Below are 202,660 nucleotides of genomic sequence, written 5' to 3'. Positions count from 1 at the left end.
GGACCTGCCCGACCTTAGTTCAGAAGGATACATGTTCAGCCTAGATAGAGATCGAGTAGGATTTCACTTGGATCATCAGTCTAAAGGCCTTGTCATTATACCAGATTTGGTAGATCACTTTCCAAAATCTACATTGTACATCACCATATAGTACATGAATTTTCTTTTTCTGATCCCAGGTCCTATTCAGACCGAGGAAGAGCGGGGAGTGTCGGGGATGAGGGGATGAAGAACAAAGACAAAAACAGAGGATTCGCAGATGGTATACACAGACGGAACCCAGGAATATCTGGACCCTGTAGAAGGCAAAAAAACAATAAGAAAAAAAGTAAAAGACAGGCGGCGAACGTAGGAGCGTCGAAGAACCTCGTGGTTGACGAGAAAACAGTCTCCCCAGTCTCTCGGACAATGCGTCTTTCCCACCATCTCCCCAAAGCAAGTGTAACGCCATGCTATGCCAAATCGGAATAAAAAGTGATGAGCTGACTTCAGAAACGCGATCGGAGGGTTCGAACATGCCCGCCCGCGGCGGACTCGGAAGCAAGGCTACTCTCATGGCCAAGCCAAGACAGGTGGCGGTCGCGTCGATGCCAAAACGAGCATATAGAACGGAGCGCACGAGATCGCGAAGCGGGAATTAATCAGAAGGAAAGAATCCAGTCCTTGCAGATCTCGGAACCGATCAACCCATCCTTCACCGGTCCTTGTAGACCTTGGGATTCCACCCTTCGCGGAGCTCCTTCTCCATCGCGGCCTTGCGCTCTGCCTCACGGACTTCCATTTCTATCCGTTCTCGAGCCCGAAGAATCTTGCTCTGGAGGTAGAAGCTGCCACCTTGTTTCGGGTCGTTGATGTCAAAGAGCTTCTTGAAGCGCTCCATCACATGTTCGAGGCTGGTCTCACCGGCCCCCGGAGGCTTGACATTCAAGATTTTGCAAGCCTCATCAAGGCTCAGACCCGACGAGGAAAACGCACTCCCACCATTCTTCTTCTGCGCGGCGTATTTGCCGGAGGCCTGGGCTTGTTTGTAGGCTTCGGCGAAGGCGCGGCCGAAAACCCGGGCTCCGGTGACGATGACTTGAGTGACGAGACGGTGAGCCTAAGATGGGGTAGAGAAAGTGTCAGAAATTTGAGATCTTGGATTCGGATGCACAGATCAGTCCGGATTGAATTGAATCATCTTACCATGTCGGCAGCTTATGTGTCTGGTCCAGGGGGTGGGCGGTGGTCACTAGGAGATGGAAGGAAGAAGAAGGGGAAAATTTCGGCGGCGTGTTTTAGCGCCGGGAGTCGGCGAGTTGAAAGTATGCTCATCGACGTCGATACCGAGCCACAACAACAAGCTGGCGACCCTTTGGGAAAGACATGAATTCCTTGGAATTTTATCAATGGCTATATGGACCAGGCTTATCGGAGCGCTCGGAATATATCGATCGACTTCATGATGGGACCAGGCCATCTTTGACACCTTACCATGTCCCCGAACCAATTGCTCAACGAGCGCCCGAATGTATGGATACCCGGCAAAGAGTACAAATTACACATGGACATGGGCATCCAACCTTGAAATAGAGCACGCCTCATCCTCGAAGAGAAGATTGATGAAATAGTCCTGAATATTCTGCATTGATTCTTGACGGAACAGTTGAGTTGATACAGTTTGAAAAAAGTCCCTTAAGCGTTTCCCTTTTGACCTCTCCAGAAACCCACGCGGCTGTGTGCCTTAACCACCTCTATCTTGCAGTGGCGAATCCTCTCTCAGAAGCCTTGACGGGCGTCCAGTCTACCAGGTAGCGATGTATTGAGGTCGGCGTCTTGGCTTTTAGCCTTGGAGACTGTTTTTGATGACTGAGTCTCCGATCAGGATGTCGATCTTGTTCAGTCACATAATGAACTATTCTCAATCTTTCAATAGGGCTTATATAGTGGATCCTACATTGTTCACTCTTCTGATAGCTGGTATGCAATTCCAATCTACTATCAGGCCAATAACGTACGTGTGTCGGGTATTGAATGTCAGTCGGCGATACATGAACATGGCATCACGTGGAATGTTGCCATCCCGGCGCATGACGTAGTGGCTCAAGGATTATCAGTCGATATAGTGACAATGCTGCAGTTGTTACCGAAGACCGCATCAAAATATTTGATCAATGCTCAAGCATCTGCCCCCAAGATTTTAATTACTCACTACGTCGAGACAGAAAAAAGTATGTTCATGTGGTAAAAGAGTTCTTGATCAATAATGCAGCTCGGCTACAAGGAAATGTTCGAAACATCGAGAAGGATGTATCTAATCCCCAACATCCAAATGAATGATACTCGGCCAGGTCTAGCGTTTCTACTAAATGAAAAGGAGATTCCTCACATTTGGAAGATATCCAAATCCGCGTCGATAAGATCAGGTTGTATTGAAGGACCCGAAAGCGTCACAACTGTTAGGAGGTAGCGAATACGGTGATAGGGAGAGTGGCCTCAAGGAACATTGGGGACGTCGAGTCCTCTTGAAAGCCGCAGAACATGTTGAAGCAAAGATTGTGGTCGTTCAACAGTAATCTCGTCATTCACATGATCAAAACGATACTCGACAAGTCCATGTACTACATAGGGGGGACGATCAGGCCCACATCCGAGCCTGACATGGCTTCTTGATCGCTTGACCGAGGATATGATAACGATTGCAACTTAGAGTCAAGAATGGAAATCTTGGCTTCTTTGGACATACCAGTCACTTGTTGGGACAGAAAAGAAGCAATTATCAAATGAATTCAAGTTTGTCATCCCAGTGCAATCGACCAAAACATAAAAGGCATTCGAATTCCACGTATTTCACCAGTCACTCGCCGGATAGTCGTCTGAGCGGCCAAGTTGCATCATGCCGGGAGTGTCACATGCCCACCAACTTCAGCCCCCGCAGATCAACTTTTGAACCGAGATGGACCGCTCTTCATGTTCGCTTAAGAGCTTTTGATCAGACACACCCCCGGAAAATGCTCATGCAACAGCCTCATGAGCTGACCTTGCGCCCGATGAAGTCCTTGTAATTGGATGGCAGCTTTCGGTACGTGCCCATCGCGGATGCTTTTTTTGCGCGCTCGCGCTCGTGCTCTCTTGCCGACACTGTCGACCGTCGAGCTTACACCCAGAAACAGAAGATCTTCCGTGGATGTCCATGGCACCCACTTTGCAGCCGCAGGATGGCCTGGCCGATTCCTCTCAGCCTCCCACAATTGCTGCGTTCTCCCCGTCCACCATCGCCGGTTCGGCTTCAACCTCGCGGCAGCGGTCCAGTGTGATCGTCCATCGCAAATCACCCCTACTGGTAGCCACGCCGCCTGCCATCACTCGAGCTCTTGCCTACTCACATCCGTTCCTTCTTCCCCTCAACAAACTCGTCGGCCTTCTCACATGGACAACCGGAGACCCATGGCAGAGCTTCTTGCTTGTCGCCACGTTCTGGACCGTCGTCCTCTATAGTGATGTGATCATTCTTAGGACCGGTCCGATCCTGGTGGTGGTTGGCTTGATTCTCGGCATGTACAGCCGTCGGTACTCGCCGCTATCATCGACCACTTCAACGGGGGAAAAGCATCGGCGGAAGGCTTCTACGGAGAATGGCCGGCAGCAAAAGAGCCTGGATGACATTGTGGAAACGCTGCGCATCTTCACAACACGATGTCACATCCTTCTGGAGCCTTTACTGGAACTGACGGACTTCCTATCAACACAGCGGACACCGACCTCTGCCACCACACGGCCGGCTTTGATTGCTCTCTTCATTCGGATCCTCTTAGTTACCCCTGTCTGGATCATCCTGACTCTGCCCCCTTTCCACATCATCACCTCACGACGAGTCGTCATGTGCGTCGGCACAATCTTCCTCACTTACCACTCGAGGCCGGCCCGGGTCTCGCGTGTGATACTATGGCGATCACGATCGGTGCGCCGACTGCTTTCTATCATCACCGGGCTGTCAATTGCCGATGGCTCTAGTACCAATGAAAAACCCAATACGCAAAACAAAGGTCTGAATATTTCGAGTCGACGTCGGGGGAACTCGTCGGGTGTACGATTTACATTCGTTGTCTACGAGAATCAGCGCCGGTGGCTTGGTATCGGCTGGACGTATTCTTTATTCCCGTCCGAGCGCGCTCCTTGGACAGATGAACATTTGAACCCCGTTCCACCCAAGGAGAGCTTTGAGTTGCCGGATGTGCAGACGGGGGATGCAAAGTGGCGGTGGGTTGAAGGGAGCGAGTGGCGGGTGGAAGGCGTCGATAATTCCGGAAAGGGGAAGTCCGTCCATAAGAGTTCCAGCGAGGGATGGATATACTATGATAATAAGGTATGATTGGGGGACTTATATAGCCCGATACTCTGCAAAATCCTGACGCGTTGTCAACTAACCTCCTGTCAGTGGAACGACGGCCGACGAGGCCAGGACGGATGGGATCGGTACACCCGGCGACGCAAGTGGTATCGCGACGCTGAACTGGTCGACCACCAGGATAAACCCTCAGAGGCCATCTCTCACTTGACACAGGCCCTCCAGAAAAACCGAGACCGGGTGCAAGGGCAGGATAAACAAGAAGACGAGGCTGACGCGAAAAGTCTTTCCCACGACTCTCCCCTGAAAGCACGACGTCGGCGATGGTTCAACAGCAAGGATGACACGAAAGAAGGGAATTCAGAGCAACCCAGCCGTGGCTCGTCCGTTGACATTGGCCGCACAAGTGGCGCAAAGTTCACAGATACCCCCGGTTCGAGCAACTCCCGACCCACGCGGCCCATTAGCATTCAGAGCTCTCGCCGGCCATCACAATATAGTGCTCGGGAGGGCAGTCTGAATACGAGTGATAGTGCCAGTTTGCGCGACAAAGATGCCGCACACTCGCACGATCGGCATGATCGATGGAGCACTCGGGCAGCTGGAGGAACGGAACGTGCCGAACGGGAGATGGGGTTAAGTGATGAAGTCCAGATGGCTTTGAGTTAACAATGAATTTATGGACTCAAAGCCTCCAAGATCATTTAAAAATGAAATGAGGAAAAAAAGAACAACCGCGTTCACTAATAAAGTACTCTCGACTTTGGCAAATACCAATAGATTGCTCTTATGTGGAACTTTACATTCGACCGTGTAAGTGATTCCAGCGCTTGAAGATACTCGGACATGTTCCTGATCTCATGCATTATCGTACATCCACCATGTAATTAAGTCTTTAACTAAGCAAGATTCAAATCCCACTGCAACTCTTCCAAAACATCCATCCAATGCACCTTCACAGATCTATCCTGCTGAGCGGCATCCCGTCGAACCCACAGGGCACACAGAACCTCCTTGGCTCGGATGGTATTTCCAATTCCAAAGTTTTCCTGCAACTTCCCAAACGACCGAAGCACGAGGTCTCTATACTCAAAGACTTCGCTTTCTGCCCCGGCAATGAAAAGCGGAAAGGTAAGAGCCGAGTATTCACAGTGATCACCTAGTGGGAAGGTTTGGATGCGGCTCAAAAGTCGATTGATAGCAACGTCTTTGGGTGTCGTCACGAGAGATGACCAATCGTTCGAGCCGGAGGTGTCGTCACATGGGGTAGACGTGCCTGTTTTTATCCGTTCGAGGATTGAATGCAAGTAAATGAACCCGGCATCACGAAAACATTCGGCGACGAGCTTGAGCCGGGTCAAGGTGGACTTTGTGAGATCTTGAGGGATATTTAATCGAGACGAAGACGATGTCCAATGCAGAAGAGAGTCGTTGCTGAGAGTATTAGACACTTGTTAGCCAAAGTGGGTTTCGAGGCTATATTTCATGGTTGATCTCGGCTCGGGGGGGGGGGGGGGGGGGGGGGGGGCGGAGATTCAGGAGGCGCAACAAACATTGAGGCAACCGCCAGACGCAGAGAGATACCGTCGTCCTGAAGAGATGGGAGCTCTGCAATAGACGCGCAGAGTTTCAAAAGCTCTTCGGTGAATCCGAGATAAATATTAAGCCGTGGCGTCTCCGTGTCTGTGTCTGGGAGGATCAATCTTCCACAGACTTTCTTCTGATTACTGATTTGTCCCATGCTATACGCATAGATGTACCTGCATCAACATGTCAGCTCAGAGGAAACCGGGAAAAGAACGGGGCATGGCACGGTCATGGCCGCTTCAATCAAAACACCAAAAACAACGTGAGAAGGGGATAAAACCATACAGTCCACGCAGAAATTGCGCTGCCTCGGGATCCATTGTACCCAACCCACCCGAGACAAAATGAGTCGGTGCAGTGCCTTTAAATGTACCACCCACTGCTTCACACTGCCTCGAACAACTTCATATTTACACATCATACCCACGGCTAGCAGCGCATCATCGGGTATCGCTTTCGTGGCCGACTCTTCTATAATGCCGCGCAACCCCCGCAAGGCCCGGCCGTAGAAGTCAATAGATGCGAACTTGGCATCGGGACTTTCTGTCCGATTAAAAAGATGCATCGCGGAGATGGCACACACTGCCTTCATGAGAAGAGGGGAAAACATGGCGCGGGGAATGAGGAATGATCGGAGAGGATTCTGCTCGCTCTCGAGATTCGCCAGACGCTGGGAGCCCATCGCCTCGTGATATTGCAGATAGTGAGCTTCATTGCCTGAAAGATGGCTGAGAATGCCCTGCGGCGTCACGATCCGCGCAAGAATGCTTTGATCTTCGGAACATTGCTCTTCAGCCGCATTCTCTGCCTCGGTGTCGATGATCCGACATTGCGGAGAAAACAGACTTGATTGATCTGGTGTCGCCGGCGAATCCAGTCGCCATTCCTCTCGCTGATCATTCAAAGACGTCGTGAGTGAAGGCGACGGCGACGGCGACGGTGATTTCGGCTCCAACGACACTGGCGACGAGGTATTCAACCGTCGTCTTTTCGGACTTCGATCTGCCTTGAACACCGGGGCAGAGGGATCAAGTGGGGTGACCCATAGATCGCCATATCCCTCGCAGACCCGCCCGACTTTGAGACAGTTGTTGCAGCTGCGATAGACATTGTCAGTCTCTCAATCAGACACTGCCGTGTTGTGACGGCGAAAATCAAACGGACAAAGACTACCTGGGAGTGGCTCGGTCACAGCCACCTTTGCGGCGTGCTTTGCAAGTGATACATCCGCCGCGGGTCCAGGGAGTGCCCGACCGACGTGAACGGCCCTTTGGAGCCACTGAACCTGGCCTGGATGTCATGAGATATCACCGATATTCGACATGGGTTCCCCGCGTTTGATAGGAAACCCGGGGAAACTATTCCCATGTTGGACAAAATTGCGCCTTATCCCACGTGATTTCAACGACCCGAGCGCGGGCCGAACTCCTCGATTTGGGACTCGGAGGACACTCACACGACCGTCCGAGATCGGGACAATTGTCACCGCTACGATCTGGTTTATGCAAATCACCGGAACGCTTTGTCGAAACACGATAGGGGAACATCAAATTTAAATCAGGAAGCATCAATTGAGGTTTCGTAAGCATACATTTCCTATCTAGGAAGATAGATACTTTCCGGAGCCATTTTAAAATTCAACCGGACAAAAAGCGTGCTGCTGCCGTGGCACAAGCGTGCGCAACAAATCGAGATGACTCCGACACGAACTTTTTCCACCAACCCCATGATAAATCGTCACATTAAAGTAGCGGCTTTCGTTTCGTCGATCTATTCGCTTCATTTCAAACTCGTCAATTGCATATCCCCAAATGCAAAAAAATGCGCAGGTCAGAGTAGGTACGACTTAGGAGTCACACATCAATCAACCCATCCACTTCTCACAAGGGTCACGTCCCAACGGGAGACCACTCGGTGACATTGAGCCGACAGTGGAAAAGAGAGGGAGTCAGAGGGAGAAAGGTCCTCTTGAAACGTCTACAGGTCCTTCTTAACAATGTGGGCCTTGGGCAGAACGCCATTGGCGCGCTCAATAGCGGCCTGACGAGCGGCAGTGAGACCGAACTGAGTCTTGATGCCGTCGACGCGGGGGTGGAGTTGATGTTCTTGACGAGGGTGAGCTGCCAGCAGGTGGCACCACCCTGGCGAGAGGTGATTGTAGAGGAAGCCAGGAAGTACTCCCAGATCTAGTCAAAGTCAGTAAAATCAAGAATATCGGACCCTCAAGCCGGGGCGGGAAATGCGAATCTGATGCAAAACTTACGCGGAACCATCTCTTGCCGTACTTGGCCTCGACCTTGTCCTTGTTGCCCATCCAGTTGCGGTACCAGCGCCACAAGGTAGCGGAGTAGTGGACACCAATGGTATCGACGGCCTTGATTTCGAAACCGGCACCCTCAAGGCGGTCCACCACGAATCCTAGAGGAGTCGAGGCATCCGCACCGGGGAACACGTACTTGTTCATGAATAGACCCAGATGAGATCTTCATACTGCCAAGACTTGCGGAGACCGGCGATCTGCAGGAAGAAGACACCGTCATCCTCGAGCATATCGTAGACTTGGGACAGGAAGCTTGAGAAGTGACGGACACCAACGTGCTCGGCCATCTCGAGACAGGTAATCTTCTGGTAGCCACCCTCAACGCGCGGGGAGTCACGGTAGTCGGAGCAGACAATGCGGCTCTGGGATTCCTCAATGCCAGCCTTGCGGAGACCATTGTTACCCCAGGCAGTCTGGTTACGACCGAGAGTGATACCAGTGACGTGAGCACCGTAGTGAACGGAGGCAAATTTGGCAAGGGTACCCCAGCCGCAGCCAAGGTCGAGCATCTTGTCACCGGGTTGAATTCCAATCTTCTCACAGACGACAGCCAGCTTGTTATCCTGGAGCTCTTCAAGAGTCTCTTCCTTGTTGATGTCGCTGATGATACCAGAGGTGTAGATCATACGAGGGCCGAGGAACCAAGCGTAGAAGTCATCACCTCTGTCGTAGTGGTCACGGACCTGCTCCTCGTCTACATCATTCCAAAGTCAGTCAGACCACCCACAACGCAAGTAGCCGGGGAAAAAGGATTCTTCTACAAGGCCAGACATACCCTGAGAACGAGTATGCATCAGCATCTCGGGAATGAAGCCAAACAGGAAGTGCTTGAAGAGACCCATAGTGAACTTGAAGTTGGCCCAGTCATGACGGTACTCTAGAGCCTCCAGAGCATCCATCTTGAAGTCCACCTCGCCATTGAAGTACTTCTCGTAGAAGGTCTCCATGGGAATCTTGCTCTTGCCATGGTAGGTGGCACGGTCATGCTCGCTGTGGAAGTTCAGATAGTACTCGACGGGACGGCCACAGTACTTGGCCTTCTCAGTCTTGCGGGGAGAGATCGAAGAAGCCACGGTCCAGAAGGCCATGAGAATGGGGATGGTTGTGAAGAGAGCGAAGAAAATGGTGGTGTAGAGACCGCCTCCGACCTGACGAGCCAGGTACCAGGGGATCACGACCACCAGGAAGATCATCAATCCATTGGAGAAGCTGTCACTACCAGGGGAGTCCGCAGGAACCGGAGCATTCTTGATAGCAGGGTACTGCAACGAATTTGGTCAATTTAAAGTGGTAGACACAGGCAATTGACCGGAGACGTGGAAAGAGGGGTGCCCTGAGCTTGGGAGTTGAGCTCCGACCTGAGCTCAATTGACTTACCAGAGTGGTGGGGACACCGCAGTCGAACGCAGGCTTGTTCTGCACCGGAGCTTCCGGGGTCTGAATGAACTCGAAGTCCTCAGTGGACTCCGGGTGGCGGGTCGTCATGGCGGCGAGAGGTTAATTCTGAAGGATGGAAGGTCAGAAAAGGAGAACTCTCCAGGTGAATAATAATAACATCGTGGCAGTTAACGGGGGGCGGTGAAGTGGGTATTGTGGTTTAGCGTCCGGTGCCCGTGCCCCTGCTCGTGCCGTGATCTGTGCACTACTGCACACGCGCCAAGGTTCTTGCTGATGCAAAAAGGAGTCTAAAATGATTTAAGATTCTCACCCTCTTCGACGATTTTTCATACGAGTTGACCTCTTGTCTAAAACTGAAGATCACTAGGATAGATTTAGAACAAATCTGGAACTGGTAGTCTTTCCAATGCCCTGGTAGGTCGGGGACTGCATGAACTGCCTGTCCGGCTAAACAGCTGGGCAACGGATGTAGTACCACGCACGGTACACAACTACCCAAGGGACTGGTCTAGATTCTACGGAGCCCATAGACAAAATTCGTAGAACTTCAGACATCTAGGCTGCACATGATGAGCAATTTTTAGAGTCTATTTCATTTAAATGCCTGCTGGATTTGATCGAACCGCTATCCAAGATACACTCAGTCCGACTTCTGTCGGCACAACATGCCAGGACTGCAAACAAGTCAAAGGCTTACAGATGGCGCTGATGATCTACCTAGTCCACGTAACTCTGAAACAGGCCCATCCATGGTTGACCAACAGAGGCCAGGTTACCAAGACGGAGAAAGAATGTTCATTGAATTTTGATCCTGCGCCGATACTGCAATGCGAGCCCCCGGTCCCGAGCATTCATCACCCGAAACCGCCAAACACGCGCCCGTATAAGTAAATTTCATACCACCATCGTCCAGACACGCCAAAAAGGAAGGGCAGAAAAACAACCAAAGAGTCAATATAGATACAGTGTTCTTTCCAAAATTCATGAGCAGTCGAATCGATAAGCAATAGCCGTGCTGCACAAGAAGCATAGCAATACGCAAGGGTGAGGTGGGAATGATTTACAGAGTCAGCTGAAAGTTCGCAGCGTCGTCATCCTCCTCGAAGATCGGTAGCTGAGGATCCAACTCCTGGGAAGAGGCCGCTTCATCCGGCCGGTCAAAGCAGCCCGCAGACTTGCAGCGAATCCACATGTCTGAGTCCAGGGGTGGCATCCCATAGAGCTGGATGTAGGTTTCGGGAGACAGCGCCTCTGCACTAGCTGCTCTCTGGGCAGAAGCAGTCTCACGCAAAGACGACGAGACACTCCGGCCCTTGGAATAGCCCATAGTCGTATTCGAAGTCACTGCGGCTGCGGTGTTGCGCATCGCAGAGGGATTGGTGGGAGCTCTTGGCTTCTTCTGAGGGAGGATAGCAGAGGCTGCCGACACCACGCGGGACTTGGGTGCAGCCATGGACCGGCCTGGGGCTGTGCTGGGTCGTGGGGTAGCGAGGGCAGCAGCTGCCTCGCGCGAGCGCAGAGTGGAAATGGGTCGAGTCGATTGTATGCTGGTAGAAGGAGCCCTGCGATGAGTGGATTGTGGTTGTCGACGGGAGGCGCGGACCGGCGCAGTCTCTGTGCACTCGGAAAAATTGACAGTCTCCAGCTGTTTCATAATGGTTTCGTTAATCATACTATCGCATTTGGCCGAATCCTGCAGGAATTTGCGCTGCTTCTTCGTGAGGCCATCACTGCCAATTTCCTGCTTTCCGTAGACGCTCTCCAGACCGAGGGCCCGATTCTTCGGTTGAAATTGGGGGAATGTCGTATCATATGTGACATCATCGGGTTCATCCAAAAGATCTAAGACTTGTTAGGGGAGCTGCAGAGGCGAGCAACGCGCAGAAAGCGAATCCCAGCTTACCGACAGGCTTCGGCGGCATATATTCAATATCCGGCACATCATCATGATCAACATCCGTGAATACCCTCGTTTGAGCCTGCTGGGTGACCGGGGCAGACTTTTTGATTCTCTGGACGGTCGAAGTCCTGCGATTATTGGTCTTCTCGGGCTTGCCCGTTCCTCCGAATGGCCCTGGCGTCTTGAACGCATTGGCCTTCAGATTGGTTGTCTTGTTACCCAGGACCGCACGGTGTTTCGTTTCTAGATTCAAATCGCGTCACCCAAGTCAGTTTGCGACGTCGCGTCATCGGAGACCAGAGGGCTTACGAACCGCCAGGCGTGACGAACGCGCTCGAGGACGCCTTTCCACTTTCTGCGCGCCCTTTATTCCCCTTGATCGTGCCTTTCCCAAATAAACGTGGATTGTTCTCATCGTTGAGTGGCACGGATTTGCCGGGCGTCTTGGGCGGGATTCTGTGGATACCATGATTCAAAGGTTTTGCCGCGGCGGCAGTCTGGTGGTTGTTTACCAGGTTTTCCTGGTCGCGGACGGCCAACATGGCGGCGATTGAGGATACCAAGTGAACATACACGGGTAATCTTCAGGATTGGAGGTAGCGGTGACGATAAAAAAAGAATCGGTGAAGAACTGGAGAAGTGACGGACTAGATTGGTGCGGAGCCGGGGCCAAACGCGAGCTTGTATGAGATCAAACGAGGCTAGAGTGCTCTGGTCTTGCGTTGTTGTCTGGGCGGTTGCCCGTGGAGACGTGGCGATCGGAGCCGAGTGATTGGGGAGGATTCACGAAGGAAGGAGCGGGGCGGGTAGTGGTACGGTACCGTTAGTACCGTTAGTACCGTGACTGCGTGACACGGTGACAATGCGTGGACTGGGATTCTCGACGTGAGGGCAGCGAAACAAAGTAAAGTCATCAAAACTTGACACAGTCACGTCTCGACGTACCGCATTATGGGGGTCTTAGGGGCCTGCAGTCCTGCACTCTCTTAGGTCGACGATGCAACTGGGTCGGAGGAGGCGCAGGCGGCTCAGGGGAACTAACTCGAAATAGCACCATCAAGAATAAGAGACCGCCACGAAAAGTCGAGGTACCTCCGAGGAGTGGTCTACTAGTATTAGTACTATGGTCGATGACAGGGGAGGTACTCGGTACTTCACAGCTGGCCATGGTGGCAACCGTTAGGTGGGTACTGGGTACACGGATAGTCAGCAATAATTCCTCCCCTTAACCATCCTTCTTTCCCCCCTCTACGGCTGTTCTACACCTCCCCTCCATCCTTCTTTCGACTAGTCCCGGCTCGCAGAGCGAAAGCCTACCAATTTGCTTCATCCTTACATATTGAAATTTTCAACCCACCCTTTCTTTCACATACTTCACCATGGATAAGATCAGAGAGGTACGTTTCTTGTCATCCCTGTCTGGCGGGGTAGCTTTGACAAGCTGTCTCCTTGGGCTTCCGCACTACCCCTCGCCCTTCAGGAGCTCCCACTCCCCCCGCCCCGATGCATATCATTCCAAGGACGTTCGCCGCGTTCGCACTCGGACTGGGAGACCTCCCGCTGACGATGATTCTTTCAGCGTATGAGCGCCCTCCGCCTGGAGGCTGACGAGGCCCACGAGCAAGTCGAGGATCTCAAGAAGAAGGTCAAGGCTTTGGAACAGGAGAATTTGTCCAAGGAGCAGGAGATCACATCTCTAAACCACCGCAACCAGCTGCTCGAGGAGGAGGTCGAGAAGCTCGAGGCCTCCGTCAAGGATGCCAAGGATGCCGCCAACCAAAGTGCTCAGCACGACACCCAGAACGAAGCTCTCCAGCGCCGGGTACAACTCCTCGAGGAGGAAGCTGAGGAGAATGACCGCACTCTGCGCGAGACCAACGAGAAGTACGTTCCTCGGCTTACCCTATCCGCCCTGGTGTTGATTGTGAGGTCTTTGACACGGATGAGCTAACATGGTGTCTCCTTTTTTTTTGTTCTACCAGGCTTCGCCAGACTGACGTCAAGGCCGGCCACTACGAGCGCAAGGTGCAGGCTCTGGAGACTGAGCGTGATCAGTGGGAAGCCAAGTACGAAGAGATGGCTAAGAAGCACGCCGAGCTGCAAAAGGACCTGCACGAGCTCGAGGTCTCTATCAGCAACGTTTAAACCGGATCAGGACCTGTATTCTGGGACTTGTATTAAGAGGACATTGGGCTTGGATGCAGGCTACTTCCCGTTCAATCTGTCTGCGTATTCGATGTTGTGATCTTACCGAGATCACCTTTCATTCCACGCTTTTGGCGATGATGTCTTCATTAGCACACATGCGATGTCATGCGATGTCGAATTACTCTGCGCGTCTTCGTATGCAAATTAATCCCTTTTCCCCCCTTTGCAATCAAATAGGTGTCACAGAATTACGAGACGAGTGAAGCACCAGAGATGCAATTGTGGTCAAGTACGTGTGAGATAATCACGTCCATGGGACGTGTGTATATACTTTTTTTTGGTTCGGGAGCCTCTCGGCCAGATCATCAAGTACACACTCATTTCTCCCGCCGCGCCTTGGCCTTTTTCGCTTTTGACAGGCGCTGTTTCGCTGCCGCAAGTTTGCGATCCTGTTTGCTCTCGTAGCGGAACTGCTTCTTCTTTTTCTTAGGCTTATCCGTGGTGGCCTTTCTCTTTTTGAGTAAGCGAGCAGCTTCGGCTTCTTCTTCCGCCCGACGTTTCGCCGCCGCCTCAGCTTTGGCCTTGTTCTCTTCGTCGGAGTCTTCTCCCAGTATCGACTTTCGTAGCCCCTCTCTTGAAGAGTCTATCTCTTCCACTGTGACCGTCGTGTATTTGTCTTCGTCAATGTATTCGGCCTCGTAGTCAACCGCCGGCGGTTCCTCAAACCCCTGCCATTCATCGTCGCTCTCTTCATCTGAGCCCGAATTGTTATCATCGTTGTCGCTGGTGTCCTCTGCTTTCAACAGTTTGAGCTGTCGTTTATGCTCCTCTATCGCCCGTTGAAATTCGGCTGCTCGTTCTTCGCGGATCTAGACATGCCAATGTGATCAGTAGGCCATTCGGGAAAAGTTTTTAGTCAAATGGTGTTGCCGCAATACCTTCTGACGGTCGATTCGTTTCTCTTCCTTTGCTCTCTTCGCTGCAATCTCTTGCGCATGTTTGATGCGCTGCTGCTTGCGTTTCCGGAACCCAGTCAGGAATTCTTCGCGGGCTGCCGGGTCAAAATTGACCTCTTCAACCTTGGGGGTCTTGCGGAATTTGAGAGCAGGCCCCATTATGTCGAATGATTGTGTTACAAGAAAGCCACCAATTTTTCCACAGGCTCGGAGTGAGAGGTTGCGAACTGCAGTCCGTTGCGATACTGAGAAAAAAAAATTGGGAAGGACCCGAAGCTCCAGACGCCGCAGCGGGCCCCCGTCTGGGCGACCGCCTCCGAGCCCAAATCGGATCTCCCGTTAACATCATCATCCACCTTTCCAGCTTGCATCTCCTTCCCCAACCACCATGCATCTTCGCAAGTTTGGGCTGCTCGCCCTCGGAGCAGCTGCTGTTGATGCGTTCCGTGACACATCTCCATTCTTCCTCGCCTCGACGTCTGAGTATGCTGCATCCGCCTGAGCTGAAGCTAGAGACAGAGAGAGCTACAACCAGCTAACTTGCCCCATCCTACACCTAGGCTGCTAGCAACCTCCGCGAATGTCAAGACCGGCACGTCGCTGCTCGGCGATATCTCCAATGCTCTCGAATCATGTCCCTCGGAGTACTATGTGATCGTCAATCAACCGGGTGTGCATCGCTCGGACTTTGCGACCCGCAAGTCGGCACCCCGCCTCGGCGCGAAGATGCTAGGCAAGGACAAGGCCATTCGATCGAAGATCATCGTCAACGAGGTGTCTGGTCTCCTCGAGACCAGCCAGATCCAGGACCTGTTAGCGCGAACCTGCCAGACGCAGGTGACCACGATTAACGGCTCCAGTAAGTGAACATGGTCGCCCTGGTTATGGAGACAACAACCCGAGGGTTAGGACTGCAACTGATACGGAGCGGCCACAGCTGGAACATATCCCTCTTACTTCGAGTCTGGGCCTCGAGTCATTGCCATCAATTTCCCCGTGCTTTCACTGGGCTCGGACCGGGCCGACGAGCTCTCCAGCAATGGTACGTGAAGCAAGCATCAACCCGGAGGAACAAACACTGATCTTCCTCTAGACGGCTTGATTGCCGATGTCATTGACCGGATTCCATCCTCATCTAAGTATACCCTGCTCTACGTGACCTCACCCCGAGAGTTCCCCGAAACCGACTCGGCGGTCTACGAGACTGAAGATGTCTACTCTGACTCCGTTCGCATCGAGCTGAAGCGCGACTATTCCGCTCACTCCCGCGACTCCAAGTCGGATCGCACCACATCTCTCTTTGACGAGTACCAGTTCTTTACCCCAGGTTCGGGAATCTACCTTTCTCTCCGCGCTGATGGAACTGCCAGCTGACCCTCTATGATAGGTATCTTCATGGGATTCATGGCCTCCTTCCTGTGCATTATCATTTTGTACATCGCTCTCAGTGCGATCAGCAGTCTGCAAGTTCCATATGCCGCGTTCGAGAAAGATACATCTGCTGCTGTTCAGAAGAAGCAGCAGTAGGCTGGGCAAGTGACGAACAAATGATTGGACGTCAAGAACAAGATTGATTATTTCTGTGCATTGGACCGATTGTTTCCCTCAGCTGCTCTTTTGGCTTTTACTTTTCCATGTTTTTTGTATGATACATCACACTGCGATCTTTTGGTAGAATTCCAACCATCATCATCATGTGATCCACGCTCAAGCCGCCTCAGGTCTTAGTCTCTTCCACTTGGCGCTGGAGCCTGAGACCATTTGCCCTGGCTTCTCGTGCGCACACTCTCGCTTGTACACTCAAAGACCCTTCTCGGTGCTCTCTGGCAATTCCTCGAGATTCCACCATCCACCTCACTCGTTCATCTCGTTGAGAACCGGTCGCTCGTTCAGATTGTTGCGTACAACTCTCATTTGAACCCCCGCCTGTCAGTGTGGATCCCACCCCAGAATCGATTAGGGGGACAGCATCAGCCCCCGAATCTCACGCGAAGACAAATCACTACGCTCGATTCCCGAAGCAAGGCGTTCGTGTGTTTGAGCGCTATCGATAATTTGTTCTTTCAAATATTGCCCCTCAACCGATCGCTTGGGCCCTGACATTCAACGGGCCGTGAACAGTCTTGAGTCTCCCGAGCCTTATCAAGACGATTTGAAGCACAGAAAAGCATAGAAAAGCACAATGAGAGTTCTACGCAGCAGGCCTGGGAAATCCCAGCTGTCTTTCATTCTGCTCCTTCTGGTTGTCCTGGCCACGGTTGGTCATGTATCGGCGCAAGGGAAAGATGCGAACACGTCGGCGACTACCGATGCCGCCCAGACCACCACTGCAGATCCCTCCTCGTCCACCTCCACCGAGAGTCTGTCAAGCGGGACCACTTCGTCGACAAAAACATCAGCCTCTACCGCAAGCTCCTCGTCCTCGTCGAGCTCGCAGTCCACCATGGATTCATCAACGACAACATCTTCCTCCTCTTCCACGTCCACTGATAGCACGTCAACGTCCTCCGTTTCCACAACAACGGGCTCAACATCCTCCTCCTCTTCAACCTCAACTTCCGGCCCCGTCGTCGCCGTCCCCCCTACCGAGAATGCGCCGTATATGCAAGAATCGAATATTCCCGAAGGCACCGTCTTCATTGCGGTCGGTGCCATCCTCGCTCTGATCGGACTGGCCGTCCTCGCCTGGCGAGCCCTGGTCGCATGGTCCGTCAACCGTTCCGTGCGCCGCGCAGCTCTCGCGCAAAGTTCCGAAAAGAAACGACTGTCTCGTCGGAACGGTGGTGGTCGGAAACGCTCGCACGGCGTCTACACCGCAGCAGCTGGATCAGCCGCCGCCGCAGGCAACGACGTCTCCCTCGACAAACTCGGCACATCTACCCGCACGACGTACAAGTCAACAAAGAGAGTCCCCAGCTCCAGCAGTGGGCTATTTTTCTCGCCCACGGCCGGGGGGACCGGATCGCATCACAGTCTTCCCAATGCTGGGAATCGAGCTTCGACATATCTTCCCGCAGGATACTATGCTGCGGCCGGTGTTTCGACACCCTCGCGCGAACATCATGATTCCCAACCTCATATTTATTCTCCTACCGGTGCCGGTGGTCCTGTCTCTCCCGGGGGTGGATATTTCGCCGGATCATCGCCTTCGCTGCCCCCCGTAGGCGGTTACACGGACGCACCACCGAATCGTCACTCCTACATGGCTGCATCTTCGAGCTCGCTGAACTTGAATCAGCCACCCCAGGGCCGCGCGCCGAGTGCATACCTGGAAGATCTCTTTGAGAGTCACACCTCTCCTCGAGGCTCTCAATCTGGATTTGATCGTCATTAAATGTCTACCTTTTTCTTTTCTTTTTTCTTAGCTCGACGGAGTTTCCTCTGTGTCTTGTTCCTTTTTCTCCCCCTCGCCCTTTTGCCCATCTGCTTTCGATTCATTCTCCCCCTTTTTCATTGTGCCATATATTCCCAGTGCAAATGCCTCTTTCTTCTATTCAAAACATTCGACTGTCCATGTTCAACGCGCCGGCGTTCTTTTCGGTGAGCGTCCCTTGTTATATTTTGTAGGATCCTTTCTCGTTACTCTCTCTCCTTTTGTCTTCATTGCACAAAGCTTATTTTGTCTATGTATATATCAGAAGCGGGCTTTCTTCTCTGATAATCTAATTCTGTGTGGACAAATTCGCCTACATACCTATTATCTCAATACATAGCACTTGCTGTGGTCAAGACTACCTACGATCCAAGTAACCCCGGTCATGAGGTGTTCAACACTATCACAATGCAATTTCATCTCGAATGGAACGGTCAAGTGAATCGTGCCCGACGCAATCAGATATTGTGGTGGATTGTTGGAAGGCCCGACATTCTCTGCCCGGACGGTGCACTAGAACTGGACCTCAAATTTGGCGGCCCTGAGCATATATATATATCTCAAGATGGTTAATAAGCCCGTTGGTGATCAACTCGTCTACGAGGGAAACCGCGCTGTCTTTGAGTTCTTAAGGCTGGAATTTCTTAATTTGACTTGAACTCAAGATTACTGCCAGTAGGTCCGAGAGTACACGAATAGAAAAAGGTAAAAGGGTTCAATGTCAATGGGGACCTATGCGTCAGGAGCCATCCAGGGCACTCGGCTGGATCGGCCTCATCTCCGTATTTGCGACACAAAACAACCCTCCAGGCCAGCTTTTCTTCACGGGGGGCTGTCTTTGCCGGACCCATTGACTAAGTACTGCTAGATGTTTGAAGGTTTTCATTACATGAAAAAGATATCGAAGCACATTCACATGCTTCGTCAAGGCAGAAAATGACATCAAGGGGCCGTATCAATAATAGTTCCAATGAGGCTGAACCGCGTGAGGAGCAGACGGGTCGTAAAATCAACACGATGCATTCAAGGCATGAACGATTAGTCCATGCGAACGACATTTGCAAAAACAATGATGCTGGTGGTGTACAAGTGTATCGAGAAAATGCAAACAGGCAATGCGGAAGTGGAAAAAAAGAATGTGAGGCAAAATGGGTTGGTGATACAGTTTAATCGGCATCGAGCTTGTAACTCAAGTCTCCGAGGAGGACATCATCCAGAGCAGGACCTTGCGTGTTGCGGACTAATGAAAAACCAGCCACTGAGTTAGCGAACATGACCTCAAAACAGGTCGGAAGATTCTCTCCCTTTTTATTCTCGTTTTTTTTTTTGCATGCGTCATATGGGATGAGATCAGGGTGGGATAAAACGGGACGAGACACTTACGCCACTCCGCTTCCACACGGAAGAAAACCCACATCCAGCGTCGCGCAACTTCGAGGAACATCAGGAGGAAGAGACCCGACTCGGTCTCGGACAGCCACGCAAGACCTGGCAACACCCGCCAGAGCCATGAAAAGCGAAGCAGCAAGTCGGCGACGATGACACCGTGATATAAACGATCAGATGAAAAGACACGATGCCGTCGCAGTCCATATGGATGTTCTCGGTCTAGTCGTTTGGAGGAGAACAGAGTGAAGTCCCAATCTTTGACGACGTCCCACCAGAAAGAATAGCCAGAGTTGATACAGGAGAAGATGAATCTGGCGACATCGCAACATTAGCAATCGATCTGGACGACCGAGGCAAGCACGAGAACAGGAAATCTCACAGCAGACGGATAATAGTCACTTCGCTAAAGCCGTGGAAATAAAAGGGATTGTAATTGCGGAGTTTCGCGTTCAGGTAGATGACAGGGAACGCCGTGGAATACTTTAATGCGTTAGCAAGATGCTGGCTCGCCTTGCTCTGTTCTCGGCGCGAAGTCGCGCGACGTGCGCGGAAGTATTCGGTCAGACATTGGCGCAGTCGAATCACGCTCGGAATTGCGATAATCAGCGGCGTAATAAAGTCCTTTCCACAACCTCGGTCCGGCTTGGATGTCGCAAACAGAAAATCGCTGAAGAACATGCAGAAACTGATATACAGATCGGCTAAGACTCGCGCATAGCTAGTCAAAGCATCCGCCAGCAAGACATCCGCAAATTTGCCATCCTGCGCCTCTGCAAGACCTCCAATGGCGACGCGCTTTAGGGTCCACAAGAGTCGGATGCGACCTGCGCGAGAGGCGCGATTGAAAGGCCAGATGAGGATGAGGAGAAGAACGGTGAAGACCGATTGCGGGATATAATCATAGCGACCGACCAGCTCGTATTGGCAATGGGTGACGATCCAAAAGACCACCAACCACAGGGTAAGTGGAACCGTCAAGATGGATGCTAATCGGTAGGCAGAGGCATGGTGTGATCGCTGAGAAGAGGAGGCGGCGGAGGAGGAGGGGTATCGAATCAATGCTGGGACATCCTATGAGGCGAGCACCAAAAGAAAAGTGCGACTGTCAGTCCTGGAAAGGTCTATTGTGATATTTCCCGGTACACCCAAGGGATCCTCAACATACAATATCCGTTTTGGCCAGCAAGTGCAAGTTGATCGCCCATCCCCAAAAACCTATCACCCTCGATTAGTCGCCGCAAGCTGTGTCGCGTGCCGCGCACACGAATGGTCCTGCCGGCATGGAAAATCGCACAACGTACCGGCCACTAACAGAGTTGCTACCCGCAAGGGAAATGGAAAGGTCAAGCCAAAGCCATCAATCTGTGGCTGTCGATCTGGGCTGGGCATTATTCCATGGACTGATTCAGGAGCACGGCGATCGAGACAAGGCGAACGACACGGGCAAGGCTAGGCGGTGGTGGAATGGAGGGGTTGGAAAAAGGAGGAAAGCGAAAGCGAAAGCGAGAGATATGGTGATGACCCGCCGGCAGGGTGAGAATAAGTGACAAGAAAACCAAACAGGGGGGGAGGAGAGGCTGTTCTGGGGATCTCCGGGTCAAAATGGAGAGGGCCGATGAGTTGGGGCGTTGACAGGAGGGACAATGTCTGTTCTGACGTGGAAATGGCGACCATGGGGACACTTGGATGTTCCTGTCCCGTCCGCTTTCAGATTCGGTAATCAGCACCCTGAGACCAAAGCGTGACATCCGACAGTGGAACAGTCGATTTGTTGGTCCCTCTTTTTGGTGAAATTAATTTTGGTTTTTGATTTTTTCTTTCTCTGGTTCACTTTGTCCATTCATTTCTGCCGGCTTTTGAGGTCCCGCAGCATGTCGGAGCGAGTGCGAGTCGTCGCTCTTCATTGGGGCGACTTGACGGAGTGGAGTCGCTGAGAATCGAATTAACTTATTCAGTGTCGGCTGGTCCCTTGCGCTTCGGGAGTCCTTGAGGGTCTGGATCCTCGTCTGCTAGTCCAAGAGAATTAAAAAGTCATTAGGTCGACAACTGGCGCGCTGACTCGTCTGTCGGGGCCTCTGACTGTATTAAGCACCGGGAGGTTCGAGTCTTCAGTGACAGGAAAAGATCATGCCTCAAGGAAGAGACAGGGCTGGTATACCTCTGCTGCTAAAAGTATGCTAAGAACCGCAGATGAACGGAGGGTAGATCGGAGGTTGCCACGCGTGTTGCCGAGTGTTGGTCCATAGGGTGTCTTTGGTTCGAGCGTAAGACCGACAAGAAAGCGAGGAAGACCTGATACTCGAGCCTACTCACTACCGTACTACACGGCCGAGTATAGAGATAGAGACTGGTGGATCAATATGGACCCTATGGAGCATCCTTGAGAAGCCAGTGAAGTAGAGTACTGGACTACTACTACAGTCGATCGGTCTGAAGTGAGTTCACAGAAGGACAGAGTCTTTCTCATCATTCCACGCTTGAAACCCACCTTCCGCCATGAAGACTTCTCTCTACACTTGCTCATACCATCTGTTGCGGACGACTTAGTGCACAATCACATCATGTCGATCGTTGGATCCACATAATTACGAGTCTCTCTGAAGGTGACGTCGTCTGTCCCTCGGATCCTGATTGTCGGGGTAGTACTATACTCTCAGTCATACCCGAATCACGGTGACCAGAGCATCTCAGCAGACGGGCAAGCAATACCGAGAAGATACTCGCAGCCATCAAGAAGACTGAAACGGATCCTGCTAGCTTCAAGTCTCTCATCGATTCCGAAAATGAGAAAGAAGCCAACTTTATTTTTAGACTCGTCAGGGGCATCTTCTGGACTCGGCGGCCCGCCGCGGCAAAAAGAAAAAAAAAAGAAATCTAAATTCAAAAAAAGGCGTTTCACATGACCGCAGGAGATTGGTCTCGAGACTACCGCCCGAAAGTGCAGGTCATGTGACTCTGGGACTGAACAGGGCCAGACACCCCCGAATCCTCGGCGGTCGGACAGATCATCACATGACCTTAAGCCGAGGCAGTCCCGGGGAAACAGACCCGTCAAGTCGTGGGGAATGCGAACGGTTATCTCGGGGACAAGCTTGATTCCTCCACTCAATGGTAATTTGACGCGCCCGGCCTCAAGACCCTCGTATTAGATACATATACACCAGAGGGACATTATAATCCTCCCATCTCTAGTGCTTGTCATCGCCCATCATGGCCGAAGATGATCCTCACTTGTCATTGACCACACCCGATGCTCCCATCGGCTCTTCAACTTCGCACTTCTACCCGTTTGCAACATCTCCAGATATCATTCGTGCCCATGAAAAGGATGCCTATCTCACTAGCGGGCTGGTCCAGCAAGTCCAATCCATCATACGAGCTCTCCGCGGCGCACGGTACGCTCACACCCACTCCGACGCGATCAAGCATCTCACCGAACTCCTCTACTTCTCCCTCACCACCGCCATCGGCAACCGCACCCTCGGCGAGGAATACTGCGACCTCGTTCAACTAGAAGATGATACCCTGCGGTTACCAGCAATCACACGCCGTGTTGGGTACATTCTCAGCAGTATCCTTGTCCCATGGTCTCTGCAGCGATTGCTGCCCGCGCTGCGGCAGCGTGTACGCCATAAGCTCGAGCGAAGTATCGCCAAGCAGCAGCTTCGAGCAGCGCAGCAAGCGAGTCTACTCAATTTGAAAAAACCCGCCTTCAGCACAAACACGGCGGTCGAGAAAGCGAAAAAACCATTCTTCACAAAACTCCGCCTCCAACAATACCTGCTCGACCATCTGGACTCGATCACCTCGGTCTCGCCCATCTACGCTCTCAGTATTGCGACCTTCTACTTCACCGGCTCATACTATCACCTCTCCAAACGCATCTGGCGTCTACGATATGTTTTCACAAAGAAGATCGAGGAAAGCGAACAACGCATCGGATATGAGGTCCTCGGCGTGTTGATGGTATTGCAGATTGCGGTGCAGGGATTCCTGCACGTGCGCAAGCTGGCAACCACGATGAACGAGGAGCAAGAAGATCCCGGTGCCAAAACGGGGGAGGCATCGTCCGAGGCAGGGGCGCTCATTGCCACGATCGAGAATCCCTCGACAGTGCCTTTGCTCCCGGCTTCATCGGCCCGATATGATTTGGACGTGGATCCCGGGGCGGTAGCTTGGATTCCGGACGGACAACAGCGGAAATGTACGCTGTGTCTTGAGGCTTTCAAGGACCCTAGTGTCACAACCTGCGGACATGTCTTTTGCTGGGTGTGTGTTCGGGACTGGGTGCGGGAAAAGCCCGAGTGTCCCTTGTGTCGACAGGAGGTGCTCATTTCTAAAGTGCTCCCATTGAGAGGTTAAATAGCACTGGTTGCTTTGGTTACACCTCCGCTCTTTTTTCCTCTCTGTGTTCTCTCATCTTGTCGACACAGACTGCATGATGGATGTCGGTCTTAGATTCCTTTGAAATATACCCTCGATGTCTCGTTACGAAGTCAATGCTGTGGCCTCTTGTATTATAAATGTACCTCTTTACTGCTGTGGATCAGGGCCAGACTCGCTTCTACTACTACCTTGATGCGCAGAACTTAGCGAAGACCCTGACTTCTAGAACGATGAAACAAGAAGACGGTGATGACTGGGACGAAGGGAGCGTAGAAGAGTACGTAAGTCACTTTAGATCGGCAAAACTTCGTTACAGTATGTACCCCAGTAGGTCAAAGCCAAAGGTGAGCATGCCCGTTTGCATTGTAAAGGGGCCTAGTTCGCGATCTATGTGGACCCAAATAAATGCAACGTACGTATGAATGGAAAGATATAATTCCTTGATGTACAAGGAAGACTTGAAAAAAGTAATCAAGAGCGATCAATGACATCGCCATCAACAATCCCAGGAACCACCTGCGGATCCTCCACGTTCACTGTCTGACCTGAAGGGCAGACGATCGGTAGATTTAATTCGGCATGGGCCGGACGAGGCGGAGTAGGTTTCATGGCCAGTCGCTTCTTCTCCATGGCATTGAAAAGACAGATAGAGGCGTATGGATCTGTGGCAGCGTCTGTGAATCAATGTCAGCGGGCTCCTCCCAGAAAAGCCAAAAGCCAAAAAAAAAGGAAAAATTCCTCGCCCACGTTTCAATGGATACGATCAGCATCTGTACTCACAGCTAACCTGGCTATAGTTTAACGGTATCGTCCAATTGCTGCACCGCACATCTCCACTTTTTTCGAGGGGCAGACCCAAGTGTGCTTGCACCTGATCGCTCAAATTCACGAGTCTCTTATTGACCAGCGCTGGCTGGGTTTGTCCGTATCGGATGAGTTTGTACAGATGACTAAGTTCGAGTATCGAACGTGTTTCGATGCCGAGATATCTACGTAGCCGGGTCGAGTCTGCTTTGATCGAAACTCCAACCTTGGTGATGTCTGGTGACTCGAGAATGTGCTTGAGGGTCGGTGCAACGAGATCCTCGCGAGTCCGACTGGGTTTGAACAAAGCGATTTGAAAGAGAGCGATGCGCTTTTCGTCTGCAATTTGGATGAGTGACACGTTCTTTTGAACACCGCGTGATGCGGATGCTTGTGCTTGCCATTCCAAGTCAAAGCCGATGACCTTACTGTCAAGGAAATGCTGCAAAACGCGTTCGGTACTCTCTCGGCTTTTGCAGTAGTGTACTTTTGGTTTCTGTCCATCAGGAGATAGCTGGTCACTGTGCTTCCAGAACAACGTCTCCTCTTCAGCTGAAATCGTGCCCTCCTCGGCACGGTCTGTTTTTTCTGACAAGATTGAGATTTTGTCGGAGTGCACTTTCGAAGCCTGCAACTGCGGGATGCATGCATTTTTGCCCCTCAATTCATCAGCGTTGAAGTCGCCGTACATGCGAGAAGCAGTGCTGTAGGGTCGGTCCTTTAATCTGGGATTCAAACCACCGGGAATGGTGATGGGGTTGGGCTCCCAGAAATTGCGTTGGACGCTTGTCCAGGGTTTGCCTACTCGCGACGTTTTTTTGTCTGGCTTCTCTTGTCATTTCGTCGCACAGGTCCTTGATCAACAGTGTCATATTTATCATTTGCCTTGGAGCCCGACGATGAAGACAGCTTCGAGACCGGTTGCCCGCTTCTACTGGACTGGAGCTTGTCAGACGCCCAGTTTGGAAGCACGGTCTCGTCCTTTCTGCCATTCGTCGACTGTGGTTGTCCTTGCTTCGGCATTGCTGAGCAGAGAGGTACGACTCGTCTTTCCAACCTGGCTGGGCGAATCGACGGCCGCAACTGATAACCTGGGCTTTTCACGTTGATCCGTGTTTCGTCGTGGAGCACCAGACGGTTTGGATGCTGTGGCCAAGGACTGCCGTTTCTTCCTTCGCCGCTGCCTTGATGCAGAAGTGCGTTAACTTGAGTTTGACTGGCTTCCTTGGCCGTGGTATCCGCCGGATTGCCAGATTGAGACTCGGAGACCGTCCTTGAGCGCACAGCGTGTTTGACTTTTTGCCGCACGCTCTTGAATCTGGTCACAGACGAGAAATCTTGGCCGTTTTTCGCGATACTCCGCGCCGACGGACTTTGACAGAACCGAGGTCGAGAATCTGAGACTTTCGCGCAGCTGCTTCCTCCTTGAATCTGTCCGTCATCCTTGACCAAGTCTGAAGAAAGTTGGACTCTTTGGACATGCGAACAGCCATGTCTGGTGCAAACCCTCTATCGCGGAGGTCCATCATTTGATGGATCCAACGATAGAAACGTCCGAGCTCTTGACTGATCGGTTTTTCTGAGACAAAGAGACCCTCGGCTTGGATGATGTTCGGAACCCTCGTTTTCGCCATTCGCTCCTCAAGCCCGAATCGGTACCAGCTGATGTATCTGTACAGCTCCAGCTCCACCAGGTACTCTTTCGAGGAGGCCCTGTATGATTTATGCCAGTCGACTAGATAGTTCCGCAGCAGCTCTTTTGTCTGGTACTCTGCGAGACCTTCCCACATGGGTCCAAAATATCCCGCCGTGGTGGGAATCAGGTACAGGACTTCCTTTGTCAAAAGCATGTGGTGCAATCGCTGAATCTCAAAGGGGGCAAATAGATCGAGCTGGCGCCAGTATTTGTTGAGCGCGGGGGACCAAGTCGGTTTGGGGCCTTTCCACCGTTGAAGGTATGCCCTGCGAATGCGATCGATCACTCGAAGCCTCTGTCTATGCATGATTTCTCGTGTGCGCTGGCTCTCCTTGCCCTCAAACATGATTGACGAAATGTATCTTGACGGAGCGATTGCAGCAGATCTGACCGAGTTTACCAGAGTGAAGAATTCCAGCAAATAGGCATCGCCGAGCCGTATCTCCGATCTTCTCTTCGTGCGCCAAAACCAGCGATATACATGAGCCGTGGTACCAAAGTCATTGCCATGGGCAAGGATCTTCTTTAAAAAATCCTCATAACGCAGCTTTGACGGCGTCTCCAAGGAGGCAAGGGCTTGTAGAAGTGGCGTCATAGAATTCAAGGCACTCAGCACATCAGAGACCTTGCCCTGCAATTCAATGTATTGTTGAGCCAGAAGATTAGTTCGCTTGAGTGCTCTATCGACTTTGGCTCGGGCGACATTCCGCGGACTCAAATACTCTTGATGCAAGTGTATGCGGAGAAGCTTTGAATCCTGTTTCAATACGGCCAGGGAGGAACGGATAACCTTGACATGCAATTCTGCAAGAATACGCGCTGATTTTGAGACCTCCGACCTCAGATATGGAAGTCTGTGGAACACGATCTTGCAATACTGGTGCTCTAGAAACAGACAGGCTTCTTGAGTTATCTCTGCCCGCCGCTCAAAATGTAAAACAGCCATCGAGATATACTGGTCATATTCGAGACCCAGTGTCTTGATAGCGGTGGCGCTGTGCGAGAGACGGTGCTCGACAAGAGCATACTTTGTCTCCAGGTACTCATGGACCATCACGGATATGTTCTCCATCACACGTGCCTTCCTCTCAATCTCGCGAAGCTTCTTGGGATCCAACGATTTGTTTAATCGCTGTTGAGCCCTGAGCTCCCGTGCGCGGATCAAATCATTCATATTCTGAGGTGCGATTCGAGCCGCGCTTGGCCTTCTTGAAGCACGCCGAGGCGTAGGAGTGACTTGACCCTCATCTTCCTCCTCGTCCACTATGATAATTTGCGAGCGGCTCGAAGCAGTGAATGATCTTCGGGCATCATTCGCAAGGCGATGTCCACGATGAACTCGACAGCGACGATGTCCGATTCGCGGGCATAACAAGGAGAGATTGACAACACTATAGTCATTCACAATATTAGAGAGACCGAGTCACACTTCATCGAAAGATCAACTTACCCTTGGGTTGAAAAGTGCCTCAGACCTGAGTAGCTATGGCGTTGGCCAAGCCTATTGCACGGAGCAGTCGATACCAAGGACGGGTGCCTCAGACCTGCTGGAAAGGTCGCCCATCCCCGCATACTGCTGCGTGCGCATAGCGCGATGCCGCAGAAGTGGCCTCAATGGCAGAGTAACAGGCGCCGCACTGTTTCAAGCCTTTTAGCCAGCTTCGGGCAAAGACCAGAAGCTCATATAGGACAAAACGAGACTGTTATCATGCTTCATGCCACCGCGTCGTGCCCTAGGCAAGCCTTCGTGTGACGGGTCTCCAAAAGGCGGTCGCACTATTCCGAATCTGGACGTGGTTCTCGGCCCGCAAAAAACCCGGTCGCTCGTGGGCCATCCCCCCGGCGGCGCAGCTTGGTATAACCTCTTGGGTGAATCTTGCTGGCTGCGTCACGCGTGACATTTTGAGAAAAGCGAAATAAATTGCAATCAGTAAAGGCAGTTCTTCAACATCCACTAAAATGGCCTCACAACTTCTTCCCCTTGGTATGTGGACAGAATTGACTCCCGCACCGTGAGACCCCGCTAATATTCTGATAGAGCTTATCGACAAGTGCGTTGGCTCTCGCATCTGGGTGGTCATGAAGGGCGACAAGGGTTTGACTCTCAATGGAGCCATGAGAGCTATTAAAGCATACTAAGATATTGTGTAGAGTTCTCCGGGACCTTGCTCGGGTTTTACGACTACGTCAGTAAGTATTCCTCGTGTTTACTGTCTGTTTGAAATATCAAAAACATGCTGACCTAGCAAACCTAGACATGGTGCTGGAAGATGTGACTGAATTGTAAGCGCCTCAATCCATTGATGTTCTGAAAGGGTCACTTGAGAGTCCTCGGCGCTCGTCAAATTCGGAGTCACTGCTTGTGCTGTGATTGCGGTGAGCGGCGTTGATATTCGACGAAAGTGACTAATTTCCCCATAGCGACTACACTGGCGCTCAAATCAAGTTGCCCAAGCTTCTGCTGAATGGAAACAACATCTGCATGGTATGGTGATTTCCACTTCGTCTTCCAATGGCCCTCTCTAACTCTAGCATAGTTGATCCCTGGTGGTGAAGGGCCCGGCAGCGTCTGAAGCTAGTTCGGCTGAGAAATGAAACACTTGGAAAAACGGATATGCCACTTTATTTAATGATACCGATTGCAATGACATCTCAAAATCTTCAATGACTGCACGGAAACGGGCTTTTCCATCATTGTACAAGTGGCCGTCTAACGTGACTCTTATAATGATCTTTCCCGCGCACTTCTGGTTGACAAGTTGTTGTTCTGCAATTGGGGCGCTTGGCTTGGTGAAAGCAAACTTGATGCGAATACTGCATCCGTCGAGGACTCTGCTACATGTTCAGGCCATCCTCCACCTTGTGAGGGGGCAGGGACCAGGCTGAGATATGGCCTGCTCAAGGATCGCGTTCGAGGATCGCGGCAGCGGAAGATAACGTGTAGGACAACCTCAGGCCGGTGAGAAAATCTCTGCCATCGTGAATGCATTCGCGATGCTCTCGATTTTCTATAGATTGTTGGAATCCGTGTCAGTGTCAAAGCCAACACTCATTGCATCTTCACCATCAGTCTCCTTGGTGTCACGCCAGTCGACTTCGGAAGCTCCCTTTCATGACGAAGCTGTGGTAACTGCGATTCTCCCACATTTTTGATCACCGCATAGATGGCGTGACGTGCACCGATCCAGCTCACTGCTCTAAAGTCGTTCAATTCCCAGTTCCCCCTGCTTACTTCATATCGCCTTTGGGGTGAAGGTAGCCGATCAGGACAAAGTCGACTTGCCAAATTCAGAATGAACATCGATACCCAGACCGCGGTTCATCATACCCTACTGAGGCTGACGTCCAGGCGACTCGCTCCAAAAAGACCGAGATTGACTCACGAGCCCCGCCAAGCATGAATTGCACAGAGTCAATCTCAACTTCTCCGCATTCGCGCCAATCAACTCGCCAGACTTATACCACAAACTCTCGCCGAGCCGCGCCTCAGCAGGGCACTCGGGGGGCATAACGTCGGCTACTCGCGGATTCCCAGGGCGCTCTCTGCAGTTTAGAATCGGATATTTTACACGCAAGACGTGGAACTGACAGGTTTACAGGATAGGATGACAGTCGTTGGTCAAAGTCTGTGTCTCTTTGCTTTTAGGTTTCTGCATTGGCAGTCGAAATGCTAATGTGTGGGGGTGTGGCCAGACCTCGAGAGTATCCGATTTTCTGGGGTAATGATCCTGGAGTACATGTGGTGATGACTCAGGGTGACTCCTCACTTTGAAGTTTCAAGTGTACTCTCGACTCCTACCAGACTAATTGAAGTGGGACGGCAAACGCTCAAAGTCCCGGAATGCGAGTGGATATCTGGAGTAGAAACAAGATGCGCGACTTTCCTTGTGGACCTGCAAGACTTACCGTTACTTCCGGGGTACCCCGGAATTTGTCAAGGCATTGTTGCCAAATGCGCTCGGGCGCTTGACTCGATGATCATCTTTTCTGGAGAGAATGACATGCTGGAGTGCCCATGGACAACGGGTGCATGTGCGCGTGCGTGACGAGCCTCGCCCCGGATCGCCCTCTGTCGGAACTTGCATCCTTTTTCGACAATAGCCGTGCATCACTTTCCTCGGATGTTTGACCATTGGTCAAGGGAGAGACTCGGTTCAAAATATTTGCAAGCGAACTGAGTTTTCTCGCAATTTCTAGGCCTGCCAAATATGCCGACCTTGTGAATAACGCCTGTTCGCCGGGCCGGGCTGAGATCCCTCTGGGACGATATTGAATTCGGGCCGGCGAACATCCGTGGCTATTTTCCCCATCTCTACATTCCATGATTCGCAGGTTTGAAGACGGCGCGGTCAACGTGGTGTGGACAAATTCTCAAGTATGCAGACAGGAAGTGTGTGAGATAGCTCGTGCATGTTGCGATATTCCGACAATCAAATGAACGACCTTGCCCACCGCCAAAGAGCTCCGTCCTATCTATTAGCTCACACAATTTGTCCACAGAACAGTCCATTTTCACCTCTGCCCTTGGCCTAAACACCCTAGCTCGTCGTCGGGCATCTACTACTGCTGGCTGCCAGCCCCAAAGGAAAAATAAAAACACCAAATCCCCGCAACATCCATATTAGGTTCCTTGACATAGTGGATAGGAGTAGCTTCCTATCCCAGATCAGCGACGAGGTGGACAAGGGTGGATAAAAATGGATATCCCATGGACCCAATGAACCATCGACGTACATACGAGGTCTCATTTCCATATTACGAATTCAAGAATTGGAAATCCAGATCAAAGGTTCTCGTCAGTCGTCCCCCTCCTCCTCGTGGACCATAGTCATCCTCTGCCTCATCTGTGGCACGGTGGATACATCCTGGCCGTAGTTGCTTACCCCAGACTCGCGATGTGGAAACTGTTACCTAACAGCTTCGCATCCCCCCGCATTCAAGCTGGGGGGGAAACTGGATCAATTCTCTATCCGGCCGGTGGGACAACTCTAAAGAGACCCAGCTAAAATGAAGTCTCACAATGATGACGGGGGCACTGCTGGATTGCGTGCTTTTAGAATCGAATTAGGGAGGGCGATTGCGACGATGGAAACAGGTGGGAATCGGGATGGTCAAAAACGGAGGATAGAGAGACATGCTGGTGGAGATTACGGTCGGCGGTCACCATTTAGGCCTCATTGGGTACTTTACGGTAGTACTCTTCTACTTGTACAATACAGAAGAACCTATACCCCTTCACCTATTACGGGTCGAGTGGCGGTATTCTAAGATGTGCATTTCAAGTCCTATGGCTATCTTGACATTTAGACCCAAATGTGCTACGAGGAGTTCCTAGGAGTATCTCTGTCTTCCATGATCTCGCCATAATCAGCCATGCATTTACAACACCAAAATAGCTTGGCTCTGCAACAAAGGGGAGAGGCATGGCACAGATCACGATCCTTCAAATATGGAGCTTCCCTTTTCGGCAACCACCCCTCTAAGAGTTCCCAGTCTGCCACACAGAGTCCGTCGAAGATGAATCAGTCATGTGCTCACGCCGCACATGCGAGATGCCCCTCCAAGTCTGCCGCAGCAATGGGCCAAAAACAAGAGAAAAACATCCAAAGAGCATCGGGCTTTTTGTCTTGGCCTTTTCACATCGCCTTTTGCTCCCCTCTCCTACTTTCCCCCTTTCCTCCTCCTCCGTCCAAGCAATCAACAAACTTTCCACTCGCCAAGCTTTCCAAGCGAGGAACCTCTTTCCTCCATGGGGACACATGGTGAGATTTGGTTCTAGACACAGCCTCGGCGTGGCAGATGATGCCAATCTTCGCCCGATGTTACCGTGGCTCAAAAGGGTGTCATGGCTCGTAGCCAGTCACGGGCCAGGCGGAGCGCCATCTTCCCAGCCGTGGCGGCCGAGGCCGAGGAATCGAAAGCGGCAGCGCCCAGGACATCAAAAGACTAGACATCGATTGGGTAGGTGTGTAGTAGTATACTTGATTGTGTGGGCAGATTCTCGTAAGCTAATCGGAGCCTGCAGCATGCAAGACAGGTTCGGTCCTTCTCTCATGTGCCACCCCCCCCCCACACCTCCCCAGTCAAGCCCAGCCGCCTCAGTCTCCAAATCGGGGCTAGTCTGAGCTTCATGGATTGCGGAGGGTTGCCGCGCCGTTCACAGCTTCCATGAAGCGGTGTGTTGAATGGTCATTTGGTCACGAAGGGGCCACTTTGAGGGATCAGTCGTATGTTGGTCGGACTCCTCCTCCCCTAATGTACATACCAGATAACCCCTTATGCACATGGCGGGAGTTTGCCGCGTGGCGCAATTACCCCATTGAGAATTCTCATGAGAGAGAGGAGAGAGGAGGGAGAAGGAAAGCTTTCAACTTGTTCTCGTAGGCATCTCTCCAACTGACTGGACGCGGAAAGTCTGAGATTACTTTGGTCGTTGGTTCCAGATCGGAAATCGATGATCTTGGCATCCCTCGGAGAGTGACAGCAACGACCGCAGCCAGAATAGGCGATGAAGATGGTCTTTCCTGGTCAGAGCGAGCGAGTACGGAACTCCGGCGGACGCTCGGCCATGGCAGTAAACCATTCTGACGCCCCCCCTCATTGCCAACAGTCACAGGGTGTGCGCGCAGCAGACTTGGAGATCTTGCGGAGAGGGTAAAGTTTCCTCAAAATATGCGTCGACTAGACGTGTCCGTCAAGGTTCGAGAAGAACTTTCAAAATGAAAAATCAAAATCAAAAATGGCCGTTTGAATCGCCACTCTCCCCCAATCAAGTTAGAACTTGCGAGTCAAGAATGGGCCAAGGTTCGCTGGCTATTTTGGCTTTAGTCCTCTACCTTCTCCCATAGTATCGACATTCGACCGTCTTCTTGACTCCCTTCGTACTCAATACCTACGAAGGAACCTCCAAACTAAATCAAGCGCCACCGTGTCGGTGATTACCCAACCCCTTGAACCTTGGACGGCAGTCGGTAACTATGAGTCGTGGGCAACCCAAAGACTAGATTGGAGGTTTGGTAGGTTTGACCGGACCAATCTCACTTTGCGCATTACGACTTGGCGGCGGGATGCCACAAGTATCATCCCCCCCGGGCCAAATGAATAAGTGAGCCAATGTACTCCTCTTACCGCAAATGGAAAATTAAGAGGCTGAACCCTTGCCCCCCCCCTTTTTTTTCCCCTTCTTCCCAAATAAGTAAATCGGTGTTCAAAATACCTTTGGACTGATTCAGAGCTATAATCTTGTAGACCATGAACCATCACGAGTTGACACCATATACTCCTCGTGACGCATCATTGCTTGGCGCATTTCTCTCCGTCAGGGAAGGTACTACGTATAATGGGGGAACGCGAGCCATACCAGCTCTGATCAAACGAGGTTCAACGGCTGGCCGCGAAAAAAAAGCGCGAGCTATTATCAGACTTGATCCTGCCACCTATGCGGAATGGATCTTGCACCATTAAGAGTTCTCTCGGGCTTCCATGCATAGGTACACACACTCCTACGAGCAACCGCCGACACCTTCCCGTCGGACACTCTTTGGCAGGTCCCTCGACAAAGTGCAAAAGATTGACAGAGAAGAAAGAAGAGAAAGATGTCCTAGCCGGTGCAACAGAATAACAGGAGTACAAGTATTCTAGTTGAGCCTTTCAAGAACCACGAGAGTCAATCATCTAATTTTCCATCGGAAATCCAGAAATCGCGGGTCGATGGAAGGGGATGCGCTTGTCCCACCGTCCCACCCGCTCCGACGGGCCAAGCTTGTTGGCCGCCCCCGAGACTGTTAGCATGAATCCCGTCATCATCCTAAGGATTTCACATTTAATATTATAGTTTTTCTTTTTCTTTTCCCCTCCCGAGACGTGGAAGCGCACTCTTCTCAACTGGACTGGAGCCACCGGGGGACGGTAGAAAACCCCCCTCCTCCATTTCCCAAAATCTCAAAATTAGATGCCGAGGGACGAAACTGACGATATCTCGCGCTAAACCCAATTTCCAGTGGAAGCTAAACTTTGACCGGTGGTCTCTCCCAAGTGCCCGACTTGGCTCACACTAAGATACGCAAAAAAAAGAAAAGAAAAGAAAAGAAAAGAAAAAAAAGCGGAAGGGGCTGTGTCCCATATCTTGATTATCATAAAAATAATGAGATCTGGGATGTACTGACTTTTCCCATGACGATTCTCGTAGATCAGAGTTCTCAAGTTGCGCATGGTCTCTCACCGGGCGCATCTGGCTTATCAGCCCCAGATCAGACGGGAGGTACAGTACTACGTAGTAAACATCCCTCACACGATCCCAGTCAACATTCAACACATTGTTGCAGGTGTGCATTTACACTATTGGGTCTCATGCTACAAAAAGCTTCCCCACCCCTTTTCCTTTCCACACTAGCGGGTTTTGACTAGGGAGGACGTTTTACCCTTTCAGTCCAAGCGTGCCTGGCCAATGAGCCAACCGCGCCTCTTCGTCGGGAATCCTTCCCATAGGGACTGTGACTACGGTGGTTATTTTTTCTGGAGTCGGTACTTTGTACTTCAATTGTACATTCGTACTCGTGCTGGGGACGGGAGAGGAAACTTATCCTCAAGCTCTCTGGACCATGGACAATAGAGGGCAATGGCATAAGAAATACCAAAAAAACAGAGAACTGCAAGTACATATGGGTGTACTCTGTACAACCTTCAGAAAACCGTTCCTCCTGGGAAAAGTCTGACAAGCCACTCCGATCTTCTAGTATTTTCCGCCAGCCCATCGCCTCCGAGGCGTCGCAGAGAGTTTCGGTAGAGGGTCTTAGTTCAAAGTATGTCTGTAGTTTACATACTCTTGATGATCATCATCTGATTTTGATTTTCCTTGGTGATCTCTACTCTTTCTCTTTCTTTCTCGGTTTTTCGTCTGCACTTTGGAGAGAGAAGATTGATTCTTGTGACGAGATGATTCAACCGCTTCGGTCTGGTCAGTTCGACTCCCCCCACAGCTGCATTCTTATCTTCCGGAGTGGATTTGGAACCCGTTGATTGGTGGTCCGCTATCGCACGAAAATGCGGAGAGCGGACAGGGTTTGACGGTGGGGGCGAAGTGCGGCTTTCTGATATGAAGGGGGTGTTTGAAGGATGATTGACGGGATGGATGCTGGGCTTGTGGAGACTCCAGGCCGATAGTGATCCTAGTACCAGTTTGTAGTGGTTGCTACTCTAAGTGTCCAGTGGAGAGTAGTATAGAACCAGTGGGTAGTGGACCACCCGGTTCTGGTATGGTTGGTCCCAGTGGGTGCTGAGGACGTGGTACTTGCGCGCCACGCGGTGCGGTGCTTGCTGGGTCCGCGCAGGTCGAGAGACCGAAGTCGGCATGGGTTCCCAGTCATGCAAAGGCCGGGGCCGGGAAGGAGTTTCGAGGGTGTGTCGCGGAAGCTTAGCGTTGCGGGTGCTTTCCGTGAATTCATGGGAACATGGAAAGTCCGGTTTTTGAACAAGACGTGGCTCCGGTTTGTGGGTGATACAGTGAAATAATCCTAGTACCTGCCACTGGTGATAGGTCCCCAGAGTACATGGGTTCAGAGTAGGGGTACGTCTAGTAGTGAGTAAGTACTAATGCGAGGAGTGGTGCCTTATTACTCAGATCAATATGCCTCGGCAAGACCGTTGATTGGTTCTCGGTAATTCGAGCAACATGGCCATACAGTACATTTGCTTCAAAGAGGGAACCCCCATTGGAAGAAGGCGACAAAAAAAAAAGGTTCAAGCCAGACATTCACCCGGTCGTCGACGTGGATGGGATCGTCCCGCACCGAGTCACTAGTCACTGGAACTTGTTATTGACAGGACGGGGATACGACAGGCTTTCGGCGGAAGCGATGACGGTGGCGCGTGTGGCAGTGGGAAAGCTTCCCCCCCCAGTCCAGGACCCTCGCCTTTCTCCGCCGAGGGTATCGGCGATGCGTGGCTATGAGCCTCCCCCCTTTACCGCTGACCGCGCCACTTCCAATGTTGCCGTCGCAAAGAGGTGGAAGTGATCAGGAGGAAGTGAGAAGGGGCTCAAGAGAGAGTCCTGGGTCTGGTCTGGTCTGGTTCTGAATACTTGGGACCCACGCGTGGGCAGCTGTGAGATAACAAAGAGCCAAGAAATGTAGAGCGGAGGGAGAGCTCGTTTCACCGTTCTCATTTGCCCGATTGTCTTATCACATGAAGACCCATTTCGACGGGTATGATGTCCCCCGGTTTCCAGGATCGATCACGCTTATCATCCTCGTGCACAAGGAGGGGGCATCCGTTATCACCGAAAATGGGGTTGGTGGGACGATGCTTGTCGACTCTACCTCTTTTTCCTCCAGTGCTGCCCATGGAGACGCAGTGGCCTTTGCACACGATCTGTAAACCCGGCTGGACCGCTTCCGCCGCAAGTCGGCCGTGCACGTGAGACTGGTCTCGATCTCGCCGGACGAGCACTCCTCGTTGCCAAGCAGGAAAGTATTTCCATGATCTCGATGAGACCAGATGGGAGGTGATGGTCACAAAAGGCACCGCCAAAGGGTCGTGTGGAAGCTGCCACGAAACCTCCGCGCTAATTTGCCTCCCGCCGACTGGGGTCACTGCGCTCTCGGGGATCATACTAAACTCAGCTTAACAGCCACGCCGCCAAGGCTGACGAGCAGGTCCAGAGGACTGGGGGAGAACCTAATTTACCGGGGTGAGAAGCAGACTAAGTCATTCTGAGTTAGACCCCGAGTGTAGTCCCCCTCCCCAAAGCCTACTATCCACCCCCAGCGACTCTCTTTTTGCCTCCATTTCACAAAACTCAAAAGACGACTTGCCTAACTGGATCAATCCAATAAACAGTCTCCGAGTTACGGCTCCCGCTCTCTGAATGGCCTTACCCCCCAAGACACCACCATGATGGGACTGTCAAGGGTTCAATAGTCCTAGTCAGCCAGAAGAGACTTCGTCCGGTAGAGGATGGACAGCATCTGAGTACACACAGGACGCCCATAGACACAACCTTGGACGTCTCAGTATAGTTCTCCAAGGGAGGCAAATCACCTTCTCGGCGAAGGGGTTCTCTCTGATCGTGCCACGCGAGACCTTGACATGTTTCGTGTATACCGCTCTCGATGTACTGGACGGCACTCCTGATACTGTCTCCTACCACCAATGAGCGAGGTGGCCGTGGTTCATGGCCTGAGCGTCGGATTGCCTCTCTTATCACCTTCACTGGTCAGGCCCGTAAGTCTCCGGCTGATAGTGACTGGAGCATTTTGGGTGTTTGGAGGCGTATCGGACCCACGGGCTGGTCGAGCAACCGTCCTTTCAACCAGCCGGACCTTAGCGCATCCAGAGCCAAAAGCCCTGGCTGTCGACCCTTTCCGGGAAAACTTAAAGAATATTTGTCTTTTTTTTTATTTCCTCTTTTTTCTTTTTTCCTTTTTTTCTTTTCTGTCTGAGTTTCAGTGCTCGACAATCTTCCGATGAATTGGAAATGGAAAAAAGGGAAAAAAAAGAAATAACTCAAAATCGATCAAAGTATAGTACTAGATTACGAGTGACAGGAACAATCACATAATGGATATGAGCGGTCCTCAGATGGTTCATATTTAAACAGTCCTGTCTATCCCCCCTCTGTGACCTCTCTCCGTCCAGTCGTCCTACCAAACTCACCCTCTCGTCCTCTTCCGTTCCCTTCTCCTTCCATTTCATCAGATTCCCTGGGGGATATCTTTTGACTTGTGGGAAGCTACATCGACGTTGTTGCTGAGCCACGCTGTCTCTCGTCCACAGCACATCTTCCTCTCGCACTCCTCTTTTACCCCTTCCCATCTCGCCAGCGTAACGATATAGATCTCACCAAAATTGATCCCAGACATGGATGAGAAGGCTTACGAGTCGGGGTCCAAGGTGCCCCAGGTCGCTGGGGAGTCACTGCCACAGTATGGCGTGTCGGAGCCCACCAAGGGTAGCTTCGGTCAGCGTATCATCGACAGCTTCAAGCGCGATCCTAATGCTCGTGTGACCACCGGAGATCACTCTGGTGCCGATGGCTCCGGATTCGATGCCGAGCAGGCCGCTGAAAACACCGCGCATTCGCCTCTTCAACGCAGCCTGAAGGGTCGTCACTTGCAGATGATTGCCATCGGTGGTTCAATTGGTACGTCACAGCACCCTCCCAGGTGGCACAGGGATCTCCGGGGGGAGCAAGGTGGGAGAAGTCGAGGAGCATTAAAATTAACGACGATCCTTATGCAGGTACTGGTCTCTTCGTCGGTTCTGGATCCGTGTTGGCTGCAGGTGGTCCCGCCTCTGTGATTATCGCCTACTGTCTCATCGGTGTCATGCTCTACTGTACAGTCCACGCTCTGGGTGAGATGGCTGTCTTGTTCCCCGTTGCCGGTTCTTTCGCCCACTATTCCACTCGTTTCGTCGACCCTGCCTGGGGATTCGCCATGGGGTGGAACTATGCGCTCCAGTGGTTGATTGTCTTACCTCTCGAAATTGTCGCCGCCTCGATCACCATCGATTACTGGCACCCTGGCGTGTCGAATGCCGCCTGGGTCGCTATCTTTTGGGTGATGATCGTCTCCATCAACATGTTCGGCGTGAAGGGATATGGTGAAGCCGAGTTTGTCTTCTCGCTCATCAAGGTCGTTGCCGTCATTGGCTTCATGTATGTGCATCCTAACCCTGATCGGTGGCTCTTCGATATTGGTGACGATGACTAACCCTCCCCCCCCCCCACCTCTAGCATCCTCGGAATCGTTCTGAACTGCGGTGGTGGTCCTCAGGGTGGTTATATTGGTGGAAAGTACTGGAGCAACCCAGGCGCATTCCACAATGGCTTCAAGGGTCTCTGCAGTGTCTTTGTCAACGCCGCTTTTGCGTTCGCGGGTACCGAGCTGGTCGGTCTCGCCGCGGCCGAGACTGCTAACCCTCGCAAGTCGCTCCCCGGTGCTATCAAGCAGGTGTTCTGGCGGATCGCTCTCTTCTACATCGTCGCGCTTACCGTCGTCGGTCTCTTGGTTCCCTACAACGAAGAGAGACTCCTGTCTGGTAGCTCCTCCGCCGACGCCAAGGCATCTCCCTTTGTCATCGCCATCGAGAACGCCGGTATCAAGGGCCTGCCCTCCGTCATGAACGTAGTGATCATGATTGCTGTCCTGTCCGTCGGTAACTCCTCCGTCTACGGATCTTCCCGTACCCTGGCCGCTCTCGCCGAGCAGGGCCAAGCACCCCGTTTCCTGGCCTACATTGATCGCAAGGGTCGTCCCCTCTGGGCCATCTTTGTGGCCTCGGCTCTGGGTCTCCTCTGCTTCCTGGCTGCTTCGGACAAGCAGACCATTGCTTTTGGCTGGATGATGGCCATCTCTGGTCTTTCGTCCATCTTCACCTGGGGCTCCGTCTGCTTCGCGCATATCCGTTTCCGCCGTGGCTGGAAGGCCCAGGGCCACAGCTTGGACGAGCTGGCCTTCCAATCCCAACCCGGTGTGATCGGCTCCTGGATTGGCTTCATCTTCAACTGTCTGGTGCTGGTCGCTCAGTTCTGGGTTGGATTCGCCCCCATTGGCTACGCCGATATGACCACTGCTGAATTGGTCAAGTCCTTCTTCTCCAGCTACCTCGCTGCCCCTGTTGTTTTGCTGTTCTACATTCCGTACAAGTTTATCTACAAGACCAAGTTCATCCGGGCTCACGAGATGGATCTTTCCACTGGTCGTCGTGATCTTGACATCCAGCACTTGATTGATCAAGAGCGTGCGGAGCAGGCCGCCTGGCCCCGCTGGAAGAAGATCTACAAGATCTTTTGCTGAAGAAAGCGATTGTTTTCATGATTTTTTACTCCACCCATAATTTTGTCCTGGCCATGATTCTTCCCCATTGCGATGGGTCGTGATGTTTTTTTTTTAACCTTTATTCCCCCAATCTGATCAATGACATGTCTATTATGACGCTGAACTATACCTTCTTCGCGCATGTGTAACAGAGTCGAGAGTTTTTTTTTGTGATCTAGAATTTTGGCAGCCATTTTTCAATGCTGTCAGTATGTATCAGCTCTCTCTTTCTCTTCCGATGACTGTTCCACCAGCCTCGGGATTTTGACCAAGGCCCCATTCCTGAACGCCTGGGCTTCCCACGTGCTTGGTGCGGGAAAGGCGCTCCCGCCGACTGCTCCAGACTCTAGGAACGATTCTCGATGAGGTGATGTGGTATGCACACACCGAGGCAGGTTCATGGCTCTACAGAGAGCCCCCTACCTACCTCAATTATCCCTACTGTCTCATCCTTGAAAGTTTGCACACAGGTTTCAAGCAGTGCTGTGAGCCCAAGAATGTGCACCTGCGTCCTCTGACGTCGCTGAACAACGGCTCTGCCGATCTTTGACGTTGTCGGAGACTACAGACTTGGCGCTTTTTGGCACGTTCAACCGCCCACACTCAAATGTGGTAATTTCATTACCATACTGTCGGGACGAGCTGGCTACGCAAGTACCGGAGTGAATTCCCGTTTGACCTCCATCACAGTCCTTCCTTGTGCTGCTGTAGGCTGCAGCTTTTGATGTAGTAGTTTAGGTTCGGTACTTGCGTACATTGGCGTGTGTCAAAGGACTCACGAACATTGAACTTCAGATCAGCCTACATTCACTTTCATGTTCATTTACCGCTCAACTCGAGCTGTCGGGGTTCAATCGCTAGCAATGTGCATCATGTACTTGGTGTTTCTCCCGAAACAACAACAATGCCCTCGACCTTTGTTGGTTGCGAGTTGGCCACCTGGTTGTTTTTGGCATATGCAGACGAATCGGAGATTGGGATGCTTAGCATCTTGATCAGCGAGTCTAGTCGGGTCTTTGGTCCCTATCTTGTTTAAGGAATAGGGCAGCATCATGCCAAAAATAGAATCATCTGGTCTCCCAGTAACGCATCATCACCAACCCTCTGGGCGCATCAAGTCCGTGCTGGTGGTAAATTGGCGTGGAGACTGGACTGGAGACTGAGACGGGTGGTGAATTGGAAAGTACATACTCAACCGTACAGTCCGCCTGGTAAAATTACAAGCCACCTGACGACTGCTCCAACGTGAATCTTCATTTGCAACATCAGCCTTCTCTTTCTCCACCCCTATTCTGTGCTGTACGTCCTTGGGTCATTCGTTGCCATTCCACACATGAGATCTTCCCTTTTGTGATTCTCGCCCTTGACGTTGCTCAATCGCCGCTCATCTCCGGTGATCCAGTTCACTCTTTCCCACCCTCCGTGTCCACCCGTGCAGGAGCCCGCAGCGTGGGCGCTTAAGTTTACCGCGCAACTTCTCTCTTTCCCCAAGCTGCCTCCCGGTCTGCACGCTTTAGATCGCAGGTGCCCGTCTACTTGACCTGAAAACAAGCTGGAGGTTGAGTCCATCGTCTTGCACTCACTGGGCAGACACAGACACAGCCGACTATTGGACAGGTCCTTCACATCGCAACGGGTCCTCATTTTCTCTCTCTTTTCTGTCCTCGAGCTTGAAGCGGAGTCCATATTTCCAGCGCTCTCTTGACTGAACGTTTGTCTTTTTCTGAACATCTCACGTCTGTCTATTCATTCCCTTGCGATCCGTGCCGATCTGGCTGTCCTTCAGTCGCCGCCACAATGCCTGGGTTCTCAGATTCCTTCTGGACTCCCGACTATGCGACTGGCTTGGGAGTCCTCTACGGGAAGCTGCAGCAGGGTGTGATTGAAAACAAACAGATTCTCACCATTGCGACCATGCGGGCAGATGCGGAAGAGCAATATGGCGTCCGTATGGGTGAAATTGCTCCGAGCGTGGATCGCATGTCAACCCTAGGATTCGGAAAAGATGATGGAGCCAGCGTTCGCAAGGTAATGTCACATTTGAGCAACGAGATTGAAGGAGGGGGGGGGAAGCAGGTGGCGAGCTCTGGAGCTGACGGCGCAAATGGCACAATTCTTTTAGGCTTACGAAGGTGTCCGAACGGAAATGGTGGAGGCCGCACGCAATCACCAGAAGATCGCCAGTAATATTCGCGAGCTTGTCGTGGCTCCTTTCCGCCGCTGGAGCGACCAACATGAATACCGCGTTCAGGCCTCCCACGACAGTCTTCAGGCAAGGATCAAGGAACACACCAAGCAGGTGGATGTGGTCAAGAAGCTGCGCAGTCACTATTTCAACAAGTGTCGGGTCGTCGAGGACTTGGAAGAGGAAAACAAGCTCGCCTTTCAGGATCCTGACACGAGCCCCAAGCCATTGACCACGCCCAAGATTGTGTTGCCAACGCCCGAGGACGAGCCTGAGGAAGATCCCTATGAGATTGGAGATCGAATCTACTCACCAGAGGAGATTAAGCGGCTTCTTACTCACATGCTGAACAATATCAGGCTGGGGGAGGCCAAGGTTCCGATCATTGGCACATATCAAAATACCTCAACTGGTGCGGAGATTGTGGACTATATTCAAAAGAACATGGGAGCGACCAACCTCGCCCAGGCCGAGCTTATTGGTCAGGATCTTGTGGACAATGGGTTCCTCCGTTTGATTGGAAACATGGGTAGCACATTCGCGAATAGTTCAAAGATGAACTATCAATGGCGTCCCAAGGTGTTCCAAATCACCGGTATCCCCGAGAAGAAGAAACCGCTCATGCGCGTCACGTCCGTAGCCTCCAGTGAGGACGGCAGCGGTAACGAATCGCCCATCGCCTCTGTTCAGGAGATGTTGGCTGGGTGGAATCCCCTCAATAACCCGTACCCGAACGAGACGCCGGCTGAGAAATTGCGAAGGGAAGCGTTCGAGGCTGATGAGAAATACAAGGCTGCGGTTCGAAGACTGGATCAGATCCGGTGCCGCATGGAGGAGGAAATCATCGACAACCTGCGATTCATGGAGCAGTGTGAGCTCGACCGTCTCAAGGCTATCAAGGCCGTGGTGCTCGACTTCTCCGGTGCAATCAGCAATGTCATCCCCAACTTGCAAAGCACGGTTGATCACATGATGCTCTACCAGGAGACCATCCAGCCTCTGGGGGACCTGCGCTACTTGCTCGAGAATTATCGGACTGGCGGTTTCGTCCCCCGTGTCCAGGCATACGAAAACTACTACGGCTCTGTTGAGGAGCAAAACTTTGGCGTGGATCTTGAGGCCCGCGCTCGTGTTGATCGCAAGCGTGTGCCTATTCTGGTAACCACCATCTTGACCTATCTGGACAATGCCTATCCGGAACTGGAAGGAGATGAGGCTCGGCGCGCGATCTGGCTTCATAACCCTCCTCTTGCCCAGACCCACCAGTTGCGGAATGCCCTGAATAACAGCAAGGTCGACTACCGCGAAATTCTTCCCAAATTTGAGATACCCATTGTTGCCAGCGTTCTGAAATTGTACCTTCTTGAACTGCCAGGTGAGTTCACCCGCCCCCCCGGCTACCCCCGGGATTGAAGCAACTGGGTTTCGGTGACTGTGCTAAGGGATTCTGTTCTTCTTAGATTCTCTTGTTTCTTCACAAGTATACGAAATTGTCAAAACGATTTACTCAACCACTGCTCACGAGACCACGGAAGAGGGACGGATCAAGGTGCTCCAGAGTACTCTTGGACAGCTCCGTCTCGTCAACATTGCCACGCTTGATGCCATCATGACCCATTTCACCCGTTTGATTGATTTGACCTCCGCCGAGGAGCAGTACATCGCTGCTCTGGCCCAAACCTTGTCTCCTTGCGTCCTTCGACCCCGTATCGAGAGCAGTCTCACCATGGATGAACGCCACAGTTACCGGCTAATTCGCGACCTCTTTGCTCACAAAGACGCCATCTTCGGTGAGTTGAAGCGTCAATCGAGTGCTCTTGGTATTTCCTCCTCTAGCCGCCCTCGCGCTATCAGCACCGATGAGAGCAACCGCCGGGCTGCTATGGAAGCCCGCCAGCGAGCAATTGTCAACCGCAGTCGCGCAACAAGCCCTGCTCCCGGCCCCAGACATCGCCGGGATCGCTCAAGTGGCGCTTCCGCAGCTACTCGCTTCCCCATCAACGTGACAAGCCCCACAGATCGTTCTCGGACTCCGGCGCGGACCAGCGCTAGCCTGGATGTGCCGCCCAAGAGTGAATCACCTACTACCGCTGAGCACGCCTCCGCGCCGGCGCCCGAGCCCGCTGAGCCTGCCACCAACGGTGCAGCTGTTGAGTCTCCAGACTCTGTAGCCTCCACCGCTTCGTCTGGTACATCCAGCCCACCACCACCTCCCGAGACTGGCTCTGACGACTCCCCGACCCCCACTCCGACTCCTGCTCTGGCATCTTCCGAGTTCGACAAGCGCAGCTCCATTCCTCGGTCCATGGCTGGTCGATACACTCGGAAGCCTGGTCTTGGTAGTGTGTCAAGCTTCCCCATCGGAGCAGGGGCATCCAGTGCCTCGGAGTCGGATAGCAAACGGAGCAGTTTTGCCGAGACGGAACCAAAAGGGGTGACTTTGGAGGATAGACCGATGGATGATTGAGTAGCGTAGTGAATGCTTTCTGGCTCTTGCGCCCTCCATTTTGGGGAGCTGATGCCGATGCTCCCACGAGTCTCTTTTCTTTTTATTTTTCTTGTTTGCTGGCCAGCTTTTGTATAGATGCGCAACATTTCCTGTACCTTGTTCCCGTGCATGTTCCCCCTTTCTCACTTTCCCTCACGCTACCCTCCTGTGACTAGATTCCTGGCCTTTTATTTCAGATTACCCTCATGAACATGACCAATGCTGATACGGCTCGTCGTCTTCGTTCTTTCTTGCGGAATATATTCATGGTTCAGCGTAGGGGGTCCGACTGGTGCCCTTGGCGTATTGAAATTGCATTCCCTGCTACACATACCTACCCGGCTTAAAGAGGGTCACCTCTCTTCGACAGGAAGTTTGCAATCTTCACACATGTACATGAAACCAGACTCCCATCAGGTTTGAAGGTGAAAATTAAGGGGAGAAGTCTCAAATAGGTTGATGAAACAAATATAGATAGAACCTAACAGAATTGTATCCCCACGGTATACATGTGTGTCCCGAGCGCCATCGAATTCCAAATGAGACGATAACATGGAAAGTAAATCTACACTGTACACCTACAAACCATCCAATCGATGCGTTTGATACCGTGAGAGAAAAAAGTAGGAAAGTACCGAATGACTAGTAGTCAAGAAAAAGACAAGGATGAATGACAAAACCAGACTTTGAATTCCCTCTAATTACATACGTTTACGGACATCAGGTCATAATAGAGCTCATCAGACATGAAAAAAAGGGACAAAGACACTAATGGGGAGAGGGGGTGGGAGGAGGTGAAGGAGAAGAAGAACAGAACCCATATTCAACATTCACGAGCAACAGGTTAAATGTCAGAGGGTGTTTGGTTGGAGTCGTACCAGGACTTCTTCGAGGAAGACGTCAAGAACGTCGTCCACGCCTCCACCCATCGACACTGGGGCTTCCATGTCCCATAGGTGAATATTGGCAAATGACTGCGCAATGTTATCGGCCATTTGCTCCATGCCGCGGTGGATCTGGACACTGCGTTCCCACTCTTGCACTTCGTCCGAGTTGATGTCCCTGTCGTTTCGGTTTCTTCCGGGCTCGAGCCGAGCCAGTTGGCGTCCGCGTCGGTTCATCGCGGCTCGAAGGGCGGGAATAATTACTGAGCCGTAGGCTGTTGGTTGCTCGTTCTCCATAGCGAGCTGTGTGGTATGAGATGGCTGTCTGGCTCGATCTTGTGCCTGAGACGGATTTTGTTTCCTTGGAGACCGCTCATCTGTTCGGGCTGCTGCAAGTTTGGACTTGAGCCCACCTGTTGCAGGCTTGGGAGAAGATGGTCCGTCCATTGGTCTTTGCACATTAGTGTGAGATGAATGCCTCGTCAGCGCCGGACTGGGGGGCGTATCGGGGAGTGGACGTTGCTGGATTGACGGTTTCTTCTTTACTTGGCTAGTTGGAGAGCGTGGCGGCTCCGAAGCCGCAGTGCTTAGAGGATTAGTCGGCCTTGCAGCTCGCATACCAGCTGCGGTTGGTGAGGGCTTGGAAGTCACGGGATTTTTGAGATAGCCCACGTTGGACTGATTGGATTGCCCGTGATGGGCCCTTGAGGGGGCCGCTTCCTCAAGGTGAGCTGACTTGACAGGGGATTGCGCATTTCGTGGAGGTTGAGGAGAGGTGGCTTGTTGTGTGAAATGTGTATTTTTGGACGGAGAAGAGGGGGCGGAAGGCGGAAGAGGAAGCTTGGATGGAGAGAGATTGATGGCAAGGTTGGTGGTGCGCTTTGGTTGCGGCGTCGAAGGGCCCGATTTGGTGGGATTGCCTCCCAAGTCCCAGTCATCTGCATCTTGAGCACGGGAGTTGGTCTCGGCCTCTTTCAGTGATTTCAAAGGAAGATTCGCAGCCCTCCCGACGGGACGAACCGTCCCAAAGTCCCAGAGATCTTCATTCTCATCAGGACGTTGTTGCGCAGGCTCTTCATAATCATCCAGATATTCTTGGTCGTCATCCACGTCTCGTCGGGTAGCCTGCCATCGCTCTGCACGCTCAATCAACTCGGTCAGATAAGTCGTTCTCTTGGCACGCTTGATGAAGGGGTGTTCGAGCAGTTCCTTGGCAGACGGACGTTCCTTGGGGTCCCGTCGTAGACAGAGTTCAACAAACTGCTTGAAAGGTCTTGAGAATTCGCCATTCAGTTTAGGCGGGGGATTTTTGGGAATCAGGAATAACACCTTCATCGGATGGATGTCCGCATAGGGTGGGTCTCCGCAAGCGAGTTCGATGGCTGTAATGCCCAGAGACCAGATATCTGCCTTGTAGTCATATCCAGACTGCTTGATGACCTCAGGCGCCATCCAGAATGGGGTTCCGACAAAAGTATTCTTTTTGGTCATCGTTGCAGACAGCTGTCCAGAGACGCCAAAGTCAGCAAGTTTGACCTGCCCACTTGCGCTGAGTAGCACATTCGCCGCTGTGTTTCAGTTAGCATTTGATAGACCGACAATAGCAGTACATCACGGGAAAGTACCTTTGATGTCACGATGAAGCTTGTGGTCGCTGTGGAGGTAGTCCAGCCCCTTCAGAAGCTCACGCAGTATGATGGCAATGTATTCCTCGTGGATAGCTCCAGGACGCAGCAGATCATGGCAGCTGCCACCTGAGCAATATTCCATGACAATCCAAAGATACGAGCCTTTCAAGAAAGAGCCGTGATACTTGGTCACATACGGAGACTGCAGTTCAGACAGGATTGCAATCTCCTGGATAATGTCATCCACCTCGTCCTCGGCATTTTCGACATCGATGATCTTGATTGCAACGGACTCTCCCGTACGAAGGTCGACACTGATTCCAGACAGACCACCTGTCAGCCATTATTCTTGCATTTCGTCGTGGAAGGATTCTTGATTTACCCTTTGTAGACTCGCCCAAAACTTCCACCACCTAATCGAATGCACTTGTGAGTCAATTATGAACACAATCTTTGCAGCGAAACACAATAAGGAGCATCTCACCAATGCAGGCTTGTTTGGTGTAAATTGTTTCGGGATCAATAGGGCCAGCCATATTGACTCTGGATGACCTCTATTGTAAAGTCAAAAGCTAATAGATGCTCTTGATTGCGAAAAGTAGTCTTCTCAGATGTTCATTGCTTGGCACTGTCAAGTGAATGGATAATATTTGTGGTCAGATCTTTCCCAGTAGTAGAAAAAAGTAAAGTCCAGAGATTGATATTTAGATGAGAAGTTGGTAGTCGCTTACCGTGTCTAGACCAAGCGAGAGAAACCCGACCAGATGCAGGCTCCAAGGAAGATTCAAAATCTAGGTGTGATGTCAATCACGCCCAAGAGCGGGGCGGTCAAACGCTGTGATAGATGATCACAGAATCACGACTTTGAAGAAAGTAAGGAATGAGGTGTAAACTGTAGTTGATTGTCATAGTCAGCGCGTTTCCAATGAGTAGCATGGCGGAACCTTGTGGCAATCGGCATGTACCTGGTTTCTCACAGACTCCCCCTTTTTTTTCCTTTGGGCTCACAGCAATTGAAAAGTCAACAAGAAATAAGCGCTTCACCTTTTCTTCTGCAAAAATATGGCAAAATCAAAGATCTGTCGCGCAACATAACTCCCTTGCATCTGTTTATCGATGCGGGGCTGATTGTGCCGGGCGGTAGGGTCGGCCTTATCGGTCGCAGCGAGACGATTGCTGGTGCAACGGCTCCGATTAGGGAGGCGCCTTACTGTACTGAGTAGGCGGTAGCTGCAGATGAGCCTAACAGGTGCGTGGATCTTATGGTAAGCTGGTAAAAGTGAAGCCATACTAGAGCCGAGGGGCAAGAGTCATGGTCAATGCCACGAGGTGGTCTAGAATGTCGTAATATCATATTCTATGAGGGTCAGGTCTTACTGAATTCATTCTAGATTCATGAAAAACCTACCCAATGTGGCCAAATCATTTCGGATAGCAGAACACTTTGGAAGTGCTCCCGCGCCCTAAAGTCTAAGATCGACAGCATGGGGAAACAACCATTATCGACTCGCCCTCCCAGATCAAGTCCAACCCCAGATGCAGTTCGCCAAGTCCCAACCAAAAGTAGAAACAAATCGACGTCATCGGCAACGCATTGGCAAGATTGGCATTCAATCTTCCAGATAGCCAATCATGACTGTTCCATTCTTCAAGCCGGCATCCTGGATGCTTGTCGCCAGGCTATCTATCAGATTTTGACCCATGGCATTCAGCTCAAATTCAATGCCAGCCTTGTCCTCCAATGGAGGATTAGCCTTGAGCCATTCATAGATGCGTTGAACTGGATCAGATAGCGCAAAGCGTCGAATGACACGGCCTGAAGGATGGCGAAACTGAATTCGAGTGGTCGTGGTGGGATCTGCTTCGGGCTCCGTATGTGGTCGGTCATTGGGGATTGAAGAGAACAATGACTCTTGCACATTCTCGGCCATTTCCTGGGGCATCTCTCCTCGAGATGCGACCTCTCCTTCCTCCCCACTGGCTCGGCTTTTGCCCTTCACATCTTCGGTACTTCGAGTGAGATCGTCGGGATCCTCCATCTTGGTGCCCGAGGTGGGACTTCCCCCAAGGCTATGCTTGATGGCCATTTCCATCATTTCCTCTTCAGTCATCGCATCCACCGTCTTCTCTTTCTTCTCGATTTTGCGTTTTGCGACGGGGTTTCGCACGTTGTGGTTGAGACTGTATCGGTCTAGGAATTCGTGGAGTTGCATCAGAAACTCGGCAGCCTTAATGACTGGCGGCCCAGACCATATCTTCATTTGCTCGCCAGTTCGAGGATCAACGATAGCAATGTGAGGATAGTTGTCAGAGACGTCGTGAGCTTGGAAGTAGTATTGGAGATATGGCGCAGCCTTTGGGTCGTCCTTCGAGAACTGCATAAAGATGAAATGCTCCCGAATCGTCTCCTGAACGAGTTTATCCTTCCACAAGTCGCGGTTTAGGACTTGGCAGTCGAAAATGGAAGTGTCTTGAATGTTCACCAAGAGCCATTTCTGATTTTCCCGTCCCTCTTCACGAGCCATATCCCAAGGAACACGCGACATAATTTCGAACGGGGGTCGGTACATCTCCGCGAGCATATTGGACTTTGACGAGCTTTCCGACGCACCACCCGTGGCTCTGGCGAGCCGCTCTTGGTGCGTCTCGGCCGAATCGCCAGCCCATATTGAAGGTGCAGATGCCTGGTTAAAAATTCCGGGACGACCTATAGGGATTGAGACCACTTAATTAGTTACCCTCATCTTTGAAGTAAGAATGATGAACATGGATAAACACGCACCAGCACCCCTTTGGCGAGCTCTTAGCTGACTCAGAATGTTGGTGTGCATATCATCTTCGTCGTCGAAATCAAGGCCAGGTCCTACGAGCGTTTCTGTTGTCCGTGCTAGTGGTGCTCGTACGTTCTCGTCATCTCCGCCGATACCACTAGCGCCGCCAACACCACCACCGACTCCTCCGTACATCTCCTCTTGTAGACGACGCGCCATGGCAGCGTCGTCCTCAAAGGTCGAGCCCCCTCTGCCGGTGGTGCTAGTTCTGGTGCGGGCGGATGGGTTGTCTTCCTCGGATTCTGAATCAACATGAACGACTCCAGCCTCATCCTCGAAGTGAGATCGATGAGATGGCTGCGAGGCTGTTTCAGTCAACGGTGCACCCCCATTCTCGAAATAAAGCTGCATAGACTGTTCAATATCGAAGTCGGCCAGCTGCAGATACTGCGTGGCCACCTCTGGCGTCGCGCCAGTGATCTCGGCAAACTGAGCCACCACGTCGCCATTCATGGTGGGCAAGTCGAACGTAACCGTCTGAGGGGCTTCAAATCCAGGAATTCTAGAAGACGCAGGAGGTAAGGGTAAGTTCAGGGATAGACGAAAGCGGTAGGGGAAAACGAGGCACTCACAGTGAAGCAAACGACGATTTCAGTTCCACCGAGTTGAACAAGCAGTGTGGGGAGCGATCTGCTATGCAAACAGCTGCAAACTGGAGATGACTGGGTAATACCGAATCTGCCCCGCACCTTCAAAGGTCTGAAACTGACGACGTGAACATGAAGCGAGATAAAGGGACTAGAACAATGACAAGGTCCACTTCAAGCGTGGACAGAATCCTTCTACAGAGTCCGGTTCGATGTCAAGACGATCACTCATCGCCCACATGTCGACCACATCGGCCAGTGACGCAAGTAATGCGGCTGTCCGCAGAGACCATTGACGTATTTTACCATTGGAGGTCGGACACGGTCTCCGTATTTGAATTTCCTAATTGGGCAGCGCGTCGCGTCTCACAAAGCGCGTCTCAACGGGCCAGTCCCGCGTGCAATGTGGGCCGCCGACAATCTCGAGGAAAGCACCTTCTGAGCGGATCTGAGAATCCTTTTGGTGCAGCAACCACGACCCACCATGGCAGCATCAGTCTTGGGCAAGCGCGCTCGTAACACCACTGAGCCTGAAGGTAAAAAGTCCCTCGACCTCTTTCCTCCCTGTGAGACTGACCGCTGACCACCTGCCCTGCCACAGGCCTTCCCGTGCGGACGGCGAGCAGACGTCGAACCGCGGCACCTCGTGCTTGCGGCGAGGATGCGCCTGTTTCAAAACCAATCCCCCGAACGCGGTCACGCACGAGTATCGCACGCAATGCTCCGGACCAAGAAAATGGCAATAGTGCCAAACCCTCCGAAAAGGCACTTTCAAAGCACACAATTCATGAGGAGCAGGGTGGGTCGCCGTCGAAGATCAATTCACATTTCCGCACCTCAAAGTTTGTTGAGGGTAAGCTGGGAGTGTCAATAAAAACAGAACATGAGCAGTGAACGGCTAATTCGTTGTGATTGCAGAAGAGACCCCGGCTCCTGTCGAGTTCAAGACACCCCAAAAAGCGCGCTTTCGCGATGCTTTGCAGAATTCACCATCCACCCCCCGCCATCGAGTTCAAGTCGGGACGAAGGCTGTCACTCCGAGGACTCCGCGACATGCTGATCTTCTACTGACTCCGAGACCAAGCGCGACTCCGACAACTGCACAGACGGTCTACTCTCAAGCCCGACAGTTGTTTGCCAGGGGATCAAATGCGGGCCGATTAGTTGGCAGGGACTCGGAACGGGAAAGGTTGACTGAATTCATTCAGGATCGCGTGGAGGCTCAAAGAGGTGGCTGTCTTTACATCAGCGGGCCGCCTGGAACAGGCAAGAGTGCCATGGTCAATGAGGTGTGCCAGGAGGTCGACTTGTCAAACGTGAAAGTTTCCCATGTCAATTGCGTGAGCATGCGGAACGCTCGTGACGTCTACAGCAAACTTATTCAGGATTTCGATGACGGGGCAGATGTCTTCAAAAAGAGTGAGGCAGACCGATTGAAGTCAACATTCATGCCATCGAAGCGCAATGGCTTGTATCTGGTCTCGCTCGACGAAATGGACCATTTGCTCACGGGCGACTCGGATGTACTACAAACACTGTTTGAATGGTCTTTGTCAAGCCAATCGTCTCTCATTCTGATCGGAATCGCAAATGCCCTGGATCTGACCGATCGATCTCTGCCCCAGCTAAAGGCGAAGAACCTGCGACCGATTCTCCTGCCATTTTTACCCTACAACGCCGCGTCTATTGCCGACGTTATAACAAATCGACTACGCTCGCTGATGCCTGCCGCTGCAAGAGAGAATGATCCGAAATTCGTCCCTTTCCTGCAGCCGGCCGCTATCCAGCTCTGCGCCAAAAAGGTCGCATCACAGACCGGTGATCTGCGAAAAGCTTTTGAACTCATCAAAAGGGCCATTGACACGATCGAACAAGAGACTCAACAGAAGCTCGCGAAACAAGCTTCCGAGGCAGACAATTCGATATTGGTGGAAAACGCCAATCTGTCATCGCCCACCAAGGGAGCGCCTGTCCAGCGGCCATCTACGATGTCAAGCTACACAATTCTCACTGCTCCTCGTGCGAGCATCGCACATATCGCCCGCATCACAAGCTCGGCGTTTGGCCAGGGTACGGTTCAACGGTTGAAAGGTCTAAATCTGCAACAGAAAGCGGCTATTTGTGCTTTGATTACACTGGAACGTAAACGTCGCGAGGTCGACATTATGAGCACGCCCTCCAGGTCTCGAGGCTCTGCTCCTACTGTCAAGCAAGCATTCGACACATACTGCGCTCTGTGCCGGAATGACAATATTTTGCATCCGCTGACATCGACCGAGTTTAAGGATGTATTGAGCAACCTCGAAACCATGGGTCTGGTGGGCGAATACCAAGGTCGTGGACAAGGTGGTACCCTGGGCGGCGGGTCTGGCGTCCGTCGTACCCCTTCTAAGTCGGGAAACATTGTGTCGACACCTCATCGCGGCATGGATGAGCAAGGTCTTGTCTGTTTCGTATCACAGTCTGAGATTGAGAGTCAAATTGCGGGTCCCGGAGAAGGTATCCTGAGGCGCTTGCTTCGTGGAGAGGGCCTTTGAATGTTCAGACTCAGCCGCTCTGGTTCTCAACGGGCATTATTGGAGTTTTCTGAGCGTCTATTACTAGCATTTATACCTTTGGTACCTGCATTCCGGAGCCAACTTCGTGTTATTCATATATCTTCATCGTTATGAGTTCTTACATTGTCTTCAGCCCTTCCATTCTTGTGACGTTTTCCAGTACAGAATAGTCAGTACAAATGTGTTGAAAAGCCATCATCTCGGACATTGACCAAACCAGAACTTCCAGTAGGTAGATAAGTAGAAGCTGAGTGTGATCAATCTTTCCACAATTTCGACTACCCATGCTTGACTGAGACACAAATCGTTGACATCTTCCATTTGCTTCTTGAATTTACCTTCAGCCACAGTGTCTTTTTTTTTCAAAGTGTCTCATGACTGGGGCATCCTTCGCAGGATTCTTACGCATCCAGGCTCTTGGGCTTGATAGCTCGCACAGGTTCGACGTAGTCAAACTTCGCCGCATTGGTCTTGAACGTGACATTGCCGGGATGGACCTCCTTGCTCTCCCCACGGAACAAAAAGGTTGTCGGGAACCCATGATCAAATTCATACGCTCCTTCGATCTCTTTGATATCATCGTCCTTCAAATCCAATCCCAAAGCTTCGATGTTGCCTAGAAGATGCTCGACTTTTCGTCCGCCGACGATTGGGTGAACGTGAGGAGCCTTACTCATAACATACGCCAGGGCGACACTGGTGACTGCTGTGTTGTGGCGGTTGGCAATGGTCTCCAGGACCTTGGAAACCTTCACATCGACCTCGCGTGGCTCTATCTGCCGGCCCTGGTTACCGTTCTTCGCGATCTCTTCGCGCTGGGCCTCAGTCTTGAAAGCACCACCTCCAATGGCGCCCCATGGGCAGAGTCCCATGCCTTCGGCGGCGCACATGGGGAGAATTTCACGTTCGAAGTCCCGTTTGGCGGCATTCCACTGGCCTTGGTAGATAGAGAACGGGCGCATACCATGATCGCGAGCATCTGGTTTAGTGGATTAGTTGGGTATTCCACGAGGGCGATTTTTGAGAGAACGTGATCGTACATTGATTGGCACGGCTGACAATCCAAGCTGGAGTGTCACTGACACCGAGATACAAAACCTTGCCTGCGACGACCAATTGGTTGAGAGAGGTCATCACCTCCTCAATGGAACTTCCAAAGTCCCACCAGTGGACATACAGCTAAGTCAAGCTGCCATTAGCTTTTTCTTTCTCTCTCTCTCTCCCCCCCCCCCCCCGTTCAGGCGGCGACGAAAAAAAGGAACCCGAGTCATCTCACCAGGTCAATGTAATCAGTGCGCATCTTCTTCAGGCTGGCGTCGACAGACAGGCGCATACTCTTGGTGTTGTTACCCACAAAGTTCGCCTGAATCTCATCTCTCTTGTGCGTACGATAACCCGAGGTATACTTGGTGGCCAAGACAATCTGATCTCTCACCCCACGCTTTTCCATCCATTCGCCAAGCCAAGCCTCAGAGTCTTCGTTTTGGTAGTTGTTTGCCCTGGTCCAAAAGATCAATCAGCAAAAGCATACTTCAAGAATGATCACCGCTTAGTATACCTACGTGTCGATAAAGTTGCCACCATTCTCATAAAACGTGTCCAAAATCTTGAACGAGGTCTCCTTGTCGCATTCACCTAGTCTCTCTTTCCTGTGGAGAAAAGCTGGTAAGCCTTGAATGCCCGGAAACAACAATGTTCGAATTGCGTTGTCAAGGAAGTGAACTACAAGGTCAACGAGGCAGTTTCTCCTTACCATCCTTCACCAAAGTTCATCGCTCCCAAGCAAAGCGGGCTTACCATGACCCCCGCACTGGGGGCCAGCATACGGTAGCGACCGAGGCGAGATTTTGGCGGAGGAGCTGCGGGGAAAGACATTGTCAAGAAGTAGCGAATGCAATTGATCTGACAAGCGTTCAAGCTATATGATAGGTGTTGCCTATCCAGATATGAGCCCTTCTAGGGAGTATAAAGACAACAGGAGGAGTACACGGTGTGTCCGGAGAACAGTGTGGCCTTTATAGATCGAGAACAAAGACCCATCGGCCACTGCACTCGATCTGCGGGGAAAGGATGTAAACAGGTTTCCAATCTGGCACCAGGCCATGGTCATAATTATTAATCCTGGTAATGGGACTCGTTGCGATGCACCAATGATGCATACCTATCATTGGAAGCGAAGCTAAGCTCTTCAGATACCCCCAGCCTTGCACTGACTGATTCGTCGATGCCGAGGATGACATGACTCGGCTTTAAGCAGTATGGCCGATTGGCTTGAATCCCGCCCGTGCTTTCAGTTCCTGCTAAACGCAAAAAAAGTGGCTCATAATACAAATGACAACGGTAATGAGCTTTCTCGATACTCTTCATTCACTTCGAATCATCGGTTCTTCGCTTGCCTGAATTTCTTTTTTTGTTTTGGCGAACAGGGCATTCACTGACTTGATAGCGAATGCCCCTACCCTGTGTTGGCGCCAATGCAGTCAGTCTTAGCTCATTCTAGGAACCAAAGAAGGATTAAGAAGCTAGGCTGCCACTGAAATTCCGCCTGGAATATGGAAGAATTTTATGAAGTCAAATGAGATGACATTTCAAGCATTGAGTGAATTGCACTCCTCAGACATTTGCCTCGGCCCACAAGGAGAATCACCGTCTCAGCGAGAGTGCTCAAATCCTCGGGAGGTTCGCGAATACGGAACTTGAGCTAGAGATCGTCATCCAAATTTACACATAAGAGCCAGGGGTCAATCATATCAACAAATGAAATTAGCAAAGTCGCATAAAAGGGAAAAACAACTACTACGAATAAATCAAAATGTTTGGCAGTCTCTACTTCGGCACCTTGCTGTCCCAGTTCTTCACAACTGTCTTCTTTAGACCCTGTACCCTCACTTCTTTCCCCTCCGCCATATCTCTTAATTCTTCTCGGTACTGGCGGGCCCATTTTGCGCGATCCACTGGGTCTGTTGGGCTTTCAATCTGCGGCCATTGACGTCGGTGATTATTTTTGCTCTGTAACAAGGCTCATCCGGCTCCTTGGCCTTCCTTTTGCGTAGTCGGGGACTCATGGGAATTGGACTGGTGAGCTCGCGGTAAAAGACAACTTTCCCATCTCCAACAACGGCGTGATCACTGGTTTGTCCGGGCAGATGAGACTCGGTCAAATCAATGACATTACTTGGGTTGGAGTAGGAAAGATCATCGGATGCACTCTCGGAGAGATCGCTTGCCCGCCAGGACTCGTCTCGCGATTGTACAGTGTTCACGGCGGAGGTCTCCTCATCGAGTGAATCTTCCTGGCTAGCCAAGTCGCCTGGGTCTGGACTCTCTGAGAGCTGCGAGTCTTTCAAGCACCGAGGACATCGACATTCCCCACCGAACAGTCTCATCGCACAGACGCGAGACTTGATGGCGTGGCTTCGATAGCGGATTCGGATTTCTTCGCCTGGGGCAATAGGCTTCGTTGCCCATATAACAACCCGATTTGGGATGACATTGTCATAGCCCCAATCGGCATTGTGCGAATTGTCACATGAATGGTTAAACATACTCAGCCCGGGAAAAAGATACAAGTTTTCCAGAGATGGATCGAGATTCGTTACCGGTTTTTCCTGTAGCATGAGTTTGAACTGCGCCTTGGGAGCGTAGACCTTTTTGTCTTGATCATGCGCGAATCGGTCCGACACGTCGCCTTGGCGGCGTGAATCCCAGGGCACGGCGTTGACCAGAAGCTTTCTCAAGATGAGTTGGATGACCCATGTGTCAAATTCCGATCGTTGAAAGATGTCTACGCCAAGGGTCTCCAGAATATCGAAAGGCACCCTGATATTTGCGGCCATGCTGAAAGGAAACCAACTGTTCCGCCATGACTCACTCGAACTGTCCAGGACTAGAAGCTCATCGATTTCATGAGGGTTAAGTCGCATGTCTTCTTCTGGCTCTTCACTGCGGCGGTGGAGTGCAATCTCGAAGACGTTTCGTAGAAGGAGCATGAGAAGTGTCCCATGAGCCCCGTTGGTGTGAGAGAAATACTCCTGGTCCTCCCATTTAGTGGCAACTGGTCTCATCGCGTCGTAAAGCCAGGTCCAGTCTCTACCACAGGAACTGAAGTGGTGTACCTGACGAGCAATCTCCAGGCACCCTTTGTCGCTTTTTGATTGCAGGCTCGGCTTACAAAATAACCGACCGGGTGAGTCAGGATGACGGAGCCATCTGTCAGCGCAGGGGCATTTTTTTTCTGTGAACTCTTTCTCCCAGTGCTGGGGGACCTTTATTTCTTTCATGCAATTTTCGCATCGGTGCTGATCGATGGCTTTGCCGGAGAAGTCTTGGAACAAGCGTCGTGGAGGAAGATGGCCCCGTATCGTTGGCTCTTCGATAAAAATGACATGGTCTTTCGGGACCTTCCCACTAGCAAATACTGCAATCTCCTGGCTTTGGTCGGATTTATCGACTCGACACAATGGCTTCCTCTTCTCATTTGATGAGCTTCCTTCGCCAAACAGACTTTGGTTGATCTTTTGGAGAAACGTCGGCGACGTCCGGTTGACATCTTGCTTTTCGAAAGGATATGGCCGATTCGCAGGGACTTCGCCCGCACTCTTCTCATGAAAGAAGTGCTCTTTTGCCGACTGGGTCTGATTTTGATGGAACTTGGAAGCTTTCCTGCCGAGTTTTGTGCGAAGTTGCGGCACGCGTACATCGCGGTCTGGCATGCCCAGTCTTCGGTCAAGAATCTTCATATGATCACCGTAGTCGTGCCACGCATTTAGACCTGCAAGGCTCAAGCTGATGATACTGTGCAGAGCTGTTTGAAGTGTTGGAACGAAGGCGTTGATGCCATTTGCCTTTCTCATGCGAACAACCTCAGGCTTGAGGTCTCTCTGCGTATCGCGAGGGACAGCCATCAAGTGAGCCTCAATTGCCTCCCAGATTCGTGCATAGAATCCCGGTCGCCGATTACGCTCCGAGGATTGCTCTAACACATCGCAAAGGACCCCCGCTCGGTATGCATCACCAATAGCGAGATCAAAAAAGCCCATCAGATAATGGCAGTATGCACGACTGACCCAATATGTGGGGTTGTATGGGCTGATCTGAATGGCGACGGTGTACATCTCCAGCGCTGTTGCCTTTGGTTTTTTCCAGGGTTCCAAATCAAATTTCCTTTCTCGTAGAATGCCCCAGTGAGAAAGGTCGCTTTGCACCAGCATCCCCGACCAGTCATCCATAGTGGCAGCAGTAATCCGCGCTCGAAGCTCAGCTGCTTTTCCGGAGAAGTCCAGACCTAATTTCTTGCATTGTGATTGCAGCTGCTTCAGGTTGAGAAGATCCAAGTACCCGAGATTGCCAGACTGAATCGCCGCGTTTTTTGTCTGCTGCATGTTTGGAGAGAGATCATAAAGCCGATCAAGACCTTGCTCGGCCAAATTTTGCGCGCTCCTTTCCACGGCCGCAGGCAGCAGAGGATCGCTCATCAGGTGCTCGTAAACATTGTGGGCCAGAACGTGCAGATCGACGTCTTTATCGGGGGGCCGTGGAAATGGACGCTGGCCTTTTGCGTCCCATTGCCTCCAAACCTGACCTAGTTCCTGGTCGGGAAGGAACCATGCCATATAAGCGTCGTGAGCTCTCTCGGTGGTCATGGGCTTTCTGAGGAGCACCTCGTCAAAAATGTCCGGACGTGGTGGCCAGTCAGAAGGAGCAATCACACCCACCGCGGGCCTCCTTATAGATCCGACGACTCGAAACGGAAATTTCATCATCCGATGAAATCATCGATATTCGATCCACACTCCGATCGTCATTGAAGCTGGCAGGCGGCATGATGGCTCCTCGCAGCAAGAATGGATTCAAACTTGCGGAGGACTTGATCTTGAAGCAAGTGGCAAAGGCCCAACGAAGAATGCAAAACGTTGTGGGATTGTGCAGCCCACAGCACGAGACGTAACGCTGATATATAAGAATGTTGGTACTTTCTGTAAGCCCTTTGTCACCCGTGCAGACAAGAATTCAAACAAAAGGAGAAGGGAGAGAGAGAGTGTGTGTGTCTTCTCCATACCGAGGAAGAGGTGAAAGGTTTTAGTCCACGTCGTGGCCTGCGGTACTTCTTTTTGATCGCTCGCAGACAAAGAATCCCTGTGACTCAAGGGACGAGCCCGTGTTCAGTCTTCTTTATTTACACTTTTCTCTCCTTGGCAGGGACATCTTTCCTGGTGCGACATTTCCTAGTAAGGGCAACAAAGGAGAGACGTCCCGAGTCAGACAGAAAAGCCGGTGGAAGTCCGCCCCGAGTCTTGAAACGAAGAGCCACAAAAATAAAGTTGGACCAGCATGCCCCGATCACGATGGTCTGCTCTCAGTTACAGTCAGGTCTCTCGCCCCTTTCATGGTCTTTGTTGCTTACTGCTTCTCAAGTCCAGGCACTATCTTCCTTGCCACGTATCTGCGTCATATTTCGCGCGTCTTTCAATGTGGGAAAGATCACAACCTCGGGGATTCACTGAGCTGGTAAGAAGTTCACGGGGCTCTCGGAGGAATCAACTCCCACCAAATGATCGCTTTTATTGTGCTTCAAATTCACCATCACTTCAGGATGACACGCTTGAACTTCCAGGAAGAAGCCTGAAGACGACAATCATCGGGTTGTATTATCAGGCCGTTGGAAGAAGGGCGAGGATCGACGTTTCCGGTGACGATCGACTATAGGGACACGCAACAAGTTAAATTCTTGTTGATATGATGTCGCCTTATGTTGTATTGTAGTTCGTAATTTTCTTCATTATTTTCTTTCCTTTTATTTTCTCCCCTCGAATCTTAATGTTCACGGTCTATCGCATGTCAAGTGAAGACAAAGATACAGACTAGTAAACACATCGAGTCCGCGCTAGTCGATGTCCCCATTCAGGAGAGGTCAGTGGGGCAATCCACGTCCGTCCCACCTTATTTCTGCGACTGCAACGTGAGTCTCACGATCACCTTGGCCGGAGCTTCCCCAGCAGGAAGTCTGGTGCCTTGAATGGAGCTAAATCCTGCACGGTCTGTTCTGCTCCTTCGTCCTCTTTGTCCTCGTTCCCGGATCGCCGTCCCTTGGGACACTGTGATGCCTGGCCATAATGTACGGACGACCTCAGCCCGATCCTCCATCGCAGCCTGAATGGCGGATACCCACACGACGTCCAGGTGCGCAGCAGTCAGAAGCAGCTGGACCGACACCTCCACCGCGTCCGCCTGCGACGGGCGCATATTCTCCAGCAACCTACGGTCCCATTTCCACGTCGACGACGCACGCGGCCACCTCACCGTTGCTGGCGGGGCCCGGCGCAGATCCGCGGACGTGGGGTGTGCGATACAAACAGCAGAACAACCAGCAGATACATCCAATCTACGCTCCACCGCCGTTGCCAGTCAGTGCATGAGCTTTCAAGATTGAATCTCAAGGCCCACGGGATGTCCGCTGACCGAGATCATCATAGCCTCGCCCGCCGAGCGTCAATGAGACGCCTCAAATCTATACACAACCACAGCCCCCACCCCCGCCCGCGCATCACGGCGTCTCCAGCCCACCACCAACGTTGGGAGTGGACGCATTCTCAGTCGCTCAGCCGGGACTGGTGTCGCCGATTACTCCACCACCTTATAGCGAATATGGAGCTCCAAATCTATCTTCGCCGTATGCAGTTTCCCCGGTTCCGACTCTCCCTCCCCCTCCTCCCAAGAAGCCACCTGGATACCAACCAAATCCCCCGCCTCCTCCAGCGAATTCAGAGAGGCCACCGTTACTTGCTCAAGGGGTAGGACCAGCGGCAACACAAGGGTCATACGGCTTTGCCGACAATGCTTCGGGTAGCAGCAGTCTTGGAAATGCCGGTGCTGCTTCGACGAGTGCTTCGGCGCTGGGTCCTGGTACGCCATCGGATTGGGAGCATCTTGGACCGACACCGGGTGATTTTGACGACCGCCCGTGGTTTCCCACGCGAGACCATTCGGCTCAATCGCAACATGAATCTCCAAACCAAGTCAATGCTCAACCACCACAATTTGTCTCCACCCCGCCTGGTTACTCGACTGGATTTGCCACTACTTTTATATCTGGACCTGCAAGCACACCAATCCCTGCGGGAGTAGATTCCGCACAGCTCCCTCTCCGGGAGGGAAGTCATGCGATTCGACCGCAGAGAACGGACTCAATCTCGCCTGTCAGCCCTGCAAGCGCGCCTGGGGTCTCGCAAGCTGAGTTTCCTACTCGCATGGACAGTGTTGGCTCCCGAGTGTCCTCGTATGAAGGTCGTTCTGATAGCGCGCACGGAGTCGTCGACACCTGGATTCAGCCTCAGTCACCTCCAATCGAGTCAACGCAGGGAGGTCATCTCTCGCAGAGCGATCAAAGGGCTTCCCTCGTCCTAGGTCCCGGTCGACATAATAGTCTTACAGCTTCTCAAGATCCAGGACCTATTCCCAGCCATGATAAAGCAATGGGCCCGAGTGAGGTGGCTCGGCCAAGCACCGTCACTCCTCGAGAACCAGACCCCTATGAAGACCTAGATCCTTGGTTTCGATCCTCACTAGCGCGATATGTAACGATGTTACGGAAAGAGGCGGTTGCGGATTCAGATGAGGAGCGTTTCAAGATCTTCACGGCGTTTGCGGCCAAGGAGACCAAGCTTCGCGAAATTCTTTACAGTATTGAGCACGATCCACCGGCAACGCAACCGATGTCAGATCTTCCTCATCTGGCGTCCAGACATTCGTCGGTAGCCTCCAAGGCTGGAACACCGGCTGTTGAGTCAGGTTTGATCCCCGTTGAGACAGAAGAGGCATCTTCTCCGACTATACCGCGCACAGAAGATACACCGGATCTTGACGACAATGCTAGTGAATACAGTGCGGGTGGCAGGCCTATCCTTGGTAAACAAGCACGCCGTGTCTCTCAGTGGACGCCCAATCTTGCGGTCCTCTCGTCGGATGGAGAAACAATCAGTCAAAAGACAAAGAATCCTTCGAGGAAATCAACCATTGATGAGAGTGGTCCGAAGCAGAATATGGAGCCGCTTGCGACAAACCCTCCACGCCCTATCTACACACCCTTTCAATACAAAGAAGGCCCACAGCGCGGGTCGGATAACCTGACATTTGACCGTCCGGCGTATCAGGCTTACTCTGAGCTTCGCCAGGCATCTGCTGTCAGCGGACGAGTCATGTCAGGTGTTCCTCCATCTGTCCTCCAATCGCTGCCTGGCGCCTTGTCGACCTCCCCATTACAGGACGAACACAGTGAGACGTTTCTTGGACTCATCCGTGACAGGAGTAGCGCGTACCGACCTTTAGACAGCAAGCCCATCCACTCAGCCCCGCTCCTTTCTGGGCCTGCCCAGCAAGGACGGAGGTCTGACGACCCGCTCGAGGATCTTCGAGCCATGGTGTTGACTCCATTGGACAAGCAATCAGAAAGCTCTTGGCATGTGACTGCTCGAAAAGAGCTCGAGAAGTACCCAGATGGATTTGAATCTATCCAGGAGCAGATTGATCAATGGGAGAGCTCGATGAAGCAACGCCGGATCAAAGTCGATCAGGATCGAACCATCCGACAGGAGGAGTCGGAGGCTCATATTGATGACCTCTTCAATGAAAAGGCCATTGGCTACGCTGACATCAATACATTAGAGGAAGATTTCCGCCAAAGTGAAGCACGTGTCCAGCTGGATGAGGAACGTGAAGAGGTTGAAAATTTCGTACAAAATGTTTTCAACCCTCTCGATCAGCGCTTGAAAAACGAGATTGCGGCGCTTCGTAAGTCCTACGAATCTGCGCTCGGCCAATTAGACCGTGATCAGAAGAGGCAGAGTCCGAGAGCCAAACAATGTAGCCCGTCCGTGACCATGAAGCTGATCAATGAGATACATCGCAAGCTTGAGACTCGTTTTCAGAAGAGGCTCGAGATTGCGCTGGACTGCGAACGGCGTCGTAAGAAAGCTGAGCGACGGCCCCTTGTGTTCATCGGCGATATGGCGGGACTGCGCAAGCTGGACGGGGAATTCGATCAAATGGAGAAGCGAAACATTCTTGAAGCGGCCAAAGATCGGGATGACCGTGTCAACCGACTCATGGATTCGTTTGATGATGCGATTCTCCACGGCTTGGGTTTGAACCAGAGTCTGCTGGACGAACTTGCCAGTAAAACAGCCCGATTGAACACCTCTGACGTCCGTGCCTCCAGCCTGTCGAAATCGGAGATAGAGCGGGTTCTGAAGTCCGCGATGACCTTTGCAGATTCACTTCGCCAAGATTCGGAGGCAATCTTGCGCAATTCGGCCGTTGCTGAAGACGCGTTGAATGACGCTGATTACAATGTCTCCGTTGCCGAGGCGCAGTATGCGAATTCGGATCCCGATGTCTTCGAGCGACTCGAGCTAGAAAAGAAAAAGGAAGATGGCATTCTGCAAGATGATCTACAGAAGAAGCTGCAGAGCATTCAAAGCGGCTCACAGGAGCTCGAAGCCAACATTCACCGTCTGCTTGAAGATCCGGAGCGTGCGCCTCAGGCTACGAGCCGAGCTTCAAGTCCGACTCCTGCCCCTCATCCGGCACAAAGTCCCGTCGAATCTTCAACGCCGCCAATCCCTGGAACCAGTACTCGGAAAGTCACGCCATCCAAGCTCCCCATTGATGCGCTGCCCCTAGAACTTCGTCCTGCAGTGACGCTGCCTGGTCGGAGCTCGACTTCAACGCCCTCATCCACGGGTCGAGCGTCGATTGATCCAGAAGTAGAACACAAGGAGAGACTGCGCCGGGCATTGGAGGATGCAAAGAGACGAAACGCAGCGCGAGACGGCTAATTGATTGGGTGGGATTCTGCGAGTCATGCACAAACCCTTGAATATGTGAATGAAGCGAAGGGGACATCGATGGCGCATTGGAATGTTTCTTTTTCTCGGTTGCGGCATTGAAATACCCTTTTGCGTGACCCGATTTTCCTTGTGCGGCTCACTCAGGTTTATCGGGTGATTCTACTCGGCTGGAGTGTCTTCGCACAAAGATTTTGCACGTATGCTTCTATTGGGCCCGTAAATCCGAGACTGTATTTGGCCATCTCATTAAGTTGTCATCAGTGTGTAATGGGCGGCAGCAGGAGTGCCCATGATTCTCTTAGACGCCGTGCGACAACTGAGGGTATAGAGCTGGGCCCTTTAAGAAGATGACAGATGAGCTCTTCCAATTCTATCATGGACTAGCTTCCTGATCGGAAAATTGCTCCGTCGACGTTGAAGCTGTCCATTGGTAGAGCAAGTGGACCAACACGCCAGATTCATCAGGTGTTCAGCGGTGCCAGTGGTCCTAACCGAACTCTGGGCAGTCCGTCTTGCTCTTCACCTCAGCTCTGTCCATCATCTCCATTTTACCAAAAGGACAAGTTTTTTTTCAAGAATTCAAAAACACAAAAAAAAAAATTAAAAAAACATTATTTATCTAATTCTCGAATTCTTTCTTTCTGCACCGCACAGGGACATACCTCGCGAGTTTGACCGCTGTGAATTGCAAAGCTACCACCTGGCAGTTCTACCCCTCCACACAAGTCGGGGGGCCAGGTGCCAGGTGCGCTTCTGCGCGGCGTGCAGGGACTGGACGGTCAAAATGATTGCGAGTGAACGCACAGACGTCTTTGATTCGATCGCTGTACTTGGATCCAAAGGATCTGGATGGAGTAGAGCCAGAGGCTCGTCCATTCCACTTGCTCGAAGTGGAACATGGATCCGATGCGTTGCAGATTAGGCAGGCTGGTTAGGCGCCGGCACACAGTGATTGGTCACCGGGGTGGCCGTTTTGAGCGAATTAGACGCCAGATGCGGTGAGATCAGCCTCTGCTGCGCATGAAGCATGCTCTCCATGACGACCGCTAACCAGCCGTCATACTGGGTTGCGCATCACCGTCGCCCTCGAGCAACAAGCGGGGGCTGGAATTCCAGCCACGGACAAGGGTCCGAAAGGCTCGATAGGTCAAGAGCGATCCCGGGCCCAATGCCCAATCGAGCGGGTCAAACCGCGCGTATGGCTGCTCTCAGGAGGCCCCCCCATATGCGACGACGGCAGTTGATTTATTCTATTACATGATGTGCACACGAAGAGAATTTGGGGGTCTTGGTACAAGAGTGGGCAGGGAAATGACCCACGGCTGAGAAGGTGACACAGATAACGAGGATGACAACGTGCGATTTGTTTCATGCACAGGGAGCAGTTGCTTCGCCCCGCTGATTCCGGAGGGAAGGCCTCCTTTCGCATCTGCTGGCTATTGTGACTTTGACCGCTTCCCCAGATGACTCGGGATTTAGTGGGAGATGCTTTACTGACGAATCGTTCAGGACAAGATGCAAAGTGCGCCTTTTGGGATCACCAACTTTTTTTTCCCCTATGAAATGATTACGCTAGAATTGCCCCGTGCGGCGTTCATCGGGTTAGCTCTCTTTCCGCCCTTTATCCGCGACCCGGGCGGCTTCTTGTTCCACGGAACAATGCCAGCTGAGAGGAGGTCTCGCGCTTGGATGGGTGATAGACTTTCTTTCATTGGATTTCCCTTCGGCAGCCGATAAACCTTGGGTCTTGTGATTGTCGCGCCGGGTTCCATCAATTTCAACTATTGGATATTTCTCTTCGACGTGATATCGATCCAACCACTCAAGCAGAGCCAACAAAGCATGGAACAGAGTATGCGGAATACCATCAGAGATATAACCCCTGTCTAGCCTTCACATTCAGAAAAAAGAAACGAAAAGGAGACAAGCAAAATGGACAGCAAAAAAAAAAAAAAAAAAAAAAAAAGAGGAGTGGAGAGCTGCAAGACACGCGACCCGGTTTACGGCGATCCTGTACTAGCATCTTTGGGGCATGCGCCTGAGCCGCGGCGTGATGAGATCATGAAATCGGAAAAATTGCCTGGACCATCCAGTCGAGACCGCTCAGTCTCAGTCCCCCGGTCGTCGCGCGGTACAGCTTCCCAGGAGACCCGCCCTGGGTCATGAAGTTGCATTTGACTGGAGCGCCCTTACTTGGTCTGTCTGGTGGGCGGATCTTTCAGAGAGGACACTATTCACCTATTCACTCAAGTGGCCCAATCCTACCACACAGCCGAAGCCAGTCGGCAGCCAGCCAGCCCAAGCTGGAAGCACACTGGGACCGAACTCAAACTCACCGAGACGAGATCCGAGCCTTGTGTTGTGTTGGCTTCTCTCCGGAGCTGGAGCCTGGAGATATTCGTGCGTGTGTTTTATTTTTCGCATTTTTTTTCCTGGCTTTTTCTTGTTTCTTTGGCTCTGGTTGATAAATGGTAATGATCTTCTCCTGTTGAGCATTGCCATTTACTCCGAGACTTGTAAGGGAGCCGCTCCCTCCGGTTTTGCCCCCCCTTTACTAGCACCGGCTTTTCGCAGATGCAATTGTGAATGGCTTTTGAATTGATTTCTACTATGTATATTTTGACTTGTGTGAGCGAAGTTCCTGTGTACTGCGCGGCAAGACTGATCGGTCATTGAACGAGGCATTGATCGTCCAGTCCTGCAGCAGTATGGGGGTAACGATTCTCCCATAGTTTGTATGCGGCCGTGCACCTTGCCGTATTGATCTGATGCCCCGAGACCCAACATTAAGCGCCGTTGGGACAATTCGCGGCATCTCTGCTCGACCCCCAAGCACCCGAGAATACTCCGTGTTGATTTTTTTTATCTTTTTTTTTTCTCTGAGTAATGTTTGATCGGTTGCGATTTGGGTGGATTTTTTTTTCCCTTTCCCTGGCCTATCCCTTTTTCGTTCTTGTTCGCGTGTGACGTGCTGTTGGCGGGCCTCCTTCCCCCATCGCATCGCTGCTTGTTCGAAGTCAAGATCGCACTAGGCTTCATGCACCCGGGACGGGAGCACAGCGGGCACTGTCGCAGACGGAAATGAGCAATCACGAAGAGCATCATGAACGACCTCGGACCACCACCACTATCACCACTATCATCATCACCATCACCGCCACTTCTCGTCTGCTCTAGGTGATGGTTAACCTGTTGTAGTTCCAGGGCTCTCGAGGAATGAGAGAACTCCGCCTGTCTCGTTGAACGTATTTAAGGCGGAAAGGTCGTTCCATGGTTCAAAAATTCCAGCGTACCCGCTTTCGCCCACGGCTCCAACGAGTCCTCCAGCTTGAGTCGAGTATTTCGGGGTCTCATCGTTCCAGTCTGTCGGGGCTATTACGGCAGGCTCAACGCGCGATCCTCTACATTTGTTTGCTTTAGCCCCTCTCTCCGTCCGACGATCTATCATTCTTCTGTCGGCTTTGGATTTTATCAAGCAGTTGACATCCTGTCCCCTTGTCGGCCTTGATTGGCCATGGCACCTCCGACAAGACAATTTCATAGGCTCTCGATTGGTCAAAACATGCCTGAAATTAACCGGGCCGAGTCCTCGCGGGCCGCTCACGATGCGGGGCAGAGGCGTCGTTCGGGTCATCAAGACGAGAGTAGTGATGACGAAGGGCACGAGAGTGACAGCTCTCGTGAGGAGAACGAGACCGATGACGAAGGAGACCAGGAGGAGGAGGAGGACGAGAGCAGCGAAGGGAGCGGTTCGCAAGTGTCGACGATCCGCACACGTTCAGGCATCACCTACGACTTGTCGAATCTCAACACCGAGTCTGGAGCCAAAGCTTTGTTGGGCCTGACAGGTCATTTCGAGGTTGTCAACTGTGGCACTTCTGCCACTGGCTACGAATTTCAACTTCTTGATCGGCCTCGTGTGCACATCGGGCCTGGCAAGCCACCCACCTGTACGTGCACGACTTTTCAGAGCCATCCGGATGTGGCTTGTCACCATATTTTTGTAAGTCGGGGCTCAAGGAAAAGACTTGCAGTGGAACAGTTGGCACTGACACCTGTCCTCTCGTAGTGGCTCCTCGATCAACTCTACAGTTGCTTCTTCTCGGACCCTGCTTCGACGGAATTAGCACTTTCTCACGATGGGCGGCCGCGTGTGCATCCGCAAATTGAAGAGCTTCTCAGCGGTAAGCTGGAAGCGGTGGCAGACCGACTGAACTGGCCCTGTCTTCGCATCGAGGGCGATGAGCGACGAACACGTATGACACGGGCCGAAAAGGTGCGCGATGTTCTCTCTGCCTTCAGTCCGAAGGTCTTGCCCGAGGATTTCCGTCGTGATCTGGTCGAGACAACCGCGCAGTCGCGTACTCCAGAACAGTGCGTGGTTCAGGGTGATCTGGAAGCGACCATCTTCCGTCTCGCGGTTCACGATGACAGTGTGTTTACGAGCATTTGCAAAGCCATGCCTTCCGGCGCCTGTGCGGTGATCTACTTTGATAAAGTCCAGGAGCAGCTTCGTCGTCTTCTGGCCGATTTTGATCGGTACTGCGCCACGGGTGAAACCTCTGTGGAGAACGCGAGTCCGGGTAGGGGGCTCTTCGAGGTCGAAGAAGTCGTTCAACAGCTTCGTCGGTCGGTCTCCCTGCTCCACACTAATATTGTGCTTCGTGCCCCATATGGATCGGAAGGTGCTGCAAAGGCTCTCGTCTTCATTCTTGAAGCCGTTGCTGCACGCAATAAAGATGCGTTGGAAGGAAACACTTGGGGAAGAGCTTCTTTTCATGGAGAAGATGAGGACCAGCGCAACTTGTACCATCTGCTCATTGGGTCCGATGATATGGATCTGGAATCTGACTCTGAGCTCTTTGTTCTCGATGCTCTGAGTGCTCTGCCTCCAGGCGATCTGGCTCTTCATCTTCCGAAGCTTCTCGAGATTCGCAGCAAAATCGAGGTCAATCGTGCTCCGAAACAATATCTTATTCGCCTGGGAGCTCTGATTCGACTCGTCGAAGCCGCGAACACCGCATCCTCGTCTGCGATGGGCCAGATGGGCTCCGGACAGAAGCGACCCGCGGCTGGCAATTCAGGAAGTTACTCAAAGCGAAGCCGCTAGTATTTGAGGTCCATGGACCTGACTGACTCTGAAAGACTTTACGCGATCTTTGCCTTTGAGTCTTTTTTTTTCCTTCTTCTTCTCTACAAAATTCTTCTCTTGTTCTGATTTCTTATGTCTGGGTGGCCATCTTGTTCATTCGTTACAATACCCCCCCATCTGCATTGTTGTCACCAGCGAGTTTCAGTACTCAATCCTGACCACAACTTCTTCGGGTCAGGTTTCCTTGCATTTTCGCTCTTTTCACTTGCGATCTCTGCGGCTGGTTGGAACTACTTGGGAGGCTCTTTGTCAATTTATTTAACTTGCACTGAATTGAAATTACTTTCGCGATTTTGTTTTTCTCCTCCATTTCGGGCTCCTGCGATATCCACTTGAAGACTAGACTGGTGCATGAACTCACGCCCGCGAGACAATTAAGGTCCTTTCAGATTGTGTCAGCATGCCTGAGCCGCGGGGAGGGGGGGCCTGAATGGAATATACTACTGCCCGCGCTAGCCCTTTCTACGACATCCCCGGATCCGGGTTCAAATACCGCGATATCAAGCTGTATGGGATGGCGTCATTAGAGCCCAGGTCGACGGCCTCGGGACCCCGCGTCCACGGTTACAGACGCGCCATGGACATGTCATCGGCTTCCAGAGACGTGGCAGGAGCCCGATCGGAAAAACTCAACCATGGTTTTCCACCTGACATTCTGATGGTACAGACCCACCCACACATGGTCAGGAGCTCCGACTCTGAGCCCAAGGTCGGTCCATATTCTCTAACATAATCACAAGCCACACCTCCCAGGTACGCAGGCACCTGGCAAGAAAAAAAAAAGTTAGAACGTGAGTTCTGAACAACCCTGACTCAATCATTATTCCTTTTTAATTTTCTTCCATTGTGAGGGAGAGCCCTCATGACCATAAATCTATGCGCTCCTTGGAATTTTCTGCATGTTGTAGACGCATTCGAATCCGGAGGGACTCGGTTATTTTCTCTCACACGGGTCTGGTGTTGTGAGGAGCGAAGATCATGATAGACGAGGGTTTGTGGAGCCGCGGGCGGATCTGCTCGGCATTGGCGCAGAAAAGGAGAGCGTAGGCCTCAGGAACAAGTGGAAATCAAATCCGCATCCAATGCCTGTTCAGGAAAGGTCCCCTTTTCTTATTCAATTTTCTCCTTGAATGGGGATTGGGAATTGAAGCCTTTTTTTTTGTACGGTACGTCTATCTGTCACTGATGGATGGGGGCGGCAAAGGGGGGAAGGAGGAGGGGGGGGGGGGGGGGGGGGGGGGACCGGGAGGTTGTTCGAGCAGTGATATTTGAGTGACTGAACCTTACCTCAATCAAGAGGATTCCGGACCGAGCCACAAGGTTTTTTTTTTCAGACTGGACGGGATTTCTAATCAGCTCCGTACAATAGATTATTAGATTGTATATGTCGCACCCCTTATATAATATCTAAAGACTCTAGAGTGGTCTAAGAATGCTAGTGTCGTGATGCTGCACATTTCTGGTAGGACAATTCCCTAAGTTGGATGCATTCCGAGGGCGAAATCTTCCACGTGCATCGCGGCAGTGGAAAAAAGGCTGCAGTGGGCTCAGTCTGCTGACTAGCCGGGATGTGGCCCAGTTTCCAGAAAGGGCATTTGCCTCTCGACCGAATTTTGGTATCCCCTGCCCACATCCTCGTGAGTGTGACTAATGCAATTTACTGTCACACCTTAAGACTTTGGCGCGTCTTCAGTATCCTGTTCATTTGTTCGAGCGTGACTTCGAGGCTCACGGTCGGTATCCAATCTTGTTTTTTTTCTTATCGCGAGTCATTTACATTGTTCGCACTGATCTTTCTCGTGGTGGGCTGATCAGAACCCCGTGGTTTAGCCGAAACAGGTCTCATTCTCCGAGTCTGTTGAAAGAGGTGTCGCTATGGCGCTGAAGATTCTCGGACAAGACTTCCACTTTTGAATTCTAAGTAGAGCAATCTCGAAAATTCGGGTAGTGTAGTCTCTCCGAATGTTGACATTTTCGCAATTGTACCTATGAGAACGCACGTGTGTATGTGTGATTCTCAGTCATCGGTGCAGAATATGTATCTCTATAACCCCCTGATAACCCTAGACATGGTCTTGGGAAAATTCTGGCTGCCCGTTGGATCTATTGAAGAAGTTCCAGGTGATCCCACAACACTGGCTAGTCAGATTGCCTTCCTCCGACCTAAAGTATTGACTAGCCGAAATCAAAACCGTGGCTAATCTACAAGCTGCCTGCAGACTGATCCACCGGCTTCTCCTCTTTATCAAGAAAGCTAGAGAACCCTGTACTGTCAAACCGAGGCTGAAAAGTCAAAAGCTCACATGAAGTGTCGGTCTCTCCGAAGGAGGAAACCAAGGATTCATACAAAGCTCGCTCTCGAAGAAAAGTGTTCTCCCGGCCATGAGGAAGCACTGACTAAATTCCAGTCTACACATTCTTGGATACAAGTTTTGCCAGCACCGTACATATTCCTGCACGGCAAGCGACTTGCCAGCATTCTGAACGGCTTCCCAACCAGCTTAAAGTCTCTCCAAAGTCTTGAGTGACGGTCGGTCAAAGATCCCCGAGAGAAGTTTTAGCTCTTCGTAAGGCTGGCCGTGCACATCTTGGAGCAGAGATCCATATTCAACTGGATATAGATGCCATGATGGTTTTTGAAAAGATCGTCCATAGCACGTCGCGCTTTGTGATAATGAGCAAGGTCCGCCTTGTACTGTGCGGCAAGCGAGTGCAAGCTGGTGAGATCAGATAGAGCCAACTCAACGAGCGACTCTGCTAACGACTTGACAGGCTGAAGCGTCGGCTCTTTTGGTTCTTCAAGGCGAGGTCCTTCCGTTCGCTCTATTGCTGGGTCGCAGTACTCCCATGTACCCCGAGAGCCTGGCAGTGCTCTCAATATAACTCTTCCACTGATCCCAGTCGTCTGCGGATTGTAAAAACGGAGACTTGGGCTTCTTGTTTTGAAGCTTTCTCTCTTGATTGCGCGGCATCTTTGGAACGATAGACTCTGCAGGATTCGAAGGTCATCTGAGCATGCCGAGCGAAATTTTGTTTTTGTGATCACAGACGTCACTATGAGCTCTTCTATGGCCGAAGATCTGGGCGCTAATGGATTTATTGAACACGGTCGATTACTCCACGACAGGATGAGCCGAGCTCCCATTTTTAGTATTTTCAATCCGAATTCGGTGAGATTCATGGGTGGTGTATCTCATTGGCGATGCTTCGACACTCAAGCAGCTCACTCGACGAGACAATCTGCAACAATGAGAACAATGACCAGAGAGTCGCTCAGAGCGCCTTTTACCTCGTGGGTCTCTTCCGTAAGCCATGCATAGGGCTCTCAGCGAATCATTCTGTGTACAATATGCGCCTCTTACTTTTTCCGACGTTCGATGATGATTCCATAATCGATCCGCCGCTGCACAATCAGACTGCCCTCGCCATTTTGAAGCATGTTATTCAATTTGCTAATTCTCCTGTTTCTAGGCTCATAATCGACGTGTACACCTATCTTGAATAGCCACCACATCTGTTGATTTCTCTCCTCGTGCTTGGATTAAACTTGGTTTGTAGCCTGTGTCCCCTCGGCTCATATCAATAGCCGTCTAGGAAAGGCTCCACCCAAGTATCATGCCCTGAATAGACGTGCCTCAGACACTCCATATGTCTCGCCACCCAAGAATTTGAAGGCGAGTAGAGTAGCTTCTTGTTATCTTTACTTTTTCTTTCATTTTGATCACACCTTTCTGTCACCTTTTTTTTCAACTTATCATAGCTTGGGCTTAACATACAATCAGCAATGATGCCCTATTCAGATCATTTTGAAGTAAATTTCATTCTTGCATTTCTGGTGGACCGGTCACACCCTTCCAACTACTCAACCACAAAAGAATCACGCTCGAGACCACAATTTGAGGCGTTTGAATCGCAAGAACCGCGGGTAAATGCAGACAATTTTTCACAGATCCGGCCAAGGATCCTCCCATCGGTCCGACAACGCATCGGCCGAGTACAAGAAATATTCCTCAGACCACACATAGTCTGACTCTTCATCGTAGGGGGCTTCCTCATCCTCCATGGTCTCCTCTTCCTCAAAGTCACTGTAGGTCTCCTCCTTTTCAGTGTACGGACGGCCGGAGTCCTTTGTGAACCAGCTCTGCCCTTCTAGACGTCCCCAGGTATCCCGAAAGGACATCAACAGGCTTTCTCCAAGCGCCTCGATCGTACTGCGAGTTGCCAAGTTGAGCTCCTCGCATGCTCCGTACAGTGCTTTGAAGTGAGTTAGGTACTTCTGCACGTCGGGGGACTGTCCCAGTCGCTGTAGTTCACTCCATTCGGAGTAGAGGCGGTTCATTTCGTCGGTTGATGGTCCATCCATGAAATTTTTGAATTCAACCAACTGGTGGTAAGGGGATGGTTTGTCGACGAACTTCTTCCATTTCGAGGCGGAAGCCAGGATCATCTGGTAGATTGTTTCCAGAGCCGACTTCTTGTGTGCGAGTTCCATCTCGCTCTTCTTGGACTCAGCCACGAGTAACTGCATCCGGTCGAGGTCCTTGTTCCTGATACCGCCCGAGGGTTTCAGTCGGCCTTGGAGGTGACTGAGGCCTGGAGGATGCGACGAGGTATCCAGCGCTTTACGCCGGATCAGATACGCCTCTTCTGTTTGCTCGGGATTGCAGTATTGCCAAACACCGCAGAGTTCTGCAGTGTTTCTGATGTGTTTCGTCCATGCAGGCAGGTCCTCGCGCGTGTGTAGCACGGGGGTTTGGATAGGAAGCGTGAAAGATAGACGAGAGAGGTCCTTGTAGAGGGGCGCCATCTTGTTGGATTGAAGGTTATGGATATCAGCTGGGTGATTCTTCAGAGGTATGTCTGTTCTTGATAGAAGATCGAGGATCTCTTGCGTTTGAATCTGTTTCAGAATGAATGTGGTTCTGAGTGGGAGATCGATCGAAGTGAAGGTGCAAGTGATGTAGGAAGAACTTGTGAGAATTGTTAAATAGGACCTGGTAGTCGCGTATGTTATGATCATGTGCCATCGCGTGGAGCCCTCACTGGATCGCGTATGGAATAAACTTCCCAATTTGCTCATAGCAGATGTTTGCCTTGCTGATGGGTGTTCGCTTTCAGACTTAGACACCAGCTCCATCCAGTACCAGCTATATATGCCTTTCCTAGAAGTTTCTTTCTCGTTTTAGGATATCTATCAAGTTGTCTGGGTGGTTTCCTTTGGTTGAGAGATCATCAAGGTCAGTTTACCTTCACCTTACTCTCTTGATGAATGCGCCTCTGCCCCCAGACCTGACGGAATCGGGACATCTGAAGGTGTTGATTGAGTCCGGAGCGGCGATGAACGCCTCGTGCAGTGAGTTCCATCAATTAAATGGAGCATATTCCATTCCGATACCTTACAAGACTGGTCAATTTATGAAAACCATCTCCAATTGATGTTTGAAATACATGCGGTACCTATGTTCAAGGTCCTTCTCAAGTCCATGTTTCGGATTAAGAATTTTTCAAACACGCCATCCATGTAGATTCAATAATTCTGGCCAGGGTACTTCCAATTTATCCATGTGGCAGCAGACGAGATGAATTTGCCAGGGATTATCCATGAGTCTTGGTGAGCTTTCTGGAGCAACCTGTGCCTGAGTCAGAGCAGCGGGTCGGGTGAGGTAGGTACTCATTATATATCTACCCACCCAGGTGGCCTCCTCCAGCCCGGGATGTGGATCTGTGGTAGGTAGCAGCATCCATATTGTAGGGGTAGGATCAAATGAAAAGAAGCCACATCCACTGCTTATAAATCAATTAATCTTTTTAGAATTGATCAGAAACTATTTGAGATACCCTGTCCGATAGCGACCGAAAGATGGGACAGGCCCTGAATTGATGGAGACGGTCATCTGGCACGAGCACCAAAGATTGCAATCTAGGTTCATTTACGCAAAAATCTTCAATCCTGACACGCAACCACAGGTAGCCCAGCGGTACAGTGGATTCGCATCGGCCGGCTGGCCCAATGGCAAGGCGCTTGACTACGAATCAAGAGATTGCAGGTTCGACCCCTGCGTCGGTCATCTCTTTTTGGCTTTTGGAATCTTGCCTCTTTCTTTCTAGGTCAATGGCAACACTTGTGTTACTTTTTTTTTGTCACTCAGGTGAGGGAGGAACTCGCACTATCATCTAGATGGCAGCTCTTGGGAAGTACTCCCAGAATTGCTTGAATTGTACTGCAGCAAACCCCCATTACAGGGACTAAATAAATATGTCACCAACAGGGCCACCGAAGGAAGATGCAAAGGCAATCGTGACTTTATACACGTTATTGAAGACAAGTTCAATATATACACAGAAGACGTCAGGATATGGGAACCGTAATCAATAGGTAATGGCTTTGCGCGAACCTATTGAGTCAGATCCAATACCACCCGACCCTGCAATTTCCCTTCTGCCATCTCCTGGAACACGGCAGTGAGATTCTCCATATTCTCTAAACGATAATGAGCTTTGATAATCCCCCGAGAGGCAAATTCCATCGTCTCGATCGCATCGGTGCGATTCCCGACTGCCGACCCAGTCACTGTGATGTGTTGATTGATGAAAGTCATCGGGAAGGCCGTCGCTATGGCCTGAGGTTCATGCTCGGGGATTCCCCACACACAAGGGTCCCACCGAATCGCAGCAGGGGCAACGCCTGTGCATAGGCTGCATTTGCAGCAGTGCAGACAACGACTGCGTGTGCCCCGAGTCCTTCCGTCAAGGACTTGACATGCTTTTGCAGCGCTTCACCGTTGTCGTCCTTGGGGAACTGTGTGATATCGATGAAATGCTCGGCGCCAGACTCCTTGACCAGATCCGCCTTACTTCCGTGGTCAATTCCAATAACACGTTGGCCCATGCCTCGACTGGCCAGTTGCACTGCGATGTGGCCAAGGCCGCCTCCGGCACCGGAAATGACGACCCATTGCCCGGGTCGGACGTTACTTCGCTTCAAGGCGGAATATACGGTCACACCGGCGCAGAGCATGGGGGCAGCGGCGGCAGAGTCTAGCCCGTCGGGAATGGGTGTCACATAGTTGGCTGGTCCAAGAGCGTACTGCTGGAAGGTTCCGGGGTTGTAGTATCCCGAGACCTTCTGATTGAAGCACAGTCCGTCGAAGCCGGCTCCACAAGGCTCTGCAACAAGATCACTCGTCAGTAAAAGAACAGACACAGCGAGGAGGAATAGACACAACATACGGCAGTTTCCACAAGCGCTGGCCACCCATTTAATGCCGACCCGATCACCAACCTTCAGGCCGGAGGAGTCCGTCCCAGGACCGAGCTTCACAATCTTTCCAACTCCTTCGTGCCCTCCAACTTGGCCCGGCTGGGTTGGGTACGGGAGCATTTTCCACTACAGCAAAGTGATGAGAATGTGAAGGTTCGTCAAGCTGAAGGGGAAACACACTGGGGTCGCTCAACATACAGTATTTGTCATAATCCCATAGTCGGAGTGGCACACGCCCGAGTGAGTTCTGTGAGACCCGAAGGAGTGAGCACGCCGCATCGTGTATCGCGCAACTTTCCGCATACTTGAGGAAAGTACTCACAGGTTGATCAGAACCTCGCCAGCGCCGGGCTCAGGAACATCAATCTCTACCACTTTGGTGGAAACCGTGCCTGGCTGGTCGTAAATAACCGCTTTTTGCTTCTGAGGAATCGACATTCTGACTCGGATTCAACCAAAAAAAAAGAAGGATAGTCAGGGAGAGAGACAGGGACACGGCTAATGAATGTTTCCCTGTGAGGATGTCGAGAGTACGGTTTAGAGCAGAAGATTTCGAGGATGGATACCAGGTTGGTTGATTGGAGCCTATTTATCTCTCTCGCCACCTGCAGATCAAGTTACATCGCGGAGGAGACGCTCGATCGCGGGGGTCGAGGATTGGCACAATTGACACGAGGGGCACGAGTGACCTGAATCCTCCATTTTGCTTCGATGGGGGCTGGATCACCCGAGACCTCTTTTGGTGTGTGATGGCGGACAAATGAGACCAAGTTGGGACTGGCAGTGAGGGGTGCGGTCGGTCATCGGTGGAGTCGCGCCAGCCACGGACCTCGGTCATGGTGAGTTTGTCCATCTGTCCATCGTCGATGGGGACGATGGAGACCCTGTTGAAGCAAACGGGTACATGCATCTACTGGTATTGACCAGATGCTGATTTCATGACGGAGGGAGAGGAATTGAGATACAGACCCGAATATCTTTGCAGAGGCTTCTTCTTACTCTTATCAACCCCAACGGACGGCGCTCAAGGTACTTATGATCACCGTTGACGGGCAATGCAGCTGTATGTACCTGACAGTACTGTACACTTTCGATGTTCAGCCCTTCCCCCGCAGGCCAAGATGTACATGTACATCGATGATGTAGGGTCTCTTGTCCGCTCCATTACGACTGGTCACACACTGATCAGTCAATGTACGTCTAGGGCCTCCACTTTTTGTTACCCCGCATCTCCACCCGCAGAAAGGAGCTGCCAAAGACGAAAAGACTACAGTACGTCGGCCACGGGTGGCTTTGCTTGGTACAAGCAAGTGACCATGCCGATGCAAGCAATAACAGGAAGCATGAAATTTGATACGCAATAAACAGTACCTATGGAGAAGCGTAACCGCCGGATGACCTGGTGCCGAAAACTCCGAGTGATGAGTGCAGCAGCACCCCAATCCTTCGTCGATTTTGTTCCCCCCCCCCCACACAGAAGAAAGCACCAAGAGCGAATCAAGTACTCACGCTCATCTAGCATGAAGCAGTTTGACCAAAGGGTTCAAATTATTCCCTCTCCATCACCACACTGCCCAAAGTTGAGATATCAGACCTACCCAGCATGAGAATTGTAGTCCATCCAATCAGCTTGGTAAAATTCACAGGACCCGAGCTACAGCTAGAGCGTAAACTCGAGCAAATTTCCCGCATAGTCTCTTGCGAAGAATCTTTGGGGGTACTCTTTCCCCTTGGATCCTGAATACGTCGAATAGATAAGCCTTCATCGAAAAAAGATCCCCAAGGGTCCAACATTCTTACCCGAATTTTCTTCACCAGGCTTGTCCGCAGCCATCGGTGCCGCTGGGCCACCACGGACATGATGCTCATAGACCGCCTGTTTCATCGCTTCGAGCTCATCTCGACCAGACAGTCGAAAACAGGGATGCCGTCTTGATTCAGGGTCTGTAGAGCCGCATGAGATATGAATTTGCTGTTCCCGAGAGCCCACGTCGAACCTGTCGGGTTTCGCCGGATGGCCCGTTAATTAGAATTTCAGAGTTCGAGAATACATCAAGTGCAACCCAACGATCCATCTTCATGCAGCCGAGAAAAGAAAAAAAAATTACATGAAACCAATAAGCCAGAACATACCACAGAAGCGAGCCGACTTGGTGTTCCGGCACAGGTGCGGACTTGAGCCCCAGCGTCTCACCATAGAATTGCTGTGCGTGATCCAGGCTTCCGGGAGTCACGGTCAGATTGACATGAGCGATGCCGATAATCATATTGAGAATACGAATTATCCCGTCTCACATCTATTTGCGAGGTTGAGTTGGGTTCTTCCTGATCACCCGAGGAATTTGTAGAGGCCAGAAAGCTGCGGGTGAGATGATGACTTCATGACGGTCGGCCAGGATGGGAGGTCAGCGGCACTTTATCCCGTCATTCGAACCCCCACGTTGAGCGTGGGATTTGATGGTCGGAGATTGGAGAGATTTGCGGACCAGATTGGTATGCAACGATCGGATAGTTTGGCACTGAAAAGATGTGTCCAAGTGACACCAACCTCTCGCTTCGGTTCCGCTTCCCTCAAGTAACCTGTTGTGAAACGAGCGTCAGGCAGCCATGAAGTTGCAATAGAAGAACATACTGTCGAAGCCGTCGCGTGCGCTCTCTTTCCCTGATTTTCACTTGCACACACAACCCTCGAAGAGAAGAGAGCTCTGAATCGTAGCATGCTCTACAAGGATACACTGTACCACATTAAATGGTGCTTACAAGTGAATTGCAAGGGGGAAAAGTAAATTGAATATTATAATATCACTTCTCAAGATTCTGTGTTTGAGAGTATGCATTAAGTCCTTATGAATGACGAGATCGCTATCAATACATTCGGCGCCGCATGAGACCCGTCACGGGGGACCGGTCGACATTCAAGGACCCTAGAAGATAGAGCGAACAATACGCATCGGCGCGGCCGCGAACCACTCTCCCCAAGTGTTATACACCTTCTTGGAAGGCAGATCAATGTCCAAAGCCGTATCACGCATGTTGCTAAACATATCCATGTCCTGTACTTTGACAAACATGGCACCTCGGTCCAGTTTGGGGTCCTTGTTGATCATGGTGTACACGATCCACGCAATATAGAGGCCGAGAATCAGCGGCCCTGCGAGATAGTTCTCAAAGAACACTTCGGCGTCCATGGGAATAACGGCGGTGTAGAAGGTAGCAACCAGACACAAGACGTTGAGTCCAAAGCCGATCCAGCTACCAATGACTCCAAAAGGCGCAGCATACGCAAGCTCACTGACCTCACGGCCCTGGTGCTTCCAACCAGCGCGGAAGCGGACGTGCGCGAGACAGATACTGCCCCAGACGAAGAGAGAGTTGATGCCGGAAAGAGCGAGAAGCCAGCCGAAGATGACACTACCCGTCGCGGAGGCCTCGTTGACAAAGGCAAGGAAGCCAAAGGCAATCTGAAGAAGTACACACCACACGGGGCGACCCTTGCTGTCAACGTAGGCGAAAATCTTGGGCGCCATGCCGCGCTGAGCAAGAGCCTGGATCGTACGGCTGGATCCAAAGGTGGCTGAGTTGGCGACACTGATGACGGAGATGGTGATGACTGCGTTCATGACCGAAGGCAACCCAGCGATACCGGCGTTTTGGATAGAAACACGAACGAAGGGAGAGGCCTTAGTGTTGGCGCCGGAGGAGTTGAGCAGGTAGTCGGCATCGTGGGGGACGATCAGGCCTACCATAAAAGTGGCCAGGACATAGAAGATCATGATACGCCAGAAGACTTGCTTGGTCGCTTTGGGAACGGACTTGGCGGGATTCGCGGCCTCGGCAGCGGCCAGACCAGCCAGCTCAGTACCCGAGAAGGCAAAGGCGGCAGTCACAAAGACCGAGCAAAAGCCCGGGAAGTCAGTAAAGGCGCCAGGATTGCGCCAGTACTCAGTGCCGATATATCCCCCCTTGGGAGCACCTCCACAATCGATGACGATACCAAGGATGATGAAGCCGATGACGGCAATGATCTTCATCAAGCCGAGTCCGAATTCAACTGCGCGTGATTGTGTCAGCATGCAGGTGCACTGGAACAAGTCCAGAAAACAACACAAAAAAAGAAACTCACCTTCACCATATCCACGAACACCAAACCATTGGATTGCACTAAGCACAACAAGGAATGTGGCGATCCAAATTCCGACGTTCAGGTCATCTCGCCAGAAACGGATTGTGATTCCGGCAGCCGTGATCTCAAAGGGAAGAATGACAAGCCAACTGATGGCATAGTCCCAGCCAACAGCGAAGCCCCTATCGAATGACTCATGGTTAGTTTGCAAAGCTTTGGATGACTGGGAGCACAGCGAGTTCCATAAACACTTACCAGGCAGGATTGATAAACCGGACACAATAAGTGAAGAAAGCACCGTTCTCGGGATACATAGTAGCCAACTCTCCCAACGCCTGGACGGTGAGGAGCAGCATAGCCCCGACGATCAAATAGCAGATCAACTAGAAAGGGGGTTAGTTGGTCATCTCTCCACCAGTCGAGCAACATTAGCACCCACCAAAGCTCCGGGCCCTCCACTCTGCAGTGCACTACCTGTACCGACGAAGAGACCAGCACCGATCGAACCACCTGCGCAAGAAATGCATTAGCTGATCAAATTCTAGTCACCATTGTCCCCAGATAGAGCGCATACCAATGGCAATCATCTGCATATGACGGCCCTGGAGGTTTCGCTTGAGGGGCTTCACCTCGGGCGCGCTACCAACTGCAATATCGTCATATGCTGGAACACTTCCCTCGCCAGCGGGTGTGACCGCAGCCATACCCTTCTTCTCGATGTCCTCATCTATGGCGGTCATCCTGCAGCCGGAGAAGGGAGGAAAAACAAGGCAACAACCAAGAGGGTTTCTGAGTGAATGGGGAGAGCGCTCGCTCGTGAACGTTCTCACTCGGGGGCTCCCGGCGGCGTTATATACCACCCTGCGTACCACAATTCTTGTCCCCTACTGCACCTTCACTCGCACGCTCTTTTGTTCCTATCGAACTGAGCTAATAATCCCAGTCGGCTCGAGTTTCTAGGCGGTGGCGTTCTCCAAAGGTAGGATACTCTTCCCAGAGCCTCTCATAGGCCCTGGGCCACTCAACGCCCGGTCAGACCGTCTGAATTAGGAAGATAAGCCCCTTGAGGATTGAGCGCCCCTCAAGATGATCCAATTAGCGCACCGTTTCATTATTCAAATTGCGCTTATCTGGATTGCAAGGGTACATTCGACGGTCTTCCCGGTCTTGATCGGGCCAGACCAGTGGCAGATGAGGGATTTCAGGCTTTTGCTTTTTTTTCTTTCCCATTTCTTTTCTATTTTGCTTTTTGAGCCGAACCCGTCAGACGATAAGCCAGTTGCCAAAAGGTGGCATCGTGGCAGAGACCCTTTGTCGATGAGGTTTATTCAGTGGATCTAACCCCGCGTTTTTTGAGCAACAGAGTGGCGTTGAGTGGGCGATTCATGGGAAAGACAGCTGGCTGTGCCGCTGGCTGCTCGTGATCACGGGGGAAATCCCTCATCGGGAAGATTTTCGTCCAGTAGATACGAAATGAGTATCACCAGGACAGGGATCGGCAGGGTTCAGCGCGGTGCTGATTTTCGTACACAAGACTCACGATGTCCGTTTGACCCTCATGCCCATTCTAGGCGTACCGGCTCTCTGATTCTCGCGCCTTGCCCTGAAAAAAGCACTCTCCTTTCCCGGAATCCCTCTTGGAAAGTGAGCCCCGCTAGGAAAATAGGAATGGGCTCAGCAAGATACGAGAAAAGTGGTTTGGCACAACTTAGCATTGCGCTAATAGCGAGCATCCCCCGGTCCGCCCCAAGAGATGCCACGAGGCCACCGTGCCCAGTCTCCACATGGCTGATAACCACATTCCGGACCACCTGGGGTCATCCGTCCGGGCTTCCGTCGGTAACGAGGCTGATCCTTCGGTACGCTGGCAATGTAAGGGTGAGAACTTCCATTACCACAAGGGTGAGAGTGGTCTACACCCCTGAAAGCATCGTGCAGCCAAGCTTCTATCTCGATGAAGCCAAGAGTCCGCCAAGACTTCTTGTTCATTGAAAACTGCCATCCCCATCAGGCTGGCCCAAGAGTTGAAACTCCGACGAGCGAAACTCAAGAGGCGACTCGATGCAATCAAACGATGCAGACTATGGCAGGAGAAGTTGGTCGGGACCAGCAAAGTGGTGAGCTTATCAGCGAGCAAACCTACCGCCAATGAGAGAAGCCCAGAATCAAACTCGTCCTTTTGCAAGGAACGCTATCAGCAGACCATACCTGATTGAGTCACTGAGGCGTTCTAGAAGGCACAACAGGCTGCGGGGATTGGCACGGAGAATAGACCCCGTCCGCTTGGGTTACAATTTAAGCTTTCTTAGGCTCTTAGAACCTCGCCAACTCCACGCGCTATGAATGGTTTGCCAAGTTGCCATCCCAGCCATGTTACTTGCCATGGTCACACGTGAGACGCAAAGGGTGGGCTCACAATAACAGATAGGGGAATGAGGCACTGACAACGTTCTCCTTCGGGAGACAAAATGAAGATTAGTGGTTGCTAGTACGGTGCATCCTGGACCAGTCTTGACCGACAGATCAGTATGACAAACATTGATGTGTCTATTATTTGCCAGAAACTCGAAAACCAACACCCGAATCCGGTTGGGCAGCCCAATGATTCAACCTAGTATCGATACAATCGTGGAATGCAATGCACCCCCCTCGTCAAGTCGGATCTGAACCATCCCCTGCAGCTCATCTGATCCGACCATGCCATGCTCTCGTCGAACAAGGCTTAAATTCCACGGGATTCCGCGCGGCCCAGTCCAGATGCATCCGTGCGTATCCGGCCGGTGCCTGAGCCCTACTGCAATTCTCCAACACCTGATGTGGGAATTAAAGTCCATCCGTTCCCGCCGCCATGGCAAAGGCCAACCGAAAAGGCGGCGTGGTCGACAGTCATCACGGGGTCATTTATCACGATCGGAAATGACAAACAGCATATGCATCGAGACGTGATGCGCATCCGAAAAGGTGGAGATGCTCGAAACAAGCTTCGAACCGCGATCATACCCCCTCAAAACCAAGGCGACCACTCCGCGACCCAGAGGAGTCCCTAACAGTGCCCTGTACTCGCTGGAATCAAATTGCCACTCGCGTCGAATCGAGTCCGGCCATCGTAATCCCGTCGTGGGCGAGTAGATTTTCTCACTGACCAATCGCTCGACCGTCTCGTTGGTGATGTCCACGCGAAAAACGTATTTCAGTGGGACACGCTCATACTGTTTGTAGACGGCCAACGCGACATCGGACCAGTGGGGACCACGGAAACGTGAACTCAACTGCGACACAATGACTCCCGGCCCCACCTGAATGATATAGTCACTGTAATCACTTTCGACGTCGTCCTGGACCAGTTTAAACAGCGACACAGTCTTATAGATGGGCGCCAGGGAGAGTCCCAATTGCCGAGCGACTGGTCGAATGGACCAGGGCAGGCGCGTCCCGGGGGCCGATGCGGGATTCCAGCCCTGCGGTTGGCCCGCGGCTGGTGGGACTTGCTCGGTCCACCCAACACGTTCAATGGCCCACCCCGTCTGGACAAAATCCTGGGGAGACCACGGCGAATATCCGGAGAATTCAATGACTCGGGCTCGAACTTTATCTGACTCGTCCGGCCTTGGGATAAAACATTTCTGCAACGTCCACCCTTCTTGTTCTGTGTGGCCATATCGGAGGTGTGATCGTGACCGATCTGTCTGGCTTAGATCCGGCGACTTGATGAGCTTTGTGAAAGACATTTCTTACGGCAATGAATTACCAAGTAGAGATACATGCAATCCAACCATAGGAATCACTTGAGCCAGGATCGGATGCTATATTCCCCGGGAAACCTGCCAGAATCATTCAAAAGAATCAAGCTCGCCAGTGACCCTTCCCGCATCGGGTATAAGTTTATAGATAGGTTGGCAACCCTTATGGCCAGGAAATTCGAGAGGTGTCGTTGTTTAGATTCATCACCTGACAAGACAAAGCAAAACTTTGAGAAAATGCATGAATAACCCTTTTTTCAAGATGAAAGGCCGGATAGATAACAAACCTCTATTGTCCCGGGGGAGGGAGCTCACAAAATAATATCTTGAAAAGAAAAGGGATAAGATGAAAGACGAGCGCTCATAAGAGAACAAGGAAATCTAAATAACCAGGCACCTCTAAATATATTTGTTGAATTGAACACATGAGGTAGCCAACTTCTGGTTTCTAGCTACACAGGCTATCATCTTCTCCGGGGTTCTTAGTACAATATGCTTGGCTATTATCCCATAAGCCCATCTGTCATGGTGAAGAAAGATTATAAGAAACAGAAAACGCCTCCCCGCCGCAAGTTTCCGAGCGGCGTTCCACCTATTCTCATTAAGACAAAGCGTAACGAAGACAGTACGCGTCTTGGTAGACCCGCAGAAAGTTAAAAGCAGCCGCCGAAGAAAGCTATTAGGTAATAGAGCTTTATTTCCCTTCGTTGGTAAGCTGAACTCCCATTCATGTATAGAGCGACTTTGTGGGGCGCAGATCCATCTAGAGTGTCGCGGGAAGAGTGTCATCGTTTCTTTTGACCTGCAGGTACAAGAAATGGTCTTTTTCCACGTAGCCTTACTTCAGACACCTTGCCAATGAAGTTCATGCATAGAACGTTGCTTAACCAGCGAGATCTACATGAAATGTGTCGGGATTGAGCACCGACTTGTGAGCCGTTTTATTTGACGCTTCGTGAGTGCAGTCCGATATGACCAGAAGGGAAAAGAAGGGCTCTTACCAGCATGGAATAAAAGTACTTAGTCGCCAGCGCGCCAAGATGGAGAAGCTTGTCAACCCACGTGAGAGTCTAATCAGTCTGAGAGGGAATAGATTGGGACAATCAAGGGCCTCAAATATGACCGTGTAGGGCTCATCACGGTAAAATAGGCTTATTTGTTGAGTCAAGACAATCATTGGCATGCTTTCAGGTCCAGGCGAGGTTTGAGAACTTCCAGAATCTTGACTCTGATCCCAGTCCAACAACTTCCACCTGAGACTGGCTCGGTCTACAGCCCTGCATATTGAGAATGGCTGTTGGGACTGATCAGTTGGACCGAGTTCTGGCAAGTACAGTAATAAGTTATTTATGCTTTCCAGTACACATGACTTCCGCTACACAATTTTAGTTACCTTGGGCAATGAAATGATGCCTTACAAGTGAACTGGAAGACCTTCGAGACACTCACATTCTAGCGATTACGAGCAGTAGTGGAATCACTTCAAAAGCCACGCAGCTTTTAAACACAGCCGGATGTTATCCAAAGCGCCACGGAAGACACGCGAGACAATCACGCTGTCATGTGAGTACGTCGGCAATATCAAATACCCGGACTAGTCCCGGTGGAAATCAGGTGGGCCTGAAAGGGATCTTGCCAAGGGACGCTCAACTTCTCCGTCGCAACGCTGGTCTCAAGGTTGGCAGCGTTGGCAAACCCTCCAAGTCCGGGTTTCCTCAATGTCAAAATTTTGAAACCCGACTAATCATTTCATTCAGCCTTAAAACAGGGTTCATTTAGCGATACTGCCCTCACGGTTGGATGCCTCTTTCCAACCCATCGATCTAAACGGTCCATGCGGAATGTTGACGACAAGGCTCTGGTCCTATAGGTGCGCTCTGCAAGGATGATTCATTTGTGAAAAGAGCCATGTCTCCAAGACCGCAAGTCGTTGACAGGTCAATGATTTGAACTTGAGAACCCCTCAAGAGGTCGCCAACGGGCCTTGAGAGCTTTTTTTATCTCACCTTGCAGATGCGGGGGCGATGGTACCATTGGTGCTAGCGACCGGCTTATCGGACTGGAGTTGACCGTGCCCCAGTACGAGACCTTAGTGTCTCCTCCTCGCACTTGCTTTTCTGTAGCCCGCTCCAAAAGGCTACAATGTTGATAAAGCGGCAGACACTACTCCGACAGGAACAATCTAGACACTGATTGCCTACCAGCACGAAGCGACGTCCATCCATGATTCCTGCTGGAAACTGCAACCCTCACCAGACTTGCAAGCTTCATTGCTGGGTAGCAGTTGTTCAAGAGCCCCGTGGAGGCTGCTACATACTCCGCCGAGGATAAATTCCGACCGGTCTTTTTGTCACCTACAGGTTGGTGGGCGGCTCAGTTCATACCCCTGTCATGCCCATTGTCGGCTCTTTTGCCAACTTCGCTGGACTGATCCTGCGTACAGAATCAGACACAAATCTGAGATTGGCACTGTGAACGGCTAGAGAGCGGCTTGGAAGGGTGCACGGCTGTCCAGCTGCATGGACTGATTGGACCTCGGAGCATTGACCAAGTGGCCAAGCAAGCCAAAGTGGAGTCAATGGCGGCATTGGCAATTGCTTAGCGAATTGTCGATAAAAGGCGAATCGCTGCAGTTTTCGCCTCGGTTGTCGGCCGCTGGCGGCGGTTGGAGGGAAAACAAAAACAACAACACATGGAATTCTAAGCGCCCCCTGTCCTTGTGGCCCTTCACTGTCCGCCGAAATTTGTTCGAAACACAACTTCTTCATTGAAAATTTGGGCAAAAATTTTCTTCGAGTTCAGAAGATGACCATAGCCTGAAGTGCCATCAGCTCTCTCTTTCTCTCTCCTCGCATTTTTCCGACTGGATGTCTATGACTGATTGGATCGGCGGCAGTCAAAGCTCAAAGCCCACAGCACTCCCGAGAAAGCGCAATGCAGTCTGCACACGGTCTTGCAACCAGTGATGATCTGGCTCTGGCCCGACTGGGCAAGAAGCAGGTGCTCAAACGTCGATTCAACTTTCTGGCTATCGTTGGTTTCGCAATGGCCGAGCTGATCACCTGGGAGACGGTTCTCACTTTGTTTTCGCAATCGTTCGAAAACGGTGGCCCAGCAGGAGCTTTTTTTGGTTATATTATCGCGTGTCTGTCCACACTGTCGACCTATACTGTCATTGCCGAGCTTGCCTCCATGGCGCCGATCGCGGGAGGACAGTATTACTGGGTCTACATGCTCGCACCAATGCGATGGAAAAAGGTCTGCAGCTACTTAATAGGCTGGCTGACTTCGCTGGCGTGGATTGCTACCATCGCAACCGAGACCATCTTCCTTGGTACGATGATCGAGGGGCTGATCACCCTGAATAACCCGGACTTTGTCCAAAAGCGTTGGCAGAATACGCTACTGGCGTGGGCGAGCGTTGCGGGAACCTTCTTCATCAACGTCGTGGTGCCAAATGTTTTGCCGCGTTTTGAAATATTTATGCTCGTGCTGCACTTGGCAGGATTCATTGCCATCACAGCTGTGCTCTTGGCCATGTCGCCCAAAAAGTCTGCGGACTTTGTGTTTCACACCGCGCTCAATGAGGGCAACTGGCCGACCCAGGGAATCTCATATTGTGTTGGCTTCATAGGCAATATCGCAACTTTTGTCGGGGCCGATGCCAGTGTACATATGGCTGAGGAAGTTTCCAATGCTGCCGTTGTAATCCCTAAGGCTATTATTGCGGGCATGTCGATCAATAGTGCCCTTGGATTCTCGATGATGCTCACAATTTTGTTCTGCATCGGAGACGTTGAATCCGTCCTTAGCTCTCCCACGGGGTTTCCATTCATCCAGGTTTTCTACAATGTCACGCACTCGCACGCAGGTGCGTCGATCATGACCGCACTGATCATGGTACTTACAATGGCCTGCTCAACTGGAATTACAGCTACTGCATCCCGAATGACCTGGTCCTTTGCCCGTGATCGGGGTCTGCCTCTCTCTGGGTGGCTGATGCAAGTGAACGGTCGTACACAGATCCCCATTATATCTGTTACCGTAGTCTGTGGGTTTGCCTGTGCCCTGACACTCATTTACATTGGATCTACCACCGCCTTCAACGATGTGATCTCGCTGACCGTGACGGGGTTCTACGGCACTTATCTTCTTCCAAGTGCCTTCCTCCTCTACCATCGGATCAAAGGAAATATTCTGCCTCATGGAACCATGATGGAAGGGCTCTCCGAGCCGGGAAATTTCTCCACCGAGACTGGCCCAGTACCAACGGAGAAGAACTCTGCCAACCCCGTGCGACCCAAAAGCCCAGAGGACAATCAATCTCCTCCAGTAGCCTACAATTCACCAAGTCCCGAACACAGTCTCCAGCCCACGGACTATGATCTTGCCCAAGCACCCTTGATCTGGGGCCCATGGAAGGTACCCGGAATTCTGGGTACCATCAATAATGCGTATGCTTGCGTGTACATGGTCTTCGTCATCTTCTGGAGTGTATGGCCTCCAGAGACGCCAGTGGATTATACGACCATGAATTACAGTATAGTCGTGACCGGGGGCGTGCTCATACTGAGTGGCATATGGTATTTTGCTCGTGCAAGAAGGGAATATTCGGGTCCTCTGATCGACAAAGAAGTCGCAGAGATCATGCATCTCACGCCGATAGTAGCCGGTGGACCAGAATCACAAGTATAAGTCACCGTTGTCGATAGCCGACTCTGTCTCGTACCTTTTTTGGCCTTGTGAAGAGGAAGAGGAATGGGTGTAGATGAATTGCGCAATGATGAATGAAGATGATTGAGAACAAGATTTGTGATCTTGCTCGAGCTTATCGGGCAGTACAAGACTGTCTCGACTGCCGTCACAAGTTTATTATTCGGAAGACAGCCTGGCTCAAACCGACTTTCCTCACTCTACTTGAACTATAGCAGCATGGCGCAGTTGTGATCAGCACGTCATTTTGGGAAGTTCCATGCACATCAAGGCACCCATATCAGGGATTTTAAAAGCTCATCATAAGCTAAGTACTTTCGTCAAGTGGAGATAGTCTGATTGATGTTCATCTGCGACTACTTGGTTGATTGTGATTTGGGCTTGTTGCTTCCTGGGCTATCGGGTAATTGCAACGAGGGAAAGAGTCAATGCGCTGGTCACGGTCGGGTAAAGACAGCCAGGGCGGGGAATTTCCCGATCTTCAATATGCGCCAAGGCTCTGACAGGACATTGTGCAGCGCAGCGTCTCTTAAATAGTGATGAAGATCCGCCAGTCACTGGAGTAAATGAAGCAGATTTTCAAAGAGCCGAGTCTTTCTGAGCCGATCCAGAAGGGTCTCATTGCACATTCATTCCATTGAAAGAGCACTCGCGCGGGGCCACGAAACTTGCGCTCGGGGTAAAGCCTACCGAGAGCGACTTTCAATCCCGAAGTTTCAATCTGGTGATAGCACCGTTCTGTCGCTGTTCTGTTCTGGGAAAGCTTGACAATTCAAGTCAAAAATAAATATCCCCATCAACCTCAAGATCATCACGTGAGTGTAACGCGCAGAAAATTCTTTATCACATTGCGATTTCGTACGATGGAAGCGCCAAAAAAAAGATAACTTATAGTTGCCTTCTTACAAAGCATACAGCTGCAGGCGAACGCTTCAGAATGTCAGCTCCTATTGTGGACTCACACATCCATCTATTCCCAGCATCTCACTTGCCAACGCTCACGTGGTACGAACCTGGCAATCCGCTTGGGGCTCAGCACAGTGTCGACGAATATCGACGCGCATCTTCTGCCATCTCCACGAGAAGTGATACGACCGATCGCAAGTTCTTACGGGGATTCATCTTCCTCGAGACAGACCGTCTGTCATCCGTCAAAAACAATGGTCCACATAGCCCTGGATGGCAGCATGCTCTGGATGAAGTGTCTTTCCTGACACGCATTGCGCTGGGGGAACCCGTACTAGGAGAGGGACACGATGCCACTCAAAAAGATCTTTGTCTAGGAATTATACCTTGGGCGCCAGTACCGGGGGGACCCAAAGCCCTTGCCTCCTACATGGCTCAAGCCAAGGAGCGGACCAAGACGGAGTCTGTGTGGCATAAGGTCCGCGGCGTCAGGTACCTGGTCCAGGATAAGCCGTCGGGTGTGATGCTTCAGCCTTTGTTCGTAGAGGGATTGCGTTGGCTAGGTCAGCAAGGCTTCACTTTTGATCTTGGAGTGGATGCTCGACAAGGTGGACTGCACCAGTTGCGTGAAGCGGTGGAAATGATGAAGCAGTTGGGTGATCAACGCCCAGTGACGATCATTATCAGTGAGTTGATGGTCCATCAATCTTGACACGACAGCCAGGCCTAATGCTCGACTGTACTACAGATCATATGTGCAAGCCCAATCTCCGTATAGCACCTCAGGATGTCTCATCGCATCCTGAATTTTTGGAATGGAGCAAACTGATCAGGCAGATGGCCGAGGTAAGCCCGACGACATACATGAAGCTTTCGGGCGCTTTTTCGGAGCTGCCGCCACTACCAGTCAACAACGACCCTGATATTGATGATCTCGTCGAGCGGGTACAACCCTGGACTGATGTTGTGTTCGATTCCTTTGGACCAGAGCGTATCATGTTTGGCTCGGATTGGCCCGTGTGCAACATCGGAGGTGGCGGAAATGCTGTTTCATGGACCCGATGGACTCAAGTGGTGGAAGGTATCATGAAGAGAAGAGGACTGTCCCAGACACAGAAGGAAGGAGTCTGGGGCGGTGTTGCGGTGAAGGCATACGGTCTCAACTCCTCATTTTGCAACACCTCTCGGCAAATTGTCCATTCAATCTCGCAGAGATTGTAGTTTACTAGCAGTACAGTTCTCCACGATGTTAGGAAAGCGTTCTCTGCAATGGACAACAAGATATGATCGACGTAAACAAGGCACGAAAAGGTTGATGGGATGGAAGTGCATTTTGCACAACCTTATTCTGCTCTGGAGCTTTAGGCCTTCTCTGACTGGACTATAAGCCTCCCTATGCAAGCCAATTTCCCGAAACTCTGCGATCCACAGATGCACAGGCAGCGCGGCCTGTACCTGCGATGTCACTTGCACCCAAAACGGTGGCCGAGTGGAGAAACAAAATGCGGGGTGGTTCCCCCGGTTTTCTGCCTCAGGCTACATGCTCGGTCAAGCGACTCCACGAACCCGAACCCCGTCGACCTCTTCTCTGAATCCGCTTTCCATTCAATATTGAAGTAGACTCGGTCTTGCGGAGCCTGTCGGTGAAGCGTTGGGGAGGCTTACCGGTGCTTCTAGCTTGAGCCATTCTGCGATCATCACCAGGCCAACGGCAAGTCTTGGTCGATCGACAGTAAGAGTCTTAGACCATCTCGCTATAACAAAATGCCGAATACGGCTACACCTCCATCGGCCCAGCCTTCCACCCATGACTACACCAACCCCGGAAAAGGACACAGCGCTGGAGAGTACTCATCGCAAGCTGAATCAGAGAACGATTTAGATGTCTCCAGTGCAGTTCGGGCCTTGAAGCGAAAACGGCCTCTTACTGTCTCGTACGTACACAAGCTGCGTGTATGGCCGAGCAACCCCCAGCAATGCTGATTAGGTTTCAAGATGCGAGTTGTGTAAACAAAGAAAGGTCAAGTGCGGTACGTGAAACCTGCGCGATTGTTTCGGAGAGAAAAAGATTCGGGCTGCTGAATTCGGATCACACCGACAGATCGAGTTCAGCCCAGTTGTGGTTGGTGCACGCGAAATGGTCAATTGTGTGAGTACAAAGAAAGAAAGAAACCGGGCTTGAGAGCCGGCTATGGAAAAGAGCTGGAGCAGCGACTCGGTAGGTTCATCTTACTATTCTCAGAAGCTTCGTATCTCACAGCCATTCACAGACAGATTGGAGGAAATCATCCAGGCGCAGGCCCGTCTCATTGAAACCCATATACTGCAAAATCAAACATCGGGAGGACGTGAAACAACCCACTTTGCCTCGGTCTGCTATAGCTCTCCCTCGGAGCCGTCCAATATCCCGGGCCCAAGTCCACGGACAGCAGTCTATTACAATGACGCCTCACCGGGAAACCCAGCCCCTCGACGAGCAGATGTGATGATTGCAACACCTTCAGATTCATCGATAAGAGCTCCGAATTACAATGGCGTTCGCAACGGAGGGTCAGCTCCATCATTGAGCTCACTGCCTCCTGCGGCCAATGCGCAGCTTAATAACGACTACACCGGAAACGAATCGTCGTTGAAAGTCCCTGTGAGTCTTTTTGGAAACCAAGAGCAGAGCCTTACCGACCCGAACCTGGATCTACCACCATACGATCTGCTGTATGCACTGGTAGATCTCTATTTCGAGCATATCAATACTTGGTGTCCCATTCTACATCGCAGATCTACTCTGGATACCTTTTTTGGTCCCTCTCCACTGGACGAAGCCGATCGTATGGTGCTTTATGCAATCGTGGCTACGACTTTGCGGTTTTCGGGGGATTCTCGCCTCACTGATGAGAAACGGAAGCGCTACCATGACTCTTCGAAGCAAAAAGTTCTTCTCTACGGGCTGGAGAATTCGTCGGTAAAGGCTCTTCAGGCGCTTGTCATCTTGGCCATTGACTTGGTTGGCTCATCCAATGGGCCTCCTGGTTGGAAACTGCTTGCTCTCATCACCAGATCCGTGGTCCAGCTGGGATTAGCCGCAGAGTCTAAATCTGCCCTCATTGCACCGGTCTATCCGTCCATTTACACACTCAGAGCGGTGACTTTACCTGAACCCGAATCTTGGATTGAGGACGAAAGTCGGCGTCGTCTCTTTTGGATGGTGTACTTGTTGGACCGGTACTCTACCATCGCTACTGCCTTTAACTTCGCGTTGGATGACAAGGATATCGACCGCAAACTTCCTTGCAAAGAGGAGTTTTTCTTGAAGAATAAACCTGTCGACACACGGAGGTTTCGCTGCTCTAGCGATCGCATTGACTACCACAACCATGCAGAGAATGTCGGCTCCTTTGGATTGTACATGGAAATACTCGGTATTCTCTCCCGCATTCACGTCTTTTTGAAAAGACCTGTCGACATTGGATCTCTCTCCGACGTCGAGGAATGGCAAGCAACCTACCGCAAGCTCGATAGCGAGCTCACATCCTGGGAATTCAATCTGCCCACTGAATACGCCTATGAGAATGCATCAAGGCTTTTCGCTGGTGGCAAGCAAAATCGAAACCTTCATAGCGATTGGGTGCAACTTCATGCCACTTATCAAACGTAAGTCAAACCAAAACCTTCATGATTAAGGGTCTTGTAGTTATGCCGACTAATTATTCTCTCGAAGAGCTGTGATTCGCTTGCATTCATCTGCCGCCTATCCCACGACTCGCTCACCAATCTTCACCCCCTCTTACAGCGCTAGTCAACGATGTCTCCTAGCCGTGGACAACATCTTATCGGTCACAAAGCTCGTGGTCGAGAACAATCTGCTTGACAAACTTGGCCCTCCGTACGCCTTCTCTCTCTGGGTCTCAGCTCGCCTTCTTCTGGTTCACGGCTCTACGATCGCACACACCGTCAGCCAAGACATTCTGTTCTTTGTAGATACACTCTCTCGCATGGGTCAGTACTGGAAGGTTGCCGAACGCTACAGCAACATCCTCCAGCGTGTACTCGATGAGTATGGAGAGTATCAACAGTCTGGCGTCACAGACGGGGAGCGCTCGACGCCGTCCACTGTCAAAATTTTGGCCGACATGCGACGATGTGCGTTTGACCTCGACTTTCTCATTTCCCGCCAACCTCGCGAGTCTCCATCAAGTGTGAGCCACGGTGATGCTAATGATGCGCATCGTCCATCCTTGGCGGCTATCACTCCGCGGAACCTAGCTCCAAATGAGCTAGAGTACCTCGATGTTTTTGGTTTCTTCAATTTCCCCCGAGTGCCTCCGGCACGTGCTCCCGATTCGAGCTCAAATGGCGCAAACCATAACCACCTGAGCGTGTCTGAAAGCGTTCCAAATCCCATGTCCATTCATGGGCTTACTGGCAATGGGGCCATGATGGACGGCAGTGGTTCTGCAAACACGAACGAATTCAACATTACCAACTACCTGATTCCCACGCCTGAAACGGACTGGCTGTTCCGCCCAGGAAGGTGAAGAAGTGAATGAGATACGTATTGATAGAATTGCATGAGCGTTGGCTAGCTCGCGCGCAATTGCCAAGCTAGCCCGGGGCTTCAGAAACTCGAATTTGTATGAGCATATTGTCTTGTCGGCCAGTTCATAACGATTCGCGTCTCCCTTGTGAAGCTTTGCATAAAGGGCGACTTCCATTCTCTGGCCTCCCATCTGCACTGGGCAAAACCACACTTGGATTTCGAACTGCAGATTGAAATTGTCTTCTGCGTTGAATGCCGTTGAATCGACTCCGCTTTTCCCCTCCAACTTCAGCTGGTCACAGTATCCCTTTCCTTCGGAAAAAATCGCGATCGTCACCTCTAAGGCAGATCCAAGCACCCCCGCGCCACGACATCGCATGTCATATAATGGATACGATTAAAACATTAATATAATATGGCCTACACCACCTTCAAAGAGGTTTGGTAGATTTGAACACATGTCACATTCCTCGTGTGAACATATTGGGCACTCTAGAATCAAAAGGAAATAAATGGACGGGAGACTCGGATTGTAAAGTACAAAAAGAAAGTGAAAATATGAAGGGGAAGAAAGACACCAAGGCAATACGACCGCATGCGTTCCATATACAATACAGCAGCCCCAAGGCTCAGAACTTAAACTGGCCTGTAGGGAATGCAAACCAACAAACATAATGGTATAACCAAGATACATCATCTAGTTCAGGACCACGGTAGGCTGTGCAGTCGACTTAACGTGACGACCGAGCTTCTCAAGCTCGCCAATAATACCACCACCGGACAAACTCCACTTCTCAGCAACCCAGGTCTCGTTTACTTCCTCGCGCAGCAAGCCGCTACGCGCAAAGTACTCCAGATAGCCACGAGCCTCATCACGGGTCAATCCACCCAGAGTTTGGAGCTCGAATTGGGGCTCCTTGCCGACGGTGGGCTTGAAGAGCTCCAAGACGCGCTCGTCGGCGCCGCTGTAAGCCTCCGGAGACGGGTATTCAGGAGACGACGGGCTGATACCAGCCTGTCGAGCGGCCAGTTGATCCAGGGCGACCTCAAGGGTGTAGACGGCCGGGTTGTTGGAGGTGGAAGTGGCGTAAAGGACCATGCCGCCGTTTTTCAGAGAAGCCTGGCCATTTTGGAGGAGAGAAAGGAAGTGCTTCACAAGAACAAGGTCATGAGCGTGGATAGGAGAGTAATCAGACGATCGATAGGCGCTCTCCTTCATCCAATGGGCAAGACCATCCACGGTCACAAGCATCGGAGGACGAGGCTTGAAATCCTTCTCCATACCAGGGGCTGCGGCGGTAGCAGTAAGCTCGGTCCACAAAGCCTGGAAGACAGGCCACGCAACAGCCACGTCCTGGAAACCAAGCTTGGCGAGGTCTTCCAAAGTGGAAGAAGGCTTGAAAGCCGGGATGTCCTTGTGTTTTTGCGAGATCTTCAGGCTCGAGAGGACTGCGCGATTGGCCTCGACAGTGCGCATCAAAAGAGCAGACACTGCATTTGGCTGAACGTACTGAAGGGGGCTAGTGCCTTCGAGAGGAGAATAGCTGGTCTCGCCGGATACAAGGTCTCGGGCTATGAAACGAGCAGTCAGTGACGTTTTTTGAGCCATTGCAAGTTCCGTGAGATTACACCAATCATCACTTACCGTCGGGAACTGAGACAACCACCCACTGCTTGAGAAATCCCATAGCCATGGCTTGCAGCAAATGCACAGTCTTGCCTGAACCTTTCAGTCCAGTCAGGATCTTCTTCACAACCTTGCCCTTTTCAGGAGCATCCCCTTCACCTGAAATCTTCTCGAATAGACGACCCATCTCCAAAGTATCTCGGCGCAGGACGGTTCCTGGTCGGCGGAAAATCGACCACCCCTGCTTGGGCTTGAAAGCTTGCACGGCTCTAAGCTGATCCAACATTGGCAGAGGAAGGCCCAACACAGAGCCACGCAGGCGAGCATCTACCATTGTTTCTGAAGACAAGTCCTGCATGCCTTCGACCTCAAGGGCATTGGGGTTGCTCAAGACGATACGCTTCCGCAAGGCCTTGCGTTCTCCGACAGCCGGAGGACGAGCCCGCTCGGTGGTCTTCTTCTTCTTTCGACGCAGGGTCTGACCTTGACGGTACTTTGCCGTTACAAGGGCACCCTTTTTCTTGGTCGGATTGGCATATTGCACCGCGGATGAGTGAAAGGAGGCGCTTGCGACTCGGGGCGTAATGAGCTGCGGAGGGAGGATCGCTCGCGGTGTTGGCGAAACACGAAGCCGTGAAAGGCAGTTCCAGCACCACGAGGAAGCCATTGAACTACTCGAGCACCGGCACAAGGGCCAGTGTGATCAATTCGAGGCGAGACGGGGATCTGTGGTGGAGATGGATGGCTAAACGCAGCTCTTTGTTAAGACTAGTCCATAATAATTTGATCAAGTTCCGTCTGCCCATTCAGGATAGCGGTGTAGACAATCCTTAGTCAGGGGCGGCAGAAAAGTAGAGAGGCCGCGATAATTACTTTTTTTTTTCCGTCCGCCAAGCAGCTTGGTCTTCGTCGCATTCCTGCACTTTGAACGAGTTCCGCTGAATTTTATTTGCTTGGTGAATTCTCCTGCCCGTGTAAATCACGATGCCAGACGTTGAAATGGGTAACTCTGCCACTGCGGCTTCTGCTAAGTCCGAGAGACTGTACGTATCTATGGATCCTGATATTTACAACCCGTGCAACCCAATTTTACAACTAAACAACTGACTTGGACTTCTCTCCAAATACCACAGCCCCATCACAGTCTCCAAGCCCACTCCTTATACATTTGACTTGGGCAACCTGATGGTCAACGACCCGAACCTCCTAGAGCTTCCTCAGGGAGAGCCCCTCAACGATTCGCTCCGAGCGATCGCCCGCGACGGCGCACAGGTTCTGCTGAACCAGCTCCTGACAACATGCAACATCACCTCGTCTGCTCAAAATGGTGTGCTTCTCAACCTTCCACCTGCTGCCACCGCTGTTCCTCGCCACAAGCCTCTGCCTACCCCCAAGCCTCCCACCAAGTGGGAGCTCTTCGCTCGCAAGAAGGGTATTGGCAAGTACAACCAGAACCCTGGTGCTGCACTTGCGGACAAGGAACGCCGCAAGAAGTTAGTGTATGATGAGGCGTCGGGCGAGTGGGTGCCCCGATGGGGTTACAAGGGCAAGAACAAGCCTGAAGACACTCAATGGGCTGTTGAGGTCAAGGAGGAGGACTGGAAGAAAGAGGAGGCTGCTGCTGCCAAGGGTGGCTCGATTCGCGGTATGAACCGTGCCGAACGGAAGGACCGTATCAAGAGAAATGAGCGTAAGGAACGGGCCAACGAGCGCCGTTCGAGAAAGCCTTGAAGTGGCTGGGCTCTCTTCTGCTCATTTTGAGGCATGTACAGTACAGCTTTCAATGTTTAGTGTCATCATTCTCAGGCGTTGGGGCTGGGAGTCGGGATTTTATGTCTTCATTTACGATCGTCCGGTTGTGTGAACTTTACCAAAAGCATTGCTTACCTCGTCACCTTCTCCGAGTTTAATAAGATCCAAGTAAATTTATGTGAAACAAAAGCCCTCCTTCAGTCCGCTCCCGCGACTGGCAGTCATCAGATGGAAGGGGCAAAGCTGACAGTGATCCAAAAGGAATCAATTCATTACTCCTATTGTACATGGGATGAGTGGGCACGCCGCGTAGAAATCATACAACACAAAATGAACAGAAAGATCCAGAGGGATGGAAAAGCTGAATCAAAGAAGACATGCATCATAGACCAGCCAAAGCGGGGAATCACGAACAAGCTCAAGAGACGTGAGCAAGCAAATGACAGAAATATGAGACGGCGGAAACGCTCTCGGAAGCGGCAACATCGCACAATAGGGAAAAAAGGAGTAGCCAAGGACAGTACAGACACAAGATGGAGGAGAATATCGGCAAGAGATCAACACCCAGAACTCCCTAGTATCACCAAACTCCAGAGTGTAGGCAATATCGGATCCAACATATACACAAACAAAGCAACTATTTGAAGAAAATGACTGTAAAAAAAGAACTGTACACCCAAAAGTGTAACATGCAGAAGACGCCGGGAGATGCCTTTTGACCAATCATCCAGACGACGCCAACTGGTCCAGGAAAGACCGGCCAGGTACCAGCTGGGGCGTTGGATGGTAAGGTCGATGGGTAGAGAGGTGTGATGGATCGTAAGTAGACTGCCGCGAGAAACGCTGAGATTATGATATCCTCGCGGAAACAGATCGACGGCATCAATCACTGCAAGTCGTAGATTGTGGAAGTTAAGCAAGATCGGACCGGCCGAGGAAGCTCAAAATCCGCTGTCTGCCGAAAAAGATATTTTGAGCAGCCACGGCAAAGTGCTGACGAGGTCGACAGTTTGATTAAGACAGAGGTCGCCTCTCTGGCAGAAATTCGCTGCTCAGATTTTGATGGGTGATAGGGGCGGTCCTAATTCGGGGAGCTGAGAAACGCTGCGTGCGTGAGCGGTCTCAATGTTCGCCGGTCGGGCCTTTCGGAGCCGCGCCGTTTGGGGACGGGGCTTGTCCTCATCAGATCGAGAGCTGGATCCAGACGACACCGCGCGCTCATGCTTGGAGGACAAGTGAGAAGAATCATGGTTCATCCCCGTCGTCTTCTCTTCAATGGCCATTTGCTCCTTCTCATCCATCTCCTTTTCCTTTTGCATCCATTCCTTTTCGGTCCAGCAACCCTGCCAACAGTTTTTCCAGTCACAAACTAGAAATTGAAAGCAGAATGCGTCAATTCTCATGCAAGGTTGGAAGCAGATGCAGAGGTTACGGTAGTCCATTTTGTTTTGGTCCACGTAGGAATGAAGCAGGTTTAGGTGGCAAGTGATAGCGAAGAGGAGATAGTAGTTGTACGGCGGGAGTTTCGAAAGCTCATCCTTGAGCAGCTGTGGGGCGGTGGTGGCTCCCTCGCACTTCTCGGCGATCATGTCCTGGGTCGCTTTGGGGAACAGCTCGTCCGGCAGCTCGCGAAGCCAGGCCTTGAATAAGGAGCCCACGGTGTTGATGTCATAAAGGTCTGGTACGTCAAAAAGGCTCACGTCCAATTCCGAATCGAACCGACGCTGCCAATGTTTGACCTCACGGCCACTGCCGGGGACACGGTAGAGACCTTCTTCCTCACATCCCTTGAAGTTGAGATAGTCAATGCATCGATACGGGAGAGCAGGCATCCAAAACTCGGTCTTGTCTCTGCAGCCATCCAGTTTCTTCGCGATGCGGGTTTTCCTCGCCTGCTCGATGAGGGGTAGGTTGATGACCGAGCATACGTAGTTGTCATCGTTGATCAGCTCTCGCTCATTCGTACTACCACTCCGGGTGATCTTGCCGAAGAAGCCTTTGCCCGCTTTGCCGATACGATCGGCAGCCCCACTTGAGGACTGCTTGAGATTGTTCAGGATGGCTGCTGAAGCTCCCGAGACGTGGCTAAAAGAGCCAGAATGGACCATGTTACCCCCTTGCACTCTGTCCTTCCTTGGAGACGTAGCTTCCATGTGACGTGAGGGCGGATACAGGCCTCCTTCAGTAGGTCGCTCGGGCCGTGCGGGGGCAGGACGAGGCATAGCTGATAGAGGGGTTGTAGAATCGACTGGCTTGAACTCCTCTAACCTTGCGAGGCCGGTGGATGGGCGACGACCAGAGCCTCGTGTTGTAGAATTATCATCCACCCGAATGGATCGTGAACGGGTTAACAGATTCGCAAATCGCGGCTTGCTCTTTTTCAGCGGCACAGGTTCCGTCTCACTAGCCAGTTTAGAATGTGCGATCGTTTGCGGCGCATTTTCCCCTACGTTGAGATTAATTAGTGTCATTTCTTTTTGGGTAAAACAAATGTGACGAAACCTATCGACAGGGGGGGAGGGGGGAAGTGGCATACCACTTTCACTGTCTGCTGCTTTGCAAGGAGAGCAGGTAAGTCGGGGGTCGACTCGTGAAACTTGGGCATCGTTTTTCGATCTCGCGAACTCCCGCGGCTTTTGGGTGGCTCTGTGGAGTTCTCCGAGCTGTCGGAACGTTGTGACCGATGAGATGATTTGGGTGCTTTGAGATTGCCGAAGAATGATTTGGACGCATCGCGGCCGTGTGAATTCTTCGACGCATCCTTCGGGGAGGGGAATTGTTGCGGGATTGCGGTAAAGCCAGGGGTGTTGGGCTCAGGCTCAAGCTCGGATGGTGACAAAGCGGGCGACTTGGGTGCCATCGTGGGACTGGTCGAGGCTTGGCTTGAGTCTTCTGTCACAGGACGAATGGTCGCACCCTTGAAAAATGGCGAAGTAGAAGCGGACCGTGGAGATCGCGGGGTCAGCGGGCTGAGAGCATCAGGGCTCTGCAACCCGGGCGCGAATGAAGTGGACATTCTCCTACTGTTAAACTCGACCTTGAGGGACTTCAGGTCCAGGTTTGGGATAGTGGAGTTGCGGGACGGCATGTTGGGTTTTACGGAGCAGGTCGGCCCTCATCCAAGATTGAGTAAGATTTTCCAGAAGACCACAGATGCGGACTTTCGCGTCGCGCACCCAGATGGGAGCAGGCCCAATTCAATCGGGTCGGCTACCAGATATCCGACGTCAGCAAAGGCAGTCAGGCAGCCGGAACCATGGGTGAGGCGTACCTGATGACCGGTCTGTCGAGATGTTGCGCGATCGCGTGCTCGGGGCCTCAACGTGGTCGGTTGCGGGATATTGATTGACCCTGTAACTGGGGTTATTCAGTCGAGCCAGAGTGCCAGTCCGGAGAAGGGAAATGGAGGTCAGGAAGACTGTCTATTTGGCGTGCGAGTGCTGAGCAGGATAAAGACACAAGATGGTTAGCTCAGATCAGATGCAAACATGCTGGAGCCGCCTTAGGAGGGCTTGAAGATGGGGGGACCAGTGAACGACCCGAGCACAAATCTCGTGAGGAGACGGGAGGAGGGGGATAAGGGGAGAGAGAGTCATCATGCTTCAATGTCCAAATTGTGTGTCGTCGTTATCGACGGCAAATCAGGCAGCCCTTCAATGGAGACAGGGTGGTGCTTTTGCGCTCGCTTGTCCCAGACAAACTCACCTGCGATCTCTTCATAATAATTTCTGACAAGGAAATTTCGTTGCGCAGTGGTCGGTCCTCTGTGAGACTGTGCAATGCGCAAGACTTTGGATTTGTTGCGAACGGGGGGGGGGGGGGGGGGGGTGGTGTAAATTTTTGGACAAGATCCCGTCACTTTTTACCCCCTCTTTTCCAGCGTGTCGAGGTCGGGTGGATCGACGGAGCAGCAGGCGACACGGCGCACAAAATGCGGGAGGCTGACCAGAAAGAAACTGATCAGGAGCAAGGGCGATACGACAGAGAGAAATCTTAACTCTAAAGTCACTAGGAGTGATCCAAGGGGAGAGGAGGGATTGAGAGATTATTCTCACACGGTCGTCCCCTATTATTGAATTTAGCGCTGGAGTAGCGGCTGCGTGAATCCACCAGGGGTAGTCCGGACTATGGCCCACTAGGAAGCGTCGAGCAGCCTTGCTCGCCACACCGGCAATCGCTTTTATGTGTGGATCAAAATGAAAACCACGAACTCCAGGGAATTTGAGGGGAGATGATCGTCACGCGTCAGGTCTATGGGAAATGGGCGAGTGGGAAATCTGATTACAGCAACAAACAGTTCCATGGGGGCAAATGCACGATAGCACGGGGGCGGTCTGACAGGTGACTTTCGAGTTTAATGGCTGGACGGGGCACGGCAGGACTGAGGCAACCACGCATTCGCGCATTCATGCATTCCTGCATGGCCCCAAGGCCACGGTCCCGTCACAGGTCCGAGTCCTGGGATCTCTTGTAATGTGTACAATGGTCGATACCCTTATTTGGTATGGCATGTCTCGTGAACAGGGAGCACAATGTTGGCGAACTCAAAAATAAAGATGCCTCAGAAATGGATGATGAGTGTGACAAAGCTAACCCCTCTGCTGAACGGTGGATTGTATGTGTCTCTCGAATCTCTCTGTTCAGACAGACGACTTTCTATCATTTCTAGAGTCATTCACGGTACACGGTACATGGTACACTACCATTTAGTAGCGTGGTCCGTCCGCTGTACACCGTACATTGTAGAGGCCGGAAAGGGTAAAAGAGCAACGGTGGGGAACACCGTCGAGTCTGGGAGGATTTGTATCGGTACCTGGCTGAGCGACGATCTGTGCTCTGTGCCCCATGTCCACTGCCCACGGGCTGAGGTGTCCACTGTCTTGGTCTTATTTTATTAACACTGTACCCTGGGTGGACCGGCGGACTTGTCGTTTGAGCACTTCAGCCATCGACAATGCTTATCTATCCCTACACTTTCTTGTGTCAATGATCATACGAATACTCATCCACGCGAAAGCTACAAGTATCTCCTTGGCTCAAACAGGTGGGGTACAGATGGGGGTTCTGCCTAACCAGCTAGGTCAATCTGACCTTCTTGGTGCGCTTGAGGCGAGTTTGTCCCATGCGAGCGTCAAAAGGGGATGAAAAGGTAGTAAAAGCTGTCCAACATGGAATAGGTCAATTCATATTTCAGTTTCCAAGTCTAGGCATTCTTGACCTGATGGATTCCTTTACCTCGAAGATAGCACAGGCTGAGCATGTTCCGATAGCGGACTAGTAATACAGGGCTCACCTTCCACTTTGCTGGGCCATTCTTGCTCGCTCCTTTCCACTTCTGAGTTCGCACACAGCTGCCCTCTCATAGCATTGTGTTGACTTTCCGACAGGATTCGGTTGAAGCCCCGGGGGTGCTTATCAAGGGCTTCCATGGCGCGAGGTAGTCATTGGCATGACTGAGATGTAAGCACCAACCAAGCTTAGGCAATATTCGCCCGCGGCGTTATTTTTGATGGATGATTGGGAATGTATTGAGAAGTCTAATGGCACTTTAAGCTCGGGGCCGCGCACTATAATACCATCAGTGGCCCTCCCTCCTGGGCAAGCTACGATTATATATCATCACCGCCAATGCAATCAATCAGCAGGGCTTTCGATTCGTTTGAGCCCAACAAGGTTTGAGCTACGGGATAACTGACGGAATTGTGCCTACCGGTGCTACAATACTTATTGTTAATTGGATACGTGAATCAGATGGAGTGGGGAGCTTGTCGCAGCCTGTGGTCAACGTTGAGTGGAGAACCAAAGTTCTGTACAGCTGTATTGTCTTATTAGTACTGTATCAGACAAGATCCACTGCCTATTAAAAGCATCGTCGTGCACGCGTCGGAGGTGCCTGAGCCAATAGGAAGATTCCGATCTCGACTCAGTGGATGATATACTGACCTGATCCGTGGTTGGACCTGTTACAGAAATCAGAATCAGGGCAGATCGCGTGTGTCGGCAACGAAGATGAAAAGCTGAGAAGAGGACATCCCGACTTGAATATTTACACTTATACATCCACATGTGGGTAATATCTCGATTAGCAGACAGCTACCGAGAAAATTGGGATTTTGATATTTTCCGACTAGGAGGGATGTTCAAAGGTTAAAATATCCAGGTTTCAGGAGTCGGAATGCTCGGATCACGAAAGAGTTTCAGTCACCGGCAGGGCGGGACTCAACAACCCGAGACCTGGACACCAGAACTTCTGGAAAGTGACGAAATACACGACGTTGCGACTTGGTGTAGTGTAACATGAGCTCCGGGTCGCAGGTCTTAGGTTCATTTGCAATGTTTGGTACCTAAGGTACTTTCTGCCTTTACGGAGGCAAACTGAACTTTGTCCGCTATTCAGTAATGGCTTCTCCGGGTAAGATAGACGAAATTCGGGATTTTATCTATTCCATGATCCTTATCGCACTGTAGTCTAAACCGAGCTATATACAGATGACCCACACATTATTTCACTAAATAGACCGGTGCATAAATGCACAAATGCACAAATGTAGCAGTTTATCATAAAGACCATGCTTTAGTACCTAGCAACACCCGTCTCTGACATACGGATATATATCCCATCTAATATATTCCATGTCCTTCCAGTTGATGGAGGGTGACTTGTGAGGTACTTATTTTTCAGGGCAATTGTTAGCTTCTCCCACCTTAGCTTGACTCAGTGTCTTAGTAATTATCAACGCTTACTCCGACATTACTGAGGCACCAGAATATTCCTCCAACAAGGACCTCGTTATGGATCCTAGTGAGGGACATAAGTCTTAACTGCTGCGCAGTACATATTTGAGTCACTCGATCTGCGCTGGCTTGCCTCATATCCATAGCCCGTAAATGCTTCAAATTTTGTCTACCATGTGTCCAGCTAGGGGCTGTCCCGTCCTTGATCAATAGTATCTATGGATCGTTCTGATGTGTCCTAAAGCCAAAAAATACTCATCTAGTGCCTGCCGGGTGACTCTCAAATTTCTTCACCCCACTCCATCCATGCGACAATATATGTCCGTGGATGCCCGATAGTCACCTAGTCCCGCGAAACTCCCGAAAATTCAACTCGGATTGATGCCTAAATCCATCCATGGAGCTTTGTATGGACACGAAGCACTCATGATGTCATACTAGACTTTTCTAGCACTGCTTCCATAATAACGAATTAAATCCTCAAATTTACCTAGATCTAGAAATCGAACAGAGAAGGAATGGACGGAGAGGGTTTCAATCACACGTTCACCAAGGAAGAAGATTTCTATGCTTAAGGTCGGTTATCACAAGCATGGATTGCATATGGATCTGCTGGCACATCAGTAGGTGCTAGCACATAAGTGGGCGTTGATCTTACTTTATGGTAGGCCCAGATGTAATCTTCTCGCTGAAAAAGCGCATTATACAGATTGAAATATAGTATTATTGTATCAATAGAATATCAGCGAGTCGGCGTATTAGCAACCACGCAACTCCAATCCAATAAAGTCAAAAATGAACGAAACTCCCGCTGCCTGCAATTATTTCCCGAAGCCCAAATTCAGATCACGTGCATGTATCTTTCACACGTAGGTAATACAGGTAGAGGAAAGAGCAGCAGAGAGTGCTACCTATGAATGATTGTGATGTGATTCTCCTGAGACATTTCCCTACTTAAAGGCATCTATCTGTACTGGGTTCACTACTGAAAAGACCATACACTGTGACAGAATTGCAGGAGATGATGGACGGAGGGGCTACTCAGCTCCACTTGAGAGCCCCAAGAACCTGCAGGGTTGGTCACGTGGCCACACAACATTTAAAAGTCGACACCAGCTGACGTTGCCCGGGCGTCCCGCGCCAACTCCTTTGATGGAACTACCCCCGCGGCTCAACAGACGCGATAGTGGCGCTCGCTAAAGCATCTTAGCTTAATGACAGCTTTGATCTTGGCGACTGGTCTCTCATACCTGTGCTTGATTTTATCACTTGAGCATAGTGAATATTAACATGGTGTTGCTCTGAGTCACTAACGCCCCCCGGAATCACTCATTGCTGGTCTTAGTAGGACCCTGACAATCCAGTGCGGAACTACGATCTCTCTGCATAAATCAACACTATGGCGCTAGTGTCCGGCCCAGGTAGGGCTGGAGGCACTTTATCAGACCAGGAGCTGCACGTCGCAAAGCATGTTGCTTACATTAAGAACCTGGACACTGTGCGTGCTTATCTCCGCAACCAGCGATGCAAGATCATACGGTAGGGACCATAGATTAACCTGTGTTTACAGCGAAAAGATGAGCTGGAATACTGGTTGACAGAACACTTACGCCTCAATGGGGTTTATTGGGGGCTGACTGCTCTCCACCTGCTTGGACATCCCGATGCTTTGCCTCGCGATGAAACTATTGACTTCGTGCTTTCCTGCCAGAATGACAATGGAGGTTTTGGTGCAGCCCCCGGTCACGATGCGCACATGCTCTACACAGTCTCTGCAGTGCAGATTCTGGTCACCATTGATGCAGTGGATGAGCTTGAGAGGCGTGGCCTTGGGGGTAAGCGGAAAGTTGGGTCCTGTAAGTGCACATCGAGGTGCCCTGATTTTCATGATCCACAAACTGACCGAGCTTTTTTCAGTCATTGCACACCTACAGAACAAGGATGATGGCTCCTTTATGGGAGATCAGTGGGGTGAGACAGATACCCGTTTCCTCTACGGTGCACTGAACGCTCTGTCTCTCCTGGATCTGTTGAATTTGGTCGACGTTCCAAAAGCCATCTCATACATTCAGAGCTGCGAGAATCTCGATGGCGCCTACGGTGTCACTCCTGGCGCGGAGTCTCATTCGGGCCAAGTATTCACCTGTATTGGAGCTTTGGCCATCGCCGGACGGATGGACTTGGTCAATAAGGATCGACTCGGCGCATGGTTGAGCGAGCGTCAAATAGAAAAAGGAGGTTTCAACGGCCGACCAGAAAAACTACCAGATGCATGCTATGCCTGGTGGGTTGGATCAAGCTTGGCCATGATCGATCGACTTCATTGGATCGACAGCAGAAAACTTGCTTCTTTCGTTCTTCAGTGCCAGGTACGCTTGATGAGAACTCGTTCCACCACAGTTTTGTTTGCTCCGGTACCTTCGCTGACTCGTCACAGGATCCGGAAGCTGGCGGCTTTGCTGATCGCCCCGGTAACATGGTCGACGTCTACCATACGCACTTCGGCATTGCAGGGCTCAGTCTACTGGGATATGAAGGATTGCAAGAAGTAGATCCAATTTAGTATGTCCTTGCACACCTTTCATCAAGAATGATTTGCTGACACCACCTTGTAGCTGCATGCCTAAATCTGTCATTGCAAGATGTTTTTCTCAACGATGACATTCTGTTCTCAATGGAATGTGCGCTCCTTGAACACTTCAACTTCCAGAACCCTCTTGCCATCTAATAACCCACTGTTTTTCTTCCTCTGTGAACTTTGGGATACAAGGCAGGAGGAGAGCAATGCCCACCGTGACTTATTCCGCTTCATATCATCCCACAATGGCCTAATGGCTGTTAAGACATGGTGGCACATATCCTTCTTTCTTCCTCTACTCTCTAGTTCCATAAAGCAGATACGAATTTCAGTTGCATCGAAAAATGTCAAGTTGAACACTTACAGACTTCCTGCTTCGCTACTTCCTCGTAATGTCGGGCCACTCCAATGGAAAGAGTCCGTGACCTCCACCTCGGTACGTACCTTCTTGGGCCTACGCGCCATTGTTGACCTTTCCCACCTCCAACCCAACTTCCTCTCAATCTCCCCATTTCAAAATTTACTTGTTTCTATCGCTCCTTCACACCTTTGTACAGGCTTGAGAAACCCTTGAGACCTTGCAAGGTGTACTTCGCCAACCCCCCTTCCCTTTTTCGCGACATTGCGGACAAGTCCTTCCGGACTTGGATCTGGAATCATGGCCATCTCGAAGCTGGAGTGCATGATCTGCCCTCGGCAGGGCTCTTTCAGTGATGTCTCTCATCTTCTGACTCATCTTTCATCCAAGGCTCACTTGGCTCACCAGTTCAAGCTTCAAGTTCGCAGCTACAAGCACGACGACGCTGCGGATTTACTGGAGGCATTCAATCAGTGGTACGATGCCAATGGCATCGCCAAGATGCTTTCAGATCGAGCTGCATCGAAGATTGGTCGCACCAGCAAAAGAAAATCAGACGACACCACGTCAACTCCCTCGGTGTCCAGCGGGACCGCCGAGACCTCCCTGCCTAGCAATGCCACTTCTGATCATTTGAAGGCACCGCCTGGTTCTCCTAATAATTTTGACCGATTCTTCGCAGATCATTGTCCTGCAGGCGAGACTTCAATGACGACTCACCAGAATTCCTTAATGCCAGCCTCGAGCAAATCTGCATGCATCGCGAATGGTCTGTCCAATTGCCCCTCGCAAGCGGACTCCAACCTGCATCCGATGACTGATGACAAAGACAACGCTCGATCGATGGCACTTCCAGAGAACAACACATTGTTTCCTGTGACCCCGACCCGACCTCCGCGCAAGGAACGCAAGAAACATTCCAATCAGCCGAACTTTGAGAACAATCCATTCGTCGTGAGCCAAGTTCAACGCAGGAAGGCTGACAAGGAGAATGTTGTCGTTGTACGAGATGAAATCGTTCGGCTCAAAGGTGCACTGTGGCCTGGCATGGACGTCTTCGATGCGGCCACACTGGCAATGCGGAAGTTGCGCAACCAGAAGAAGGATGGCAGCGCTTTGAAGCAGATGGAAATGACTTCACGTCTGGTGGAGCCCACTGAGCAGATCTACTCGTATGAAGGAGCTTTGCTCAAAGAGCGTGTGATCACAGGTGACATTGAAGATGACAGCCCTCTGGAAGGTGAAAGTCCTATTCCCATAAAGCCACCGCGCTTCAAGCCTGTTATCCTGCGTGACAATGATCCCAATGTCCATATGGATCGGTATCGAAAGCGTCCGAAACCAGACGCACACCGAACGGCATCTTCGAAAACTCGGGCAACTCCTCAGCCTGCAATATTCAATTACACAAAGGGCTCTTTTGGATCGGCTCTCACAGGAGACTCGGCAGGGGATTCGGACTTGACACTATCCACAGCAGCAATCCATGGAGCGCGAGCTCGTACGGGTTTCGCTGTCTACAGAGACAACAAGGACCAGACCACACGCGGAATTATGAGGGAGGATCATCTCACCGACTTCCATACCGTGGGCGGCACATTGACTCCAGCCCGACTTATTCGCGATCACAAATTAAACACATACACTGATGAACATAGCATTCAGTCCCCGGATAAGAGAGCGAACCAAGATCCTTTGTTGGGTATGGGGGCTCGCATTGACTCTCCACTGTGGAATCCAGTGGGTGCATGTTGGAGGAACCACGATCCGAACATAACTGACTACATGGAATCCAGCTTCTTTGAGAGTGACGCGGTGTCTGGTTTTGGAAATGTCGCTCTGGAAAGTCGTGGTAGAGACGGCGACCATGACCATTTCCCACCAGCTCCAGCATTCAAGCTAACCTCGTTTCATCGCCAATCCTTTAACGAGGAGACCATCGACAATGCTGGCTGGGCAGGTCTTTCTCCCGCCGGATCCTCTCAAGCTACCATATCTGAGGCGGGTACTCGGGATCTGTCCCAGGTCTATCTCACCACCCATGCCACAGATTAAAGTGTGGGATACTTTTTGCATTCGTTTTCTGTCGGAGTTGTTGATTTTGGCATTCATACCTTTGTGTGACACGTGAGACAATCATTGTGCATGAGCGCTTGAGCGGCTCTCTGTGGGGATATATTTATTTTTCAGCTGGAAGGGGTGCAATTCCTTCCGACTTGTTTTATTGCATCCTGTGAGGTTGTGTTTACCAATTTGTTGGTGCAATGGTGTTCGTGAGTGGATATCGAGAGCATTTGCGGCGGTGTTATGGGTATGAACTGGGTCTCTCCTTCTGGGTAGTCGTTTGCACCTCTTTCTGAAAGGTCGGTAGTCTTATAAATCCATATAGTATTTTATTTTTACTTGCCCTCTATGTAATTATGACTAGTGATAAAAATTGGACACGAATGAATCTGCCAGGCGAGTAGAGGAACCTGTCTGTTCTGGTGAACTGCAGGTGGTGGGCAAGGATCGATATCCAACTCTCGCAGCCCAGTGACCGGAAGCCGCTCGCTTACTCAGCAACTCATTAACGCCCATCGCGTCCCCGGGTATTCTTATAGTTGACGCGTCGAGCTCAGCGGTGACACCCTTGCCGATAGATACTGAGCTGGTTGAACATCAGCGTCTTGGCAAGTACCGTGCTTCAATGTCTGGTGCAGTGTTGCTTTAATTGGGGCAAGTCACAACCGAATTTCTCTGGTGCCGAGCTTTCCAAACACAATGGCACCCCCATCCTCCCAATCCTCTACATCCTCTCCGTCCTTGAAGCGCAAGCAAGCGACAATTTCAAGCTTTTTCACACAGAAGCCGTCTCCAACCCCCAAAAATCTAGTGAGACCCGAAATACCTCCGTCGGAAAAAATTCTCCCGACAAGAGCAACGTCATCACCGCAAGGCTCCGTTTCGGAACCGAATCACAAGATCCCGGGCAGGAAGATGACGAAGAGGAGGAAGACGCCATAGTTCGGCCTGCCAAACGAGCTCGGAGTAATCGTCTCAAGCCAGTGGACAATGTGGTCGAATCACTTGCGCAGACTTCTCAACCCTCTCAGCCCCAACCCAGCAGTAGCCAACGGACCGATATCTTCAAGTTTCAAAGTTCACCCGCAGTGGCACCAACAAATAATGGAGGGGATGACCCAGATGAGGCCATGAGGAGGGAGGAGAAAGAGCGTTTGCATCAAAAATTCGTCAAGAAGCTCGGTGGTCCTGATTGTCTGATCGGCATCGGCAGGTCTATGACCAGTGATCCCACCGGCGGCGCAGCCGAGGCCGAAGAAGACGAGGAGGATGATGAGCCCGCGCCTCCGACGAAAGGGAAAGGTGCTGCGAAAAAAGGTGGAAGTAAGCTTACGCCGATGGAGAAGCAGGTCATTGAAATCAAGCGCAAACATATGGATACTGTGCTCGTCATCGAGGTTGGATATAAATTCCGGTTCTTTGGCGAGGATGCCCGAATTGCAGCAAAGGAATTGGGAATCGTCTGCATTCCTGGGAAAATGCGGTTTGACGAGCGTGAGCTGATTCTTTCCTCCAACTAGCGAGTCACCGAAGGACCTACACTAACCGCTGATAGATCCGTCCGAGGCGCATCTCGACCGGTTTGCGTCCGCCAGTATTCCGGTGCATCGGCTGCACGTCCACGTTAAGCGCCTCGTCACTGCAGGCCACAAAGTCGGTGTAGTTCGACAAGTTGAGACGGCGGCACTCAAAGCCGCGGGCGACAATCGCAACGCACCTTTTGTTCGCAAATTGACCAACCTGTACACCAAGGGAACCTACATTGACGATATTGAAGGGCTGGATGGTGCAATGGCTGCTGCCGGGGGTGCTTCACCGGCAACAGGCTTCATGCTTTGCATGATGGAGACCAATGCCAAGGGCTGGGGCAATGACGAACGTGTGCATGTTGGTATTGTCGCCGTCCAACCTGCGACGGGCGATGTGATATATGACGATTTCGAGGATGGCTTCATGCGCAGCGAAATTGAGACGCGGCTTTTGCACATTGCGCCTTGCGAGATACTCATTGTTGGCGAGATGTCGAAAGCGAGTGAAAAGCTCGTACGTCATTTATCGGGAAGCAAAATGAATGTCTTTGGAGACGCGGTGCGTCTGGAACGAACCTCGAAGAAGAAGACGGCAGCCGCTGAGGCGCACAGCCATGTCACCAGCTTCTATGCTGGTAAGATGAAAGACACGGGCACGGAAGAGGACGCAAAGGCTGTCAGATTGTTGCAGAATGTGCTTGGATTGCCCGAGCATGTGACCGTCTGTCTTTCTGCCATGATTGAGCACATGACTGAGTACGGGCTCGAGCACGTCTTCGATCTGACGAAGTACTTTCAGCCCTTTTCAGCCCGCTCGCATATGCTTTTGAACGGAAACACCCTGGTCAGTCTGGAGATATATCAGAATCAAAATGACTTCTCGGCAAAAGGAAGCCTATTTTGGACGCTGGACCGAACGCAGACCAGATTTGGACAACGACTTCTGCGACGCTGGGTCGGGCGGCCACTGCTCGACAAAGTCCGCCTCGAAGAGCGAACAGGTGCTGTCGAAGAGCTCACAGATCCAGCTCGCACGGTGATGGTGGAGCGAATTCGCAGCTTGCTTGGTAAAATCAAAAGCGACTTGGAAAAGAGTCTGATTCGAATTTATTATGGCAAGGTATGTGGTGTGCCGGGGACACAGTTCGCATCTTCAGCAGACCATTGACTTCGGTATAGTGCACGCGACCAGAACTGCTCACCGTTCTGCAAACCATGCAGACCATAGCAATGGAATTTGCCGATGTGAAATCACCGGCTGATTCGGGATTCGAGTCGTCTTTGGTCAGCGATGCGATTGCATCCTTGCCAGTGATATTAAAGGATGTTGTCCGATTCTTGGACAAAATCAATCTTCACGCCGCCCGGAACGACGACAAGTACTCTTTTTTCCGTGAAGAAGAGGAAACAGAAGAGATTAGTGAGGAAAAGCTGGGGATCGCTAGCATCGAGCACGAGCTCCAAGAACATCTCACGGTTGCCGGTGAGCGTATCCAAAGGAAAGGGGTCAAATATGCAACAGTAGCGGGCATCGAGTATCTTATTGAGATCGAAAACAATTCGCTGGGTATCAAGAAAGTTCCGGCATCATGGATCAAAGTGAGCGGGACGAAACGAGTTTCGCGATTTCACACTCCCGAAGTGGTTCAACTCATTCGGCAGCGAGATCAGCACAAGGAAGCGTTGGCCGCGGCGTGTGACAAAGCCTTTGCAACGCTCCTCGCGGACATTGCCGTCCAGTATCAATCCTTCCGAGACTGTGTTCAGTCACTTGCGACACTGGATTGCCTCCTTTCTCTAGCTACCATCGCTCAGCAACCGGGCTATGTCAAACCCGAATTCACCGAGCAGCCATGTCTTCACGTCGAGCAAGGTCGCCATCCGATGGTTGAGCGAATCCTCACGGACAGCTATGTTCCCAATGACACTCATCTCGACCAAGATGGAACACGGGCACTCCTCGTCACAGGTCCTAATATGGGTGGAAAGTCTAGTTTTGTACGACAAGTTGCCCTCATTGCAATAATGGGTCAAATAGGCTCTTATGTGCCCGCCGCCTCGGCCAAGCTCGGCCTGCTGGATGCTGTGTTTACCCGCATGGGCGCCTTTGACAACATGCTTGCTGGTGAGTCGACATTCATGGTTGAGCTTTCGGAAACAGCCGACATCTTGAAGCAAGCCACGCCACGATCATTAGTGATCCTGGACGAGCTAGGTCGTGGCACATCAACACATGATGGAGTGGCCATTGCGCAGGCAGTGCTGGACTATATGGTCCGAAACATTCGATCATTGACACTTTTTATTACCCATTACCAATATCTCTCACGTATGGTGCGCTCTTTCCCGAATGGAGAGCTTCGAAACGTTCATATGCGTTTCACCGAGTCGGATGAGAAGGACGGAGATGAGAACATCACATTCTTGTACGAGGTGGCCGAGGGCGTGGCTCACCGAAGCTACGGATTGAATGTAGCTCGTCTGGCGCATTTGCCCTCCACAGTATTGGAGCTCGCCAAAGCCAAAAGCTCCGAGTTGGAGGACACGATCAAGAGAAAAAGACTGGCTGCGCTCGTTCAGGTCGTCAGCAAGGTTGTTACTTGCCCTGATGCTGCTGTTGCAGGCTCAGCAGAGGATGACTTGCTTGAGCGGTTGATCGCCAGTGTGGAGCAGCTGTAGACTTTTGGCAGCATACCTGGTCTGTTTCGGACCATTTGTACATCGACTTTGACATGTATCATCCACTGTTGATATGACTTGACGGATGTAAAAGCCTTTAGCTTGGACCCAATACCATTCTTGCTCGTTCGAGGTACAACTCAAACAGTATACACCAATTCCATAGCCACCTGCATTTGCTACATACCCCTTCCTCTAGTAGCAGCAGCACGCATGCCATGAGGCGATATAGATGACCCGAGTAAGACAGCAATGACCACTAGATTACTTTACCTCCCTCTAAGCTCAACCTAACAAGTCATCTCCTCTGGTGAGCCGCCCGATCTAACAAATACTCGCACGCTTGGTCAAAGCGCCTACAAAGAACTTTTTGAAAACCGAAGATCAGACCGGAACCAGGAGCACATCACAACCTCGTTTGTCGCATTGAGCCCATGCAAGCACGTCGTTAAGAGACGTGTGAATGTAATTGAAAACACCGAACCAGACCAGACCATTCCCACAAATCCACCCGCCACTCGCGCAAACCTCTCTTCATTGGGTCATGTACATAAAGAGTTTCAAATTTTGATGTCCTTGAGTTTTTTTGGGGTTTGAAAATGGCATGTGTTCATTTCTCTTCATCTCTGGTCCCGTCCGGGGACCCGTGATCGACTTGCAAGGAATGGAATATTTTTGAGGGGGGAGAGTTCTTTTTCTTTTTCTTTCCCATTTCGAGGACCGATTGAGATAGTTCGATTATTCAGCTGAAAAACAGAATCACACGCAACCAGACTGGATTCCTCTAACGAGAAGGAAGAAGGAAAAGGGACAAAAAAAGCTCCATTCCACCCAGGAGAAACCCCCATCTGTGAATCCAGTCATCAGATAACAATGTACCGATTTCGAGGATTCAAGGACGGAGAATCAAGCGGGCGACCGCGGCGGATAAAGGTCGAGGGAAAATCGAGGTGTCTAGAGGTATGTTGAGGAAGAGGAAAGCGAAGACCACATTTTTGGCCGAAGAACGATCAGAGCCAGCCGGACGCGAAGTATATGCGAGAGACGAGGAGAGATGAAAGACATGGCGCGAATGATTTATTGATTTTGAGGGGGTTTTTAACGAAGACGGCGGGCCTCACGCTCGGACTCGAGCAGGCAGAGGATGTCGTCAACACGGACTATGAGGGCGCAGAAGCGCGTCAGTAAAAGGGGACTTGAAATGAGATCGAGGGAAGTCGAATAGGCGAGAAGAAAGTTTCCCCGGTTGTTTAAGACAATTCCCTTGTGAAAGGTATGGATCAAGCGCGCGATCCTCTCCGATGGCGGCTCTCCATTGAATCCTCCTCTTTTCCGGGGGAACTGGCCTCTGTTCGCTTTTCTTCGAATTTCGGGAATCAGAATCGGGATGGGGATCGCATACCAGGACCCTTGACGTTACGGATGATGGAACGGGAAGTGTCGTCCATGAACTCGACGCGGACCTGGGTGACACCACCACGAGAGCCTAAAAACAAGAATTCCACACGTTAGCCTGCCGTTTATCCATCATCTGCTGCGCAAATTCCTCCGCAGGGATCCAAATCAGGCGATCCCGATGGGGACCGTCTCGAACCCTCGTCGCAGGAGATTCTTGAGTTGGTGCGATGCGGAGCGGAGTCTGGCGAGCGGAATTCTTGATCTTTCATTCAGGGTAAACACGTACCGGTGCGGCCGAGGACACGGGTCACCTTGACGAGCTTGACGGGCTGCTTGCTGGAATCCATCTTGAGAGTGGGTGGAGGGCGTTAAGCTCGGACGACGAGGTTGGAGGGTGTTCTTTTTGGTGGTGGACGGGGAGGGTGAGGCGGATGTCGAGTATGATTTTGCCTTGTGTGGGTTCCAAATTACGCGAGGGTTCAGGGCTGCTGACACCTGAATTACGAGGCAGTCACATACTAGGCGGTCGCGGCGGGCAGATGGGCGGACCGCCCACGGCGCCAGTTTTCCACCGGATTATTCAGGCAGTAAGATGAGTCAGCGCTCTCAAATGCCGCGGATGATCTGGTGCCCGCCCGACCTGCCCGGGGAAGAACTTGACTCACTCACCCGAAGAGGGCCAGACTCGCGGGTTTCGTCCGACAGGCGCAGCATCGTGGCCCCCGCCAAGCCCAGTCTGAACGCATGACAAATGGCGGGACGACGGGATGGCGGAATGGGTTTGCCAAAAAGTGGATCGGATCTAGATTCGGCATGGCAATAATCAGGCACTCTTGGACTTATCCACGGAGAGAAACAAGAGTGTCACTGCCCAATATCGTCCAGCAAACTTGCCGTGATTGTCAGCCACTGTGGAGTCACGATGATAGTGAGACAGGCGTCCATCTTCCAATACTTTGGATGTGATGCTTTTCGTCGATCGATTTCTCCCCTCGGTCTCAGGTTTGGTTGTCCATACTCGATGATCCACACTACCCATGGCTTGTTGGGCCATGTCGGGGACCGCTGGTCCACGTGTCAAGCAGCATACCTCTGTTTTGTCCTGGTCCATGGAGAGTGTGTGACTGTCATATCAAGTTCTCGAGTCCTGTTCTTCTGTCTACGCTGGTCGAGATGGTATTCTTGAGAATACTTGGTCGGCGCTGAATGGAGGAGTCGTCTGACAATCTCCATCCTACTACATGAGTACCTTTCCTCGTCTGGACACTTATTCCCGTCCGCCCCGCTACGCATCAGCGCATCAGCACATCAGCGCGCCGCATATATGATTGTCACCGTCCCTGAACCGTGTTTTGATGTGTGAGAGATAGACCGCGGACCAAGGTGTACATTTAATTTTTATTTATTTTTTCACATCCAGTGCGGCTGCAAAAGTCCCTGGTTTCTATAGAGTATTCTTAGCGAACCTGCGCTCAGAGTTCCGGCAATTGTACTGAACAAGAGCACTACAAAGCCGAGTCTACTCGGTCTACTCACTACTGTACTAGCTTCTGAGGTAGTGGACCCTCTGAGATTCTTGTCGTGGGCATGAAGTGGCCCATACTCCACAGCAGAGTCACTCGTCCGGTCAGCGAGAGAGCGCTAGTCGGCTTATTCTCAGCATGAGACCGCCTGCCGGCGGACCACCGCCGGGTGCCCCTCCAAATTTCTGCCGCAATTGAGCTTCGGTCTGCGGCGCGGGACTTGGCGACTATTCACCTCGTCTTCTCCCCTCCATCGATCTCCAATTACTTATATTCACTTCCCATTCCCTGCGCAGTGCCATTGACTGCGCAATTCTTTTTCAACACCAACATAACGGGCTGGTTCCTTTCCCTTTTCACTCCAATCTTCGTGCAATTCCCTTGTGCCCCCCGGCACCCGACACCCTCAAGCATACCCGTCGCAATGGATCTCGTCAACCAGTGAGTCACCCGCCGCCAGGAAATCCACAAGATCGTCCAACCCGCAAACTAACCGCCATTCTTCTCAAATTAGCCTTGAAGGAAGGCTGTTGTTTGCCGTGCCCAAGAGCAAGTCATCCCTGTCATCTTTTTGCTTTTGCGATTGCCCCTCGCAATCCCATTCCAACACCTCTCGATCGTGATTGCAAAGCACTATGCGCGCGAATATGAACTCGTCAATGGAACCCGAATCAAACGAGACAACAAAGCTAACGCTATACTCCACACTCAGAGGGTCGCCTGCAACAAGCCACTCTTGACCTCCTCGCGGGGTCGGACATTCAATTCCGTCGTGAGACCCGTCTCGACATTGCCCTGGTTAAGAACCTGCCCATTGCTCTATCTTCCTGCCGGCCGCCGACATTCCTACCTTTGTAGGCGAGGGCCGTGTCGACCTCGGTATCACCGGTCGCGATCAAGTCGCCGAGCACGATGCAACCTTGGCTCCCGGCGAAGTCTCCGGCGTTGAGGAAATTCTTGATCTTGGATTCGGTGGCTGCAAGCTGCAGGTTCAGGTGCCAGAGAAGGGTGATATCACTGAGGCCAAGCAATTGGTCGGTAAGAACGTCGTGACCAGCTTCACCGCCTTGACGGAGGCGTTCTTCGCCCAGCTCGAGGGTGTTGAGGCTGGCTCCAAGTTGAGCACCAAGATCAAGTATGTCGGCGGAAGTGTCGAGGCCGCATGCGCTCTGGGTGTCGCGGACGGTATCGTGGATCTTGTCGGTATGTTCAGCGTCCGGAGAGAAGAAAAAAATATTGTTCTCCAAACTTTGCACCCATTCCCATGTGATAAGACTAATATCCCTTTGCTCCTTCCAGAATCCGGAGAGACCATGAAAGCCGCTGGCCTCAAGGCCATCGATACTGTCGTGACAAGCACGTCCGTTCTGGTCAAGTCTCGCGGCTCCAGCAGCGACGTTCTCAACTTGATTACCTCGCGTATTCGCGGTGTCATCGCCGCACAAAAGTTCGTGCTCTGCCAGTATAACATCCCTCGCACCGAGCTTGCCGTCGCTTGCCAGATCACTCCCGGTAAGCGTGCACCCACCGTTACTGCTCTCGAGGAAGAGGGCTGGGTGGCGGTCAGCTCGATGGTGGAGAAGAAGCGTGTGGCGACAGTGATGGATGAGTTGATCAAGGTCGGTGCGACGGACATCTTGGTCCTGAACATTGCCAACTCACGTACGGACTAATCTGGTCATTTTAATTTGACCATGGGTCATCACCGTTTTCAGTCTCTTTATTTTGCCCATCACTGTGTGCCACCGTGTAGATCCTGGCCTGATATATGTTTGAGCTGGATGTCAATTCATGTGTCTCGGCGGCGTTACCTTGAAGGTCACTTCCTGCCGACGAGAACGCCCTTTCTCTTTTTTGTTTGTGTTTTTTTTTTTTGGCTTTCCATCTCTGTTTCCTTTCTTGCTTGTTGGTTGGCTTAATCCGTTGATGTTGAGTCGAGGGGGGTTTCACCTCTCAAAAGAACAGGAAAAGTGAGGGCCTGGGATATTTGAACAGTGTGCGTATATAGAACATCGAATTTTTGAGTTTTGGAAAATAGACAGGTTTTGGTGGTTTGCACGTGTGTTCTTGGAAACCTTCAGGATCTTTTTTTTTCTTCTTCAAAATGAATATATTGAAGCATCTCTATTGGTGGTATCATAAGGTTGCGGCCAACGAGAAATACCTAATTGCAAACAAAGAAAGCGAGCCTGCCAAATCCGACAAAATATATTTACAGGCCTACCCGGGCAGTGGTGGAGGGTAGGTGGAACCCCCTCCCGCCTGAGCCACGTGCACTCTAGAGCGTGATGGATATCCAATTTGTTCAAGCCTTCTCAACATTCTGTCGAGATGGAATCGACTCAACGCAACTCCTTTCCCAATCCAACACCTTCTTTTCGACCCCGGATCAAGGCTCTCAGACATTGACCCACACCTTCCAAATCCCCAAGCAGTCCAACATGCCCCCGTTCACTTTTGACAAGTCCATTTTTAATCACTCTGTATCCAGAGGGCAGCATGGCAGCCGAAGCCAGACATACACCATCCCCAGCCGCAAAAGCTAAATCATCATAGGCATCCTGTTGCTTGATAGCCTCTCGCGACGCGACTCGGGCACCGAAAAGGGTTGGTACGCTTTTGCCAAACAGTACTGCGGTAGGCGGGTAACGGTTCTCGGCTTGGTGCGCGGGGTTGAACTCGAGCTCTGATTTGAAGCGTTTGATCTCGGCGAGGGTCCGTTGCAGGTATTCCATGGCATCCGCGTATGGAATGGTGCTTGGGCTAGACATTTGGTTGGTCGCGCCGCTGCTGCGAGGCGCTGCACCTGGCCCGACAAGACCATCGACTCCGCCGCTGCCAGTCGGGAGGGACTGGTTCACTTTCTCGGCAGCTGTCGCTGCAGCTTGAGATGGACTGTGTACTGAATTGGAATGGCCTTGCTGAGTACGATGGGAGGTGTCGCGTCTGGGATGACCAGAGTGGTGACGGTCGCCCTCAGTGGCCAAAGAATTCACATCGCTATTGCCCGAGATTGAAGCGTTCTGACTATTGTTCTCATCTCGCGGCCCGATGGAAAATCGCTTGCTGATCATCGCAAAATCCTTAAAGCGTGGATTGACTGGCGGGACCGGCAAAGCGGGACTGATACACGGCGAAAGACGATATTCATCCCATGAGTTGGCGTCAAAGAAGTCAACGCGATATTCCTCCTCTGTTTGCTTGTCGATGAAGCAATGGCCATCTTCTGGAAGAAGCGCGAAGCTCGTGCGGAATGTGAAATTGACCTGTGCAGTAAGCACACGAGAGCTCAGAAGCACATCGTCGCCATTGCGGAGCGGTCCGAGAATGTTGACGCAGTGTTGTGGGGTCCCTGCATACACAACCCCTGCAAAGAGGTCAGGCCGTTGGTTGACTGCATGCCGAGTGATGAGACCGCCCAGACTGTGGGCAATCACTATGGCACCTCGGCGTGGGGATGGAGGTTGGCCATCTGGCCCCGGTCGATTGCAGGGTAGGCCTTCGAGGAAGGAAATGAGCCGCTTTGAAAGCAGATCCGGACTCAACCGCCAATCGTAGCCATAATCCCACACACGTAGGTCTCCACGCACAGCGTTGTCGCACTTTTGCAGACGTTTCATCAAGCGTCGGCAAATATCGATGGGTCCGATGTGAGAAAGAACACCAGATGGGATGATCTTTTCTTCCATGCGCTCCTCGTCTTCTCGCGTCAACCCCACCTCAAGATCGACCTTGCGCAGATTTAATCCCACCTTCATTGGCACCCAAAGCTGTCGGTGAGGAGGTTTGGCGGATCGCAGGATGGAACCTCGGTATCCGCCAAGGATCACCACGTCACCAGTCATTTCTGTCATCGCCTCTTCCAGAATTGGGTGTGTGGACTGTGTATTATACCGCGGTGGTGGTGGTGGGGTTGCCGATGCATGGACACTATCTGTTCCTCGCTCCGAGCCCATAATGGAAGGGAATGGGCGGGACGACCAATCGTTCCGAATATCCTGTAAGTGAATGGATGGGCGACTGAGCAGACGACTGCTTGAATCTTGCAGACTGTCCTTGATGGCCTTGAACCGGCTGTTCACTTGCGAATGCACGTTTTCATAGAGAGGACGTTGCTCCAATGATGATGCCGTGGATGATGCTCGAAGATAGAGAGAATGGTCAGAGGACGACCTCCGCAGACTTGGCGGGCGGCCAGAAAGAGCTGCGCTGGGTCGTCTTGTGAAAGAATGCTTTGCAGCGGAGGTGCCATCTAGCTTACGCAACTCGGAGATCGGGTGCGAATCATCTCCCGGGTCATCCTCTTTGGTCTCTCGATCAGGGCCATGGGAAATAGGCGTCGATAATCTTCGTTGCCGATCTAATGATGCCGCCCTTGAATCGGCTTGTTTTCGTGTGCCCGGCGTCACAGTTTGACTACGGGCGCGGCGGTGGGCATTACTCGAGCGAAATGGCAGGGTTGGCCGTCGAGCTAAAGAGGCTAAATCGGGCAGGAACTTTTTCAATTCTCCCGACCAGGCCCGCGGGCGACGGGGAAGCGTCGTCTTCAAGAGTGATCGAGTGAAGCTGCTTCTTGAGCCCGAGGCGCTCCCATCCTTCGTCTCACGCGCGGGGAAAAATGATAGCGTTGACTGTTGCCGTGTTTGGGGGCTTCGTGGCCTCCGCCGCGGCACCAATTGACCAGAAGGTGCAGCGGCAGCAGCCGGTGAGGGAGCATGCTTTATGCCCAATCTCTCCCTATTCTCATGGGCTGCCTCGGGCTCCACTGATTCTGGTTCCGCCGTAAGCTCTGAGGCGTACAGACTGTTCTCGCCCACATTCTCATCAAAGGTTGCAAAGTATCCGCCCTTGTCTTCCAAAATGCGATTTTTCTCTTCGGCCGGTGTCGCGCGAGCTTTCATGCGACTTTGCTCCCGGCCAATGCTGACTCCAATCACATCCTGAACGTCATCCTCATCTTCCACGCCGATGGGGCGAGTCTGGGGTTCATCGCTATCGGAGCTAGAGAAGGAGGTATAATTTGAAGGCGAATTGGAGGGGTCCAGTTGAAATGATGACCCCGACGACCATATTTCTTGCGAGTTCACATGCGGCGGTGGTTGTTGTTGCAGCGGCTGAGATACCCTGCCGACGTTGTCCGCGCCTGGATTTGCATGTGGATCCGCCCGGGTTTGCGCCGGAGCTAACTGGCCGGAGTTGTCGGCGTGCAAAGTTGACGCCATTCTGAGAATCCCATGAGCGCTGTCAACCTATTGCTTTGAGCTGCTTCTGTTGGCATCCAGGCTGCCGAGGCTGAATTAGGCAGAGAAGCTCTGAGCAAGTCTTTGGCAGTGAAAATCGCAGCAGTGTAGTTTATGACCGGATATGATGCAATGCCAATTGAAGAGTCTCGGTACGCAGCAACCAGCGACCACCACAGAGTGCAATTGGAGAAAAAGGAAAGAAAAAGGTGAAGCCTCAAAGATATGAACCGGTTGCGTCACTCTGAATTTGTACAATGGGGATACGTACAAAGACCCTTCAAGCCACGCCGTTTGACAGAGGGACAAGAAGGGGGGGGGGGGGGGGGGGGAAATGAGTCTGCGAGGATGATGACGCGAGCTGGAGATAGGCGGGTCTTAAGAGAGAACGAGTAATTGTCTGCTAGTTTCAATGACCGAGCGACATCGCCAGTCTCCACTGACGCCCAGCACAGCCTTCTCCGGGCAAGCCGGGCGCACACAAAGTTTGTCAGCTACAGTACGTGCTGTACCCATCTGTCGGATCCAGCGATTCAGCAAGATTTGCTTCGTATTTATTTTGCCTTTCACTGTAATGTATGTACTTGGATCATGTATCATGTCCAGTTTTTTTTGGTAGCCATTAGATATTCAAAGTAGTAGATACCGATCCTGAGATGAACTCTGGGGAATGGATATACATATGGAACTACTACTTAGATAGTTCTACTGTTCTCCACAAAAATGACCCGATCATAGCTTCGATCCATTTGTGTAATCTAAACTCCATCCTGCACGACCCATCGAATTTTTGAAAGAAAGAAAAGCCCTGGGCTCGTATCGTAAGCTGTCTCATCAGGCGGGAGTTGAATGTCGCGTATACATTACATAATACGTCCCCGCCAGGTGGTACTTTATACGAGCTACAATTGGTGGTTTCAGCTATGCTAAGCACTAAGGGCAGGAACACCAGGCTTAGCAGTACAGCACAAACCCGATCTCAACGAGATCTAATCTGACAAAAGGAGACCAACTAGTGGCCCGACGTCTCCTGTCGCCGACCGAGTAAGTGACGGCAGTGGGAACCCATCCATGATCGGCGATAGTGATCGGTCGCATCGTGGGCAAAGTAACAATTTAGATTTCCTCGCCTCCAGACTGCTTCACCTTGATTCCATTTTCTGTCTTGAAACGAGTTTCTCCTGGGAGCTCGATGTTACCACTGCGTTCGAGGCGTATTGACGTCAGTACCACATTCACTTATTTCTTAATTGGTGATCTGGGAATAAGGTGAGATGCGCCAGGGACCTTGGTTGGCCCTATGAAGACGGCCAGGTACTCAGAGTATTGATACGTGATATGTAGTATTTTTTCAGAAGTCGTATTCAATATACTAGCAACCATTTTATCTTGAGTCTGATACTAAGATGATGTGGGACCGAAATTGTGAAAGTGCATTTAGGTGAGAATCAATCCTTGTTAATGCACCCTCGATCCGAGCCGCGAGTAGATATGACGTAGCCACGTTTTGCCGGGAGCGGGCTTTTCTTCCAAGCAGGAAGAGAACAGTACCTAGTTCTATAGAAGTCTAATAATGATACAGGACGTTATTGCTGTACTACGTATGAGGAGACTTGCAGATCTCTATACAAACGCTCCCAGAGTCCACTAGAAGAATTCAGATGCACTTGGCTGAGAGCCTTGTCCGATGATTTAGAGTCCTTTTCGGATACAGAAGTGACTTTTGCTCCAACATAGACAAAATTGCCTTTGAACGTACTAAGTGCAGGTTATGGTCCTCGCTCGCGGTTCTGGGCGATCGCCCGGGCTTCAACCGCCCCATCCAACAGGCAGTGGATGAGTTTGTTAAATATCACCATGCCGAGGAGGAAGTTCATACCCCTCAAACCTCGGCATACGCAGCCCTTGCCCTCCGTTGCTGATTAGGCTCTAGAGCCCAAGAGTGAATCGACTAAACATGTCTCTGCAAGACACATTATTACTTTCTTCTCGCCTTGCTGAGCTAGATCTGCCGGGGTGATCGTCCCTCAGACTCTGACTTGGAGTTTTACTCGCCAGTCGCCCCTGTCAACGATTGACCCTCTGGGAGATAGAACAGGAGCTCGTTGCAATTAGACGAGATCCGCGACACTTTATTGAAGAACATAATAAGACAAGCATTCCACCTACCGGCTAGGTATTTGGCCCGTCGTTTCCAATCTAATTGTTTGAATACCTACGAACGGCTCATGATGCGTCCGCCTGGGTCAGGTCCCTCTTTCTGACATGCATGGCTCACTTTCACCGCCCGTTCAACGTCAAGCTTTGAGATTGTGCTATTTTCTCAGCGCAAGAGCCATAGCAGCGCGGTGGGCAAGGCCAAGCCCAGAACAATCTTCCAATGTGCTCTGTCAATTCATCATGGGTTGCGAAAACTTGAACGGAAGGTGAGTGGGGGCAATTTCCACACCTTCTGGGTTGATTGTGCGTCTCATCGGGTGAGTGGCCTTGTAAGATGGGCCCTCTTAAAAGAGGTCGAGGTTCTGTCCCTAAAGAATCGTTGGCCCTCATAGACACTCAATGCCCAGAGCCCCTTGCATCATGGTCTATGAGACTGCGCAGAGAACCTGCATTTCGACTGTCTCTAATTTGACAACATAAAACGAGATCTCACCCCCCAGTGCAACGCGAGGGAGTTCTTCAAGACCCGTCAAAGTACGCCGCTTTCAGCACCTCATACACGCGGAGCAGGATGACAGTCGACACGAGCCCTGGGAGTTTGACCATACCTCCTTCCCAGCTTACGTTCATCGGGGGAGGCCAGGTTGACTGACGTGAGCGCTCTTCCTCCATCATCCATGTTCAAGGATCAACTCTTATGCCAGATGAATTTGGCTGGCAAAGTAAAACTTGGCGAGTTGAGAACAAAGAGCGCTTACCAAGGCATCGGAATGCTGTTCCAGTCCACACAGCACAGCTGTTACTCTTGTGTGTGACTGAGAGTAAGAGAGTATTTCCTCGTCCTCGGTAAGCTTGAGGTACTAGATCCTGGTTTTGAGGCGCTCCAAGCATTCTGTTTGCATGGAGGATACCGATAACTAGTCACATGATCATTTGATAGCTTAGGTAGGCTTCTTCACCCTCTCTCAATCTATCTTCTTTACCAATCGTCAATCTTCTAAGCCTGGTCTCTGGATTCAACACATTCTTCCCCGACAGATCACCATATGAAAAGGCATTGCTTGGATTCACACTCTACTCGGACGGGCTAGGCATATGCACTGTCAAAGTCAGGCTACCATTGGTATCAAGCTAGTTCTGCCCCGACCTCGCCCACCTCGGTCTTCTCGGCTGGCACTTGATTCACCTTCTCTTTGCTTGTGTCAGGCAGTTGCTTCCACTCCATTGCCCAGCTCGTGATCCATGCAAGGGCTGGAGTGGCGAGTGCCACCCAGAAAACATTCTTCAGTGCTGCATTAAATGCACTGATGACGGCGTTCATCAGCTCGGGAGGAACGACCGCTCTGAAACCGCTCGCACCGGCCGCCACCACGGCTGCACTATCTATTCCCCGCACCTTGCTGAGGTTCTGCAGAAGGCCATCCGTGAAGAGGTTCTGCCCAACACTAGGAGCTAGCGCGCCCCCGAGCATCTGGAAAAACATGATCATGACGAGACCTGTCGGTATATCTGATTTGTTGAGCACAACCTGCACCGCCAAAAGTGGCATTTGGCTACAGCTGCCGTAACCAAGCCCAGACAGAATTTGGAAACCAATCCACTGTCCTCGCGGACTGTCCGGGCGCACAAGTTGATAGAGACCCCCTCCGGCAGCCAAAAAGAGAGGTCCAACCCACATGAATGGTACATAGTGTCCGAATCTCGATGCTACAGAGCCTGCGCAGAGGGTACCAAGGCTGTTTGACACAATCAAGGGAAGAAGATTGATCCCCGAGTCTCTGGCGTTAGTGCCCTTGACTGACTGGAAGTATATAGGCCAGAAGTATGATTGCACTACTACGGCCACCTGAACGAGCATCATGAAGCCGCATGATATTGAAAAGGTACGACTTCGGAAGATATAGAGAGGGATATTCGAACTTAGATGAGATTAGTAAGCATGCAGAAGAAGATGTCTCGATGATAGTAGAGACTAAAAATGGGAGAGGAGGAACTAACTTTTCTTTGCCCCGGAATTGCAAGTACAAGAAGGAAATCAGGAGTAGACCGAATCCGATCAGGCACCCGAACACCTTGGAATCAGACCATGGATAGCTAATGCCACCCCATTGCAATGCTAAGTTCAAACATGATGTCGCACCGAGTAGCAGAGTAGCCCCCGGAAGGTCAAGTTGGCGTAGCTTCTGCTTCCAGGGTAGGTCCCCCTTTACTGCAGGTGGAGGTTTCTTCAAGGTGAACCAGACCAATACTAGCCCAATAGCCCCGAAAGCTTCCAATAATTAGTCAATAATAACAGGAGAGATGGTAGGCTTCATTATCAATAGCGGCTTACGGAGATTGATCCAGAAAATAAATCGCCAGGTTAGCTTCTTGTTGTCGGTTATCGAACCACCCACGAGTGGTCCAACCGCCGATCCAATGTTATACATGCCCAACACAATAGGCGACAGCATTGCCTGCTTTTTCAGGAACACGCAATACGATAAAATAGTTGTTGTTCCGCTCACCAAGCCCGCAGCACCGAGACCAGAGACTGCTCGCCCTATGATAAGTGCCACAGAATTTGGGGCGACGGCCGCGATGATGGAGCCGATTTCGAAGACGGCAAGCGAGATGCAGTACACCCACTTGATGTTATAGAACGCATACAGGCGACCACAGGTTGGCAACAGTGCCATCTGCGCGATCAGATAGGAAGAGCCATACCACCCGATATCGTTGAGGCTGTGGAAGTCGCTGGTGATGTGGGGTATCGCCGTCGCTTCGTATGACAATCAGATCTGATGCTCTCTCGGACGGATCATGGAGAAGTACAAACAGAGAATGGTGTTATCAATCGCTAGCACGAGGCAGATGGACATAAAGGCTAAGGTCAAAGAAGCGAGAGCCCACCCTTGCATATACCGAGTTTCGGGCTGGTCCTCAGTGTCCTTGGTGTTGGCTAACCCCGTGATTCCCTCGGTAGGAGGCGTAGGCTCCGCTACAATCTTAATTATACTGATCTGGGGAGTGTTGTGATGGCAAGCTTTGTGGGAAATGGACGCGATGAACCGGTGGGTCTAAAGTCTGGTAATTTATACTTATCGAACGAGATATCTGGGGGGCGCCGGATAGCCACGGTCTAGGAACATGAGTTCTCCCCTGGCCGGAATTGTTTGGTTTTTTAGACGTCGTTCACTCTACGGAGTACTAGTACTTGTACTACTAAGCGGGCGCTATACTGCTATTAGGTGCGACGCTTGCACACAGATCGGTGGCCTGTGGGGTTGAACTAAATACACTTAGCCACTACCTAGCTAGTCGGGTAGCCTTCGATACGCCCGGGGATATATAGGTGTCTAAAGCCTGTGCGTGTATATGAGCTGGAAGGCGTGATAGTGTACCCGGCACATAATTGAGCCTATTATCCTCTTTGTCTAGCACCCCTGCCAGAGACCAGCTTCTTTTCCTTTGCGAACACATTCGATTGAAATTAAGGTCTCCAAGAGATCTGTAGAGGGAGAGACGCTACACTTCTCTTGAGGAGAGTGTCGGCCCAGCTCGAGGCATCTAAGCCACCGGCACTTAGCATATACCTCTCGCGATGGAGGCCGGTCTACTCTCTCTTGCTTTGGCTACCACCCCTGTATTATCGAAGACGAGCAAGCGCAATGTCTCAGAATCCTTGGAAGAGACTACCCCTGAACCGTGTCTCAGAGTACTAGGTGCCGTACATACGCACGACCTAATACCCTGTCAAGACCCATCAACTGTATGTTCACTATCCCGACTCTTCTCCAATAATTTCTATAAATGTTCAAGACACTTTTAATTAACTTGGATATCGATTTGATTATGGTCAACCCAGTACAATAATGTAATAAAAAATCCAACCCCGGGGAGCCTCGCCAAAATGTACTAGCCTACCTTGGCACTTGGGGGCTGAGAAAACATTAAAGAAAGTAGAAAGTACAATCGGTGGCGACGCTACTTTCGGGATGGGCTGTATCCTTATTCGAAAGTGATTTCCAACCTCCGTGTTTAATTGGGTATATAGCAACGACTCAAGAATACTAGGCTCTACTCACGACAGGCTGTCAGTGATGCAAGCGACTAGAATAGGGTGCCTGGGAGGAGTTAAATTTCCTACTACTCCAACCTAGCTTCTTGGGTAGATAGTCTAACGGGCTAGGATTGTCAGCCTATCAGGACTGTATCTCTATCCACCCTGGGCTGGGCTTTAAAACAATCTGTCTGCATGATACTTGTAGTAGCGGGTGGGGCCTCTATTTTGTCCGCACCCCCTATAGCAAATTGCAAGCTGCTAAGCCCTTCGAAGGTGACTTATTGGCCGTTTGTAAATTCTGTTAGATGTCATTGATTGCGTTCTCCGACTGACGGGGAGGATGACGGACTTACCGCCACCCGCAGCTGGGTATATAGTTTGCATGTTTAACTACGAATAAATATCATGAAAGAAATGGTGATTATTCATGATGGCAATGTATCATTCTAATTAGAACTACCGTCGATACTACGTTGGTAGTCCATGAAGAGACACGGCAATCAAGAGAATTCGGTCAACTAGGAAGGAAGGTTTAAAAGCTGCTTCTGAGGGGAGACAATGAATTGGGGTCGCAGCACAGTCACCAGGACTTTAAATTTACCTTCAGCCCAGGGGAACCATTATGACCTATATACTACAAAATCCACTACGCATGGCTTTGGATTCAGCACAGGCTATTCGAGAACCCAATCACGTCTTCCGGGTCTGAACCAAAACACAGTCAGCCTTCTAATCCTCAATATTTTTCGTGTCCGCCATTCTCGTCAGCCGATTGTCGTTGTTCATAGTCAAGTAGACGTGAATGTCCACAATGGGGCCAATGTAATCCATGAGCAGGAACGCCCACACTTGACGGCCGCAAAGGGGGTATCGCTTGAGGAAGTACCGATATGTTGGAAGCCATCCGTCCCATCCAAAGGCCATCCAAGCTATGTATGCGTAGCTACCAAAGAATGGGATTCAGATAATGTAACAAAAGCAGCCATCTCTATGCGGTGGGTAGAGTACTCACGCGATCCCTGGCGCTGTGAACAACGTCCGAAGCCAAGCCCATGCGTACATGGTGGCCCAAATGGGGCGAGTGAGGCGCTCAATCATCTTCCACATCGTGTATGGGTGTCTCCTAGAGGTAGAGAGTCAACAAAGCAAATCAAAGCAAAGCGAAGCAAGATAGCCCCTTGACGAAGTTCGTCATCGAGCTAAGGCACGACTTACTGCATCATTTTTCTATAGCCGGGGAATGCAAAGAGGTACCCGAGAAAGGTGCGAAAGTTTCCCCGGTCCCAGCGAAGTATCTGCCAGACAAACCTGTGGTCCTGAGGAATGTGGGTGGTGACTTCGGCTTCCGCGGTGTGCTGAATTGACACCTTCCATCTGTGGTCAAATATCAACCCCGTCAAAACGACATCGTCAGCGGTGTTCACAATCCTCCGGCCGATGACCTCCTGGGTATATGCATTGGCGAGGCTCTGGTTTTGGAGGATAGAGGCCCTGATGAAAAGGGTTCGTGCTGACAGGCACCAGAAACCTCCATCCGCAGCGAAATGCACCTCCCGAGACCTTTTCCACTGGTACAAGTCAAATGTCGCCGTTGCTTCCCAGGGCGTGATGACTCGGGCATCTTGGCGCTCAGATGGTATCTCAGCACTGATAGAAATGTCAGCCAATCATGCGCTGTACCGAATGTGATTTTCAATTTGCGGATCTGACATTTGTATACCGGCAACGCCGCCAACTTCTGCATCTTCGAACGGAGCCAAAAAGTAGGGAACAACGGTGTCAACGTGCCAGTAAACATCGTCGTCCACCAAAGCGAAGATTTTACCCTTTGCAGCCTTGACACCGACCATCAGCTGGTGACGCTTGTTGGCCAGCGGCGCAACCACGATGATAATTCTGTAAGCATCCTGCTGGAATGGCTCGATAAGCTGCTCGACGCGGCCCGGTTTCGTTCAATGGTCGCAATGATGATCTCCCGAGGATTGGCCTCCAGCCAGACGCATGCATTCGGTAAAGGTGGACTCGGTGTCAATGGTCGGAACAATAATGCTCACGTCTTGGTGGATGTAGTTTGGCTTCACGAGCAAGGGCACAGGTTTGTACTTGGTAGAATGGTCGGATACGACAGCTTTGTCCAAGACACTCCAAGCCCTGCGATACGTTCATATATTAATGATGTCACAAATCTCGGGGTGTGAAAGGCGAAGGCACATACCAGATGCTCCCAAAGGTACTGCCATTATGGATATTGGACTAAGGAAACTGAGCCGCCTGATGAGAAAGATGAATCTGATTCGATCGAAGTGCGTAATTGCAGATGAGCGTGGTGATATCGATGGATAAGTCTCTTCAGATCTAGGAAGGAGTATGAACAGAAAGAAGCTTTGAGGGACTCAATTTCTTAGAATTCCTGGGATATACAACTGGGATGGGAATTCTTCTCCAAGACCCGTCAAGGTACGCTGCTTTCAGCACCCCATACACGCGGAGTAGGATGACAGTCGACACGAGCCCTAGGAGTTTAACCATACCTTCCCAGCTTACGTCCATCGGGGGAGGCCATCTTGCCCAGGGGTTGCTTGCCGCATCTCTAATTGTAGCGCCTAGATCAAACAATGCCGCATTACCATCACAGCTTGTCGAACGAAGCACGCAGAAGAGCTCCGAGGACGGTTTCCACATGCGTTCGTCAATCTCCACAACACCGGCCCCCTCGATATGGGAACCTGCTCGGATTAGCTTGAATGCTGGATCCGGGCAGAGGAACCATGTTGTTTTCATATGTACACGACCCGCGGATGTCTATGGCATCTGCGATGAGCTCCGGGATACACTGGCCGCAATCGCACAGGACCAGCGGCCGACAATCGTGACGATGTGCCCTGGCATCACCATACAGCAGCTCCTATCGTGGCTGCCTCACGGAACGGCAGTAATCCGCACCATGCCCAACACCCCCGTGGAATGCAGGCAAGGTGCAATGGGCATGTTTGTGTGGCCCCTGACGTGGGAGACAGACGGACCGCGGTTGTCAAGACCGCACTGCGAGATGTTTCGCCGTGCATCGAAGTGCTGGAGCAGGAGCAGCACCTCGACGTGGTTGCTGCAATCTCTGGGTATGTCGAGTCGTTTCTTGTGCCACGGAAATGTTTCAGTGACGTGACTAACCACCCCGACGCAGTTTCGCCCCTCCTCATGTGTATTATCTGATGGAGGCACTCATTCTAGTGGGAGAAACTCACGGGCTGGATCCGGAGATGACACGGCGACTTGTCACTCAGTCCTGCCTGGGTGCGGGCCAGCTTGCACGTGATGCAAGTGTGCCCGTGAGTCAACTTCGCTCCGGCGTATGCGTTCCAGGGGGTAGCACTCGCAAAGCTATTGCTCATCTCGAGAGATTAGGGTTCCTCGAGGGCGTACAAACAGCCGCCGAAAAGAGTCTAGATCGGCAGATGCGGTACCTAGAATAGAAAGTCTTTCGTGTTGACAAATTTGGCGATGAGGTCCTTACTGTCTGGAAGGGTCAGGCTTTTACAGTGCCTTCACGGTATTGTCCCAAACGAACTTATCTAGAACAATTAGAACTGTATTTCGTGATCATAAAATCATGTGCCGCTTCCACAATGACTGAACCAGATCCGTGATTTGCCCGTTTCTGCGTGTCGGGTATGTCTGGATGAGTCAAATCTACAGTATGTGGCTTAACTAAACGAGAATAAGGCACGTCTACATGCTGTCTACAGGCCCTCTCATCGACCTATGATTGTTATACAGAGAGCTCCCTGCGGTTTGTACTCGATTCATTTTTCTTGCGGCCCCCGGAATGATGATTTGTCGCCCAACGTCACACAGCTTTTGCGAGGGACAAGAGGACGGGAGAGGAGGCAAGGAATGACACAGGCACGGGGGATACGTTTTGAAGAGCGGTGAAGCCCGTCTGCCTGGTGAAGGTTTCCAAGACACAGGAATTTAGGTATCTTTTGTGCAGGGAGATAATCAATTTTATTGCGCCGACCCTCCTCTTATCTCATTAGATTCGACCGAGGAAGCCAACTATCGTATCATTTCGAGGCGACTTAGGACATGGATTTTTCCACTTGGCGCCTACAGTATATACTCGGCCCCTATCTACAACTCATTTGACCCAAAAGGGAAGAGCGCATCTCAGGCTAGGCTCTTGAAAAGATCCCGAGCAGCCTACTACACCAATGGCAGGCTTATTGAATATGTTCTCACCCATCGAGTACCACTTATCCCATCAATGCGCTAAATCCACTCCAGGGACTCACCCTTTGTTTTTCTTCATGAAATTGCCGGATCAGGGGGAGAAGGGAATAGCTGTAAGCGTTCTCATGATAGAGCAGCACATAGTGGAGGATCAACTTGGGATGACGGTGTCATCCCTGCTTGTTCTACAGTACATGCCGATCGACTCCTCAAAAGTACCGTGTGGATTTCAGTCTTGCATCCCTGGCATACGGCACTTGGTGCCACTCTGCATGTGTCCATGTATCACAAATGTATCTTTCCACTATAGGCCGCCTGTAACGTGGATGATCATCTCATGTACCTCCTTGAAATTTGACAAGTCGCCGAAGAACAGATGCGGAAGGCTTGCCCAGCCAGGCTAAATGTGGGTCAAAGTACGTATGCATACAGGTGTGCATACAGATCAGATGTACGGTGGTGCCTATACTGTACCCTGTACAAGGTACTCATGTAGTATGCCCTTAGGGTTGGGGGTCTATTTCCAGGGCTTCAGCCAATACAGGAATTACGGTCTGCACCTTCCATCTTGTTCTGGGTTATCTGGTCATGTGCATGTGAGTCTTTGGATGCTGGGGTGAAAAAAAAAGCGTAAGGGCAAGGAATTCTGCTCACCCGTCAATAGAAATCTTCTATTCCACAGGGTCAAAAAGAAAGAAGTCAGAAAATGAGTGCCAACTTGTATGGCTGGGCTGGCCTTTGCGACAGATCAATGTTATCGACGCTATTCGGTCTATTGGTGACCTTGTGGGCGATTTATGAAGGTGTTTCACGATGGTATCAGTACCGCCGCTCCTGGGTGAGTAGAAACCTGCTAAACTACTACTTGGAAAGCCTCATGACGGTAGATGAAGAACGGCTCTGACAGTTGATAGGTCAATGTACCGGTTGTAGGGGCCACGGGGTGGATTGCATCGTGGAAAGAAGGTCGAGCATGGATGACCAGGGCGACCCAAGTTCTGCAGGAAGGCTATGATCGAGTAGGCATACCTTGAATCACCAACCGTCTTTTGTACATCTGTACAACATTTCTAAAATCAAGCCACAGCATGGAGACTTTGCCTTCCAATTTCGCACCGCCAGCGGATGGTGGGTGTGTCTTTGCGACGAGGCGATGATCAAAGAATACATGAACCTTTCCGATGAGTACATGTCACTCAATGCCTACGATGAAGTGGTAACCTTCCCACCCATTCTATGAGTCTGCATCAGGCTTGGTTACCCCTCGCTAATAAGGTGGTGCCATAGCTTTTTGAGACTCGATATACCGCGCCAGGGTTCGCAGACTCCCTCCATCATATTCCCGTCCCGGTCCTCTCTAAAGCCCTCACCTGGTCCCGCGGACGAACCAACGGTAAAAACAATGGCTATTTCCAAGAACTTGTCGCCGAGTTGAAGCTAGCTTTTGCGTCCCAGATGAATATGACTGCCGACTTGGATACAAGTAAGTTAGTCGTGTACAGAATGTCTCTGCGAGTCTGGTCTGACCACTATGAAACTATCTTCACTCCAAACCTCTAGAGAATCGACAAGAGATCAACTGCCTTCATGTCGGAATGGAGTTGATGCTACGCCTGATTTGTAAAGTTCTGGTGGGCGAGCCACTTTGTCGCGACCCCCGCGCCATCGAATTGTTTGTTCGCTATGGCTCGGCTGTCCCGGCGAGCGGTGCGCAGATCGCCCAGTTACCAGAATTTTTGAAACCGTGAGCATATTTATTACTGGGTGGACTTCTTCTTTCGTTAACCTTCAGTTGTTTTGGTAGAGTCCTTGGGCCTTATTTCCCGGCGGCCCGTATGCAACGTCAACTGGGTCGGCTAATCGTTGAGCAACTTGAGCAGCAAAAGAGCACGTCCGGAGCTTCTGAGCCACAGGTGTGTGAAGCGCAATGGCACCCCTCTCAATCCGCTGTCAACACTGACCCATCTTTGATCTTCACCATCAAGACTATAGCCGATTGGATATGGAGATGGGTACAACAGCAGGACTCCGGTTGCTACGATAAGATGCACGTTGCGCAGCTCGTGGTTGCCGCCATCTTTGGTTCAGTTCACTCGGCAGGCATGGTAAGACGCACCTGTCTCATCCGTCCATTGGCAATGACTATACATGAATCAATTAACACTGTTTTCGTCAACCTCCAGACGATTGCGGGCTGCCTGTATGAATTGTGTCTCCGTCCCGAATACATTGAGCCTCTGCAAGTCGAGGCGGAACGGGCCGTCCGCGACCACGGTGCCATGAGCAAAGAAGCTATTGAGAGCCTCACAAAAATCGACAGCTTCATCAAAGAGTGCCAGCGGTTCCGACCCCTGGCTCCAAGTACGATCATCTACTTCCCCCTTCTCTCGCACGACTGTCCGCGCCAGAGTGATGATCACCCAGAAACCTGACACTGAGAAACAATTAGGTGCCCTCCATCGCGTTGCCACACAAGACTACACGTTCCAAAATGGGCTGGCCATCCCCCGAGGTACCGTTGTGCTGACGCCTAATACTCCAATTTTACGCGATGAAAGATACTATGCACGTCCTCAAGAGTTCGATGGCCTCCGTTTTCACCGACTTGGCCAGGCCACAGGACAGCCAGATACTTACAAGATCACGGGGCTGAGTCCCAAATCACGCCAGTTTGGCGACGGCCGACACACCTGGTTAGTTGCTTTCAGTATCATGGAAAAAGCCGAAGCCCCCGAGAAATCTACCAGAAGCTAACAAATTTGGCTCGAGTACACGCAGCCCTGGGAAACAACTCGCAGCGGATATGCTGCGGTTGATCTTGGCCGAATTCTTGCTCAACTTTGATGTAGACGCGAGTGAGACGGGGCAAAACTATCCAACTTTCGATCAGCAGGTGATGTCTGTCCGAAAGCGAAGGGTTGGGTGAGTGCGTAAGCGCAGAAAAAATCCAAAGAGATGGACTATGCTTCCATGACGGTTCAGTCTGGACTCATTTTTGAGTCTTGTGTGCTACGTACGATAGAGCTTTCAAAAGCCTAAGAAGATGCCTTCAGCCCTTGGAGGAGCGATGAGAAATCTGACTCGAACATGTAATTTTTTTCATGTAAAAGAAGACTTGCATTAGTAGACAAAATAATAAGCGAATGAGCTAGCAGTTCTATCCGACTGAGGATTGGAAGTATGACTCTTCAATTGACGGTTTTATCCATTTGAAACAGTACGAGAGTCCAAGTAACCTTGACGCTGTCATGACTCACTTCTTCTTTCTATTCAGGCATCCATTCGAAAACATGTTGTATATCAAACTCCCAAGGTGAGATTGTTCGGCCTCATAGCTGGAGCTCGGACACACTAGCCAAATTCTGCTGTCGGGTGCCGCCTTAAGAGGAACTTTACATTTATTGTGCGCGGGCGCCATTGAACATCCACTTGACCGATGAATGACCTGCTCTGTTGTCTAGCTAAAATGTACCAACATTTAACAAAACTTTCTATTCGTGTGTCAAAGTGATCACTTGATTTCTTGCAGGAGAGTATGTGCTTTGAAAAAATCTCTCATCCCCGGCGGAACACATTCTCCATCACCAGTGCCGATCCATCGGCTCCCGACTCCCAATATCCCACCGAGGACAGGTACCGGACATTCCTTGCCACCGTTTGCTGCATAATACTGTGGGCAGCATAATTTGACAGAGGTAGACTTGGGTGCCCGTCTCGCGACTCTGATCCCACGCTCCCCGCAGTGGCCTCCAGGAATTCCACCACCGGCCAAAGTGGATGCTGCTCCCCGGCACTCTGAATGGATTCTCGCATGCCGACCATCCAATCGCGGGCACTCATGGGACGTAAAGTCTCGACGAATGCCTGGTTGACCGCGTGCCAAAAATCCCGCACTCGAAGCCCGTCGAGAATCGAGATCGGCTGAATTGGGTGCTGTAGCTGCGACTGGCGCTTCACATCAAGACCATCTGTGGTATTCTCTAATGCAATGCAGGGAAGAAGCGCGCTCTGCACAACCGCAGCGGCAACCCAATCGACGGGGGCTATGTAGAGCCAGCTGTCTTCTTCATCCGCATTGTATCCGCCGATAGCGCGCGCAGCGGATACGGTGCGCCAGATGACATCGTCGAGATTCGCGACCCCGTCAGTGACCGTCCCCATCATCAACCTGGCCGCACAATCACCAAGCTGAGAGCGGGTCGTCGCGTGCGCTGTAGCAGCATCATCGCATACCGCTGAACGAGCAGCTCGGAGACCAGCTTCGTCTGACTGTATCCGGCCTCCTCTTTCGCTAGAAGGGTGCGCGCCATCTCATCGCCTGGGGTCATCGGCGCCAGCAGATGCTCTTCACCTGTCCGTAGGGCTGAGACGTACAGAAAGCGGGTGATGTTCCTGTTGGTGGCAACAGCCCGGAGCAGCTCGAACGTACTCTGAACATTGCTCGGTTGGAGAGCCTCATAGTCTCGGACCCAGTGCACCTTTGCCCCATTGTGGATGATAGTATTGAATCCGGATTCGACTCCAGAACCCGATGGACAGGTCGCGCGACCACACAGAATCCTCCATTGTCCGTCAGAGAGACCGAGCTGGGGAAGGCACAGATCGCCCACCCAGACGTGGATGACCCGAAAATATTCGTCTCGCCACCATTGTGCTTGACGGGCAGCTTGAACGAGGCGCGAAAGCGCCGATTGCTCGTTGCTACCACGAACAAGAACAGTGACTGACAGCACCTCTGGATCTGCAACCAGCTGCTGAAGGATGCGCGTGCCCAAAAACCCAGTGCAACCAGTGAGAAAAACCCTTCGGCAGTGGCGCGAAGAGAGACAGAAAGGTGAAGAAACAGTACGATCGAGAACTGGGAACTGACTCAGAACCTTCAGCAGACGCTTGTAGTCTTGCCAAGGTGCGGAGAGCGGCTGGAGCTGGAAATCTGGAGCACGTACCATCTCTGCAATCGTGCGGACGGTGGTCGTACTCCGGAACAGCACTGTCGTCGGGATTGTGAGGCCATATTCTCTGGCGATGCGACGAGCCAACGCCACCATATCGATGGAGTCAAGACCATGCCTGGACGGGGTAACATTGCGGCCAATGACGCGATTGTCAGACTGCGCAGAATTCTTCGAAGAGAGCTCCGCCACCCACACGGACAATTTCCAGGCGACATTTTCTTCGTCGGGACCCCTCAGCTGCTCTTCATTGGCTTCAAGGCCCAGCTGGCCCATCATAGCAAGCTTATGGCTAGTCAAGGACGCTGCGGCGCGCTGCAGTGCGGGTCTATTGGCCTTCCCGGAGGCCAGAAGAGGTACGGCAGGTAATTCGAGAAATACCGAGGGTACCATGACCGGGGGTAAGCTTTGGTGCAGAGCCGCCTGCGCACGGATCGCGGTTTGGGTGAAAGCGGCCGAGTGCCGGGGCCGGAAAGGATGACTCGGGCTGTTGTGGAAAGCGGGTGAAGAGGGTTCCTCGGTCGCGCTGTTCTCACCAAGATGTGCCATCGCAACCAAGACTGGGTGTGATTCTGGATTCTTTGGCCGGATGACGGCCGCAATGACGGTACAATGAGAACCAAAGGCATGATGAAGACAATCCTCAACAGTAGGCAGGTCCAGACGCTGGCCATTGAGCTTGACCTGCTCAGTCTTACGGCCCAAGAACGTACAACTGCCATCATCGTTATACCGTCCAAGGTCACCAGTCCGGTAAAACCTGTGATCTGTGGCTGTGCCGATGGAGGGCAGCCAAGCTGTTGTTTCCAGAAAGACCGTGCTGGTCTTTTCGGGACTGTGAAGATACCCTCGACCGACAATTGGGCCCTGAATAAGAATCTCGCCTACAGCGCCAACTGGGACCAATCGGTTAACATCATTTGGATGTGACAGCCAAAGACGCGCTCCCATACCGGTGCCAATGTTGCGGACATCAACAGTCAGTTTATCTTCCAGATCGGAGGGAGAGCTTATTGGCTGCGCTGATGCGCCCGTACAGCATTCTGTTGGCCCGTAGCCGCATATAAGATGCACGCGTGACGCCCAGTTTGCGGCTTGGCTTGGGGGCAACGATTCACCCACAGCGACTAAAGTGCGGAGGGTGGGAACTTCATGGGGGTCGAGAAGCCGCAGCATCGACGGGGTGATAACCATCCAGGTGGCCGCAAATTGTTGCACAGCTGCAGCGATCTCGTGGCGACTTTGCGCATCGGAGGGAATGCACACAGAAGCATTACTGCACAACGCGGTGAGGATCTCCACGGCGAAGGAGTCGAAAGAATACGACGAAAGGTGGAGGACACGGGATTCACTGTTGATTCGAAGATGATGTTGCTGGGCTTTCGCCGCCGAAGAAAATTGACCATGCTCGATCATAACCCCTTTCGGCTCACCCGTGGATCCGGACGTAAAGACGATGTACGCGATGTCAGCGCTTGTTGGCCCCCTGCAACCCGAGCCAGCAACATGGCCTGTTGGGGCGTCATATCTAGACATGAAGTTGGAATGAACTCCATCTTGCCCAACCACGTAAACCGAGTCCACCAAACCCTGCGCTTGAACTCGAGTCTCTTCACCTGCCAAGATCCGAATTGGCCCAACTTTCTTGCATATTTGAAGGTGTCGTTCCAGGGGCTGCTCACGATCGAGTAGGACGAAAGGCCTGCCGGCTTTCATGGCTGCCAACATGGCGACGGGCGCCCAGCGGGAGCGAGGGAAAAGCAGACAGATCACTCCCTCGCCTGGAGGCAGATGGGAATCCTGCGCTCGAAGGTCTCTCGCAACAGCCGTGGACAGCCCATCTAGTTCGGCATAGGTCAGATCGCCATCCCACGCGCAAATCGCCAATTTCTGTGGCGTCGTCGCGACAGCCTGGCCAATGAAATCATGTATGCATTGCGCATTGCTGGGCGGGAGCCCGCCCTGCCAGATAGATAGCTGGGCTCTGTCCGCAGAACAGAGGAGGTTTATATCTTGTAATTGACGACTCCCATTCTGTGGCCCCAGCTCATGCATCAAATGGGCAAGCTGATCCAACATTCGCTCCGCTTGGACGAGCGAGACCAACTTTTCGTCCACCAGAAGCTCCGCTGCACAGCCCTCAGACTCTGGGTGGCATATGAGAACAAGGCCGTAACCCGAGAATCCCTGCATACTCGCCAAACGAACCTCACTGCGACCCAGAATCGGGGAGTCACGCGCATCAGGATCCGCCTGCACAACCAACATAGTCCGAAACCGCGTTGCCTGTGCGGCGTCTGGGCCAGCGCGAGCGATATGCCGCAGGCCAAATTGTTCGAATTGCACCATGCGCATCATGGACTCATGCATGTTTTTCAAGGCTTCGTCTACGACAAGGTCAGGTTGAAGGCGAACTCGAATTGGCAGAGTGCTGAGAGTAGGACCCGCAATATTCTCAATGCCGCGCAAATTGGCGCGACGGCCGTCGACGACAGTTCCGAATACCACGTCGTCCGAACCACTGTAGAGGGAGAGAAGCAGAGCCCAGCTCAGTCGAAGCCGCAGCGTCGGGCTACTTGGATAGGAGGACGATGCGTCTGACGATAGACTTGAACGCACTTGAGGAATCATGCGGCGCACGGAGGCCATCGCACGAGGGGTGTAGTCCTGGCTCGGATATTCGGGATACGTACACGGCTGGAGATCTGCCATCTCTTCGCGCCAAAAGGTGGCTGCGCGAACCCTCGAATCTTCACCGGGATTCAATTCGTTTGTGCACGGTGATTGAATATGTTGAACAAAGACAGAGAATGGGAGGGGCTGCTGGTCCTTCCCTCCATTGTAGGCCTGCTCCACCAACCGCACAAGCAAAGCAAGAGTCCAGCCATCATAGATTGCGTGATGGATCGTCACTGCCACCACCCTACCATCGTCTTTCTCAGGAACAGCCTTCTCAGACTCTTCGGTAACGCAATGGAGCTGAATGAGACGGGTCCCAAAACCCATGCCGACTGTGTGGTCTGGCGACAGAAGACTACTTACTGTGGGATGCTCAACCCATGGCACGACCTTTTCGTGCACGACTGCTTGGTAAGTGTGACTGGAGGGGCTGTGCACAATTCTTGTGCGAAGGATACCAAGCTGTTGCACCGCCTGGACCCAGGCTGCCTTGACCCGTTGAAGGGAAATCTTCGGTGGCAAGTGGAAGATGAAATGATCGATATATGCATCTGAAGCTACACCCGAGGTGTAAGACATGAGACCTTCTTGCAGGGGAGTGCATGGATACATGTCTTCGATTTCTGAGGGCGCGACCTGACACTGCTGAGCGGCGCTTTCAACCCATGAGTTCACCAACGCGTCCGACATTCCGCTCGGCAAGAGCCCGAACGGCTTGGGGAAAGCCACTAATGCGGGGGACGCGGCATGCACAGCATCCACCACTTCGGCCAAGGACCAGTCCGCCGACATGAGACCGTCGAGTTGCACGGTGATGCCCTGATCAGCCAATGCGCGGACAAGTTGAATGGCGGAGATGGAATCACCCCCTAACTGACGGAAAGAACGATGAACGTCCGGGTCAGCAGCGTCGGGGGCAATGCCCAGCACTGCTTTCACCGTGTTCACCAAGAGGCGGTTTGACCCAAGATCGGGGAATTCTGGGTCGAGTGGAGATTCCACTGGAGTTGGGTAATCGGGCGACGAGCTGGACGACAAGACGGGCGATTCGTAAAGCCAGGCACTCAAGGCTGTATGTGAAACACCGGTCAGACAAGCTCGGAGTCGCTTCTTGTCAACCTTGCCCGTCGCCCCACAGGGCAGCTCGACGAGGGGAATAAAGAACAATGGCACCATGAATCGAGGCAGAGACTGGCGCAATTGACGGCCAAGCCAATCACTCTCTGCACTGCATGCCGCTGGGTCATCGATTCGGGGGAAGCTGCCCAGGCCCACAGCCTCTCCCCAATCCGCCCCCAAGGGCGTTTCCAGGAACGCCAGCAAAGTTGGGTCTTTTCGGTCATTTCGCCCTTGTAGAACAACTGCATCCACAGCGATTTGACGGGTGGGGAGAAGGGCGCGGATGGCGGACTCAACCGCGTCCAGGTCAACCCGTTGACCATTAATTTTGACAACGGTATCTTTTCGCGAGATATACCGCACGGTTCCATCCACATTGTACTGTCCCAGATCACCTGTCTTATAAAAACGGCCCTGAACAGGATGCAAAAACTGGCGTCGCCACATGGGAGGGGGGATAAAGGCCTGTGCTGTGCGAATGGGATCATTTAAGTACCCCATCGCCACAATATGGCCCTCGATGACCACTTCGCCGACGCTGCCAATCGGAGCCAGCTGGTCCACATCTGCTGGTTGTACTATCCACAAAGTGCATCCCGCGCCACGCCCAAAGGTCCCTGAAATCCATTGATTGCGCACGATCTCACACCCCGCTGCGCCAGCAGACTCGGCAGGCCCCCAGAGATCAAAGAGGCGAACATGGGAGTCCCATCGCCGTACGAGATCCTGCGTCACGTTTTCTCCACCGAGCACGATGGTGTCCAGACTGCAGAGATCGGTAGGCTGATAGCCGCGCAGCAGGGTTGGGGTAAAGAAGGCCCAATTTGCGCGGTGCTCAGCGATGAAAGCCGGCAGATGCCAAAGTCGTTGGTTTTCGGAGGGGATGCAGAGACAGCCCCCACGGGCAAGAGCGTACCAGGTTTCGATCACGCTCATGTCAAAAGCATAGGAAGAAAATTGAAGGATGCGGGATGTGGGCTGCACGTTCACGGCAAGGCCGTGGTAGTAAGCAGACGTTGATATCGCTTCGTGCGTGAGCAGCACCCCCTTGGGTTTGCCGGTACTGCCAGATGTGAAGATCACATACGCCAACTCATGTGCATCCGAGGCTATAGTAACCTGGGACTGTGTATCACCATTCACAGGTTCTACTGGCTCTTCGCAGATCGCAGGCACTGCCCATGACGTATAGCCCAAGCTCTTCAATCGTCTCGCTTGCTCTGAGGAGGCGAGAATGCGTGTCGCACCAGTTTGTTCAAGAATACTCTTTATATACGAGTCTGGATGACTGGCGCAAAGGCCAACACATGCCCCTCCAGCCTTGTGGACTGCGAGAATGCTAACCACCATCCACATGGACTTTTCGAAGAGGAGCGGAACAATAGCGCCTTTGAGCAGCCGCCCCTGAATGAGCTGCGATGCGACCTGACTGGAGAGCGCATCCAGCTCGCCATAGCTCAATTCGCCATCCCATGCAGACACTGCAGGGGCCGATGGTTGCGTCTGGGCATGTGAAGCCACCAAATGGTGAAAACACTGAGATATGGGCGGAAACGATGTTGTGGCCCACCGGCTGAGCGTGACTTCGTCGTCCATCGTTAACATGTCCAAATTTTGCGCGCTGTCAATTGTCGGGCAGTCTGCGATCTGGCGAGCCACATGGACAAACTGGTGCAGGATGCGCGAGCCCAGCTCGGCCGGAATGCCCGTGGAATGGTGGATATGAATAAAGTGCCGACCTCCGCGTGCGCCAGGAATCACCATCACCCGAAGAACTTCCTTATCCCCAAGATCAGATGTGAGAATTTGCTTTTCTGTTTGAGCTCTTGCCATCACCAGGGACACTGTGCCTCTCCTAAATGCTTGGCGGTCGATATTTGGTTCACCAGGGAGTCGCGCATCAGGGGATTTGGCTCTTTGCAAAGTTGACCGGACAGTGCTGAGCAAATTCTGGATGCTGTTATCCGGGCCTGTAGGTATGATGATAGGATGTTGGACGGGATTGTTGATGGTGGAATCAATTATGTCAACATCCAGTTCGACCTGATTGGAGCCTGCATACTGGGCAAGCAGTATTGCCCAGCTGAGCGTGAATACTGCTGGCCACAGGGCAGGCTCACGCTTCAGATTCGCCGGGATGGAGAGGGCTTCGGGGCCGGCGAGTGTCTGGTGAGTTTTTTCGTCGTCGAGTGTGGTGAAGGGACTTGTCGCACTCACTCGTAGCGAATCTTCCAGGGTGATGAGCCCCGAGGGGATACCATCTGAAGATAGTATCTCACCTGTCTTCCTCATTGCTGATTGGGTACGAAAGATGAGAATTGCTTGTAGGACAATTGCCGCAGGATGAATAAGATATCAAATAGTTCACCGGGATGAAGCAATGAGGCAACCGGGCGAAAAGGAGACCGAGTGCCTCTTTCGCTATAAGTGTGCACCCCACCTACTCGGCGCACTTCTTGATCTTGACCATCTCATCGAGATTCTGTCATATCAACAAATGGTCTTATCATTCAGCCAGCCAAACAGGTCCTCGGCGACGCGGAGCCACTGGCCTGAGCCATCGTAGAGCAAATACTGCCGATCGACGCTCCTGTCAGGGCTCTGATGCCCTAGCCAAGGTATTCCAACCTTCAGATGGATAAGCAACCCCTGACCTCGCCGCGGCGCGCCGTAGATCACTCAGAGTGATTAACATTGCTTTCAAAATGTCTCCGATTGAGGCCCGTAAACACATATCGGGAAGTAGGGAAGTCGATCCGGGCATTTTTGAATCTTTACCCCTTCTGAACTTGCGGCTCCACATTCGTCATGTTACACCATCTCCTTGCATTACGTACGATGGATCTGGGCTACACAGAATAGCGTGTTTTTTTCCAAAAGTCAACTTTTCTTTTTCCGCTCAGCTCCAACCAGGTTACTAGAAGTCATTCCTTGCTTCTAAAGATTCACCGCCACCCGGCATCGAAATACGAGCTAAACGGTTTGCTAGATGAGGAAGATTCCTCACCAAATCTGTAGATCCCTCCGTGGGTTGATCCAGTGCTGAGGATCCTAAAAAGTATTCTTAAGTGACGAACCCTGGAAGTCCTGTGATGGTGACCATCCTGTGCAACTGAATCCGTCACTTAAAATGCTAGTCCGTCTAGCTCTCTTTGGGCTGACCGTGGCCTTTACCATTCAGTATTTGAACGCCTGGCCGTTGGGCTTCAAGTCAGCCTGTCGATGCCGTCCTGGAGAATCATGCTGGCCGACTCCGGCTCAGTGGCAGACTCTTGGCGACTCTTTAGAAGGCAAGCTTCAGCTCTTGCGCCCCGCTGGAGAGGCCTGCCTGCCCAGTTCCAACACTCCTGGGAAGTGTCAAGAATTTGTAAATAACTTTCGCAACACGACATGGCGGGTTCTGGATGCAGGTAGGTGAAGGGTCCGGGCAGTCGCCCATTGTAATTTGCGCTGAGGTCACGAGGGAGTGGGCAACTAATTTATTGAATCTTAGCCGCCTTACAAGTCGTCAACTGGGAGCATGACCGACGGAATCAACAAAGCTGTCATGTCAATGAGGCCAATGTCACCGAGCATTGTGACCAGGGACGGGTAGCGCGCCACTCGGCTGCCGTGATGTCTGTTATGGATGTGCAGGCAGTTGTGCGCTTCGCAGCTAAGCATCAAATCCGTCTCGCGGTGCGCAATACCGGTCATGATCTGGCGGGTCGCTCTACAGCTCCAGACTCGCTCCAGATTCATACAGCTGCGCTCAAGGGCATCCAATTCACCGAGTCATTCCGGCCCACGATGCCATGGGGCCAGAAAGCAAGCTCGCAAGGCCCTGCAGTCACTGTCGGTGCCGGAGTGATGACCGGGGAACTCTATTCGGCCGCAGCTGAAGGCGGTTACGTGGTTGTAGGGGGTAGTTGTAGCACTGTCGGTATTGCAGGAGGGTGGATGCAAGGTGGTGGATATGGAATCCTTAGTCCTTCTCGAGGGCTTGGGTCAGACAACGTGCTTGAGGTCAGCCTGGTGACAGCTGAGGTGAGTGTCTGAATGAGTCTTCGCAGTCAAGCAAAAGCCCCTGTCCAAGCGTGAATTGTGCTCAGTTATCGATCATCCAGGGCGCGTATCTCACCGCGAATGAATATCAAAATCAAGAGCTATTCTGGGCTATTCGTGGTGGTGGAGGTGGCACATTTGGGGTGGTCACCAGTGTCGTTTTCCGCGCATACCCGGATGCTCCTGTGACCGTCACCACCCTTGATGTGATGAACCCCGACGGTGCTGATAAAAACTTCTGGAATGGTGTTGAGAAGCATTTGCGCCTACTGCCTCGGTTCAACGAGCAAGGTGTCGCCGTGCAAGCCTACGCCATGCCGGTCTTCCCCCTAGGCGGTGCATGGCTGCGCATTGAAATCTATGCCGTGGAGAGCTCCACGGCCACAGCGAATTTGGTTCACGAGCTTCAGGCATCGCTGCGTCGGCTTGGATTGAACATCCAGGCTTCTGAAGAGTATTTTGAGAAGCTCTCGACCTATTTGGCGATTCCCAAAGGCTTCGACCAAGCCGGTGTAGGCATCATGACTGCCTCACGGCTTGTCTCTCACAAACTGATGAATTCCCCAACCGGCCCCAATCGTCTCGCCCAGACTTTGTCTAGCTTGAAGTACGCACCTGGGGATGTTCTGAGCTTCGAAGGAATTGCTGGTAAACAGGTCATGGCGAACAGAGAGCACATTGACAGCGCGGTGCACCCAGATTGGCGGGCCGCTTTGATGTCGCTGACTCTTGGACGGGCGCTGCCCCCCGGACCAAACTGGGAAGCCTATGATGCCATTGAGAAGGAGTTGTCAACCATCCAGCTGCCTGTCTTAGACTCCCTGGAACAAGGCCAGCGAGGATCGTACCTGGGAATTCCCTTTCCGTACGAGCAGCAACCGGCGAGAACTTTCTGGGGAGACAATTATCCCCGGTTGAGAGATATAAAGCAACGCTGGGACCCGCAGAATCTGTTCCTGACCCGTTTGGGAGTGGGAAGTGAAGACTGGGATGATGAAGGTACCTGCCGGGTTGCTCTAAATTCGATCGTCTTGCAAGAAGTTGTCAAGATGACCAGGCCATGGTTCCGGAGTCTCAAAGAAATCCTGTAAAGAGTTAGCTCAGCATCAATCATCGTACAATTTGTGTCCGCCGAGATGATTTCGGCTGATAAAAAGTTAGTCACCTCCTCATTCACATCTGGAAGAAGAACTCCTTTTGAATTTCTTTAGTGCTTCCTCAACTTGTGGTATCACGTGTTTCACATTTTTGTCTCCTGGTTCAAGCAGCATGCAACGTATATTTTTTGGTTGGGAGAGAGCACCTTCCAACCGAGAGCCGGGCGGCACATGACGCGATTAAATTCTACCGCCTTCGGGGTTTACTTTTCAGTGCGCGTCTGAGACATGTAATGCTTCACTTTTGAGCGCGTCCTACTTTACTTCACTCTCAAAAAATCGAGATTTGTACTCCCATACGGTGCAAGGAGTAGATTTGAAGCCATAACTATTGCTACCCGGCCAGAGATTTGATTGTGTCCATCACCTTTTCTGGGCTCTTTTCCGTGCGATTCCACTCTGCCTCAAAAACGTCTCTCCGCTCTGGGCTCCGAAGTTGAAATCTAGCGACGAAGTGCTCCGGGGGCGTAAGCGCTCCCTGCTTCAGCTTCCAGGTGTCTACCTGGGCCGGGGCAACAATGTCGAACGTCCACAACATGCGCGCAATGGCCATGCACATGGAGTCCTTAGCGACGAAGCGCCCTGGACATCCTCGACGACCAAACCCAAATGCTGCTAGCGGTAGATCCTTATTTTCCAGCCAGCGCTCGGGAATAAACTCGGTGGGTTTCTCAAAGATGGTTTCATCCAAATCCATCGCCCAGTGACAGGGTAGTACTGTGGCTCCCTTGGGAATCCGGTATCCCATGTACTCGTCCTCCTCCATAAGCGCATGCGGAAAGCCTAGGGGCACCAGAGGCCGCCAGCGCAGCGATTCCGTCGCTAGGGCGCAGGTATATGGCAAGTTGACCAGGTCCTCCATGGCTGGGAGCCGCCTATCGCCCACTACCTGATGAATTTCCGTCTGCGCTTTTTGCATGACAGCGGGATAGGTTACCGCAGCGAGCACAAACATCTCGAGGGCACCGCAAACAGTCTCACTCCCTGCATCGAAGACGAAACCGAGAACATTGGCAAACTCTTCGCTGGAGATGCTCTGACCTTCTTTCATGGCCAACCCTCCCTGGGTCCAGTTCCAGGCCGGCGAGGCCGTGGCTTGCCGGATGTTCTCCTCGTAAAGAGGCAAGGCACGCTCGTAGGCTTTCCGCGCGCTTTTCTTCCAGGGTGCGGCGCATTCGGGCAGGTGCTTCAGGAAGGGATAAATCTCGACGAGACCACCCATCGTTGTGGCAGAGATCTGGGCGATGGCTTTAGACACACTGGACAGCTCCACCATTGACGGGGAGAGGATGTCTTCGACACGTTGACCGTAGGCGAGGGTGGAATTGATGCTGTAGGCGTATCGCAGGAACAGAGAGGGAAAATCTTGTTCAGGTTTATCCTTCATCCCCACAGAGCGCTTGCCACCCGCATTCTTCTCACTGGTGGGGAGAAGTTCATGGATGAGATGCTTACTCTCCAGATCCTGGATGGGCCCGTAGTGCGTGGTGTACTTTGGCTTCAAGAATGTTGACTGAATGCGGTGATGTGTACGCCACTGCGGTCCGTACGGGATCATCGCGGTGTTGAGGTCCCGAAAGGCGCATTCGCCGGTAATGATGAAGCGCGGTCTTGAGCTATAGATGCCGCTCTTCTTAGTGAGAAGGTCGCGGGCGACCTCGTGCGAGCCAATGGAGATGAATGTCCGAAGGCCAATCTTGAGGCTGATAATAGGGCCGTAGGTCTGATGCCATTCACGATACTTCAGCCACGGGTCCTTCAATGGCATTTGATGCAGGTTGCCTATGATAGGAAGCGCTTTGGGCCCCGGTGGAAGGGGCTTTATGTTGCCACGCGCGTTCCGTGACAGGAGCCATAGTCCGCTGAGAAGCACGCAGACGCTGACTATGGCGAAGGAGAACATCTTTTCCGTCAGCTGGCCGGGTCGGCGGAGCTTTCAATAGCCCGTCGATGCTGAAGATATATTGACTTGAAACCCGTGATGATATCCGCTGGGTCACAGATACAGTCAACCGTGATAGAATATCTTGTCTGCGGAGAGTATCGAGATGACTCTTTTTTCTTTGCACCCACCAGTAAGTTGCTAGGACTGACTTGAGTGATTAAGATCCCGCTCCCGTGATGCTTCTCTTTTCTTGCTCGTTAGGTCTCTTTCGACTTCATCCCTTGCGGCGGATTAGGGCTTCCCACCCTGCCGTGGGGGCCGCAGACGGAGCTTATGTAATGGTCTCGCGACGCACTGCAGTCTCATGTGTCGTACTAATATCGTATGCACATGCTGCACACTACCCTTTCTCCTCCTGGAACAGGTCTATTCTATCATGATATGTAAGGGTTGATGTGGGCACCTACAGTGGTCTCCACACCGCAATGTGCTGTAGTATGTACATGACATGGACCGGAATATCGGATATCCAGAAGTGTACCTAGTATGTAGGTGTGAGATGCGCGTCTCCCCCCTCCCTCCCACACCACGCGCCTTACATGTCAATATCTCTGTAGATTCCTGAACTATCTGTGCCCATGCTACAGAAAGGAACTTGACCGACCGGCCATGGCTCGGAGATATTCGTATCCTAGTCAACCCTTGAAGACTGGAGATTCCTCTAGCCTCTCCAATCCACTAATCGCTAGTCCTTACGGAGCCTCCAAGACCGGTGACAAGTCAAGTATTGACATGCATTATTGACTATCGTCTTGTCTTCTCCACCGAATCATGAATCATGGCTTGTGTATCTGACATGAACTCTCTGCGCCGCCTCAGAACCAGTTCCGTTTCTCGTCTGCCGAATCATTCTCCATTCTAGGATGCTTTCTGAATGCTCTCGGCGGGCCAAGCAACCAAGTACTCTAGCTCCTTCACCAGATGAATAAGTCCTCTGGATATCGTAAGTGGATGTGGGACCGATTGTCCTGTGCTTCATCGATAGTGGTTCTGCAGGGTCTTCATTCACGTCGCCGTTGACGGTATCCTGACGATACTAGCGGTGTAGAACAAGCTTGCCTCGTCATCATCCATACCTGCGCAGCTACCGAGATCGAGAAAAAGAAAAACGAAAAAAGAAAAAGAAACAAAGAAAGAAAAAGAAACAAAAAGAGGGCAAAAGCAAAAGTCATCTTAATTTCTTAGCCTGATGGCCGCTGGCTTTTTAACGTAGTAACACATGAGCAAATACCGGACCACTCCACAGAGAAGACTGGTTAAAGGCATTCGTTGCTCTCAGCACGGGCGTTGGTGAGGGATACAGACACAATAGTTAATCTAGTCAACTCTTCATCCCTGATATCCATTATCCTCGTCCTCAGACGCTCTACCACTATGACTGTTTCCCATGCCACCACAGCAGAGCCGGGACCACGAGTCCAGTCATTGAATGTATCTCGGTACTTTTCTTTCCAGGACGATCATCAAAGGAGCTGGTGGGAGCACACGGCACCGCTTTTAAGCCGAATCTTGGAGTCGGCACAGTACGACCTCCACCACCAGCACCTGTACCTGGTGCTGTACCGCAGCCTTCTCGTTCCTTTCCTAGGACCTCACCCTCACCAGTGGGATTCCTTCATCACATACTGTGGGTTGCCTGTGGAGTTTAGTATCAACTACCAGGACCATGGACCTCCCACGGCTCGTATTGGGTGGGAGCCCGTCAGCCATCTGTCGGGCACCCCCGACGATGTCTTCAATCTCCATACCGTTGAGAAGGCCGTCTCCACACTATCCAAGCTGTCACTGAAGGGCTTTGATACGCAACTTTTCACTCACTTTCTCAAAACTCTGACCGTGAGTCATGAGCAAGCGGCCACCATTGACGTCGCCCAGCTGCCCATCTCGCGCTTCAAGAACCAAGCCTCGTTCGGCCTCGACCTCAAGGGTGGTGAGGTGACAGTCAAATGTTACATCTATCCCGCCCTTAAGGGCTATGTGACGGGTAATTCGTTCCGCCAGCTACTCGATGATGCTCTTCATGCCGGGAGTGCCCTGGCGCCATACCCGGAGGCACTCTCAGTCGTGCATGACTATATGGAGAGCGCCGGGCTTTACAATCAATACTCTTTCCTGGGATTTGACTTTGTTAATCCGGTCAAGTCCCGGCTGAAGATATACGCGACCGTTCAGGAAGTGAGCTGGGCGAAAATCCAAGATATCTGGATGGTTGGCGGACGCTTCCGTGACGATCTGAATCTCCAGCGTGGGCTTGGATTTGCACGTGAGCTATGGCTTCGGCTCACAGGCGACACGGTAAGAGTTCATCGGATCAATCGGTGAATGATGTGGAATGGCGATGGAGAGCAGGTTTCTTTTTGCCTCCGCAGAGACTGATCAATTCTCCTTGCACATAGGACAAAATGGCTGTTGGGATCTGGAATTACGAGTTAGCCCCAGGCAGTGCGGTTCCGATGCCCAAGTGGTATTTCATCTTGCACGGGCAAAGCGACTATGAGAATGCGCAAGCCGTGGTCAGCTTCTACCAATCGCTTGGATGGATTGACTTGGCCAAGCGGTTCCTCCCATCTTTTCAAAGCTACTTGTAAGTTGACATGAATCCTTGCAAACAGGAACGAAAGAAGCTGAGACTGATCTCTACATGAACAGTCCCACCCAGGACTTGAAAGAGACGACGCATCTTCTGCAGTATGTCTCTTTGGCATATTCGGAGAAGACAGGCCCGTATGTGAGCGTCTACTATCATTCTTCAGAGTAGAGCTGGCCCGGTTGCGGACGATTCGGACTAGGAGTGGCCACGCCCGTACGTGGGATATAGGCCGGAAATTCTTGTTATAATCCATGAATAGATCTATGTGTTTGTCACCGATGCACAAAGCTCAGTAGAGAATTAGTACCGATAATCGTTCAATTCTTTTCACAGGCATCATATGCGCATAGATTTTAAGTGCAGATGTATCTCATCACACCGTAACTTGAGTGATTATCAGCTGGTTGACAACGCTCCTTGCTCTGAGCAGATGCCGTGCAACCCTCGGAATATCCACAATACCCCAGAGCCATTGGTTATCTTCCGGTGCAGATGGGCAAGCCGTCCATCTCCAAGAGGGGCCGGGTCCGTTCTTCTGCAGAAAGTTGGTATTCTTCAATTAGTGAATCAGACTGACATGGGCGGTATAAAACTGCTCTCCAACTTACTCTGGTCAACTCCACTTTAGTTAAAGAGTTAAACTACTCATACACTTGTGATTTCTGACCCTTTCCCAAATACATTCTGGGTACAATCAAGATGACGGTGTCCGCTCGTGCTCCCGTGACCGAGATCCCCGAGGTGCACGTTACCAAACAACACACTGACGAGGCGCTCGCCGCCCAGGTCATTCAAGCAATTGAACTGGCAGGTGTTTGTATTGTGCGCAACATCTTCAGCCAGGAGATTGTCCATCAGATTCTGGATGATCTTGAGCCCCATGTCCCGCAGACCGACTCCTTCATCGGTAGGCCCTCCTCTTAGTCCCTAAAGCCCCGTTGGGACTTGCCTTATCGATCGCGTCTGATCACTCAGCGTGTAGGGTACAATGCCAACGGATGCCAGATGACGGGACTTTTGTCCAAGTCCGAGACGTATGCCAACAAGGTGGTTGGCAACAGCATCTACGAGCAAGTGCGCAATCACTTCCTCATCAGTCGATACCGCTGCTGGGTAAGTGTGCCTCCCCCCCTTCTCCGACCGAAGATCCATATATGATGTGATCTCTTCCTCGGGGGGTGTGCTCCAACAAACGCTAACGGGCGACGGTCAACCCCAGGTTCAAGAAGGTATTAACATGGAGTTCCAAAACCCCCCGCAACTCGACTCGACGGTGTGTTTTTATCTCAAGCCCAATTCGCCAGATCAGCTCCTGCACCGGGATGACCAGACCCATCAAAACTGGAACGGTGCGGTCGATTCGTACGTGAACGGCCGCGACGTCGGCTGCTCCATGTTCGCCGCGCTCACCAACTCAACGCGCGAGAATGGGACAACAAGATTCATTCCGGGTAGTCACTTGTGGGATTACCAGGACCCGATTCCCGTGGGCAAAGATCCACGGCTTCGATACGCCGAGTTGGTTCCGGGGGATTGCTTCATCATGTTGGGTAGCGTGATCCACGCCAGCAGTTCCAACACCACCACGGACCGCCGCGTGCTCATCTCCACGCACGTCACCCGGAGTCATCTGCGCCAGGAAGAAAACCCCTACCTGACATACTCACGGGAAGAAGTTCGCCGGTTCCCAGTCTGGTTGCAGAAGTTCATCGGGTACAATGTCCTTACCCCCTTGTGTGGCTGGGTTGACAAGAAAGATCCGCGGATGCTGGTGGACCCTAGCGCCAAAGATGATATGTACGCCGGGTACGGCGATGCTTATCTCGAGGCCCGAGCCAAGGCAGATCAGGAGGCGGAAAACCAAATCGTACAGTAAGATGGGGGTTTGTGAGTAGTTGGCAGTTGCAGTAAGGATGAATCGTCAATGTGCATATCCATCTAGGTCCCAAGGCAAGCGAGCCCCAAATGACGTGGCAGGAATTCCCAGACGAGAGACAAATTGCATTTTTCTATTCTTTTTTCTTCTTTTTTTAAAAGTCATTCCAAGTCCAGTCCGGAAAATTACTTCTGAATATTGGCTATTTGCTTGGCAGTACCATGGCGAATGGGTCCAGATCCATGTATACGGGTTAAGAAAGAACACAGGAGGAATACGAAAGCATCCGTGCAAAGACAATTCTTGATGGAGGCATGTCTCCTGGTGATTCACTCTCATGAATAGCATTACTACTCTGCACTAACAATAAAGAATGTCTGCAACCTATCTGGCTGCGCCGTCTCGATTAACTTCAGGCCCGGGCACGCCGTGATCAAGGCCTGCACTTCTGCGTCCGACCAAGCCCTGCCTTTCAACTTTGTCCAGCACGATTCGACCAACTCATCCTCTTCTCCCTTCCTCCGCCGCCAGACTTCAAATTGGTAGGTACTCTCTTGCACGGCCCCATCCTGGTGAAATCCCGCTAACCGATTTCGATACACCAGTCCGGGGAACTCCACGCTGGAGTACTCTTGCACCTTTTCACCCGATGCGTCATGATACGAGAGATCTGTTCCCTCCTGTACAGACGCCTGGTTTGTGATCGCCAGCACCGCACGCCCGCTCCGTGCTCGTAGCGCTCTTGCCACCAGGCTTAGAAACTGCCGGGCCTGGGCCTCCGTCTCCAGGTGCAAGAACCCCCCATCAGCAAAGATGAGTAAATCGACCTGGCCGTCGGAGAGACCCGACTCGGCCAGTACGGCATCGAGCTTCAGCGCAGAGGCGCAACGCCAATCAAGCTTCCCAATGGCCGCGGCGGCAAGATTACGAGTGCGGGCGGCGCGAGCCACCATGTGTGGAGAGAGGTCAAATCCCAAGAAATGGGCGCAGGTGAGATTCATTGGAGGTGAGGCGGTACGTGTGCGCTGGATCAGCTCGAAGAGTGCTCGACCAGTACCGGTGCCGACGTCGACCACGGCGAGAGACTGTGCATATTCATCTTTCTTCTCGGGATGAGATTCTGCCAAGTCATGATTGATCCTTCGGTCATACACGCCCCGGAGCTCCTTGTAGAAGACGTTGATATCGGTAAAGAAGGCGCCTTCATGGGCGCAGAGCAGGTCATAGTGCTCTGCGAGGTGGGGAGACGAGTAAAAGTCCAGGGTCGTGGACGGAGAGATAGAACCCATTGGGAGGGGGTAAAAGTGTGGCTGCGAGGGTCGACAAGTCGACACTGGGGTAATTGGGTGGATTGTCTTTGAGATGACCAGAGAGAAATGGAGCGAAAAAGGGCTCACATGATTTGAGAAGCAGTGCCACTACTGGGAGGGGTGGAAATCCTCAAGAGAGGCGAGGATTGCCAGTGAACTGATCGGCAAATGCCCATATGCGTGGTACGGGGAGATACATACAGGATGCATGCTTGTGCCGATCACTTGTGGATTGCGGTAGCTACATGATCGTGACACGACATCATGCGGGAAGTGCCTAGAGATGAAGCAGAAAGACAAATGGCAGACTGCTACGTAAGGTGTCGAGTCTCCCGCATCTTTGCTTAGTCTGCCCTTTCTCCTCGGTGCTGTTTTTTGACCGCCAATTTCCCTGGGTGGGATCACGTCCAGGTAGGATCGACAGACTCCTGCACGCTGAATCTCCAGAAATATGATCAGATCCGACGGTACACGGGACATTCGTGGGAGTCTTTTGTCGCTCGGTATACGTCAATTCTCCGAGTAATCTCTAAGCAGTTGTCGAGCTGATAAGAATAAACACAAGAAATCAGTTTTCCCAGACAGACGCAGCGAGAGAGCAATGACTGTCGAACAGACAATCGCCGTCATCGGGGCCACAGGTCTGTCTTGCCAGTTCAGAGCCATCACAATTCCAATTTATCGATAACAAAAGGGTATGCTGACCTTCAGTAGGCGCCCAGGGTGGCTCTGTGACACGCTCTCTGCTGCAAAACCCTCATATTCGAGTGCGATGTATCACGCGTGATGCTTCGACACCAAAAGCAACGGAGCTGAGAGATCTGGGAGCAACGGTCGTTCAGGCAGATACTACAAGCCCACAGGCCTTGGAGCAGGCTCTGGCGGGTGTCTGGGGTCTCTATGTGAATTATACGGTTTTTGTGCGTCTTCCCCCGTTCACATGGTTGAGAGTGACAGTGTCACCACTGATTCTGAACCCATAGGTCGCAGAGCACGCTGACCTATGAACTGACCAGGGAATGGAGCCTACCGTGTCCGAGAACTTGGGCAAAACTATCCTATCCAGCGCGGCCGCTGTGGGCGTCAAGCATGTTGTCTTCAGCTCCGATCCGGACCCCGAACTTTTGACCGGGGGCCAAGTGATCCTGTCGGCCATGGGAGGTATAGTTGCCCTCACATCCCCTCTCAAATCAATCAAATATCACGAAGAGAGCCAATTTTTCTGATGTCACATGAATAGTGAAGGCTAAAGCTGAAGCCTGGGCGCGGAAGAACCTGCATTTCAAATCCTTTACGCCCATCCAGGCCGGGTGGTATCTCGAGAACTTCCAGTCCAAGGAATTGCTCGAGTTCCACGGGGGCTTTCCCTCCCAGACGGACCAGGAAGGCTATCGAACTTGTCGGTTTCCCTATTGGGGTGGCCGCGAAGAAGTGCCTTGGATCAGTATCCGCGATGATTATGGGGACCTGGTGCACGGGGTGTTTTTGAATCCCCTTCGCTGGAATTTCCGTGTCATCCAGGCGGTTGCCGATCCCTTATCGTTTGGCGAAATGACTCGGATTTTTTCTCAAGGTAAGCACGTTCATTCACCCTGTCCACCGATGAGGTGGGAAGTAGAAGCTTGGAGGGTATTTCTGGATGCAGAGTGACTTACCTTTTCATTTCTCTTTTTGCTTCCAGTGACCGGACAGGCCGCGAGATTTGTTCCCTATGCATCTCCCGCAGAGCTGGGGGGAGATCTGACCGAGGGACCGGCGAGTATGTTCGTCTACACCCAGCTGCGCGGGGGGGAATACTTTTCCAATGGCGTGACCGAGACTCGGACGGCGGTGCAATTGAAAAAGGCCGCCTACCGAGCCAAAGGTGGACAGGGTCGGGAAACCCTCACAGGAGTGGGAGAATGGTTTGAACGAGAATTTCCAGGTGGTCGGCCTGTAGCAATTTAGCACCTCCCGCATTGATGTGCGCCGTAGGAGGAGGTTCACCTGTGCTACGTAAAATATGCATACACCGCACCAGCCAGAAACCTGACACAATCAAAGGTTTTACCCACAGCAGCTTGTTACATACAACTCTCCCAAAGTACACGCATGCATCCAACTTGCAGTTTAATTCAGGATCTCCCTGACAAATGATTGGAAAATTCCCTTCATATCCCTCAGATGCCGCCTATGTTTGTGGATTAAGGCTTGGTCTGGTCTCTACAGTCGCCTATCGGAGCTCTCCCCTGCGTTGCCCTCGGTTTTTTGAGCTTTTTGTTTTCTCTCCTCTCCTCCTCTACTGAATACCTGATACGTCTCCCTACATATCGTCGTGTAACATATAAGCTAAACGCCGTGTAGGTTTGATTCTTGCCAATGAGTTTGGCCCAGACTGTTCGACTCCCTAAAAGAAATCCCGTCAAACTCCATCCATACCAAAGTCCATAGTATGACTGTCACCAGCGCCCAATTCCCTCCTCCTGTCTCCTCGACCGGCAGCGGCTGCCTCCCAGAAGTCAGATTCCCGGTCAGCCTCGATCAACAAGATAATGTGCTTGCGGAGATCATTGATGGCATTGAAAAAACCGGGGTATGCATCATCCGGGGCATGTACACGCAGGATATCGTCGACGCAGTCACGGCCGAACTGACGCCGTATATCGCCGGCACGGGCGACTATTGGGGTACGTCGAGTACAAGATAGCAGCATATGCTCATTCCTGTCCCGCACATATCTATGAGATCAAGGGAGATGAGGAACCGTTCAATTAACCCCATGATCTGATAGGCAAGACCGAGGGGACGGCCTTCCTCACAGCTCTCCTTACCAAATCTCCCACGTACGCAACCACGGTCTTGGCCCACGAAATATTCCACAAGGTTAATCACCACTTCCTCACGACACGATTTGGACCGTGCCCCGTAAGTCGACCTGAAACAACAAGCTACATGTTTCACTCTGGGAGGCTCCTTGATGGCTCACAGCTTCCACTTGCCTGACAGGTCACGACTGGCTACTCCGTCAGCTACAACTGCGAGCCCCAACTGGACTGCACGAATGCATTTTATATCCCCCCGGGCGGTCCTGCTCAACTCCTCCACCGCGACGATGCCGACCATCTCAATTTTCAACCCGCGGCATCCGCCTACCAGCAAGGTCGCGACACGGGGATCGTCTTCATGACTGCTTTAACCCGTACCACCCGTGCGAACGGGGCCACGCGCGTGTTGCCCGGCTCTCATCTGTGGGACTACGCCCAGCCCTTTCCAGCAAAAGACGACCCTCGTATCCTCGACGCGGAGCTCGGCCCCGGAGATAGTCTGTTCATGCTGACCAGCGTGATTCACGGGGGCGGGACCAATAGCACCGCCGTCGGGCGATTTGTCACGGCGTGCTTCGCGACGCGGGCGCATTGCCGGCAGCTTGAGAATCAGTTTTTGGCGTATGACCCGGAGGAGGTGAAGAAATTGCCTCCCTGGCTGTTACGGTTCATGGGTTATTCGACGGCCAAGCCGTTTTGCGGCTGGGTGAATAAGAAGGACCCGCTGCGTGTCATTCTCGGGGAGGAGGGGATGAATAAGACGGAGGTCGATGAGAAAGTGGACTTTGTGGATGGATGGCCTGAGCCGGATCTATAAATGTATTTCTCTTTTTTTTGCCGACAATAGAATGTATTGTCGTGAGAATGACAAATCTCGGTTCTTCTGCCCACTGGCCAGCGAAGGTTTTGTCGGTGAAATTGTAGGTTATGTTATCAACAGGTGAAGGTCTGTTCTAGATTCACCAGCATGCGGATCCTACACATTTTGAACCTACCAGACACCTCCACTTGCACCGCGACTTGACGACTCATTATCGATTGGGGGTGATCACGTCTCATATGTGGTGTTGTTTATAGAGCCATTGGGAGGGGGGAGAACCAAAAGACACAACATCCGGTTGGATGAGAAGACGAAGCAGACATCCAAGGCATTGATCTAGAGTCTTGCTTTGACGGTGCTGGCCTGACTTGAAGTCCCCTCTGCGAGCTTCATCTCGTCTACTGTCCCCCAGTCTCGCTCCAATACTTGAATTGCCTGCCACTGGTTGAATCGGACCAGAAACCGATACACTGCTATGTAGGCGCTGTTGAGTGCCCCCACGACCCACCCATGATGGATACTGGACGCTTCACCCACGATGTGAAACTTGCCATCCGCAGCTGGATGACTTAAATACGGATACAGCTGTGAGAACTGACCCGCTCCAAAGAGGGCAAAGGCTCCCGACGCGAAGGGGCTGTTCCCCCAGCAAAATGCGTGATGATCCATGTAAGCCGCCCGGAGTTTTTCGTACGAGACATGCGGTTGATGGAGGATGGCGAGGTCTCGCAACACACACTCGACAAGCTCCTCTTCTCCTTTCCGCTGATCACCACCGGTGGGCTGGACCAGCGCTCCCATACGACTTGCATCCTGGCCCCAAGTATACGAGGCAAGTAGAACCGCCGGCTTGTCCGCTGGGGCAGAGGACGGATAGATGCACACTCGCGAGGGCAGATCGGAGGAGGAACAGCCACCGTGAGAGATTCCACAGTCCACAAGCCACCAGGGATACGAGAACTTCAGCGCCACCTTGGTGGAGTTCTCGGAACGCAGACACCGGATCGCCTCTTTCTGCATGGGGTGCAGGTGCAATGAGGTGGTCTCGATGCGCTGCAAGCAGCCCAACGGAGTGGTGTTGAACACGGTCAGGTAGCCCGAGCGTGCCTCCGCTTCGCCAGCACATTGGACAGATAAATTATCGTCACTGTCGTGGGAGTTGTCCATCGCAATACGGACCACTCGTTTTCGTACCTCGAGATGGCATCGGTCCTCCTGGTCACCGAGGAGCTGACACATGCGCTCAACGACCCGCGACGTGCCTCCTGTCACTTGCATCCATTCCACCTGGCCTGGTGAAGAATCAAAGGCGAAAGAGTCAAGCACACATTCCGTCAATGCCTGGTCAAAATGACCTGTCGCAGTGCTGCTGGTCTCCATCCACTGGATGGTGGCAAAGTCGAACTTGGGGCCCCCGCCGTCCTGCCCACGGCGAAGGTATTCTCGCGCGGTCAAATCATCCACCTCCATCAGTCGACGGAACCCCGTCACCAGGTCCCGTTGAAGCGCGTTTTTGAATGGCTCAAATGCTTGTCGGAGAATTGCATCCACCTGGGGCACTATCTCGTCGGGGACGCTTCCCCCACTGCACCGTCCGACCCCATGGGGATCCAAGAGATCGGATAGTCCTTGACCGACAATCACCCGACCATTACGCAGCAGGCGGCAATTGGGACCGTTCATGCGATATGGCTCGAGAGGTACCTGCACGCGATGAAAGAGATCGAAGACACGGTCCATTGGAGGCAGACGAGGAAATCGCATCGCCCCCACGTCATAGTAGTCATACGGCTCGTCCGAGAATCGGTGGGTGTATACACGCCCACCCACCCTATGGTCGGCTTCCAGGATATCAATCGAGAGATTGGGAAGATTGAGAGATTGGAGAATGAGAGCAATATAAAGACCCGAGATTCCAGCACCGACGATACATATCTTGCTGTTGATTGGCAACGGCCGGTCAGAGCACGACCGGGTCGTGATCAAATCAGACATTTGCAGCTTGTTGACGAGGCTGAGGCCGCCTTCTCGTCCCCTCAGTAGTCTGGTCATTGGGAAAAGCCAAGCTTCAGCACTCGAACGAGCAACTAGAGGAAATCACGAAATAAGAAATAAATCCACTCAGGGCGTCGGCAACGCGAGTGATACTTCCACGGTCGGGGCCGTTGTATTCATAAGGTGAGCAGCCTTGGCATAGTGGTCAAGAGCACCCAAAAAGCGGCACGTATGGCAGTCCTGATGCATGGTTAGTCCTGCATCTGGCCCAAGCCAGCAGAACCAGATTCTTGATTCACTTCTCTAGCGAGGCTGCTTGACGAGCTGCAGCTGGTGGGGCCGAAGTCGGCGAGTCTTGCACCTGGCCGTCGCTAGGACGGCAATGAATCGACAGTAGATGTGTCGCCTTGGATCAAAGGATATGATGGAAGTTCCAATGCATGCTTTATACGTGAACGGGCGTTACAGGAGTGATAGTGGAGAATTCACTTTAATTCTGTTTCCCACTCTGGCGATCAAAGCGTACACCACTGTGCGAGAACAACCCCCGTTCGTACATCTGCACTAGAGTCTGGCTATCCGGAAATCGGGAGAGATGCGTGTGAATCATTGACAGCATCGAGGGAGCAATTGGTGCCGCTTGATCACTGCTTACTTTTGTATCTACGCCAGTGAGTATTGACTTCCAAAGGTCGCGAATGACCCACGCCGTGGATAGAAAAATGCTAAATTGCATCCAGGTTCTTGACTGCCGGGGCGCAAAAGACTGACACAGGTCAATATTTCATAGCGCTGGGCTTTTAGCGATGATCAAACCGGAAGAGAGTGCACAGAGGGGCTCTGTTGACTGATGGTTGAGTTTGATAAGCTGACCCTAAGTTTTCGCCAAGTTATTATCGCATGGCCAGGGTAATTCTTTTCAAAGACAGTTTGCGGACTGAAAGTAATCATCTACTGATTTATGACTTTTCCTGACGTAGAATCAAAGGTCCTGGCAAACCATTCAGCACAGGTGGTGAGTCGGTCCCGACCCTGAATCCTTCGACCCTTGGCCTCGAATGCCGCCCGCTTCAGATCAGCCGCGGTGCGCGATTCGGTGATCCCATTCCCAAAGATCTCGCCTTCGCGCAGACGGTAAAAAGAGAAGACATCTTTGGACTCCTGCAGCTCTGGCTTGCCAAAGGCCGGAAAGTCGGCGGGGTCTTCATATCCGATGAACCGGGCTTTTTTGCCGGTGACTAGGTTGGAGTGAGATTGTTAGGCATCTGTAGAGGGTCTCTTCAAAGCACTTTCTGCAGTGGAAGAGAAAGCAGAGGGGTAAAGAATCAAACCGACTCTGGGTGAATATTTCGACAATTTGGTCGAAAGGCACAATGTCACCAACCGCCTGCACTGTGCGGCGATTCCACCGCATTGGATTCAAGAAAATACCATGAACCAAATCCCCAAAATCGTCCTCCATACTGATCCAAGGCACATCCTCACGGCCACCGATAAGTGGAGACTGAAATGTCAGATATCCCTCGTCATCTGGATTGAAGGGGAATCCGCCAAATCCCTGATAGAAGGAGGGCATTAAGAAATCTTCCATGTACCAGGACGACATGATAGGAGTGAAAGTGGTGAAGACCGAATTGGCGCGGCCCCAGGACTCGCCATATGCTTTGACTGTAGAGAAACAGAGATTTGGAGCAATTAATCTCCGTGCAAGCAGCTCTCATGGAAGATCTGGTACCTTACCGTCTAATATTGGGGTTCGAATTGCTCCGTTTGTGAGCTCACCAGCAGAAGGCTGAGAGCTGAAGACGACATGCTGGATACCCATGGCTGCGGCACTACGAAGAATACAATTGCCAAAATCAAGCTCGTATCTTCCACTGCGGACGGTTGCCTGCATGACTTGGACTGAGTTTCTCACGAGACAAATCGGCGAGTGAAGCCCACACGTACCGAGTGCATGTAACCATTGTTGATGAAAATTCCCCAGCTTCCCACAATGGCTTGTTTGGTTTGTTCCTCATTTGAACCATCCATTTGCATTATCTCGGCCCCTAGTGCGCGAAGCTCAGAGGCCTTGGGGGAACTCACATCGCGCGTGAGACAGCGGACTTGAAAGTCGGGGTTCTGTAGCAAAGAGCGAGCCACCGAGCCCCCTTGGGCTCCTGTGGCGCCCACGACCGAGATGACTCTGCGCCCGACGGTCATGATCTTTTGTGGCTTGTTATCATACAGTGTAGTGAAATTGAGGATGTTCTCCGTATGCGAAGAGTCTTCGGATTTGACTTGACTGAGTTCCAGCAACGAACAGCTGGGAAATTGAGATATCGTGAGCCTTCCACCCGCAAGAATTCATCCGCTGTGATCTTATACAAGGCCTTGTCGGTCCAATACTCATGCATGAGCTGCTCCGATGCAGAGTGAGACCAGCTTAGCAGACGGAGCGGTGAGAGTTGGACGGCGGATGACAAAATGAGCAAGAGTTGCTGGCATCGGGCATACGCTCGCCACGGCGGGGAACAAGATTGCCACATACCTACCATTATTGGAGTTAATTCCTACATGAGATCTATTGATATGAAAAGTTAGTACAGAGAGTGGCATATATTAAGGCTGGACATGCTGCGGGTAGGGTTGAGATATGAAAGACAAATGAGCATTAAATTCCCAGACCTCGCTGGACCTTGAATCGAGAATCAAAACCCGCATCCCCGCCTTTTAGAAAACAAATCCCATTAGTCAGAAAGATGACAATTCAATCATCAGAGGCTGATGGTGGAGGTGCTATGGCCAAGTCGAGTGGTATCAAGGTCATCATCGTTGGCCTCGGTATGGCTGGGCTGAGTGCGGCCATTGAATGCCATCTCCAAGGACATACGGTCATCGGACTCGAGAAAGCGCCCCAGCCCACTCATCCTGGTACGAAACGCGGCGCGGTCTCTATTCCCTCATTCTTTCAAGCTCTTCACTGACTTCGTACTCGGTAGGGGATATTTTCAGTATTGGCCGGAATGGCGCACGGGTCATTCAGCAATGGGACAATGGATCCGTCGCGCGAGAACTGGACGCAGTACGATGTGACATTGAATCCATCACCGTCTATGATGAGACCGGTACAGTCAAAGAGAAGAAGGAGATGGATGGCTTCCGCCTTGGGGAAGGATGGGTAATCAACCGATCTGACACAGTGGGAGCGCTCCACCGCTACGCCCAGAGGTTGACGATTGACCTACGATTCGGCATTACAGTCAAGGATTACTGGGAGGAGGAGTCTCAGGCCGGAGTCATGATTGAGAGCCATGAGGGCCATGAACGACTGGCTGCGGACTGTGTGATTGCCAGCGATGGAATCCATAGCAAGGCGCGGGCTGTCGTGTTGGGAGGTCATGAGAAAACACATCTCCGCAAAACTGGCAGTGCCATTTTCCGATGCGGATTTCCCGCCAGCCTCTTACAAGATTGTCCGGAGGCACAGTGGCTTCTAGAAGGGACAGAAACTCATGACCAATTGAATCACTTCATTGGTAAGGATATCACCGTGTTGATGGGAACGGGTCGACATGGGAAGGATGTGTACTGGGGATGCATGCACAAGGTCAGTACTCTCGAGGGTATCCCCCTCAACCATCCGATTTTCAGTCGGGTTGGGCCCATAGCTATGGCTGATGCAGCATGACAGAGCTTACACGATGTTTCGGAGCCGTGGCTTCAGGTCTCCGACGCCTCAAAGGCGTTGGAGTACATCCAACACTGGCCATGTAAGGCGAAACTGGAAGCGATCATCCAGAAAACTCCTCATGGAAAATGCTTCGACCACCTCGTCCTGGCGGCCGATCCACTTCCTCGTTGGACGTCATTGCAGGGTCGAACAATCCTCATCGGGGACGCAGCTCACCCTTTCCTGCCGACGACCGGTCAGGGCGCGAATCAAGCTCTGGAGGACGCCGCCGTGGTCGCCATCTGCCTCAAACTGGCGGGAAAATCGCGCATCCCGCTGGGGCTGCTCGTTACGGAGAAGCTTCGGCATCAACGCGTCAGTCTCATTCAAGACGGTGGACTAAAGCTCCTGCAGACTTTGCACAAAGCCGACTGGAATGCCGAGTCGAAAGAGGAGATCCCTACCATGGTGGCGCGTCCAACTTGGATCTTTGCGCATGACTGCCGAGCGTCGACATACGAGGATTTCGACACGGCAGCTAACGCTATCCTTACGGGCAAGGAGTTCATCCCGACCAACATTCCGTCTGATGGCCTCTTTCGCATTGTGGATGAGGAAAGCAGGGGATCCAAGCTCTCCAATGACAAGCTCATGAAAGTGCCTCTGACTGACAATGTTGAGGTGAGGTTGGAGACAAAGTATCGGTCTGTCAACTCCTAACGGCGCAACTCTTCAGAAATTTGGGAGGTCAAGCAAGCAGGTCAGGTACAAATCTTGAATATGCAGGCCACTTTGGTCACCGTACGCAAATTTAGGTCCCAAGTAGCTGCATTGCATAGATAGTGTAAATTTTACACGTAAAAAAGTGATCTGTCTATCATAGAGAAGGGCCCTCCGATGGTCATTTCAAGAATCAGAGCATGTCGCGTCAAGACACTTGTCGTCAGTGGAGTCATATGCCGCCAAGGTGGTACAACATCAAAAGCCATGTTTCCACAAGGTGACTTGGTTCGGTTTCACAGGTCTTGCGTGTCCCGCGCAGCCACGAAAGAAAAGACAATCCTTATTGTTTCGGCAGCCGTGTATTTTTTTATTTATTTTTGAGTTCCCCTTGCAGACACGCATGACACTTGCAGGTGCATACATGCATGCACGATCTAGCCCGGATTTTTACATCTCGACTGAATGGCGGTGACAAATTCAGTTGATCGAGCGACAAAACGACACAACCGAGAAGCACACCTCGATACAGCAGATACGAGGTGCCGCTGCCCTCGCCGAAAGGCATAATGCCCCCTCTATTGAGCTCCGTCTCGGTCGCTCCCAAACTACTCTTCATTCACAAGACAGAATGAACACCCAAAGCCCCAAATATGTCCGTCAGTTGTGCGGACAACGCATTCTCATCATCGGTGGCACTTCGGGTATCGGGTATGCGGTCGCCGAAGCTGCGCTGGAGCATCGCGCCCTGGTCACCATTGTCGGTTCCAACCCCACGAAGCTCGAAAAGGCGATGACTGCTCTCAAAGCGTCCTACCCACTGGAGACAGAATCAGAGGAGGCTCTCCAAGGACTGACCTGTGATCTGGCGGACGCCAGTCAGCTTGACACCAACATTCAACAAGTCTTGAAGGTTGCAGCCAGCGATGATGGCCTCAACCATGTGGTCATCACGGCCGCAGACATGACACCACCGCCTCCTTCCCTGGCGGATATCACAGTTGAGAGCTTCCAGCGCACTGGCACAATCCGCTTTCTAGCGCCATTGATTGTCGCAAAGCACCTGTCGCGCTTCATGAAGGGGTCGGCGGCCAACTCGCTCACTCTCACAAGCGGGGCGCATGCCCGTAAGCCCGATCCTGGATGGACAGCAATCGCAGCCTACTGCGGTGCTGTTGAATCCATGGCCAAGGGACTAGCAATTGACCTGAAGCCGATCAGAGTCAACGTGGTCGCGCCGGGAGCAGTCCTTACCGAGGTGGTGAAGGATATCCTGGGCGCAGGGTACGACATCGCGGTCCAGATGGCGAGAGACAAGTCCCTGGTGGGCAACGCGGGTAGCCCCGAGAATGTCGCGCAGGCTTATCTGTATTTGATGAAGGACGCGTACAACTCAGGGAGTGTCTTGGAGACAAATGGTGGCATGTTCTTAGCTTAAATGAAAAAGTGATTTAATGTAGTGATCTCCTCTAGTCCCAGCGCACACATCAAAAAGCCATGACATGGACCCGATACAACCACCTAATGTCCACGAGCAGCCGAATACATGATTTAGTGCCGATTTTCAGCTTCACGCGCAAACCACGTTTTGAAGTTAACCAGCTCGCCGTCTGATCGTCCCTGCGCTTCCAGCGCCCGTTTTTTGTACTTCTGAGACGCGGTGATGTCGCTCTCATGCTCAGCGTACCATCGGCCACCGCAGAAATTCATGTAGAAGAACATGATGCGGGACTCGTGCGCCAGATGGCTTCCGTCATCCGGCACATTCCGCCACGACTTCAACGGCCGATATTGAACGGGCACTCCAGTCGCTATTGTGGATTTTCAGTGTTTTGTATAGGCTCAAAAGAACAGAAGAGGTGGTATGCTCTACGTACCCTCGGAATATTCCGCCGCCAGATCCTGAAATTGAATCATCTGGCTGATGGCTTGAACGTGTTTTCCATGGGTCTCTTGAGGATCCAAGAAGATCCCATGAACGATGTCCCCAAAGTCATCATTCAAACTGACCCAGGGCATGCGGCCGTCTCCCCCGTAAGGAGGAACTGCCAGGACAACTGTTTGATTCGTGTCCTCGCTGTACCAAGGGAACCCTCCCCAGACCCGACAGAAAGACTCCTCGCCCCAACATTCCATAAAGGACCCAGGAAGCACTGGTGTGAATGTGGTGAATTTCTTCTCCCGCAAAGCGTATTCCTCAGCTAATGATTTACCTAGAAGCACGGGTAATTTTCATTAGCTCTCCTTCATCTCCTGTGTATTATCCACAGGGAAGGACAGGATTAGTGAAATGACGATGACCTGGACTAACAATCAAATCCGGATATGTGAATGCGACCCTTAGTTGCGCGATGAATATTTGCCGCAGAGCTGTACACCACATGTTTCACTCCGGCTGCTTCGGCCGCGTCGAGAATTGCCACATCGAGATCATAAGCGTTTGGTTCCTCCAATGTGTCCTCCCCGGTCTAGATTCAATCAGCAAAACACCAGATCGGCAAGAGTCACACAGAGAGAGAGAGAGAGAGAGAGAGAGAGAGAGAGAGAGAGAGAGAGAGAGAGAGTGTGTGTGTGTGTGTGTGTGTGGAAGTATTACCGGTCCGTCCGAGTTCGTATTGATGAATGCACCCCAGCTTCCTTTAAAAGCAGTCGTGGTCTGGCCTCGATCCCATCCGTCGGCCTTGACCAGCTCTACTCCAAGTTGGCTGATCGCTTTCGCTTTGGGGGAAGTAGGATCGCGTGTAATCACGCGAACTTGAAAGGCCCTGTTCTTGTGTGATACAAGGGAGCGCACAACCGCACTTCCCTGGTTACCTAGATGAGAATTTTGTGGTTAGGCTTGATTCCCTGCTTGGTATGAAATCAAGAAGGGACTATTTGTCTCACCAGTACCGCCGAAAACGGTGATAAGCTTTTTGTCGTTTGTCATCTTCTAATGTCGGATAAGAGTTCGGTATGGCGAAAAGCTTATGCAATGATGGGCGATAACGATGTAATTAATATAGCCTGTCGCTTTCTAGGTCGTGATTCTAAACAAGACACATTCAGAATGAATATGCAGAGAGCCTGGAGCAGAACATTGACTGTTGATTGTCATTGACACGCCATCTGGACACACCTCTCCATCGGTGTACATGTCATATGCACGTAAAAATCTCTGCTTGAAGTGTGATGCAAGCATGGCTACGTGTCCCATCTCCGCAGATCAGCGCCTCCAGTACCTCTGCTGTGAGTGATTACCGCTACCTGCAGACTCTTTGCACAGACATCGCAGAGAGGGCGAGGCAGAGTGGAAATAACAGTGTGATTTTTTGAGACGATACGTCAACACCCTTATATGCTCGAGCGATCGTCACCGAAACAGCGCACTTGCCTTTGACTGTCCTTCATTTCACAGAGGCTCTTCTCGGACAATTGAGATAATCTACATCCACTGTAACTCATCGGTAGAGGATTGATCGACGATGACAGTTGAAACCATTGGAATTGTACCTTCCGTCCCAGTCGTGGCGAAAGGATCGACCCCGATCCCGGCCAAAGGATCGAGCGGCGAGCAAACTCCCTATACGACTCTCACCCGCTATCGAATCTTTCAAGATGAGCATCAGAAAACTTGGTGGGAGAAGACCGGCCCGCTACTGGGCAAGATCTTGGCCTCGGCCGGATACAGCCTCGCCCGGCAGTTCGAGGCCATGACTTTCTACGTCGAGGTCCTCTTGCCTTTACTGGGGCCCTACCCCCACCATTTCCGAAGTGCAATCACTCGCAGTGGTCTGCCTCTGGAGTTCAGCGTCAACTACCAGCAACTTGGCAACATTGAACCGGTGGTGAGAATTGGCTTTGAGCCTGTCGCCGCGCCATCTGGCAGATCTGAGGACCCTTTTAATCAAGAGCCCATTGGCTGCCTGCTCGATTGTCTAAAGCAGCTGCACCTCCCGGGCTTTGATGATGCTCTTTTTCGGCATTTTCTGGAGACTCAGACGGTCAATGCGGCCGAGAAAGCACAACTGGCCCTGAACTCCAAAAGTGACGGCGGCGGTCAAAAGATCGCGATGGAAGGGAGTGCTCTGACTTCCCAGGCAGCATTTGGATTCGATCTCAAAAAGGAGACAATTGCTGTCAAAGGGTATACCTTTCCGGCACTGAAATGCCACGCATCGGGCCAAGGGTTTGGTCAGCTCCTCACTAACTCAATTCAACCCCTCAAGGACCAGATGGGTGCGTTTCCGTCCTTTGACATGGTGAACGCGTATCTTGAGGAGACCAACGGGTATAGTCAATTTGCCTTTTGGTCCTTTGACTGCGTGGACTCTTACACCTCGCGGTTGAAGCTCTATAGCTCGCACAACGAAGTTGTTTGGTCCAAGATCGAGGAGATCTGGACCTTGGGTGGTCGTGCACAGTCACCAAATGTGGGAACCGGGCTTCGGTATTTGAAGGAGCTCTGGCAGCTGGTAAAGCTTTCTGAAGGCCACCGCGCCTTCACCGGTGGCTTTGATGATGGCAAAGACTCGACCCCAACTCCCATGGTGTGGAACTACGAGATGAAGGTGGGAGAGCCAGCTCCTGTAACCAAGTTCTACTTTCCTATTCATGGAGAGAGTGATTTGGACGTGGTCCAGGGCGTGGCGCAATTCTTGACCAAGATTGGGCTGGAGAAGTACGGAACTGACTATGAGCAGACCGTACGCGAGTACTTGTAGGTCTTGACTTCTCATCTTATCTACTTTGAGCGCGGGAGCTTCATGGCTGATTGGAAATCAACTAACTCTTTTCTTTTGAAGTCCTGAACGCGATTTGAATACGACTGCTCGCCTAACTTCGTGGATCTCTTTTGCCTATACGGAGAAGACCGGGGTGTATCTGAGCATTTACTACCACTCATCGGCTGATTATCCGTGGTTGGAGGAGGAAAGCAGTCAGAAATAAGGCTCGAGGGCCATAGTATCTATGCAGGCTTATGACCGGTGTGCAGAAACAGAACCTAGTTCCATATGTATCGTCGCCGTTAATGAGATGTCCATTCGCGCTCGAAGTATTCCCTGACGGTCAACAATGTTTCTCTGGCATGTCCCTTCTTTGCTCTGGCAGCAACCCTTTTCAGGTGCGCGGCGGTCTGCACCTCGGACGGTCCGTTGGGGTAATACTCCCCCTCACGAAGCTGCGTGTACTGAAACATCTTTTGAATGCCTTCAAACATTCCCGGCTTGAGGTCCGCCATATCAATGCACGGGGCGTAGCGAGTTTTCTGTCCAGTCACTACCCACCCCGGAATCTTGCGTTACCAATCAAGTTCATATGTTGCTTCCATCAAACAAGAAGCAATTATATCAAAGGTAAGGAGGAAGACGATGGATAAACTCACCAGCACTGAAAGTGGTGGTCATGTCGCCTGCCGACATCAATTCAGCCTGACATTGAATCACTCGTCGATTCCAGCGAAGAGGGTTGAGGAAAACCCCATGCACTAAATCTCCAAAGTCATCTTTGACGCTGATCCACGGCATCTCTTCGTTCCCACCCCATAATGGCAGGCGACATTCCGTTATCCCCTCGGCGTCTTTTCGGACTGGAAAACCTCCGTATAGATCTGCGAATGTCTCTCCAATGTTCTCCAGATACCAGCCCACCATGACAGGGGTGAAGGTTTTGAAAAGAGGTGAAGCTTGGGCAATCTCCTCAATTTCGGCTTTGACTGTTCGCAGTCGTTAGAGCCTGTAGACTACGGGATGTTTGCCAACAAGGCTTGCTCGGAAGACCTCACCATCGAGAGAATTGAAACAAACCCGTCCGTTTGTTAATTTGCTGGCGTGAGGAGCCGAGCTGAAGACAACATGTTTCACGCCGACTGCTTCGGCCGCCCTGATGATGTTCGTTCCTAATGCTATAGCCACAGCATCAGGAAAGAACTGTAAAGCGTCAGTTGAATCATTTTGGGCCCTCGGGGATAATATCGCTATTTTAACTAACTTCAGTGGGAAGGTTGACAAAAAGGCCCCAAGTTTCATGTAGGGCAATCTTCATGCCCTCAAATACTCCAGCATCTGCCTCCAGAACCTCCGCTCCGAGGCTCTGAAAAGCTCTGGCAACTTCTGACTGAGCATCACGAGTGATGCATCTGACCCGGAAGTCGGGATTTTGGAGTAGAGAATATGCGACGGAGCTTCCTTGCTGGCCTGGATTATGTTAGCTCCCTTTGTTCTTAAAGAGATAAAAGAAGGTGGGAACTGGCCTGTGGCACCAATAATGGTGATCCGCTGCTTCACTGGCATCGTTGCTCGAGATATGAGACACGAGCAGAAGAAACAATGGTTGCAGTGGTTTGTTGGCAAACGGCCCTGGTCGGTTGTGCTCCTCCGCACGCATGGGAAGCAACCAGAAGGCTGGTCTCGTTGACGTGCCCAACTCTGTAGCAAGCACACCCACTGAATTCGCATTCGAAGAATAGCAGGGAGGGCTTAGCTGATAATTGACTCGTCATACCTTGAAGGACTGTGCTGCAGTGCTCCCCCTGTGAATGCAATGCTACATGCAAGGTGTACGCAGGCTACGATCATCGGTGAGGAACCTACCATCTATTCATGATCGCTTCCTCCCGCTCAAATTCAGCCAATTCATGATTTTCAATATTGCCAGGTCTTAAATGCGACTTTTCCAGCATCGGTACTAGGATATTGCATCAATTAGCTGTATTACTCTCTCCCAAATGGTCTTTCCTTGGCTATTTCGGTCCCAACGGCAGCCTCCCGTGACCATCACAAGCGATACCATCATCCCAGTTCATCGCTGGGACTACTTGAGTGATGAAGCACATACCGTGCCAGTCATTACCTTCCAATTCAATGCAGTGCTTGATCCGATTGCTTTGTATAATGCACTGAATATCCTCGTGAGGACCGGAGACTGGCGCAAGATTGGTGCGCGAATCCGCAGAAATGTACGTTGTATCTTAGACTCTGCACAACATTGGACCCCAATTGATGTTTGAGTGACAACCAAATAGGCAAAGGGTCAGCTCGAGTATCATATTCCGAGCCACTTTGATGAACATCGACCAGCATTTCATTTCTCCAGTGTTCACCACTCCGGTCCTCTAGCAGAACACCCTTGTGCGCCTTCCTACCCAGCAGCAGAGACTGTTCGCCCAACTCTGGCTCGTGGCTGCACTTGGGAATGTCTACCTCTAGTTATGCCTGAGGGAACTCCACGCACCTTGAATGACTGGCTCTATTCTGATCGTCCATTGTTGTCTGCTCACGTGGTCACTTTTACGAGTCATACACTGCTCACGGTCTCGTATCCTCACGTCTTGATGGATGCACAAGGCTTGGCTCTGTTGCTCAAGGGCTGGACGGCGATACTCAACAAATGCCACGATCAAGTGCCGGACTTTCAAGGCTCCAAGATAGATCCCCTGGCAACGCTCGGAGATCACGGCTCGGCGGCTGACTTTGGGTTTTGGGGCCAAACTTTGTCGGCATGGAGTGCTCTAATTTTTGGCTTGCGCTTTCTCATCGGTCTGATCTGGTATAGATTTGAACAGCGCCTGACGGTAATCCCCCAAGCTTATTTGACACAGATTCGCGAGGAGGCAATTGAACAACTCACCAACACCAGCGTTAGCAGAGCTGCTACTGGTAAAGATGCTCCAAGCGCGCAGACAACGAAAGATGAGCTGTTTCTGAGTGAAGGCGATGTGCTTCTTGCATGGTGGACACGAATGGCGCTTCAAGCTCACCGAGTCTCGCCTCGTCGCAAGATCGGCATCATTGGCACAATCGATGTGAGAAGGCGCCTGCAGAAATACTTCGGGTCCGGCCCCAAAATATTCTTTCTGGGGAATGCAGCTCTTCCGCTATATGCTACCGCCTCTGTCGGTCTCTCTCTTGCCAGCGACGGGATTAGCATCTTGGCGGGCGAGATCCGTCGCGCGATTCTGATACAGCGTGAGCCAGACCATATAGAAGCCCTGGCTAAGATGATAGGGGAGACCGGTCGTGTACCTCTCGTGGGTAGCGCATCGATGAAGAGCATTTTCTATACGAACTGGCACAAGGCGGGTTACTTTGACGTCGATTTCTCGGGTGCCGTGGATATGGTTTTAGAAAGGAACCGCGTTGCAGTTACTGGATGTGCAGAATCGATCATTCCCAACATCTTGATGTCCGACGGTCAGCCGATGAAGTTCACTGGCATTGTGGTGGTGGGGCGCGACCCCAAAGGGGACTGGATAGTTCAGAGCATCATGCATCGGCAGGCGATGAGAAGATTCGAGGAACAGCTCCAGGGATTGCAGCTGGACCGTTAATCAAATAACCAATCTCCCTGTCACTTCCACCTATCCAAAAGCATCATGGTGGCCAACCTGGACGGGTCATCATAACGCCTCACTACTACTATCATGCCTCGAATACCGGACACAGAGGAATCACGTTTAGCGTAGAGGGCAATGCATTGATTTCATTCGTCAATTCTTCTACACAATCCACCCAAAAAAACAAAGAACCATCAGTTGCTGGAGTGCCTCTTTTCCGATGACCTGCAATACAACTTGGTAGTCTCAGATGTCATTGAGCCGTATCCTCTTCGTCATTCAATCGGCAGCAACAAACCTGTCATTGGTGGTGGCTTATCCGAGCTCTTCAAAAAGAAATGTTACCTCCGAACAAATCTTTCGTCATTTCTACTCTCATTGAATCAGATTGGGCATACATAGATATATTTTCCTCTTCTGAAGGTCATCACCTATTTCACCGTCCAAGAAGACATCTTTTTATGTAAACATATCTTCTCCCTGTACTTCCACTTTGTCGGATCAAGAGAAATGACGCATTCTGCGGGACTTTATCATCCCCCATCACATCCGCCACAAGTGCTTCCATCAATTCTACGCATCACACTGCCTTTTCCTTCCGCTCCGGGGTAAACTCAACCGTATTCATGGGCATGGGCTCATACTCTTTGTTCGGATTGAGCAATTGCCAGGGATCCTTCCAGTTAGCAGTACCACCTGCGGGCTCGAAAGTGCTGTATCCGATGAATCGCTGGACATGGGAAGGAAGTTGCTGGAGAGCCTCCCTGTCATGTGCCAAATACTGGTTCTCCTCCTGGCGTAAAAAGTCACAGCAGGCGCCACATCCGAGCACCATGCGCTCTTCATCGACGCTGCTGTTCTCGCCGTGTCCGTGCAACACACTTCCCAAAATAAACAGAGAATCGCCCGGCTGAAGCAGAGCATCCACAGCACCTTGCCCTTCGGGTGGCGGCGGTCGGTTGTAATCCCACAGGTGGCTACCAGGCACGACGCGTGTCGCACCGTTGATACTAGTCGTCGCCGTACAGGCCGTCAACGAGGTGAGGCAGGAATCCCGTCCGATCTGATACTCGCTCGCCTCGCCATTCCAGGTCCGATGTGCGGTATCGTCCCGGTGAAGATCCTGGGCTTTCGCGCCGGGGTCCAGCTGGAGGCCGGCTGAAGATCCCAATTGGACTCCGCTGTAGGAAACATATTGTTTCCCGCCACTCTAGAGCTCAGTGTCTCGATCAGCGTCTGGCTGACATCATTCCATGTGGAAACACGCTATCTAGGCATTCCACAGGCGACTCACCCAATATGGTCCATAGGGATGGCGGAGGAAGTGAGTCAGAACTTTCTGCCACACTTCGTTGCAAGCGACGTGGGTGGCAAAGGTTGGGGATTTACCGGCCAATCCTCCCACGACTTTCACCTCCTGAGCAAAGACTAGTGTTTTTTTGCGCAGGTACCAGTCAATCCATTGCAACCATCGGGGGTTTTGAGGCACAAAACACTCCAAACTCACATGGACAATCGGGGCGGGTCTTGAGGAACTGTTTCATGTCTTGCATGATATGGCCGACTTGCTCGCGATCGAGCAGATTCCGAATGATACAGGCCCCAGACTCTTTCAGCCCGCGAACCACATCCTGAACTAAGGAATCTATCGAGGCGGGAGATTTGAGGTCAACCTCTGGCAGGGTAGGAAGACCACTCTGCAGGCTCTCGTTGGAAGGCATTGAGACTCTCGACCTCGAGTTTGGACAATCTGATCCGAATGGTGAATGGGTAATGTGGGATCATTGCGATAAAATGGTCATCAACTTCATCATTCTCTGCCTTGAGCCTCTCAGCCCCCTTGCAGAAAGACATTGGATGCCCATCAATGTGTCAGATAGCGGACCGGCATACCACTACAGCTACCTGCAGATTGCGGTTGTATGGAAGTACACAAACTCCTCGCATACGGTGTTACCGAGTGGCCTTAACCATATGCACGCACTCAGATCAGCTCCCCCAGCTACGAGCTACATGCAACTATGTTCAATTGACGTGGTTGGAATGTACACCGCAATGTTGCTCTGCAGGCATATATGTTGCAGAACAATTACAACTCACATCCAAAAGGTCACTTCTTAACACTTACCCTTACTGATAACCAGAATCACCCTAAAGACTTACTTGCAGAAACCATGGCCATTGAAGAAATCTTCACGGCTGAAGGCACCGAAGCCCTCTCCCCGGACGATCGAGTCCGGCTGAGCCAGTGGAATAGCGGCGGCCAGTGTCCCCCGATCACCGAGCAATGCATCCATCATCTCATTCAGAACCAGGCCCAAGCGTGCCCTGATGCACCTGCCGTCTGCGGATGGGATGGCGACTTGACCTATGCAGAATTGGAAGCAAGGTCCACTCTCCTCGCCCGCACGATCGCCGCCCGAGGAGTCACACCTGGTAGTTTCGTTCCCATCTGTCTTGCAAAGTCTTGCTGGGCCCCAGTGGCCATTCTAGCCATCATCAAAGCAGGCGCCGCCTTTGTGCTGCTCGACCCCAGTCACCCCCGGGAGCGACTGCGGCTCATCACCGAGGATCTCCGAGCCACTGTCATCTTGACCGACAAATTCTCTATCCAGACGGTGGACGGGCTGGCTCGCCAAGTCCTGCTTGTGGAGGGTACTTTGGACCACACCGAAAGTTCCTTATCCTCCTTCTCCACATTATCCTTAGGGCCTGGCTCGGAAATCACCCCATCCCATCCCCTGTATGTGGTCTTCACCTCCGGCTCCACCGGTACTCCCAAAGGAGTGGTAGTGTCCCATGCCGCATATGCCACGAGTGCGCAAGGGCTGATATCCCCACTGGCGTTGACCTCGGCATCGAGAGTCTTCCAGTTTGCTTCATACGCCTTCGACGTTAGCGTCTCTGATCACCTCCTAACTCTCCTAGCTGGCGGATGCATATGCATCCCGTCTGAAGCGGAGCGCCAGAATCACCTCGGGCGCACAATCCACACACTGCGTGCAAACTGGATTTTTTTGACCCCGTCCATCGCGCGTGTGCTCGACCCCAAAGATCTGCCGTGTCTGGAAACTCTAGTGCTCGGAGGGGAGGCGATCCTGGCCGAGGACTTCACCCGATGGCTGACTGCCTCCCCGCCGGTTCGAGCCGTTCGGGGCTTGTACGGACCAGCAGAAGTAGCCGCCGGCACAACTGTCAACCCCGAGCTGGGGGCATGCGGCACTATTGCAACCAATATCGGTCGGGCTCCGGCCGCAAACTGCTGGGTCGTCGATCCAGAGGATTATCATGTGTTGCTCCCTATAGGTACGGTAGGCGAGTTGCTGGTGGAGAGCCCGGCACTCAGCCTAGGTTACTTGAACAGACCAGACCTCACGGCGGCAGCCTTTATTTCGAGCCCTCGATGGCTGCATCGGCGGCTACAAGGGGGTGCGGCTAGTGAGAGTCGGATGTACCGTACGGGGGATCTGGTCCGCTATAATCGTGACGGATCTCTCGAATATTCTGGTCGTATCGACACGCAGGTGAAGATACGCGGCCAGCGAGTCGAGCTCGCGGAGGTAGAGAGCCATGTACGCGCATATCTGTCTCAGTACGGCCAGAGCTGCACTGTTCTTGCGGAGGTAGTGAGGCGTCAGAATATCTCACCCCAGTTGGTGGTCTTTGTACACTGCGCCTCATCGTCCCAGTCACCCCATGCCCCTTTGACACCCGAGTTTTGTGCTCCCTCGGCAGAGATGCGGTCATGGACTGAGGATCTACTCCGCGCTCTTGCGGTCAAACTTCCCTTGTACATGGTGCCAGAGTTCTGCGTGCGTCTGGCTGCAGTGCCTTTGACTTCGACTGGCAAGGTCAACCGTCGGGCCCTGCGAGAACGAATCGCCACGTTATCGCCTAATGAATGGAAGTCTCTCCAAGCCTCTAATTGCATGGATAGCGTGGAGGCCCCGCAGACGGCGATGGAAACGTCAATACGTCGTTTGTGGGCGAAAATCCTTCGTGTTGACCCAGAAAGCATTGGTCGCCAGGATGACTGGTTTCAGATCGGGGGCAATTCTCTCTCGGCCATGCAACTGGTCAGCACTGCCCTGAAAGAAGACGTCTTCTTCACGGTGAAGGATATATTTCAACGCCGAACCCTCACTGCGCTGGCGGACGTGGCAACGGAATCTAAACTTCCAGATTCATTAAACCATCACCACTGCCGTCCCTTTCAGTGGCTGGGGGATGATGCCAAGAAACGCAATCGCCTTACGCAAATGATCATGGCTGCGTATCATCCGGATGGACCCGCCACTGTCGAAGACATCTTCCCTGCGGATGACATGTTCGCCGCGTGCACGGATATCGAGGCCACTTCCAGCTATAATTTGACCTCTCGAATCGATACGATGCTGGGTCCTGAAATCGACGTGGAGCGGTTAGCGATGGCGTGGAGCGCCGTTCTCCGGGCCAACCCAATCTTAAGGTCGCAATTTCTGGTTGTTGAGGGCCAGGGCTACCAGGTGGTGATGAAGAATGGCTCGCCCTTGAGATTACAGCCCAACCGCCCTCTTGACGGAGAAATTGAGGATCTCTGGGGGTTGCAGAAGCCCCTAGTGCGACTGACTGTGGCTCGAACGACCGATGGCCAAACCCACTCTCACTCCCTCACTCTCCTCATTCACCATACCTTGTACGACGACCACGGGCTTCTTGCACTTTTCCAGCAGCTTGAACGAGCTTACAACTCCGAAATTTTGCTCCCCAGTGATCATGGCCAGTATCTTCAATGGCTCGCAGCAGTCAATCAGGAGACAGAAGATTACTGGCGACGTACCTTCGCTGGCTATCAGCCTTTACCCTTACCCGCACCGCTCCCTACACAGGACCACGCCTTGCTGGCCCGCAAATGGCTGCCCGCTTTTTCAATTCCTCGAAGAACTGACGTGCGAAGTAACAGCATGTATACCGTTGAAAATAAGGCCTCTTTGACAATGGCACTCGTTCTTGCGCTCTGGAGCAAGGGGAGCAAGGGTACGGATATAGTGTTTGCTGCTTCGCACAGCCGCCGGGGTGCCCCTGTGCCTGGCATGGCTGACATGGTCTGCGCTGCCGTGATGCCTCTACCAAGGCGTATTCTTCTACAGCCCTCCCGGAGTATTTCCGAGTCCCTGGCCGCTGTTCAGGCTCAGGCGCTAGACGAGTTACCATTCCAGAATCTAGGGTGGTACAAGCTGGCAGAACTCAGCTCAGAAACCGCAGCCGCGTGTCGATGCTGGACAATCTTCAACGTGCAGGCGTATCTGCCAGATCTGATGCCGTCCATGTTTCAAAATTGGCGCTGTTCCCTTCCCCCGGACTACGACTCCCCACAGGCGCTATACGTGAACTGTGAGGTGCATCGAGATAGTGTGAAGGTAATTCTCGGATATGACCCAGATGTGGTCACGGATGCAGTGGCACAGCAATTGAAGAATACGTTCATCAAGGTGTTTGGACTGATCGATCGAGAAGAGGAGATGCTGGTACAGGAGGTATTGGAGCTTGGCCTGTGTTAGTTCGTTCGTTTGACAACTTGAGAAAAGATTTTCACTTCTTGTATTTCCTTGTCTTCTTACGTATTATCCTCACCTCTCTTCTGATTTAGATACCAGTTTTTCTCGTCGGAATCTCGAGACAAGCTTTTGTGGTCAAAGAGCCTAGTCACATCTATATATGCAACCTGAACTGAGCAAAGCTGTCACATTTCTGGCTCTATCATTTCCCTGGTTGCACTAGAAGGAAAATCAATGGAAGTGCCAAAACGGGCCACACACTCATTGTCTAATCAGCACAGATTCGGATTCCTGATAGCCAATGTTGCTGGAGGCTAATTCCATGTACCGGGAGTCTTGCCATCCCGGTTCAACCTATCAACGACTCGAGATCCTCCCGAGCTTTGCCCGTCATCGACAAGACAGAAGAAATGCTTTCCATGCATTTCATCATCCATTGCCGCCGGGAACTTCAAGCAAACTTCTCAGTGAAACTTCATTGCACTTGGGTCCCAGATATCGATAAACTCCCCCGCGTGAGGATCAATCTTACGCAAGGGGTCTGTCTTATCGATCCAGCCACATGCAGGCGCGATGACGGAGAATCCCATGAGCCGCTTTAGCCACAAGGGAAACTGCCGGACCTTGTCTAGGTCGTGGGCCAGATACTGATTCTCCATTTGGCGTAAGCGGCCGCGGGTGACGAAACACGCGGTGATCGCACGAGAGGCATCTGTCGTGTTGGCCCCGGCTCCGTGCAGCGTACATCCGAGCAGCAGCAGTGAGTCCCCCGGGTTGAGGATGGCGTCGACAAGACGTTCATCATCGGGCAGGGGCATCAGTGTGTTATAGTCCCACAGATGGCTGCCGGGCAGCACGCGAGTTGCTCCGTTAGCTCGCGTTGTGGCATCGAGAGCTGTCAACATCGCGACATTGGTATCCCGGCCCATCTCGTACTTAGGTACGAAGGGCTGGACGTTGAACCGGTCGACATCGTCACGGTGAAGATTGTGTGGCTCACCTCCCGGGTGCACCACGGCTGCTACCGTAGAGTCGATCTGGGGGGGAATGGTCACAGAGGCTTGCTGGCCACGGGTTACCTGGAAGCATCACGCCCTTCGCTCAGTAAAGATCTCCAATGAGTTGCGGACTGACCAAACTCTTACCTGGCATGGTCCAATGTTCTCGGTTAGGAAATGGTTAATCACCCCGTGGAAGGCAGGGTGGTGTAACATGTGAGTCGCATACTCATCAGACTTGCTGAGCAGGGCGGTCACCACCGAAGTGCTTTCAGTCCCATCTATGCAACACCATGGACTGTTAACACAGATAGTAGGAGAAGGTCGGGGTCGAGGTACTCAAATGAAGACCTTGCTGGACATTGTTAAGTATACACACCTCCATAATTACCCGCCGCGGCGATGTGGGATTTGATGTCTTTCTGGACCTGCTGGACCGACGCAGAAGAGAACATGTTTCGTACAATACATGCCCCCGACAGTTTCATCGCTTCGATGATCCGGGAAATGGTCTCAGAGTCTGCATGGTTGTGTTTAGATAGATGAATCTCCGGCAGAGGAGGCGTTGGCAGGACACCATCGCCGTCTATTTTAGTCATGGTTGGAAATCAATGAGCTGACTTTAGATGAAGGCTGCTGTAAAGATTGTCTGGTTGAACCAGTTCATACATATGGCCTGCTTCCTGGTTGACTGCAACTTGACTGATCTGCCTTAGATAAGACAATGCCGCCTTCAAGTGCCTCACAACCTTGCAATGCTGGAAACGCTTGATATTGGTCGGACGGAACGAGACGTCCTTGTACCGGTGACTCGTGGATATGCGGTGAATGATCATGCAGGAGAAATTGATTGCAATTCCAAGAACCCTGTTGTCGTTGTCACACAGCAGGTCTCATGAAAACGAGACTGGAAATAAAATATCACGTTGCCTCACTGTACATGTATGCTGCAAGGCGACCACAGGGTCGACAGAGCGGACATCTTCCAGACGTGCAGCTTTAGTTGGATCCACTGGATCGGCATCTCCACCGCTGGCGTACCCGCAGGACAGGTTGCACCTAGAGTGCGTGCGTCTGGGGAGATACATGTAGAATTGCACATACGACATCAGATGGTATCCAATGGCAAAATGGCGCGGACGGGCGTCTCGACTCTGGCACTCCTCGGGCCATTCCCCCCTCTTGGTATGGGTTGAGCGCAATAGCGGTCATTTCTATTTGTATATACATAGATGTGGGTTGCATCCGGGTACAATTTTCCTAGTTCTCAGAGTACCAGTTAACCTGTATCGACCCAGCTGATGAGAAAAGAAGACGGGGTGATCAGTCGTGTCACAATAGTAGAAACAATCTCTTGAATTGCCCTTCTGCCAACGACGTGGTGGGCAAACCTATGCCGATCGAGTTGGGAACCCTGTCCTCACCAAAGAGCAAGTTATCGCCATGAAACCCCAGTTTGGAAAGCACATAGCCCAGCACTTTCTCTTCGATGAAGGCTGGACCAACATGAATCATGGTAGGCATACATCATCCACCGCGTGAACCCTGCATTGTTCCATCCCCTCATCAAGCATGACCAGGGTCCTTTGGAGCAGTTCCAAGACAAGTCTGGGAGCGTCTCCGCGCCTGCCAGCAGATGGTCGAGGCCACTCCGGATAAATTCGTGCGCTACGATTACAATGCGGAACTCATCGTCTCGCGCAAGGCGATCGCAAAGCTCGTCCAGGCACCCCTCGACACGATCGTGCTCGTTCCGAATGCAACTACCGGCATCGATACGGTTCTTCGCAACCTCTCCTACTCCTCTTCGGACCATATCATCGTCTTCGATACCGTGTACGGAGCTTGCGAGCGGACCATCCACCACCTGATCGAAACCACCGAGGTCCAGCTAACGCGCATCCCTCTGGTCTACCCGATTGAAGATGATCAGCTCCTTACGGCCTTTCGTCAAACCGTCCAAGGCATCCAAGCCCGTGGAAAGACCGCGCGAGTGGCTGTGTTTGACATTATCAGCTTCCAACCGGGTGTGCGCACTCCGTTTGAAGCCCTGGTCATGGCCTGCCGTGAGCTGGAGGTACTCTCCTGCGTTGATGGCGCCCACTGTATCGGCCAGCTCCCCCTCGACCTTGGTGCCCTTAACCCGGACTTCTTCGTTGGGAATTTGCACAAGTGGCTCTTTGTGCCGCGTGGATGCGCCATTCTCTATGCGCCCATCCGCAGCCAGCCCCTTCTGCGCACCACGTTCCCGACCAGCTGGGGTTTCACGCCGCGCCACGGAGCTCGCTGTAACTCATATTTCCGCCAAGGACCTGGCTGGCAAAGTCCATTTGAGGTACTTTTTGAAAGTTTCGGAACCATGGACTACAGTCCGTTTCTGTGCATTCGTGATGCCTTGGAATTCCGGGCCTCGATTGGTGGTGAGAAGGCTATTATGCGGCACAATGCGGAGCTGGCGGCAGTCGGGGGGCAGACCATGGCGCAGATGCTGGAGACGGAGGTTTTGGATAATTGCCACCGGACCTTGACCCGCGGCTGCAGTATGGTGAATGTCCGACTACCACTCCCTCGTTCTCTAGCCGGGGGTGATGAGACTCCCAGGATAGTCGAGTGGATTTCGCATCAGTTGGTCGAGAAGTATCGGACATATGCCCCTGTCTACGAGCACAACGGACAGATCTGGGTGCGAGTCAGTGCTCAGATCTATTTGGAGTTGGAAGACTTTCGATACTTGGCCCGTGCCCTAGGCCAGTTGTGCGACATTCTTCAGCGCGGGAAACAGCCCCAGTCTGCCGACCTGGACATCAAGTCTCCTGCAAGCTTGATCGACGGCCTCTCACAGGACGGAATTTCGGTTTTATGCCAAAATGGTCATTCATCGCTTGAGTACTGATTTGCCGTCCAACCTTTCGGAGATAAGTCCTTCTGTAGATTATGGTGTTCTCACGTAATGGGGCGAAGTATCTCATAGGTTTCTTCCCTCAATGCGGGTAGCCTCCAAATGTTCTCTCTTCTCGACTGTGAACATTTGGAGTCCTACGTGCTAGGGCGAGGGTAAGAGGGGATGCAAGTGGTGAGAATAGTTGGGGTGGTGCAAGTGCTAGCTATCCAGGTGGTCCCGTGATGGACCATGTGACTGCGCAGTAATCACCAACTGTTTTCACTGCCTCCGCGGGACAATTTGGAGCTTCCTCGGGCTTTACCCAATACATTAGCAAGCTCAAGCCAGCGCTTTCCAGAGAGTCAGTACACATGATTCATATTTTCTCGGGATGTGCGAGTAAGACATATGTCGTCAGATCGACACATAGACTAACAGATTGTTGTTGTGATCAGGCCAGTCAACAGTAACAATGCACGTCAAGCTTCCACACATAATCCATTTCCACTTAGATTTACCCCCGATCGACCGACAACCCAAGACCCATGAGATTCTGAAGGGCAACTACATAGAGCTGCGGAGATGGGGGTGGGGTAGACCGAGGGTTCTTGGACCAGGCGTTAGAAAAAATAAAAGAACGATCATGAACAAGAAGGTCTAGACCTGACATGCAGTTGGGAATATTTGATAGACAAAGGCAGGATCTCTGCCGACAGAAGGTACAAACGCATGCAAGTATAAAGGTCATGGTCATATCTCAATATGGTCGAGATCTTGCGAAAACGCCGAGTGTTCCAACTTCCACCGTGGTATCACCTTTTTGAGCTAGACCCTGTTCCGAGAGGTGAGGAACTAGAGATGCGATCGAAAAACGAATGGATCTTAGGTCGGTGGGGCTGACTGAGAAAATTGATGTCTCTCTTACCGACTTTTAGCGGCAGGGAACACACTGGAACTCCCACAGTACCGAGCGCCCTTGCTTAAAGATCTGCTCACCTCCCGAGAGCGTGTTGGTGGGGGGAAGGGGGAAAAGAAAAGAATGAGAATGGATATCAAGAGACAAATCTGAGAGAAAAATAAACAAATAATGATGCGATCTGCAGCTGTAGTTTGAAAGAAGAGCTGTCAGATACCTAACAAGATACGTTGACCAGAGAGATGGATGACCTCCTGACTTGAGCATGTACGACTAATGACAGCACAGATCCTCTCCCACCTGGAAACACTGCAATTCCTGCAAGCAGAGCAGAATGTACCTCTTCAGTGGTACATCGCTTGGGCAATCGTCTGCAGGCAAGGTCATGGCCAAAGGCTGTGCGACACCCCCCACCACACTGGACGCATTTACATCCTGCAGAATAGGAGCGGTGGATACCTTCAGGAATTGGTAGATGTGACCAGGGCATGCACAATGGGACTTGATGTAAATGCAATGTTCTCGGGCAGAATCATTCAAAAATGGAATCATCCTAGATTGAGAGCCTGAAACTTGCCAGTCCAGTCACAAACATTACATACCTGGTCGACTTAATCTCCTCATCTTGTCGGTTATTACTTTTCTCACATATGCTTGAAATCATGGATGGCGACGGATACCATTCCCACTACCGGGCTGAAGTATACGACTTGGCTCACGATGACATCGACTGGATGAATGAGGATGCAGGCCTCTTCTGGACGGGCTATAAACAGATGCGTGCCTCGCGAGCCCTAGACAAAACCGACGGAAAACCAGATCGCTATCGTTTGCTGGACATCGGCTGCGGCACAGGACGAGTGTTCCGTCAGTTGGCTGTCAACCTGAAGAAGGGTTGGGTCAACCCGGAGGGCACCCACTTCCTAGGACTGGATCTGTCGCCTCATATGCTTGCCCGCGCTCAAGAAATTCTCCCAGAGACACTCACCGCACACACGTGCTACATTCACGGCTCCGCTTTGGAGTTGCAATCTCTCCCGGCCCTTCAGCAGCACGCCCCCGGGCGTCAGATCGACATGCTGACCTTTGCTGCTGGTAGCATCAGTATGCTCTACGAGCCGGCGGACGCGGCAGAGCGATTCCTGGAGCAGGTGGCCACGGTCTTGCGGCCGGAGACGGGTCGTGCGTACATCTCGATGCGCTATGTCTTTGACGATTCCAGGCCCAAAGAGGCCGAGGCGGTATCAATGCGGTTCGCAGAGATGGAGCGGTCATCCGACATTCCCAGCCAGGCCCATCCGGGCATCATTTATCGGCATGTCGAGGAAGGGGCTGGGCAGCGACGGGAAGGGAATTTGGTTTTCTGGGACCTGCCGATGGAGGTGGTGGAGAAAGATGCACAGGGCCACGAAAAGATCCTCGAACGCGATGTTGCGTCGATGGGCGGGCGTGTGTGGCAAGCAGGAGAGCTGCTGAAGGCATCGACCGCGGCTGGTTTGGCCCTCGTGGAGGAGATTCCCACCAGTAACGAGACCATGTACGTCTTCAAAGTGGCATCTTAGGGCGTATGAGAACTTCGCTATGTTGAATGCCACACGCCGCATCTTTGATTGGAGTTCCTTTCGCCCAATCTAGCCCAAATATGCCATTACCTTGTATTTAGATTGGAGAGCACCGGGCCGATCTTGGCTTGTGTCCCAGGGAGGTAGGATCGTCCCAGTTTCGCGAAGTTCAATGCATCAGTAAGCAGATCGCATGCGTACATGGAAGTTGGTGTAACGCATGGCTTTGAAATAACCCCAAGAGCGATCTTTTGCATCTGACAGATCATGTTCTTCACCCACCTTGCTCCACACGACTTTGAATTTGCAGCATGTATCTGCGAGCTGCCTTGCAATCAACAGTAATCGTTTAATATTCGGTACCAACAGGTCATTACCGCATTCCAAGTTGACGCTCGCTTTCCCTTTCGGATTCAGAGCAGACTCGAGGAGGCCGAGAGTGACGAACCAATATTTCTTCAAGCATCAAGCTCCCCTCTCGGTTCCTACTCACTGTTGAGCAACGAGTCTTTTCCCAAAGGTACTCATCATGACCAGAGGAGTCCCCTTACGGAGTGTTTGTGACGAACAAGCGCTCCATACTTTGCCAGAATCGCCAGAATCGAAGTTACTGAGACACGAAGATTGTGTGTCAGTTTCTTTTGGTCATTTGCAGGAGAATGTCGCCCCTGATATATACGCCTGTCTGTCCTGGGCGGTACTACAGTCTCAGTACTCGAGTACGGACGGTGTCGCATTTGACACTTGGCGACGCATCCCCCGGTCCTCAGCCCCCTCCGAGGGGAGGGAACAGGAGAATACGATCGATAAACAGCACTGGGAATTCACGTTGGACTACAACATCACCGTTCAGGGCCTTATAGAAGAGCTGAATAATCGATGGCGACTCTGGAATTCCGAGCAGGAACACGCACATGAGCCAAAGTTATCACGTAGCCTGCTGGTCATGGAGGATGCAGCGACAACCACTGAGTGCCAACTATTCACCACTCGGCTAGAGTCGTATTTGGCCGGAGTGACCCAAGGATACGATTGTATCGCGGTATGTCAGTTTACAGAGACCTCATGTCGGATCGGTGTCTTGCAAACGAGAGAGCAATGTGCGGCCATTGCCCCAAAGCGAATTGCACGACAGCTCGCTCACCTCATGGGCCAAGTGTTGGCGAAGCCTGAGTCATCGATATCAGAAGTGATGACACCCCATCCTGATGACTTGGTAGACCTGCACAAACGGCACTCCCGGCTTCCACCCCTAGTTGATTTATGTATCCATGATGTCATTCAAAAGCAGGCGAAGCAACGGCCAAAGGCAATAGCCGTGGCCAGTCGTGACGGTTGTCTGAGCTATCAAGAACTTCTTGACCACGCCACGCAACTAGCCAAAGCCCTTCGCCGCCGCGGCGTGGGTCCTGAGGTCTTTGTCCCTCTATGCTTCCATAAATCTCGATGGATGACCGTGGCAATCCTTGGGGTCTTGATGGCTGGCGGGGCATTCGTCCAGCTGGAGCCCGCATATCCCCTGGCTCGACTGGAGAGTATCTGTGAAACACTCCACGCCCCAATCGTCCTCTGCTCGAGTACGACTGCTGAGATCGTTCATCATCTGGCTGCAGATGTGCTGGTAGTGGAGGGAAATGCGCACCTCGAAGAGCTGGCTACCTCAAGCCCGATTGAATTGCCCCAAGCTGCTCCATCCACCGCAGCATATGCTGCGTTTACCTCGGGATCTACCGGAGTTCCTAAGGGGGTGGTCATCGAACACCGGGCATTCTGCACAGGTGCTGCAGCTCATATAGAGCAATTTGATTTCGGTCCCACCTCACGGGTCCTCCAATTCGCCTCATATGCCTTTGACATCACTTTGGTGGAGGGTCTCAGCACCTTCATGGCCGGCGGGTGTCTATGTGTCCTGGCAGAGGATGAACGGACCGACTCGTTCGTAGAGTCAGCCAAGAAATTGCAGCCTTCCCATGCCTTCCTGACCCCTTCATTCGTGCGCACACTCGCGCCCCGCGACTTTGAGGCGATGGGCATTCTATGGCTCATCATGATCGGCGAGAAGGTAAACCCAGGGGACCTGGCATCGTGTGCCCCAAACATGGCCGTCATTAACGGCTATGGGCCCGCAGAATGTACCCCTATCAGCACCGCCCATTGCCATCTCCGGCAGGCGGCGACTCCCGCCAATATCGGCTGGTCTAAATGCGGTTTCTGCTGGATCGTGAATTCTCGCGACCATCACCGGCTGGTCCCTATTGGAGCCATCGGAGAGCTTGTGATTGAAGGTGGGCACGTAGGACGAGAGTATTTCGACGACCCCGACAAGACTCGGGCTGCGTTCATTGATCCACCGGCCTGGCATGCCTCTACGGGGGGAGGGTGTGCGATCCCGGCTGTATAAGACTGGAGATTTGGTGCGCCAGCTCGAGGATGGATCCCTGGTCTGTGTTGGCCGCAAAGGCACTCAGGTCAAGATCCGTGGGCAACGGCTGGAGCTCGAGGAAGTGGAGATTCACAGCCGGCCGTGGTTCCCTGGGGCCCGCGATGTGGTGGCTGAAGTTTTGATACCCCTCGAGCGCACAATGGACGCCACGCTTGTCTTGTTTGTAGTGATCCCTCCGGGACAGGTCGCGCAATACCAGCGTCATCCCTCCTCGCCTGTGGTTCTTCTCCCAAACGAGACGTTCATCGAAGCGTACCAGGAGGCCCGCAGTTGGCTGAGAAAAACTCTACCGGCCTATATGGTTCCCAGCTTCTTCGTGCCCTTGAGTGGGTTGCCCCAAACGATGTCCGGTAAGAAAGACCGACGACTGTTGCGGGAGTCGATCGAAACTCTCAGTCCAGAGGACCTGGCGCTGTTAGTCGTTCGGCCATTTGATTCGACTACGGGGCAATTATCGAGCTTTGAGTCCAAGCTTCGAGAAATTTGGGCAGCTGAGCTCAATCTTCCCCCCACGGCAATTGGTCGGGCCGACAATTTCTTCGACCTAGGGGGAAACTCCATTTCTGCCATGCGAGTTGCTGCGCGAGCCCGAGCTCAGGGCATCGCATTGCTGGCTTCTGATATTCTCATCCGCCCTTCTTTGGCGATGCAGGCACCACATCTGACAGCCTCGCCCCTGATATCAATCGACATGTCCCCATTCTCGCTCATGAATATGGAAGAGGATACTCGAAATACTATATTGCACGAGCTTCGTCAGCAGACCATCATCAGTGAAGATGTAGAAATAGTGGATATAGTACCACTGACAGGCTATCAGACCGAGATGCTTGATACCGGTGGACTAGACTGCTTTGCCTTCGACTATGACGGTCCCATCTGCGTTGAGCGCCTTCACAAAGCCACCGAGGTCGTTTGGGCAAGATATCCGCTGCTCCGCACAGTTTTCTTCTCCTGGGGGGAGCAGTTGATGCAGATTCAACTGTCCCATGCTCCTGTGCGGTTTCGACACATTGAAACCTCGAACAATGTGCAGGCCTTGGCCAAGTCCCTGACGGAAGAGTTCTGTAATCAATCCTCGCTGGGCGCTGTCACCAGTCATGTCACCCTCGTTTCACACGTGGACGGTCAATCCCATGTCTTTATCATTTGTCTATCCCACCTCCAGTATGACGGCTTCTCGCTCCATTTCCTGGTCGAAGACATCTCGCTTGCCTACCACGGAGAAAGGCCTCTTGCCTCTCGACCTTCATTCTTCGAGTACGTCTACTTCCGGGCCCAGTACCAACGTGAGGAAGCTCTGGAATTCTGGCGGGACTATCTTCGCCCCACGCCGTCTACCCCGCTGCTGGAGATTTACCATCAGGGTGATGAACATCCGAAGCCGGGAATGCAATGGTCGCCAATGCAGCAGGCGATCGTCCCGACTCCCGCTACTCTCCCGACAGGCATCACTCTCGCCACCCTTGTTCGAGCGGCATGGTGTCTCGCACTGGCTGAGCTCACTGGCCAGCCTGAGATCGTCTTCCAGCAAACGGTGCATGGCCGTGATTCGGCCTTGGAAGGTATCGATCGAATCTTCGGGCCCTGCATCAACAAGCTTCCATTCCGGGTGGCTGTCCCCGCCACTCGAAACGACCAGGATAAAAAGTCCTCAGTCGGCGGCCCCACAATCCGGAGCTTCGTACACCTTGTGCAAGAACAACATTCACGGGCCCTGCGCTTCGATTATCTGGATATGGATACTATCCTGACCCAGTGTACAGACTGGCCCGTGGGGACCCGAATGTACTGGCACCACCAGCACCAGAACTTCGGGGATCGGTGGGCATGCCCCCTGGCGGGTATGGAGGGTGTGGGCCGCGAGATTGACAAGGGACGGCCGCCCAAATCTGAATCTGGATTTGCAAACTGCTGTCTACGGCCGGAGGGCCTGGAGCTAACAATATTTGCAATTTGTACTCCAGAGACAGTCGGTGAGATTAAGGGACTGGTGCGGTCGTGGGCGGACTTTGTAAAAAAGTTGTCGGGAACAGATTGGGATCGTCCTTTGCGAGAGGTCGTGACAATCTGAGGGTTTGGGTGATTTGATGCGGTGGATGTCGCCAGGCTCCGGCGATGATCATGTGGAACATATGACCCTTCCAACTCATCTTAGAAACTGGGGAGCTTACTATTCCCACACGAATTGACCTATCATTAATAGTAACAAAGTTCCGCGTATTTTCCTTGCGCTTGTCGTCTATGGTTATAAAAGGCCTCCGCTGCTCTGAGGGCCCACGGAGATTGGAGCTGTACCTGATCTTTCTCCTAGTCTCTTCCGGGGCCGGGGCACCAGCGCAGTACAAGAGCGGGCTCCAGAAACTTTGGATCGATCATAATCAGCATTTAGCATTTCATCATATCCCTGTGAAGCGAACAGTCCATCAAGTTGCCTCTGCACAAAGTTCTCCTTCTTTATTTCTTGACAGCTTCCGCTTCAGTTGACAATGACATCGTATGGGAAGGTGGAAGTCGTCATTCAATTAAGGTTGGATTTGCTCACTAAGGAGAGATTCATCGTGGGACATTTCTTTCGCCCTGTCGAGTGGCCGTTTCATTTTGCATACTATCCTCCTTGCTCTTGAATGCCCGGTGTATAGCAGCATTCAAAGTGCCTCGAAATGCTTCGCCCGATCTCTGATCATTGTCCAGGCACCAGCAAGTCGGATTAATCTTCCACTCAGATGCATGGCCCAAGTCTCGACCAATCCTTGTAATTGGCAGGCGCGGCCGGTCCTCGGAAGAACGAGAAAAGGTTTTAGTACTTACCAGAACACTCGCGCCGACTCCTCTGGTTTTTCTCCCCAAAGCGCCGGTCAACCCAGAGCTGGCTGTTGACTTTGAAGCGGTATCCGTTTGCGATGTCGTCGTGGCTTCTTCGATATCGGCCCTTTGCACGGTGTTCGGAGTATGCCAACTCCGATCATCTTGACCGGTGCTACGGTCCTCATTGTGAGACTGTTGATGAGACCAATAGAGTTCATTGGCATTGTCATTTTGATGAGACGTTGGCTTTGAATATGCAGCACCTGTGGCAGGGTTGTATCCCGTTGTGGTGGGGTCGTAGTGCGATCGAGGATCTTGCGTGGGCACTGGGATTCCCGGAGCTCCAGTTGACGAGCCATGAGATCCGCCCACTCTTGTGTTTACCATTGTGGCCAAATTTTTGCGCAGAATATTGCAGGGGGAGAAGGGAACTTTCGTCAGAGACAATACGTGCGAACTTAGAGAATGAAAAAAAAACAGTGAAGTTTACATAAAGATCCACCGATTGACCATGACATACCATGTTTGACGTCAGGCTGAGATCATCTATTGAGGAATGAAGGGAATGTCCGTGATACACAGAAGGGTAGGTCGCCATGACTGACACTCATATTAGATGCCAAAACCCAGATTTGGGGATTCAGTCTCCCGAGCAATCCTCTGAATCATGTTCAGCAAAGAAATTGTATACACCTGCAACGTGAACAGTCGGATCGTCAACTGACGGGCGGCTGAAGATGCGGCTTGGCGGTGTGGAGTTCGGGCCGGCTCATTAAATCTCCGATCGGCTAATGCCGTAGTTGCTCGTCGACTGGGCCGAGGTCCTTTTCACCGTTGGCCCTGACTGTCGGGTGGAGCAGTTTGCCTAATCCGGGGTTGCTCCGTTCACATTCCCCATAGTTATTTGGTCCCTCTTCTGCTCCCCCCGGATATCCCTCGGCAGCATCTTGATCTTTTGACTCGCCCCTCTCTCTCATCAAGCATCTTTCCCTTGAAATCTTCCCTCTCCATCCCCGGCCACCCATTGACCAGAATACCCACCCATTGCAGTATTCATCATGTCCTCCTACAAACAGATCATCTATACCAAGACGCCGAATCCGGCCATCGATCCCTCTCTGACCGGAGGTACCTTCAGCATCAAGACCGTCGCCAGACCCTCCAATGTGGCCGCCGACAAGGTCCTCGTGCGCACGCACTACCTCTCCCTGGACCCCGCCATGCGCCAATGGTTAACCGCCAAGCGATCCTATATCGCTCCCGTGGAGATCGGCGCCGTCATGCGTGGCCAGAGCATCGCTCAGATCATTGCCGTTGGCAAGGACCTCACGTCCAAGTTCAAGGCCGGTGACTGGGTCGTCGCTTACACTGGCTGGCAAGAATACGCCGTGCTCGGTGCGAAGGAGGTTGAAAAGTTCGTCCTTCCCCCCGGTGGCCGCCCCACGGATGCCATGTCTGTGCTCGGCATGACCGGGTTGACCGCATACTTTGGTATGACGGAGGTGGGCCATCCAAAGGCGGGGGAGACTGTCGTGGTCTCTGGCGCTGCCGGTGCAACGGGAATGGTCGCGGGACAGATTGCCAAGATCAAGGGCGCAAAGAGGGTAGTCGGTTTGGCAGGAAGCCGGGAGAAGTGTGATTTCCTGGTGCGGGAGCTGGGCTTCGATGTGGCAATCAACTACAAGGATGCCGACTGGAAAAAGCAACTGAAGGACGCCACTCCCGAGTATATCGATGTCTTCTTTGACAACACCGGTGGTGAGATCTTGGATGCTTGCTTGGCACGCGCTGCTCGCGACTCTCGATTTGTCATCTGCGGCGCCATCAGCCAATATAACGCTGCCAAGCCGCAGGGCCCGACCAGCTTCATGACTGTGATTGTAAGTTTATATCGTCGCGAAGGTTGATGGGGATGAGACTTTGTTCCCATCAGAGCGAGTCCAGGATACTTTCTTTTTCTAACATCTCGTCCAGTCTCAACGAGTCACCATGAAGGGCTTCATCGTCTTCGACTATGCGAAGAAATACCCTACGGCGCTGCAGGAGCTGGCCTCCTGGTTGTCGCAAGGCAAGCTCAAGCGTAAGGAGCACATCGTCCCCGGTGGTATCGAGGGTGCGCCCCAGGCTTTGGTCGATTTGTACAAGGGAGTGAACACGGGCAAAATGATGGTCGAGGTTGCCCCTGTGAGTGAGGCCGCGAAGGCTAAACTCTAGATGAACATTTTCTCCAGGGCGGCTTTTTCCCCCCTTGTGTATTTTCATGAAAGTCTTTTTTTGCAAATATAGATTTCCGACACGCATTTGTATCATTCAAGTACCGACTGAACCCCACTTTCTAGAAATTCCCTTTCCCTACCTCTCCCTCTCTCTTTCTCTCTGCTGTTACGGAGACTTGGTGACTGACCCTGGTGCGTAAGTCACAGCTTCCAAGAGTCCGCCATTGTTCAGGTTTTGGTCTCGATCAGACAAATCAGCCAGAGAACCCCTTGTTGTAAATTATATTGGATTTACAACGGCTTAAGCGAACATAGTTCATCAGCCAAGAACTGGTGGAGAATTACACGTGCCCAGCCTAGATGATCATTTGTCGGGGATCGTATTAAGCCTGCACTGTGTGATGTGCTACTCGTCACTTCGTTATAAGAATTTGAACAGATACCAGAAACCTTTCAGTATCCATTCTTCCCAGATTCACAGACTGACACGCTCTGGATCCACTCTGATCGTAACATGTCTGTTGCGGAAATGCGCTTGCGTGCTATCGGGTGAAGCATTGCGTAGATTGCATTGCGTCGTCTCTGAATGTTTTGCAAGAAGAAATTTCTATCAGCGAACCATGAATCTGATTGGATTTGGGATGGATCCCCCCCCCCCCCAAAAGGCCCCGTGGGATGGTAGAGGAAAACGAGATGAGATGCGAGGGGGGGCTGGGCGGTCTTGACATACCTTTCCTAATGCTTCGATGGGCGGATATCCATCTTCTTCTCGACGACAATGGAGATATTCCAGATACTTTGCGTCCTCACGGTTGGGCCGCGCACTTCGCCAGAGTAGAGTAAGCGGCCGGTAATCAGGGCCATGTAGATCACTGCCGTAGCCCACACGTCAGCTGGTCGAGGATCACGACAGCCATCTTCATTTTCCTCGTCCTCATCACACTCAATATGATCTCGATATGATGGACGACGTGATGAGGACGAGTATCCTTCAGGGGCAATATACGGCCAGCTGATTCCAGGAAACAAGGCGGGAGAACCCGCCGACTCTCCGCTATTCCCCTTGCCACCACTGATGTGATTGAATGGAGCGACAAGCCAGGGCAAAGAGAAAGACCATGACTTTCCGCGCGAAGGCCGTGCAGCATCGGTCTCACTCTCGTCATGGTGCTCGTCACGCTCGGCCGGGGCGACAGCGCACTCTTTCCACAGTCGTTGAATATGATCGTCACCAAGCCGGCGATCTTGACGGCCCCGCGTTGAGTGAGAAGGACCGTCTCAAGGCGAAGATCTCGATGGGCCGTTCCATTTTCATGCAAAAAAGACACAGCCCCCAGCATCTGAGCAATGATACAATCCGCCTCGCTGGTTGCCAAGGGTCCCGAGCGAGAGAGCAGTTCGTGAAGGTCGCCACCTGCGCAGAAGGGCATCACGAGACATAGTTCGCCACGCTCGTTGTGGAGAATCTCCGTGATTGCGAGGATGTTCGGGTGTCGAGGATGGAAATTGGCGATAGAGGCTGCCGCGCAACACGACTCGCGGGCGAGACTATGTGATCCACGGACAATGTTGTTGTAATATCGGTAGACCTTGACGGCAAAAAGCTGTTTTGATTTCTTCCCATACGCGGACAGCTTGGTCTGGTGGAGGCGGACGGTGCTGTTCGTGCCATAGTGCAGGATCTCCAGGCAGCGGCCGTACTTGTCATTGAAAGGGCGATGAGAGTCGAGGGATTCTGAAATGGATGCATATGCAGGAGAGGATCTTATCATGGACGGTTGCAGTAATGGCTGATTGATTGTTGATACGGACGTCATACTGGGTCTGTCGTCGTTCTTGAAAATAGGGTTGCCTGGGGCACATTCATCGTGACCTTGAATGGAGGACCACTTTTGCCGTGTGAGGTGATGGTTGTGTCTCATGTCTGGATTCATATTGGGTTGTTGCGCGGCCACGACCGTCCAGGCCTCGTATTGGCGGCAATTTCCTTCCTTCATCAAGCTTGCAACCGTTCAGGTAGCGGGAGACCCCAGAGGGAGAGGCAGCAACCGTTGGCAAGATCAGTAGAGCGGCACAGCAGCAGTATGTGAATGCTCGGACTGTGCTGACTTGAAATTACTGGTGTAGAGAGAAGAAGAGGGCGGGAGGGGAAGAAACAAATCAACTAGAAAGACGTGGAAAGAAGTGATCATCGATTTTCGAGGGCCAGCCGGACGTCCTGGGAAAGTATTTATCACCTGTTCATACCGGCCCCTTGAATCCCGCTGTCTCTACGGGGGGGTGTCGACTCCAGCGGTGCGGTGTAGTGTATCTGTCCATTCCCGACGAGCCATTTGGGATGAACCAAGAACGTGATAATTTGCGCGGACCGGTCCTTTGCGCACTTTTTCGGGGGCCTCTCACACCGGAGTTTGAAGAACTCGAGAGGTGGTAGGGGGAAATGGCGCTCAGTTAAGTATGAGAGATATTCGATCGGACCAATCCCCGGAGATGCGGCTTATCTTATCCGACTCTGGGGATGGAACGGGAGCCTCAACCAGATCGAGGGCTGAGCACGATTTTACCACACGGGCGACATGGATCACCATGTCCATACCTGTAACTGCTATATGCCAGATGCGCCACCCATCGTGTGCTGTGGGTAGTAGTCTGGGTGTACATCATGGTATCTATGTGGGTCACGAGGATAGCAAAGATCACCCATGATCAGGATACTACATACCGACACGAACAACGAAAGGAGTCTGCAGCTGCATATGTACTATGGCCGGGTATGTACTGCTACAATCTACCTCAGCATATGTACAGCATGGATATCGTATATCCTCGATGTTAGGCCGTTCGATCGAATAGGTCGCCAGTGCAGTTGAATGTCAGACAAACATTTGATGCACTTGTCGCTTAAACCGTCAGTAGCGCGGGTCCATTCTACTGATTGTTTTTGTTCAGACGGAGGCATTTTCAACAGAAGTGACTACGGAAAACTGAGGGGAGATAGAAGGCTACAGTACTCAAATAATACCCGGTACCTGTCGTATACCTGAACCAAGCCCGAGTCAGGATAAATACCTACTCAAAGCTACGGCATATTTGAATATTCATAATGGACGCCACCTTGAAAGCTCTGGTGTGTGGCGCTTCCGTCATTGGCCCAATAAACCGCTCAAGAGGAGAAACGGGCATTGTGATTCCAAAGCTGCTATGCTGCGCTAGGTCATTCTATAGTCGTCAAATATATATTCAAATTGTGGTGACACACCGTCTCGTAAATTATGTTTTTCGACAGTGTATGATGTAGCATATAATTATTTCTCATCCCCGTCCTTATTGAAGACTGGCGCTGTTGCTAGACACCGATCCATGGATCACTCAAGATGTATTGAAGAAAGACTTATGATGCGAATAAAGTGAGAAACCGGAAGACTTTCCCCGCCAAAGCACTGGCCAACTGGGTTCACTAGAAAATCAGCTCAATTAATAGCGAGGGAAACATGGGAGCCTACGCTTAACACTGACTTGTGCGCGGTTCTGACTTTCAATTTTAATTTGAATGAACCGAACTTTTCTCGCCGAGCATGCTTCGAGTCAATTAGTTATCCCGCAGAGGGTGTGGTGATGAAAAATCGCGCACTTTGCCCGCGTTGGAATCTGCCTCCAGTCTCTCCACCCATCAGATCTGACAGAATCACCGCACTGCTCCTTTGGGGGAAAGGCCGACTCGGGGGGAAAAAGCATCGCTTACCTATGCCGTGTCGGATATTGAAGTCAAGCCGCAGGTTCAAGCTTTTCCTATGGAGTGTACTGTTTTCTTCTGATTGGCTTTGGTCTTTTGCTTGAACTTTGATCTCCTGGATCCTGATGTTGGTCATTGTCGGTCCCAATCAGAGCTGACTAGCTGCCAGGTAAGAGGAGACAAGTACTCCTCGACCCTGTGCATGATTTGTTGCGCGCGAAAATAAAAGTGAGCCCTTCCTGTTTTCAGGGTTGGTGATGTGTCAGTGGTCGAGAGAAGTCCGCTGTGCATTCAAGGCCACGTGCTCGGGCTGCACATCGACGGGTAAGAGATCAAGTGCTCCAATAAATCATATGCTCACTGGCTCTGGCCCTCATATCTAGAGGATTGGAGTCGTAGCTCAAACAGACTATAGGGCAGGGAAAAATCACGCTCTCCAAAAGTTGTCAGAACACGATAATTTGTCGCTTCAACCCCACGTGCTTTGCTTGTTTGGTCATTCAAAGTAACCCTGAAGAAATCCGTTTCATTCTTCATTCCTCTGTCGCGCCTGAGTCGACTGAATGCGTTTGTAGAGCCTTCTCGACTTGAAGACATCAAGGACACTATGCTCATATCGATCCACGCCCCAACGTAACCCTTCAGCCAACACAAAATGTCGACACGAACTTGATAAAACCGTCCAAACGCCAATGAGACACCGACCTGGACGGTCCAGTTGATACCTTGCCCTTGACAGGCTTGACTGGACTCTGAAGTCAGAATATGCAGCGGGGGATTTCCAAACGTAATGTACGATCTCATTCAAACAATAAGGTAAAGTTACTCGGATGCTCACCTATTAGTCTCTGGACACAGGTAGGTTCCAGTCAGATGTTGATTTTCATATGGAACGGTCCCATACCTACGTTCATTCCCTACCTACGTCGAACACCCGGAGGTAGGCAGAGACTAGACATTCCCCGACCATCGAGCCGCCAGAGTAAAACGAGTGATGAGCTGGTTCCAGAGTGGAGTGGCGAGTCGTGATCTCTCGCCTTGTCCCATCGATGGTTTCAAAAATCAACATTCAAATTTTCGAAATTTGTATATATTTCGCAACGTGGATACTCGCGACCATGCATTCAATATCCATTAGGGTTGGCCCACATCAGTCTACTCGCCTTTCCCACCCCTAAGTATCATCAGATAGAAATCTTAAGAGCCCCTACCGTCCCGATGAATCTACCCGTTAGATGCCCTTCCTACTTATATGGATGTATGGACATCAAAGCTCCGCTTAATCATCCATGGGCGAACCCGTATCAATGTTGGGGGCTAAAAACAAAATGAATCCAGTTAGATACCCAACAGACTGATCCATCCAGTTACTCTGGAATAAACATCTATCTCTGTATCCCACAGTCCAAAAATTCATATGAATGACAATCGAGTAAACATCTAGGTTGGCTCCCTTCTGGACGAGATCTGCGAGAGCCCAGCATACCCTCTGTAAAGGTCCAAATCACTGCGCTCAACTTGGGGTTCATAGTAAAATCACCTTATGTGTAGCCCAAGTTTCATAGATGAAACTCATTTGTTGCGCAGAGCTCAAAACGGCCATTTGAAACGTATCTAATGTGGATAAATTGAAGCGATTAGGTCCTATTATACATCGGATCATATATTATCGAATTTTCTGCCGCACGAGGCCACAGGGAGGTTTCAAAGTCTAAACAAAATGGTATATAATGTCAAATTTACGTTATCTAGCATCGCAAATCACCCTCGATGGTGTAGTTGGATATCACGTTCGGCTGTAATGGAATAACATATAACCGAAAGGTCACCGGCTCGATTCCGGTTCGAGGGAGCGATTTTCTTTTTTCCTTTCTTTCTTTTTATGACCCTACGCCCAATCATAACAGTCGCCGTTCCCTTCACATGGTCTTCCCACATCTCTCTCTCTTTTTTCTGCTTGATAACTCATACCGTCTTTGAATCATTTCTTCCCTTTCTCCATCCATCTGCCAAGTTCCATCGATCTCTTTTCATGCACTGCCATATGCCAAGCTCAGAGTCCCGAAGTTGTCGTTTCCAAGAACAACTTTAAAACTCTTGTGGCATACGCAAGATCGCTAGAATACGACGGTGATCCAACAGAAAGACGCTCAGGTTTAGTTGGAAAGCGATCCACAATCAAGTAAAAGGTATCTTCAATTGCCAGTCAAAAGCACGATCGAATCCGCTCAGAAAGTTAACGTCATCCAGTCCATCGGAATATCTAATAGTAATACAGGATTGAAAGAGGTAAAAAAAAACGGATGAGATCAACACGATGGGCCAAATATCGACATGCCAGAGAAGCAGTAAAGACCAAAAAGAGTTCAAGGGGAAAAATTGACGGGCAAGTGAAGTGCCAGCGATCGAATAGAAGTTAATATGTATGCTTAGAAGCACGTGGACAAAAAACGGGGTTCTCAAAGACGCAGAGTCGGGACCGACGACTCGAACATCTAGCCGACCGGGAAACAGTGATCATAAGAACCCGTGTCTACCTCCAGATCAACATGATCAGAGTCATCTGAGAGGTGGCGGGGAGATCTTCAGGCTGGTCACGCTGGGGCACTATCACCGGACCGAGTAGCTGCGCCAAAGGCTACCGCTAATTCCGCACTTTGCCAGCCTCGCGCACTGCAGCGATGAATCCATCCTCGTTGCCAGCAGCGGTGAGGATCCAATAGTCAGCTACGCCCGGACTCGAAACCTGGCCCCCAAATCCAGAAGCGGCGGGGGCGCTATTGCGCTCCTTGGGCTTCTGGGCACTAGCGCCGATGTGCCGAGGGCCCCAGCCGAGAATATCGCGCACGACGAGGCGCGACTGGTCGTCGGGCTGGTGGAAAGACATCAATTGCGTCTGCAGACTGCCAATCACTCCGATCGCAGCGCGGATGATGATGCGATCACCTCAAACACCAGCAATCCCACACACGGGAAAAGTCGTTCAAGGTCCAGGCCGTTCGTCAATAGAGAGCGGAACATGGGCTCCCATACCTCCTCCTCTGCGAGTTGAAGCGTCTCCAGCAGATGGGTTGCCAATTGGGGAAATTTGTATCTCAGGGTCTCCGTGGCAAGACCATATGTACGAGCCATGGCGCCGCGGTCCCAGGTCAGAAAGGCAACCGGCAGAGGACGATTGAGAGCATTGGCCATGGCAAGGAACGCGGAACTTGACGAAGGGAACTGAAGCACAAGGAGTGCGGCAATAGTGTGAAGACCATGGATATAACCCACGTCGCTTCGATACATGCAGTACGCCTGTAGAAGGTCAATGAGCGTATCCCGCAACGGCCCACCTTCCTGGAAAAGGTTCAGATCCGGGAACGCTTTTGTGACATCCGCCTCGATGGCGTCGAAACAATCAAGCATACGCTTGTTGTTCTCCCTCGGCTCGGTGTCAGCCTTGGATTGCAACTCCTTGGCTCTTTGCAAAGCCTTGGTAAAAGAGTCTCAGTAAGCGACAGCTCATTGCCGAGGGCGCGCTTCCACATGGCACCCCGATTCCGCGGTGGGATACCTCGCCACCAAAGCTCCCGAATGCGAGGCTCACGTAGCGCACGCTCCCAATTGGGAGTCACGTAGTCATCCCAGATGTTCTGGAGTGTTGCGCGGGTATTATCTTTCTCGCACTGCTCCGAAGCAGCCCGGGCGGCCTTGCGCTTATCTGCAGCAACTGTTTAGCTCCAATGCCTTACAGACCACCATTCCTGCTCCACCCAAAGATGGGGGCAGGTATTCCAAGGCATGCAAAAAGGCAAACTTACCGGCTTCTTTAGCTTGGGCCATCATCAGTTTATACTCTCTCAGGTGCTTCTTCTCCTCCCTTTGATCTTGGGTGGCAGCCAGCTTGGCCGCGTTCGCGTCAGAACCTTTTCCTTCTCCTTACTAATCGGCAGCGGATCAATCATGATGTTCGACTTCTGCAGAGGCGGCAGTTCGATCGACTCGGGCCGCGAATCGGAGCTGGACTTTCCGGAAGAGAGTCCGTTTTGCACTGCATCCTCATGCTTGCGCTCGCTTTCGTCTGCATGGTGTTCGAGTGCCTCCGTAATAATTCTCGCTTCTTCCGACAAATCAGACAGGTAGTTGTTGTATGAGTAGGTACGGGGGTTGCGGGGTGAGATTTGGCCTCGTTCCGGACCGGCAGAGCTCGAGCGCTGATTTCGTCTCATCCGCGCCGCTCGTGAGGCTCCCTGTGACGAGTGATCTTGGGATACCAAGGTGTCCGATGCAGTGTGCGAGATCGGGAGTGGGCGGCGACCGGGGGCTACGGCCGTTTGGGCTGGCTGCTCGCGACTGAGGACGATCGTGGGCCGGACGGGGAGAAATGGGGATGTTCCACAAACTTGCATCGTCGGGAAGGTCGTCATCAGCGTCGTTGTATTCGTCTTCCAGCTCCCTGAGGGATTTGCGCTTCGGCTGCCAGGGGTGCTTGGGAGCGGAGTTCCGCGTGGAAAGCGGCGAGAGGGCCAAGCTGGTACTCGAGGCAGATCGGCTGGACAATGGTCGAAGAGGAGAGTTTGAGCGAGATCGATGAGGTTGCGAGGGTGACAGCCCGCGCGGCTGGTGGCCACTTACAGAGTCCCTCCTGTTGCCAGAACGGACTGCTAGGGACCCCGTAGGTTCCAGGCTTCGCGCTGATCCGTTGAGCGCACTATTAATGGGTGGCAGTATGCGATGATTGCGCGGCTTTGATGTCGCCGTCAGATCGCGTGTGGTCACTGCAGGGCTCTTGAAAGGGAGAGTGTTTGGCAATCGGGTAGCTTGCGATCGGGCGGCGGACCCGCGGCCGTACGGCGTCGGCTGATCGGGGAGGGGGAGAACCGTGTCATCTTCGAGGCCAATGTCTTCGAAATTTCCAACATCGGTGAATACCGCATCTGCGCTATCAATCTGGGATGAACGAAAGGATGACGACTTGGAGGATTTCGACCCCGACAACTCGGGTGGGGAATTCGGACTGGGACCGACAGTGGTCATGGTGATCAACACTCGAGTATTCTCCACAGCGATTCCCGGCAGATCTGAGACACTTCACCAGGCTAAGGCGGATTGGTGGCCGTGGTTGGCGATCAGGAGGGGGTTAGAGGATCAGTTGAGTGTGGTCAGGGTTCGAACCGAGACTTTCGAGCCGAAAAGGGTGGCTATTGACGGATCCAGGGGTGCACAGATATAGGCTCTTCTCAGCTCGAACACGAGAAAGTTGGAAGACGTCGAGAAAGGGACTGGAGCAAAAGGGTAGGACGACCAGGAAGGATCGATCGACGTGAATGAAGCGAAGGTGCAGGCACAGCCGTGCGGCCTGATGAGATCCAGATCAGGCAGAAGAGAGCAGGGGGTGTGATGGAAGTTGGAAGATGATCAGGAAGAAAAACCCGACGATCGAGAAGATCCAGCGACGGTAATTAGCATCGACGAGGGGAGACACGGGGGTGGGAAGGCGGTTGGAGGAAAGAAAGGAAGGAGGAGGCCGAGCGAGACCGGGAGGAGGGGCACTGAGCGATTGAAAAAGATGCAAACGAAAGATCTGGCTCAGAATGACGACGATCCACGAGAATGGGTTGACGGAAGCCGTAAAAGGGAATGAAATGAAAGGGCAAGCGGAGCAAGACAACCAAAAAAGGAAAAAAGAAAAAAAAAGAGTGTGGGGAGGTGAAGAAAGAGTGGATGGAAATCGGGACGGAACAGGAAATGAAGAGGAGAAGGAGTACGATAGACGAAAGCAAAAGAGAGAAGAGAAAAAGGTTGGAGAGCGGTTTCCTCCGTTGGCAGTAACGGGGGCGCTCCTCTGACAGGCATGCGGTGATCAGTAGAGACGGTTTCGGATCAAGACGCGAGAACTGACAACGAAGTGGAAGAGTCAGCGATGGCGAGGCAGAGAAACTGAAAGCAACAATGCTTCAAGTGTCTCATTCTCGACAGGCTTCAATCAGTCTAGACCAGCCAGACCGTTCCGAGCATTCAACGACTTCGAAGTCCAAATACCATCGATCGTCCAGACTCCAGAACGATGGAAGAGACGAAGAGCCTCAGGCTGCGGACCCGCACTTGAAGCTGCCGCTGCCGCTGGACTGGCCGCGAGCAGAAACCCCGACCTGATCGCTCAAGAATGCAGCAAGTCAAACTTACCGACAATCGAACGGAGTAGTTGTTTCCAAGAAAGAATGGATTACTGGAAGATTTGTGGAAAGACCAACCAGCTGGAGTTTCAGCGTAGTCGCACTTGGACGTGTGGACTGGGCCGATCGAGGAGGTGAAGCGCGGAGAAAGTCCGGACATGGGCAATTGGCCTTGAGGGTCCAGAAAGGATACATACTTGAAGAGCGGTAGTCATTTAAGCTCAACCGAGTACAGACTCAGAGTCAGTTGTGACACGACGAAATTGAAGAGAAAGTACTTCACACTTACTCGCCTCTCATGGTCAGAGCGCGACTGAAGCCTTTTCTCGGTGGCTACTAGTACCTGGCAGTAGTAGTCCAACTATACAGGAGAATCGATGAGTCCACAGGTGCTCGCTATGGTACAGTATCTAAGTTGGAATGTAGTACAAAAACGATGTTCTGTGCTATTGACGATCAGAGAATCAACAGAGTCAACTGCAAGCACCACCACGGCTAGTCGGGCTACGATACAGAACAAGTGAGTGCCCAGACTTCTTTTGCTCCCTTGGATCAGACCAAGTCGTTGCCGATTATGCCATGGGCACGCCACAGCCCACAACGCACTCGTCGGGACCGGATTTACTCCCCGTCAAGCTTGATTTGCGGTGATGCGTAAGTGCTTTGATGACACCCACTCAAACCTTAAAGAGGTCGGGAACAAGATCAGATCAGATCACTTCTGATTACCGTCTGTCCTGTCCTATGTTTGAGGCATCCGGATATTCTGATCATGTCCATGACCATCGGATCCAAGACCGCCCCTTCCATCTCACGTGTAGTCGTAGTCTTTGCGTACCTGGTCCAACCATACCTAAACAAGCTCATTTCCCTTCTAAGCGTTCGCCCACCACTCAGATCACGGTGCCTGCTTTTCTTCATTTCCACCCGCTCAGGCCTTGTCCATGGCTTGTTGTTCCCCTCTCCAGGAAAAGGTCT

At 51.8% G+C, this 202,660-nt stretch overlaps 70 protein-coding genes and 2 non-coding genes across 72 annotated transcripts; 35 read left to right on the top strand and 37 right to left on the bottom strand.

Annotated features, from left to right (window-relative positions):
• Window positions 1-694: 694 nt before the first annotated feature.
• On the bottom strand, window positions 695-1,188 carry POX_c04299 (Mitochondrial import inner membrane translocase subunit tim16; the record flags this gene model as incomplete). Its single annotated transcript, XM_050113179.1, has 2 exons — window positions 695-1,099; window positions 1,186-1,188. 2 exons carry the CDS (start codon window positions 1,186-1,188, stop codon window positions 695-697), a joined length of 408 nt encoding a protein of 135 aa, XP_049970735.1.
• Window positions 1,189-3,166: 1,978 nt separating this feature from the next.
• On the top strand, window positions 3,167-4,996 carry POX_c04298 (uncharacterized protein; the record flags this gene model as incomplete). The annotated part of the gene is made up of 2 exons (XM_050113178.1): window positions 3,167-4,345; window positions 4,418-4,996. The coding sequence occupies 2 exons, from the start codon at window positions 3,167-3,169 to the stop codon at window positions 4,994-4,996; spliced, it is 1,758 nt and encodes a 585-aa protein (XP_049970734.1).
• Window positions 4,997-5,226: 230 nt separating this feature from the next.
• Window positions 5,227-7,215, bottom strand: POX_c04297 (uncharacterized protein; the record flags this gene model as incomplete). The annotated part of the gene is made up of 5 exons (XM_050113177.1): window positions 5,227-5,761; window positions 5,881-6,087; window positions 6,200-6,275; window positions 6,338-7,011; window positions 7,088-7,215. The coding sequence occupies 5 exons, from the start codon at window positions 7,213-7,215 to the stop codon at window positions 5,227-5,229; spliced, it is 1,620 nt and encodes a 539-aa protein (XP_049970733.1).
• A 676-nt stretch (window positions 7,216-7,891) lies between these two features.
• On the bottom strand, window positions 7,892-9,719 carry POX_c04296 (Sphingolipid C9-methyltransferase 2; the record flags this gene model as incomplete). Its single annotated transcript, XM_050113176.1, has 6 exons — window positions 7,892-7,954; window positions 8,026-8,100; window positions 8,178-8,332; window positions 8,425-8,928; window positions 9,010-9,496; window positions 9,612-9,719. The coding sequence occupies 6 exons, from the start codon at window positions 9,717-9,719 to the stop codon at window positions 7,892-7,894; spliced, it is 1,392 nt and encodes a 463-aa protein (XP_049970732.1).
• Window positions 9,720-10,692: 973 nt separating this feature from the next.
• On the bottom strand, window positions 10,693-12,074 carry POX_c04295 (uncharacterized protein; the record flags this gene model as incomplete). The annotated part of the gene is made up of 3 exons (XM_050113175.1): window positions 10,693-11,474; window positions 11,536-11,775; window positions 11,846-12,074. 3 exons carry the CDS (start codon window positions 12,072-12,074, stop codon window positions 10,693-10,695), a joined length of 1,251 nt encoding a protein of 416 aa, XP_049970731.1.
• An 837-nt stretch (window positions 12,075-12,911) lies between these two features.
• On the top strand, window positions 12,912-13,677 carry POX_c04294 (Tropomyosin; the record flags this gene model as incomplete). Its single annotated transcript, XM_050113174.1, has 3 exons — window positions 12,912-12,929; window positions 13,112-13,416; window positions 13,515-13,677. 3 exons carry the CDS (start codon window positions 12,912-12,914, stop codon window positions 13,675-13,677), a joined length of 486 nt encoding a protein of 161 aa, XP_049970730.1.
• A 380-nt stretch (window positions 13,678-14,057) lies between these two features.
• On the bottom strand, window positions 14,058-14,795 carry POX_c04293 (uncharacterized protein; the record flags this gene model as incomplete). Its single annotated transcript, XM_050113173.1, has 2 exons — window positions 14,058-14,549; window positions 14,619-14,795. The coding sequence occupies 2 exons, from the start codon at window positions 14,793-14,795 to the stop codon at window positions 14,058-14,060; spliced, it is 669 nt and encodes a 222-aa protein (XP_049970729.1).
• Window positions 14,796-15,024: 229 nt separating this feature from the next.
• Window positions 15,025-16,163, top strand: POX_c04292 (uncharacterized protein; the record flags this gene model as incomplete). The annotated part of the gene is made up of 5 exons (XM_050113172.1): window positions 15,025-15,119; window positions 15,197-15,495; window positions 15,574-15,678; window positions 15,730-15,963; window positions 16,024-16,163. 5 exons carry the CDS (start codon window positions 15,025-15,027, stop codon window positions 16,161-16,163), a joined length of 873 nt encoding a protein of 290 aa, XP_049970728.1.
• Window positions 16,164-16,818: 655 nt separating this feature from the next.
• POX_c04291 (uncharacterized protein) lies at window positions 16,819-17,970 on the top strand (the record flags this gene model as incomplete). Its single annotated transcript, XM_050113171.1, has 1 exon — window positions 16,819-17,970. One exon carries the CDS (start codon window positions 16,819-16,821, stop codon window positions 17,968-17,970), a length of 1,152 nt encoding a protein of 383 aa, XP_049970727.1.
• A 1,205-nt stretch (window positions 17,971-19,175) lies between these two features.
• On the bottom strand, window positions 19,176-20,787 carry POX_c04290 (uncharacterized protein; the record flags this gene model as incomplete). The annotated part of the gene is made up of 5 exons (XM_050113170.1): window positions 19,176-19,249; window positions 19,393-19,709; window positions 19,778-20,469; window positions 20,564-20,613; window positions 20,700-20,787. 5 exons carry the CDS (start codon window positions 20,785-20,787, stop codon window positions 19,176-19,178), a joined length of 1,221 nt encoding a protein of 406 aa, XP_049970726.1.
• A 1,821-nt stretch (window positions 20,788-22,608) lies between these two features.
• Window positions 22,609-23,760, top strand: POX_c04289 (uncharacterized protein; the record flags this gene model as incomplete). Its single annotated transcript, XM_050113169.1, has 1 exon — window positions 22,609-23,760. One exon carries the CDS (start codon window positions 22,609-22,611, stop codon window positions 23,758-23,760), a length of 1,152 nt encoding a protein of 383 aa, XP_049970725.1.
• Window positions 23,761-24,255: 495 nt separating this feature from the next.
• On the bottom strand, window positions 24,256-27,458 carry POX_c04288 (uncharacterized protein; the record flags this gene model as incomplete). The annotated part of the gene is made up of 4 exons (XM_050113168.1): window positions 24,256-24,458; window positions 24,565-25,292; window positions 25,394-25,899; window positions 25,962-27,458. The coding sequence occupies 4 exons, from the start codon at window positions 27,456-27,458 to the stop codon at window positions 24,256-24,258; spliced, it is 2,934 nt and encodes a 977-aa protein (XP_049970724.1).
• A 785-nt stretch (window positions 27,459-28,243) lies between these two features.
• POX_c04287 (putative U6 snRNA-associated Sm-like protein LSm5) lies at window positions 28,244-28,857 on the top strand (the record flags this gene model as incomplete). The annotated part of the gene is made up of 6 exons (XM_050113167.1): window positions 28,244-28,268; window positions 28,323-28,379; window positions 28,436-28,474; window positions 28,540-28,567; window positions 28,706-28,769; window positions 28,822-28,857. 6 exons carry the CDS (start codon window positions 28,244-28,246, stop codon window positions 28,855-28,857), a joined length of 249 nt encoding a protein of 82 aa, XP_049970723.1.
• Window positions 28,858-38,140: 9,283 nt separating this feature from the next.
• On the top strand, window positions 38,141-40,080 carry POX_c04285 (General amino-acid permease GAP2; the record flags this gene model as incomplete). Its single annotated transcript, XM_050113166.1, has 3 exons — window positions 38,141-38,423; window positions 38,522-38,939; window positions 39,018-40,080. The coding sequence occupies 3 exons, from the start codon at window positions 38,141-38,143 to the stop codon at window positions 40,078-40,080; spliced, it is 1,764 nt and encodes a 587-aa protein (XP_049970722.1).
• A 1,818-nt stretch (window positions 40,081-41,898) lies between these two features.
• POX_c04284 (uncharacterized protein) lies at window positions 41,899-44,753 on the top strand (the record flags this gene model as incomplete). The annotated part of the gene is made up of 3 exons (XM_050113165.1): window positions 41,899-42,129; window positions 42,224-43,661; window positions 43,747-44,753. 3 exons carry the CDS (start codon window positions 41,899-41,901, stop codon window positions 44,751-44,753), a joined length of 2,676 nt encoding a protein of 891 aa, XP_049970721.1.
• Window positions 44,754-45,625: 872 nt separating this feature from the next.
• On the bottom strand, window positions 45,626-47,822 carry POX_c04283 (Serine/threonine-protein kinase svkA; the record flags this gene model as incomplete). Its single annotated transcript, XM_050113164.1, has 4 exons — window positions 45,626-47,226; window positions 47,284-47,600; window positions 47,669-47,699; window positions 47,771-47,822. The coding sequence occupies 4 exons, from the start codon at window positions 47,820-47,822 to the stop codon at window positions 45,626-45,628; spliced, it is 2,001 nt and encodes a 666-aa protein (XP_049970720.1).
• Window positions 47,823-48,896: 1,074 nt separating this feature from the next.
• Window positions 48,897-50,570, bottom strand: POX_c04282 (uncharacterized protein; the record flags this gene model as incomplete). Its single annotated transcript, XM_050113163.1, has 2 exons — window positions 48,897-49,993; window positions 50,069-50,570. The coding sequence occupies 2 exons, from the start codon at window positions 50,568-50,570 to the stop codon at window positions 48,897-48,899; spliced, it is 1,599 nt and encodes a 532-aa protein (XP_049970719.1).
• Window positions 50,571-51,188: 618 nt separating this feature from the next.
• On the top strand, window positions 51,189-53,241 carry POX_c04281 (uncharacterized protein; the record flags this gene model as incomplete). Its single annotated transcript, XM_050113162.1, has 3 exons — window positions 51,189-51,240; window positions 51,306-51,557; window positions 51,623-53,241. 3 exons carry the CDS (start codon window positions 51,189-51,191, stop codon window positions 53,239-53,241), a joined length of 1,923 nt encoding a protein of 640 aa, XP_049970718.1.
• Window positions 53,242-53,663: 422 nt separating this feature from the next.
• On the bottom strand, window positions 53,664-55,137 carry POX_c04280 (Norsolorinic acid reductase B; the record flags this gene model as incomplete). Its single annotated transcript, XM_050113161.1, has 5 exons — window positions 53,664-54,241; window positions 54,303-54,441; window positions 54,539-54,761; window positions 54,825-54,911; window positions 55,016-55,137. 5 exons carry the CDS (start codon window positions 55,135-55,137, stop codon window positions 53,664-53,666), a joined length of 1,149 nt encoding a protein of 382 aa, XP_049970717.1.
• Window positions 55,138-56,174: 1,037 nt separating this feature from the next.
• POX_c04279 (uncharacterized protein) lies at window positions 56,175-59,085 on the bottom strand (the record flags this gene model as incomplete). Its single annotated transcript, XM_050113160.1, has 2 exons — window positions 56,175-58,911; window positions 58,973-59,085. The coding sequence occupies 2 exons, from the start codon at window positions 59,083-59,085 to the stop codon at window positions 56,175-56,177; spliced, it is 2,850 nt and encodes a 949-aa protein (XP_049970716.1).
• A 1,289-nt stretch (window positions 59,086-60,374) lies between these two features.
• Window positions 60,375-64,094, top strand: POX_c04278 (uncharacterized protein; the record flags this gene model as incomplete). The annotated part of the gene is made up of 2 exons (XM_050113159.1): window positions 60,375-60,665; window positions 60,735-64,094. The coding sequence occupies 2 exons, from the start codon at window positions 60,375-60,377 to the stop codon at window positions 64,092-64,094; spliced, it is 3,651 nt and encodes a 1,216-aa protein (XP_049970715.1).
• A 3,526-nt stretch (window positions 64,095-67,620) lies between these two features.
• POX_c04277 (uncharacterized protein) lies at window positions 67,621-69,216 on the top strand (the record flags this gene model as incomplete). Its single annotated transcript, XM_050113158.1, has 2 exons — window positions 67,621-68,109; window positions 68,176-69,216. 2 exons carry the CDS (start codon window positions 67,621-67,623, stop codon window positions 69,214-69,216), a joined length of 1,530 nt encoding a protein of 509 aa, XP_049970714.1.
• A 2,599-nt stretch (window positions 69,217-71,815) lies between these two features.
• On the bottom strand, window positions 71,816-72,230 carry POX_c04276 (uncharacterized protein; the record flags this gene model as incomplete). Its single annotated transcript, XM_050113157.1, has 2 exons — window positions 71,816-72,081; window positions 72,143-72,230. The coding sequence occupies 2 exons, from the start codon at window positions 72,228-72,230 to the stop codon at window positions 71,816-71,818; spliced, it is 354 nt and encodes a 117-aa protein (XP_049970713.1).
• A 971-nt stretch (window positions 72,231-73,201) lies between these two features.
• POX_c04275 (uncharacterized protein) lies at window positions 73,202-74,065 on the bottom strand (the record flags this gene model as incomplete). Its single annotated transcript, XM_050113156.1, has 1 exon — window positions 73,202-74,065. One exon carries the CDS (start codon window positions 74,063-74,065, stop codon window positions 73,202-73,204), a length of 864 nt encoding a protein of 287 aa, XP_049970712.1.
• Window positions 74,066-75,254: 1,189 nt separating this feature from the next.
• Window positions 75,255-75,326, top strand: POX_tR083. The gene has a single exon. It is a non-coding gene; the product is annotated as a tRNA-Arg (tRNA).
• Window positions 75,327-75,653: 327 nt separating this feature from the next.
• Window positions 75,654-76,957, bottom strand: POX_c04274 (Alcohol dehydrogenase 2; the record flags this gene model as incomplete). The annotated part of the gene is made up of 5 exons (XM_050113155.1): window positions 75,654-75,871; window positions 75,922-76,425; window positions 76,489-76,645; window positions 76,718-76,766; window positions 76,842-76,957. The coding sequence occupies 5 exons, from the start codon at window positions 76,955-76,957 to the stop codon at window positions 75,654-75,656; spliced, it is 1,044 nt and encodes a 347-aa protein (XP_049970711.1).
• Window positions 76,958-77,108: 151 nt separating this feature from the next.
• POX_c04273 (uncharacterized protein) lies at window positions 77,109-77,429 on the bottom strand (the record flags this gene model as incomplete). The annotated part of the gene is made up of 1 exon (XM_050113154.1): window positions 77,109-77,429. One exon carries the CDS (start codon window positions 77,427-77,429, stop codon window positions 77,109-77,111), a length of 321 nt encoding a protein of 106 aa, XP_049970710.1.
• A 750-nt stretch (window positions 77,430-78,179) lies between these two features.
• On the bottom strand, window positions 78,180-78,786 carry POX_c04272 (uncharacterized protein; the record flags this gene model as incomplete). The annotated part of the gene is made up of 3 exons (XM_050113153.1): window positions 78,180-78,256; window positions 78,320-78,516; window positions 78,653-78,786. The coding sequence occupies 3 exons, from the start codon at window positions 78,784-78,786 to the stop codon at window positions 78,180-78,182; spliced, it is 408 nt and encodes a 135-aa protein (XP_049970709.1).
• Window positions 78,787-79,443: 657 nt separating this feature from the next.
• Window positions 79,444-81,382, bottom strand: POX_c04271 (putative amino-acid permease; the record flags this gene model as incomplete). Its single annotated transcript, XM_050113152.1, has 5 exons — window positions 79,444-80,570; window positions 80,643-80,824; window positions 80,898-81,025; window positions 81,082-81,152; window positions 81,217-81,382. The coding sequence occupies 5 exons, from the start codon at window positions 81,380-81,382 to the stop codon at window positions 79,444-79,446; spliced, it is 1,674 nt and encodes a 557-aa protein (XP_049970708.1).
• Window positions 81,383-83,539: 2,157 nt separating this feature from the next.
• Window positions 83,540-84,370, bottom strand: POX_c04270 (uncharacterized protein; the record flags this gene model as incomplete). The annotated part of the gene is made up of 1 exon (XM_050113151.1): window positions 83,540-84,370. One exon carries the CDS (start codon window positions 84,368-84,370, stop codon window positions 83,540-83,542), a length of 831 nt encoding a protein of 276 aa, XP_049970707.1.
• Window positions 84,371-87,316: 2,946 nt separating this feature from the next.
• POX_c04269 (uncharacterized protein) lies at window positions 87,317-89,077 on the top strand (the record flags this gene model as incomplete). The annotated part of the gene is made up of 1 exon (XM_050113150.1): window positions 87,317-89,077. One exon carries the CDS (start codon window positions 87,317-87,319, stop codon window positions 89,075-89,077), a length of 1,761 nt encoding a protein of 586 aa, XP_049970706.1.
• Window positions 89,078-90,032: 955 nt separating this feature from the next.
• Window positions 90,033-91,222, top strand: POX_c04268 (uncharacterized protein; the record flags this gene model as incomplete). Its single annotated transcript, XM_050113149.1, has 2 exons — window positions 90,033-90,687; window positions 90,750-91,222. The coding sequence occupies 2 exons, from the start codon at window positions 90,033-90,035 to the stop codon at window positions 91,220-91,222; spliced, it is 1,128 nt and encodes a 375-aa protein (XP_049970705.1).
• Window positions 91,223-91,765: 543 nt separating this feature from the next.
• POX_c04267 (uncharacterized protein) lies at window positions 91,766-94,533 on the top strand (the record flags this gene model as incomplete). Its single annotated transcript, XM_050113148.1, has 5 exons — window positions 91,766-91,935; window positions 91,997-92,031; window positions 92,103-92,219; window positions 92,272-93,649; window positions 93,717-94,533. 5 exons carry the CDS (start codon window positions 91,766-91,768, stop codon window positions 94,531-94,533), a joined length of 2,517 nt encoding a protein of 838 aa, XP_049970704.1.
• A 699-nt stretch (window positions 94,534-95,232) lies between these two features.
• POX_c04266 (uncharacterized protein) lies at window positions 95,233-96,829 on the bottom strand (the record flags this gene model as incomplete). Its single annotated transcript, XM_050113147.1, has 2 exons — window positions 95,233-96,107; window positions 96,181-96,829. 2 exons carry the CDS (start codon window positions 96,827-96,829, stop codon window positions 95,233-95,235), a joined length of 1,524 nt encoding a protein of 507 aa, XP_049970703.1.
• Window positions 96,830-97,146: 317 nt separating this feature from the next.
• POX_c04265 (Regulator of ribosome biosynthesis) lies at window positions 97,147-97,893 on the top strand (the record flags this gene model as incomplete). The annotated part of the gene is made up of 2 exons (XM_050113146.1): window positions 97,147-97,205; window positions 97,296-97,893. 2 exons carry the CDS (start codon window positions 97,147-97,149, stop codon window positions 97,891-97,893), a joined length of 657 nt encoding a protein of 218 aa, XP_049970702.1.
• Window positions 97,894-98,966: 1,073 nt separating this feature from the next.
• On the bottom strand, window positions 98,967-101,002 carry POX_c04264 (uncharacterized protein; the record flags this gene model as incomplete). The annotated part of the gene is made up of 2 exons (XM_050113145.1): window positions 98,967-100,360; window positions 100,417-101,002. The coding sequence occupies 2 exons, from the start codon at window positions 101,000-101,002 to the stop codon at window positions 98,967-98,969; spliced, it is 1,980 nt and encodes a 659-aa protein (XP_049970701.1).
• A 2,143-nt stretch (window positions 101,003-103,145) lies between these two features.
• Window positions 103,146-103,343, bottom strand: POX_c04263 (uncharacterized protein; the record flags this gene model as incomplete). Its single annotated transcript, XM_050113144.1, has 1 exon — window positions 103,146-103,343. One exon carries the CDS (start codon window positions 103,341-103,343, stop codon window positions 103,146-103,148), a length of 198 nt encoding a protein of 65 aa, XP_049970700.1.
• A 2,705-nt stretch (window positions 103,344-106,048) lies between these two features.
• On the top strand, window positions 106,049-113,857 carry POX_c04260 (DNA mismatch repair protein msh3; the record flags this gene model as incomplete). The annotated part of the gene is made up of 8 exons (XM_050113143.1): window positions 106,049-106,147; window positions 106,220-106,505; window positions 106,567-107,018; window positions 107,087-107,211; window positions 107,861-109,610; window positions 110,228-111,143; window positions 111,205-112,298; window positions 112,358-113,857. The coding sequence occupies 8 exons, from the start codon at window positions 106,049-106,051 to the stop codon at window positions 113,855-113,857; spliced, it is 6,222 nt and encodes a 2,073-aa protein (XP_049970699.1).
• A 1,098-nt stretch (window positions 113,858-114,955) lies between these two features.
• On the bottom strand, window positions 114,956-115,602 carry POX_c04259 (40S ribosomal protein S28; the record flags this gene model as incomplete). Its single annotated transcript, XM_050113142.1, has 3 exons — window positions 114,956-115,017; window positions 115,260-115,343; window positions 115,542-115,602. The coding sequence occupies 3 exons, from the start codon at window positions 115,600-115,602 to the stop codon at window positions 114,956-114,958; spliced, it is 207 nt and encodes a 68-aa protein (XP_049970698.1).
• A 1,600-nt stretch (window positions 115,603-117,202) lies between these two features.
• On the top strand, window positions 117,203-118,451 carry POX_c04258 (ATP phosphoribosyltransferase; the record flags this gene model as incomplete). The annotated part of the gene is made up of 4 exons (XM_050113141.1): window positions 117,203-117,219; window positions 117,301-117,530; window positions 117,583-117,981; window positions 118,078-118,451. 4 exons carry the CDS (start codon window positions 117,203-117,205, stop codon window positions 118,449-118,451), a joined length of 1,020 nt encoding a protein of 339 aa, XP_049970697.1.
• A 669-nt stretch (window positions 118,452-119,120) lies between these two features.
• POX_c04257 (uncharacterized protein) lies at window positions 119,121-122,000 on the bottom strand (the record flags this gene model as incomplete). The annotated part of the gene is made up of 1 exon (XM_050113140.1): window positions 119,121-122,000. One exon carries the CDS (start codon window positions 121,998-122,000, stop codon window positions 119,121-119,123), a length of 2,880 nt encoding a protein of 959 aa, XP_049970696.1.
• Window positions 122,001-125,304: 3,304 nt separating this feature from the next.
• Window positions 125,305-127,039, bottom strand: POX_c04256 (uncharacterized protein; the record flags this gene model as incomplete). Its single annotated transcript, XM_050113139.1, has 4 exons — window positions 125,305-126,097; window positions 126,177-126,447; window positions 126,511-126,939; window positions 126,997-127,039. 4 exons carry the CDS (start codon window positions 127,037-127,039, stop codon window positions 125,305-125,307), a joined length of 1,536 nt encoding a protein of 511 aa, XP_049970695.1.
• A 1,913-nt stretch (window positions 127,040-128,952) lies between these two features.
• Window positions 128,953-130,786, bottom strand: POX_c04255 (uncharacterized protein; the record flags this gene model as incomplete). Its single annotated transcript, XM_050113138.1, has 6 exons — window positions 128,953-129,166; window positions 129,236-129,346; window positions 129,439-129,870; window positions 129,934-130,151; window positions 130,278-130,374; window positions 130,755-130,786. The coding sequence occupies 6 exons, from the start codon at window positions 130,784-130,786 to the stop codon at window positions 128,953-128,955; spliced, it is 1,104 nt and encodes a 367-aa protein (XP_049970694.1).
• Window positions 130,787-130,903: 117 nt separating this feature from the next.
• Window positions 130,904-131,693, top strand: POX_c04254 (uncharacterized protein; the record flags this gene model as incomplete). Its single annotated transcript, XM_050113137.1, has 3 exons — window positions 130,904-131,100; window positions 131,157-131,339; window positions 131,405-131,693. 3 exons carry the CDS (start codon window positions 130,904-130,906, stop codon window positions 131,691-131,693), a joined length of 669 nt encoding a protein of 222 aa, XP_049970693.1.
• Window positions 131,694-133,156: 1,463 nt separating this feature from the next.
• Window positions 133,157-135,376, top strand: POX_c04253 (Cytochrome monooxygenase atmQ; the record flags this gene model as incomplete). Its single annotated transcript, XM_050113136.1, has 8 exons — window positions 133,157-133,288; window positions 133,365-133,469; window positions 133,538-133,666; window positions 133,738-133,933; window positions 134,011-134,194; window positions 134,255-134,811; window positions 134,900-135,143; window positions 135,229-135,376. 8 exons carry the CDS (start codon window positions 133,157-133,159, stop codon window positions 135,374-135,376), a joined length of 1,695 nt encoding a protein of 564 aa, XP_049970692.1.
• A 629-nt stretch (window positions 135,377-136,005) lies between these two features.
• On the bottom strand, window positions 136,006-143,492 carry POX_c04252 (uncharacterized protein; the record flags this gene model as incomplete). The annotated part of the gene is made up of 2 exons (XM_050113135.1): window positions 136,006-136,618; window positions 136,684-143,492. 2 exons carry the CDS (start codon window positions 143,490-143,492, stop codon window positions 136,006-136,008), a joined length of 7,422 nt encoding a protein of 2,473 aa, XP_049970691.1.
• An 838-nt stretch (window positions 143,493-144,330) lies between these two features.
• On the top strand, window positions 144,331-146,335 carry POX_c04251 (putative FAD-linked oxidoreductase; the record flags this gene model as incomplete). Its single annotated transcript, XM_050113134.1, has 3 exons — window positions 144,331-144,610; window positions 144,694-145,226; window positions 145,307-146,335. 3 exons carry the CDS (start codon window positions 144,331-144,333, stop codon window positions 146,333-146,335), a joined length of 1,842 nt encoding a protein of 613 aa, XP_049970690.1.
• A 400-nt stretch (window positions 146,336-146,735) lies between these two features.
• Window positions 146,736-148,304, bottom strand: POX_c04250 (uncharacterized protein; the record flags this gene model as incomplete). The annotated part of the gene is made up of 1 exon (XM_050113133.1): window positions 146,736-148,304. The coding sequence occupies one exon, from the start codon at window positions 148,302-148,304 to the stop codon at window positions 146,736-146,738; it is 1,569 nt and encodes a 522-aa protein (XP_049970689.1).
• A 1,416-nt stretch (window positions 148,305-149,720) lies between these two features.
• Window positions 149,721-151,104, top strand: POX_c04249 (uncharacterized protein; the record flags this gene model as incomplete). Its single annotated transcript, XM_050113132.1, has 3 exons — window positions 149,721-150,641; window positions 150,743-150,930; window positions 150,996-151,104. 3 exons carry the CDS (start codon window positions 149,721-149,723, stop codon window positions 151,102-151,104), a joined length of 1,218 nt encoding a protein of 405 aa, XP_049970688.1.
• Window positions 151,105-151,635: 531 nt separating this feature from the next.
• POX_c04248 (Dioxygenase cnsJ) lies at window positions 151,636-152,812 on the top strand (the record flags this gene model as incomplete). Its single annotated transcript, XM_050113131.1, has 3 exons — window positions 151,636-151,843; window positions 151,919-152,049; window positions 152,156-152,812. 3 exons carry the CDS (start codon window positions 151,636-151,638, stop codon window positions 152,810-152,812), a joined length of 996 nt encoding a protein of 331 aa, XP_049970687.1.
• A 350-nt stretch (window positions 152,813-153,162) lies between these two features.
• On the bottom strand, window positions 153,163-154,101 carry POX_c04247 (uncharacterized protein; the record flags this gene model as incomplete). The annotated part of the gene is made up of 1 exon (XM_050113130.1): window positions 153,163-154,101. The coding sequence occupies one exon, from the start codon at window positions 154,099-154,101 to the stop codon at window positions 153,163-153,165; it is 939 nt and encodes a 312-aa protein (XP_049970686.1).
• A 622-nt stretch (window positions 154,102-154,723) lies between these two features.
• POX_c04246 (NmrA-like family domain-containing oxidoreductase himF) lies at window positions 154,724-156,069 on the top strand (the record flags this gene model as incomplete). The annotated part of the gene is made up of 5 exons (XM_050113129.1): window positions 154,724-154,763; window positions 154,837-155,042; window positions 155,139-155,283; window positions 155,363-155,695; window positions 155,804-156,069. 5 exons carry the CDS (start codon window positions 154,724-154,726, stop codon window positions 156,067-156,069), a joined length of 990 nt encoding a protein of 329 aa, XP_049970685.1.
• Window positions 156,070-156,553: 484 nt separating this feature from the next.
• Window positions 156,554-157,743, top strand: POX_c04245 (Dioxygenase cnsJ; the record flags this gene model as incomplete). Its single annotated transcript, XM_050113128.1, has 3 exons — window positions 156,554-156,788; window positions 156,893-157,026; window positions 157,108-157,743. 3 exons carry the CDS (start codon window positions 156,554-156,556, stop codon window positions 157,741-157,743), a joined length of 1,005 nt encoding a protein of 334 aa, XP_049970684.1.
• Window positions 157,744-158,082: 339 nt separating this feature from the next.
• Window positions 158,083-159,741, bottom strand: POX_c04244 (uncharacterized protein; the record flags this gene model as incomplete). Its single annotated transcript, XM_050113127.1, has 1 exon — window positions 158,083-159,741. The coding sequence occupies one exon, from the start codon at window positions 159,739-159,741 to the stop codon at window positions 158,083-158,085; it is 1,659 nt and encodes a 552-aa protein (XP_049970683.1).
• Window positions 159,742-160,692: 951 nt separating this feature from the next.
• On the bottom strand, window positions 160,693-161,946 carry POX_c04243 (NmrA-like family domain-containing oxidoreductase himF; the record flags this gene model as incomplete). The annotated part of the gene is made up of 4 exons (XM_050113126.1): window positions 160,693-160,979; window positions 161,077-161,409; window positions 161,482-161,632; window positions 161,692-161,946. The coding sequence occupies 4 exons, from the start codon at window positions 161,944-161,946 to the stop codon at window positions 160,693-160,695; spliced, it is 1,026 nt and encodes a 341-aa protein (XP_049970682.1).
• Window positions 161,947-162,485: 539 nt separating this feature from the next.
• On the top strand, window positions 162,486-165,554 carry POX_c04242 (FAD-dependent monooxygenase roqM; the record flags this gene model as incomplete). The annotated part of the gene is made up of 4 exons (XM_050113125.1): window positions 162,486-162,657; window positions 162,726-163,333; window positions 163,418-164,077; window positions 164,601-165,554. 4 exons carry the CDS (start codon window positions 162,486-162,488, stop codon window positions 165,552-165,554), a joined length of 2,394 nt encoding a protein of 797 aa, XP_049970681.1.
• A 113-nt stretch (window positions 165,555-165,667) lies between these two features.
• Window positions 165,668-167,045, bottom strand: POX_c04241 (uncharacterized protein; the record flags this gene model as incomplete). The annotated part of the gene is made up of 5 exons (XM_050113124.1): window positions 165,668-165,927; window positions 165,994-166,329; window positions 166,428-166,584; window positions 166,713-166,930; window positions 167,003-167,045. The coding sequence occupies 5 exons, from the start codon at window positions 167,043-167,045 to the stop codon at window positions 165,668-165,670; spliced, it is 1,014 nt and encodes a 337-aa protein (XP_049970680.1).
• Window positions 167,046-167,580: 535 nt separating this feature from the next.
• Window positions 167,581-168,819, top strand: POX_c04240 (Brevianamide F reverse prenyltransferase; the record flags this gene model as incomplete). Its single annotated transcript, XM_050113123.1, has 1 exon — window positions 167,581-168,819. The coding sequence occupies one exon, from the start codon at window positions 167,581-167,583 to the stop codon at window positions 168,817-168,819; it is 1,239 nt and encodes a 412-aa protein (XP_049970679.1).
• A 305-nt stretch (window positions 168,820-169,124) lies between these two features.
• POX_c04239 (NmrA-like family domain-containing oxidoreductase himF) lies at window positions 169,125-170,388 on the bottom strand (the record flags this gene model as incomplete). Its single annotated transcript, XM_050113122.1, has 5 exons — window positions 169,125-169,375; window positions 169,482-169,811; window positions 169,881-170,025; window positions 170,087-170,292; window positions 170,358-170,388. The coding sequence occupies 5 exons, from the start codon at window positions 170,386-170,388 to the stop codon at window positions 169,125-169,127; spliced, it is 963 nt and encodes a 320-aa protein (XP_049970678.1).
• A 434-nt stretch (window positions 170,389-170,822) lies between these two features.
• POX_c04238 (uncharacterized protein) lies at window positions 170,823-172,424 on the top strand (the record flags this gene model as incomplete). Its single annotated transcript, XM_050113121.1, has 2 exons — window positions 170,823-171,053; window positions 171,120-172,424. The coding sequence occupies 2 exons, from the start codon at window positions 170,823-170,825 to the stop codon at window positions 172,422-172,424; spliced, it is 1,536 nt and encodes a 511-aa protein (XP_049970677.1).
• A 586-nt stretch (window positions 172,425-173,010) lies between these two features.
• Window positions 173,011-174,151, bottom strand: POX_c04237 (uncharacterized protein; the record flags this gene model as incomplete). Its single annotated transcript, XM_050113120.1, has 3 exons — window positions 173,011-173,640; window positions 173,725-173,858; window positions 173,938-174,151. The coding sequence occupies 3 exons, from the start codon at window positions 174,149-174,151 to the stop codon at window positions 173,011-173,013; spliced, it is 978 nt and encodes a 325-aa protein (XP_049970676.1).
• Window positions 174,152-174,604: 453 nt separating this feature from the next.
• POX_c04236 (uncharacterized protein) lies at window positions 174,605-177,970 on the top strand (the record flags this gene model as incomplete). The annotated part of the gene is made up of 1 exon (XM_050113119.1): window positions 174,605-177,970. The coding sequence occupies one exon, from the start codon at window positions 174,605-174,607 to the stop codon at window positions 177,968-177,970; it is 3,366 nt and encodes a 1,121-aa protein (XP_049970675.1).
• Window positions 177,971-178,431: 461 nt separating this feature from the next.
• Window positions 178,432-179,564, bottom strand: POX_c04235 (Dioxygenase cnsJ; the record flags this gene model as incomplete). The annotated part of the gene is made up of 3 exons (XM_050113118.1): window positions 178,432-179,046; window positions 179,113-179,246; window positions 179,345-179,564. 3 exons carry the CDS (start codon window positions 179,562-179,564, stop codon window positions 178,432-178,434), a joined length of 969 nt encoding a protein of 322 aa, XP_049970674.1.
• An 844-nt stretch (window positions 179,565-180,408) lies between these two features.
• Window positions 180,409-181,858, top strand: POX_c04234 (Hercynylcysteine sulfoxide lyase; the record flags this gene model as incomplete). The annotated part of the gene is made up of 2 exons (XM_050113117.1): window positions 180,409-180,481; window positions 180,546-181,858. The coding sequence occupies 2 exons, from the start codon at window positions 180,409-180,411 to the stop codon at window positions 181,856-181,858; spliced, it is 1,386 nt and encodes a 461-aa protein (XP_049970673.1).
• Window positions 181,859-183,412: 1,554 nt separating this feature from the next.
• Window positions 183,413-184,324, top strand: POX_c04233 (uncharacterized protein; the record flags this gene model as incomplete). Its single annotated transcript, XM_050113116.1, has 1 exon — window positions 183,413-184,324. One exon carries the CDS (start codon window positions 183,413-183,415, stop codon window positions 184,322-184,324), a length of 912 nt encoding a protein of 303 aa, XP_049970672.1.
• A 529-nt stretch (window positions 184,325-184,853) lies between these two features.
• On the top strand, window positions 184,854-188,841 carry POX_c04232 (uncharacterized protein; the record flags this gene model as incomplete). Its single annotated transcript, XM_050113115.1, has 2 exons — window positions 184,854-186,705; window positions 186,785-188,841. The coding sequence occupies 2 exons, from the start codon at window positions 184,854-184,856 to the stop codon at window positions 188,839-188,841; spliced, it is 3,909 nt and encodes a 1,302-aa protein (XP_049970671.1).
• A 482-nt stretch (window positions 188,842-189,323) lies between these two features.
• Window positions 189,324-189,962, bottom strand: POX_c04231 (uncharacterized protein; the record flags this gene model as incomplete). Its single annotated transcript, XM_050113114.1, has 1 exon — window positions 189,324-189,962. One exon carries the CDS (start codon window positions 189,960-189,962, stop codon window positions 189,324-189,326), a length of 639 nt encoding a protein of 212 aa, XP_049970670.1.
• A 671-nt stretch (window positions 189,963-190,633) lies between these two features.
• POX_c04230 (putative NADP-dependent oxidoreductase YfmJ) lies at window positions 190,634-191,789 on the top strand (the record flags this gene model as incomplete). The annotated part of the gene is made up of 2 exons (XM_050113113.1): window positions 190,634-191,455; window positions 191,550-191,789. The coding sequence occupies 2 exons, from the start codon at window positions 190,634-190,636 to the stop codon at window positions 191,787-191,789; spliced, it is 1,062 nt and encodes a 353-aa protein (XP_049970669.1).
• Window positions 191,790-192,526: 737 nt separating this feature from the next.
• Window positions 192,527-193,725, bottom strand: POX_c04229 (uncharacterized protein; the record flags this gene model as incomplete). The annotated part of the gene is made up of 2 exons (XM_050113112.1): window positions 192,527-192,991; window positions 193,042-193,725. 2 exons carry the CDS (start codon window positions 193,723-193,725, stop codon window positions 192,527-192,529), a joined length of 1,149 nt encoding a protein of 382 aa, XP_049970668.1.
• A 3,563-nt stretch (window positions 193,726-197,288) lies between these two features.
• Window positions 197,289-197,376, top strand: POX_tR084. The gene has a single exon. It is a non-coding gene; the product is annotated as a tRNA-Tyr (tRNA).
• A 792-nt stretch (window positions 197,377-198,168) lies between these two features.
• On the bottom strand, window positions 198,169-200,543 carry POX_c04228 (uncharacterized protein; the record flags this gene model as incomplete). Its single annotated transcript, XM_050113111.1, has 6 exons — window positions 198,169-198,427; window positions 198,478-198,987; window positions 199,026-199,227; window positions 199,328-199,393; window positions 199,450-199,830; window positions 199,910-200,543. The coding sequence occupies 6 exons, from the start codon at window positions 200,541-200,543 to the stop codon at window positions 198,169-198,171; spliced, it is 2,052 nt and encodes a 683-aa protein (XP_049970667.1).
• Window positions 200,544-201,100: 557 nt separating this feature from the next.
• On the top strand, window positions 201,101-201,820 carry POX_c04227 (uncharacterized protein; the record flags this gene model as incomplete). Its single annotated transcript, XM_050113110.1, has 2 exons — window positions 201,101-201,307; window positions 201,416-201,820. 2 exons carry the CDS (start codon window positions 201,101-201,103, stop codon window positions 201,818-201,820), a joined length of 612 nt encoding a protein of 203 aa, XP_049970666.1.
• Window positions 201,821-202,660: the final 840 nt, after the last annotated feature.

This window comes from Penicillium oxalicum, chromosome III (assembly GCF_001723175.1).
Source record: "Penicillium oxalicum strain HP7-1 chromosome III, whole genome shotgun sequence".
In the NCBI taxonomy this organism is placed as follows: Eukaryota; Fungi; Ascomycota; class Eurotiomycetes; order Eurotiales; family Aspergillaceae; genus Penicillium; species Penicillium oxalicum.
This window is presented reverse-complemented; position numbering and strand designations above follow the sequence as displayed.